This window comes from Labrus bergylta, chromosome 18 (assembly GCF_963930695.1).
Source record: "Labrus bergylta chromosome 18, fLabBer1.1, whole genome shotgun sequence".
Taxonomy (NCBI): domain Eukaryota; kingdom Metazoa; phylum Chordata; class Actinopteri; order Labriformes; family Labridae; genus Labrus; species Labrus bergylta.
In genome coordinates, this window is record NC_089212.1 from 15,883,319 (window position 1) to 16,098,486 (window position 215,168).

Below are 215,168 nucleotides of genomic sequence, written 5' to 3' on the forward strand. Positions count from 1 at the left end.
CTGCCTGCAGAGTAAATGTTAATTTATGCAAACACTTGTTATGTCATCGTCCATCTGAGATTAGAGGTGGTTTAAAAATGTAATACATCTGTCAGATGAAAAAGGACTTTGCCTTTTATTTCCATGTTTTTAATAGTTTGGAGCAAAAGGAAGCTACATTAAGCAAGTTAGACAGTAACCCAATATATGGACCAATCGCTCCATAAGACTGCATTAAAGGTTACATAACAGATGTTGAATATTTCAAATGACCATGCTCAACTTTATAACGTGCGACTTTAGGAAAACAAAAAACAAAAAAAAAAAACACAAAGTCACTTAAGAACACAATCCTCCACATCAGAGCTGCAGGAGGCACCGTGCAGTCACATGTCGGAGCAGGTTTTGGACACGAGCCAGAGCTGACAGGCCACAGATCCTTCATTTATTCACTCACTCCCTCGCTGCCTGCCAGGGTTAACGCAAGTGTCAAAAGGAGCAGGGCTTACAGACATTAACTAGGTGAAAGCCATCTGTCCGCCGCAGCGGGGGCTGCTGGGGGACGGTGACATGTGGACGGCGCGTCCGTGGCCCTTTAAGAAACTCCATGTTTTCGCTACATGATGCGTCAACATAAAAAAGCGGATGATGCTGTTATGTAAAAACACGCTGGAGTGGAGCTGTAGTTTGCAGGAGCTCGCTGATTGCTTTGCACGGCCCACTTCGTCTCTTTGAAGCAGGATTGGAGTTTACAGTCTTTTTTGGATTGTGTGTGTGTGTGCGTGTGTTTTTTTTTTTTTTTTTTTTACGCGTGGAGCAGCGCAGTTTGGAGTTTAAAAATAAGGCTTCAATAATGAATCGTCCTCCGCTCCGTTTTCCTCCTTCACTTGCGGGAAGCTTACACCTGACGCATCATTATCTCGCCCTGTGGAAGTGATCGCCCTCCGAAAAAAGGTCCAAGCGGAGTTATATGACAGTCTAACAAAGCGGTAAGTGACAACAACTCACATCGCCTCTCGTGCTAAACTGAAAGTGTCAAAGCAGGCGGGACAGGACCGAGCGATGACACAGCGTGTCAGCTACAGATCCTTCAGTTTTGAGCTGAAACTTTTAGGACATCGCTGGTTTCTGCCGTGCAATGTGGCCCGATCCCAATCTCGTCGTGTAAACATTTAAATTGAGCAGAAGCCCTCGGCTTGGACTCCAGCGCGTGCTCGCGGGGAAAAGTCCCACGAGCTTCAGAGGGAGTCAAGTTTGAGGCGAGTTTGAGTTTGTGGATTTACAGTGAAGGGCATGAAAGATGTGTTGTACAAAATAAGCACAGTAATCTTTGGCCAGGATGTAAATGTAGGTAGATCATGTCGATATTTAGGATTGTTTCTTTGATCTCGGGCTGATTCATGCAGAAGTTTACTAGGATATAGCCTACAACAAGTTTTGATCACCAATTATTCGTCCATGCCATTATTGAGCAAAAAAAAAAACTGAGACTAAACTTCACTTTTGACGTACTTTCACTTTATTGTTTCAGTTATGCTACTTTACTCTCCTCCACAACTTCTGGTCCAGTATTCATTTGAAAGCCTCAGGGAATTTCCACATTAATAAAACGGCAAAAAAAAAAACCATTTGAAACAGTATTCAACTATCCAGGAGTATTTAGTTCAATTAGCTCTTTGTCAACTAGTTGTATCATTAAATGCTTAATATTTGAACGTTTCAACAGTTATAGTACAACAGTAGTATGTAAAGAACTATAAATGTGTCATGAGACACTCCACATGAATATAGACTCCTTTCATGCAAATGCTGATGTAGAGCCAAGACAGAAAAGTCTGGGTGCTTTCATCAGAGAAAGACATCAGGCAACACTTTTCCAGTGTTTTGCATAATTCACCAACAATGGGGAAGTTGCCATAACGGAGAGCAATCATATATAAGTTCTACATCCATCATGTTTGTAGTTCTGAAATTCTGCGTTGAGAGCAAAAAGGCTCGGCTCTGTTAAGAGTTTGGATCAATAAGCTTCCAAGATTCATTCATAAAACACCTTTCATACAAATCAAATGCAAATCTAAGGACTTTACAGCGACTGAAAGAGAGAGAGTTAAGTTCATGATCCTTTTTCTGTTGTACTCAACAGAACTTAAAAGCTGCAGAGGCATTGATAGGCTGCGGATAATGTCATGCAGGAGCATTATCCATGTTTTGTTTCGAGATTGTCAGTTGGTAGTTCAGATATGACAATCTTCGAAGCTGATTTAGTTCGTCTAACTTAAACCAGACTGCTGGGACATTTCATGGACAAAATCAAGATGCAGACAGCTCAAGATTTGTATTATTTAATTGTCCTCCAAATACTCTGATGTTTGAAAAATGTTTGGTGTCCGATCAGTTAAAAATAGGTATGTGGACAAGGCAGAGGGCAGCAATAAGGTTCTTTTGAAAAAAAATATATATATAGCGACAAGATCCTCATACAACACCACTTAAACATTCCTGAACTATCCCTTTATTTGGCTAGTAATACTTCTGCACCTTGTTGATTGGACAACATATGAATGTTGAAGTCTTCAGCTTTTGCTCTGAGACCTTTTCAGAGAAACGTTTTCACCTTTCATTCATAGATCACATGAGTAACAACGGTGATTAGTTTTGTGTTAATAAGAATAATTGTGAGTTTCAAGCCTTTTTAAACATATTTGATGTGAAAAGCTGATTACTTCCCATGTTGGTAAAGGTCATTGAACACAGCAGGCTTTGACATGACATCAGCGTGATAACGCACGACGTACAAGTCCTCCAGTGAGTTCTTCAGTATAATGGTGTTTGTAAAGCCTCTTGCGCACAGAGAAGCCTGACAATGGAGCTTCAGTTCTGGAGGTCGGCGTAGATTTGTGTCCAGTCAGTTCTCCACAGCGGACTCTGACAGGCCTGTCATAGCAGCATGTTGAGCAGAGGTGCAGGGCCCACACGTGAGCCATAAAGCTGGATATCAATCCTGCACATAATCCCATTATGTCTGAAGGAGAGTCCTGTTGTGGTTATAGAGAGAGGAGGAGGAGGAGGAGGAGGAGGAAGAGGGGGACGTGCCTCCTGTCAACCAAAACACACTATCCTCCCCGGGGAGACACAAACTTCTTACTTAGACTCTGTGTGCGTAGAGAAAAGGCAAACATGGGGATAGAAAGGAATTTACTAGAATAATTGTTTAAAAATGGGAATATTTAGGATTTCATCTGGGTGGGTTTATGATTTATGAAGCTGGGATTGACCTCTTGCCTTTAGAAATATTAGCTGTTAATTAAGCGTTTATTAAAATTCTCCTGCCTTGGCTGCTCAGGGCCACACTATGTAGAGTCCTTAATCAAAGAGGAGAACATCAACATGTTATGTCAGAAAACAGGCTTTATGATAAGGTCTTCATTTGAGTCTGTTTCAAGATTTTTGTTTTTCACATGCTCATACAGATGGACAGTGAATCCAATGACTGTTCTAAGGATCATAAATAAAACAGACAAGCATTACTCCAGACGTGAAAATGCAGTGCGCTTTGAGATAGAAAAATAGACATAGATAAAACATTTAAGAGTATGAAGTGTATAGTGTCACTGTGTCAAAATAAGTAGTGTAAAAATGTTTTTGAAGAGGCTGAATGAACGTTATCATGGCACGCAACCTTTTGTTATTGCCAAATGAAGAAGCACCCAGAGATGTTTGGTTGCTTAGTTGGGATCAGGAGTCCTTCCTCTGGCTCTTAAAGTTGGAAGATTTAAAAAAACCTCGAGGAGGGCAACAGGTTGTGTGAATTATGACTAGGAAAGACGACCTTTCATGAATCAAATGTATTTAAAATCCTCACATGTTTTGATGTACTGGGGACATCAGAATACAACAGTTTACTTATAACTCTTAAACGTTGGCTTTTGCTTTGTGAGCTTGGAAAGAACGGGCTTATCTTTATTATTATTTCTGTATTTTTGCTATGTGTCCACTTTGGTTTTTGGTATCTCGTGGCTTCTTGTAAGCCTGTTTTCAGCTGGGCATGTTATTGATACATGACACATGAATTATATCAAATCAAATGAGAATGGGAATGAGCTTTATTGGCCAAGTTTGCTTATAGTGGCTATTTTACTCGTGTAATGTACACACTTTAGAATAAACCAAAGTAACACAAGCGCATGCTGTGTACAGGCCTGTAAATGTAAATATATATGAAGGTGCAATGAGAGGGCAAAGCTGCTGAAATAAAAATGGTGAAAATTGCTTTTTAAGAGGTGGACGTTTAGTCATATTTACAGAGGGCATGGATTCTGATGAAAATTCAAAATCAAAAATGTTTTGACTACATCTTGCAGTTCAAATTGTGCAAACATGTTTTATTATGAGAACATGTGAAATGCTTGTATTGTTCCATGTTGTACTGGAAAAGTACACGGACACATCCCCTTTTTTTTTCCAAAACAGCCATCATAGTCACACTGTTGATGTTAAATGTGATCTAACAGGAACTCTGCAGGCTCAATTGTTTAGAGTGCTGTTTATCTTAAGCTACCTTTATTTTCGAACTCATTACTGTCGTTTTCAGGTTTTTCAGCCCAAGGAAATAGATGCGAGGCTGCTTGGCTCAAACTCAGGGATCTGATTAATTTAAGGAATAATATAGATTTATTATAACTGGTGCCAAATTTTGTGAAATCATAGCCACCTTTCCCTTCGGTTATAGATCTTCACAGGATCTTTACTGAGAGTGTGACTGGATTATCCTGCGGAGGGGCCCAGAGGCAAAAACAAACTGCTGGGGCCCCCATTCCTCCCACATTCATGGATTATGCAACATACAAGCACTAAACAAAAATAGTGCCACTGCGTAGAAGTTGCCACACCTTCGGGTTTGGAGGATGTTGTGGTTTAGACAATCTGAGAAGAAGATACCACCAGGCAAAATAAACAAAATAAAAATAAAAACAACACTTTTTCTTCTTTACAATGAATGTTCTCTTCTTTATTTTATATTGTTGTTTTCCCTCAACATTTAATACAATAAATGATTTTGAATGGACGTCTTAAAGCTAGATTTAGATGATGCAGAACCTACGATAAGGCTCCCATCATTACATGTGATACATGAGAACATTGCATCTTTCTAACTTGGGTCTTTATTCAAATTTATCTGAAACAATTAAATCTCAGACACGCTTAACCCTAACCCAAGAGAGTGGGAGAACCTCCATGCAGATATTTCTGCTAGTTCAAGATAATCCAGCATTAGTAGCAGTCTGGGATTATGACAACATTGTTATAAAGAGGGTAAGATTCATACAATACAGCCGCCCTGGATAGTCAGCTGCATATTTAAAAGATGTTTTATTAGTTTTTTATGGAACAAACATGCAAAATTATAGAAGGGGAAAAATATATGGGTTGCAATAACATATATTTATGGATCATATCGGATACAATTTGATTTACATGAATTACATGTCAAAGGGAAAAATATGACTTTGACATATTTGTGAAGACAAAGTGTGGGCACCCTCTCTGCAATAAGCGGACCAGATCACTGTGAAGATAATCCTAGAAGGATGGCCAAATATTTGAAAAGAGTTTGTCATTACCCTTTAGCACTGAGGTGTTCCATAGGAATAGCATTTTTCCAATACTGATGAACATACATTGCCATGTAGAGATAGTAAGTCCATACTTCTTTTTTACACTTCATAAAAAGGGGAGATTTGTGGGAATTCATTTTCTTTAAAAACTGAGTTGTTTGCTGAATTCTATATTGGTTCTTTTTGAGTTTTTTACATGTGAATATTTTTCTATAGCTCAATCAAAAGTATCTGAACATGCCTTTGCATTAAGTTCAACCTCCGAGTTCCTTTCCCATAATTCCCTTGTTGCTTCAACATTAACAGAAGAAACAGAATGTAATTGATCAGAAACAGAAAATGAATTTCCTGTTGATAAAAGCATTGAAATTGTTATTGAGATTGAGTATTCAGTCTGGAGTTGATGGAATGACAACAAATCTCAGATCCTATGAATACCAGTCATTGAAAATACCATACCAGGAGATTATTCAAAGGTGAAGGTTGGCAGCTGTAAGGTCTTCCTCATTAACATAGATTTCATGCCATGACTAGAAATTCCTTCCCTGAGGACACAGGAAATGACGGTGCCTTAGACCACCTAAAACCTGGTCTTTTCTAAAGTCTGTGGCACAGTATGTTCCGTCTATTTAGATGGCACACAAGAAAGATGGGCATACACCAGCGCACTTCCAAGAAGTTTGTTCCAAACACACAGGATGCACACACAGCGTCCATTTGCTGATGCATTCAAATCAGGTTTTTAATGGGACAGAGGGCTGAGAGACAGAAAGCATTTCTGTTTCTGCTGGTTACCAAGCTCTCCTCCAGGCGCACTCACTCTTAATACACACAGAAACACACCCAAAAGCACACACACTCACACACTCTCGTGAAAACGAAGAGTTGAAATGATGAAATGAACGAGTGCCACCGATAATCGAGCCTACAGATATTAATACAGACTGTCCAGTGTCCATTACATACGCATTATAAAGAATGTAGCCCAGGATTCCACTAGATAAAATAAGTAAATAAATGTTAAAATGCACCATGATATGATATTGACACACAGAACATTATTTAACATAGATCCTGTCCGATCCTGTCAGCATGTGTGGAGATTTTAATAATTAAGAAGAACACGCTTTTGTACTGAATGCGAAAATATTTCTGATCTTGTGGGAATAATTCAGCAAAATATTACTTCAATCCGCCATGTCTTCCTTTTTAATTATTATAATAAAGCTCTTGTACCAGTGATTATCTCTCTTTTGTCTAGTATCAGTGTTTATGCAAACAGAAAGGGAAATTTGATCACAGAAAAAAAACTTAAGTCCCCATCAACATAGTTCAGAGGCGCAGTGAACGGAGAGAAGTTGAATGAGCTGGACGGAGTTCGGTCTATTTAAGAATAAAGATTGAAATCTGCTGTGTTAATAAGAACGTGCCAGCCTGCAGGTCACACCTGGTTTTAAGAGAATGAGACCTGACACTGTAAAATGGTTTGATCCATGTTACGCCCAAAACACACCCATGTATAATCAAGTGACTTTATGCTGCCTTATTTTAGCTGCAGCTGCAACAGTAATACATGGAGCGGTACGTGACTAATACCAATGATTAAAAAGCAGCAGTAATTGTACTATAATCTAAAGACTATCTTGAGACAAAGTGTTTTCCTTTCTTTCACCCTCCTCCTCTCTCACGATTAGCTCACACTGCTCCTTGATCTCTTACCCCGAACATAACATACTCCGGAGCAGGTTATGTGTTCAGCATAAGTCACCATGGTGATCTACCCCAGTGAGAAGTGAAACACAGAACACAACGAGGTTAACTTACTAACTGAAAAACCTGCCCGTAGTACAGGCCACTGATGGTCTTTTTTGTTGGTCGTATGAGGCATCATTATGACATTCAGACAGTCTTTTTAACCTCTTTAAAACTCATATTTTAAATCATTCTTATCAGTTTTGCACTCAGTTTTTAATCTCATTCAGTAGGTTGAGGTTTTCTCTGGTTTGAATCTTGAGTGTCTAAGCATAAGTGAAGCTCTGCTGAAGCCTGCAATCCTCTAAAAGCCATTAGGCAGGCCTTCTCTCTCTCTTTTACTCTCGTTCTGTCTTTCCTTCCCTGACTCACCCTGGCACCATGCCTGAGACACAGCTGTGAAAATTACAGGTCTGTTTCATGGAAACATAGAAGAAGAGGAGGCGGGGTTGGTGGACGAAGAAGCAGAACGCAAGCAGAGATCCGCGGCCCCAGCGTCAGCTGTCGGGCGGCTCACAGCTGCAGTGGATGTGAAGCCTTTTAGAGCCACTTGCTCGGTTCTCGAACACACTGGGATTGTTTACATGGCGTGTGTGTGTTTGTGTGTTTGTGTGTGGAGGGAGGACATTAAACCTTATTTGTCTGAGGCCGGACAGAACAGAAGCCCTCACTGTGATCGACAAACGTCAGGCTCCTTCAGTGCAAAGCACATGGCACGGAGCGTCCTTCAGCTTGGCAGATGCTAAAAGCATGACTGAGGCCCTGGCAGGTCGGCAGACGGGTGCCCCCTCCTACCCCCCACCTCCCCCCAACCTACCCCCTCCCTGCTCCCTTTTTCTCAGCTGGCAAGAAAATCCAGCGACAGGCCTCTTCTATCACAGAGTCATTGTTCATGATGATGATGACAATCTCTCTCTGTCTCCATTCTCTGTGCTATCTCAATCCATCACTCTCTCGTCTTTTTACCTTCCCCCCTCCCTCCCTCCCCCCTTTTCCCCTTCAGTCGCTGTCTCTCTCACTTTCTCCTAATTTCTCTTCTCCCTCGCTCTCTCAGAAAGTCTGTGTCAAACGTCTGTTTCCCTGAGGAGCTGTCAAGCAAAGAAAACCACGACCGAGGATGTGAAAAATGGCCCCACTGATTTCTACTTAGTTTGACTTTTTCTAAAGCTGAAGTGTGAGATTCTGTGTGAGTTCCTTCTTCCTCTTCCTCACTTCTCTCTTCGATCGTCTTAGGCTCAGTCTTCATCGCTTTCTCTATCTCTCTCTCTCTCTCTCTCTCTCTCTTTCTCTCTCTCTCTCTCTCTCTCCCCTCCTCGCTTTCTTCGCCAGTCAGGCTGTCTGGCATCTTGCCCCGTGTCTTTGAAGAGGAACCATAGCAGCACATAATTACACTTCCTGTCCTGTATCTGCTCTTTGGTGCTCAACTGTCATCTCTACATCTGTAGGCTGCAAGCTGACAAATAATAGCTCACTACCTGTTTCTTGTGTAGTAGCAAACAAATGCTTTCATTGTTAATTATCTGTTTTCCTGACACACTCTGGATTGAAGTTGTCTTTTTATTCTATATACATGAGCACACAGAGTTATGCTATTCTACTCAATTCAGTGATCGAACTGAAAAGAAAAGTGACTTTAAACATCAATGTCTCAGCTGTTTGGAAGCTTAAAAATCCTTCTGAACCGTATCTAGTATAATTAGTGCCTCTAGTGTACACACATATTTTCAAATGTATTTAAATGATTGCACGGGCACACTTAACATTCATTTTTACATTTCTAATGTTCATTTGCAGCCTTTTAAAATGACTCTTTAACTCCTTATTTTTATCTCTGAAAAAATAAGAAATCACTAAATCAAACCAGACATGAACTACGTTGTTGCTAACACCTATGTCTGACACAAATGCAGGTCATTCAAACACTCTCTGTGGTTAACGTTACACAGTGACAATTACAGGCTGCCAAGTGTTTAGAAGGGATAAGTCCTCCTGGATGACCTGAAATCCCTGTTAGGTACCTTGTTAAAGTGTTAGGTATGTGTTGAAATGTCTGTTTGTCCAGCTGAAATGAACATTATTAATGCCGGGTACAAAGATGGTTTTGGTTCGACTAGCTCATTTCTTTGTTCGTATAAACTATAGATTTCTTCTTCAATAATTTCTCATTTTTTATGATATTTAGGCTAATGTTTAAAAATAGATTTTCATGGTGTGGGTGATTTGACTGACAAGTAGTTGCGTTTTAGCTCTTCGACAAGAGGATTACAAGGCCCTTCTGTTACTAGGTTGATCGAATACTGAATTGAGACAGCAATTTTCAAACATGCCGTCCGCCATCGCTAGACTTCAGAGCACTTCTTCAGAATCCAACGGGTGATGTCACCTAGACTTCATCATGTCTTACACAGTGTATGAGTGAATCAAGAAGCAGCCACCAGGATTATAAAATAGGACGTTGAGGTGCCAAAATGTGCAGTTCCTTGAATGGCCACTTGAGGTCGGCTCCTGTCGTGAGTCCATCTTCATAGGTTCTCTTCATCGAGGCTCAACTTTACATGAGAAATTGTTAACTGCCTGATAAAATAAAAGGTTTCTCGTCTCTCGAGCTGATTTACCCATTTGAACAACTATAGGGGGGGATTTAATTTAAAGCTTCAAGTTGATTAGTCATTTTGTGATTGGAGGTTCATTTAACCTTTGGTGCTTACAAACCATCTTGTCATCTACTAACCCACTCAGAACTCTACTTTTTTTTATTGAACTTGTGCTATGATATCGTGACTAGACTTTGGAAAGAAAGGTTATATGAGGTGAAAGACGGAATTCCATGAAGGTGCATACAAGCTAGTTTTCAGCAAACGGCTGGCAGACATTTGTAGATGTCTGTGTGCCCCCCTGGAGTATGTTAGTCCAATATTTCCATTCTGTGCTCTGTTATTAGTCTTCATTTACTCCCAAAGGAAATATCTTGATTTTTAACTTCTATATGCATACCTCATAGGGTGATGTTTGCCATTTGGGTTAGGGTTATGATTAGACACAGGTTAAGGTGAAAAGTATTCTCTATTACCAGATTTTGCTGGACAAATGAATGCAGAATCAGTAGGCACATGACAAGATTTCTGTTGTTGCACTCTTGTGGTTTTTGTTTGTAGCCTGAGTGCTAATGTCTACGAGTGTTTCAGCTGGCATTGGCTGCACACAAGAAAGCAGTCTGTGTGGGAAATAAAAGATGGGGCATACATGGGCAGTAATGCCTGAACCTATTTCCTGTTGTCAGACAATGTTTTAACTTTTATTCATCTTAATAACCTGACAACAGTCTGACAGTCTGGACGTACATGTCATCTTTGGCATCCATCCCAATTTTTGCCACTCAAGTTGCTTTTCAGAAAGTGGGCGAATAAAGGAAGTCTTTGCGGGAAAGAACACATGTTCTCCGGAAGATCTGATAAATTTGCCTTTCCCTGAGGCTGTATTATTATTATTTTGATGTCATCAGTCGACAGTTAATGGATTCTTAAATTAAAATGAGGGGGAAGCACATTTTCACAGAGACACACACTTCATCAGTGCGCTGCTGAAAGGGATAAATGACCAAAATTTAGCACTTCTTTGTTTGGTTGGTAGCTTATGGGTTTGTACCACATGTTCTTCACTACTGTCCTGTGTATTTGCTGAGCTCAAAGCCTGCCCAGCACCTCCTGCTCCACACACACACACATAACCCTAAAACACACCTGACTCACATCTGCACTCCACTGAGCTCACTTTTCCGGTTTACAGTGCTCTGATGCTCCGTCAGCTATAGGATGCAGCCTCTTTGTAGCAGAATCTGAGCTCTGACTTTTCTGGCAGGGGCAAGCGGAGAGAGGGATCAATAAAGTATTACAGTGTTATTTCACTCTGCCTGATGATATCTCTCCACCTGCCCAATGAAAATTATATCGTCTTTAGTAAATATCTTCTCAGGCGAGAGTTTCTTGGGTGAGATCTTGTCAACTAACGGTGCGCTGTAGATCCCTTTAGAGATATCTGAGGTAAAATGGTCAGGAGCACATCGAGAAAATACAAAGGAGCAGACAACTCTTAAAAAGTTCTGTTGGGTTTAAAGTCATCGTATTGTTATCGAACTCATTTTGTGGTTTCCTGACGGGACAAACTGTCTGACTGCTCACTACGACCTCTTATCAGAGCCGGTCATCCTATAACCATTTTTCAATATCCTTTTCCCCCCAAAATTGTTTCAAAACCAAACCCAGGATATTTCCACAAGATTCTATTTTTGCCTCTTTTGGATATTAAAAGCCGTTTTATAATTTTCTGTTTTCTCTAAAAGATAAAGAAAAACTTTATTGATCCCCACTGTTGCTATCTAATTTTCTATTCCAAATATTTAGCGAACTCTAGGACACATTTTTCATGATTATCAAGCTTGTTGTTTTCCCCTCGTCCTCATAACTGCTGGATTTATTTTTTTGCATTTGGTGAATTCCAAATTTTTAGGCTTAATCTGACACTTAATTCTCAGATGCCCTAACTGTTAGTGGGTCATAAAAGTACAACAGACCCTGCATGTTTTCTAAATGAAATCCATCCAATGTCCATTTGCTCAATTGGACGGCATTGGCTGACTTCCTGTCAGGGTTGTTCTATTCTGTCCAGCTTGAAGTGTGCTTGCAGTGGGCTCTGTTGAAAATGAACTCGCAGCGTATTTGAGCACAGCATTAGTGTAGCGGTGCTGCTGACATGCTCCAGAGTAGGATTGCGCTGCTTGCTTGTGGAAACGAGAGCATTGACTTGAGTGGCAGCTATAACAGCGGCTTAGTGCGCGTCGCTAATGGAGTGCAGCGCTCACAGACCATGTGGAAATAAGCAGTTAAAGAACAAACATTAGCTTCTGATGCGGTGAAGATGCCTTTCTAATGTCTTTTGGGATATCACTCCCCGACAGCTTCTGCGAACATTTTAAACCTAACGTTTTAAATGTGCAGTGTGGATTGCGTTGAGATTCAAAATGAGTAATTAATAGTCTTTTCTTTTTTCAAGCAAGATCTCCTTCTTTCTAAAACTGAACTATGTGTACTCTGAGTATATAGCCCTGACTGTGCCGTACATTTTCTGTCTGTAAGGAACGCATAAATGAGTTTTCCTGCATCTAGGGTGAAGCCTTTCGTTGTCCTGCTCGGTGTCATGCTTCTCCCTGCAGAGTGTTTCAGAGTGTTTATCACAGCGCAGGTCAGATCTCAGCAGTCTATACTCCCTCAGCTCTCCCCGGTGCTCACGCCTCATTAACTCAACACACTCAGCTTGTTTACAGATGTTAATTACACACTGCAACTCTGATATTGATGAGGACAATCAGCATTTACCCTGATTGAGCTCTTATTGTGACCGTGGGACCACAGTGGCTCACCAATCAGTTTGATGTTACGTGGCCTGAACTACTTTTTGATGCGTATATTGAAGCTTGTCACTGGACAAGCTGTGTTTCCGACTGTAATAAGCCGACGTTCCCTCAACAAGAAGGGTAATAAATGATGAGCAGCAGCAGATCGCTCTTCATCATTATTAGATTCCACGTATCATTAAGAGACGAGGAGCCAGTAAATGAGTCTAATTAAGAGGGATACATGTGTCTATTTTCTGCTGTCATTAATCTGACAGATAATAATCACTGGAATACTCCTTGAGGGACTATTACCGTGGATGGACTCATTAAGAAAGCTGACAGTTGATCTTGCATTTATTGTTCTTGTTGCAGAACAGTGTGCTTAAGACACGACGCATGCATGTAAAATGATTTAACGATCAGGTTTCATTCGGTTTATTCTAGGGCTCAATTAAAAAAAGATGTATATATTTAAAATTGATCTTAATATTTGATTTTCATGGACTCAATTTGATCACAACATCAAATCAGAATCTCAACTTCTCAGAGCCCAACAAAATATCTTCAAATGTCTAATGTCAAAATAACAAAACAAACCGACACCATGCATTTAAAATGATCTTAAAGTACAGCTCTTAAATTCTCTTGAACAGCTCTCGTGTTTCATTCATCAAAGATGATTGATTATGCCCCTACATTTCTCCCTATTAAGAGAAGAGCATGCAGTAAATGAGTCTATTGAGGTCTTAATATCCATAAGGACACACTGACTTAGTGTGTTATATGACACATTTCTAGACTTCTGACCAGTTACCATACTGAATCATTCCCTCTTTTACAAACTCCTTCATATCTTGATGGTAGATGGTGCCATTCGCAGTGCTAAACTGTCCATCAGGATCTAATCTAAGCCCTTCACACAACCATCTGCATGTATTTTAAAGAGTAATTTGGTGTTCAGAGTCCGGCCCGAGGACACTTGGCCCTCCTGTGTACAAGAGCCAGGAATATTATTGCAGACATTCTGTGTATCTTTGATTTCTATAATTTCAATATACAGTAATTCCTTACTGAAACATGATTATAGAGAAATATTTGTATGACTATATTCCATTAGTTCTTTGGCTTCCTTCCTTTCCAGGTTTGCTTAATTTAGGCCATCTGAAATTGTATTTTTAGGAGGGGTGAATACGGTAAATTAGCCAAACTGAAGAAGAAAGAAAATCAGATTAATAACATGGATGTTGTGCTCATTACAGAGTTTGCAGACTTAATTACTTTGCTACACTTGACCATTTTAGGCCTGAAGAGTAAGATTATATTCTGGATTATACAACATTTAAGTCTTTACTTCAGCTGCATGTCGCCTGTACTTCAAATATTGACTTTTAAAACATTCAAATGGAGTTCGCAACCACATTTGGCACAACTTGAGTTTTTAAGGAACTATTTTTCCTGTAGTTTGAAGTCAGCTTCCTGTTTAATACCACTCTTACTTATTTTCGTCATTCGTCTACGTTTATATGTTTAAAGCTTATTTTTCAAGGCACATTTCCTTCTTGATTTCGCTGATTTAAAAAAAAAAAAAAGGCTTCAAAGGGTTCTTTCTAACTTTACTTTAAAAAAAACATTAAAAAAAACAGGTGTAGCCTGCAGATTTGCGGAAGTTGAGTTATTTTCTCTGGGTTTTTTTTTTTTTTTCTGTGGACACTGGCAGCTTTAAATAGAGCTTCGTGTGCATTCCTGTTATAAAGGGATAGGAAAGGTTGCAGAAAAACACGTGCATGTTTTTTTTGTTGTTTTTTTTTTTAACAGATTAGTAATGAAAAAAAAAATCCGTGTAATGAGGTGTAATTCCCCTGTGCAGATTGCGGACACAGTTTTTGTCCCTGCAGGAATATGAACCGTGGTTTGGCATTATGTGGGGATGTCCCGGTGCAGTGTGAATGTGAATGCAGGCAGCGCATGAATATTATCTCCAGCATGCCACTTCGGAAGTAGGTCACCGCTCACCGATTTGTTCACCATGTCTCCGGCTTCTGTGGGCTGCTCGGTCCGCGGATCGTTCCCCAGGTCCACAGCCCGACCGAGGACAGACTGAGGAACCAGGAACCAAACGAACAGGATTATTTTCGTGGCGGGATATAATCTCTATTTTTTTTTCCCCCGACAAGGTAACGATGAATCGCAGCTGTAATTCCCGTCACAGTTGGGGGATGATGATAGGGTCGGTGGGTTGTCGAACAACTCGCCTGTAACACGAGTGATTGTGATTCGTATTGATATTAACGAGCGGATTGAGGATCGAGGATGATCGGAGGGGTTTTGAGTCGTTTCTCCGCGGAGGATCTCTTTTTGTAGACTTCTCATATCTCAGCCTGCACAGCACTCCTGCTTCGGCATGCTGTCAGATTAACACCGTCCATTTCCACCAACACCACCATGGCCAACTACAAGCTCCAGTAGGCGAGTCTCTTATCCTACGTGTACAATCCTGCCTTTTTAAATGTCTTTTCCTGCGTAAAATAGTCCAGATTAATGAGTGGATGCGTGTGCGTTTGTGCCTAAACCTGCGTGGAAGTGAACGGAGGTGTTTACGGTGTCGGTGTTGGAGGATGGTTAGTCATTTTGCTCCAGGGAAAAAGTAGACTTATTGGTGAAAGGTAAAGCCACACACACACACACACACACACGCACACACGCACTTGCGCGCACACACACACACACACACACAGTAGCTGCCTCCTCGTGCCTCGGGGCTCTCTCTCTCATGATGACAGCTCTACGCCATGTCCTTGTTCTGAACGAGTGTGTGTGTGACAATCAGCCACCTCCTGCTCTGTCTTCAGATCAAACTACAGTCACTTCACTTAATGTGCCATCAGAGAGAGAGAGAGGAGTGCATCACACTCAGTCAGTCATTATTAAGTGGGGTTTTATGTGTCAATTATGCTCCAGTTACTTTGAGTTGAATACGTTTTTTAATTCCCTCCGTCATTTTTCAGAAGCAGAAATATGTCTTTGAAATTGATAGTCTCATCAGTACCAAACCTGGGGCCGAGACCCCAAACTGGGTCCCAGCTTAGAAAAGGGAAATGTTTAAAGGGATGAAGGAAAACATACATCTTCTCCATCTAATTATTGATGTATTTCCAATGGTTCTTAAAATTGTGCCCTGTATGATAAGGACTAAAAGAGCCAGAGGGGTGACTGTTACCAGGAAGACTGAACTTGTTCCTTGTACTCAGAGTCATGTTAATGTATCCTGATTGTATTTCTTCCTGAAGACTGGATAATTTAACATTTTCAAAAACTCTGTAAATTAACTCGTCCATAGAGGGTTATCTCTCTTCACTCTTTATTCAGAATGAAGTGTTCACAGTGCTGAGCCAAAATGTTTGTAAGACACTGTAAATGATGGGATGCTCACTTAAGAGCCCTGAACATAGGTTTCATTTATGTAAGTTGTTAGATGTTCACCTTTGTGTTTAAGTGTAACTGGAATACTTTTATTCGATTGAAAGGGGGATGAGATAAAAGTAAGAAAAAACAACGGTTAATGTCTCGGACTGTTTATCATTTTACAAGCCCTTAAATTCATCTTTTAAACCCTCCACTCCTCTGAAGAACAAACGTAAGCTCATCACGTCATTTATTATATTTCTCTTTAACACACCTGTTGGTGTGTTTTACATTTGAGAAGAATATTATTTTAATATATATTATAATACATCTTTATAGCCTAATATTCCAAGAAAAAAAAGATGAGAAGGATGAATTTAGCCAATAATCAGTGGTGAATCCTAAGTTATTAAACATAACATGTCATTTTTTAGGTGAGTTTAAAGAAATACAAGAAATGGAAAAAAAAACTGCACAGAGATTTTATATTTATGACAATTACAAAGCAGTTTTCTACCCTACTATATTCAGTCAAAATCCAACAGAGAGGACTGTAACAACCAGTGTGCACATGTGTGGGTGCATTGATCTTATGATGTAGCTGCTGTGCATATCGCTGAGTTTTGTAGGCTTAAGAACCAGCAAACTGTTTTGAGTTGATTTTTCAAAAGCATGAACAAGCGTGTTAATACAGTGTATACTGTGACCACATTGTTAATTTGAACCTTGAACAGATCTGTATTATTGTTTGCTGTGGTCTGCGTGGTGAAGGTCTGGAGGGTAAAATAATGATGCTCTTCAGCGAGCCTCTGTCCCTCCATTGTGCCTGCTTGTCTTATTGAAATGAGGCAACTTGATTTGATATCCGCAGACAGAAACTCAATGCGAGGCTCCTTCTGTCCTCTTGTTATGTGGAAATTAAATTTCTCTCTCATGGATTGTATTTCACGGTTCGGAGAGTCATTGGGCAATAAGGGCGGGCTGAGCTATGAGAGGGTTTGAAAAAATGTCCAGGCGGACATTTGTGTCCGCTCCAGTCTCCAGAGTCAAATACGGTTGGCATTCTGTAGAACATGATTCTTTGGAAACACTCTCACTCAATTTCAAATGACATGAAATGCTGAAACAAAGCACAGGTTAGGAATCACGAACTGTGTTAAAGTTTAAGTGAAAGATAGGCATGTTTGAATATTGACAAGAGGAGAAATACTCAAATAAAGTACTAAAACTCATCACATCACTATTACTGGAAGTTGGCTAAAGAGCAGATTTGTGGCACACTCTGTAAGGAGATGAAGTTGCGGGGGTAAAAGCTGTGGATTACATTTTATTTGAATGCAGAAGCAGTTTATCCAGAATTAAGATATGCTGGTGAGTTTTGTTTCTTTGACTGCAGATGCTTGAATAATTCAGTTTTAATCATCGCACATTTCCTGTTCTATCCCTACCGTATGATACTGCTGGCAAAGAAGGGTGCAACAAAAAACAACAGGGATTAGCTGCATTTTATTCACAAGAAAAGACAACATATTGTACAAAAAGATTTAAGACACACAAACACACCCTGCAGAGTAAGTTAGAGCCTTGTTACAACTACAGGCCTCAAATATTCAATACTACAGGTGTTACAAAGATGTATGTTTTTTTTGTTTTTTGTTGGCCTGCTGTGAGATTTTTAAATTGATCTTGGATATTTGACAAAAGATGAACACATATTGTCTATATACAGTATATATTACATATTTATATGATTGTTGACAAGCGATTGTTTTGCTTTGGAGGGGATGCTTTCTCATTCTAAATGAAACTCTGCAGCATTGTGTCACTTGTTGATTCAAATCTTTTCATTCCTATAAACATTCATTTAGACCGTATAGTGTAGCTGCAAGTTATATTTCAACTAGCCTACCAAATGTACATTCATCTTCAGTATTTCTGTCTTTTCTCGAGTGGCGTAACGGATCACAAATCTCACAGTTAGGTTGGGATCAGGGATTTCTGTCATGGGTTGTGTCGTTTTGGGTTTTTAAGACAACTTTTCTACTCCTCAGCTGGCCATGAATCAATCTGTGCATTTTAACAGCACTATTCAGTTATTTTAATTCATTAATTTACTATTAATATAATAATCTGCATAATTTCAATAACAGTAGGATTTGTTCCCCTCACAGGGGAATCAACTTGACAAACACAAAATAGAAATGTTTCAGTGAAGAATAATATGTGTTGTAATCTTTAAAAAAAAAAAACCTCACTGTCCTCTTGTATGAGCTTTGACAATGACGGACACATAACTGACACAGACTGTTCATTTAGTGGATGTGTGTGTATCTGTGCACTGGCTGCACCTGCAGCGTGCGTTGCTTTAGTCAGAAAAAAATAATAAAGAGGTGGGGCGCTGATAGCCTATAGCGGTTATGACGCACGCCCCATGTACAGAGGCAATAGTCCTCAGCGCAGAGGCTGTGGGTTCAAATCCGACCTCAACCCTTTGCTGCATGTCATCCCCCCCCCTCCTTCTCTACTCCCCCCACTTCCTGTCTCTCTTCAGCTTTCCTATCTTATAAAGGCAAAAAGGCGCAAAAAGAAAAATCTTTAACAGCAATAAACAGGGAGTGTGTGTTTAGGGACTGTATCTTCAGTTTTTGACCAAACAGGGAGCACTCTACCAGAGCTTGTTTGACAGCTACAGACTAGAGCAGGCTGTAATGTAACTCATGTTAAGTTTCTGATTGTTGTCACCGGTAACCACCAGCTGATACCTGCATGAAAACCGCTGATAAGGTTAGATGAAACAGAGAACAGTCAAAGCCGCAACAAAGTAGCCACACACAATGAAATATCAACGCTTTACGACCCGTTTGTGTGAAAACCAGCGAACAACGTTTGTAAAAATCTATTTTTAAAGAGCTGAATTGTCTTCTCATTTCTACAGCTGATTTCAATGGCACATTCAAGTAAACACTGCCTTCTTTTCATTGAGACTCTGCACATGGTTTGATCAGCAGTACATTTATGTTACACCATGTTCATACATTTTCAATTCATCTGTGGATCACATGTGGTCCAAACCCTGAGAGGGGATCAGAACTGATCAGTTTGGACCAGTTGCACCACTACTTTTCTCTGCCAGGTTTCACTGTTACCATAGTGTCTTTAGGTTGAGGACCATTAGTTGAATAAAAGGACATGTTTTCTTTCTTTGTGTGCATTTTGTAGAGTAAAATGACTTCTATCTGCAGATAATCAATTTTGAAAAAATGAGTTAATGCAGCATTACATTCACGTGAGCTGAGGTTGTTGTTCCCAAGTTCCCTTAAACACACCTATTACAGCACAAGGAATAATTACTAGAATGAGTTAAAGAAGACATATCATACCCCTTTTCTACCTTTTAAAACAGTCCCCCTGTGGTCTAAATGAAACATCTGTGCTGTGCTTTGGTCAAAATATAACATGAATCAAGCTCCAGGGGAGGTTTGTACCCTGTATAAATCAGCTCTCTCAGAATGCTCCGTTTTGGTGTGTGTGTCTCTTTAAATGCAATGAGCCCCCCTCTGAGTTTTCCAGGTAGACATCACTCCGCTATCGAATTTACCAGAATCCCACTGTGACATCACAAGGAGAGCAAATTCGAAACAGAACATTTTTTTCTCTGTGTCGTAAGACTTATGCAGCCCACAAACAAAGAACTGGATGGGTTTATTTCACATTTTGTGGGTCGGTAGACACTCAGGTTACCCAAATAGATGTTCAAAAACACAGTAAAAGTGGATTTTTCATAATATGTCCCCTTTAAAGCAAAGCACAACATTTCCATGTAGACAGTAACGTATTGCATTCTGATCAGAAACAAATGAGCGTTCATCAGTGGCAGCTTGTTAAAGAACGAGTCCCATTATTGACCATATATTTGTGCTTTATTAATGAGACTATGTCTTCTCAATGTGTGTTGTAGTAAAAGCTCAATGAAATTCTGACTGAAGAGACACTTGATATAAAAAAAAAAAAGCCCAGTGTTGACTTAGTTCTTGGAGGTCAAGTACCATTGTGTTTCAAGGCGGCAGCAAAAAAGGTGAGCTGTCTCTTCATGCTGCACACAGGAGCGTCATTGCACAAAGGTCACTGGCAGTTGAATCACCAAGAACTTTAAAGGTTTCTCCTAATTGAGGCGTTATTTTGTTTTGAGAGAGCACAAACGCATCTGAATAGCAGAGGATCTAAAAGCTCATTTAGGCGTCTTTCACTTTAAAGTAGCTGGGGACGCTTTGATGTACTCTGTAGCAATCTGTTGATATTGAAACTAAAGGGCTATCGTGTGACAAGCGATTCTGCTCCCAGTTCTGCTGAAATAAGGGCTATTCATGAGGCATTTGGTCAGAGTGTTTTTGGTTTCTTGTGTCCCCAAACATTTTTTAAATGACTGTGTTCATTCCTCGGAGTAATTAAAAAGAGTTTGCTGCCCTTCTGACCTTGTAGAAATTGAAATATGTAGTCGGATGATTCAGTTTTAGCTGTCTTTTCATGTCTAATCTAATTCCCTACTCTTTGGTAAGCAATACTACCATTTACAGGGATCAGCCACAGGCAGCAGCTACAGCTAAAATTAAATCAGTGTGGAATTGTGACTTAGAGATCAAATCACTTCTAAAAGCATCCATCATATCAAACATTGAACACACCACCAAAATGCCTCGCCTGCTTCTGCTCTGTACTTCGGTGTTCCAGCAGTGAGTGGGTGAATGCTTGTAATGTTGACCTCCTGGTGGACTGTGTGAGTCATTCATGTGCTTCAGCATAGGTTGAAAATGGTCAGTATTGATACGAAGGACAAAAAGGCTACGCAGCCAGAGCATAATTAATATATAATGACCTCGGTGTAAAAAGATCTCAGTGTGAAAAGAGCAAATGAGAAAGAGGTTTGAGTAGAAATGGCTTCAGGCTTGAACGTAATGTGCTCTTTATCTTAGTTTCACTTCCATCCTGTGTGTTCAATGTGGTGAAGTTGTCTAATTGGACATATTCTCCAGGGACCTGGAAATTGACATCAAACCAAGTCAAATTGGTTGTTAAATAATGCATCAAAAGATCCTGTCTGTTACATCAAGTCTTGCTAAGATTCTAGACAAGTTAGCTTATGTTTGGCCTATCTTTTTAAAGTAAATGTCTGATCTGTGTCTCCCTAGAAGAGCGTATGGACTAAGCTGATGATCCATGATGATGCTCACTGAAGGGTCTCTTTGAGCATCAGCCGACCATTGTCGTACCCTGTGGATGTAAAGAAGGTGTTGGACCGAAGCTGAGACTATGGTGAAAGCTCAGCCGAGCCAGCCTGTCAAATGCAGGAAACCCAAGAAAGAGGAGGGAGGCAAGGAGAAGAGAGTTGGCACTAAAAAAGGGAAAGAGAGAAAGAAGGAGTTGAAAGAAAGAAAGAAGAAGAAAGACAAGAAAGAGTGTCATCGACATAGGAGGAAGACACTGGCACTGGGTAACGGAGATGCACTGGACTGTTGCGTCTTGCTCACTCGCTTGGAGGAGAAAGGAGTTGTTGGTAAAAAAATGGATATACCAAAAGCTGGGAAACACAAGCAGGATAAAGCCAAAAAGAAGCAGAACTCCACCTCCATTCAAAGAAGGACCAAATCTGGACTTAAGAAAATGTTAGCAGGCAATCAACAAGCACTGGAACCAAAAAACAACCAATTCGACACCTTACTCATGTTTCCTGCACCTGTTCTTGAGCCACGCAGGCGAAGAATGGCCTCTCTTAACGCTGAGGCGGTCAACAGCTTGCTGCTCTACAAAGACGACTCTCTCATCTCAAATCTCACCAAGAAACGGCAGCCTTCTAATGAAGATCAAGCTACAGATAGTGGCTCTAAAGTTGAGCACAGAGGTTGTGAAACCAAAAAGGTTCCTCCAGGAGGGAAAGCAGACCCAAAAGAAAGACCTAAAAAACAGAGGCGGTCAGCAGTGGAGGCTCAGGAAATTGACTGGTTGGCTTTGTTTGCGCCAACGCCTCGGCGTCAGGCGGGCCTCACTGCTGCGACGCTTCTCAAACTCACCGGTGCTGCATACGGAACCAAACGGCAAAAGAAAACTGAGTCCAAGTCTGAGAGTAAAAGTGAGGCAGCTGCCACGACTCACAGTGAGATTAACTCTAAGCCAGTGTGTGGAGGATCAACGCTGACCAAAAAAGAAACACATCCCAAACAAGAGGACCAACTAAAGCACAGAACACAGGGTACAGAGGATCCAGATCATTCCCAGCTGGGCTCTACCGTCAAGGGTTGTTGTAGTTTGTGTAAAAGTGAATCTCAGGATCCAGAGTGGAAGGCCAACACAGGAGGAAAGGAGTGTCTCAAACATCCACTCCATTGTGGGTCTTCACTTGGATTCTCCTTGAAAACAATCAAAGAGGAGCAGGTGGAGAGTGAGGTGTCTTCCTGCTACTGCTGCACCCAGGAGAGGTGTGTCGAGTACTGTCACAGAATGGCCCTTTTCCTGGAGGACAAAACTTTCAAGGAACCAGAGGACGGCTCCGTGTCCGAGGTGTTCCACCACCACCATCACCACCACCATCATCATCACCACCATCTTCAGTCCCCTCACCCAGCATCCATAACCATAAGCCCACACAGGTACACTTGCTTCCCAGGCTACTATGTCCACTTTAGCCACCCAGACTCCTCCCCTTCTTCGATTCCACCCCTTGCTTTGTGCTCCAGGAGTGACAAGAGGCCCAAGCTGCTCCCCAGCAGGGGTTCGCAGCCCTCAGGGATTACACACCCGGTGTACTGCTGCACCTCAGTGGAGGCGTGCTACACGGAGCCCTCCAGGATCAATGGCTACCCGGCCTACACCAATTTGATTCCAGCCATCACCAGAGGAGGGCGCTCCTTCAGCTCAACAGACTGCACCAAATGTAACCACAGCATCAAAAGAGGTAAGCAGGAAATAGATTGACACTTCTATTATTACTTTTTGTCAACCTCCGATGGTGTGTCAGAGTATGTTTGAAGAATTCAGTTAATGCACTGGTATTTGCACTGGTTGTATTTATGTAACAACACTGACAACTTGCTTTAGTGCAGAAGATGTAAGTCTAAATGACATAATGTCCATGATCTCTTGATTTGTCAGTGGTCCAAGGATGTTCCTTTCTCTAAAGCTGTCAGCTTAGTGTTGCATCCGCTTCAATCATTGAACCTGCATTTTATTGCTCACATAACATGTTTACACCTGTTTAGATTCATCTTAAAGCTCACGTTAGGAGGTTTTTTAAATTTCATAAAACGGTTATAAAACGGACTGAAATCAATACTGATGCCTCTATATGACCTACAGATGAAAACAAGACCATCAAAAACATGATAATGATTCATTTATAGTCATTGTTAAAGCCTATTATGGCTGTTAGGTGTAGGTGTCAGATCAGTCAATTAACAGCACCCTGCAGATCCAATTTTCCGCAGCAAAGATTCCCAATGAGGGATATTATGTTCGACCCTTAAAAGACTACAGGTTGAAGATATTTGTCAGAAAACACTTATTATACATGCACAGGACAAAATCAGCAAAATAATAAGACGAACCGCTTTGTTCAAAGGAGCCCCAAAAGTTACTCAGAGGAGCTTCAATGGCTAAATAGCCAGAGACTTTATTCCTTTTGCAAAAGAGAACTAATGCTTCAGTCTTTCCCATCAAACTCAACATTATTAATGACCTCATTATGCTACATTACATACAGTGTAAAATGTGCAGTAAATGGATATGGATGGATCAATATGTGATTAATATTTGCATGATCCTGTTCAGGTTGATCTTAAATGAAAAAAACATAATCCGGAGCATGATTAACAACACTCATATAAGCTTGAAGTTCAGATTTTAAGAGATATAATTCAGTTTAAGACACTCGGAGAATTGACTTCACAATAAGTTGAAACAACAATGTAGCCTTCACCCACGAACTTGGCGTTCAAAGATTCTTACTTAAATATACAATTTAGGTTAATTTTGTTGCATACCATAATTTTGCTCTCCTGTCATTTGTCAGATGAATGAAAACGAATAAGAAAAACAAGAGAACCAGCTCCTGTGTCAGCTCCTGAAAAAAAGCAGACTTTCACCTTGTTGAAAAAGACGTTATTTTTGTACTGAATTTAAACAGACAGAAGAGATCACTGCTGAAGATCATTGTCATGTCGGACTGATTGGAAGGTTACTTTAGCTTTTTAGTGTTGTTTAGAGACACTATCAGGGTTATTTCCTCAGCTCCCTACAGAGAAATTCAACTATTTTTACAGGCCAATTAACACTCTCTTTAACAAGGAAACTGAACTTCATCAGTAAAATCACCGACCCCCTTTAACTCCGACAGAAGGATTTAGTGATAAGTTTAAGTATTAATTATTGCCAAGCAGACTGTAGTTATAAGCTTTTTTTTATATGCAGCACCCCCCATCCCCTCTAATCTGACTGCCAAAGCAGAACAATGTGCTGAGAATAGCTATTATGTCGGGGGGGGGGGGGGGTTAAACTACCATTTTGGAATGTCACTTGAGTGGGAAGTCACAAAAAAATATCAGATACAGGCCAAGACCTCTTTTGTCTGAGTTTGAATACAGGCTGCAGGACGCTGAATATGAGGCCTGTGCAGCTGAAACCTAATGAGCTGATTATTTGAGCTCGTTTGTCAGCAGTTAGTTTGCTGAGTTAGAGACAGAAATGTGAGCCAGAACAGAAAAAAAAGTGTGATGTCTACAACATTCAAGAATGAAGTGTGTGGATGTATGGTTTAAAACACCTCAGCTGGACCTCACAAAGCACTAATTACACATGAGCACACACCACTCTAATGATACTGCGCTCTCTCTCTGCGCTCTTGGTTTTCCAGCAGCCAAAACCAGGTCAGGCTGAGAGGGTAAGACGCATGTTCTAAAGAGCTCTTTCATTCTACGTTTCAGCATTTTTTTCTTCAGTTTTTACAACTAAGGACTAAACTCAATACATTTAACCATGTTACAGTATGAAAAACACTGATGTATGTCATGGAATGAACTAAGGTCAAACAATTTAGGTGTTTGTCCTGGGGCACGTTTAAATCTGATGAAAGTGTGCATCGTTTTTATCTGGTTTCCATCTTAAACAAGATGTTTCTCTGAAACGGACTCCGTGCAACAGGCTTCCAGTAATGTATTATTTTACGCTGTGGTAAGGGGTTTCATCCAATCAGCAGTAAAATGATTTTAACTGCGCTGTGTCAAAGAGGCAGTGCGCTTAGTTAACTGTACGTCAAATGCAGGATAGGATACACGAGAGCAGAAGCCTTTTCACTGAAAGACACTCCCTGATTTGATATCACTCATTCATTGGACGCTGCAGCGCATCAGACTTAAATGAAACTTCAAATCCCAAGAGTTTACTTACAGAGAATAGACGGACCTTAAGACAGATGCTTAACAGACGTTGTAACAAAGCGACAACCTCTGGTCTTGAAAAATGAAGCCAATGCAGAAGACTGTTGTTGTGCGTATTTCGTTAGAGTTAATACAGTGCACATTTGTATAGAAACAGTCAGCTGTAAGGATTGACTGACGGCTGAGCGGTGATCAGCTGATGTCATTGTCACAAATAGAAGTCACTTGTTATGACACTTTGGAGGAAAGGACGTCTCGAGTCTGTTCAAACGTATTTCCTCGTTCTCCATCTGCTCTCCATGCACTCTGTTGGGAGGGACTGAGACGCAAGGAAAGGACGCGAATGAGGGATGCATGGATGTAATTTAAGGGAACTGAAGCGAAGCATTTGTAAACAAAGTCATCTCTAATGTTCATAGTAACACCTGTGCTCCAAATGTCTGACGTCAGAAAGACCACCCACACAGGTGTTGGCCCTTTTCTGCCTGATTAGACCTTTTCTCAGGACTGGGCGGGCATTAACAAAAAGAAAATGTATCGACATCTTCCTCACTCTCCTTTTAATTTTGTTGAACATGTTGAAGCAAAACAACTTATTGTTACAAAGAATCAAGTGACCTCATGTGATTGAGATGTAATTAGTGTGAGTCTAACCACCTGTGTGGGTGTACTGATGTAGTGCAATGACATCATGATGTAGTAATGTCGCTAGTCAGCAGCGGTAGAACATCCTTAACTTAAAGCACCCCTGTGTTACGTCTGACAGAAGAAACAGCTCATTCTTTGTTTTAGAAATCAGCAGTTGAATTTAAAGGCAGTCAGTCACACTCTGTCTGATATGACTCATAATGCTTCCATTATTTATGGCCAAAACCCCTTTGAGTTTCTTTTTTTTTTATCAGAAAAAAAAAATCTATGCTTGCCTGCCTCCAATGATATTCCACCATAGGCTCTGCCAAATGTTTTATTCTATTTTATTTTAATGAACAGCCACATGCCCAGTAGGAAGAACACAGAATGCCGAACCTCCATTGTTGCTCTTTGTTTACTATGTCGAGCTCTGCTATGTCGCGCTTCTATGTGACACTACTGCGTAGCTGACGCAGCTATCGCCGTCCATCTGACGCCCCGCTTACCAAGTAAGAATACAGTTGGCTGTAGAAGATCAGGGTTCACTGTACCAAACTGTACTGAACCAAACCGGAATGATTGGTTAGCTCTGGCAGACCAATCGTTGCTAGTTGATGTTGGCTTATTACCAAAGACACCATAATCAACAATTGCAGTTCATGCAAAAAATACAGAAGGATTCACCTGGCTCCGTGTGGCCTTGTTTTGCAAGGGCTTGAATTTAGTTGATTTGTAGTTGGCAGCACATAAATGTTGTAATTGGTAGAAGTAGCCAAATGATTGACATTGTTGGAGTAAAAAGTGGCTGCTGATGATGTTGGACTAAATCGATCATTCATTTCCCTTAATGTCATCACAACAACAGTATCAAGGAAGTGTGAACGACCTGCTATTGTTATTTCACACAGTAACAGTGAGTGTTCTCGACTCTCAGCTTTATAGGACTTCAAGAGTGAGTGTGTCAGTGCGTGTGTGAAGAGCTGTTAAAGGCTATAATTGGCTTTAATTGATGCTCTATTTTTTTTTCTTTTTTTTTTTTCTGCTGCTTCAGCGGAACCAATAAAAAACTGGGGGTCTATTATGTAACCTTGTTAAAGGTTGTTGATCACTGATGATGCTTCCTAGAGGACTCTGTCACACTGTCTCTCCACCTTAATATGTTTTTGTTTCTCTTCTCAGAAGACTACCCATCGACACTCGGCGACCATCACAGCCCCTCCTCCATCCCCATCTGTCCCAGTCCCCGGACCCTCACTGGCTGCCCCATTTCCAACGTGCCTCCAGCCGGCCAATCAGTGCCCCACACCCAGGCTCCGCTTTCCGATCCCAGCCAACCGCAGCCTCCTCTGCAGGTGGCAAAGGAGTGTCCCCAGAGTGCCAAGTCGCCCAGCGGGTCCAGGTCTGGCACGCGCGGGACCGGCAGCATCGGCTCGGCTGACTGCCCTCTCAACAGGGACAAGAAACAGAAGCTCGGCCCTGCCAGCGTCGGAGGGCGAACTGTTGCCAAGCAGCCGAAGAATGGACGCCAAAAAGCCACCAACGGCTGGCGGCCAGTCGGCGTGCCCTATCAGAGGGAAGTTTTCTCTGTGGTACGTAAAGACAGCCTTGTAACACGGCCATGATGGTGCTAGTTTTCATTAAATGGGGTGTAAATGAAGCTGACTTGTAACAAAGTCTTTTATAGCAAAAGTTCATTCACAGTTCTTTTTTTGTATCTGTCATACACCTGATTGTCCTCATTTCTACAAGACATGTCGATGGAACACAAGACACTAGATTCTCAAAGAAGCTATTTTACTCTGACACCATGCTCAGGGAGGAGGGAAGCTCGAACACTTTGACAATGTCATTCTATTTTTCCCAGGTTGTAAGTCATTTAAAATTGAACACCCTGACAACTGTTAAAATTTCACCCAATCTTGATGAATAAGAAACTAAGTAAAAACACCATATTTGAAAACTTCTTAGCTGCCTTTGGACAACAGCTAATGAAGAAAGAAACAACAAAATATTGGATTCAAGAAGACTCGAGCAATATCAGACAACAACTAACATTCAGCTATTTCTAGATATTGTTTCTGTATGCAAGGAAGTGGCTGAAAGCTGATATTACTGATTGATGTTTTTACACAATACAATATAATAGGCTTAAATTCCTACAGCATATTTTTTTTTTGTTTTACTTTGACATATGACCAGATTTCCCCTCCCAAGTTTTTACTTTTAATTATTTCAATTCTCTCAGTTTCTTCTTAATTCTGAAATAGTGTAATGATAATGATTGTCATCCTGTACCACCTGGAATACAGTATTATGGCATTACAACAACATTTGAGCTTCCCTCCCTGAGTGTGACATCAGAAGAAAAGGGCTGCTGTGTGAATGTGGTGAAAAATAAATCAAACCCTGGCACTTTGGACTGCCCAGCCTCTCACATCTTATCAGTGGAGTCAGTGTTTCCTGCTGCCTGTGTTCTCAGGGAGAGGAGGCGATGGTTTTAAGGACATGTTACGAGGGAGTCCAGAGGGACGGGGAGCTGATTTGTGTCAGAGACGCTGTTCTCCTGAAGTCTGGACCGAGGAAGAAGACTCTGCCTTACGTGGCCAAGATCTCAGCTCTGTGGATGGAGCCAGAGACCGGTAAAACACATGATACACACACTAATTACCTTACAGCACAAGAAACTGAATTGATGTCGTAATTACTGTCTCGATAACGGAATTGAACTGTGTGTTTTCACTTTTTCAGGAGAGCTGATGATGAGTTTGTTTTGGTACTACCGTCCGGAACACACACAGGGGGGACGAAACCCAAATGTACATTGTGAGGTAAAACGCAAATCCTTTTACACCATTAAATACTGGTTTGTCGAGGTTAAGATTTAACAGCAGGACACTTTAGACACAGCTTCACTGAACCATGTGCGAAATGTTTTCATATAGAGGAGCAGATTATGACAAACTGCATGTAAGCGGCTAGAATATTTCAGCTGCATGCCATGTTACCAGCAACATGTATCAAAAAACGCTGAAACAAACAGTGAATTGATTTCGCTGACAAGTTGTGTGTATCCAAAAACCCAAACTAGCCCATTCCTCCATGTTTTTAACCTTCATTGTTTCGTAGCAATGAGCCACACAGCTGTACTGGATGACACATCCCTTCATTATCATAAACATTGCCCCTTCAGTTTATTTCTAGACAATCCCATACACAATCCTGCTGCTGCAAATGGGTTTGTCGCTAGATGCAACACTACATTTCTGGTTGTGGACTTATTATGAGATTTGTTGACAGCATGATAAATAGATAATTATGTTAAACAATAAAGACATTTTTAGTTTAATTCTTCTCTTCTAATAAAATACTTTTAAACCTCCTCCCAATGTAGTTTTGCATTCATTTGCTCCCATCTGAAAACTGACTTTGCATAAAAATGAGAACATTACAATTCAAGAGAGGACTTCTCAGCTTTTTGGCCAAACTCAGAAGCTGAAAAAGCAATCTGACACACATAAGCAGATGGACACACATGTTGAGGAGCAGCTTCTGTTTTTCTTGCTTCCTGTCGTCACTAATCTCCCAGAGGCACATGTTGCACTTTATTTAATCTTCAGAAACAATAAATCACACGAAGTCTGTCATTTGTCTGCTGCACTAACAAACAACAGACATATCAGAGCGACACTGAGAGCAGCAACAGAGCTTTGACTTAGAGGTAGAAATGAAACACTTGTATCCCTTTGAATCATTCTTTGCATCTGGGAGTGCAGGTGAGACAGATGTGCCTGTGTTGAAAGAGGTAGAAGAATGTTTTTTCTTTTTAAAGACCTTATGCATGTGTGCAGCATAGGTGTGCAGGCTGTGAAGATCAAAGTTACATTTTCACCAAAACAACCCTTGACTGTCCCATGAGGGGGGGTATTTTCTGCTAACAGGGGAAAGAATCGAGTGAATACTTCAAGTACTCGACCAATTAGAAATGTTCAGTGCTGCTGCTAATCCCACCCCCATAGACCCTGGTCTTTCTGATAGCCCCGCACCCCCCAAGCAAAGAACTTTAAGTCGCTAAATTACAGTCCACAAACTTCATTTAAACCCTTGTCCCCTCCTCTGGAAGGCCTAGTTGGAAAACGATCCTGCAATGAAAATTCTAATTTGGTGGATGATCTCGTCTTGTATATGTGGATTTAACAGAAGACTGAAAATGTAACTTTTCTTGCTCCAGAATGAGATCTTCGCGTCTCGTCACCAGGATGTGAACAGCGTGGCCTGTATTGAAGACAAATGCTACGTCCTAACATTGGCACAGTACTGCCGGTAAGAAGAAGACAATACATGTACAGTATATGCACGTAGTACATTTTATGGTGGCTATGGAAATGTATTTCTTGAATAGACATGTTGCTTTTGAAAGATTTACACGTTCACTGAATTAAAATGCACGATGTTAAGCCGACAGTTTGATGCTGCAAAGAATCTTTAGCAGGCAGGCAATTCAGTCTGATGTTCTGTTTTGTGCTTCGTCTAGATTTTGTGCCTTGGTAAAACGCCGTAGGGAGGGTGTACGTGACAGTGCCGCCTCCCTCCTGGTGCCACCCATTGTTGGTAATGCCATGCCCACCCACCACTGTGTGCCCGATGATGTCGACCCAGAGCTGGTGTATTTCTGTCGACACGTCTATGACTTTCGCTATGGACGCCTCCTCAAAAACCTGCAGTAGCATCTGACAGGACATGACACAGATTACGATGGGATGTGAGATGATGTTACCCCGGTTACATCCTCCACAACTTCAATTAACTACAAACCGATCTGCTGCCTGTGTGAGAGGAACTGGACGTTTACGTTGAAGGATTTATAGATCAACTCATTTTTTTGTTTGAAATTCTTTTTCACACTTCTATGCCACACATTTATTTAGTGAGAGTAATGGTCTGACATATTGTAAAAGGATTGCTATGGCTGTGTAAATGGATTGTGTCATACATGGCTCTCTGGTGTCGTAGCAGCTGTGTGAAAAACCTTGAACCTACTCTGCTGTAGAAAACGCTACTGTAGCTCTTAGAAATGTGACATTTGATAGATATGAACAGAGGTTGATGTTACATGTTGATTACGTCACTGTTTGAGTGACAGATTTCAGATGCATAATGTGTCACAATGAAATGTTATGGTTGAAGAAAATTTGAGGTATATTGTGCCCCTTTGGTCGTTTAGAAGAGAAGACGGACAAAAATGTCTCAGTGGCTGAGGACATCATCACATTTATTATAATATTTCTCTCACATTTTCAGGAGTAAGACGTTTGGCATTTGGAGAAGTAAGATGAGAAGATCAATACCACTCCCATGTCTGTACCATAAATATGAAGCCACTACCAGCTGTTGGTTAGCTTAGCTTAGCATAAAGACTGGACATGGTGGAAAGCTAGCCTTGGTATTGACTGAATCAAGACAGATGTTTCCCTAGGCTAGCTGCTGTCTATTGGCTTTGAACTGGGCAAGGCTAGGCGTTTCCTTTTGTTTCCATACATCTAAGTGCTAATGAACTATTCAACCCTTAAGGGCACTACAATGGGGACCAATATTGTATATTTGTGTTTTCCCGAGTATCATGTAAGCTAAGCTAACTCGCCGCCGACTCCAGTTTAGAAATGTTCTGAAACCTTTTTTTTTTTTTTTTTCTGATATTGATTTGGATAGTTAGACTCAAGAATTTGACAGGACCTAGAACCACTTTGAAACTAGTCTGATAACAAACACAATATTGGTGGAAAACACTGACAAGTTGACATTTTTTTGCTAGTTTTGACTTAGAGTTGGAGACAGCATTGAATGTACTGTGTTATGTTTGTGTCACCTGACACCAGTTGATTTTTGATTGAGATAATTAGACATGGTATATAGAATTTATTTTTGAATAGCTGATATCCAATACCCCTTTTTTATAGCAGTATTGGGAACAATCCAGATACCAAATCTACTCCAGTTCCATGTTAATCAGACAGAGCGCTATTGGTCATCTCACCAGAATCTTGAAAGTTAAGCAAATAAGCAAACCCATCTTATATTATTGAATAGCCCTTTGAAGCATACTGTGGTGGACTAGATCCTGAACACAGTGCTTAGATCAGAAAGATGAAATTCATTTTTTATTTTTTAACCACTCTCATTAATAACACGGAAGACTATGAAATGTAGAAATTCTTTACTTGCATCTCTTGTGGGTTTCTCGGATAATTTCAGCTTTCATGTTATATTTGTTGCTCTAAAATCAGCATCTGTGGGGATGTTTTTAATGTACAACAGAAGCGCACTCTACAAAGAAAGCACAGTTCAGTCTGCTTGATGTCGCAGTGTGGAGATGTCCAGTTGCATTGAGGGGATTTTTGTTATGCCAATTATTGAGAGTATTTTACTTTGTCAAAAGCTGTTTGCCAGATGTGTGATTTGACTCTGGTCTTAGCTGACTGTATATTTGCTTTTATTTTTCTGGGTGAGTGTCTGTTTTTAGCAGATGGCATCAGTTAGTCACTTATATTCTTGTTTGTTCACCGATGAGATGGTGAGTAATGTATTGAGTGTAGCATTTAGATCAGTGATGATGATTCATTCCTACGTTTGAGAGAAGATAAGTATTTATTTCTGTACTGAGATGAAAACATAATTTATTTTCAAAAGATGATTTTAAAGAATAGAGTTTTAGATGAGTGGCGTTCATTCCTAAATTTGAAGGTTAAAAATGTATCTCCTTTTAGCTACACTGTCTCAGATGAAAGTGTGAGTCATTTGCAATAGTATTTCTGTGACTGATAGAGCTTGCTTACCCAATTCAGACCCACTCAATGCTGTATTAAGATCTTGAAATCCTCAAGATGGATTTGAGGATTTGGAGTATTTTGAGGAATCTCAGTTACATTTTGACGGACACCTGTGAACATGTGAACAGAGATGCTTAACCTGCAGGACCAAAATGTACCTTCACCCTTCCCAGCTTCCTGTCGTTATCCTTTCAGTTCTCTTCAGATGATGATGCTTTGCCTCTATACCTTTAAATGCTGAATGCTATAATGATTTAAACTCACCTTGCCACAAGCCTGTGCCCTTTATCTTGCTGCCTTAGAGAACATTCCCAGCCTTTCATTTAGAAATGTGTACCAATACAGCCTGGGGAAATGAAGCTTTTTAGTCTGCTGATTGTGATTCCTAAATGCTTGAGATGCCTCTCAGTTTCATCACCTTCATGTGATCTTATGGGATCTGGAAGGCAACACTGAATCTTTATCCAACACAATCATTTTGACCAAGGTCTGTACACGTTAGCTTGAAATGTTAAAGATCTTTATTATTCAACTCAAAGCATTTGACAGTCCGTGAGAAGCGGCAATTTACCTTGTTGTTAAGAGTTAAACAAGCAGATTGATAACGTTGTGATATACAGTGTGACGCAACAGCTGTCTCCAGGTTAGATTAGCTTAGCATAAGGATGGCAAGAGGTAACAGCACGCATAGCTCTGACTGAAAACGAAAAAACTTTTACCTTCCAGGACCTTTACAAGTAAAAAAGAAAAACACATTTAAAAAGTAGCAACTTTCAACAGCTGTTTCTCTCGGTCTCTAGTCTTTATGCTAAGCTAAGCTAATTGTCTGCTGTTATTTAAAAAAAAGTTATTGATGTACTAACAAAAATATTGAGTTGCATAAAATACAAAATTATTATCCTCCGATTAACTGTCCACCTGAATACTGATGTTTCAAACTTTTATCTTTTTCTTTGCCAAAATGTACCCAACACCACAATCTTGCAGTGAAGCCAGGTTGGCTTCAGAAAAATTGAGATGGTGCCCTTAACTACATTTTGGTCAAATGACAAGATACTCAATAATGTAGATATTTGGATGGACGGTAAAAATAAGTAATGATTGAAGCAGTACTTAAGATGATTATGACCTTAAAACTACTGAGATCCACTTCACAAGCACAGTGGTGAAAAACCTTGTTGTTAAAACATAGATTTGGGGTGGAATTTCATACGAAAATGATCACACCCTGCCTACTTCTGCTTTACGCCCTTTATAAAGGGAGCCTAGACAAAACAGAATTCACAGTTTACTAAGAATTCATATTTGACTTAAAAAAAAAATAGACCCTGCCTTTTCATCCTGCCTTTTTTAAATCAACCAAAGGCAATTTGTATCAGAAACAATTTTGTGACAGAATCATTTCTGAAAATGATTGAAACAGCAGTAAAGCCCACACAGCACAATGAAATAAAGTAGAATATGGAATAAGTACATTTGCTATCATTTGGTTCTGAAATTGAAAACCCCAGTGGGTGTTTACACGGTACAGATTATGGCTTCAGGAACCCTTCAGCAGACTAATTATGTTTAATCAAGATGTGTGATAATTATGTCTTAATTGGTCCTCTGTGCCTGTTCCCCTTAACCCGTCTTAATTCCAAGTTTTTTCCATGAAGAGAAAGACGAGCAGTAGCTGTCGTTTTTACCCACCTTCCAAATGCCTTTCCTTTTTTTTTTTTCTCAGATGACACCATTCTTATCTGTAATCACCACAAAGAAATGTTTGCACCAAAAAGTGACAGGGTAGGTAGGAGTATTTGAAGAAGTATTTCATTATCCCCAAGGTGTACAAAAACCTAAACTCTGGTTCTTCTGATGTGAATTTCTGTTCATATTCTTTGCATGGCATTTTTGGAAATATCTTGGAAATATTAATCACAGCACAGAATATTTGTATGGTTTCAAATTGACCTCTGTAATATAAGAAAAATATTTAATTGTAATAAATAATATATGAGTTTGAGCATGTGTTGAAGTTTTTTTTTTTTTTAGTTGGTTATGGCAAATACTCTTTAAAGATTAGAGCTGTAGTACTGACTGTTGCCCACATGAGGGCTCACTCAACCAAAATACTAAAATCTGACTGCTTGATCAGATATGATAATCACTGTGATCATAGCACTCAGAGTGTCTAATATTTTATGAAATTTAACACCCAACATTCGGGATAAAAAAATCTGTCAAAATTACTGAATAGGCTTACAGAATAATTGTGTCAATATAAAAACACTTAATTAAGTTTGTTACGGTGTTTAACTGTAACCGTAACAAAATCTATTCAATCAATCACTTCTCACTCAGACTGATTATTCTGAGTTAAGGGTGGGTGGGGTGTTCTAAGTGGGCTGTATAATTATTTATGATTATCTTTCTACTGCATCAAAATAATCGGAATTTTCGGAATATACATGTAATTACATTGACATTGTCTTGCCCTCTTTGTCTCTGCATGCATCTGTTACGCTGCGTATAACATTAGAAGAAAAACAAGTTAGAGCATTCTCAAAGCAGACTTTGTAAATCATGTAACTTCAGCAATCAGCTCTGATGAATATGTATGAGACCCCAGACATTACTCAACCAGGTTAAGAGGTTTAAAAACAGATGCATACCAATCAGTTGCATCTATGAGAGCAAGAATGTAAGAGTTACAGTAAATGTCAGAGTTCATCTGCTTCAATTAACAATTTATTATACAGGCTTGGTTGTAGGGTTAAAGAATGTACCACAAATAACATTTAAATGTTAGATGGCCTTGAGATAATTTTTTTATAGGGGTTATTATTATATATTAAAAAAATAATATATTCTACTACATGTCTGAGTTGCTACGTGACATTTGTAAATACTATAAAGTCAATGTAACAAGTAAAAAAAAAAAACGAACTTATGGTCTGAATGATTTTGAAATCTGCAATAAGGTTTAAAAAAAAAAAGACGGATTCATTAGGACTGATTAAAACCAAAGAATCTTTCAAAATAATTGTTGAGACTGCTACCTCACAGCAAGATGGTTCAGGCTTCGAACCCTGGACGCTGCTTTGAATTGAAGTCCTGACAATGATTTTGGTATACCATAATGAACTGATTACTTTGTACAGAAAAATAATTGTCCTGACTTCAATTTCTGAAAGCCAGATTCTTCAAGGGACACAGGGAAAAGAACAGTCTTGGGTTTGAAGCCTGTAAACCGTCTTGCTGAAAAGCAAAACGCCTTTTTAGGTTTACTTAATTTTTCATAATATTAAGGACATCTTCTCAAACGTTCTGGGATCTGTTGTAGAAGATTTTGTTATACTATTTTTTTATTTTTGAAAACTTTCTTGACCCTTTCGGACATTTTTGATAACTTTTTGGAATTTTCCAGTGAAAATTTTCAAAACTTATAATTAATACCAAAAGAATTAAATTAATAAATAAAAAATACCAAAATAATTTAATTAATAAAAAAAATGGAATTTTCCTAAACTTCCTAAGATTTACAAACATCTAAATTTAAATCTCTTGGAAACCAGGACATTTCAAGGGGAAATTGTGACTTTTCAAATGAACTTTTTCTGAAACTTAAGAGAATTTTTTTGGAACCTTCAATTGAAATTTGGAGGGGTTTGTTCCGCTGAATAACCTGAGTGATAAAACATATAAGCATTTTAACTTTCAACCTACACGACATATTTGGAAGGTCTAATGTGGTCACAGCTTCAGGATGACATACACTCTAAAATAAAACTAGTTATAATTTAAAAAAGTAAGTGTTTTGAAAATTTTAAGTTAACTGAACTTAAAAAGAGATAAATGTGATTATTCCAAAGAAAGACAATTTATCAAGTCAGTTCTACTTTAATCTTTAAGTTAACACAACCTTTTTTCACAATTCAGTTCCTGTGAAATGATCTAGTTAAGGCAAAATGGTCTATCAATTTATTTTGACTTGAAATCAAAAATTAAAAATACTTTAAAAAGGGGGGGGGGTTCTTTTCCCCCAATTTCGACCAATCGGCGATATATGCAAGGGGGGGGGGTCTTTTGTATATATCGTGATTTTCCCCCAATTTTGGCCAAGTGACGATATATGCAACTTAAAATTTTAAGGCAGCCTGGACACTAACGTCTTCATTAACTTTTTATCAACTCAAAATGTTGACAACGGCCCTAACTCAGATTTTCATGAAAAAATGTTGACGGCGGTTCACTTGAGACCAACACAATTTTCTTCTAAGAAATGCTTCATATTGTTTTTCTGCATATATTACATATGCATTATGGTCAAGCATCTTCAGAGTAAAACCATCACCTCTCCTGTATTCATTCACCTCAATTTACATGCTTACTGTAACAACAGCACTAACATTTGCATTTAAAGACTTTGCTAAGCCTGCTCATATTTGCATTTTTACAAAGGACGTCCACAGAGGATAGCAGTCTGCTTAATTGCATGTAAGATTAGCATACAAGATATTGCATGTGGTCCATGTAATGCCATCATAGCAGAGGTTTCAGCTCTAAGTGTATCTTTATCACCTTTTGTTTATTTCATACTGCAGCACATCCACACCTCCACTTCATGGCTGAAAAATCATCTCCATCGGCAACTATTACACATTTTTCAATTAAATGTTCATCTTGAATAATGGTCATCTATTCTGATATAATTGCAAAAGTAATAGATGAATTGTTTTAAGGTTGTAAGTTTATGTTAATGGATATTATTCCATATTAATGGCTCTAGCTAAGAGATACTCTTGTAAACTGTAAAATTGGTTTTGTTTTGTTTCTCTTGAGTGTCTCTTCATTGTAATTCTAAACAATATTTTCGAATGAAAAGAACTCTAGCATGTATTAGATTAGAAGTATGTCACATGGCTCTTTAATAGCTTAGTTCAAGACAGTTAAGGGAGACTTACGAGTCAGAAAATGTGAATAAACCTTACAAAGGTTGGTTACTCACCAAACTGTTCACTCTGAGCTGTTGATGCTTTATTGTGCAACCAGTGTTTGATTTAAAGTGAGGACAATATGGGCATTAAAACATTTTAGAAAAAGAAGACACACGTTCTCACAGCAACATTATATGGTTTGTAAAATGATTGCTAGCAATGCGTACATTTTTCAAACTGAAGCAGAACGTTGTTCACAGTAAAGTATTTTAAAATATCAACAAGTCATCATAATTTGCATTTTTTTTAAAAACTTTTTTAAAATCAGTGCATGACGCTACAAAGACATAAACTTTATATTCCTTCATTCATCAAAGTTTCCCTCTGGTTTGTTTGCTCTTTACTATTATTCACATCACATTAAACAGCACAATCTTTTTCTTTCTCACCATGTAAAGTTGACATTAAATACACTGAACATACTGCTTGGACTTAACAAATGTCACAGCAAGAGCAGAAAGACTGACATTAAATAGATTAAATATCATAACGTAATATGAACATATAATCCTCCTTATGCTATACCAGTAGAGGTGCAAACGCAGGGAAAATAAACAATAAGATAAAGACATTAAAATGACTCTTGAACAAAAACAAAAACATGCCATGAGTTTATATAAAGTATTTCAGATTCACAATAACATAAATATAAACAGCAATTTAATGAAAAACTATAACTTTTCCCACAGTTTTTGGCCAATAAGATCTAAATGTTTTTTACATTTCAAATGTTTTTTTCAGTGCTTATTTGACTTTTTGTACATGAATGCACACACATTAAGAAATTATACCAAACACAAATCATGCTAATGATTTCATGGTTATTTTTTTGTTATTAAGAATGTGACAAAATCGAGGTGCTCGTGGCGCAGTGGTTAGTGCGCGTGCCCCATGTACTCGCTCTCCCTGATTTCCGTCTCTATTCATTGTTCTATCTCTCCATTAAAGGCACAAAAAAGCCCAAAAATAAATCTTAAAAATAGAATGTGACAAAATCCAGCTGTAAACCCTCTGTGTGAGGTTAAGAGTTTTGTCATCTCTAATTAGTATTATTATAATAATTATTATTATAATCATTATTATTACGTTGTTGAATCTCGTCCTTGTTTTTTTATTATCTATTTCCGTGGATGATAATACACCAATGGTCTCTCTCAACACTTATTTCATTTAATACGCTGTTATATTTCATCTTTCTTGAACTGCGACATACACACTTATTCTTTTGTTTAATTTTTGTATTACTTAATTTTATTATCATCATTATTAGATATGAAACATAGTATTTTTATATATTTTTCTTGTCATTTAAATCATTATTCATTTATTTAATTTTGCCCTTTTTGTTTGTTTTTGTTGTATTTTTTTATTTTTCTCCTCTCTTATTTTTATTTTTTCTTTATTCACTACTACAACTTAGTTTTTTTCTATTCTTACAATTATTTTGATTTATAATGTTATTCCCTTTATTCCTTTCGATATACATCAGGCATCACATCATCTGTTCAATTTCAAAATTCAATTTCAATTTCAAAATTTCATCATGCAAACTTTTTATCTGTTTATTCTTTATTTGATTGTTTTTTTGTTTTGTTTTTCCCTTCTTCCAAAGTTTTCGGCTTCATGTTACTTCCATTCCATCATAAGACATATCATCATCATTAGAATTATATATTATTATTATTATTATTATTATCCCTGTTTCCCCTTTTATTAAATTTTTTTATATATTACTCTTTCCTCTCTCCTCTCTCAAATACACACACACACACACACACACACACACACACACACACACACACACACACACACACACACACACACACACATATACCCTCTGTCATACCAACCAAGTGACCCCAAGTGGGCCCAAAACGTTGGTCAGAGATATTTTTGTTGCGGAGGATGCTCAAGAGGGAGGGGCATGACAATTATAATACAGGCTGCTGCACTTGGGGCGGGGGGGTGGGCTTCCCTCTGCTGGGTCTGGTGGCCCCTCCCCCTCATGTGTGCTCTCTGAACAGGCCGGGACCTGCAGGTCCCCTCCTGAGGGTCTGGGGGCTGCTGCTGCAGGACCCGGCCAAAGAAGAGAAAAATAATAGCTTTGCCTCTCCCTCCATCCTACCCTCCAATCAAATCAAACGCTCAAACCAACCCCGCTTATCTAGTCTTCTGACTACTCAAAAGCGCTTTTTCACTGCAGGTCACACCTATTCACATACTGATGACAGAGGTTTCTGTGTAGTGACCATCAGAAGTAACTCATCTCATTCATACACATTCATACGCCGCTGACGAAGCAGCGGGAGCAACTTGAGGTGAAGTGTCTTGCACAGAACACTTCGGACATGTGGTTGCAGGAGCTGGGGATCGAACTCCCAACCTTCCAGTTGAGAGAAGACCGACTACCAGCTGAGCCACAGTCGCCCGAAAAAACATACTTTCTAATCGTAGTTATCTTGAGGACCTAAGTTATTTGTAACACCTGGCAAATCTGTCACAAAGGTAGAGGTGTGAAGGCGCTGCACTCTGTGAGACATCGTCAGAACGCTTGACCCTTGACCCCTGCCCTTTCCTTTGCTTCTCTGCCGGGACAAGAAGTGATTACACAGGCAGGACAAGCACTTTTCATGCAGCGAGGCATAAATAAAAGGGTTGTAGCAGGCAGAGGTCATGGCCAACAGGTGACTTGACACCTGGATGATGTTCACGTAATTTTTACCCAAGATGGAGAAGTCTGTGTCCAGGTCACGGATGAGATTCACCACCTGCAAAATTAAATTCTGTTATGAAAAGCTTTCATCAAAAAAGTCAAGAAAATATATTTTATACGTAATTATCTTAGAAACAATGAGAAAGTTGACATTTATCTGCAGGCAAATACAAATGTACAATATGCTGCAATTAGCGTAGCTTAGCCAGTGCCAAGACTGAAAAGGGGAAACAGCTAGCATATATGTTTGTTTGTTTGTTTTTTTAAACAACCAACTAGAACAAAACATTATGTATTTAGTCTACTTGCTGTCACTGTTTTGCCCAACAAATAGTCTGCTAGTTGGCTACCAGCACCAGAGTGCATTTTCACAATTATCGCTGATAAGAAGCAGGTCATCACTTTTTTTTTTTTAAATCATCACTTATTGTTTTAGCTTGAAAGAAAAGGCTGTAATTTGTGATCTCTTTAATTTGTTTATTCACTGCCTAAAGGCTATGTTGCGATAGTTTCTGTTAGACAAGCCTTTATTTTGAAATTACACTAAAAGAACTTATGGTTGATCGCAAGAGAAATAACCCAAGTGAGGAAAAAAGGTCAAATGAAAAGTCAAGGAGTAAAATATTTTCTCAAATAAGATTTGTTACCGTCGAATTTGTATTGTAATGTTTAAATATTATTTGTGTTTAAACACGTTTTTAATTAAAGTAATAACTACTAACTAGCAGTAGTAAGCTGGTTTAACTCAAATGTTGTTGTTTTTTTACTATTTCTGTGTGTTGTGTTACCTGCTTTATGTTGGTTTGGGGATAAATGATGAATGTTAAAATCATCAGTTCAGGTTTCTGAACATCCTCGAAGGGATATGCTGCAGTGTCTCTTTCACCTTTTTCCTGTAGGCCTACCTGTAAGGGGAGCCAGGAGAAGGCGAAACCGAGGACGGAGACCAGCAGCAGGAGGAAGGTTTTCCTCTTCCGCCTGCTCCACAAAGACCTAGCTGATCTCAGCTCTGGACACGCTGTTAAACCTGAGGCGGTCCTCTGTTTTAGCTGAAAGGATATAGCACAGTAGGAGATGGAGACGGCAGCCAGTGGGACAAAGTAGGAGAAGAAGAGGAGGAAACAGGAGTAGATGATGCGGCCTTGCTCCTCGCCATCCCAGAACTCCTCACACACGGCCATCTGCAACCCTGCTGTCCTCAGGTCCAGGTATACGGTGTGCAGAGCTGTAGGTGTGGACAAAGCCAGAGAGGAGAGCCAGATCAAGAGCACCAGACCCAAACAGAAGTGACACCCCGCTCTTTTGCGGATTGGATAAGCCACAACCACGTACCGATCCACTGCAATGGCCATGAGGGACAGGACGGCTGCATAGACCGCCGCAGACTGCATGACAGTCACAATATGACACATGCGGCCTCCAAACACCCATCCACGCCTGTCGAAGGCGTATGACGCTGTCAAAGGGACACAAAAGACGCACATGACCAGGTCAACAAGTGCCAGGTTGCTGATCAGGAAGTTTGTGGTGTTGTGTCTTTTCTTGTTGCGCCAGATGAGGAAGAGCAGGAGGAGGTTACCGGAGCAGGCGACCAAGACCACGGTTGAGTAGAGAGGTAGGAAGACGAGTTTCAGTTCGTACAGGAGATCCAGGCCGGAGAAGGAAGGGGTGGGAATGAAGGGTGATGAAGAGTTCTTCCAGGAGCTGTTTGATGACATCTCCAAGTCCATAGCTGCAGAAACCAGAAAATGAACAATTTTGATAAAATTCCCGAACCCTAATAAGTATTTGACTTTTAGGATATTTCTCATTTAACACCATCATTTGCTGCATATATTTTTTATATATGAACAATTTCTTTATGGAACAAAAGAGCTATCAACAATCAATTTTGAGTTTTTTTTTGTCCTTTCCATTTACAGCAGGAATAATATCTTCAAAGTCTGATTGAAGATTGTCGTCTATCATCTGCCAAAACATCTGTACAGGTAGTCCACATTGACATACTTGATCCCAGATACTGCTTAGCAATAATACATACTGGCACTGTAGAGTCAGATGTCATGCAACAGCGTCACAATAAGCATCATTGCCGATTTATTCCATCTGAAGCTTTGGAAAGCTGTCTCAGAACAGCTGTCACTTAATTATGCATTAACACAAACCACACGTCAGTAAGCACATTGTATTTTCAGCTCAAATTGGAATATGATACAAACAACACATTGGCTAGATTAATTCTTGAATATTCAGCAAATTATACAAACGGTATGATATTGAAATAAATATACATCAAACAGATTTTGCCAAAATTCTAATTGGATTTAAAGAAAAGGAAAAGCATCAATATGTTAATGCCACGGACAGAGAATGATTCAGTCATTTTAAATGACCTACTTTCGATTCTAGACGTCTTGATCACCCTAACATTTTTCCATACTGGACTCTTCTTAAACTGTCGGAATCGTCCAAGGAGCTCTGGTTCAACTGTGACTTGATAAGAGTGATTAGAAAAAATAAGCTAATGGTTTCTTTTCTCATGCTTTGATATGTCACTGTGTTATTGACTTGAACAGATTGACAGTGCATTGCTCTGCATATAGTTTACATGTGGTTATGAATATTGCTTGAAGACAAAATCTCAAGCAGCGTTTTAAGCTCTTGATTCACAAAACATAACTCAATCTTAATAGTAAACTTCCATATGTCATCTACGGAATGATAAAATGTAATTTTTACAGTCGCCAGATGAAAAATAAAGATGAAGTGTAAATTGAATGAAACAATACCTCCGTGAGCTGTCAGTCAAACATTTTCTTTAAAGTCTTGGACAGTTCAGCACCGTTGTGTCTCTTTTATCCATAGAGAGTCCAACTGTTGTGCAGCCTCACCTCTTCGCTGCAGCCTGCTAAGATGTCAGAATAGAGAGGTGAGCTCCTTCCATCTCTCTCTCTCTCTATCTCTCTCCCTCTCTCTCTCTCACACACACACACACACACACACACACACACACACACACACACACACACACACACGACACAAATACACAGCAAACAGTACACGTAAGTGAGTCATCAACCCACAGAGAAAAAAATTAATTATTGTCTTTTCAGACTCAACCCTGGAGAGCAATCATGATAATCTACTGACAGTCCACTTGAGATCTTTCGTGCCTCTCAGGTCATACGTAGTGATTTTATAATAACCTATGGTATTTTGAATCTGATATGAAACATCTATAATGTTGCTGTTGGGAATTTGAACGTGTGAGGGCTTTTATACAGTCCATCAAGTATGAACCTAGCACACTAAATCATATTTTTTTTCTCCTAAATTGGGACTGTAACATATACAAGTCAGCTGAGCACTGAATGTCAAATGTGACAATGTGAACTAGCAACCAAGGGACAAAAACATTTTCTTCATCTTGAACAGTCTGTGCCCAAACCTTTCATAATCATTGCCAACACTGATTTCCATATTCAAGCAGAGTTCTTGACAATCAGGCTACTTTCTGGAAAAGCACACCCAGAAGCGAATATGAGGGAACGGAGCAGAAATTGAACAATCAAGGGAAAAACCATGATCTTTCTCCTACAATAAACATGTTAAATATTCATGACACATAAACTCATTTGGAAATGTATTGTTGTCAGAAGTACCAAATGTCCAGTGTCACTGTGTGTTTTATCAAGCAAGAGTCTTCAGGGGGTGATCTAGGACAAAACCCATTAGCGTCAGACTACTTGAAGGGGCAGGGGGCTAATTGTAAAAATAATGAATAGCCATGGCAAGGATGACCTAGACGATATGAAGGATCTTTAGAAAACATATATTGATTGATTTAAAGTTTACTCTACGGGTAACTAATTTGAACTGAAGTATTTTGTGTGTGTTTGTAACATGTTCACATACAAATGTTCTATAAGCTATGGAGGTATTACCTCTTTTAGAGTATTGATGTTATTTATGACAGGCATTCTTATTTTGTTTTTAAAAAAAAGTTGCAATAATTTCTGAAATGTTTCAGAACTCATGTCATAACCTCTTTTGATATTGATATTTGTTAAGTACTCAGATCTCTCAAAGCAGCATTTAGAAGTGTCCTCTTTATTAGCTCAGGTTAGCTTACGTCTTACACAAACAGTTGCTCTGTAATTGTGTATAAAAATGTAATCTAGGGAATGTTATTCCCCAGTTATATGATGAAATACATTTCTCAAGAGAAAACGATCCTCCTGCTTCCTTTTAACTGGCTTACACTCACTGTAAAACTTTGCCTAGGCTTTGCTACCTGAAAATAGTTTAGTCTGATTTTACGGGGCAACTGACACCATTCCTGTTTTATTTTGTCATTCACACTATACTTGTGTAGCTGCACTTCTTGCATTTGTGTTGAAATTGTGTGCCCTTCCATTGTTGTTAAAACCTCTTTCTGATATATCACACCTGTGTCTGACTAACCCGTGTGTATTTAGTCTCCATGTTCATTCCACAAATGTTGGTCAACTCTTGTTCCTCAAGGCTCTATAGGCCTACCTGTGCCTCTACAGTGTTCCTTCAACCTGGCTTGGTGTTTTGCTGCAAAACAGTTAACAAATGGTGTGCAGTTGACAATGAAAAGAATCTCACAGTGTAAATGATCACAATGTAAATAGGACCACTGAAGCCTACATTTCTGCGTACTGGTTTTGCTATATTGTTTTTGGAGCCAGAAGTACCACGGCAGGGTGGATATGCATTACACCATCTTCCTGGTTTACAAGTTGTTGTAAATTGTGAATCACTGGAAACCCCACACCAAAAATCATATCCATGTTGGGAACTAAAAATCCCTCTAAATTAGATGTATGCTACAAAATGAACATCCTGCTTTACTGCTTTAAACTTTAAAGCTTGTGAGAAAGTCACTGGTATGCAGTTTTGTGTGTGAGTGTCAGTGTGAGTGTGTGTGTGCATGAGTGAGTGTTTACAACTCAGCGTTGATGTGTGTTTTCCTTCAGAAGAACTGAAATAAAATCCACTTTATGTCAAAATAATTGGCAGATTTTATGATTCAACTGAAAGAGAAATGAGAAAACGCACTTTTCTGAATGTTTGAATTTAATTAATCCTCAGAGTCGTATAAAATAGGCAGCAGGTTAATCTGGGTGTTCCCAAATGTTTAACCCCAAATGAATGAAGACATGTTTCCTGTCATTCAGGTTAACATTATTCAGTAAGATTTTCTCATTTTTTAATGTTGCTGTATGAATATAGCTATAAATATAAGTGTAGCGACATCCAATAATCTTGCACAACAGACCTTCAGTAAATCCTGTCATTGTGAAGGTTTTGTGTGTAGGTTGTGTTTTTTGCTAAAACTGTTTGAGAGGCTTTGATTAAAATTCACGCTCAATCTGGAGGATTCATGTTGCAGTTGCACTGTATAGCATTGTGCCAAACAGTGTTTAACATTTTTTGTCAGCCTTTTTTGCAGTGATCCAACCTTTGAAAACATTGGGTCCTACATTTCTGATAATGCCATTAAATAGAGTCATTTTCTGGTGCAATTCCAAATATTTCAAACAGCGTACATTGAATAATATGACTGTATGACGTTGTTTAATATGTTTGGTTTCCCATCCCAAGCGGAGTTTGGAATCATTTTACTCGTGTAAATTCTTAATTACTTATTTTAGATTTGTTTGTTTTGGTCTGAAATCTGAATTGAAGACTGCCAACTTAAAAGTTTTGACACATTCTGTACGAATAAAATATGTTTCTTTGCTGCCATGTAAAGTTCCTGCAGTCAGGAAAGTGGACAACAGGGGGGAACTTTATATACTTATCACCTGACACAGTCCAACCGGTCACTGCTCTCAGAGACCACACACAATTCTGCATCTGGAAATATGCTAAATTTGAATTGCAGCTTAAATAGGTTAAAGGTTAATATCACAGCATGCTTGATGCAGCTTACAAGCAGAAACCTGAGGATGAACTTTACGTGTTTTTATTGAAACACAGGTAAAACATCACGTGTAATATCAACATGGTAAAAATAGATATGCTACAATATTTTCAGGGATATAATCCTGCCTTAGATGTCACAATTAAAAAAAAAAAAAAAGAAAAATCATGTCTCTGAAAGATAATATGTTGCTGAAGTCATCAGAGTCTAATATACAACATTGCTGCATGTGGTTCTTCATTAAATGTAAATAAAGAGCCAGTCTCATGGCAGACACTGTGGGTGGAGTCATAATAGGCATGATTATAATTCTACTTCTACCAGACAAACAGTCTAATGTAAAATTGTCACTTATGTTATTTCATGGAGTGATTTGGTTGAGGGGAAAAAACACATGGGGTTAATAAGTACTTAACACTCCGTTGCCAGGGATACTGAGAATGATAACAGGCTGTAATGGTTTCATTGACCGCGGTTAACAAAAGCTGGGGCCGAAACACTGCTATACATAATGACACTCAAGTCAGCCGTAGTGAATAATCACAGAATTAATTCTTTTAGTGTTGCTATTACTACCACATTCATTTATCTGGGCTGTGAGCATCATCTTCCTCTGTGTTTTGTCTTGCAGCCTCTGCGTCTTCATCCTCGTCGTTCTGTGTTTGGTTTACATCAACCATGTCCTTATTCTGAGACGGCCGCAGGAGATACTCCAGCTCTTCTGCGCTGATGGCCACTTTCTCAGGAATCAGCCACCTTTTGAAGTTGTCAATTGCACTGGGGAAGGGAGGTACACAAGTAATCAAAGGTATTATTATTATTATTATTATTATGGTTATGGTTACAATTATTATTCCTGCAACATCAGAAGTAAAGATGTTTAATAAACTCTCTCACCTCTCATCCATGTCTCCTCCTTGGAAGAGCTCTGAGGTCTGAGCGTCGTGCAGAAATCTGTCCCAACATTCCTTCTTCGCTTGAGATAAGGAGCGCAACATGTCCCTGGAGGTCACGTCACTGGACTGGCCCTTTAGTTTCTTAAGGCGGGTCTCTGCAAAATTTGTAGACAGAAAACACATAATATTGCATCTCGATTTTGTGTGTTGACCTCTGAAAGGTAGGTTGAGAGCTAACCGTGACTATGCATGCGAATGAAAGCACACAGAGCAGGATGCAGAACTTTGTGGGCCAGTCGAAATGAACTTACCTTAGAATGAACATTGCCATTTCTCCCACATGACACTGGCTATTTCCAAATCACCAACTTGGAATGTGGAGTTGTTGTTATTGGATTGATTTCATTATAAGTTTTTTTTTTTTTTTTTAAAGCCTTTATAATGAACAATTAACTGTAGTTGAAAAGTCCAATTAAATAGGACCATATGCCTATACACACACACACACACACACATATATATATATATATATATATGGTCCTATTTATATATAACGAAAGTACTTAGGCCATCATGAACTGATTTTATGTGAGTCAAGACCAAGACATGGATATTCAGTTAAAACCACTTACAAAAAATAAACCCTGTCATGGTCTTAAAATGGCTTTTGGCAAGACATAAAGAAGTCACGTGACATGCTGATTAAAGCATGTATGTGGAAACTGAAACAACCTTGAATAAATCCCAGGTGAGGAAAAAAAAAAAAAAAATGGCAAATGAAGTGTGGTGTACTTGACAGGAGTTGTGCAAAGTGTTTCACTGTGAAGAAACTGGAAGCTAAAGCAAGAAGGGTGTTTGGTGGATGCTGGAATAACCAGGTGGGTGGAAAACACAGTGTAATAAAAAGACCTACAAAAAGGCTGGATGGGTGTTTGTACCTAAACTGGCTATGTACAGCTCAGAATCCTCCATGGGTTCCCATTTGGCAGCAGAAGAGCTGCTGGTATTTGTCCCGTTACATTGTCCATTGACTGGTGCGGCTGGCTGGAATGAGTCTTTGAACTCCGTGTTGTTGTTGTTGTTGTTTTCCGGGATTGCTTCTGCTCGCCCATTGGGTAGACCTGAACAGATTTCGGACCACAGATCTCCGCTGGACCGGACCTCATGACTCTCGAAATCTTCAATCATTGTGGTGCAGGGGCTGAGTTAGAGCAGATACAATCCACATCAGCCTGGTGACAAAGACTTGTTAACTTAACACAGGCACGCACATACAAAAGAAGACTGTGCAAGATTTCCAACTACGACAAAAAAAATAAATCAAAAACTGATTTACATCAACATGCTTTCGCAAAAATATCGTCTGTCACTATGCGTTTAAAGAGTTATACAGGCGGGTTGACATCGTAATGAATTGCAAAAACGCCTTACCTGTCTGAAATCCTTCAAAGGTTAGTCGTTATTTCCTTAAATGTATGAATAGAAAGATTAGCCTTGTTAGCTAACCGTGTTCAGGAGCCACAATCCTGAGATGAGCGTTGGACCACTTCCCTATTTACTGTCGTGTGATTGGACCTTATCAACGCCCGTCAAAATGAATTGCGATGCGATTGGATGACGCGTCAGCTTTTAACACTCAGCTTCTGATTGGTCAGGTGCTGCTGGGGGGGCTTGCCGAAGAGGGAGCCCGGAAGTTTGTCTCAGCTGGAAGGGACGTGTGTGTGGGGTTGGGGGGGAAGCGGGGTTGGGGGACGAACTACTAAGGTAAACAACCTTTCCTGACCGCTGTTCCGTCTGTTTTTCGTGAGTAATTACTGTTTCAAGAACTGACGCTGGTTTTTTTTTTTGGAAATAGTGTAAATCAATTATCTGCTTTGACGTTAACTTATTCGCGTAGACGTAAACTGCGTGACTGTAGCTGCTCGCTGGCTCAATGCCATGCTCAGTTTCATGTGTGACATGCTTTGCCACATTCAGGTCGTTTTGCATGTCATTATAGATTATTGCAACCCCAGAGGATGCATCAATACTGCTTATAAGAATATTACATTTGCGTGTGGTTTTGTCACATAGGCTGTTCAGGCATGCAAAGCGCCGTGATGTGATGATCATGACACTGCAGTGAGATCCTTTTGCAGGAGATGCGAGCAGCGCTGCGCCTCGCAGTAGTGGCTGTCCCTATGGGTTTGCTGCTGTCCCGCACCATGGCGTGGATGTCCAGTGGCAAAACACATCCAGAGCTCATCGGCAGGCTGAGGGGTACTGCACTTTTCACAAAGGGGGGTCGTGAGTTTGGCATGAATGAACAAGGACTGAAATGAATTTAAAGCAGGGAGATTCGTCCCTCAAAAAAGAAAGCCATCCTTTGGCAACTTAAATCCGAAAACTGTAAGGAAAAGTTCCCCAGAATTAAGAGAAATAATGACAAGAAAATGTATACATCTATTTTGAATTATCAATATCAGGAAATAGTGATTAAAAAATGACAGAAAAAAAAGATACTGGATGTTTGAAAGAACATGTAAGGATGATGTTATATAGGAAATTTGAAAAGTATATAATACTGAACTTTTTTGCCGGTTTTAAACTCTATTTGAGATTTTATCACAATATTAGAATTCACAACATATGATTGATTAATTTAGATACAATCTACCTTTGTGCGCTGACTCGATACTATCTGTTTATTCTCATATTTTGACCCTTAAAGCATCAGGAAACACAAAATCAATGTGGAGACAGCAATCGTCCTGCACACATTTAAAATTACATATCAGTGTATTTGCCTCCTGCTTTCTCCTCAAGATCACGGGGTGATCCGTAACGACCAAGTGTTTAATGCAATGCTGGCTACAGACAGAGGGATCTACTCCAGAGACTATCCTTATGCAGACTCTCCTCAGTCGATAGGTATTCATTTCAGTCGATCCTTGTAAACACTTAGATGCACACATTTGTTATCAGTACAGTAACACGTTTATTTGTTATTATTACAGGCTTCAGGGCAACCATCAGTGCACCACACATGGTGAGTAAACATTTCCCTGTTACACTTTATAATCCACATTTAATCTTGTTTACAAATGACTAGCTAGATTTCCTCTGTGCTGGTTTGACAGCATGCTCATGCTTTGGAGCTGTTAAGTGACAAACTAACTGAAGGGGCTTCGGCACTAGATGTAGGCTCAGGAAGTGGATATCTCACTGCCTGCTTTGCAAGGATGGTACGTCATACAAAAACATTGCCTAATACTTCCCCTACAAGTAATATTGACAGGATTTGGCTGAGTGCAATACATTCATTTTTCTCTCGCTTGCAGACAGGGCCCAGTGGTAGAGTGGTCGGCATTGAACATATCGACGAACTGGTTCAAATGTCAATAAAAAATGTGCAAGCAGATGACCCAGAGCTGCTCACCTCTGGACGTGTCAAACTTGTCTGTGAGTAAAAAAAACCCCAAAAAAACCTTTAGGGTGTACAAATTTTGTTGTTAACATCATACAAGTAAGGACACTCAACAACATCTTTTCTACATCTGTCACCAGTGGGAGATGGAAGGCTTGGCTACCCAGAGGGCGCACCATTTGATGCCATTCATGTTGGTGCAGCTGCAGCTACTGTTCCGAAATCTGTAAGGACATGTGTGGCTTTACCTGTTGTAGGAAAATAACATGGAAAAAAAAATAGCAGAAATAATAACGTTGAACAGCTACATTCAGATTCAGTCTGTGTTATCTGCTTTCTCTTTTAAAAGCTCTTGGAGCAGCTGAAGCCTGGTGGCCGGTTGGTGCTCCCAGTGGGCCCTGATGGTGGCAGTCAGGTGCTTGAACAGTACGATCGGCAGAGTGATGGGACATTCCTCAAGAAAGCTTTGATGGGAGTGATTTATGTCCCCCTTACTGACAAGAGGCGTCAGTGGCCTGGGTATAAAAGAAATAATAACTTTTTACACTACAACAGTGAATGAAACCAAAGTCATTTAACAATAAAAAGCTTCACATAATGTTTTAACTCTAACTCGATTAGGTTCTTCTTGAATCTAATGAGAGAGACATCCAGAAATATGATTTTATCCATGGCCATCCTTTTTTCTCTTGCCAGAGGTGAGCTCTGACTGCAGTGTGGTTGCCCCTGCAGGAGGTGGCGTTGGTGCTGCATCTCTGGGGCGCCGTAGCGCTTCTTGTGGTTTGACTGAGCCCCAGTCCCACTTGGTTGTCACTTAGCAACATAAAAGGAGGATCTCGATCTGTTTGCCTGACCAGATTGTCTTCCAAGAGTGACTGAATGAGTAACCACGGCTGGACTGATGACCCAGAATCCTTTGAGTCAACTCAGGCGCTATAAGGATAAAGTAGAAGACAGGTTGTGTAAGATTTTACTGACTTCTTTATAATTCATGGGTAAGTCGCTAATGTTCAGAAGTTAGGGAAATGCAGTTATAGCTTGAAAAAGCTGAAGTACCTTTTTTTTTTTCAGGATGTTTGGAAATTCCGATGAAAGATAAAAAATGTTTTGTATATGTGTAATCTTAAAGGATTGATTTAGTTATTTTTAACTGTAGTTACTCATACAAAGAAAAGTGAAAGCCATAGAATAATAATGAAACTACAGCAAATTAACAAAGTAATATAGTTTTTGGTGAGAGGTTCCTTACTGGTTTCTTATACTATATATGTAGGGTAATGCACTGTACTGTAGAGAAGATGAGGCATTGTGCCAAAAATTATCAATTGAGAAAACTAACATTTTGAAACTCATCAAACTGTATCATTATGTGTACAACTGTATGATTTATTAATAAAACCCAATGAACCAATGGCTTATTGTATTTTTTCCCCTTCATTAATGTCAAATCATCTAGATCAGGACAGTGGGGACCAGGAAGAAATATAATTGTTAAATACAAAACTCACGCAGTTTCAGTTAATCGAAACAAAACAAAAAAATAAAAGTGTTAATTTTGAAAAACATACCAAGGATTAATGAAAATAGGCCTACTGGCAAAAATATCCACTTAAAATGTTCTTTTAAGATTATTCAGATTTTTAAAATTATTTAGCAAGGGTAGATGCATAGTCAGCTGTTTTTTTATTACCACAAGTTCATACTAATCACATTAACCTTCGTAGGGTCTTGTTTAGTCACATCCATGGTCTTCAGGTCAATTTGATCCAGCTCATTTTCAATATAAACCCAAAAAATCCTACTAATCTTAGCTTGTTCTTCATTACTAACTGCAGTACTAAAAATTCAATCAATATTTTGTATTTAGTTTTGTGTATTTCAGTCAGACAAAAGAAGGGTTTTGTTCTACTGAGTAACTACCCAGTATGATGCCTCACTTCATTCTCTTAGGTAATCAAAAGTTACTCTATAAAATTGGATGATAAGTTCCTCACTATCTACCCATTAACTAATGGTTAACTAGTAGTTCATTCCCCATTAACGATGCAACAATTTGTGTGGTTTATCCAACATTCATTATCCGTATCAAACGCATGAAATGAACCATTTTCATATCACATGTTTAGTACAGTAAATAAACCAAGCAGAAGATGTTTCATAGAGAAAAATAATTTTAACATACTTTTCCTTGATGTTTACATTTTAAAACAGGCCAATTTGACCCGATGACCCCAGGAAAGTAAAAAAATGATGTCATCACTTTTGTGTCAGCCACATGAAGGGTCACACTCAATACACGCTATCAACCGGTTGGTGGCGATAGCGTTTTCGGTAAAGAAAAGAAATAGAAGAAGAAGTAGGTTTGGCCGTTGGAACTACACATCGGACTTGTTGGACTACACATAAACGTCACCAGAACGCGCCTTCGACGTGAAGGACCTTTTAGCGATAAAGTAATGCACGTGAGTGTGTCGTTTGGAGGTTTGAGAAGATGTAAACTATTGCCAGTCGTCTCTACTCAAGCGGAAGACACCGTTCACAAAGCACAATACAGCACATTGTCGTTTCGAAACATTTCCCGGGCTTTGCTTTGTCATTTTCGTGGCTCGACGATGGCGCAGGCAGCTGCCGATCCTGCTGGAGCCGCACAGGTAAACAGCCCGGTGTCCGCGGAGGAAACGAGTACGGCAGAGGCAGCAGAAAGTGGGAAACGCAAAAGCGACGAGACAGACCAACCCGAGTCTAGGAACCGAGGGAAAAGGCGACGAGGAGCGGGAGGGAAGAAGCAGCGTCCGGGTGAGAGATACATCCCGCCACCACAGAAGCGGAACCCGGGTGTCAGCTTCAGCCGGGAGCATTTCGACGAAACCTCATATTACTTTGAAGGTGGCCTGCGCAAAGTTCGTCCGTACTACTTTGACTTCAAAACGTACTGCAAAGGTCGGTGGATTGGAAAAAGCCTCCAGGATGTGTTCAAGAGTGAGTTCAGAGCGGAGTCCATTGAGTATTACCAAAAGGCCTGCAAAGAGGGTCGCATCCGGCTGAACGAGACGCCCGTGGAAGACCTGTCTGTGGTACTCAGGGTCAGTATCATCTGTTCAATGTGCCCAAAGTTAAGGAAGGTCTGGCACCACTTTGTTAATCAACCCATTTTCAAAAGCATTAAAAAGTTGTCCCAGTATTTTGTTTGAATCAGTGTAAATGTTTTAATCTTTCCATGCTTTCAACAGAATAACGACCATATGAGGAATACTGTGCACCGCCACGAGCCCCCCGTCGTTGGTACGCCTCTGAAAGTCCTCGTGGATGACGGTGAAGTACTAGTGGTCGACAAGCCTGCCTCCATCCCTGTCCACCCTTGCGGCCGTTTCCGCCACAACACCGTCATTTTTATCCTTGGAAAAGAACGGGGCGTCTCTGAGCTGCACACTGTCCACCGGCTTGACAGGCTCACCTCTGGGGTGCTGCTGTTCGCCAGGACACTGGAGATATCGCAGAGGCTGGACCAGTTGGTGCGAAACAGAGAGGTACGTTCGGAATCTGTTGGGTTTAAGCTGTGTTATTTCTCTGGTGACGTTCTTAAATCCACATCAGATAATGCATCATTTTTATCAAATGATCTTTCTAAATGAATGTCCTTTTTTTTTTTTTTTTTGTTCTTTTTTATCAGCTTGAAAAGGAGTATGTGTGTCGGGTAGATGGGGAGTTCCCAGAGGGTGAGCTGGTCTGTGAGGAGCCCATCCTGGTCGTTTCATTTAAAATCGGTGTTTGCCGTGTCGACCCGACAGGTAAGGAGTGCAGAACTGTATTCCAGAGGCTAAACTATAACGGGAAAACCAGCGTGGTGCGCTGTTTACCCCTGACTGGCCGCACACACCAGATCAGGGTTCATCTCCAGTACCTGGGCTTTCCTATCCTCAATGATCCAATCTATGGGTCCTCAGCATGGGGTCCTAACAGGGGTAAGGGGGGTGTGGTGGGGAGGAGTAACGAAGAGCTACTTCAGGCTCTTGTGGAGGAACATCGCTCTCAGGAGAGTCTTCACCTCTTGGATATACCAGATGATGGGATTTTGATTGAGCAAGAGGTTGGGAAAAACGAGACGCCTAAGACCGTAGATAAATTAGATGGAACCTCTGAGCCTAAGAAGGGAAATTCTCAGATACAGGTTGATAGCAGTGAAACAGTTAATGACCTTACGCAGGGCTGCACAGACCTAAACACTAAGAACACCTCACTGCAACCTCCACCAAGCAATTCAAATGGAAATCAGAGAGAAGCCGCTGAGTTGACTCACAAAGACCCTCCAGGGACCAGAGACCTGCTTTGCAGTGAATGTAAGCTAGTCCGACCAGATCCTACAGAGAGGGAACTCATCATGTATCTCCATGCTTTACGCTACAAAGGACCTGATTTTGAATATTCAACGCCTCTACCTGACTGGGCAAAAGAGGACTGGGTGGAAGCTGAATTCAACTGACTGACGAATTTCCGTCGCTACATTGTAAAAATGTAAAAGTATCCTTTAAAACGTGGGAAGGTTTTTTTTTATTTTTAAGATTTATTTTTGGGCATTTTGTGCCTTTTAATGGAGAGACAGGACAGTGGATAGAATTGGAAATCAGGGAGATTGAGTAGGGAATGATATGCGGGAAAGGAAACAAAGGCTGGATTCAAACCTGGGCCGCCCACTTGGAGGACCATAGCCTCCATACATGGGGCACGCACTAACCACTGCGCCACCAGCGCCCATTGGGAAGCATTTTTATTGACATTTTTTCAGTGACTTCTCTGAAGGGAAAATAAAGGCTTTACTTTTTAGTTAATTGTATGCTTTATCAACTAGGATAAAGTGAGGAGTAAGTTTTCTTAGCTCCAGGCTCCCTTAAATATGAATTAAAGGAGTTGTATTTGTTTTAATTTCAGGGCTCTTTTATTGTGAAAAGAATGTCCTTTTAACTTAATGCCATCCTTTCTGCCTGTTATCTATCTGCTGCTTCAACCTTGATTTGAAATGAATAAAAAATCCAAACCGCAGGAAAATGTGTTTTTTATTTATTTTGTAAAAAATTAACAGCATTGGCATCTTCAAATAATAATGATGGTTAGGACCTTTTTTTTTTTTTTTTCTTAATACAAAGCTTGTGTTGTTGCTTTTGTGTCTCTAAGGCTGGTTTCTCTGCTCAGTGACTTATATTGAAGGCTTTTTGAAGGATTGTGATGTTACAGACAAAGTCAAAAGCAAACACTTCTTATAAAGAGAAAGCATGAATACAACTCTGCTCAGAGGCACATTTGACACAAGTCTGTTCTTGTCCATGTCTGACCCACCATCACCTCTAACACTGCTTTGACATATATACTTATTATCACACTAGGGACCATACACACATTTCTCATTTACAGGACACACCCTCTGCACAAAAAACACACACTTTCAGTTGTTTCAGCATGTAAAAAAAAAAACTGTCATAAGACATTTGGCACATGCTGTTCATAACATAAATACAATTATTTGAGTGATATTGAGATGCACAAAATCAGCTTACGTGACATTTCACCTGTGGTATGTATGTGAAGGCTTTTTGTTCATCAGATATTCTGTTAACAGTGCTGCAGCAAGGTCTATATACAAATCATTAGCTGTTTAGGCAGTGACACTTGATGGTTCAACGACTGCTGTGAAAAAGAATATAGGTTTTATCCACTAAGGAGAATAGTAGAAGGATGTTGAAATGTGCACCCAAATATTCCAGCAACTGTGTATAAACCCACATTTAATGTCATATCTGTATAAGAAACCTTTTTTGTATATTTTGTCACTGAAGCTGGAATAAACAGCAGGATTTTTAAATTGACAATAAGACACTTATTGCAAACAAGCTATGACACTACAAATGACACATTACTAACTGTAGGTTTCTGTTTTTAAATGTCAAAGTCACAAAGGACATACTTTACATATTGCAATACAGTGCAATGTTCACTGACTGTAGTGGCAGATTTTTGCTACTGAGTGAAGCTTTTCTGTATTTCTCATACGTATTTTATACATATATGTATTTATTTTTTCCAGTCAATTGTCTGTTAATGTTTATGGCTCATTAAGGTAATTTCTTGTATGAGGAAAGGCCAGTGGTTGCACACTGGTAGCACTACTTTTGTATTTAGCCAGGTTATGTAGGTGTTCCAGGCACAAAGTAAACTCTGCAGTGTCACTTTTTCGTTGACAGCACAAAGCAGTTTTAAGTTTCTTCAAGTGTGAGATTGGTGCAAAAAAAAGGTGCCTTTTTAATTTACTTCAAAAATCAACAGTTCATGCTTTGTTTCGACCTTTTGACTGAAGAAACACATGCTCTGACCTTTTTCAATTTCCAACATACACTGTGACAACCTTAGCAGCAACACTGAACTCACATGATGTCATGTGTTGCATTTGCAGTTGGCTTATATTTCCTTTAAATTAACAGTGTAGGCTCCTATTTTGTGTTGTATATGCTTACGAAAATTCTTCAATAGTTTTTTTAAAATATAATTTTAGAGCATTTAATGCACTGTGTTGCAAAGATTCTCCAAACTTTGCTCAACATGTATCCTCTCGTTGTCCATCTCTCTTTATCCAAACATCCGGCAGGTCTGGTTTACTGTTGGGTAGTATAACCACCTCTTCACTCTGACAGAAACGTTCCTTATTACTAGTCTCATAAACTGTTTCTTTCAGCGAGAGACGAAGTGTATCTCTTCTCCCATTTAGATGTCCTGGTCTTAACTGAACCTCTTCTTCTCTTTGATATTGCTGCGTGTTTGAAGGCCCTGGTTCGATTTCACTCAGGCATGTGTCATTAGAGTCCTCCAAGCCCTCACAAGAGCTCTGAGACTGGGAGAAGAGTTTAGCTGAGTCATGACCTTGATGAAGTGTCTGCTCTGCTGTTTGTTCGTCTTTGCAGAGTGACAGTTGGTCAAAAGTCTCCAGGGTGTGGCTGATAATGGTGTCCTCAATGCTCTCTGATGAGGAGAAGGATGTATTGCTCCAGTTTTTCATCTGACTAGACTGACCTCTACATGTTTTACAGAGAAGCTTGTCCTTGGCTACATCTTGTGCCAGGCCTGTAGGGCGCAGGGTATTTTCTTTGTACGGAGATGAAGTCTGGAGGGCTGGAGGTGATTGACAGATCTTATGTTGGTGGCTGCACATTCCTTCACTGTCCCCCTCCACGCTACTCTTGTCCACATCTTTCCCACAAAACTCAATTTCATCAGAGAGCACAGAGGGCCGGTTGGACAGCTTACTGGTGCAGGTGCTGTTCTCAAAGCTGTCGCTCAGTCGATAAGCTAAGGGCTGAAGCTCGTACTGCTCCGGCCCCCCACATCCTACTCTCGTCTGTTTCTGGCTCTGCTGACGTTGGTGGTTAGGGTACAGATACCCACCTGCTTCTTTGTCATAACTCTTGCTCAGGCTAGGTCTGCTAAAGGCCCCATTAGCTGCTGAGGCCGACGAAGAACCAGGCTCTCCTGTAGAGCAAGAAGATAGTGCGCTGTCATTGTGATCTGAACAACATGGCAGCGTAATCATTCCACAGTTTCTTTCGGGTCCAAAAAAGCAGCAAAGGGACTGGAAAAAGAAGGTTGCAAATCCACATGCTACACATTTAACCAAAAACAGGAAGATCCCCAGTTTTCTGAAGAGCAGGGCAGTGGAGGGCAGCATGATAATCCCCATGGAGAAAAATGCACCAGAAACTATTGCTACTGGACATCCCATCCTTTTAGTGGCATGTGCTACTTTTCCAATTTTGTCTGAATGCGGGGCTAGACTGTAAGATATGCAATAGTTGGCAACAAAGTCAACAGATAGCCCTGCTGCTGCTGATATAAACAGAGCCTCAATGCCACTTAGCTGCCATTCAAGTAGAACAAGGAGGCCTACAGTTACAAAAACACTGCCTCCTACAGCTATAGTCCCATAAGTGCTTAGTGGAATATTCCAAGTGGTTAAGAGCAGCAAAGCAAATGTGAGCGCTACTGAGAAACCAGCTACTACAAGAGTCTCTGATTTTAAAGACTGTTGCAAGTCAAAAAGAGACAGATGGCTGCTGAACCATCCGTTCTTGAGCCCTTGTGGTGCTCCTGATATTTCGCTGTTAAACCATGTCATGATTTCTCTGTAGAAAACACTGGTTCTACTAAAGTTGAAGCTGTAGAGGTATGTGGTTCCGAATGCCAACACAAGGGCAGCGACTTTGCCATCTGGCTGGAAGAACAGGCCTCCGCTGTGAGCCAGATGGCCCTCGGCATACCTCTCTGCGAGCATCATACTGAGGCAGTTCTCAAAAATGCTGGGGGGGTAAGGGAAAGGGATTTCATTGCAACAAAAATGGAGGGAGTCATTACTCTCTGAGCATTGTCTCACAGATACCCAGTGTATTAGCTGCTCTACAAGACAGATATTTGTCATATCATCTTTATCCTCAGGCAATGGAGGAGAATAAAAGCTTTGGTTCTGAACCCTTGCACATAAGTCCCTCAACCAAACCTGTGCATCTGGAAGGCTCATGTTAAAGTGCGGGTCAAGAACCAGAGAGCCATTGCTCTTTGGGTTAAAGTGATCCCCATTATCGGTCGGTGTGACACCCCAAACAAGCCTTATTGTAAGTGGTTTATCCTCTCCATTCCTCTGTCTCTCAAACATAAACATGTGGCGATACTCTGAGTCGTACCTTTCAAACGGGTGACTGGAGCGGAAAAGTTGGGTGACCCTGCTGTCTAAGGTGGGCAGTTTCATGCCTGGGTCAATGCAAGTCATGTAAATGCCCCCAGCAGCGAGCACTGCAAACCAGCACACCCAAATGTACCTAAACTTCACAACTCCACAAGGCAGGATTTTCATAAATAATAAATTGGAGGTGTCACTTAGACCTCTTTTTACTTCTCTCAGCTTCTGCCCAAGAATGAAGAGGCATCTCTTGCGTGAGCTCGTATTCCAGAAGCCGCCAGGGTTTTTGGAGCAGCATGGTTTCCATCCCTGTACTGCTGCCGATGCAGAGGATGCTTGTGTGTAGCGCTCGCGCAAAATGAAAGAGCAAGGCAGCCAAACCAAAGCCAAGATTGAGCTGATACACGAGGCACTTCCTAGATAAACAGAGAAACATCTGATTGCTGTGATGCTGCTGAGATAACCAGAGAAAAAAGCGGCACTGGAAGTAAACCCTGACGCTAAAATCAAATATCCTACTTCTTGCATTGCTCTGTTTACTCTCTTCTCCAGCGAGGCCTCGGGGTTCTGAGATAACTGCAAATTCCAGAAATCAGTGAAGACAAAAACCTGGTTGGAACAGCTTCCCAGGAGAATAAGACCTGCTGAGAGGTTGACCAGGGGGAAGAATGCAAGGCGAAATGCTACTTTGTAGAAGAAATAGGTGGTCAGGAGGGTGCCTGTGATTGCTATTACAGATAATGCCACTATGAAGAGAGAGTGCAGATAAAGAGTCATAGTGACAAGAAGAGATACAACCGCTAGGATCGGGTATACCGAATCTCGAGCAAGATAATACTTGAACAGCGTCTGCTTAATGCCAAAGTCCATGCCAGTGATAGTCGTATTGTTGTATGTCAGATCCCTGCCTTCAAGGCTGTTCATGTACATCTCCATCATGTGCTCCCCTTTGTTGACGGGTAAAAACAGAAGGCTGTACTTCAGCGTAGGAATTTGGTACTCGACTGTCTGCGGCCCAAGGAAGTCTTTATCTACCAGGAAGTGCAGGATTTGGAACACCACATGGGATTGTTTACAGCGGGACGGGACAGAGGAACAGCTGCCAGTTTTTGGTCTTGCAACGCAGGCTTCCACTAGCTGTCCTTCATGATAGTATGGGGCACATTTCCGGAGAAGGTTCAGAGACTCAGACACCTGTGGTAAAATGGAGAAAACACTTTGAATATATCTTTACATGGGCAAACAAGTCATGCGGGTTCTGTTATAACAACGTGATGTAAATAATGTTTCCTTATTCATATCTACTTGACCTTGTCCTGCATCATAAACTTCAACTTCTCATTTGTGCATTTATGCTAAATTGCTTTCTGCTGAAACGTTTAGCAATAAGTTTGATTCCATGCAAAGATTTTAATGTGCACATCCATGTAGCGACTTTCCGAAACAATGAAGCCGCTGAGAGGCTTAGGTTGGGCCTAATATCTTGTCACGCTTTCCAAAAAAAATACTGTGATACGAATATAAGTTTGACTTTTTGTGAACAAAAAAAGATAATCAACTTATGACAACGTGCATTAACTCATAATCACAGTGAGCCAGAAACAATAGCAATCTACAAAAAATATGACGACCCAGCTCACCCTCTCTCTTCCAATGAGAACAATAGGTTAACAGGTGAGTTAAATAAATCCCACATCTCCGCCCATACCCATGTGACCTCCCGCTACTCAATACAATCCCACAATAAATTATATAAAAATCAATAATCCAAAACACCAAAATAACACACTGCATACCATAACCTTAATTGATACTTCAAATATACTTATCCATGGCACCAATCATCCACGTAATTGTTTTTTTTTACAGGTTCAGCCAGGCTAGCTTTTTTCCTTCTTGAATTCTTTATACTAAGCTAAGCTAACCATCTTTATTATACTGTACATAATTGACATTGGCATCAATCTTTTCATCTAAAATATGGGAAGATAGCAAATGATTTCAAACTGCATTGGTTTTAATACATGCAATGTAAGAGCGAAAAAAAAAAATGCTCGAGGCTCTGAGGCCCTAACACCAAAAAAAAATTGCACAAAATGAAAACGCGAGAGCCTCAATACCTGGTGTGAGGTGAGACTGAGGCAGCAGGAGGCATTAGTAAGGACAGCCAAGTAATTCCCCAGAGACCAGCTCGGACAACAAGCACTTCTGGATGTTCCCTCAGCCTCCGCCCTCACAGGCTGCTGGCACAGGTCCTGGAACTGAGCCTGGGAGCGAATCTGGATCAGATGAGAGAAGCATTTTTATTGAACACCTGCCAAACCTTGAAACAAATTAACAAAAACTCAATGGATTTCAGATGAGGCTAAGCACATGAAGTGTTTTGATTTTACAGGGCAGAGTAGGGCATTACAAAAACGAGAAGACGGAGTGAAATTTGAAAGTAGCTGATGACTAAAGAGGTGAAGAAAGGAGCATGAGGCAGACAAGCAAAGGTGTGACGGAGGGCTGAAAAAGTCAGAGCTAACCCTGGATTGCTCCATCTCACACATGACGTGGATGGCCTTTAGACTCCAAAGACTGGCTGAGTTTTCTGAGCGAAACACCAACTGAGCCAAACGCTCGCCTGCATGAAGAGAGACAGATGGATTCAACACATATGGAAAAAGATGGCCAGCGGTGACTCATCGTAGTTTGGATTGTAAGACAGCAATGTCAGGATTCTTTTAACTGTTTCAAAGAGGCTTTAGGTGAATACATTGATGAAGGTAAAACTAGGGAAACAAAAAAATCCGTGTGTAACATAATTCTGAATACAAATTAGGCGTCATGAAATCAAAAACCTCAGGCTTTGATTTACTAATAAATCTATGAAGGAAGCTCCCTGTGTGTTTCTAAGGCATGCTGTAGTGTAGTCTTTCATCTACCAGAACACTATTTCAAACTAGAGCTTAAAGGACAAAATCTGTGCTCATGTCCTCGTGGAAATCATTCGGATGAACAGTTCTTTTTGAAGCTGCTCTAAAAGCTATTATTCATTTCTGAAGATCAAACTATTTGGCTTACATTTGAATGTAACAAAAAAATCTGTCATTCTTGGTTTTATGTTGTGTGCTAGGAGTTTTGATTTCTTACAGACAAGCCATCAGCTCACAGTATTTACCTATTCAGAAGTTTCAATAGTATCTCCTACCCAGTGTGACATATCCCTCTCAACTTCTATGTATATGTGTAATCAAAATCTGTGTTGTTTTTTTTTAGTGCAATCACTGAAGCAGGAATTTAGTAGATTAATTCATAATTAATTTAACATAATTTAAAGTGAAAACTTTGATCATTTACACACCTGGGGTGTCACACAGGAAGGTGTCTGGTGATGAATCTCTCGCCAGCATCCTCTTAATGCGAAGCCTGGACGGGTCATGGCTGCTGTCTCCACTAGTAGCACCAAAAGTAGTACAGATAAATACACATAAATGTATGATTTTTTTGGCGTTAGTTTCTGATCTAAACTAGTATGTGTTGTATCATCTAAGCTATCGTTTAAACCAGCAGTTAGTGTTTTTATGGCCTCTCTGGGGGGCAGCGCAATTGCTGTAAATACAGCACAGATATGGCAGCAAATTTGTTGCAAATGTAGGTCCAGTTTTTTTTTTTTACTTCTATATTAGAAAGCTTTTAGTGGAAATGAACACAGTAAAGCTTCAGCTGGAAAACCAAAACAATTAGCCATTAGGGGAAGCTGTGGCTCAGTTGGTAGAGTGTTTATCTCCCCAAGTGAACTGCCCCATCCAACTGTCTTTTATTGTCAATAAAGAAAATACTCATTCTCACATATAAATGAAATGATTATAATCCAATTCATTAATATGTTGTTTAATGATTTTTTTTTTAATGTAATGTGTTCTTCTATTAACATTTCTGAATACACTTTCAAATTATGTTCTCATAATTAAAACGATTTTATTCACATGAACAACTACGGCTATTCGTGGAGCATTGTGTGTGTGTGGCACTCAGATGCACACTCTCCGTAGAGAGAGCGAGAGAGAGAGGGACTGCGCTCTACTGAATGTCTCTACTGACCTTTCACTGAGCTGCTGTGGTAGAGGAGACAGAGATTTCCCCGGGCCTGTATTCTTCTGCAGCTCAGACAAACTGGACTGGCGTACTCCGATGTATGTACCCCGTGGCTCGAAGCCCTGAAAAAAGAACACAAAAAAAGCAAATAGCCAAACAAGCTAATTGTAGTGAGGATGCTGATGATCATAAATGCATTGAAGTGGTTTACTTCAATGCATTTAAGTGAGTTAATCAGCAGCACAAAAACCCTCACATTGCTGTCTAAACAAGGATTAAAAAAAAATAAGCTTGTGAGGTTTGAGGTTTTCCCTTTTCTACCCAGATCATATTTAGCTCATGTGAATTGATTGTTGTAAATCACATGTTGCATTTAAAAGATAACGTCTTAATCAGTGTTTGTCCTGTAAGCCTGCGATTTAGAAGTCAGAAGATACATTTAATTAAGATGACAGTGAGCGTGATCTCATTCAGTGCAGTTCATTGAATCTGTGATAAGACTGAAGTCAATGGATGCGGCTCAGGTCATGAGTCATTGGAGAAACGATAATTAACTGTTGGCCTGAGGTGCTGAAGGAGGTTTGTATGGTAGATTGATAAATGGTTGATAGAAGAGATATGTGTGCTGTGTGTGTCTGTGTGTGTCTGTGTATGTCTGTGTATGTCTTTGAGACTCACCAGAAGCGGGTCTGAGAAGTCTGGAAGTGGACCAATGAAAAGTCCAGCCAGTGAGCATCCCAGCAGCACCACAGCACAACCAACCAACACAGCTAATGGATAGTCTACTATCAACTGGGAATAGCTGCCAAATAAAACATCACCAAAGAAGAAGCCATCAGTGAGCAACAAGATAATCCTTACAATTACAAAAGGTGTTACATTGAATACTTCAGTACTCACTTTCTAAGGATGCGGTAGAGACTTCCCTCCCTGTTAATGATTGGAAAAGGCATTTTCATGATTCAACCATTATTTGTTAAAAACAAATCAACAACAATGAAACAAAAAATCAGAAGCCATAAAAAAAAAAACATATGGACATCCCCCACATTATCTGTGTAATATGAAACAAATCCAACTATTGCTTAGCTTAGCTTAGCTTAGCATAAGGACTGGAATGAAGGAAAGTTAGCCTGATTCTTTCTGAAAGAAAATCTGCCTACCCAAAATCCTAACGCTAATTTTTTCAAATAAATTATTTGTTTAATCCATACAGAAAATGAAATGTTAGTCTCAGTGTAATAATGTTACATGAAGACATGATCCAGGACACCCATTTAATCAAAAAACATTTTCTACAATTGCCTGTGGCCTGCATTGTTGTGTTAGCAGGCTAATGTTAGCACACTTAAGTTAGCTCGCTGCTTCACATTGCATATAAATTTACATGGAATGACTGTGATCTAAAACAAGCGTACATGACGTTAGAATAAAAAAACAAATAACTTTTCAAATGTGATCTTTAGAAATGCTGGTTGGCTCTACTTTTTTTTTTAACCCTTTTACATAGCCAGTAAAGTGGGTTCCTCCTTTTACAGTTCTCTAAGCTAAAATAAGATATGCAGTTGCTGTTTTTAACCTATCATAAATCAATCAGTATGAGGGTGTCATTGTTCCTCTAGTCAACCTTTAAAAAAGAAACTGATTCCACATTATTTGTACTCTTCCTTTAAACCCACCTCACGGTCACCACGTGTCTCTGCTTTGGTTTCTGTGCCCCGCTCTCATTTGACCCATGCAGCCAATGGCACCTCACAGCGCTATGACGGGACGACTGATGGGCTGAACTACAACTGTGTCCCACTTTATTCACTCCCCCTCCTTCTGCATGCGGACCTGTTTTGTTTGAATGACAGTCTTGGCAGGTCTTCAATTTGGTTGGCTTGTAATGGCTGCAGTGGGGACTTTTTCTTGGCTGTGAAGAATCGTAGTGCCCAGATTGACGACACTGAGGGACCTGAAGAAAAAAAATGGGATTGGGAATGAAACAAAATAAGAAAAGGAAAATTACTCGGATTATGGACATTTTCATATACTCAATGTTTTTTAATGATTTTTTTAGACTACCTGAAAAATCCTGAATCTATTTGCAAAATGTTTGTCGACACATTCTGACTCTGTTTTAATGATTCCTGAAATATCTTTCCTACACAGCACACAGCTCTCAGGCTTACTTGGTGATAAAGCTGGCAGGAGGAAGAAGGTCTGCCGAGGCTGCTGCAGCTGTCACATAGTTCCCCTTCAGACTGGATGACTGTCAACTGGGCCTCAGCATCGCTCTCGCTGTCAGGAGGGCACAAAGACAACCGAGGGATCTCACTGAGGAGAGGAAGAGAATGACAGGAAGGCCAGAGGTAGGAAAAGACAAAGGAAAAGCAAAGAGGGAGAAAATATGCAGGAGCGGAAGAATGATGGGCAGAAAAGCAGGAGAGAAATACGCAAAAGGTTATTTTACATTGAAAGTGCCAATATGCAGCAGGTCATACTATTAAACTAAATATTTATTTTCTTATTACGCAATGTTTGACATCTCACTTTCTTTGTATGGTTTCATATTTCACAGAAAATAAAGTGGGGAAAGTTCAACTAATGAGGTAAGAAAAGGAATTTTTGGTGACTGCACTGTGGCTACAGGAGGGAATGAGGCCCTATAATTAAGAAAGCAGGAGGGAGAAGGTGGGACAAGAAAGTGAGAGACTGTTATCACATCATGTCACAGAGAGGTGAGTGCTTTTCCAGGACATGAAACATAAGCCGGGTTGGTAAGGGCAGCAGTAAAGAGACCCTTGGATTGACAGAGTAATGATAATATTCCTCATTCATTTCTAATGTACAACTCTCTCAGCTCCAAGTGTATCTATCGCTCGAGGTTAGGTGGCTGGTTTGCTGGTTGATTGGTCCAGGTTGACCAATGTCACTGATGTGCAGTTTTTGAACAGACATTAAGGGATGACATTGTGCCCTTGTAACTTTGTTGATCTTCCTACTTTTCTACTAGTACCACCATGAGTTTCCCATTTGTGGTTTCAAGTGGAATATCTCCACAAATATTGGATGATTTTATGTAAAATGTGTGGATTATTTTTGTTGTCCTCCTATGAACTGCACTGGTTTGAGTGATGCTTTACTTCTCTATCATTGTTATCAGGTCAAATATGTATTTGTTTTTGTTTATCACCAAGTAACTTCAAGTCTAATGATGTAACCATCAGCTTTAGTTCTACTTAATTAACGAGTGCTAAAAATGATATCCTAGCATGCTAACACGTTTAATTACTAAAAATAGTAAGATTAAGATTTACTTTATTGATCCCCGCAAATTTCTGTTTTTACACTCTGTAAGTCATGCAACACACACAGGCTGAAATATACACACATGCACAAACAGGATCCTATAGACATGCACTAATGGAGAGATGTCATTGACGGAGCTGCCCACAGCGGGCGCTCCTGAGCTGATGGTGGGGAGGGGGTTTTGTGCCTTGCTCAAGGGCACCTCGGCAGTGCTCAGGAAGTGATCTGGCACCTCTCCGGTTCCCAACCCAAGTCCCTACAGACTGAGCTACTGCCGCCCACAGATGTACAAATGACATCTGTATAATCATTTTAGCCTCTTTTTCATTCGTACAATATTAGCATGTCTGTGTAAGCATTAGGTTCAAAGAACCCTGTGCTGTACAGCCTCATTGTCTTTAATGCCTTTTAAACTTTAAGAAAAAAATACATTTTTTTCCATATTTATTCTAATGGGATAGATTACCAAGTGTTAAAGCAGAATTAGAAGTATTGCTTTTCAGTCAGAAAAACTCCCTAAATTCTCATGATATTCACTTTCAGTATAAAATAAACAAACCAGACTGAACTACAGAGCAATCCTCTGCTTCTATCTCAGTGAAGAAGAAATTAGGTCTGTTTAGTCTACCAGATGCTTGTCTGTGCACAGAAGACTGGATGCAACCGCACTTCCTGTCTTGTCACCACGACAACGGAGTAAGTCAACAGAGCGTAAATGACCTCACGCAGTTTTATTTGCATCCCATAATACGACACGCAGATGATGAGAAGTCTGCTGAGCTGGTGATTTACAGCAGCAGAAGGATTATGGGGCCGTTTAATGGCGAGGGAAGAAGTGATTCTCTGTTTTTTTGTTTTTGTGCTACCAGAGAAAGTGAAATTATGAACATAATAAATAACCCACACAGAGTACTCAGCTGGTTTTAGACAACACGTTAATGTTTGTCCTCTGGTTTAGCCTAATGAGCAGTATAAAGTATCAGGAAGCCGACACTGTCAACTAGTTCATTACGGTTTCTGTCACCGTAGCATTATTATCGCCACCAAGTTAACAAGTTAAAAATCTGTCTACGTGTACTACGTAACCTGTGCCTGTGAGCCTCCCCACTACAGAGACCAGGAAACCTATTACTTCTCTTTGATGGTTTCTCACCAGGCTGGTCAACAAAAGAACACACACACACACTCACTCTTCCAAGGGGAGTAATTGTGGATGTCATTAATAAATCATTGGATGAATACAAAAATACATCCAGGAAGGTGTCACCAGCTCCTCCTCACATCCAGGATAAATAAAAGCTCACAGAAAATGTAATGACCTCAAAAATATGAGAAAGAAGAAACACTAAAACACTAAAACAAAAGTTCACCTCATTTTTCTTGCAAACATTTGCTGTTCATTTGATGCACTGAGTTAAAAAAAAACAATATACACACAACAGCCAGGAATTGGTAATGAGGGTAGAAAGAAATATTAGAATCTCCTCAAATTATAAAGAATGTTTAAATCAGCAGAACCAGAAACTACTTCTTCAAAAATGACTGCAAAGTTCAAACAGGTTAATAATATTTAATAAAGAACATTATTTACCTCCACAAGGGTGAGACTTACTGTATTTCTTTAAACTGCTCTCACTCTAAACAGGTAGAATTATAAAGAGATGGTGTGCTATGAAAGAGAATGTAAAGTGCTACATGCCTGATAAAATATATGATCCATAAGTATCTCCTATGGCACATACAAGCTATATGTTTAGATAAATAGCTTAATCGCCTAATTAGCCTTATTTTGTTGTAGTTGGTTAAAGTTGAGGTAATTTTAACGTTTTCTTTTTTATATCTAAGTTATGTTTGTCAGAATGTAATGAGCAATAATCTTACAGTGTTATGAGACAGCTTCAAGGCATTCAAAAGACTACGGTTCATATCCATCGGATTAAAAAGCCTGTCAGCTTCTGCTACTCTCTCCTCTGTCTGCCTTGAGGTCTGTATGCCTCTCTCCTGCTCCAGCACGTCCCTTTTTATCAACTCTCTGGATCTCATTCAGTGCTCTGTCCTCAAATATCTCCTAAACTGCCAATCACACACACACACACACACACACACACACACACACACACACACACACACACACACACACACACACACACACACTAGGTTAGAATATGTGAAGTAGGCAAGATGTTAACCCTCATAAAAAGACAAAATAGGTCTCTATGGGGGCATTTATTAGAGGATAATAACTTAAGGATCTGCCTTTAATGTGCAGGAACGGAAACCAAGAGAGGAATTTGTATAGTAGATTTAAACTGTGTCGGAGTGGCAGGCCTCAGCTGCCTTCAGTCTTGTTTTCATTTTGGAGCTCCTGTGTTGAAGAGTGAGTTGCAGGGTGACATCAGAGGGTTCAGAGATGCAGTCTGATCCAAGCAGGAATCTGATGACACCCGGATGATTTCACAGATGTTCACTAAAGTGTAACTGCGAGACAGTGTATTTTGCAGGAGATTGCTTTTGCACAGACATAAAAGCTCGTTTGTAATATGATATCTTAAAAGGAGGCATTGAGAGCACAGGCTCTTGTTCGTCGTGATGCTAAAGTAATAATACATAGTGTAACTTTCTGGGTAAAGTAGGCCTAACAATAATTGACCTGCTGCAAATGTTGTTGCAAATGTATACTGAATCTAAAGTCTCAAAATAACATTGAGAATAGCTGCATCTTGTAGTTTCACTAGCAGAGCAACCAGTGCAATATAATCAGGATTTTACTGTAATAATCTGTAATGGGAAAATTAGAACAGCAGAAACCATGTCCTGTTCATAATCCAATTGTCAGCAGCATAAACACAGCTGGATTGAGTGCCTTTTGCAATAATACTCCCATCTGCTCGGAGGGTATAAAACACGTTCATGTTTTACTTCAAATCTTGTTTCTTTTTCAATAAAACAATAACATGCGAGAAAAATATCCCACCTTCTGCGTGCCTGAATTTCTCTTTCATCTGTAGGAGAATCATCCATCACTATCGCATCCGTGCTTTCTCCAATCATCGAGCACGCCTCCATTTCCCGATTCCGGATTGAAACTGAATAAAAAAGAAAAAAAAAAGAAAAGGTAATTATAAACGTCCTGTTATTGAAATCGGGTTAACCAAGCAGCTTCCACCTGCCTAGTCCGGGTCCACGAGGATCAGGGGTCCGGGCTTGTTTCTAAGGCTGCTACTACAGAGCAGCACCGGGGCTGTTTGGGTTAATCTGCCTCGAGCTGCGCTGTGATTGGAGGAGCCACGGTGATGCTGAGGACGCTGCCTGGTCGCTGTCCAACCGGCCGCGGTGCTGGAGCTCAGAGTGACGGAGAGAGTTGAGCATCAGTGAAGGCTTCGTGGACTCGAACGGGAGACCCAGCTGCTGGTTAGTGAACGTTATGAAGATAAACACAGAATGATGCAGTGTTTAGTTGACGTAATAGCCAAACTTCGTTGGGAGCTCCAGTTGTTTATTACAATATAACTTGAATGGGAGTGTGCCTACATGTTACTCTTAATGAGGTGAGTTCAGGTAAATGGCATTAGGCTATTCTTTTTTTTTTTTGCCATAGTAGAGATAGTAGCCTAATTTTACTCTCTAAACGAGCCAAATAAAACAAAAACAACAACCATTAATAATACCTAAAAGTTATAATTAAGCTGGGACTGATAATTTTAGAAACGCCAGCTAATCTAAGCTACGAAAGTATTTTTTTTTTACAAACTTCCCAAAACACGTGACCGTTTTCTGCGTCGTTATTGGTTCAAGGCGATTCTACGTGATGGCTTATCGTTGCCATGCCAACTTATTTAAAACCTTTCTCTACAATTTGAGTACAGGTAAAACTGTAGTTTGAGTTTGACTATGAGCAGTGACCGGCTGTTATTGTTCCTATACATAAAGAAAAATAAAACACCATAACTAATAAAAGGTTTAAGAGTGTGTATGAAGACTGTGTTCATAAGGGGAAAAAAAGCTTTTAAATAGGCTACGTTTAAAGCAATTAATATGATCAATGTTTGGATTGTCAGATTGGAGAAAGTAGCCTAGTCATGAGAAGCTGGACCATGTTGTGTGACCAGTTATTCACATACACTTAAATTCTACAATTCACTTAGCAGACGCTTTTATCCAAAGCGACGTACATCAGAGAGTAAGTACAACACAAGCAAGGATCTAGAAAAAAGGGAACAATGTCAGTAAGAGCAAACGATCAGCTTTGAGTCTGATTGGACACACAGGTGCTGACAGGCATTGCACAGAGGCAAAGCACAACATTGAGGGCAGTTCTTGAGAGCTCTAATCAGTATAGAAACCATCTTATAAGTCATCGTTATCAAACAAAAACAATCTACACAACCATCATCATCATCAATAATATCGAGACCATCATCATTAAGTTAGTAGGTATTCATGAAAGAGCTGGGTCTTTAGCTTTTTCTTAAAGGTGCAGAGGGACACTGCAGATCCAATGGAGTTTGGAAGTTCATTCCACCACCGGGGGGCGACAGAGGAGAAGAGTCTAGTCAGAGACTTAGCACCCTGTTGTGAAGGTTGGATCAGACGCCTTTCATTGGCAGAGCGTAGTGGGCGGGAGGGAGTGTAGACCTGGATGAGAGAGTTAAAGTAAGGAGGAGCCGTTTTTGTCGCTGTTTTGTAAGCGAGCAGCAGAGTTTTAAATTTGATGCGAGCAGCAACTGGGAGCCAGTGTAAGGAGATGAACAGCGGAGTGACATGCGCTCTTTTATTTTAAGCACATCATCAGACATGTTGGATGGATTGATGAAACCTCCAACTGATAGAAAGATAGATAACATATGAAGACAAATTAAACTTTTAAAATACTAAGAAAATGAGAGCAGCAAGATGCAGATAAAGTTTCAATGTAAATTCATACAACTTAGACATGAGGTAATATGTGCATTTGGTTAAAATCAGTAGTAAGTATAGCCATCAGCCATCAGTAGTATATTCTCTAACCAAATTATAGATTCATATATGCTTGAAACTGCAGATTATATGGGTTATTACTAAGTGATACAAATATTTATCATGTTGAATGGCTTGCTATCAGTATTATTGCATTGTAACGAAAAGGAAAATCCCAAATCTGTTATAATATATGACTGAAGACTGATCTTTCTAATTTGTGCTAGAGAGTATGCTACTGAGTACAGGCTAGTCTATCATATTATCTACTCCTTTGTTTTAAAGCTACAGTCATTTTACGGTGGCCAAGACTCTAAAACACTACAACCACAAAATAGGAGACCTAATCATAGTTCATAAAATGCAACATTTTACAAACCACAACGGCATTTTACAGGCAGCGGGACAACATCTGTGCAGCTGTACAGTCAAGAGATGGCCCATAGTGTGTTGTTATTTTTGTTGTTTTCTTTTGTGAAATGTTGTGCTGGTTTGTGAAATGTCCTTGGCTTTAAACACATTTTGTTGTGTATTACACTTTATGTCCATGTCATTGTGTACCTAGCACACTATTTCATGCTGGAATGTGTTCAAGCACAGTAAAGAAGTGTGGCTAAAAGAAAATGTACCATGTTAAAATCCTCCTTGATAAATGTACTGTGTTGCAGATGAAGAGATTTTCATGACATAAGCTGGTTTAGAAGTGGATTGTGCAAAAGGAAGATTGACAGGGAGTTCCTGTAGTATACTTATGTGTATTGCGTTTTATTCTTATTCTTACGAGACAGGAAAAAAAAGCTTTACTGTTTCCCAAAGGGGAAAAAATGTTTCACATATTTTTCTAGCGTTTACCTCATGAAGAGAAGAGACAAGAAAAGAAGAAAGAAAACCTAATAGGACTTTGGGCTCCTTATTAATAAGAGGACTGAGAGCCAGCCAAGAGCTGAGCGGCAGAAATGAAAGCAGAAAGTGTGACACAGCAGACCTCTGCGACTCGCTGCTAATGAGGCGGCCGCTGGTCTGGCTCTGGTTATAAATATGAATCATGGCGCTGGGATCTTGTGTGTGAGGGGGCGAGCTTTGGGGGTAGAAAATGAAATGATTTATTGGTAGAACAGCAAAGATCAGGATGAGGAGGGTGGGAGAAAGTGTTGCAGGAGACATCAGAGTCTATTTTAGAAGAGAAGCAGAGACAGGGGAGGGGGATATCTTTATTTTCATTTCAACAATTTTATTTTTTATCTTTTAATGCTTCAGTGAGTTATGATGTTTGCTCTGGTTCATAGTCATACACACTGAATATCGTCATTTAAGCCTCTGGCCTGACCTTGTTAGAGCTGTTAGATGGCAGAACTTCAGTTAAAGTGGTTTGGGAACACACTTTGGGATCTTTATGACCCTCCTGCTTGAATTTGGAGTGTTTTGTGCCTCAGAATCAACCAGGCCCTGCTGTGTTGGTGGTTGGCTCTGGGTTTAGTAAACAGCCTGTTCTGCAGCTGACACGTATAATGACTTGTTCGACTTCAGACACTGATTAACTAACACTGCTTAGTTGCTTGGCCCACCACCCACACACACGCACACGCACACACACCACACAGAATGAAAACACCCAAATACACACACATCCAGAGTCTGTACTGGATACCAGGCCCATTTAATGAGAGGCTGGCTTCTGGTTGGTGCTGGGGGTGACAGCTGTGGTAATTTCCTGCGACAGATCTGTGCTTAGTGAACAGTGATGGGAAGGGAAAGGCTTCATTAACGCCACAGTGAAGCCCCAAGATTTTTTTAAAACAACACAACACAGTCAGATAAATGGAGCTAAGCAGGAAATGCACCCTTATGTCAGTGTGGAGACAAAGAGCAAAATAATATGCTTGTTTAAAATGGCTTTTAAATATGACAAATGGATTTCTGTGGGTGATTTTTTTTTGTCTGAGAGGAGGTGGTTTGCTGCCACCAGGTGGGCAGATTGTGTTAGTGTTGCACCTCCTATAAATAAATGAATACACAGCTCTTCAGTTCACTCCGTATACTCCTTGGGTTTGTGCAAGTTAAAACTTTACTTTAATCCATTGTTTTGAATGAAAAATAAACTACCTTAAAAAATAGCATTTTTTTTGTGATCAAATCATTAGATTTTTCTGTTAACAAATAAGGTGAGTCAAAACATAAAAGTGTTACATTTGTCTTTTTCTTGTTGATTAGTAACATTTTGATTGATGTACAAACTTTTTTATTTTGTTAAAGCAGACATTCACTTTTTACATTGATGATTGCCAAAATGTCCCTAAGCATTTTGGGTGTTGTTTTTTAAAATGTTTATATATGGAGGTTATTTCCACTCAAAACATTAGGTAATGATAATTATCCGTTTTGTAATATTACACATATTACACGTTCAACTTTTCTATGCGATCCAGTTGAATCGTGTGTTTACTTTTCCTCGAGCGAATGTCCTTTAGGCCACCACAGTCTGATTGCAGTTGTACAAATCAGCTGCGTAACGCCCATTAACACGCGCATTGAGTGCCAACATGAAGTCGCGAGCTCTTCTGTGAGGTTGTTCTGCGGGTGTAATGTTACGAGTGGACAGGACACACCTCTAGAGGGAGTTCCCGGGGAGGTGGAAACAAGGAGCTAGAGCACTTCTCCTTTCACTTAAAGTGAGCGGTCGTCCTAGCCTGCCCTGCGGCCGTGTGAGCGTGTGTGTGTGTGTGTGCGAGTCTCTCCGGCTGCAGGACTAGTTGCAGTGCCACGAAAGAAAACATGCCCGGGATGGGCAACTCTTTACGCGCGGCTGCTCTCCTGGCTTTCGTGGTTCTTTCTATTCTGGTGTCACTCTTGATCAGCAGCGTGCAGCAGTTTGGAGCGAGGATATCTCACTTTCCCAATGCAACTGTTGCTGGTGATGATTTTGCGTCGCTCCGCGGGTCGCTGATTTACCAACTCAACGAGAGGCGTAAAGAAATCATTCCGCTGCTTTTACCTCATGAGGATGGAAACGGACGTGACCAGGCGCTTCTGGACTCTTCATTGGATTACAGTCTGTGGAACGAGATCTCACATGGGTCTAGAAAGGCGCATATGGATGAAATGGATTGTGATTCTCTAGTGGACATGCAGGCGATGGAGGTCCTCGGGTCTGGATACACTAAGCTGGTTGTCAAAGTGAATCTTGCTGGAGGTCAGCCAGTGGCGTTAAAACTGGTCAATGAGCAGGGGATAGACATGGGCAAGTGTGTGGAGGATTTCAAAGACACCAAAGGCTGCCGGGAACTAGTGTCTTATAAGCTGCAGAAAGAAATAGTCCTTTTGCAGCGGCTGCAGCATCCAAACGTCATAAGGGTAAAATATTTCCTCTGTTTGTTTCAAGACTTTAAACACTGTACAATTTAAGAGTACAAATGTCAAAGCAATAGTATAGACTTTTTGAGCATAAATATTAACAGCTAACTTTTAAACACTGGAAAACAGCTGTAATATTATTAAGATTTTCCAGTATCCATGCACCACAGCTCAGATTTTCCTTTGTCTCATAAAAAGGCCTCATTGGTCTCTGCAGGACCTTCCCCTGTAATTAAATTAAATTCACTGACCCTCTCCTGACCTTTGGGTCCAGTTTTGGGAGAGCAGACAATGTGCCTCTGTCCTCTTCACTATCCCTGCTTGCATCTGAAACCCCCAGCAGTTATGCACTCAACCCATTACAGCCCAATTTAGCGCTAGTTTGCACTAAACACATTAGTTTGATTCTCCTGTGTAGCAGTTGTGTGATAGCAGCGCACACGGCAGCTGGATCGATTATTTTTTTTTATTAGTGTACAGAGCAAATTCTCATGCAGGCTAATGTGATTTTACTGTCTGAGCTGTTGAGAGCAAAGTTGGAAGAACATAATGTCCCGTGGATTTACTTTTAGCCTGTTGCTTTCTCTCCATTCTACAGTCTTATAATGCCGTGACTAACTGACGTTTTTCTCCCCTCCACAGCTCAAAGGTCACTGTGCAGGAGAAAGGGGAGGAGAGGGAGGAAGAGTCACAGTCATTTTGGAGCAGGGGACTCCTCTCCAGATGATCCAGCTGCTGCAGAGTCCCTGGGAGGACAGATTCAGGGTATACGTCTTATTTCCCACTTTTATCAGTCAGTTCAGATATTATTACTACATACAGGGGTTTAAAGATTTCCACATTTCTTGCGACACATGTTGCAACACGAGCACTTTTTTTGGAGGATAAAGGTTGAAAGATTAGGGGAGGTGGACATTTGAAACTCCTGGCGGTCCTACATCTGTCCCTCTAAGTATTTGATCAGGCTGGGGCAGGAATGGAGATGGGTCTTGGAGTTAATCCACTGCAGGCTAGGAATGTCATGTCATCCCTCACACACACACACACACACACACACACACACACACACACACACACACACACACACACACACAGATTTAGTCAACCCCCATCACAGGTATGCTCACAGTTGGAGTCAACAGAGGCTGAATTTACACTCCAGCGATCTAAGTGCATCTGTGTGTGGATGTGCGTGCATGTGTGTCGTCACGCATGGATGTGTCTGAAAGGAAAAGAAAGGGTGGAAGAGAAAAAAAAAAAATAGTCCCAACACGCACACTTTGTTTTCGGATTAGCAAAAGTAACATCCCAGTTTGGCAAGTTTTTCATCTCATTTTCCTGATCACCCAAATAGGCGTTCATAACCCCCTTCACCCTCGAGCTGCTCGGCCCCCTTTTTCAGCGTCGTGCATCTGCGCCGGCTACAGTAATCCAGGGGGTGTTCGGTTTCACCCAGCCCTGTTATTACAGTGCTTCGATCCCACCAAGTGACGTCGGAGGGACATGAGCATTACCTAACACTGAGTTTATGTTAGTGTGACAGAATTATTTCATGCTCTGTCAGGGCGGGGCTAATGCCTTTATTTAACCGCAGTAGCCTTCTCATTTCTCTTTCTGTTTCAGGGTTTAAAGAGTACAATGAAAACACTCAGGAAATGATTTGAGAATGTGGTCAGCCGAATGTCTTAAAAGATTAGACTGTGTTCTAAGCAGACTCAAGTTTAAAAAAAAAATGTTTTATCACTTTTCCAAATATAATGAAACTAAACTACAATGTCAAATGTGTCAACTGTGTCAGGGAAAAAAAAACTTGTTTATGTGCTTGACTTAAATATGTTGAAGGTATTGCACTATTTTTTCTTCAGATTATTTAAAGAAATGGCAGTTTGAAATGACAATCAAATACTTACAAGATTTTTTATAAATATAGAGAATTTTCAAATAAGGATTTTTTTTATTGGTTTTGTTAATCTTGATGTAATGAACTAAAAACATGTCTAAATGTGTTAACATTTTATTTAAGATTTAATCATTCTTTAAGGAGGGGTCTTATTAAATGATAACCTGTTCTGCTAATTGTTGATGCATTATCTGTTGGACAATTGTCTCAGTTTTTCTGTCCACTTATAAAAATGGTTGTCAATAAAGCTGATCAGGTTTGGTCTTGTCTCTTTCAGGTGTGTCTGGACCTGGTCAGACTCCTCTACTTCCTCTCCCAGTCTCCTCTGGGCTCCGTGGGTCTGCTGGACTTCCAGCCTCGGCAGTTTGTCACCGTGTCTGGCGCTCTGAAGCTCACAGACCTGGATGACGCCAGTGCTGAGGAGACATTCTGTCACACAGACGCCGACTGCACCCTCCAGTTTCCACACAGAAACTTCACTCTACCTTGCTCCAATCGGGGAGTGTGTGAAGGTTTGAGCGAGAAGAGGAACATTTACAACGCCTACAGGTAAGAAAAGCGACAGTTTTACTGCATGTTAGACATGATGGATGGATGGAGCAGCAGTTGAATGGATGATTGCTTAAATACAGGCCAAGCTGACACCTAAAATGTTGTTGATGGTTAAGACATACAGCTGGAGATTTGATGGAGAAAGTGTGATGAATAAATTGGTAGTTTCAGTGGAAAAAGGAGTCTTATCTGTAGGATTTCTGACAGCTTTATGGACTGTTTGTTTTAACACCAGAGTGAGACAAGTCATGTTCTGTGGGATCTATGTGATGAGGCTTGTCTTGTCTTTTCTGAATGAGTTGTCTTTTGCCTGGCCCCCAGGTATTTTTTCACCTACCTGCTGCCTCATCAGGCCCCGCCCGGCCTCACACACCTGGTAGACCACATCATGAACTCCACAGGTGAGAGATACCTTAACATGACGGGACACTGACTGTTGAAGATCAGTGAGCAAATGAGTCCGTTATTTGAGTCGTGTAATGACACGCCTCGGTCTTAATGCTTTAAAATAAGCTTGACAAGATGTGTGACGACAAAGTGGTGGATGCAATTTGTAATCTGTTCTAATGAAACAACTGGGAGTGGACTGGAGAGTGTAGGGTGGGAAAAAAAAACTCTATTTGGGATGAATATGATTTTATATCTGTTGTCAGATCTGTTACAAGACTGAATCTTTTTTGTGTGTCCAGGGGAGCTGAAAACTGACATCAATCAAACGCTGGAAGCCTTTGAACACATCCTCCTCCTCTACAAGTCTGGTCTGCACCTGGACAATCTGCCTCCATCAATAATCAGAGGTACAAGCTTGTGGAATGAATGCTGCTTTTTATAAAGTACAGTAGGCCCTCTTGTAGACCCCGGCTCTTCTTTTCTTTTTTCTCACAGAGAATTCTTGCCCTTTTTCTGATCCCTTTTTAAGAGTAAACTCACAGGCTTCAGCTCTGTTTTCATTTTGTATCTTCAAAAAAAATGAAGGGGGTTGTTTCTGGCTCTCGACTGTTTTGAAAGGGTTATAATGCAGCTGGAATGAGGGGACACGACCAACAAAGTGTGATTAATCCGGCATGTCTCTGGCTCAGAGAGCACAGTCGGCGCTCATTTAAAAAAACAGTGCTGAGATTACATGAAGTTATTCTTAACATGGGAAATGTTCTGTTTGTCTGTTCTGCCTTTCAGGATAGCCGTGTATAGAATTTGAAGCAAACGTGTGTAACTGTTTTGTTACACAAAATTTGTTGTGAATACTCATACAAAGTATTATTTAAGGAAAACATTTCATACCACTTTTTATTTTTTTAAATTTTAAGCACTGAAAGTCCTTCATCATTTTCCTCCTTAACTTACCTCCCCTCAGTCCAGTGCGCTCCCCTCACCCCTCCCTCTGTTCAGCTCTATGAAATATTAATAACATTATGACTGACTGCGTTCCTGTGGTGAGATTTTCCGTCCCCCAGATGCTGGACTGTTTGTATAGCAGCGCTTTGTGAATTTAATCACAGATTCAGGGTAAAGAGGCCGGGGCACTGAGTCTGACACCAGCAGGGAATGTTTTAGTTTAACAAGGAGGTGCCATGAGTCAACCCTGCTGCTGCTGCTGCTGCTGCTGAGTGTGTGTGTGATAAGACCTGAAAATATGTGTGTATCATTTCACAATATTGTGGGTTTTTTGAGAAAGGGGTTGATCTTGAGTGGATGAAAAGCTGGGTTGTGTTTCATTTTTGGAAGCTTTGCATAACTCTGCTTGGGTTACTTTAATTTACTTTCACTTTAGTTTGACACATGTATAAATACTTGTCACTTTCCTCTTGAAAGTTGGATGGGAATTTTTATACAAATGAAGGGTATCTTTCTTGTAAATATGCTACAACCAGTCAGTTAGCATAATTTAGCGCAAGTCAGTTAGCATAACTTTTCATAAGGGCTGGAAATAGAGGAAACAGCTTTATCCAAAGGTTCAAATATTTAACAAGAGCAGTACTTGGAACTATATCTTCATGTTTAAGAGACTTTGGTTAAAGTTTCTGCTGTTCGACTACAAGAAGCCTATTGTAGAAGTTCTACCAGATGCTATCATAACTTCAAATTTTCATTTTAACACTGCAGGTAGCTCGTGTAAGTTTACTTTTATCATAGTTTTTCAGAGATTTGAAGCTTAGTTTTGGGGGAAGAAGTGTTTTATGTTCTGGGTATCTGATACAGCCTGTACAGTCATGGCTAGCTGCCAGCCAGTGTAACCTAGCTTAGGCTATAGATTTGAAATGGAGGGAAACAGCCGAAAAATGAAGAAAAATGATGTGACTAAAGTTACAGTATCGCCTGTTAACTGACGTCCTCACCCACTGCTGCTATTTCTCAAATCCTCATCAAACTATAGTTTAAAATGTTGAGCTCTGAGCGCTCTGAATCTGTTCAGCGTACTTGCAGGGTTGTGTCTACAGAGGGACGGGTTTGGTCTCTTGTTGTTACCAAGGCACCGGAACTTACAAACATTAAAGACAGCAGATGAGGAATACAAATGTTGAACTGTTTCATTAGATTATGAAAGAAAACAAAAGAAATGATAAATCAAAGCTTGTGTGTTTAAAAAAAAAAACACATGGACTCATTCATTTCCTTCACTCGGAAAAGAACAAAAACAAGTATTACAGCCAAAAACACAAAGAAGCCTCGTAAGAGAAACCAGAGAACGAGGGAGCACAGCTTCAGTATGTTCAATATGAACACTGTGGAACGGTGTGTGTGTGTGTGTGTGTGTGTGTGTGTGTGTGTGTGTGTATGTGTGTGTTAGAAAGACACACACTAGGTCTCAAGTCTTAATTTGAAATTGCTGACAGATGGAGATTCATTGGTAATGTGGATGTAATTTTACCTCTGATGCGTTCATTTGTGATTGGATGAATGAGGCCAGAATCTGGCTTTTTTTTAAAAAAGCGTCTTTACACAACTGTTTCTGCAAGTATAAATTAAAATGTGTGCTGTGCAGGTTAAAAGTTAGTTCATTACGGTCCTGAGCACTGTCATAGATATGTCTGACATTCTTCAAATGAATATGTAATGAAGGCTGTTTTCCCATCGTTCATCTCAAACGCACACAGAGCTTATATTCATATATTCCCAGTCTCCTGAACAGCTGAGGCCCAGCTCCCTGACAGGCCTCATTTTTTTTCTCCCCGGAGAAGGATCCTCGAAACACTCCTTCTCCTTGTTCCCTTTTCTCCGGGCCAGAAGGCAGATCCTCGTGTCTTTTTCCTCCAACAATACACACACACACACACACACACACACTCGCATACACACACCGGCTCCTGCCATTCAGGGAGGTTAACAGTTTGAAACAGCGTACCTCCCCTGCACGGACCCACAGACGGGCTTTTGTCCTCTGTGTGTGTGTGTGTGTGCGCGCGTGTGTGTGTGTGTATGCGTGTGTGTGTGTGTGTGTGTGTGTGTATGCGTGTGTGTGTGTGCTGGACACATGTGTGCATGATTCGTTCTTATGGTTCCTGCTAATGTGTAGCAGATGATTTCAGGAAAGATCCTCCAGACGTCTGACTGAAAGAGCTGTAATGATGAATGTAGCACAAATGTTGGGCAGTAGGAGGTGAAGCGGCTTTTAGTGCAGAGCAACAGTTTGGGAGGGAAAAATTCTGAACGGTGTCAAATGGAGGTTGTTTTCTACATATGGATACCATGACAGACGTAGAAGGTTCTGGGTTACTGAAGATGTTTGAAAGCAAAAAAGAAGTTGTCATGTCACTTCAACTAACATCAAACAACAAAACGCTTGTGATTTTACTCTCACTGTGGAAACTTGTCTGTGAGTCCGTTAGAGCTTTGTATCCCCATGAACTAAAAGCGGTATCTTCAATTTTTAACTTTTGTTGTTTTTCTTGTATTGTCTTCATACAGTTCTGAATTTATTTATTTTTTTATTCCCTCAGTAATTATTAGACTTTCATCTTCTCCTCTGAGAGCACTTCCAAACTGTTCTGTATCCTTACGCTGCTTCTCGTCTTCTGTTCTTAGATTACACCGTGATGCGAGGTATGGGGACCTCTGGGAACGTGGAGTACCGCTGCTGGCCGTCTTACAGCCAGCAGGGCTGCATGCTGTCAGTACACAGTGCTCGGGAGGCGGCATACATCTGTAACTCCCATTCTCAGTGCAACAGCTTCACTCTGACCGGACAGAAGACGTGGACGGGTTAGTAAAAAAACACGGATAATCTCTAAACCTGCCTTTATCTTGGTCTGGAATGTTGATTTATGTTATTTTTGTTCCTATATATTTATTTCCATCTCATTTCAGTCTGATTAAAACCCATTATATAAATCATACCAACCTCATGCAGTAGAAACTGGAAAGTCTCTATAATAAGCACATGTAATTACCCAATAAATCACGTCTGTCACATGACAAGACTGTTGAGTAAACACACTCGGCAGCTACTGCTTTAATCTTGAAATGAAGCTTTTACATGAAGGAATGTATACAGTTATTATGGATTTCCTGTCAAAACTTGTTCTTTATTGATGTACCAGATGTGTTTACCATGGCTCTTTTCCTTTCTTGTCCCGTGTGTGTTCAGGTCACCTCCTGGCCTCTTTCAAGAGCAGCTTTAGTCATCTGGTGCCTGATGGGACGTCCGAGGTGTATGTGAAAAGAACCAAAGCTCCTGAAACTCCAGTGTGACAGCAAGGAACTTTCAGAACGATCGGCTGATGTGAAGCAAAGCAAGATGTAGTGCTTCAGATGAGAACTGTGTCCTCCTCATGTTGAATGCACCCCAGCTCTGTGGATTTTCGGGAGGAGCGTAGAGGCCGGGCTGACGAGAAGGCGTTTGAAGTGCGGCGAGTGAATGTGATGTATTTATAGGGCTTCTGCTTAGTGACTGTTTGATCTGCCTGCCAGCCCACTGCCTCTGCCAACTACTATTTAAAGGGATTTCCCTTCAGGTACAATTAAGGAGGCAGGGGAGGTGGGTTGAGGGGTGACTTGTGCCCTCGACATGTTTTTTTTTTTCTTTTCTACCTTGCCTTTATTTGCCATGTGTGTTGGCTTTCCCTGTGAGGCCAGGTCCCTGTAGTAGGATTTTTAAGCCAAAGAGGTAATAAGAACAGCGCTGCAGCTCAGCATCTGAAGCCTGAGGACGAGAAAAGAAAGCAAGCTCTTATACAAATACACTTTGATGTTTGTGCACTGAAGTTGCTGCTGTTTTTGCATGGTTCCCTGGATTAGCTGGGCTGTGGTATGAGACGGCAACGACCATGTAAGCATTTACACATCAATGAGCAAAACTGATTTGAACCATTCCAGAGAAGTCTCTTTTTACATACTTTAGTCAACTTAGATAGTTCTTAGTTATGAATATTTATATGATCGAATGTAATGTAACTGTTCTTACATGATTGTGCATTATAGCTTACATGCACCTTGTGGGTGAAACTTTTATTTTCAATGAAAAATTATTCACTTCAGTGTTATTTTATACTTCACTTATTGTACAGTTTTACAATTTGTAATTATAGAAATATTGTTTCTACTTCCTGCTGTACTTGGGTTTTTATTGAATTAAGTCTACTTATAATAGCCTGTTTGTTTCTCATTAGCACCTCCATGTGTGTCAGTGGGGGGAGGTGAAACCTGCATTGGTATACTGACCTGGTTTTGTGTGTGTTTTAAATCCTTTATCTGCTCGCGTGCCCCCACACCTACTATCTGTGGCCTATTTGAATGCCCATCTGAATGGATGAGACCGTAAACCTATGGAGCTCCGCAGAGTTTGCACAGAGTCAGAGGAATGCATTCAAATGGCTCGTCATGCTGAGCTCATTATGAGCCTTAATTAATACATGTAAATTAGCTTACTTACTGGGCTTTTCTCATGGTGAGAGAGGGGGCATTACTGTAAGACAAAGCCAGTCATGAGGACAATCAGAGCTCAATCTGCGGTTTGCACATGAATGGGCTTGCCATCTGTGCCTGCCAGGAGGAGTGGGGTGAGGTTGAGATAAGGGCAGGACTGCTGGGTGGCAGGCTGAAGGATTTGTAAAGTCAGGACTTGTAGCAGCCGCAGAGTCTCTGGTGGGGGAGAAAGAGCAGACTAAATACCAGTCCTGATATGAGCCAGACTTTTGAAACATGTCATCCCCCACTCTTCACATATTTCCTGCTGCTGTTAAAAAGCAATCAATCTTAATGTCCAATTTTGGGCAGTAAAAAAACACAAATATCCTTAGATTCCAAAAATAAATATGCAATGGTACAAAAAACTTACTCGACAAGTTAATAAGGAAACACAAAATAATGCAAAAGTTTTTTTTAAGACAAAAAAGCAATCAAAGAAAAGTTTTTTTTTTTTTTAAATGGATGTGTTTACTTCTGCTCTAAATGTATTTTCAATCTTTAAATATCTCACTTTCTTTTACCACTTGAAAGTGCATATCCTGTCCATAAATTAGACTTTTATGGCAGAGACACAAAAATGCCTCAGGGTCCTCTTTGCCTCATTTTGGCCCCTTGTTGTCTGGACAAAGCTGGCTGATTAGAGTCTGATTATGGAGATAAGGAGTCCAAGTCAGATTAGATCAAAACCAAACTGACTCACCGGACTAACACAGCAAGACTGACTTGAAGGACTGGTTGTTGGGTGGAAAAATAATTCCCCCACAGTGGTATGTTTTGTGTTACAGTTAATGGACTTAAAACCTGACAGCACTTGGCCTACTTCTTTAAGTAACGGACAGTTAAGCACATTAATCAAAATATGTTAAAGAAAATATAAGAGTACCCTGCCTTATACCTTCTTCTCATTTAAAAGTTATATAAGATACTGAGAAACATGCAGTAGGCTAAATAGGAAGCCCCTAAGATTTGGACAAGGCCAGAGCACAAAGACCAGATACAATATTTTGGTTTAATTAATTTGTTCTACACAATTAAAGAATAGTTACCAAACATGTAATGTGTATTTTATTTTTGGGTGTGTGTGGGTAGCTACAGCTAGTTTACAGAGTAAATAGAAATTAGAAAACCGCTAACTAAGCTATGTGCAAAGATAACATTGTTTTGTTTTAGAAGGAAGTCACTGGTTCTAGCCAAGAATTAGTGTCAAAAAGAACCTCCTCTGTCAAATATGAACTGACAATTACACCTTGGACTTTATGCAAGTTTATCTTTTCGCTTTATTGTAGCTAGTTTATTTGTTTTGTTGTCTTGGACACAGCCAAGCTAGCAATTCCATTTCTTTCCAGTGTTTATGCTAAGCTTAGCTTCCTGTAAGCTGCAGGCGACAGCTTCACCCTAACACACAGCTGTGACAGTGGCATCCTTCTGTTTATCTAACTCTGGGTAAGTAAGCAATTGAGCAAATTTTTTAAACATGTTCAACTACTTTTAAATTGTTTTGCCTGTCGAGTTCACAGATGTTCGCAAGAGTCAACAGTGACATCTTAAAGTTGAGGAAAAGCAACGAAAGAAGCTAGCTGACTGACAAACAAAAACAGGTCACACAACATAGCCGTTACATCATCATAGATAAGGTCTTCACACTCATGACACAAAGCACACATTCAATGGACATCCTCCAATGTTGACCTTTAATTTATTAAAACTTCCAGCTGTGTTTGATTGTTTCTCCACGTCAGCTTGGAGAAGCAAATGTCTGGCGTCTGGCTAGGTTGTCCTCACTCCCTTACACAGAGCTAATGGATGCTCTGGCTTCGTCTCTAGATTGCGCAGTTTGTTCAAAGCTTAAATGTTGTGAAACACATCACAAATGCTAAAGGGTGATGGATTTATTTGGTTGAATTCAACGTATTCACAGCACAACAAAGCAACATATTTCTTTATATTCCACTCTGTCATTGAATCCGTACTCTGCGGTTGTTCCAGACGAGGTCTTCACAGCGCAGTTTTTGTATTCTCATTTAAGTCTGAAAGTATTCCTTTTCTTTCCCCAGACTTTGTTTATTTAGCTGGAAATATGTGTGGAGGTCTGAAGGCAGAGCTGCTCAAGGCGTTTTGTTTTGTTATGAAAGTAATTTTTTGTTTAGGGATGTTTTCATATGTGCAAGTTTGTGAAACATTTAAAAGATCATGTTGTATTGCTGTCCACATGTTCCTGTGGGGCACACTGTTTCTCTGTTTTAAACCGTGTAATTGACAAGTTGGTCTTTTCTAAAGGTCCAGGGAGTGAGCGGGGGAGGAGAAAGATTGTTTTTTTTACTCGGCTCCATACCCTCCATTCTGTTTTTTTAAGTTTCCAGTTTCACCCGACTGGTTTCCTTTGGGTTTTATTCATGACCTCCATCTGGAAATAATACATGTTCATGAAAACAAGCCATCAGCAATTTTAGGGAAGAGCTGTGTGCATGTGCATTTGTGGAGGAGGACTTTAGGGCCTCTTCTGTAGGGTTCAGTCTGCACCAGTAACTATGTTAGTGCAGTGAGAAAGATGTGTTTCCAAGAACCAAAACCTTCATTGCCTCTCTTAAAACCCTGCTGCAATGCATTTGCGGTCTGGCTTAAGTCTTTGATTCGAATGCAAAGTTACTCATCAAGTGTACAAAACCACAGCTGCTGGGAGAAATTACGTGTCAGGCAGGTCTTTGGCAAACTGTTTGACCTTGGCTCAGCCTAAAAATATGCATTAACTCAGTGAAAGCCTGCATAGTTCTGCAGGAAAGAAGATCTGGCTTGTGTTCGAGCCGCTCACAGGAGCGTACGCGGCCTGTGACGGGGAGAGATAGAGCAGATATTCACTCGACTCCAGGCTCACAGAACACCTCTGTGCCTGTCTGCCGTCTTGGCTGCGGTACACAGGAGGCCGGCTGGTCACACCTGAGAGCCTCTGAAGAGTAGCCAGACATTTAGCCGGCCTGTCCCGAGAACACAGGCTCCTTAGTGTGCAGGGTGCTGTCTGTATAGCTAACTGACTATTTGTCTGTCTGCCTGGAGCCGATACGATCTCTTTTAGAGCCATAATGGCTTTAACAGGCCCTGAAGCAGAGAGCAAGTAGGTGTGTGTGAGGAGAGGATTTCATATATGCCTGTCTGTGTTGAGGGGGTGTGGCTGGATCATGTTTTAAAAGCCCTGAAGTTAACCCCAGTCAAAAGGTTTATGCCCACCACTAAAGCCACAGAGGCATCTTGAAAGGTGTAATAGCTCAGTTTTGTATCCAGTGACTTCTCTTTGGACCCACTGCATAGTTTCCTGGCATACGGCTGAAGTGATTACTGTGGTGTTGCCAAAAAACTGATCACTGAAATAGAAAAAATCCCACTCAGAGCCAACTTTAAGACGAAGCCCTCAATTATTTATCTACAGTTCAAAAAGTTGAGCACTTAAATATATAAGAGTAGTTAAAGGTACAGTTTGAGATATGTTGAATGAGAAGGTTGATAAAAGTCATGGCTGGACTGGTTGGTTTAGTGTACTTGGTTTTCAAAAATAAAGCAGTTTGTATGTAACAACTTTATACAACCTGTAAATGGGGAACCAGCTAGCTTGAGTCTGTGCAAAGATAACAGTTGGAGGATATTGTTACAAGCCTTGAAAGCAAGCCACGTGTCATACATTATCCCATGCAGTAAATTATAAAATGTTTTTTTTACACAATACAGAGCATTGAAAAAAATAGGTTTCTAAGGAAAGCCTGATTTATTAATCTAAAGTTCAAAACGTGGGCTACTAAAACACATGTAAAATAAAAGTGTACACTATACTTTCTTGCTAAGTGCTCCAGGAGGAAGTTGATACCACACTTATAGAAAGAGAAAACAAATGAAGATACAACGATTCGTTTATTAGTTTAGCGCTGCACAGTGACTGCAAACAGTTGGTTCAGTCCACTGTGGTGTACACAATAAAAGCATGGTTTTGAAGAAGAAATTGGCCTCTTGATATAAAGTCCCATAGCCCTCTAATGCAGTAGCCTATCTTTCCAGTAAATTATTGACTACAGCCAGCAGCTTGTTAGCTTAGGTATGCATTATAACTGGGGGAAGCAGCTAGTTTGGCTCTGATATCTGTGTTCAGAAGGAGCTTCCTCTTCCTGGCCAGAAGATGGTGTCGCACAGAAACCCTGTACTAAAGTGAATTGCCATGAGCTCAAAAATGAATCTGATTCAGAGCCAGGTTTGAAACAAATCCTTGATGTATGTATTTACTGTTCAGTGTTTAATCTTTGTTGAATGTCTGCTGTTTCACTTGCTCCACCAGGGCTGAACTGTAAAAAGCTTTTTTTTTTGGTTATGAGATTCCCACATGGTCCCTCCCTCTCTGTCACAGTTGCAGTCCGGGTCATTTTTCTTTTGAAGCTCCCCTCCTCTCCCCCCCACTTCTCTTCCTCACCCGTCCATCCATCCATCCATCATACAGGAACCTCCTTTCACCCCACCCGTCTTCGGCCGGTGCTGCCGCTGCCCTCCCTCTCTGTTTGAATTCTCCTCCAGGCCAAAACCTCCCATTTGGCTTTACTATTAATTTAGGCTTCTGCGCTGCAGTTAAACTGTTCCACTCGATACATGACTTCATCCCTCCTTCAGTGTCCCTTTCCACAGCTCCCTTTCTTTCTTCCAAGTCACGGCCCACAACTGCTGTGTTGCATCTGGAGTTTCCCCTGTTTTTCAACCAGCTGAGACCTGAGGGCAGGGGCTGTAGTTTGTGTATGTGTCGGCTAAAACTGCCTTTCAAATCAAAGTGGCTGCCTTTTGTTGCATGCTCTGGAATCCCCTCCGTCACACCTCGGCCATTTCTCAGCGGGGGGACTACTTACTGCCCCCAACCAGGAGGAAGACTTCCTTCTTTACAGTTAATCCTCTACCAGAAGTGCCCTTCCCCCCATCTGAGCCAAATTAAATGAATTTGTGCTTCCAAGACTTCAAACTTAACAAGCTTGTCCAATTCCTTTCTGCAACACTAAATCAAATTTAGCCCTTTTGTTGCACATAAAATCTGACCTTTTTATTTAACACACAATTACATTAAAAGTTTTTCTCTCAGTATCTTGTTAAACCATAAACTTTAACTGATGACCTTTCTTTATACTTAGCAACAGGTACACAAATGTATATGTGAGCCCTGTGAGGTGAGTAAGACCTTTTCTTGTGATCAGAGAGCAATGTTTCTCTTGTGTTTCTGATGTCCTGCATTTGGTTGTAAATCAATCAATCAATCAAACTTTATTTCTATAGCACGTTTCATATGGCGATGTGGCACAAAGTGCTTTACATTAACAAGTGGTGAAATATGCCTTAATTTGGCGTCTCATTAAAAATACATCAGTGTCTTCATCGTGTGGGATTTTAACCCAAAAATAGCAAGACAGCCAATCAAAATGGATCAAGTAACTTTGTATAGTTAAACATTTGAACAACAAAAGATGTTTGCTTTCTTTGTTCTCTGTAACAATGGAGTGCAGCTTCTCTTGTGCAGGTTGTTAAACCTGTGGAGGGCTGTGAAGAGAGCTCTTTGCCACAAGTCCCCAATTAGGGTTCTGCCCACACAGCTATAAAACAGTTAGTGGAATCATTCAGGGGCTGTTACGTTTAACACTATTAAGAGTTCATTAGTACCTGCATACACAAGTGCTGCTTCCATGGGAGGATCATTAACATGGAACCGTTAAAGAGGGTGAGATGCTTTTCATATGAATTTAGCTCCCTCGATCATCTGCTGTCTGAAATATGTAACATTTGGGTCTACACAACACACATACACACACACAGACACACACACAGACACACACACACACTCCTTTTAATATTTGTTTCTAGTTTGACAAGAGAACATCACTGAGTTTTCTTAAATAAAGTATTTATTAAAAATGTCAACAACAATAAAAATACATTTTTTAAGGCAATTTAAACTAAATTAATAGTAGCAGCACTATACATATAATCAAAGAATACATTATTACTCATAGTGCACATCTTGTTGGGAAACTGACTGGACACCATCAATGTCTAAATTGCTGATTGATATGAAACCACTTGTGAGCATTACTAATATTAACCCCCACTATCACTACCGTTTGTTGAAGTAGAGACAGAAGCTAAAGAGAAAGGAAACAGAGATTGTCTGTGTTAAGAAATATAATGAACTCCGTGGTGAGGCAAATAATCTGCAGGGTTGTCTCATTTAACCCCTTTAGAAACTTAGCCTGGTGAAGTGAGTGGATGGCAACTAAAGAAAGTAGAAGCAGCTTGATGAGAGTGACAGAGGCTGAAGAATAGACGGATATAGAGATAGACACCAGAGGAGAGAAAGAAAACCTGAGAGAGTTTTAGTGACCGAGAGTCACAGAGAGATAAACTGAAAAGGGCAGCAGCTAGTGTCTAGTTTGTGAACGATGAATAGATCTCAAGTCACATGTGTGTGAAGTGATGTAATGTAAGGTCCAACACGTATACACTTACTTACTCATATTTATATAAAACAGGATACTTGTAAGTTTGCATCAACATTTATGCTACTTCATATACTATAGACTATATCTACAAATGGACACTTACCTCAGACTCCTCCCGTTGAACAGGATGAAGCCAAAATATTCCTGTGAATTCATGACATTTTGCAAATTTGCATCCAGACTCTACTCAGTAGGGATCGTCTGGAAGAGCTGCATTATTGACATTTAACAGCTTCCGCTACTGAAAACACACTTTTATCTTACAGTTAAGATGGTAAAAGTCCCTCAGGTGAGTACAGTCCACAGCAGAACAGATTCTTTTGTCCGTTTGAAGCAGACACTCAAGGATATTGAAGTTCAGAAAACCTTTCTGTCACCTCTTTTACTGTACTCTTTAATTACATGACTGACAGCATTGGGTAGGCCCCAATGCTGTCAGTCATGTAATTAAATATCGTTTTGTACCATTGAAAGTAACTAAATAAAAGGAAAATTGTCAGAAGAAAGATGATTTGAAAACATAATGGTGTGAAAATAACTTGTGAGGAAACTTGGTTTGAGATTTATCTGACGTGCGTTTAGATTTTATAGTTTGACCCATGTCCCATTTATTAATGTGTAGTATGGAGAGTGTAGAGTATTTGGCTTTTATGACTTATTCTGCTGCAAGTCAGCAGGGGGAACTCTAAATCTTCTGGCTTCACTTGATGCCAAATATTCTGCTGTCCATTCTACATACAGTCTATGTTTGTGACCAAGTATACCAAGATTACCCTCTGGATTGTATAAATATTTGAAGAGCACATGACTCTTAATTTAAAGGAAATCACAAAGGCCACATAACTTATGGTGTCCACTGTCAGGACAACACATTGCTACCACTTTGATGTAACATCTGCTTGAGATTAAAGGCAGCTCTGTGCAGCCTCTCTATTTGATTTATCAAAGGAAAGTAACATGGTTTACCATTTAGCATTGCTGACAGACCTACTTATTGTTAACATGATAAAATGTTTTTTTTTTTAAAGATCTAACAAACAGATACAGATCAAAGTGTGAACATATAAATTCAAACAATTTCACAAATATTTTCCACGGAGTACCACATACGGTCCCATTTTATTTATTACTGAATGGTTGTAAATTCATGATTATGCTGATGACAAAATGTTGTTCTGTTGCACCAGGTTTTTTTCTTTTTAATTGTTTTTTGAGCGGTTGTGGCTCATTGTGAATGTGGGTTGTCTTTGAGTTGACAAGTTGCCGGTTAGGCCCCCAGCTCCTGCAGTCTACAAGTCTAAATGGGCCATGGGTAAGACACTGAAGCCTTAGTTGCTCCTGAAGGCATAGCCATCATTGTGTGAATGAATGTGTGTATAAAAGGTCAAATGTGACATGTGGTGTAAACGCTCTGAGTGGCCAGAAGAGTAGTTCATGTAAGTACAGTGTATTAACTATTTAACCTATACATTTATCTAATTTATACTAGCCTATATAGCAAATGGTTTTCTTGTATGGTACCCTAAAATGAACATTTATTTATTTATTAATAAGTTTCCTTCCCAGTACACATCTTTGATACATTATAAGGTAAGCTCCAACAATATTCATTCAGCAGAAGAAGTTGTAGTTTAGGTTCTCTCAGGCAAAGATTAACAACAAGGAAATGCAGTGAAAGGTCTCCACCATTACACATTTTAAACCAGTTTAGTCTACTTTCAAACTATTAAAGTAACATTTAAATCCCATTTACAACCTCTTGGTGGCTCTTATTTCTCCTGATTGTTGCTTTTATTGGCTTATTAAGAAAGCATTTCCTTCGTTTGTTTTTGTGTCTGTATCACTTTCCATTGTGGCACGACGTGATTGATTATCAGAGCTTGCCCTGTACTTCGTGGTTTCAAATGAAGATAAATCCATCATGTTTAACTGTCATTATACTTTGTGAAATCAGCATTTTACCACTGATAGCTGAAAAGTCTCACACCTACTTTGAGTATCAAAATGTCTTTGTAACTTTCGGAACACATTCATAAATGACCAAAGTTATAATTCTTAGATATCTGTAAGCTCCACAACTGTGAGTTTTAAAGTACTTCTGATATTGCAGACGTCTTAAGTATTTCTCCTGATAACCTAGTTTCTTGTGTGTTGGAAAATGCTGCATTGTTTAAAGCTATTGCAAGAATCCAAGTGTGGCAAACTCATACTAAACCACTTTACAATCTAATTTAACACCCTGCAGGCACCATTGTGGACTCTCAGGAGTATATTACCTCAGCTGAAGTAATTTCATGTGATCATTAGTGAGTGAAAGCAGACATGGAGGTGGATGGTCCACTTTCTGTTTGCCGGAGCAAGAGGGGTCGAGAGGTCTTTGTGGGGTGAAGGTTTGGGTTACGTTTGCAGAAGTGCCCTCGAGCTCTTCGGCAAACAAGACCTGGAGCTCAAACATGAAAGCAGGACCTGGTGTGAAGGCCGGGGTGCTGTGTTAAGTTGGGGGAGCACTGACAGGTCTGAAACACAGATAATGGAGCAAGAAAACCCTCCAACATCTCATCACCTGTGTTCTCTGAAAAAAAAAAACATCTCAAGATAACCCTGGTCTGGTACCCTGCGCTGACACCCCCCCCCCCCCCCCAATCTCTCTGACAGTCGAACTACTGCTGGACAAGCTTAACATGACCCCACTCAGTCACATGCTGGACCTTTCCCTCGTGATAATCCTCCTGAGTCAAGTGACAAAGGGTCAGCTGAGTACGCTGAAAAGAAATTGAGGATTGGGGTTACAGAAAGGTTGGCTGTGAGCTTAATCAAAGCTGAAGAACATTTGTGCACTCAAGTGGGCCAGTAATCTGTAAAGAATTATGAAGTGCGTGGCAAGCACTTTTTTCTTTGTCTGCTGTGTGTATGAAAGGAGCTACGGAGGAGAGGCAAAGCTGGCTGCCATATTTGATTCCCTTTGTTCTCTCCTTCATGGATTCTTTTTGAAGTCGTCTCTTTATTTTTGAGAGAACATTTTCGTCTATATGCTCTCCTGCCTAAAAAATATGTTAAGAAGAATTTGGCAGTGAATGCAACTTCTCAGAAATGACTGTTGCTTAGTTATGACCAATAAAAAACTAAACACTTTGATTGACTTTAAATGTACATTTGGTACAGAGTCACCTGACTCTCAATACCTTGGTATTTAGGCCACTTTAGGAGCTGGAGAAAACAAAGGATTTTTCCCTCGTGATGTGCTGCTTTTTAAACAAAACACAAGCGCCCCCTACAGGACATAAATGCAACTACAGCTAAAAATGACTAAGCCTTTCTGAAATAAAGCCAGGTTTTGGCCAACCTGTATCCCAAGGGAGAAGGAGTTTCCTGGAACTATTTGAATGTTTGTGTTACAGGCTTAAGGGATGAGGAGAAAAGTATACCAGGAAACAACCGTGATTCTGAAACTTTCACGGTGGGATTTTAAGGAGAAATCTTAACATTATTGCAGTGTTGTAGCCTATTGGTTTTCGTTCTTTTCTTCCATCTAATTTTTAGGATATGTGTGGCAGATAAGTCAATGAAATCATAGCTAAGAAAGGCCTGCTATATCTAAAAGTAACCGTATCCCATGGGAGGACTGTTTGTTACAAATTTAGCATCCAATAGCACAGTGTGTAATTTTTGATTGGCATATCCGCTGGCCACTGGTCACATTGTGGAGTTATAGAGAGAGAGAGAGAGAGAGAATGAGAGAGAGGAGAACAAGGAGCTTCAAAGTAAAGCAGGAAAGCTAAACAGAGAGAGTTTGACAGCTACTTGCCTAAATAGAGAGTTTGATAAAGACAAAGTAGGAAAAACAAAGAGGAACGCAGTCAGAAGAAGCAACAAACTGCAGAAACTCAACTGACACAAGAAGACACTGACCTGATCCTCATCTCCCTGGCCATGTCTGACTGTGAGGGGCTACCTACGGGTAAGTGAAAACAGAGAGCATGACTGTTGTGCACATGTGCATGCATGGGGAGAGTAATATGTGAAATGCATATCTGTGCTTACATACTTGTAAATTGTTTGGGTTTGTGTGTCTGCACATGTACGTTTGATGGATGAGGTCTTAGCTTTCTGCTGGGACAGCTCACCCTGCAAGTATTCAGCTGAAAAGAGGAGCTGCTCATAGTTTGGGACCTTATATGGAAACTTAGTCGAGAATTCTCCCTGGTTTCATGAAAACAGAGCAGAATGGCCGCAGAATTCAGAGAGGATGGATTGAGAAAGAAAGGTGCTTTCACTGTTTCCTGAGATAGAAAAATGTGTATACGACAATGCTGCATGTTTTAAAGATGTGTGTGTGTGTGTGTGTGTGTGTGTGTGTGTGTGTGTGTGTGTGTGTGTGTGTGTGTGTGTGTGTGTGTGTGTGTGTGTGTGTGTGTGTGTGTGTGTGTGTGTGTGTGTGTGTGTGTGTGTGTGTGTGTGTGTGTGTGTGTGTCAGATAAGCATTAAATGAAGGGTCATTTCCCGCAAGTGCAGCTAAAGGCCTTTCTTACAGCCTGTCTGACAGACTAACAGAAACAATCCGTTATAAATAGAAACCTTTCTTGTTCCCTCGCTCGCTCATGTTTCACTCTCTTACTTCTCTCTTCATCTGTCTTCTTTTTTTTTTTTTTCATTGCTTTTATCTCCTGTTTCCTTTCCTCTCTGGCTCAGCTCATGCTTGTCTCACACCCGCCAAGATTGTGGATGTTGTAGGTTTGACAGCTTACCACACCTCCCTTATCAACCATATCAAACTAGATAATAGACTTGCCAGGAAATTACATCAAAAGTAAACTCTTAAATCTATGATACACTTACAGGAACAAGATACTTAAACTATGTGCTGTGAGTCTTTTTCAAGATGATTCCTAATTTTACCGTTGTTATGTATCACTTCCACGTCTCTGTGTAAAACTTATTGGTTAGGTATTAAATTCCAACATCACAGGTCATCAAAAGTTCAAAAGACTTGAGTGCAACATCTCAGCATTGTTGTCCAGATATTTCATTGTTAAAGTCTTACATTATTAAGGTAAGGATTTTACACAGGCTTGAACAACCCCGTCGAACTCTGAGAACAAAGTCGTGTGTGGGCACAGAGATGTCTGCAGTGCAGGACACACAGGAGGATGTGTTAGAATGAAGATGTTATCTGATGGAAACGGCAAAGGAAACAGCACTTGGAGAAATAAACAGTTGAGGAAAGTAGCTCAGGACTTCTGGAAGGTTTTCAAGTTCAGTGCACTAATCGGTTTCCTCTGTATAATTAAGCTCACATTTTTGGCAAAATAATATGAACTGCTCTTTTTATGAGGTTGTGTCATGCATTCAGATTCTGCTCTGTACTGATGTTTTATTAAAAATACTTTAAGAATGACTTTTTATTTTACACAGAAGAGATTTTCTTTACAGCAGAATTCTAGATTTTTCCCATTTGATACTTATTATAAAAAATGGCTTTGCACGTCTCAACATACACGATACCCCCATGCTAAAGCAGCTTATCGGAATTCGACCATAACTATTCCCAACAAATGGTCGAACTGTCAGGCCACTATTTTCAATGTGTGTCATTTTTGTCAGACAGTTGACCACTTGATGGCTGGATGTCATCTACTTACTGAGTTGGATTTTAAAGCCAGCTTTCTCCACTCTGTCAGTTCCAAAAGAATTGCACAAGTGACTCAGTTGAGCAGTTTGGTTTGTGTCCTGCAGGTGGCAGCATAAGCATATTTTACAATTTCAAGTGCTCTGACCAGAGATGGATGGAAGGAAATTCATAAAAAGTGATGATTAGAAAGGACAGAGATATGAAAAAGGGAATTGGGGATGCAAGAGGATAGAGAGACAAAAGTGGAGAAAATGAAGGACGACAAAGAAGAGAAGCGGGGAGGGAATGGAAGGGGGGTATGGGGAAGATAAGAGGCAAAGAAGAATGCGGGAGACAGGAATGGTAGGAGTATGAGCGGTTGAGGAGCGAGGCGGTGGCTGTTTCACAGGAGATGTTTTTGGTGAAAAATGAAAAACGTCAAGATGCCGTGTATTAACTGTAGACTGCAAATATTACTGGTATTAACTGAGACGTTTGAGAGCATTAACTGAAGTTGACAAGTCTGTATGATTGACAGCCAACAGCATCCAGAGCCGACAGCCTGTAATACAGATGCTGGATAAAGAGACGTGCGTGAGTGTTTGTGTGCTAGAGTGAGTGTTCAGAAATGTGCATGAGAGATTCAGACGACGTCATTGCCCTCTGACGTCAGCCCTCCATCTGTGCCCTGGTTATGAGGACCCTCAGCTCTGCTGACAGTGAATCCCCTTTTTAACAAAGTAGCTTAAAAAATATGGGTCATTTGACACACCCTCACCTGCAGTTTGTGTGAGTATGTGAGACCCACAGCGAGGAGCCTCCCTGCTACAATACATGCATGAGAGTCAACTCTGCAGCAGACGCCAGATTTACTCAGTGGAGTTTATTTTAGTCTGTATCGATCAGAGGGATGAGGTGCTCTGACTTTGAAAGGGATATTAGAGGAGAGTGCAGGGAAGAAGAAACCTTATTTGATGCAAGAAGAGTAAAGTAAAGATTAACATGAAGGGGGAAGAATTTCTAGTTGAAGGTTCTGCATGAGAAGAGAATAAAAAGATAACGCTGTGTGCTGGAGGGGTGTGCATTCACATCCATGTTTGAATATAAGTGTGTGTGTATGTGTGTGTGCAGGTTTGTACAGAGAGAAAGAGCAGAGTTCTTGGTTGTTCAGGAAATGGGGGAAGGGTGTACATGGATGTTTCAGTGGCCAAGTCAGATGTGATTAATGTTGGCATCGCTTGAGAGAACACAGCCCTGCACACTCTGCAACACAAACCTGAGTCCACATCACACCAAAGCACTATTAGACTAACATTAGGTGAGTTTAGATTAGTGAATGTCTTTATGGAGCTAAAGGGTTAATACATTACAATGTCTCAAACTCACCTGTAAGATGTTCTTTAATGGCCATAAGAATCCTTCACATTAGTACATTTGCATGGACTTTAACCCACTGAATTTCACCAGTGCTTTTCCGACTCCTGTGGCCGAGTTATTGCTCATTAACATATAGATTAGATGAAGAGCAGTCTGTGTAGTTTATATTCATTCTTCCCACTTCTGTAGCATCATTAGTGGAAAGGCGAGGAGGTCAAGCAGAGTGGAAAGAGGCGGGAAGATAGTTTTCAAAGGTTGACATCGAAGCGATGATGGCTCAAACATTACTGCATAACATGAATCATTATATGGTCCTAAATGTTATACTCGGGATTATAAAGTAGGTCCCTTGACGTGCTCACAATAGGCCTCTCAAAGTGTTTGAATGTGTGCATGCTGAAAATCTAATCTTGTTCTCTGCACATATTATGTTACATAATTGTAAGGTAATGTATGATAGTCCACTCCATTCTGGAATATGACACCTCATCCTCTGCCTTTCAGCTTCTTTCCCGAATTTCAGGGAAGTTTTCGTCTTCTTCCAAAGGGTGTTAGAATAAGGCTTGATAAGCAGCAAACTACATTTACTCACAATACCGTAATTTAGTCGCTTTTTTTGTGTACTGTGTCAAAAATGTGTATTTTTTTTCAACCAGCTGTTGCAAACAACTCAGCAACAGGAGTAAAAAAATAAAATAAAATGAAAATCATAAAACCGGTTGAATCATTCCATCAGCTGCATGAACCTGGCCAGAACTACAGCTGCTCAAACTTCACTACATGTTCAGAGTGAAACGGTCAAGAAATGGAAACAATAAATCAAATTCAAAACAAATTCAATTAAAAAATTGTAATGTAATGTTATAAGCAGAGCTAGACAAAAAAATGACTGCTCTTTAAAATCCAACATTTGCTGAGTCATTGTTTTTAATGTAATAGAGGAAGTAATGTAAATCTTCAATCTAGTGTGAGATTCTTACCCTTTTGACCTTTTCTGCACTAACCGGAAAGAAGAGATCAAATCTTATTTTTAACCTCCCCATGGAAAAAGTTAGTACTCAGTACTTACAGTAAATGTCAAATGATGTACTCTTTACTTTCACTTGAGTAAATTCATAGACTGGTCATTTTACTTGTACTTGAGTAAAGCATTTCTGAAGTGACTTGTGTCGAGTAGAATGTGTAAAGCCCTTGATGCAAATGTGTATTAGCTGTTTATCACAGTGACTCACGTGTTCAGAAAACTTCTCATCTCTGTGAAGCACATTGTGAAGATAAAGTGTTGTTTGGCTTTTGGGGGTTATAGGGTTATATTTTGTACACAAACCATTAGGACAATCTTCAGCCATTCGACCTCTTTAAGGAAATCTTCACGAAGATGTATTACGTCATTTTTTGGTTTACATTTCTAATTCCCCTTAAATACATTTTATTTACTTTGATATCTTCATCAGGACATTCACTAATAGCATTAGCCTAATTCACTTATAGCATCAACTCAGGAAGGCTATTAAACATGAAGCTGAAGCCAAGAGAATGGTGTACTAGAGCAGCATAAAGACTGGCAGAGTGAAGGCCCAGCAAGCCTCATCCACCCAAATACTTTTTTAAAATCAGTGCCAGGATATACTTGTCATCGATGTGGGATTGACAAACTACAAACTGAGATTATAGGAAGTTACATATACCAGTCAAATAGTCTCGCACATTCCACAGTAACTGCTGTTTGGGATGAAATTCAGTAGTTTTCGGGCCTTCTTGACTGATCTAGTTTGTGCTTCCACAAGACATTAAGCTAGCCTACCTATCACCTGGATGTAGCATCACAAACACTGTACAGACATGCAAGTAGTAACACAATCTCATCGCCTTTAACTCTCAGCAAGACTGCAAAGAAGAGCACAGGAGGGTTAGGCTATTCCTTTGACACGTTTGATGCTCATGGTTCAGAATCAGGAATAAGAGGTCGCTACAGTGTGATTATTGTTGCTAGGAGTTTATATTGTTTATATTAAACATAACCCAAAACAAAAGCATTATGGCGTGACAAGGACGGGCAAAAAAAAAATACTGATTTACTTCCTGGCTTGAAAGAAATACAACCAATTATTTAATAGTATATTAAGTATTGATTTTGTTCAGTCAAGATTAGATATTACCAGCTGGAGTGGGAGGGAAAGACAGAGTGCGATATTATATTTAAAAAAGAGGTTTGGTGACCTATAAATCTGCAGTGCTTTTTTATCTGTGTTTGACAGGGTTATAAATTCCACCGCACAGAAAAAGAGGAGGACATGTAACGCTGCTCCACTGCCTCAGGATTAGAAGCTATTTACAGCCTAAAAGCAGATTCTCCTCTTCCGCGCTCACGTGCCTTCTCTGCCTCTCATAAAGTCTATCGTTGACACTTCATAGAGATCTAACAGTGGTTAGGACTTCTTTCTCTTTGAGCCTCAACCGTCACACACATTCACTTTCAATAAGCCTGAATCCATTTATTGTAAGTATTTAATTGCTGATAAATCATATCAATTTACTCACATAATGCTGTTATGGTAAAAAGGAAGTGATCTAACTGCACGGTAGAATGGAGAAATCCACAGTAAGACTTGCTTAACACAAAAGACTCCCTCTTTTTTCCGTAATTGAAGAAAGTCTATAAATGTGGGTCTTCGTTGATAATACGGAGTCTAGCAGAAGATTTCTTTATGCATAAAGCCATTAGAGACCACGACCAAAGACTGCATTAAAACACAAGTGGTGACCCAGTTTTTCCCTGAATCATAGCATCATCATTTGGCATTGCTGATGCTTGTGTAGCCCACAACAGAGCACTGCAGTGTGTCGCTGACATTCCCTTTATCCTGGAGCCTTTTTCTCTTTATTTATTGTGCAAATATATATATTATTTATTAAAATATGTATGAGATTGATTTAGTAAGTTAGTTTGTTTAGTTAAAATAATATTCTATTTTAGAGATGGACTTGCAATCTGCAATGGATGGATGGCATGATGGAGTGTTGTAAGTGACTGTAAGTGCAATGCTTGTTTTAGACTAAAGTTCTCTAGTCTAAAACACATTTCCAATGATGGGACAATGAAGTGTATGGTATGGTATAGTATGGTATGATACGATCTGGTTTTGTATGGTGTGGTATGCTTTGCTATGCTATGCTATGCTATGCTATGCTATGCTATGCTATGCTATGCTTTGCTATGTTATGGATAGTAATACCTATAAGATGGACTGCCATGACCTTTTGTACTAATGGCTCCCACTATGAAAATACTAATGAATGATGTAAGAACATCACCATCTGGTAACTTATTTTGGGGACAATTTTCATTTGTTCGTTTACCAAATACCTGCAAAGTTACATTCCTCAGTGAAAGGTTCAGAAAATGAGAATGAGAAAAATCAAAAAAAATAATAATCAAAAGAAATACACACCTACTAAACTCAGAACTTTGGCATTTAGCTGGAGTGGAAGCTTCATAAACTCCTGATGTTAGCACGATAACTCGGTAACTAAGATGGCAAACTGGGGTCAGCATCAGTATGTAAACACGACAGACTTGTTGTTATGGGAACAAAATTATCATTCGGCTTGACCTAAAGCTGCATAGATTCAAGTGTTGGCAGGATAACTCTCCAAACTAAGATGGCGAACATGATTAAAATACTTGCTTTAATATCTTTATCTGAAGCAGAACTGTGAAAAAAATCACTCCGTGGGATTCTCCCTCTTTGAAATTAGGTCACATTTCTTCCTCATAATTTATGACGACAGAAACTTTAAACAGCTCTTCTTTATGCATTCTTTTTCATCTTTCAGGGTTTAATTAACACACATATTTCTCTTTCACAGGAACACGCAAAGTAGCTTGTAAGTTAACTAATGGTGGACTTAACTGTTTAAAGTGTGTCAGTATGACGTCATTAAGTGTCTTAAAATGTGTTTAAACCGACTCTGATTAGTATGAAAGATGACAGGTTATTTTCCCTAGAAGATGGACATTTATATTTAATAATCTGTCTCCCTGTCTCTATCTCTGCCCTCCTGTCCAGACAGTTATCAGAAAGAGAGACCTGTCAATCACAGGCATGACATCCTCTGCTGGCCTGGCCTCTATTGGTGATCCAGGGAAATCAATAGCACAGCAGACTGATATGAGCTAACACACTGTCATACCTTCAGAGCAGATCTTGGCTTTATCGACCAAAGCCTAAGGTAGGATAAAACGTAAATAGATAAAACATTGTGTTCCTATTGCAAGGAGTTTGGCCTTTGAGTGCCAAGGAAAAACATACTAACAGTTTATAAGAAAAAGGAACATTTGTCCACAGGGTGCACAGAAATCAATGCAAACCAAAAGTGCCCGATAGGAGCTTTAAAAATCAAGGACTAAGAGTCTACAGCAAGCAGGTGGAGGCTACTTTTAAGGCTAGCGCTGCTGAGCTAAATGCTAACACCAGCATGCTCAAAATGACAATTCTAATAGACGTTTTTTCGCACTTAAGTTGTTCAACTTTTACTATTTGAGAAGGCAAGTTGCATGCCGTTTTGTAGCATCATTAGCACAACGTAAATATGCATTTATTCTGAGTGTTAGGATGGCCTATTGGCTCAGACTAAGAAAATTAGACAAAAAAAATCAGAATGCAGTCCCATTGAATGTATTTATCCTGAATACAATAAAAATAATAATTGCAGAAAATATAACAAAATGCAAAATATGAAAAAAAAAAAGTCATAGACTGAGCTCTACACGATGCCACTCTGTTTTCACTGCTCGTCACTCCAACAGACCAACAACAACTTTGCAACTCCAAACACGAACCAAACCCAAAGATCTGCAGCTTCCTCTTATATTGTTGTTTCCTAGCAAGAAACAATAATGAAGGTTATCAATTAAGTATCAGGAGAGTAACACCTGTACTTCAAAGGACATCTGGTGAAAAAACAGAACACATTTAAGGAGAGTTCATTCTCCAAATGCCATGAGAGAACTTTTCTTATCTCAGCAACCTAATCACCCCTCTACCTCTACCATACTTGGTGTCTTTCACTAGGCATACCTCCCCATAAGTCAATGGCAGGCTTCTGTGCTTTAATATGCCGTCTTTGTGGTGAAGTTGACAGAGCAGGCGCCCCGATGAACAGAGGCCATGGTCCTCATTGTACCGGTCACAGGTTCCACTCCATAATTCCATGGTAATTCATTCAATACTTTTTGAAATAAATTTTTTTTATGCCAAATTTTCATTCTCTGCACTATGTCCACATAACATGTTATGCATCTGAAATTGATATCAGCAACAGCAGTTTTAACTGTCACTTTTTCAGTAAGGCAAGAGGTTAGCGTAAAGACATCTGGACTTCTGAACTACACGTGAATGTTATCAACAAGCAAATAAATGTGTAACACTGTGTCATGGGGAAGATAGTTTTGCTGACTCTTCCTTGTTGGTTTATATTGAGTGACCTTTGCTACCTGCTGCTCCATACACTTTGGATTGTTCATATTCACCTGTCCTTTTCCAAATGTAAGAAAATGTTTTGTCTTTTGATCAATTTATGAACCCTTATATCATGTTTGTCTAAATCTAAATTCTTTCTTTGGTAAGGCGACAAGGCTATTTAAGAAGCCCTGGTAAAACTTTGCTTTGTCTGGCAACTTTCCCAGCTTCACTAACTTAATGATTTACTAGTCTGAGTATAATTCTCTATCTAAAACATTCCCTTTAAGTTTTGATACGTTCTCAAGATCTACTCCACATTAGCTGTGCAGCATTCCTCAATGTAAAAAAAATGACTTTTCCCCCGGCTTTGTTTGAAATTCAATGTTTGTAGAAAGACCCCAGTTTGGATTAACTCATGGTGTAAAGCACAAAAGAGCCCAATAACCAGGACAGGCTCACAGATGGTGGCTGGATCATACCGAGGATTGACCTTGTTTCCTCTTCAGATCTGGATTTGATTCGGCATAATCCTGGCCCAGTGACTGGCTGACTGATCATCTTTGGATAAAACCGATGTCAGCAAGTTTATTTTCTCTCTTAAGAAGGAAAAGAAAAGCACAGCAACTCTGTTTGAATTTGACCTTCGGGTGCCTCATGAGGACCCGAGCTGTAAAAACAACAGGCCCAGTGAGAAAGCGAAGAAGGCCTGCAGCTGAATTATTCTTATATTAGCACTCTAGGCACCGACACATTTCCAGATGTATTCTGATAAAATAACAGCATGCACCCTGACACTGCAGGTTGTGAATTAATCTTTTAGTTGAACATGATTTCTATTGGACCTATTCCAACCACTGATTATTGAAGTTAAATCATGAAACAAGGAAAACCCAAGACAATGTGTTTTCATAGCTGCATTACATTAATTGAAAACAGTTTTTATTTATTTTTAACACACTGACCTAATATTCAGCCTGACCTACATACAGAAAGCTTAAGTGTCTCTACTAGAACTCTGAACACAACACATCACACTGAATGAGCTGTGAGCGTGGTGAACACTGTAGATGCAGACCAAACAGCTAAACAGTGAGCTGAAAGTCACTGCTAATGCTCTGCTTTGCTAAGGGAAGCAACAGAATAAGAATTAAAATAACACTCAGTTGTACTTTTTTTTTTTTTTTTTAAACATTGACAATAGGTTCCTTAAAGCAAATTAAAGTAATTTTCCATTGTTAACTTAAACTTTCAAGGGAACCAGTGAAAGGAACAACCTCCTAGATGAAATGTTGTGGGATGCACATGTTCAGTATTTGTTATTATAAGTGAGTTATCCTCGCGCTCTGCACAGAACCATCCTGTTTATATTTTTAAGTCCATGTGCGTGTGTGTGTTTATGCACCCTCTGGACTCACTGACGAATGGTGTTGGTGGTGGGGAGGGGGGGTTCAAAAGGATAAGTGTCGAGGGGAGGGGTGGAGCAGCAGTTCCCACCACCTGCCACCCGTGGGTTTGTGTGAAGGTGGGGTTTAGGGACCCATGGGGAAGGGATTTTGGAGGGAATGTACTCCAGTTTTAGCGGCTTCTTCTCACGTGAGCGTATGCACAGAGACTCAAAAATCAGACCTGTCCCTAATCTACACCACCAAATCTGGCCCAGAATGAGATTTTGCAATAATCTGACCCCGCCTTTAGACATAACACTAGTGTGACCTGCATGCTGCAGAACAAAAACACAAAGGATGTTTACAGGGTGTGTTGCTTGCATGAAATTCCTCTCTGGATCTGGATCAAAACAATGGTTGTTGTGGCGTTTTGGTGGTTTAAACCTCTAACACTGAACAAAACACAAAAAAGTGTCACATTTTCATTTGACTTTTTTAAAAATAATGCATACATTCTTAATGAATGCAAATACCCTACTGCATTTCTCAACATTCTCGTCTGAGAGCATTAACTGTAGCTGCAGACATTGAGCTTTAAAAATGGTGCAAAGGTCGACACTGAACATTTAGTGTCTGTGTGTTTTGAAATGTAACATCCATGTGATGCTTCATAAGCACTATTGCAGTGTGTAAATGACAACATGAGTCTACAAAAAGCACCTTGTCTTCTCTTGTAATCCTGTCTTCATACTGTTCTTTGGTGGCTTGACTCTGTTGTGTAATAAGTGAAGCAGAGTGCAGTGTTTTCCTGAGGGAGAGGAGGAAGGAGAAGCTCTGAGGTCAACAACAATAAGGCCTGTACCAGAAACTTATCAACCGTTTAAAGGCGCTTCACTGCATCCCTTTCATGCTACTACAGAAGGTCAAATTTAGCCGGGGACACCTTTGAACCAGAAAGGATTGTGGGTATTTTGAGAGATACCTGCACAGAGAGTGCAGATTATATCGCACCTGCTGTGCCGGTTTAAAAAGCAGCGAGAGAAACAAATCCTTTCATGGAGCTTTTGTCTGCTCCGTCTTGTGATCTCACACTAAAAGGGAGAACATCTCAGACGTGAATATAGGCCAAAGACTCTGTCTTCTTTGGCTGCTTATTTCCCCCTGCTAGCTTGAACTATAAATAATGCAAAGACCCCCCCCTCCTCTCTGCACATACAAAACCCCCAGGTTTTTGTAGGGTATCCCCTTTTTCTTACACGGAACCCACCCCTCCTGTTCACTTTTTTTTAATTTGCTCCATCTCTTTCTTTTCCCCCTCCCCCTCTCTTTCCCATTTATTCCTCTCTTTTCTCAATCCCCCCCTCTCGTCTCCCTTTCATTTGCTTCCCCTCTCGGCCTTGTTTAAAGATCTCTTGCTCTCGGTGCAGGCTGCAGAGTGGCAGATAAGACGCACAGAGGACAGAATGATAATCATGTTTAGGTGCAGCAGTGATGCCCGGCCAGCGTTCAGTCTGAGCGTGTCTGGAGGAGAGTGTGTGATGCTGGTTTGTTATTGTGTCCCAGTATGACTCTGCACCATGTACAGGAGAGTGTGTGACTGTGTGTGACCGTGTGTGTGTGTGTGTGTGTGTGTGTATGTGTGTGTGAGTGTGTGTGTGTGTGTGTGTGTGTGTGTGTGTGTGTGTGTGTGTGTGCAGGAACAGGAGAATAAAGCAGTCACTCTATTAAGCGACAACGAAAGGACTGTTTTCTTTATTAGTTTGTCACCTTTACTCTTTCCTTTCCAAACACGTTTTGGCTTCTCCTTTCTCTCCTCTTACATTTTCCTTTCCTTCCTTTCCTCCATCACTTCCCCCTTTTCATTTCCTCTTCTTTCCTCCCCTCTACCCTTCTTTCATTTCCTTTCCTTTCCTTTCCACTCACCAACCCCCTTCCTTTTTTTTCCTCTATGGCCACCCCTTTCTTCTTTCTTTTCTTGTATGTCTCTACCCCTTTCTCCTTTCTCCTTGCCTACCCTTTTCCCCCTTTCTCTCTCTACCCTTCCTAGTCCTCATCTTTCTTTTACTTTCCTTACTCTCCATCCTATCTTCTTGGCCTCTAATTTCTTCTCCTACACTTGTCTGCTCCTACCTTGTTTTCTCTCCTCTCCTTGATTTTCCTCCTCTCCTTGCATGTCTCCTATCCTACATCTCCTCCCTTTCTCCCCCCCCTCCTCTGCTTCATCCTCCTCTCTGTCCCTCCCTTCTCTCCACGTATTTCCTCTTCTCTCCTGTCCCATATTCTACTTCTCTCTCATTTTTTACTCAGGCTATTCCTCTTGCGTCCCCCCCCCCCTACCTCTCTTGTCCCTATCTCCACTCTTCTATTCAACCCTTTCCCTTCCTTTCATCCTCTCTTCCTCACTCCTCTGCCATCATGACAGAGGAGGAGGATCTTTCCGGCAGGCCCAGCCCCCCCTGCGCTCTGACTCGTCCACTCAGTGTGACAGGGGAAGGCTGGGCTGTCCCGAGCTTTATCTAAACACTCACACACACACACACACACACACACATAAACACACACACAGAGCCTCCCTGCGCTCAGCTCAAGCCCTCTTAAAGCTGTGTTTTTTTTCTGCTGGAGATCAGCGCTAGCTAACGACACACAGCTGCTTCTCCCGGAGACAGAAGGACAAGAGGAGGGAGGGGAGAACAAGGAGAGAGGAAAACAAAACCGCCTGCAGCCTCTTAACTTCTGTGTCTCTGCTGCAGCTCGTTCCTCTGCAGGGACTGTTTTCTGCTCGAGTTCAGGACTTTTTTTTTTTTTTTAAAAGGAAAAGGTTGGAGGTTGGAGTTCGCATGCCATAATCGGAGTGAATGGGTTGCCATGGTTACTCACCCAGGGAGCTTGACCCGTGCTGAGTGAATGGAGGGAGCGCCAAGTGAGCGATAAACTAACGGAGGGGAGTCACCAGAGAGAGAGAGAGAGGAAGAGAGAGGAAGAGGAGAGAGAGAGAGAGAGAGGAAGAGGAGAGAGAGAGAGAGAGAGAGGAAGAGGAGTGGTGGATAACAGAGGAGCAGAGCAGAGGTTGAGAATGGAGGACGGCTTTTCCAGCTACAGCAGCCTGTATGACACCTCATCACTGCTACAGTTCTGCAACGGTAACACCAACTTTAATCCTCTTCCTGTCCACCCCCCCCCCCCCCCCCTCCATCCCTCCTGCTGCATGTTTGTTTCTGTGGGTTTGACATGTCACCAGCTGACTGGCTAAACTTGACTCCAAGTAGAGATGGGTGTCTCTGTGCTTTCCTGACTTGAGCTATTTTAGCTCCAGTAAAGAAATGGGTCATATTTGAAGTTGTAGTGCATGGTAGGAGTCTAGTTTGAGACTATTTTAACTTTGCAGATGTTTAGACAGAAAACTTTGCATGGTAAACATATTGACAGGGGACATTACCAGACTACTATATCACAATCAAAAGGTTACAGGTGTGTTTATAATGTTTTTTTGTTCTAGTTAAAAAGCGAATTAAGCAGCATTTGATTACAGACAGTGATCAAAACAGAATAGAAATTAAAGACATGCCCTGCAGTGTAAAGTGAAAATGCTTTATCTTTCTTATAGTTCCCCTCATTTCTTCGCTTGGCAGATGTATCCCCAGACATTTGATTTGAAAATAGGGACAAAAAAAAATGCCCCGGAATCAAGGGTGGGAACCGTTCATTTAAAATTTTACAGTGCATGATATTTCCCTCCTTTGAAACTTGGCACAGATTTGGCTACATACAGTACGTGATCACAAACATATTGAGAGAGGGTATTTACATAAAAACAGTGTGTGGAATTGAAGGGAAGTCTGCAGAAATCAAGGCCAGACTAATGTCAACAGTGAATGTGAGCCAGCAGACGTCAGGAGAGCCAATAAACAAAGACAGGGAGAGCAAGAGGAGCCGTGGGTTAGCTCACAGCGCTGCCCTGATTACTCTGGTTCTGCTTGATGTGACGAGGGCTCTGTTATGAATATATTTCCCCCCTGTTGGCTGAATGAGACAGAACAGGACAAGACACTATCGCTCATGTTGTCTGCTAATGGCATTTGTTCGCTTGCAGAGGGAGAAACGGTACTCAAGGCAGTTATGGGTGGGAGAGAGAGGGTGACTCAGGGAAGAAGGAAAGCAGCGTGACACATCAGAATGACATCAGTTTTGGGATCTAATTCTAAGAAGCTCTACTTTCTATTCTTTTAGCGTAATACATTTATTTGACATGTATTTGACTTTGAACAAAAACAGCTCAATTGCACACAGAAAAAAAGTGCTTTTACCTCAGTGTAAAACACCCAAATAATGAGACTCCAGTATGTTACTCACTCTCTGCATACTAACAGAGTACAGTTAGTGAGCCCCCCTGCACAAAGAGGATTATCCCCAACACAATGACCAGTGTCTCCAATAGAGACCGCCACTGTAGTAGAGGGAATTTAAAAACAGGCTGCAGTGCTGATATGAGCACATTCAGGGACCCCCAAAAAGAGTAACAGAATAGTTTCCCTGTTGTTTTCAATGGACATGTAACATTTTTCAGTGTCTCCTTTGCAGTTGCAATGTGGCTAGCGAGTATAATTGTTGAAGCGTGGAGTAAAGGGTAATTGCCAACGGTGGATAATGAAAAAATCTATAATATTTACTGCGCTGTGTAAGCACTAGCAGTCGATGGGATGAGGGAATACTGGTGTCCATCAGAGCAAATCCTGGAAGTAAAATTACAAAGCGGTGTCTCCCACCCTGAATACTGGAATGCTGGTCTACTTTCATGAATCACTGATGAGGGGAATCTATTGAAAGCTTTTTTTTTTATCCCTTATGAACTTCCCTCATTAAATTGACAGTAACTGCAGAGATAGACATGCAGACAAAGAGAAACAGAGTTGCAGAAGGTTATGTTGAGATAGATCATTCAAAATGGGGTTATATATCTTCTAAGTTAACATATTCAGTGTAAATGTTCCAACATCCCGGACATGGAGGGCTTCCTGTGGGACATCAGGTGCATAAATAACTAACTGAAGATGTAACATTTGCTTCATTTGTTTATGGCAAGTTGTGTGAAATCAGTCATGATAAGGAAGAAGGAAGAAGTAATAAGGTCGGGCATCAGACGGTATCAGGTTTCACAAATACATCATTGTATGATCAGTGCTGATTTCACCACCCTCTGTCTCTGAATACTGGAGAAGCTATTATTATCTACAACTAGCAGGAGATATTTCTACATTTCTGCTCAAGTAGGGTTCCTGTGACATGAGCAAAGTGCTGACAGTGCCAAAGAAAACAGCTGGAGTGAGTCTGTCAGACTGACCTGAAAAACCGGTGTAGCTGTTGATGTGCAATGTCAGAAAAAGAGCTCTACTTGAGACACAAATCTCACAAATTACAGAGCAAGGGCAAGTACAGCATGTCAGTATTGTGGAACACATGTGTTGCCCCTGAGGCTCAGCGGCTTGGGAAGAAGTTAAGTGTCAGAGCAAACAGAGACAGTCATAGGCAGCAGCCAGTAGGGTCTTAAGATCCCCCTGAAAAAAGCCTAGCCGCCAAAAATCTCGATCCATGTAAGATAACTGTAATGTGGTCGCACGACTGTGCATTTAAAAAAAAACGTCGTTCCAGTGCTTGTTTTGCAATTTGATTGGTTGGTTCACATCATCCAGGTATGATTTGAACCCACCAATCAAGGTATCCTATTAGGTATTGTTGCAAGTCTGCATGTTGTGAGACATCATAAACATGTTACTCGTACAGTTTTTGGTCCAGGATTCACTCCCAGCAACTTACCCAGTTGGTTGAAATAAAATACCTTTAAGTTAATCTGATTACATACCAAATAACGTTTGTGAGGGAGAGCGTTTGGTAGGTCACGTCAATCACAGACGTTAATTCAAGCTTTGAGGATGCCAACATGGTGGAGACATTTTGTCGCAGCAAATGGGGAAAAGATTTAATATTGCAAATGAGCGTCACTGAAAGCAAGAGATGTGTGTCGTGCACTGTGTGCCTTGAGCTAACATTAGCTTCAGCTAGCAGGAAGTCGTGCTAATTGTGTTAATTCAAAGCTGAATTCCTTTGTAAATCCGCAGATGCTTTTTTGTTGTGACTTGATTTTGTTTTGTCTTTGTTTTGTTATGTAGTTTAAGGTACAGAATGAAGTCTCACCCAGTCTACATTCAGTAAGCTTGTGATTACACACTTTAACACATGTTGCCCTGTCATGGCCAGCACCCAGAGTTAGAGCCTTTGGGTTTTCTTACCGTGCAAGGTTGTTTGTAATCCTTTACAATGTCATGTTCCCTCTCTGAGAGAGGCTGATGAATTAAGACATGCAGCTCAGAGGCTGTTGCCAGGGATCTCCAAACTTTCGTCGCCTTGCTTTCTCTCTATTCCCTTCACGAGACAAAGGACTAAAAATAAACCAAATTGATTCGAGGTAAATAGGCCTTGTTCTAACAGACTGCATAATTAGGTTAGCCTTAGTTACGATGTGTGTGTGTTTAAGTCTGTGACAGTAGCGCTCACACATTTGCAGGACCGCGGCGTTTGTGTGTGTTTGTATGTGTGTTGTTCCTGTAGGCAAAGTGATATCACACTGCTGTCCAGCTGAACCCAACCCCACTCTAAGCAAAAGTAAATGATGTCATTCATGGCTCTTCCACTCTCTCTCTCTCTCTCTGTTTCTCAACCCGTGTGCTGTGGATCATCCAACCAAACTAATGTTCAGAGACTAGGTCAGCTAAACTGCAGACACGCGCAGGCTGCATGCTTTGTCCTCAGGAGGTCACAGCTACAGTAGCTCATCAGGCTAACTGAAAATTAGCCTCATTACACACTCTGACACGCGCACACACACACACACACACACACACACACACAACTGATTACAGCTGATAGAGGAAGAGGATCCTTTAGAGGAGCTCTTGTTATCTAGATCAAATCAATAAAATCACAATTTGCAGTATGTTGGTCCTAGAGAAGAGGACAGTTGAGAATGAATTAGTCTGTGTTGCGCTCCTGGTAATGAGGTTGCTCTAGCCCCTCTAATGCACCAACGAGGGCTGGTATTGTTTTTTCAATCAGTCATTTTCTTATCCCTCATTCATACTTTGATTAGTGAGTAAAATGACATAAAGTAGAAAGACATGTCTTAAATTCGAAGGACCAAAAGCTCCCACATGGTATCAATCCAGAAAGTATCAGTCTGAAAAGTATCAACCCTCCACCTATTGGATATATTACTTTCCCTGTTTACTGTAAGATGTGTCTAATACTTTAGTGTATGATCAAAACCTTACTAAACTAAAGCAGGTTTAAAGTTCCACAAGTTCAGTTTCATATCACACAATGGAGTTAGGAATCAAGTGGCTGTTTGGAAGAAAAGCTCTTATTGGCAATAATGTTTGGTGTGCCAAATATGCGGCCCAAATGTGCATGGTCATGATTGCTTATAGGCATAAGAGAAAGCAACCTTTTGTTCATTTTCGCTTCAAGCCCCCATAGCTCTCCATATTTTACCACCTAAATCTGTTAATAAGTCAATCCGGCTCACTTACAGCGCCGTACTACTCATGATCACACTCATGACCATCACAAAGCGTGCAGTCATCCACTCAAATCTTTTCTGCCTTAATTCATCAGAGAGATTAGTTATTTCACCTTTTCGAATAATGATGTCGGCTCACATTTGAATCAAACTTTTTTTATTAAACCTTTGTACTCCATACTTGGCAACATGCACCCACGGGCTCCTTGGCACAATCCTCACCGTACTGGCGGAATCCCCCTGTGACACCAGAACACGCCAGCAAGGAAAGGTGATACAGAGAAATGGAGAGCATTTCAAATTTGCCAAGTGCAAAATGAAAAAAAAAAAAAAAAAAAGGAAGTAAGTTTGAGTCAGCTGCAGTGACGATGGATGGGACAGACGCGCAGGGCGGAGAGGTGGGATGTTGAGTAAGACGTAGGCTCGCTTGACGTGTGTCGGAGGTGTTTGATTCACAGCAGAGATGACGCGACTCCATCCAGTCTCCTCTGTGTCTTGGCTCAGCATCTATAGGTGTCTCCTTCCAAACCCTGATTCGTGATGGCACGTGTGGAGGGATTAGGATTAAAGCTCACGTTACTGAGCACAGTAGCCAAGGAAGGAAGGATGCTAGGGAGGGAGAGAGGCGAGACTTAGTGTGACTTTTATTTTTGACTTGGCATCCAGCTTAGACGCTAAAGCTGAATTATGGTTAAATATGTATTGACAGAACGTTTTTCTTACATTTATTGAAGGTTAAAATTGCTTGGATGCCTGACTCTAAACTCAAAGACTTTTTTTTATTCAACAGACTGTATGTGATCCTCTTTCTACAACTACGACTGCTGAACCTGAGGCACGGCTGTTTAAAACTTCCCAAGAAATAGTGAAAAAAGGAGAATGAGGAAATAATGTTTCTTTGTAACCTGTAACATGTTTCAGAGCAGCAGTTTAATAAATATCGACCTGAATGGAAGCTCATGCGCTGCTGCTGATTCATTTAAAGGCCCGTATTGATTTCCAATTGCCGTGTCAGTGAGAGCACTCCCTGTTTTTTTTTTTTTTTTAAATCATCATGCTGTCCCTCTCTCAATGTTGCTGGACTTCTTCAGTTCTTAACTCTCTTTCTCTTTCTCCTTCTTCTTCTTCTTCCTCTTCTCTCTCGCTCTCAGTTTCTCCTTCACCCATCATCCTCTGCTACACTCTCCCACGCTCTTTGTTTGATCTTGTGCGAGTGCCCCCAATATGAGCTCAAAGTGCTTTTTTTTTCTTCCCTCCAGACAGGCAGATACTGAGTCTGGCGGTTTTGCTCTTCTGTAGTCACGAGTCAGGCTGTGTTTTATCTTCCTCTCCACTGTACTGCTAAGGGTTCACCCTGCCCTTTCTCTTTCATGTTTTTTTTAGAATAAGGAGCTGTTAGCTGCTAACAGATCCACACAGTGACATTGCTGGCTCATTAAATGTGAGCATGAGATAGAGTGTGTGAAACAAGACAGCAGCAGATAGACTGAGCCTATTGCTCTGGACCATTTTAAACAGCAGATTGTGCTGTATGGGGAGTCACGCTGTGTGTGTGTGTGTGTGTGTGTGTGTGTGTCTGTGTGTATTTGAGATCTGTCCGAGCCAGCAGATATGAGGCTACCCCTTCTTGCCAGTTAAGTAAGGATACCTTCACTTGCCCAGTGAAAGCAGTAAATCCTTGTTGTGCCATTCCTTCACAATAGTTTACCCTGAATATGAATGTGTAATAAATAAATGTGTGAGGAAAATTGATTAAGTAATATAGTAATATATCATCCATGTCTGTCACTATTCTGGCATCCATGCCAGTGTGCATATTAGATCTTATTGGTGTAATGTTATTCTTGTGATTTAGCAAACACATGAAGTGCTATCATACAGAATACCATATGGCTTGACCGAATCACAGTTTTAAAGCCACAAAAACGTTTAAAAGGTTAAAGGCTGAAATAGAATATAGTTTTTGTTTAGTATTCACTTGGCGATGGCACTTGTGATTCAGAGGTAGCAGCTTGAGACAAAATGATCAAGATAAAGTTTTTGTGGTTCAGCAGCCATTTTCACTTTTGAATCTAATTTAAGGAAACAAGTTACATTACAGATAGCACAAAGTCATCTGCATTTTATCAGAGTGACTCTCTGTAAAACCCAACATTAAAGCATTACTTTCCTGCAGTTTGAGCAAAAGTTTGCACTATGAACACATCTATAAAAAAAACATGTCTTTGTTTCTAGAATATTAATTAGGTTTTTTGAATAAAAGTTAGTAAAATGAACGACAAAGACGGTAACAGTATTTTATTGAACACATTTTGATAAGGCAGAGGTACTTTCTTGCTGATTTGCTCTCTGGTTGTGCACAGTTTGAACATTTGTATTCACTCAGAAGTGTTTTGTCCTCTTGGTTACACACATATTGTTATTCCTCGTGTGGTTATCTCTGATATTTTTGCATTTTTATTCAGAAACAAGGTCAGAGTCAGTGTGCTCATGGACACAGCCTTTTGGTGAGCCAGCGGGTAGGGATGCCATTTGTTGTCGAGTGTATTTCTCTCCCTCTCTCTCTCTCTCCCTCTCTCCCTCTCTCTCTCTCTCTCTCTCTCTCTCTCTCTTATCTTTTCCTGCACTGACACACATTCACTCAGCATGACCCACTAAAACAATCAGGCATGTAAAGCGGGAGAGAGCGAGTTCTTGTGCTAAATATACACACCAACTCTGCGTGTGTCTGGTTGTGCGTGTGTGTAACTCATCCTTCTGGCATTCAGACATGAAAGAGAGAAGCACTCTATTGTCATACTTTTGTGTATTTGTGTGTCCGTGTGCCCATCTTCAAGTTCACTATGTGTGTGTATGTGCATGACAGCACAAGGTCAGAAGGGGAGACCGACATTCTGCGTGAGTCCTTGAAAAGGATGTCAGGGATGAGTAAAAAATACCATGAAAGAGACAGAAACAGAAGAGCCATGCTTCCACCCTGCATGGAAATACTCTCTGCAGGACTTTTACCTGAGGGGGAGGGTGGCTTCTAATAAATCACACTAGTCAGCAAAATCCCAGGGATATGCCATTATTTTTAGTCCCTGCTTTTGAAGCTCAGAGTGTCAACATGGTTATCTTGTTTGGAATACAAAAAGATTGAATTAGATTGTTCAGATGCTGCAAAGAGCAGTCAGGCATTTATGTATGTTTCAGATTTGCATGCAAATTATTTATAGTTCTTAAAATCAGTGTGTAAGAGAGAGAGAGAGAGAGAGAGAGAGAGAGAGAGAGAGAGCACAGGTATGTGTGTCTGCATTCATGTGCACACATGCATGTCCGTACATATGAAGGTCTGTGATTATGTTCTGTTTAAATCCCCGTGTATGTCATCAAACCATTTAGGATTAATTAAAGATCAGTTCAGATATTGTTACAAGGTGAGTGTCAGCTCGACTATATTTATGCTAATTATCTCCATCAGTCTATTGTCTCCAGCGGGTCTGAAGTCTCAGCCCATTGATTTGGTTGCTCCAAATCCAGGACTTCATCTGGCCAGTTGTGATGCGAACAGATATAATTAACCTCTGGGTGCCTTTGGTGCACCTCCCAGAGGCTGCTCAGCACCTAATTGGTGTCTTACACCTGCTGTTAATGGAAGAACCGAGGGGGAAGCCCCGACTCTGCGTGTGTGTGTGTGCGTGTGTGCGTGTGTGCGTGTGTGCGCGTGTGTGTGTGTGCGTGTGTGTGTGCGTGTGTGTGTGTGCGTGTGTGTGTGTGTGTCCCTTTGCATGTGTTCATCCTGCCTGTAACAGATGGAGAGGGAGAAGAGGAGAAACTCATTAGATATTCCATTAAAAATACATTCATCCAGAACACAGGTGCAGAGATGAGAGTGAAGACGCTGGACATGATTATTTGATTTGTTTTTCTTCTCGATGTGACATTTGTCTGTTTTAATGAAGGGTTAAAAGAAGGTCCATTCTTTAAAATTTTCTTTCTTTTCAGTTTTTTCTTTGTATAGCTAGTGCTCTTTCTTTAACTTAGTTTAGTGCAGCAACAATCCAGGATGATTTCAGAGAGCATTGATCATAAACATCAGAGGGAAATTCCACATTTTGCTTTCTGATTCAAAGAGCAAGTTTTATTATACAGTGATGGTCAACGGTCATAGAGCCTTTTACTGTCAGTAAAGAGCTTTATTAGCCAATCGAAATGCAGGAACTGCGTCATTAAAAGATTCTGCAGATCCTTTTCAAAACCTGGTTAGACTATTGCACCTTTCAAAGGAGAGCCAATCAAACCATGAAATACCGTGAATGTGCATATTGGCCGTTCAATTTAAATCATTTTGACCTGATAATGGTTGTTAGTACTGAATTTCATGTTTTATTAATGTGCAGCGAGGTTTTACTGAAATTCAGCAAAAATTAAAGCAGTTAATAAGCTCATACGTTGGGTACTTCTTATATTTCTTGAAATTAAAAAAAAGGCCTGAAAGTTAGCAGAAATGATCAGAACAAAGTTTTCAGGCGCTTTAATGTCTAAGAGACCAAAGCCATATCTTTTTTTAAACCTGCCTGTAAACATATTTTGTTCAGACTGTGCTGAAGTCATATATTTCTCATCATTTCTTTGAGCTCTGTTTGTTTACCATCTCAGATATTTTCATCCCTTACCCCGCCAGTCTCTACTTAATGCTAAGTTCCTGAAAAACTTCCCAAAATACTTGTGTTTCTTTTTTTTTTTCTTTTTTTTTGCAAACAACCAAGAGATTTCGTCTTAGTAGCTGTGACATACCTGTCAGGAGACAGCGTTTAATGCAGTTATTTGGATGTTTTGAAAAGGTCATATGAAACATAATGAATGCAAATAGGGATAAATGAACCAGAGGAGATAAACCTTTGAGCATCATTTGTCCAGTTTATGGGTAAGATTTAAGTGTAGGCCAGCAACCAGTACAGAAAAGTAAAACCCAGAAGTTACATGAAAGCAGATTATTCCAAACATTAAGCTTCAGGTGGAATTAACTGGAATTTAACAATTTAAACCATGCAGAACTTAAAATAGAGCCAAGTGCAAGGACTACTTTTGTTCGAAATTGAATTTATGAAAACGGTACAGCTTTCATGAAACATCCCAGGAAAAAGAAATCAGTTGCAGCTCTGCAAAGTGTGCAATAGTTGGAAGCATTGCATGTTTCTAGAGATGTTGGAGGCACAGGTGTGTTTTCAAGTTTCTGTTCATGAAACTGATCTGCATGTTGAATCATCTTCTCAAAATTCCTCCTGAGATTCACTGAAGAGCAATGTGAATGTGTTGGAGGGTTTAAAACAACCCTAACCCTAACATAAAATCCAACAAAAGTTGGTTTCAGACATTTCTCTTCAGTCTAGTCTTGTCATGATCTTGTCGGCTGGAAACATGTCTGTGTACTGTATGTTCTCCGCCCTCCAGATGGCAGATTTAAGATTGGCTGACGTTCAGGGTGGACATCACAGTGTCTGTGTGTCTGTGTGTGTGAGACCATTCACACCATGGCAATCGTGTTTCCCATAACAACACTGTTACTGGATGGAACAACACACATGCAGGGTTAGATCGGGTATCCCGCCTCCTGTTCCTTCCTGGTTGTTTGTCACTGAGGACAAAGCTCTGTTTTATGTGCAGAACATTTGAGGCTGAGAAAGAGAGGCTTGTGTTCCTCGAGTCTTTGCCAAGCCTGACTCTGTTTCTGCCCTAAAAGAAGACCAGTTCTCTTTATTCAACTCCTTGTTACGTTTTTTTTTGGTCAACTCATTTTGTTGAAGAACTTTTCATAGAAAGGTGTCAAAAAGTCAAAATCACCAGTGTTTTGATCAATATTGTTGCCATTTCAAATACCTCCATGCAGGTGACAAGCCCGCAAAAAGGTCCATCAGCATTCAGTGACTTTTTAACAATATAATGACACAAATGAAAAATGTATAAAAGGACATATCACAACTCAACATTTGTTCCCTATAGTTTCAAAAATCCAGCAAAATATGGCACCCCAAGGATCCATATCTATCATTTTATTAGGCAGGGGTTAGTACCTTTGTAGATCTTCTTCCAGGCAGGATTGTGCTTTACTAAATGGTTTTTCTCTAACTTGAAATGTCACATTTTTATCCCACCGGAACAGACACGCACCGTGCACCTGTACCAAGGACTGATTAATACAAATGAAATGCCATTGAAGGTTTTGACCTTTTCTGTATGCAGGCAGAGAGATTAAAGCACAAACTGTGTTTCTGTTGCTGCTGCATAATTTCTGTGAAAACTTCATGCAAAACCAGGAGAATGTAATATGAATCATGAAGCACAGGAACGGAAGACCGCCACTAACTAACACTGAAAATAACAATATAGTAATGAAATATGCATTATTAATGCATGACTATAGCTGGAAGTATGCCCATCACAAATAGCATCATAATAAAGGCTTAAATGCATTAAAAATGCAAGGGTTAAAATTTGCATGTCTCCTATTGGAACATGTATATGTGAATTTTAAATCAAAACCTGTATCGCATGTTCTATTGTTTACAATGATAGAACATTTACTTTGACACAACTTTTGACTTCCCTGTGTTGCATATTAATGTCCCAAATAATGCACACAGATAATTCTACATTTCATTCAAAAAACTCTGCTACTAAAACAAACCCCTCACTTAATTGACCAACAAGGATGAGCACAAGAAAGAACGGGGAAAAACATGAAAGCAAAACAATGAAACATTTTACTGCCAAAGTTGAATCCTTCCTCGTCTATTTTTCCTCCGAAAGTCATTTTTTGTGGCCTTTCTCCAAAACCTATCCCAGCACAGTTTCAGGAGAGAGAGTGAGGGAGTCAGACAAGAAGAGGGAGAGGTGAAAGAGGTTGAAGTGGCGCAAGAGAGAGAGAGCGAGACAGAGAGAGAGAATATAAATCCAGCCTGGTGTTAATCTCAAACCCCCTGAGTATAAGGATCACTAGCATTGAGCAAGATCTGCTCCACATATCCAGCATAATCCCTCCTCCACGCCGCCAACACTTCCTCTTTGAATAAGGAGAGTGTGCGTTTTGTCAAAGCAGTGTGTCAGGATTTGGGTGTATATACTGTCAGGAGTTATTCTGCCTCAATGGGTGTCTTTTTTTTTTACTTCTTTTTTTCCTGTTCCCCAGCTGCTCTCTGTTTTTTTTTTTCTTTTTTTAATCTTTTCACGCATGAAGAAAACATGAGAAAGTCTTCTCTCATCGCCTGTAACCATACTTGCAAATGGAGTTAAATATCATTATTATTATTTTCAATTTCAAAACCCTTCCTAACATTATAGACATTATGGAAATAATAACTTCAGAACTCCCCTTCTCTTATCTCAAAGTATGTTAACCATAAAAATACATCTTTCCCCCTTAAATAACAAAAAAACTTCAAATTAAACCTAAAATGAACAATTTCTAAGTTCATGGCATAAACTAGCATTCTGATTTGATTAAATAATAGTCATAACTTTTTGTTATGCTGTAGTTAAAATAAAAAAATTAAGTGACTGGTCAAGGTTAAATTAAGTATCATGCATGGGAAAAAATGTAATTGAACTTCTACTACTAGAACAATCATTTAATGACAACATGAGGGAATGCTCAAAAGACAATTTTAGTGTTTAAATAATAAAACCAATTTCTCTTCAAAAAAAAGTCAGACATACTTTTGTCTCTACTAGAAGTACATTTTCTGATCCTTAAGGTCTTGCCATGCAGCAATTTGTGTACAGCTCCTTTGGACTGTGCAGGCAGACAGAAATGCTGATGGTGGTGGTGTTGTATCATCTTCAATGTAGTGTTTGTGTATCATTGCTTTGACACTGTGTGTGTGTGTGTGTGTGTGTGTGTGTGTGTGTGTGTGGCAGTATGACTGATGTTAAGAGCAGAGAGGTGGGGGGGCTGTATCCTCTTTGACCTGAGTGTGACCTGGAAAGGATGTTGTTGGTGGGAGGAAGGAAGGGTAACTTAACATGTTCTTACAAGGATGGAAAGATCTCTCGTGGGAGTCGTTCGGCCTCCTTTCATGCTCTTCTTTGACCCAGACACACTTTTTATGACACACACACAATCATCTCCTCGCTCCATCTTTCTCATTTATATCTCTCTACATCTCTTCCCCTCTTCTTCCTGTCCTATCTCAGCTCAGGTCATGTGTTAGGCCTTACTTCCACTGTGTTCCCACTTGGTCTATTTTTAACCTCTGAGCTCTGGTCCAGCAGGATCCATCTATGCAGCCTGTAAACACAGCGTCTGTCTCCGTAATCTGGCCAGTTGATTAGACAACACACCTGTGACGGGTCATTTATGCTCGCTGCAGGTGACAGAAGAGATTGATGACGATTTAAGTAACATTTTGTTTCTCCTCCATTTCCCTCATTCTCTTTTCTTCCTCCAATCACTTCCTCAATTGGTTTTTGCAGTTTTTCATTCATGCTGACATGTTCCTGATGGATGATTTCTGTCATGCCTGGAGCAGACTGAATTTTTCTTAATGCTGCAATTTTTAGCATGACATGTGTTATCCATTAGACTGAAATTCTGCAACATACACACATTTTGAGTTTAGATTCAAGCAGCAATAGGACTGTCGCTTGTTGGGCTTGTCTTTGGTCGAGATCCAATAGCTCAAAAAATAATGGATGGACTGCTAATTAATTTTGGAAAAACATTTGTGGTCTGAGCAGTTTTTTTTTTTAACTTTTCCTTTGAAGCCATCATAAGATTGAAATGAATGACTTGGATTGAACTGTCTTCTTGATGGATTGGTACGCATATTCAGATTCCCGGGGGGGATGAATTGGAATGCCTAAAGCTTTTCAAATACATTGGTTTATTATACCAAAAAAACAAATGACATCCCTAGCATCCTTAGCTGTGCTTTTAACTTCATGGAAAATTAGCAGATGCTAACATGCTAATCTGTTCATTCTTAATGAACAATGCATCATTTAAATCAATTCAATCAATTTTTATTAAAAACAGTGGTAAATTCCAACATCATATGTACAGAGACCCATCTTGGAACCCATTGGCTAAAGACAGATGACGTTATGCCTCTGGGAGCGACAGTGTAGCTAACCGTTAGCAATCAAGGACTCCTGGCCAAGACTTCTTTTTTTTTGTGTTGCCTTTGTTTACAGCCTGTTAGAGGCACCGTATGGAAACAAGAACACTTCAAATACCAAACTCCAGTCAAGACAGTAGCCTTGAGCAGAACTGGACTTTTTGCTTTTTCTTTTTTAATTTTCTTTTTAAAGATTTATCTTTGGGCTTTTTGTGCCTTTAATTGAGAGACAGGACAGTGGATAGAGTCGGAAATCAGGGAGAGAGAGTGGGAAATGACATGCGGGAAAGGAGCCACAGGCCGGATTCGAACCTGGGCCGCCCGCCTGGAAGACCATAGCCTCCATACATGGGGTGCGCGCACTAACCGCCCCTGGACTTTTTGCTTTTTGCTGGATGGCCATCTAACAGCATGTTAGCACTCAATTATGTTCTCACAGGGCAACACACATGTCATGTTTTATTAACAGGATTATTCACAGCACCACCTTCATTCACTTTTGTACAACTGCATCACCATCTTTTCCCTCCACCTTCCTCTGTGTCTGTGACTAATAGATTTCTACCTTTTACTTCTTGGCATTAAATGAAACCCAGCATGCCACTTGATTATGATTAGGTCTGGACTTCCTGCAGCACGCTGAGGTCAGCTTGTTGATAAGTGTGACTCAATGATTTTGGGGGAAATTTGCTTTCCTGAAGGCATAATCTGCTGCAGCTGAACTGGAACTATTGGACAGCACCACCTGGCTGTGTGCAACTCATTATGTGAAATTGACACGAGTTGGCAAAGGGATTTCGTTGTCTGCGTCCTGGGAGTCGATAGATGTTCCAGCAGACTGTGAATCATGGCTGTATCTCTGTCTCAGTAAAACAGAAATTGTCGACATAGTGTTATGACAGGCTGTTTCCTGCAGCCTGCTTTAATTTTTTTTGATCTGTTGGTTTTCTGCAAACACTGAATGTGTTTTTTTTACAACCCCCCCCCCCTTTGTGGAACAGCTTAACCTGGCTGCTGAACTTTCCATCAAGTCAATATGGCTTGATGGTCGGCTTCTCTGCGATGCTGAGAAAATAGAGAAGACATCAATCACTGTGCATGTCAGTGGGTTATTGTGGAGGTGTGCAGGAACACATGGTGAGACAGCTGGTATCAGGACATTTCCTTGTTATACATTACATGGTTGTAAGAGTTTATAAAGAAGAACGGGAGACAGCTCAAATCAATGCAGGGCTGCTGCAGAAGATATTTTATACATGCGTTTGGTGGCATTTACCCTACACTATATTAGTCTTATTCCTCCTTCAGTGTATTGATCTTTGTGGTTGATGAGAGTGCATAAGAGGGGGATAACGGGTCAGAGCATGTGTGCACGCTCCAGTGTTCATTATTAATGGCAGTGAGGTCAGTAAATGACTAAGGAGTACAGTGGAGATTAAGGGGGGGAAGCGGGCGTGGTTATTTAAGAGCAGGGAAGATGAACTGAAGAGAGAGTGCTTGTTTTCTATTTAAGTCCCTGCAGCTGAAGTGATGGACAAACACTCGAGCAGGCAGGTGGTCTCAAGTAGGAAGGTAATCGGGAGCAATGTGTCACGCAGCTTTAGACAGTTTCAGCGAATCGTCCTTGGTTTGTGACTCGGCCACATATTGACCAGATAATGGAAAAAAAGACGGCAAAAGACTGTCAGAGAGAGGCAGTGACAAAGAAGACAGACAGAAATGAAGTGATTTCAGCATCAAGGTGACAGGTGTGAAAGAGCAGTGAAGCGAGAGGAGATTGTAGGGGTGTAATGATCTGCTTTTGTGGGAATGAAAAGGAGAGGCGAGTGTCCATGGGTGTCTGTGCTGATGAATTTGTAGTGAGATGAAGATTGACATCTTACTGATTCTGAATGTCTGGACAGAAGGCATGTGATTGAGCCCCTGAGAGGTTTACTGTCACATCAAGAACTGACTGTGCTGTGGTGGTCACATCAGTATCACACATTCCTCTGTATGAAAACAAACACAAACTGAAGCATAACCTCCCTTATCTGAATTCTGTACCACCTTCCACCATGTTATTGGGTGTTGCCCAAGAGGTTTGACCTGGGCTGCAGGGTGACAGATGGAGGATGTTAGTGCACAGAGCTTCAGAATCACGGCCGTGACAGCTCGTCATTGTATTCCAACGACTGATGGTATCATGCAGTCATTGTGTCAGTGTTTGGAGCAGACCCGCAACAGATGCTGAGCGAATAATGGAAGCTTTATCAGTGGATATACACTCAGTGACTCTTATTGGCATGTAGGAATATGAACAAGGACTGAGTCTCAGGTGAGCTTAAAGTTATTAAGATACAGGGTTATGTATGTGGAAGGCTTTGTCAGTGGGATATGAAACAAGAACATATTTCCTTTGGTAGGATATCTGTCTGTAAGTGAATGTCTGAGGGAACATATTTCTCATTGTACGTCACCACTCAGAGTGTGAAGTATTAGATTCTGTATCTGCAGGTTTTATTTCACTACATTTCTCACTACAAGATTGATTATGGTAGAGTCTCATAGGTAGGTTGCTGTATCGTCAGCATAGAGCACCATTCTAGTAAAGTCATTGTGTCCATGAAAATATGAATCACAAGACAGCACTAATGCAATAAACTAAAATGAAACAAGGCACCAGACATAGCTTTATTATTTCGTTTTACACTATCTATAGCTGGAGTGTTTCAGTGTTTTCCATGGTTGACTTAGCCAGCTTGAATATTTCCATTTCTGCTACAAGCGTCAACTGTTCCATCTGCCTAATGCACCAATTTACCATCCTGTCTAATGGAGGGCCGCCCTGACTGCAACAACTTATAATAACCAGCAAACAGCCAGAGGATTTTACTTGCTAATGGACTTTGTCTATTTATAAACAAATCTGTGAAATAGCTTTTCTGGTGTGTTCTGCAAATTAAATCGTATGACTCCATTGACCTTATGGGATTATATTCTATGAATACTTGTTGTATTGCATACAAATTCCAGTTTTTACAAGATTAACATGCTATTAATCCCTGTTGTTTGGTATATGAATCAATGGACAGATAAGAATACAATTCTTATGAAAAACTGGTGTATTTTCATATAAGAATTTTTGAGGATTCATCACCCACTCATATGACAGATGGTGAGCGCATTTTTTGATGTTCTGTTTCAAATAAGAATATAAAAACAATGAGCATTATATTATTTTTTTATGATGATGTTCAAAAATATCTATTCCTTTCAGCTGGAAAATCAATTGGTCAAAAGTAGTTTGTCAATACACACTAAAATTTGGGGAGAGTTTCTGGTCAGGAAAGGCCAAAGCTCATTTCATGACAAAAAAATACAGAATCTGTTTTAAGTTATAAGAGAATCCACGAATCCCCTGAGTGATTGTTATTTATCTTCCAGGTATCTTCCAAGATACTGTTCTTTTACTTGATTGGTTAATCACGTTATTTACAGAAGTCAAGACTTTCCTCAGATTTCTTTGATTTTGTGAAACAAACTATCTGGATTCAGCTGAGATTCTATGAAGAAATACAGACTTCACATCTGCCAGATCATCAGATGCCTGCTCGCTCCGATGCATAATGCATCAAACTGTTTCACAAGTCTGCAGGGAAAACATAGCAGTGCTTAACATTAATATTTCATTAAGCCACTGCGACATCGAAGTGTTAATGAAAGAGACCTTCTGTGTGTGTGTGCGTGCGTGCGTGCGTGTGTGCGTGTGCATGCGTGCGTGCGTGCGTGCGTGTGTGTGTGTGTGTGTGTTACCATTAATGAAGTTGACCCTGGTGGCCTCTGCCTGCCCTCTATCAGAGTGTGAGGTGGGGAGTTTAATAATAACGTGTTAAGTTACCTTAAACTCAAAGAGCTGAATAAAATGAATAAACAGGCTCATGAATAAAGGGTTTAATAGAAATGCAGTCAGCTCTTTGACACAAGACTAAAGCTTTCACACAGACAGAAAGCAATAAAGCATTAAAGTGAGCTCCTGGTTTGAAAGGAGTTCGCTGGTTGTTTTCCACCACTGCTTCTGCACTTTCCTTTTTACCTCCCTATTCTGTCATGCCTTTTAATTAAAGGAAAGGAATAAAAAAGGATGACTGGATACTCTAAAAGAAGATATATATTTATATTACTTACATTTCACATTTTTAATAAACTTAAATTGAATAAACCTAGTTATATCGGCACATATCCCAGAGAAAATAAGCCGATACTGATAGTCACATGGTAAGCTAATATCGACTGGTATTATCGGCTGGGCGATTAATCGGTCGGGCTCTAATTTTTAACAAAGAGGTGCATTTTACTCTCTCTCTATAAACATACATACAAATATGTGATTTATCTGGAATAAGCTGATCTCTTCTGATAAAAACATATTGCTTAGCCTGCAGATTCTCGCACTCCAGCTTTATTTAAAATAAGAGACAACACAGGAATCATCTGGCATTTTTTGACACTCATTCGCTGTATTGTCAAGAATTTGATGAAATAATTGTTACCACCCTCAAAAAGTATGTTAACAATGCTGTAAACTAAGCAGTTACACTACGGTTACCTTTACACAAAGAAAAGTGGAGTTAATATAATAGTAATATAATAAGATGGATTTAATTTATGGAGACTTTTTGGCTTGGGGTGTTGACTTACTTGGTGAGCTTCCCCTCTCTTTTCTTTTATTTATGCAAAGTTAAAAAGTCTACTGCTCTGACTTATTTAACTATTCCATGAATGATAATGCTGTATATCCTCTATGCAGTTCACAAAGGAAGTTCGATTGAAACGGTGAAGAAAAAAAAACTTATACTTAATATTATGTTAGATGTATGAGGTCTGATGTGAGCTCTGTGTGTTTCCTCAGATGACAGTGCATCAGCTGCCAGCAGTATGGATGTGACCGACCGCATCGCCTCCCTGGAGCAGAGAGTCCAGATGCAGGAGGATGAGATTCAGCTGCTGAAGTCCGCTCTGGCCGATGTGGTGCGCCGGCTCAATGTGTCTGAGGAGCAGCAGGCCATGGGGTCACGCAGAGGACCCACCAAAGGTAACACACACACATGAGCATGTACTTCTAAGTGCAGATCCACAGGGTCAGCATTGTTTTTTTTTGGTATAACACTTCTTGTCCATTATTGAATACAAAACACACATTCTGGATCAGATGCATGTTGTTGGGTCCTTGGAGGATTCCCTTTCTCCTTTTCCATGTTGTTCTCTCTCTTTCCTAATCATGTCTTGCTCAATTTCCTTACTCTGACTGGTTGTGTGTTCTCCTCCTCCTCTTTCTTCCTGGCCCCTGTTGTTGTGTTTAACATGTGCGTTACGTATTTAGACCCTGCTTTGATGAGAAAGTCTCCCTCAGTGGACAGCAATGTTGGGAAGTCAGGTAGGCCGACCGTGAAGTCTGTCTGCACTAACGGGGCCCGGTGTTGTGTTTACAAAAAAAAGCACACTGCAGTCACTGCCTGCTGTTCAATACCACAGTGTAGTAATGTATAGTGGAGTATTCAGTATATACAAAAGAAAACCCACACTTCACCTTTAGTACTGCACTGCCTGAGGTCAATGCACTGGGATTGAAGTCTGACACACAGACATCAGTGAACTGCCACAAGAAAGTGACTTTAGCTTTTATTTCCAAAAATGTCAAGCTATTGTTTTTAGGTAGATTTAAACATTCTGACACGTTCTCAGTTTAGGTTTATCAATCCAGATTTAAACTCAGCTTAAAGACAAGTTTGATCACCATCATTGCGCAACCTTTAATGTAACCTGCTAAATGGAATCTACTTGTCCTCTTGCGATCTGATATCACAAAGCTGACTGCGGCATGTAAAAGTTATAAGGGAAACAGCACGTCATCAAAAACTTTGAAAGCTTTCATAATGTTTTAATTACAGCATTTTACATTAAAATGACGTCTAGATTTTTTTATACAAAGTCATTTTGATATTCTGCATCGAAATTGAATCTTCAGTGGAGCAAGTTCGCATGAAAATTCAGCGGCCCTAGATGCCTTTTTAAGCTCTCAAATGTGCATCAGAGCAAAGAAACAGATTGTGATTCTGAGCTCCTGCCAGTGTCGGTCTCTGGAGTGTCTATGGACGGATGAAGTTCCACTTTTATTTGGGATCTGGAGGATGACTCAGACTCAGCTTTCTCTTATTGTTCTTCACTGTGAACTGCTGGGAGCCCCCCAGCCTGCTCCACTCTACTGAAGTATTATGATGGGCTTCAATAAGCTCAGCACACAGTCTGCACATGAACACAAACACACGGAAAACACACTCATCTTCTTTTACATGCTAACTAAATTATAACCTCACTTTACCCCATGCTGTGTGATTACTACATGAAAGATAACTTAGCAGTGTGTGTGTGTGTGTGTGTGTGTGTGTGTGTGTGTGTGTGTGTGTGTGTCTGAGGGATGAGTCTATTAAATATTTATCACTGCAGATAAAGCTGCAGCTTGGATTTGTTATTCCAAGGCTAGCCAGCCTGAATGCCATGTGTGTGTGTGTGTGTGTGTGTGTGTGTGTGTGTGTGTGTGTGTGTGTGTGTGTGTGTGTGTGTGTGTGTGTGTGTGTGTGTGTGTGTGTGTGTGTGTGTGTGTGTGTGTGTGTGTGTCTGTCAGGAGAGGGGGGTGGGGGCCTGATAACCTGCTTGTGTGCGTGTGCGTGTGTGTGTGTGTGTGTGTGTGCGCGTGTGTGTGTGTCTGTGTGTGTGTTTGCATGAATTAGTGTTCACGTTCCTTTTGTGTTGTCAAACCACCTCGTGCATATGACTTTTTTAACATCAGTGGTTATTTGAATGTAAAGGTCATTGAGAAAGAACAATCTAATTAAAAATGGGGAAAAGCATTTAGTTAATATTTTTTTGGATTACATTTTGGACGTCTCTGGTTTGGGAATTTTCTGCCTGTATTTTTATCCTTAATACATACAGTATTATTGTGCAATTATTCTATTCAAACCATCACTTGGGAGCATTGTGCAGAGGGTTGTTTCTTGTGTCGTATACAGTACATCTATTAAATTGACTTATGTAAAGGTTCAAGTCTTCACAGCCATGAATATTGCATTACTAAATTACAAACAAAGAGGGACAGCCTACATGTTTTTAGATTTTTAAGGTATGTTTTTATTTAATAATGGTCTTTTTTTCCCCCCCACAAACACTTCACACAGCATGTTGAGTTCTTTCGTATCTAAGGTTACAGTTAGGCAACACACATCTGGATTGTCACCAACACAATCACCTAGCCCCATTTACCTCAAATACAGACTGAAATAACAACAGATGGGCCACAGGACCATTGAAAAGACAACATTATAAAATGTTAATCACAATATTGCTGTAAAAAAAATGTTCAAACAGAGAGTGATATCCATATAGCTGTTACCCCAGTGCATGCAGGGAGGCTTTCCATCACACCTATACGTTCATGGAGTCTCATTTTGTTCACTAATTAAGCAACTTTGCACTCTCACATGACACTTCAGGGACACCACTTCTTGTGTTTTTTTTTTCCTGATGTTTCCCTGCTCTTGTCCTTTTTTCATCCAGCCAGGCCAATGATTGCCACCTTACCGTTACGACCCACAGTAAACAATGGGAATGTCCTACCAAAGAAAGGCAGCGGCACTCTGCCCTCCCCATCTGGACCAGGGTCCAGGAAGGATACCAGCACGCCCGCCAACAAGAGGTGAGAAGAGGGAAAGTATCAAATGGGCGGTCTAGGGGCTCTAAGTCAAGAGTATTCTGCCAGATTTAGTGGATTTTGTAGCTTTACTGATGCTTTGGGCTGTTAACACACTGTTGTAAATCATGCATGAGTCACGTCATTATTTACAGACATTTTATTTATTCTGCTCGTCTGTAAATTTGAGCCACAAATCATCACATTTCTGGCTTTTTATCAGCCAAAGCCACTGACATTAAACAGGGCTGATAAAGTGAGAAACAGCATCATCATGACAGCACTGTTTCTCTCCTCTCTGTGTGTGTTTACATGCATGTGGGACACAGGCCATCAATCTTGTCTGTCTGGGGAACAATAGCTGTTTCCCGTATCGGGACGACTTTAACATTGTCAGGTGAAGCTCAGCAGACAGAAGGGACCTGCTACAGTACAGACAGCTGTTGTCTCCCCATCTCTGTCACTTTTTATTCTCTGAGTTTGACTTTACTTCTGCTCAGGGATCTTTTCTAATTGTAAGAGGTGGTCCTTTTAATGCTCGTTGGCTCTCACCTTGAGGTTCGCTGATGAGGACAACAGAGAATTAGCTTTGCAGATTCAGAAGACCCCAAGGAAGACAGGAAATGTGATTTAGTCTTTTTTAATTTTCTTCTTTTTTTTTCAGGATTTCATAGAAATTTTATTGGAGTGATTTTAACACAAGACATTATTTATAATTCACTGAAATTAAACTTTAATGACCAGTAATTAGTTATCAGTCTCTCCTGATTCGTCTTCGTGTTGTCTGTCTTTCCCGTCTGTCTTGTCTCACATGTCCTCTATTGTATTGTCAAAGTGTCCTTTCAAACTATGTTGTCTTATCCTGTCTACGTCCTGTGTCCTTCAAGTCTGTCCAGGTTACCCTCTCTGTCTTGCTCCACCAGGTTTCTCTACCTGCCCCTCAGGTGAGAGAGAGAACTAAACTTGGTCACAAAATGACATCATCACCATACCATGAGGAGCATGCTAACAGTTGTTTCACAAAAACAGTCACCAGGGTACATAATAACTGCTCATTTGCAACATAACTCTCATAACTAACATTGACTAACATTGTAGCACTTGTATGCTTTGTTAAAGTGTGTGCCTGGGATTAGTCTAATCCCAGGCACACACGTTGGCAAACACACAACAGCCTTCCCCAATGCCCTGTGGCCCAATTACTGTGATTCCTCATGGGATAACTCAGCAAACAACACTTTCTCTCTCGCTCTCTTCTTTCTGCTCTATTCTGCTTTTTACTGGACAGACACACAAAGGCTAACAGGCAGCCTCCAGTTTTAGGACGTGAATAGACTTTTCTCCCGTAGGGTGGATTAGGTGACCGGGCGCACTGGCCGTTGGATTGCTGATGGTGCCTTTTCTTTGTTGTAAACAGGCAGGCTGTCTGTCGCGCCAATATGCAGATTAGCATAGGTCTGTGCTACTGACACTGTATTTAAAAAGAGAGTGCAAGGAAGCAATGTTTTTTTAATTGTGCTTTAGGGCAAAATCAAAGTTAAACTTTCATTTTCAAAAATGTGAGGCAGGTTTGAGCTGGATCATGAAATATGTTCCTCCCTCTCAGAGGTGCTTTCATAAGCTTTTCCTTGGATGAAAACTTTACCACAGGACATTTTAAGGAAAGCTCAGTCAGGTACTTTTGTGACCTATTTCCTTGTACACCCCCCTCCTATTGGTCTCATTTTCCCCCTGTCCACCGCCCTCTCTCACCACAGCACAGTGAGGAGGACCAACTCAAACGAACACGTGGGAACTCTTACGCGGAAAGACTCGGGCGAGTCCAAGAGCAACCGGACTCGGGCCGGATCCACCGGCAGCAATTCCAGCGGCAAAAGAAGCGAAAGGTAACGTGAAAGTCACGTTATAAATCAACTTTCCCTGAATATCTACCCAGTCAATGATCCTTGCTGTTCACACATGATAGGATAGTGTAAAAAAAAATGTAGTTTAGTTGATGTAGTAGTGATATGCTGAATGACAGCTGTCTGTTTACTCATTTACTTTGCAGCAAACAGAGGGATCCCGTGTTCAATGCAGGTAAGAACTAGAGGCTCTTTAAAGGCTCTGTAGCCTGACATCTTTGATAGTGTCATGATATGAATCATGAGGGAGAGCCAGTCCACACAACACACAAAACTCAGTGGCTCCCTGTGTCTGCTTAAAGCTGCAGGAATCCTGCTTATAGAAAAAATATTGTCTTTGTGTGTTGTATATTATCCAAAATTAGACAGAAATTGATGTCTTCAATAATTTGAGTCAGAGTTTTGATCTGTTTTCTGCACACAAAGGACCTCTCAGACTTTCTCTACATGATGTTCTGTTAAAAAAAATGGTGTCAACCATTCAACATCTTTTTCTTGATTCATTCATTAACATGTGAGCAGTCCACTCCATCCATTTATACGTCTCCATATCTACATTTCCATTCATCTTTTCTTTATAATCTGCTTTGTTTGAATAAATGTGTACAGTTTGAGTTTTATTATTTAAGTGAAGTCATTCAGATTAGGTCTCAGACTTACTCTAATCATTCTGGCAAAGGGTCCTTAAAATGTTGCATTCACAACGTCTGGCAAGTTACTCTAGCCTTCTAAATTTCAAAGTTTTATTTGTCCAAACATTCACATTTACCCCTAAGATAAGGTATTTTTCCATTTTACGTTTTGATAGCTGTCTATAGCTGAGCAGCCTGTCACTCTGCAGGGATATCATTAGCTCATCGTTTCTTTATTCCTCTGGCAGATTTTCATCTTTTGATTTGTAAATATGATTTGTAGGCAAAGAGATGTACAAAAGAGAGAAGGACAGAAAAAGCAAAGAATGAGACTTTACATTTGTGAGTTTTTGGTGTCCCCAGAACTCTCATCAGAGAAGTTTAATCTTCAAACATAGAGCAGGAAACACATTTAAACACCACGAGGGGGCTGAATATGAAATGAGCACTGGTCACAGTTTCCATCTCCAGAGATTTATTGATTTTTTGAGTAAATTGAACTGATGTTTTTCATTTGGTTTTCACACCTTGCTCCAGTTTAATTTCAGTTGATGCTTTGTTTTTTACAAAGCTTTACTAGACTCTCAGACTCATGAAAGGACGATGCATTTTTAAAGGCGTTAATGGTTAGACATTTATAGCTTAAACATCCACATAATTTAAAAACAATATCCTGTAATATGTTCTTAGTTTAATGGCCATTTATAGAAAGTGTGATTCACACATGGTACACACAGATTATTAGCAGACCATCAAACACACTAATGCAGTTGGTATCCCCAGAAACAGCTTACACAGTGAAAGTTTCATGCTCAAATTCTGATGCTGATGATACCTGATTTAAGATGCTGACTATTGGAAAATGAGCCACAGGAACACTAATGTCTACGACTGGATGTTTGAATTAATTAAAATCAAATAATCTCCTGCTAAGCAGTACAACAGGAGAGTATCATGGACATAAATTGCCACTAGGTGACTATTAACCAATACCACTGATAATTGCAACAGTAAATTTTGCCGATACAATGCTTATCTGCACTTCATGAACTGAAGTGAACACACACAATTTGCTGAATGCTACTACAAGCCAATGTGCCTTCTTTTTCTACTTCTAAGAAACAGCACTGATTTCAAAAGTAATAAGTTTAAAAGGAGACAGAATATGAGTATTTGTCTGTGTGGATAGATAAACAACTGAGAATAAAGACAACTATTAAATTATATTAAATTATATTTAATCCCTCATGATATTGGATTAGAGGGTGGGACACCATCACACAGGAAATTAGCATTTGTTCATTTTAGACCATAAGAGAAGAAGCCCTGATTATCTTTAGAGCATTAGCACAGAAGCTGCTGTTCATCAACACCAGGAAACATAAAGTAAGCTCATATTAGGACAGACCAGGAAGTGAGGAAGCCATCATGCCCCCCCCCCTCACCTGGTGCTTGTGTCTCTCTCTGTGACCTTTACAAGGGATGCGACGTGTGACCCACTGCAAAGGTAGGCGTAATATCACCCTCTCCCCTAAAGCCTCCTCCTACACAGCTCTCTGAACATGATAAGGATATTGAATTTTTATCTTTCTGAACAAGAAGATATCTGAAAAATTAGAGATTTTCTTTGGTGCAAATGATCAGAGAGCTGTCCAGACAGGGGCAGGAGTGGGTTGACAAAGTGTGTGTGTATGGAGTTACCTCCCTTTATTGTTGTTAGGCTTAATAAACTAACACACACCCGCACACATGCTATCTAACCTCCACTGGGAGCTGAGTCAGTGTGATTGCAATGTTTATGGTTCACTTGTGTGTCTCCACACTTGTTAATGCTAGATAAAGCTGCTGCCTCACCAAAGCCTCACATTTTCACTCATAGGCGTTTAGTCTCTGTCACCATAGTAACAACACAACAGATTTCTGACGCTCGCTTTGAGTTGTTCTGCAAGCGCTTAAATCCTCTCTTCTGAGATTCTTCGCTGCCGTTCAGAGTGAGTTGATTTTGTGCTGCTCTTATTCTTCTTGCCCTCGAAATGAATATTTGCATCACAAACACATTCAGTCTCTTTTTTGAGTAGTTCCCATTAAAGTCTGTTCATTCCACTGCTTGTAGTTTTTCTCACATGAAGTGTCGTCTGTTTGTGTGTAGTCCCCCTCTGCAAAGAATTCACAAAGCTGCCAACAATTTAAAAAAAAGAGACTTGAAGCTCATTTCCTTCAGATATATTGCTGTTTACCCAGTCCTGTTACTGGATCATTTGCTCTTTTCTACTCTTGAGGTCATCTAGACAAGTAGTTCTCAAATCTCTCTCTCAAATAAAGAAGTGTCTGTATATGCGCCTTGGATCTTAAACCATTAAAGGTCACATATTATCCTCCTTTTCAACTAGTTTGACTAAGTGTCAGAGCTGCCCAAAACATGTCTGTGAAGTTCTGGCTAAAAATCCACTCTGATCCTGTTTTTTTATCATGCCTGTAAATCCCTCTATTTCAGCCCTAATCAGAACAGGCTGTTTCTGTGTATATAGCTTTAAATATAAATAAACCTTGACTGGCCACGCCCCTCTAGAAGGGGATGTGGCTCTGGCTTTCTCGCTCCATGCCCTATTGTTAACGGTAAGAAGGGCAGAACAAACAGCTAGCTGTGGGAATGTCGCCCACCTGGGGGAGGAGTTACTGCCCTTGTGATGTCACAAAGGGAAAATCTCCAAATGGGGTGAGCATACATGTTCTGAAAAGTGGAGTAGGCAAAAGACAGAGAGGGTGGACCTTTCTCATAATTGGGGGGGGTTTGTTTAGTGACAGTTAGTGACACATATTAGTGCTTGAAAAACATTGTAATGATAATTTTGCATAATATGTGACCTTTAAGTTTCTGAATTATCTTCAGATGCATGGAGAGGTGAAAAAAAAAAAAAAAAAAAAAAATTAAAAGAATGAGTAATATCACAGACCTTGAAAATCGATAATAATGGAATATTTCAAGAAGCATCATCCAGACCCGGGTTTAGAAGCATTGATTAAAACCAATCATTCCAAACCTTTTAATAATCACATATTCTGAATACGCTTCTAATGTCTGAGATGATGTCACTCAACATGCTGGTTGTTCATTATAGGGGTCAATTTCCCAACTTCCTTGAACGTTTGTGTTTCATGATGCTTATTCTAAATGAGACACAAAAACAGCCCTGTCTAACTTACTCTACCCACCTCCTCCACCCTTTACTTTTACTTGCCCCTTTGCCCTACTTGTCCCCCCATCTCCCTCTCCACCATTGGTCCCTCTTGTCCCCGTCTTCATCATAGTCACAGTGCAGATTTACCTCAGCCGCTCCGCCAAACGGACGGAGACCAACAGCAGCCCAGCAGCTACGACTATAACATCCCTTTCATCCAACATCAACCCCAAACTTACCTCAGAGAGCAGCAAGGCCAGCACCTCCAGAAAGGGTGGTGTCATAAAGGTGGCACCAGCCAGAAAGACCCCAAGCTTTAGCCTCCAGCTGAGAAAGTCGGGGATTTCGTCTTCTTACGCTTCCCTCGATACACCCAGTTATCGCAGCCCAATCAAGTCTCCCAGCCAGTACTTTCAGATTTGCTACTAGCTAAACAAGCTAAATAGAACAAATCTAAATATATGTATTCCACTTATCAAGCTATTGTTAGCCAGAACAAGTCAGTAAAGAGCCAATATTTGGGTATTTTCACCATATTGGCATGGCGCCATTTTCTTTTCACATCATTATGCTCAAGGTGGGAAGCTCTACAGCGTTAAGCATAAATGTTAAGCAAATAGTTTATTACCAAATCTAGCTGTTGTAATGGAGGCTAATGGATTACAAACTCTGTACATTTTACATGGCAAAGTGTGTTTTTGGCATTCTTATCGTATCATGTAACACTTTCAAACTTTAATGTTAGCATCCAGCCACTGCCTAGCTTACAGTTTTATTTATTATTGTTTAAACGGTTAATTTTTGTGTCGAGATTTAGCTGTGGCAAAATGACATGCAGGAAAGGAGCCACAGTGTCGGACTTGAACCTGGGGAACCTGCCTGAGGACCCTAGCCGCGGTACATGGGGCGTGCAAACAAACCTACCCCAGCTAACAGTATTATTGGCTAGTTAGTAGCTGGAAGCTAACATTAGCTCTCGTGTAGTTGTAGCTAAAGGGTCGTCACACATTTTGTTTTCTTTGAAATATGGCGTGACGATGATCTGGAATTTCACTTTCCATCATCTTTTAAGTTGCTGATCAAACTGTAGGCAATTTATGTGGTTACGGTTTGTCAAGTTTGCTATATTTTATTTGACCCCTGAAACAAAGCAGTGTAACAATATACAGTATCAGCATATCAGCTTTTTTAAAGATTTTTTTTATTTTGTGTGTGAACTTTTTATGCCTTTTATCAGAGAGACAGAGCAGTGGTGGATGGAGTCAGAAATCAGGGAGAGAGAGTAGGAAATGACATGCAGGATAGAAGTTACAGGGCTCCCCGTGTACTGGGTCGCCCACTTCTAGTACAACAGCCTCTGTACATGGGGAGCCCAAACCAACCACTAGGCCACTGGCGTCCCCAGCATTTAAGCTTCAAACCCTGAGTGAGACTTCAAGTGAAAATGGGAGCCATTTGAATATATCAGATCTGCACTTTTCAAATTTGGTCACATAATCAGTCAAAGAGAGATTTCCGTTTTTATGGCATTTAATAATAAAATATTTACAAGAAACTACCTTTATTTTAATGGACATTTATGATTCAGTTTGTGTGTTTTGGTTCCATTGAAGCTTTCTGCATGACTTCTTTTTCATTTAAATATTTTTTAAACTGTTTTGAAGGATTTCTAATTTTCTCCTTTTTTAAACTCAAATCTGTTTTTTGTTTGTTTGTTTTTTTCACAACATCTCCATTCCTCTGCTCGTGTCTGCATTTCATGTCGGTTCACCTCTGCTTTGAGCTGATTATATAAGAGATTTGAAAGTGTTTGCAGTTCATTTTGTGCTAAGTGTTGTCATAACGGTTTTTGAAATGACTAATAAAGTCCGTTAAAATCTTGTTTGTGTTTGCAAATTCTGTCATTTGTTGTTTGTAATTTAGTCTTATCCATTACAAAAATCATACATCATCCCTCCATTATCCTCTAATCCTGTTACTCCTTCAACAGTCGTCGTTGTCATTTGCATCATAAAGGATGTTATATAATACTTCATTGTCCTGTGTGTGCTGTTTGCATATTTTCATACATTTAAAGTGTTTGAATTCAAAATACTGACACTATTGCAGCACAATTATTCTATTTTCTACATGTACATTATCTGACTACTTTTCTCTGTTGCTTTTTCTAGAGGAGGGTTATGTGAGAATGTACTTGAAGGGTCGTCCTATCACCATGTACATGCCCAAAGAGCAGGTGGACAGCTACTGCCTGGAGGCCCGAGCCGAGCTGCCCAGCAACAAGCTCAAACTGGACTGGGTGTATCCTTTCACAGAGAAATCACACTAACTGACATCTCTTTTTTTTTTTTTTCTATTTGCACTTGTGATTTGAAAAAGTTATGAAAAGCAATCTTCTCAGGAGGTTAAATCCTGATCAGCCTGTGATAAAGTTAAGAGACGGGGCTGAGAAATGTGTCGCCTCTCCTCTCGCTGCTTGTCAGAGTCGATCTGTTCAGATGTTCATTTTCACCGTGTGGAGTCGCTCTGCAGTCAGTAATAACCTGCACACAGCTGGCAGCCGGAGAGACACAACCAGTCAGCAGCTACTCTTGTGCCGAGTTATTTTTATTTCGTTTCATTTGGTGGTTTCTTTCTTTTTCTTTTCATTTGGTTATGAAAAAAATGAATATATTGTGTTGTTCAGTGTAGCAGAGAGCCAGAGGGGGTGAAAAAGCTATGAGGGGAGACAAAGACGAGATTAAATCTGAGGTGAGAGAGACACAAACGCACTCACACAGCAAAAACACATGTGGGCTGTGTGTTCTGGATATTTAAAATCCAGTTTCAACAGGATCGCAGAAGGATTTTTTTTAGAATAAAAAAGACAAATGAGAGAAGTTTGAATGCATTTTAATGTCTGAATATGGTTTTGGAGTAAGTGTGAATGTTTTTTGCCAATCTCTGAATTCTAAAACGATTTATAAAAGTGTAAGCCAACAGCTGGTTAACAGTTATTGCTTATAATGAATCTGCTGATAATTTAATCTCTTGGTGTATAAAAACATTTGAAAACAGTGCAAAAATACTTGTCACGATCCAGAGCTTCTCGTCCCAACTGAAAAACCTAAATCAACTTCCTGATTACTTCTACTTTTGAATTTGTTGTGTATTCCTTGACTCACATAATGTCTAGTTATGGTTACCGTGGTCGAGACTGTCGCTCCAACCTCTACTTGCTGCCCACTGGAGAAACTGTGTATTTCATCGCCTCAGTAGTCGTCCTGTTCAACGTGGACGAGCAGCTGCAGAGACACTACACAGGACACACAGACGACATCAAATGGTGAGAGACACTCTGGAGTCTGGGTGTCAAATCACAGGCTGTTCAGTTTCTTTTTTTTTTTAAAGTCCTGCAGAATAACAATATACAGTGAGGGAAAGTAGCTGTTAGACATGGGTACCTTTCTTTGCTTTTAGCATCAAATTTCTGCAGAAGCATAAAAGTATCAGTGGGTGAAGGTGAGCAATTAAAATTAAGGTAACCTTGAAAAAAGATACCGTGATTGCACACTCTGAGTTTAATAAAAGTTCAAATTTGATAACTGATCAAAGTATTGAGTGTTAGAGCTTCACACAACCTGTGAGTTGATCCTGTACTGTTTCATTCCCCCCTCATATTAATATGAACTCAGGCAGGTTTGCAGACATGCGGTAGCTCCAGTGAAACTCATTCATAGCTTTTAAAACCCTTATTCACCAGATGAGGCCTTTCATGTATGTCATCTTTATTCATGCTCTCCATTTGATGTTGAAAAGCTTTTAACTGGTTTCATGTCTGTTTTCCTCGTCTTTCTTTAAACCAGCCTGGCAGTCCACCCTGATAAAATCACCATAGCAACCGGGCAGGTGGCAGGAACCTCTTCAGATGGTAAAGTGAGTGAGGTCTCTTATGTATATTTCAGCATTTCAAATAGTTTTTTGCTGAGTTTTCAGTCTTCAATCTGACATCACATCATACTGATGCTGCCTCTTTCCTTCTCAACGTTTGTGGGTCATTTTTTTTTGTGGCAGCAGCTGGCTCCTCATGTCCGTGTGTGGGACTCCGTCAGCCTCAACACTCTGCATGTTCTGGGCTCAGGATTCTTTGACCGAGCTCTGGTCTGCCTCGCTTTCTCCAAGTCGGTAAGGAAACAACATAAACTAATGTAAGCTAAGGAGAATTTCTGATCTTGTTGTGAATGTTTTTTGATGAGTTAAGTATCTTTTTCTGTACATCAGAACGGAGGAAACACACTGTGTGTCGTAGACGATTCTAATGACCACGTGCTCTCCGTGTGGGATTGGCAGAGAGAGGACAGACTGGCTGAGGTCAAGGTATGTATGTGTGTTAAATATACAAATGGTGACATAACCTTAAATCCTGCTTTAATGGGGTTTTTTTTGTTTTAAAAAGCTCAAAGATTCTTCTTTTATGTGTTTGTGTTCAGTGCTCCAATGAGTCGGTGTTTGCTGCAGACTTTCACCCGACAGACAGCAACATCATAGTGACCTGTGGGAAGTCCCATCTGTACTTCTGGAGCCTGGAGAAAGGAACACTGGTCAAAAAACAAGGCCTGTTTGAGGTTAGAGACCAACCACTTTCCCACTTAGAAGGTCAAACACCATGAACTACCATCATATGATACAGAGGCATACATTTTTACCTTTTAAATATGTCCATATATGGACAATCAATGATAGTTTGCAGAAATAAAACAGTGTGTGTTCTTGTGCTTTTTGCAGAAACAGGAGAAGCCCAAGTTTGTGTTGTGCGTGACCTTTGCAGAAAATGGAGACACCATCACTGGGGACTCAAGTGGGAACATCCTGGTGTGGGGAAAAGGCACGTTTATTTATTTATTAGTTCATTTAACCTTTCTTTTACAGAGTTGTCTGGTGAGAGAGGACAATAAAGGCAAAAACATACCCTTTTATTCCCTGAGGTATCTGTTTATTTACCTGTCTGTCTGTCTGTCTGTTAATCTGCCCTCCTCAAACAGCCGACCTTTATGTCAGACATTCTCCAACTGAACCTTCTCATCCCATCCTTGTCACGCAGGCACTAATCGCATCAGCCACGTCATCCCAGGAGCTCACGAGGGCAGCATCTTCACTCTGTGCATGCTGAGGAACGGAACGCTGGTGTCTGGAGGGAAAGACCGCAGACTGGTGTCCTGGGACAGCGGCTACCAGCAGATACAAACGGTGGAGGTAAGGAAAAGTTCAACAGCACCAAAAGAGCACATTTTCTAAGGCTACTTTTTTATGTCATAACATATTAAAGATATGAAATATAGAAACATGAGGTTCAGCATCCTGATGATCCTAACATATATATATATATTTTGATATTTTGATAAACAGTTAAATTCCATATCCAGCCCCTGCTTTTGAAGTAGCTTTTGGTTGCTCATATTAGCCTGAAATTGCTCTCCAGCCTGAGGCTTCATACTTTGCATTCTGAATACTGCACCAAATCATAAATATTACAGAGCATGAGATGGGTTTAAACCTTAAATGAGATTCATGGATATTTATGATCGTGAGAATTATGGATCGTTCATGTCTTATTTGCTTTAAGGAGACCACATTATTCTGAACTAAACACGAGTTAGTCTCGCAGATGTCTGATTCCAGGTTGTGAACATTATATTTCTTCCACAGGTGCCGGAGTTGTTCGGTCCAATCCGGACCATAGCGGAGGGTAGAGGCGAGTCTGTGCTCATCGGGACCACCAAGCACTTTGTTCTGCAGGGCAGTTTGGATGGAGATTTCATACCGATAACACAGGTAGATACATAAAAACATACAATGGTACTTCAATACATGGCTGAAACAAAGCTCCAGTTTTATTATAGGGAAATTCTCAAGCCTCTAATTGACGTGTTTCAGCTCTACACTGATGTTGTTTATGCACTGGACTGATTTAAAGTCACATTTGAAAGGCTGTGATGTTGTAGCAGAAGAAGAAGAAAAAAAGACTCCCCTCTTCTCCGCAGGGTCACACTGATGAGTTGTGGGGTCTGGCTGTTCACCCTGGGAAGCCTCAGTTCCTCACCTGTGGCTTCGACAGGCAGGTCTGCCTGTGGGACTCCAGCTCCCATCAGCTCATCTGGACTAAGAGCATGGAGGTAAGTTAAGTCAACGTCGCCCTCTAGGGCCAGTCATGGGAATTACACAGAAAACAAACTTTAAGTTCTCATAAAATGTAGATACTGTACTTGCTGTAGGCTCACATTTAGAAACTAAATGGAAACAATTTGAAAATCTATAATATGTAATTAATTTATTTTATGTATATTTGGTTAATTATTGTCTTTTCTTATTAATGTTGACAAAAAAGATCACATCCTGAGTTTTTTTTTTATAACATACAGACCTAATTTGAACAATAGTGTCCTGTCTGATTAGATACTTAGAACTAGAAAGTTCAATTACATAAGGTATTAAAATGATATCTTCTTTATCATGCTGGTACTCTGAGATTGACGGTGATCCCAGAGAAACTTTTCCTCCGTGATGATCGGGAAAACCTTTTTATGTGAAATTATTGACACACATAAAGGACAAGTGTACAAATACTGCAACACAAAGTAAAACCGATAATTAAGCAGATGGAGATTGAAGATATTCTCTTTTTCTGTTCCTGACAGGATTCTGCCCAATCAGCTGGCTTCCACCCGTCTGGAGCTGTGGTTGCTATAGGAACCCAAACTGGCAGGTAGGAACCCCATCATCAGAAAAACACTGACATGGTCAACAGAATTCAAGTGTTAATGTGGTGATACAAAAAGTAAAATATCAGAAAAGGCACCTAAAACACATTGTAAATATTACTAAATTGTTGAATCAGCAGTTATTAAACAGTGTGTCATTGATCGTGCAGGTGGCTGGTGTTGGACACTGACTCCAAAGATCTCGTCACAGTTCACACAGACGGGAATGAACAGCTCTCTGTTATGAGCTTTGGACCTGGTATGAAGAGTGAAGTTTTTACAGTCTACTTTCTCTTTTTTATTCATATTAATAAACAAATGTTAATTTTTTTTTTTTTTTGTATTAAAGTATAATATTGTTGACACCAGGAAACCTACAACTTAAATTATGATCCCAAATTTGCAAACCTAATGGTCTGTGATTTCATGACCAATGATCTTCCTGTCTCCTTTGATTTTATTTAGACGGTAACTTCCTGGCCATCGGTTCCCACGACAACTACATCTATATCTATGCTGTGGCAGAAAATGGGAGGAAGTACAGCCGAGTGGGGAAGTGTTCGGTGAGCACCTGTATTTATAATCCCCCTCTCATCCGTGGCTCTTTTTATTTTTGGTTCCACCCTGCGTCAGCTTTATATTTAGTTCTTTCCTCAGCGTCTATATTTGGCTCTCAGCTCTGTGAACCTTGTCCTCACTGTGTGTCTAAAGAGAAGCTGTGAAATCATTAATGGCAACAGACTGAATCATACGGGGCTGTGTTTTTGTGAATATAATGATTAAGGGTTGATGTATTTAATCCTATTCAAATTTATGGGATTATTTGTGGTGCTTGAAATTTGATTCTGCCTCGTCTGCAGTAATGTTGTAAAGTGTGTCTTATAAAGAAATCAAACTTTCTCCTTTCGTGTCATTTCTCAGGGTCACTCTAGCTTCATCACTCATCTGGACTGGTCAGTGGACTCCCAGTACCTGGTTTCAAATTCAGGGGACTACGAGATACTGTATTGTAAGTATAACCACTGTCATCCTCTCGCAGTCTTTTTTTTTATTTGGATGGTTTCTGACTGCTCTATATATAAAGGGTATAAAACATGTGCCTCAGTTAAATTTAACAAATGGAAATGGTTAAAACTCTATCATGTTAAATCAATGAAAATATGTAAATGTATATATACTTGACCAAATTATTATTAATTCTAAATTTACCTTGTATGTATGCAACATAATCAAAAAAATACATTATTCTTTTTTTTGTACTTCATAGAGAAAGGAAAAAAAAGAACCCTTGAACAGAAAATCTTTGTTGCAGCTTGTATTTTTTGTGTTTGTGTAGAAAGTTATCGCTGAGAACTGCTGATTGAGAAAATATGCTTTCAAGTCCTTTAATGCACCATTTAAAGTTACCTCTTACATTGTTTTACATGCCACCCAATAAGCCGGAGTCCCGTTATATACAGTTATAAGAAGAGTTTTTAGCCACTAGGGTATATTACAATAGAATTCGAATTTAAAAAAAAACAGTTCTTGTTGCTATCACATAAAAATTAAACTCTTATTAGCACACTGGTTTTCAGATTCAAACATCTACAAGTTGCTGCATAAAGAATGATCTGAAGTTTTCATGTACTTAAGTTATTGATGGTAAAAAATCAGGAATTCTTTATTAGCTCAAACATAAAATCATCATGATTTCGATGAATTTTCCATCAAGGGTGATGAAGTCAGTTTTTATAAACCAGCTGTCACTTTTTATTACATAACATTTATTAATCCGACAGTTTTATCCAAATACAATACTATAGTAATAATTGTACTCATACAATAATACTTTTTCAACCATGTGATTAAAATACAGACGCTGTAATAGTCGTTTGTTTGTGTGTATTTCCCCAGGGATCCCATCAGTGTGTAAACAGGTGGTCAGTGTGGAGACCACCAGAGACATCGAGTGGGCCACCTACACCTGCACTCTGAGCTTTCACGTCTTTGGTAAATGACATCTTCCTTCCTCTCACTCCTCAGGTGTGTGTTTTAACTGTCCATTCAACATGCGGTATATGTTTCCATCACTCTTTCCTCCGCAGGCTTGTGGCCCGACGGCTCAGATGGCACCGACATCAACGCCGCCTGCAGGTCCAACGATAAGAGCCTGCTGGTTACTGGGGACGACTTTGGGAAAGTTCATTTGTTCTCACACCCCTGCTCACAGTTCAGAGTAAGATTGTGTAAACTGTTTTGCAACATTTACATCTCAGGGATTTAAAGAAAGAGTTTCATTTCAAGTGAAACATGAGACATGGATTTAATTTGATTTTTGACTTCTTTTCAGGCTCCCAGCCATGTTTACGGCGCCCACAGCAGCCATGTAACCAACGTGAACTTCCTGTATGATGACAGCTACCTGGTGTCGACCGGAGGGAAGGACATGAGCGTGATGCAGTGGAGGATAGTCTGAGGGAGCAGACAGAAACGTACACTCTATTTACGTCTGTTTCTTACAGCTGCCTCTTACTGGGCCTGAGAGCCAGAAGAGGCAAACTGAACTGCACTAACATGAAGCGAACCAAACTTAAATTAATTCAGACTCTAAAAACAAAAAGGTGGAGCTGCCTGAACTGAAGAGGACCCTGAGGTTTGCTTCCTGAGATGAACTGTCGGAGCTGTAATGGGCAGTTGTGTGAAATACAAAAAAAAAAAAACCTGAACTTTTCTGCTTTTCTTTACTCACGCTACATGTAAAATACTCTCACCTACCTTTACCTACACACCAATGACATGAAACAAAACAGATCCAACAATTCCAATCCACCTAAACAGAACCAAAGGCTCTGATTTTCAGACTGCATCGAGCAGCTCTTGTGTCGTGCACACTGCTGCCACAGATAGCGGACTAAAGGATTCATTTTCAGAATGAATATCACTCATCCAAGAGCATAAGAACAAAAACTGTGTACAGAAAGAAAACTGTTTCTTTTATGTTTTATTTAACAACTCAGGAAAGCACTAGTGGAGCAGGTTAACATTGACATATCAGAACAAGCCCTAAACATATCTCACTACTACATTTTAGGAATATTAAGATTTTGTAGGACATAATTAAAAAAATAAATCCAGTCAGATTCCTTTATCCATCTCAGTGTTTGGATTTTACCTGTTCTTGCAACATTATCTTAACATTTCCTACATTTATTGTGCTTCCTGGTCTTGAAAAAAGACACCTTTTCTATTATTTATTGACCGCAAGTTTAATCCTTCACTGCCAATTTTAGTTCCCTTTTGTCTTCCCAACAAAAAAAATCCCTTTTGAGACACTGATGTGTAAATAAACTGAGAAGCTTGAAACTGATTTGAGGTTTGGGTGAATCTACAGTATTTGAAACTGTTTCAGAGTTTTGGAATGAGTTGTTGTATCTTATTTGCCTTGATTTGCCAGGGAAGTAAAAATGAAGCATGTTTGGGTTTTTTTCTTTTTTTAATGATGTGAAGCCTTCAAATCTGTATCTATATGCATTTACTACAAGATGAGTGAAGGAAAGAGAAGGCTGAGACCATTACACTGTAACTATTTACGTCCGATGTGCACCATCAGATACTTTTTAGTGAACTGAACCTTTTCAGGTGTTTTTATTTTTTAACTTAAATGCACTGCTTCTGCCTTTTTAACACACAGCAGGTCCATTCACCTACAGTACAGTAGAACAAGAAAATCATCATTTAGCACTTACTGGAGCTTTTCATGAGCTGGTGATGATAACTTTCAACTTTTTGTAAGCACGACACACTCCCCATCAAATGGTTGACAATAAGCCAATTAACACACATACACGTTTACTGACGATTGCTTTGATTTGGTTTCAGCAACTGCCATTGATATAAGGAAATCCGTTGTTGTTGTTAAAGTTGCATGATTTATAGTTTCCTTGCAAGGAAAAAAAACACTGAAATCTTCTAACAGCAGTGATATAAAGTCAACTTTCTGCAGGGTGATTGTAACATGATCTGTCTTATCACTAAACACTTGAGGCTACAGAATACCACTGAAACATTAAACATTTGTCTGAATTTAAATGCAAAATCAAATCCCTTTGAGGCTGTGTCTTGTGTTTTCCACTTGATGACATTTTACTTCATTTTCTTTCTTTTCATTAACCTGGTATCAGTATCTGTCCCGGGTGATCGCATAAGACCTGGACAGCCTAAAGTACTGCTGAACAGGATTAAGATCTGATCACACAGGCTGCATACAGAGGTCGTCTTTTCATTTGTTGGGCAGTGTAAACCAGAGACTGTATATTAAGATGGACAGAGAAACAGTTTCTTGGGAGTGAGGCCAACATTTTGATTTTTTTTTTAGAGCTCCCACTGCTGACAAGCTGGACCATTGGTCACAAACCCCCGCCTCTTCCATTTTAACAGACGGGATATGGGTCAAATTATAAAATCCATGTCAAATAAAAATAATTTCACACAGTCATTGGACTTTTCATAAACATGAGTGTCTGCTCCAAAACAACACAAAAATCTTTGCTGCTGTGAACTGAATAGACTTGATATTTTATATGTAATTGAAATGTGTGCATCAATTCCACGGTTCCACCAACCAGCTCTCAGTATTGGCTCCAAATTGCGTCACCAGTGCAACATGTCAGCACCTGTCGCAGGGTCACTTTTGCATCATTTTACGCAATGGAAGGAAAAGGAGACGCACTGTCCATGTTAATTAACATGCCATGGGACACATTAAGGAGCGCCTACTCTCCCTGTTTCAATGGCAACAATCGTGTGGAGTAACAGATCACTCTGCTCTCATGTTTGACTCATTTATCATTTCTTTGCTGTGTGTCATGGAACTTTTTATTTTTCAAATTTCTCATTTCATTCCACCAGGTGAAGACGAAATATATGCATTAAAGTGAGGTGTGCACCAAAATACAGATCTTGTTTGTATTGGTTCAATTTTTAATTTACATTTTTAATAAGGGACCCCACCCCTAAAGCCCCACCTTGGGGGCTTGTTTGTTGGGGCTAGTCCATTTTCTAGTAGCCTACATTGAGGTGAAGTGTGATCCACTCCTCAGTGGGAGGAGCTCAGCCCCCCCCCCCCCTGCTGGGATTTGAACTCAGGAACAATCTGCTCCCCACTCTTTATTTTCATTGTAGGACTGGTTGAGTTGATGAAGCAAAAAAAAAATACAAATCTGTAGTAAATTTTTACTTTTTCCTACATTAGGGCTTGTTTGACTTGGTTGACATATGTACGGGGGGGGGGGGGGGGGGGGGGGCTGTATAGAAAAGCACACCACTCCTTTCGTGATTGACTTCTCTGACTTTCAAAGTAAAACACAATCGGGTCACCTTGAAGCAGGACATCACAACGAAAGCTTCTTTTGATTATAACACACTGGATATGAGTACGCCCTAATGGTCGGCATTCTGGTAGTTTCTGAATAGATATGAGGGGGGGGGGGGGAGAGAGAGAGAGAGAGAGGGGCGTCAGCGAGCTGCACGTCAGCGTCTTCCCCGCAGGTGGGCAGCATCGAGCCGGTCTTCTCCCCCACCTCCCCTCCTCCTCCTCCTCCTCCTCCTCCTCCTCCTCTGCCTCCACAACGCAGTATTAGCATTTCCCCCAAATCTCTCCTCCTCAACCAAAACACTCCGAATGGGAAGAAAATATGGCATGAAGGAGGCGGCGGGTCAACACCACCGTATACCGTCTTTTACAGAGCGCGAGCACCGGCTGAACATGGACTTAAGGATAGGCAGCGGCGCGCGAGGAGGGAGCACAAAGCGGATGGCAGACAGCGCTCGTGTTGTCGCTTAGCGTTTCTGCAACACGACTCATCACCCGCCTGTGTTACATCTCCACGGAGGCGGACAAGGGACTTAGGGAGGAAGATTATTCGAGCCGCCCTTGTACTGTATAGAACGAAAGAAATAAGCGGGCTGCCGGTCCCTTTCATTAAACTCATCGGTGCCATCATCCGCGCTTGAATTAAAGACAAGAAAATGAGGTAAGCGGCGGGCAGCAACACGCGCTCATGACAGATGCGCAGGGACACTCATCCCCTTTTGCCTCCAGTCTAAATTTACATTTACAGGTTTGTTTGGTTTAAGTAAATATTACAGCTGATAATGAATTGAAGCAGCGTAGAGTCATTTTCCCACATATAGGGGCTGTATTATGAGCATATTGCGGCCCACCCATCGGGCCTCAGCCTCATATCACTGTCCTTTACCGTTTTCTTTACAATGCTAATACGCAAGACGAATAATGTACATTAGCTGTGATGTTCCCCCCCCCTCCCCTTTTTTAAGCCCTCTATTGTCAACGCCGGACCCACCCAGTGTGTCCAATGCAGGACCTAAGCCAGGCTAATGTTGTCATGGAAACGACAGCATCATGTATTTATGCCATAGTTTCTGCCCATAAGCCAAACGGCGCACCTGGCGAAATTAAAGCGCTGGTTCGATGTGGCACCGGTCAGACTGGCCACAGGTGGGGGGGTGGGTGAGGGCCCAGTTAATAGGAGTAGGTGGAGGGTGTTTATTCTGGTGGTTGCCAGGCAGGTTACCAGACCCCCACCCCCCTCTCCTGACACACATAGGCCTACACACACACACACACACACACACACACACACACACACACACACACACACACACACACACACACACACACATAGGCCTACACACACAAATAAGCCTACTCCATGACAGATCCAGTCATGCATGTATGGAAAATGTGTCTCATGTTTAAATCCTCATTCTATATCCGTGGTTGCAGACGGTATTTTGAGCCTTTTCCTGATTATCCTGGTATGCAGAATGCACCGAGGCCCAAATCATCTCCAGGCAGCAGAGTGTCTGTATTCTGTTCTATTTATGAAACACTCCTTTTACATTTCTTCCCTCCTGCTGCTGCCTTTCGTTTGACTCCTCTGTGTCTCCATAGATGCAGCCTGCACCATTCTGTTTTATGGCTTCAGATTCACCCTGACAGCTCCCCTCGGATACACTGCACTCTATGGGCTTTTACTGTAGCTGCCGGTGTTTTGTGTGCATGTGCATGTGTAAGAGTGAGACTGTCTGGGTGTGTAGTTGTGATGCTACTCCTTTCAGAGAGGAAAAGGAGACAGGGGGAAAAAAAAGCTAAAAAAAATAAAATAAAAGTAGACCTAGATGGTCTCACAACTGGATGTCTTGTTCACTACATCTCCTGAACTGAATAAATCAGCCCTCTCCTGTAACCTCACACAACCCAAAGCCAGCAGCTGAATGATTTCGCCCTCAGACAGTAAACATGTAAGATTCATATCTCAGAGTCCACTTCAGTGAACATGCTGTTTCCTCTTTTCCTTTAAGCTGCCTCGGTCCTGTTCTGCTAGTTTGTTTTAGCCGGAGGCAGATCTGTTCTTTGACTCAAGCCCAAAAGAGAAGTCTTAAATCTCCACATAGCAGCAACAAGGTGACCTGAAGATTCTTCTGCAGGGTCGAGAAAAAAAAATTCAATGAGATTATTTGTTCAGCATCACTGCATCCTTTGCTGCTTTTGTGCATGAAGAATGTGTCCGTGTGTGTTTCTGCACTTACGTGAGTGTGAGCTATTTTTAGTCTGGTAACGGTAGTACCTTCATTATGGGATGCTCTCTCTCTCTCTCTCTCTTGTCTCCTTGTCAGACTGGCTCCTGTCATGTGTTCATGTTTGTGTGTGTTTTTTTTATGTGTGTGTGTGTGTGAGTGAGAGAGAGAGAGAGAGACAGTGTAAGTGGGCAGAAAGCGAGGCGTCCTCTCTGTACTATTAACGCAGGATGATTTCTGACGCGCCTGTTATGGTGACTCATCGTAGGAAAGGTAGAATGAGCGAGTGCAGCCAGTGGAAGGTAAAACGCTGAGTTATGCATCTTACTGCAGGCGGCTGCTGATCAGAGAGCAGCTCCACGTGAGCCAGCGTCCCCACACACAGCCACAACAGTCACATTCTATGGGTTTTCATCGGCAGCGATACCACAGTATTATCCAAACTTCTCAGGGAGCGTCAGTAGAGGCAGGAGAAATTAAAAGCACGGTCTTTCCTAACTAAATAATTTGTACTTTTTCTTGTTTTTATTTTCTGAAAAAAACAACAACATGATTTTTCATTAGAAGATTTGAAATAACAGAAGAAGCCACAGTTCTCAGACACAAATAAACCAGTATTAGTTGCTCCAGACATTTAATGCTGGAGCCAGTATTGATAACAATGTCTGAAGACTGTATCTACTTGATTGATTGCCATAAAAGATACAATTCTAAGACATTCATTGTCCCCAAGATGTTGTTCAGTGAATACTTTTGTGATCCTCAGACTTTTCTTCTTTCTCCCTGAAGCTTTTCTGTTCATTAACCAACGTCCAAGGGTTTGTTATCCTCCATCCAATCGGAGCAACTAAACCTGTGCTGTAGCAGTAGGCTACCAGGATAAGTTGTTAGGCTGTCATCCAGTTTAACATCCGCTTTCACACTCGCACAAAACTCCTGAAAACTTCCTGATGTTTGTTTTTTTCATGAGAGAGCTGCATGTGTAAACGCAAAACAGCGGAACTTTTTCTTTAAATTTTACCCAGACTTTTTCCCTTCCAGTAAATTTTCTGCATGACGTCAGCAGGAAAATTCACCGCAAGTGAGAGGGGGTGGTGACGTTTATATCCTGCAACCAGCACACAACCATAGACTTCATGCGTGCGACCAGTGCGATCTCTGTGTGCGTAATGAACACAGCTTCATTATCTTCCTTTTAACCAGTATGTTATTTTTCGCTGTTTTGTTAATATTGTAATTGTGTCAAAATACAGATGGCATTGATATTAAGGCAGAATTGTCATTTTAGCGTCCGAAGTGGACTCTGTTGCTTCGTCTGTCTCTTCCGCGGTGTGAGCTGCATGTGTGAACAACCAACTCGGCAGGATTTCAGCAGAGGTCTTTCTGAAATTTTCCAGAGTGCGTAGGCTTAGTCAAATTATCGGCTCTTAAGCTATAGGGATATGTTGGTCAGAATATTTCAAGGGTAAATTAAGACAGCACGTACCAAGTCAAATTGCATCAACTAAGACAACAGTGGATTATCTAACAATAGAATACATGCAGACTTCAAAATTAAAAAAATTATCTAGATCAGTGGTTCTCAATTAACTGGGACATTGGTCTCACACTTTTTATTATTGAGAGGGAAAGAAGAGTGAAGATAGGAAAGCAGACAGGAAATATTTCTTGTGCATACTTTTAATCCAAAATTCTTTTTTTGTGAATAACATCAACGTTATATCGCTTCAAACTCCCCCCCCCCCAAACTATTCAAGAAGGACATTTAAAAAAAAAAGGTCATTTTCAGCTGATATGGTTATAACCTACATTCATTTTAAAGCTGTGATAGTCGATAACTGGTAAACACTCATTCTCATGTCCGTTTAATTCCTCAGCTTGTTTTCTTGTCTTTCAAAGTGAATACCATGTGACCCTCCCGTGTCTCTGTCTCTGCATCATAAAGTAAACATACTGTTACCACAAACCATTAAAACATAATCTGGTAATTTTTCCAGCACATCCCATATACATACACAAGCTTTGTTTTGCTGGAGCTTTGATGATGAATCTGCATCATGTGTCCATTTGGCCTAATGGAGGTCAAGCAGACCGTATCAGATGACCTCCGCCTAGTGGAAGTATTTACAGCTAAAAGAGGCATCTTTTCTTTCTCTCTCTCTCTCTGCCTTTTGATCCTACAGATTCCTACTGTTTAACCCCATTTTAGCATTGTACTCACTGATTTTGGATGCATATCCTGCGTTTTTTTGTCATCTTTTTTTGTCTTCTTTTCTTGTCTTGTGTTTCACTGATTTTCAGGCTCAATTTTTTTTTTTTTTTTTTTTATATATTTTTTAACGCCTCAAAGCCTATCTGTTAGTAGCCGAGCGTACTCTTTGTTTCCCACACCTCAGCTTGCCTTGGCAAAGGAGCTTACATTCTAAGTTAGCTTTAGCCAGATGGACCACTCATTGAGGACACATTCTGATAAAAAAAAAAAAAAACATGAAAGCCACAAATGCTGCTCTAGATAAAATAAACACTTTGTTGTAAGAGTTTGAGCTAATTATAAATTCTGTTCCTCCAGTGCATTTCATTTCAGCCTTGTTATATTGTGTCCTTTCATGAAAGCTGAGCTGAGTGAACAAACCTGCTGTGTGCTTTCCCACCCCGTACTTAATTGGTGATTAGGCTTGTGGCTTAGATGCATTTCTTGTTAAATTCAGCTACTGTAGAACCTATTCAAAGCTTTCCTGAAAATCTTCACGATAAAAAGGCGGGTTGTAAAAGCTCTCCTGTTTCCTATGTTGGCTAACGTGTAATTTCCATCCATTGGAAATGATTCCTTGGAGGTTAAAAGACAGCACTCCAATCCTCAGAACGGAGAGAGATGACTGGTCTACTCTGGTCACATGTTCTTCTCTCTCTCTCCCTCTCTTGCATTCCCTCACTCTTTTGCAACACTCCTCATCTCTCTCCCTCACTCGCTCCTTTCCTCCCACTCGTTCTCTCTCTCTTTCTGTCTCAGTCTTCTGTCCGCTCTGTTGGTGTGTTGGATTTTTTGAAACCTTTTTTAGAGGATGTAAAGAAACCTTAAGTACAGCATGTGTACCGCTCTCTCCTCTCAGGCTGACACTTCCCCCTCTCCTCCATAATCTCCCCTTTTTATACCTCCTTTCATCCTTTGCGTGAGTATCGGACTGTCCTCGTCGGCAACATGTATTCACTGGATGATTTTGGGTAAGGAAACATGACCTCTTTCTCTGTCATATTTTGTCGGTTTTCTAGTGTTGTTGAAAGGTAAAAATTGGCTTTGGACTGTGCGGTTAAGATGTTGCTTCTCCTCTCTCTGGTGTTTCTGTTTAAAGCCTGGCTCAGCTTTCAGAATGCAGAATCTGTTTGCTTCTTCTAACAGGATTTGTATGCCACTGCAAAGAAAAAACAAGTGGCTTGAGTTGGAGAGGAATCCAGGAAAAGTGGGAGAGGAAAATCTCCTCTAGTGGTTGCTGACTTTCTCTCGTGTGTCTCCTTCTTTCCACTCGTCTGTCTGTGTTTTCTCTGGAGCCAGCTGTTAGCTCAGAAGCCTGATTGGTTACCCTTTAGCATATCTTTCATTGGTTCACCCTTTTTTTTTTTTTTTTACCCTGGGAAGAAGGAACGAGTTGTCTGTCAGCTCAGCTGCTGCTCTCCGTCGTTCACAGGATAGATCCCATCTGACTCGTTGCATGTGTGAGAAAGGAAGGCAGGAAGAAAGGGATAGAGAGCGCTAATCTCTGAATGGCTGATGAGTTGGACTATCAAAAGCCAGATGAATCACGAAGAGAGGGGTCCCTTGTAATAATATGGCCTCTGCAGATTACAGCCGGACATGGTGATTTGTGGAAGCTCAAATACAGATGTGCAGCCGAGTGGGGCAGATGAGATAACTTCAGAGATTTACGCTTGACTTCATGCACTCTAGTAATCTAGAGTAAAGTACAGTGCAGAGGAGAAACTCTCTGCCTCTGGTTTACAGTATGTTCTTTATCTATGAGGATCTGCTCACACCGGCATGGTCACTCAGATTATCATGAAGCAAAATGTAAAAAAAAAAAAAAAAAAAAAAAAAAAGTGTATTTAGACATATAACTGCATAGTATTCATGTTTCAGTTTAATTCACTGTAATTTCACTGAAGACTAACATTTTCTTTAAAATCTTAATCTGGCCCATCCTGAGATCAGCTCCTCCCTTTCAGATGTCGTTTCTCTGGCTGTTTTTTTTTTTTTGACAGCTACATCTTTTTAGAGAGCTGACGAATCCTGGAAAGATCAGCGAATGACATTTGACACAAAGGAAGCACAATTCTCCCGGCTTATATGATGCTACACTGACTCAGAAATAACAGTATTGTATAAGACTTTGACAGGTTTAACACTGAATCTGTATTTTTGTCTGTGTATCCCGGGATGTATTGTCCTCCTAAATGGAAGTGGTGTTCCCCTTTAAGGATCAGGATTAGTGATGGGACGCGGACTAGGGACGGCTGAGGAAGGTGGAGTGAGGAGGAGAAGCAGAGGTGGGGGAGGGGCGGTGTAAAAGAGGGGGTTGCTATCCATATTGTACTGTATGTGTTTGTGACAATTAGCCTGAGGGCCAACTGGCATCTATAGCAGTTTGTAATTAATAAGTGATGTCATCAGTGGGGTCGATATGCTGATTTCAATCTGGTAGGCTTCAAGGCTGTGTGTTGTTGAAATGTAACCAACCAGTTTATTTTGAGAGAGATTCCATATCAACCTTTTGTCAAATAATAGCTTGGTTTATTAAAATGTGTTGATACAAAACCAATATCTTTACTTCATCTTAAAGGTATATTACAGCTTGTAATGTTCTGGGTGAGTCTTAAAAGCCTCAATATGAGTAATAATTATATTTTTCTACCTTTTAAAATATATGTTTCTAGGACAACTCAGGAGAAAGAACCCCAAAAACCCCTAAAATGTTTTGGTATGCCACTTTGAGTTCTTGATCTTATACACCTGTCAAAACAACTAAGGTCTAACAACTTAGCTTTGTTGAGCTAGCTAGTCCAACAACAGAAACCTCCATCATTGTCACAAAGGATAATACAAAGGAAGTTAGTTGTTGAAATACTTTCTGTTTGATAGACATTCATGAACAAAACGTAATCAGTGACCTTTAAGGGGTATAACACAGTTGAAGGGAAGTTTTAACAATATATTTTCCAGATAATGGTCTTAAGTCTGTTTGTGCAGTTACTCTTTGTCTTAGATTTTAAGCTTCTCTGTGTGACACAAAGGGATTTGTGGGAAAATATCTGTGGAAATAAAAAACAATAATGATTTTAAGTCTTCTCACATGAAGGCTGAATGCATCTCCTGACCTTATCTCTGGCAGGTCAGCCTTTTAAGTAGAGAAAGAACGGGATCAAGCCCACTTGTCACTGTCACATGTTTGATAGTGATCTTTCTCCTTTCAATGGTTAGCATTGCCTGTTAGCATTTTCTAAATGTTAGTAAGGGGCAGTGCCTCCCCCCCCCTTCAGGCATCTCAGAGCCTGCCACACATTGAACTTGTTAACATTTGCTCAGCCTGTCACAGAAATGTCTTCTGGTCTGTAGCTGGACACTCCAAACTTTACAGGAGCAAATGGTAATTTAGCCTGGCATAAATGTGACTGTGAAAACAGATCACTGTGGACAGGCGTTCCAGTTCAACCAGTGTTGACTGTAAAAAAAATATTCTAGTCACATCCAGTCAATTTTGCCCTTTATAGTTTTACTCTCGTTTAAGTTGTTTTCTCTCTTTAAATGTATTTGATTAGCCAGATACTAATAAAATTCACACTTATGGGAACATTTAACTGCACCATCAGTACAGTACTTTAACTACTTTCATGTCATCCTGATGATAACACTGACATACTTTGAATTCAGGACTTTAACTTGTAGTGGAGTACTTTCACAGTGTGGTAAGAGATTTATTACACTATCACCTGGCATGAACGTTAATACAGAGTGCTACAGATTTAAGCCATCAAACAGCTTTCTATCCATGTTTATCAAGGGAAGCATGATCCTTTAAGGGTTACAAGTGTTTTGATACCGCATAGTTGGTCACTCACTGCTTGTTCAGGCTATCGTCAGCTCATTATCACTCACCATCACGTCGGCTCATGCTCTCTCCTTCCCTCTGCTTCACACACACTCACTCACACGCACACACACACACACACACCTCACAAACACACCACACACACCCGTCCTGCTCTCTGCCTGGCATTGCACGAACAAACATCTTGCATTTGACAGTGAGGTGAAAATATCATATTTAATATGTGACGAACCACCACTTACATTTTAGTCCTGCCTCATCTCGTCTCATTAACAAAAGCCAAACATGCTTTTCATCAAGCTGACCAAGTGCCATACCACACTCTGCTCCACTGTCTGTTGTGACATAAAAAGCTCTGCGCCACGGCAAGTGAATTAATTGCGCAACACAACAAATCGATGTTCAAATACGGTGCCGGTACTTTTAATAATAGATTTGAGTGATTTCGTTGTTGCAGCCCTAATCGATAGTATCCAAAAGTACTCTAACTGAAGCTTAAAAAAATACAGATCTTCAATCATATTTTGACCAGAAGCTGCCATGAGTTAGAGAGAGAGAGAGAGAAGTGGTGGTACACTCAAATTTACAGGTTGTCAAATACTGACATTTCTCAAGTCCATTTGGCGATCTCATAGAGACGCCTAAGTTCCAGTTATGTCTCCTGCACACAGCCACATTTTCAAATTTCACTATTTGGGCAATTTAGACAGTTCAAAATATGCAAGTTTGGATAATTAAAAAAATTCATCATGAGTGAGTTACTTCTATTTTTCTTGCCATGGTATTGAACAAGTATCTGTTTATTTTTAATAGTATCATATAGAGGAATCAGCTAATCAAAACATGATTTTCTTCAGCATACTGAACTGTTCTGACCCATGGCAGTGTGACTTGTTTCTGTTGTTTGCTGTCACTGCGACATATGAGGTCAGCTATTAGTGTGGAGGTCAAAGATCAGAGAGTAATATTCTGTCATCCTCACACTCTAGTTCTGTCAGTCCTAGGACTGCGTGTGTGCGTGCGCGTGCCGTGTGTGTGTGTATCTAAGTGGATCTCAAGCCATTTTCACATATGCTGGAGGACCGCTCCGGACATTCTCCCGACCTAGCCGTTCACATATGCTCCTCACAGCGGGGGACTTTCCCTGTCAGAGGGGAGGGGGGGGGGGGGCGGGGGATTTCCTGAGGTAAGACGTAACGTAAATAAACAACGCGGAAGTAACGGCCGAAGCAACAGAGTCCAATACTCGACGTTATAATGAGAATATTTGCCTTTATATCAATCAATGTGTAATCCAATGGAATGACAACATCAACAAAAGAGAGGAGAACAACAAACTGATGAACAGAAAACATAATGCAGCCGTTTAGTTACGTGCACGGAGATCGTAGTGGTCGCGTGCAGAACCTTTAGGCAGTCACTGTATATAAACGTCATTCTCTTCCCATTGGCTCGAGTTGAAATCTCCGGAGTATATGCTGCCGCGTTCAGACATCAGCTCACTCGGACTTTCTGCGGAAAAAAATACTAGGGGTCTGGCCGGAGAAACTCCGGGTAAAGTCCGCCAAAATCTCCAGAGTTTTTCAGGAGATTTCCGTATGTGTGAAAAGGGTTTCAGTGGGAGGTTCCAGATTGCAGGTTCTCCCTGTAATGTAATGCTTTATTACTCTTACTGCAGTTGTTGCTGCAGATGTTTTATATATTAATCTTACAAAAGAACACATTTTTAAAAAAGATTTTAAAGAATTGTGTATAAGATGTTAGGAGAAAATTGCCAAAGAAAGAACATTTTTATTTACTGTGCCAGCGAGACTGTGCACAGCTACAGTAGAGCTTTGCACAAAATGCCAATATCAGCACGCCAACTTGCTGATGAAACAACTTCATCATGCAGATTTTGAGCATTTTCAATGCTTCCTGTGGGCAGGATCTGAGTTAAGCATTTTTTTCACTCTAAGATACTAACGAGCCAAATAGCACCCAGTCTCTAAATGCATTGGCTAACTTCTTCTAAGGAGATAACGAAGTCATTTGGATAAATCTTAAACTGACTGATCAAAGGGTTACAGTGCTAGCCCGGCTAAATATAAGCGTTTCAGTGCTTTCAGGTTCAAATGAATCTGGACTACACTTTGATAAAACCCCTCCAGCTGATGATAAAACTAACTTCTCTCTTGTGACGCGAATTCTGACTGAGTGTTAGCTATAGTAATTAACTAACTGGATATTAATGGACTCTCAGCATGCACTCACAGACTCACCCAGTTAATGTGTGTTTGTACACGTTAGTGTATAATCACCAGTTACATGATGTGTCCTCTGAGGCAGAGGGCATCCAGATCAATAAGAACTGACCACAGTATGGACCACTGGCTGTTAATATAGGCTCTGCTTAATACTGGGTGGCTATGGCAACAACAGGCTGGAACCAAATGGTGGGGGCTGGAGCCAAATGGTGGGGGGTAACAGTGTGTGAGGAGGGGTAGAAGCTGTTTGAGTCGGATATGAGGTAATCTCCCTTGGGCAATGAGTACGGCAATAGTACAGAGGTTCACACACACACACACACACACACACACACACACACATGCTCATCTGTTATGCGCCCAGACAACAGGCTGGTCAATGACTTCATCCCTGCCAGTCTGTCCGTCATTCATCTCTTTGTTGCCGGTTGGATTCTGGATGCAGCAGTACAGGAATTTAAACCTGAAGGATTTAATTCAAATTTTGGGCTTTTTTAAATGGATCTCTTTTTGTGTTAATTGTGCAGCCCTGCACCTCTGTTTGTAATTTATATTTCAGGCTTTCAGCTGGAGGATTGTACAGCTTTTAATGAATTCTAGCTTCAAGGTAGCGGAGCCGCACAAGCTGGGTTTTGTTTCATAGATTGTTGCTGCTGTTTTTGTTTCTCTGTTTACCAAAAATGGACATACAACGGGTCCAAGTGCTGCGTTACTGCCTCCCTCAGAGCGTCAGTGACTCAGGGTTGTTTTACAACCACATCTCTGCCAGGTTTGTACTGACTCCTTGTTAGAGTGAGTGTGTGTGTGTGTGTGTGTGTGTGTCTGTGCTTGTATACCTCCAGAATTTATTAGTGTTAGTGATGTAACTTACAGGCAGAAAGAAAGTGAAAGTGAAGATGTTTTAAATGAAGGAAGTTGTAGTTCACAATTTGTCTATTTTTGTAGTCTTGATCACAGCCTGCAGAGACGTCTTGTGATGTTACAGCAGCACAGACAGTCAAATCTTTCCCTGTTGTATTTTAATCAGTGCTAAAATACTAATCTGTAATCTTAAGCTGGCCTCAACAAACCGTGGTCAAACCCAGAATTTAGGTTATTTTGGATTAGTAACTGTGTGAGGGCAACTTAATTTATCACAAAGCTGAAAAAAACAACAGTTCTTTGTTAGTATCTTGTGTTTAATTAAGTGTCAGATGTTGGCTGCTGATTATTTTGATAATCCTTTTTTTTTTTTTTTCTTTCCTCACGCCTGGTCGCATCTTTTCAGTCAAAGTGGGAGATGCTGCCAGAGCAATGCAGCTCTCTGTTTGAGCGCTACACCGAGCATCTTCTTTTATTCTGAACACTCACAGCCTTACATAGCGGGACTCTGAATAGCAGGGGTTCAGCTCTGGCTGTATACATGTTTAATTCACATTAGTATTGAAGACAGCATGGCTTCTGGCTAAAATTGCTGCCTTTCAGGCCAGTGCCCTTCTCTTGATGCACTCAATCTCTGTTTTCTGCTAAGAGAGCAAATATGGAAGATACGAAAGAGAGGTAGAAAGGGGAGCGAGGTTTAGTTGCTGCTGATGCTTCTTTGTCCCAAATGAGAATTGCAGGATCAAACAGCTCTGTTGGCTGGCTTTTTATCTTGAGGGAGGGGAAGAAGGGATGGGGGGGGGGGGGTAATTAAAAAAATAACAATAATGTTTTTTTGGGGCAGCTAATGCTTAAAACTGACCAGAGACCAGTCTCTGTGTATCCCACAACCTGCCTGGCTGTGTAAACCTGATATTAAGAAGCTGTGATGTTAGCTTCCATGCAGCTGTATAGCCAGACACATCGTTATCTCATACAACCCCGATTTTTAAAATGTACACTAATTCTTCATGAAGAACAAGACAAACAAAAAACTTCAGAAAAACCTCTTGCAGAAATGGTGTCAAGTCTCATTTTTTCAAACTATTTATTAAATAATTTCTAATTTCACCTTTATTTTACCAGGAGGTTCAATTAAGGTCATAAATGTATTTTACGAGAAGCCAGACCAAGATTGATTTACTCATTCATTGATATCTTTATTGTAAATAAATGAATACAATAAACTTAGATAAATAACTCAACAAGGTAAACCAGAACATTTATTCAATATTCAACACAAGTAGTTCATGTTAAAAGTTGGATGAGTTTTACACTTGTGTCTTTCTAACCCATATTTTTAAATCCCCGCCCTTAACAGAGGATTTTTGAACACCGCTTTCATTCTTCTATTTTTTTCTATAAACCTCTTAATGAAAATGTGTTAGATGAAGTTATACATGATGCTACACACCCCCTAATCCACCTTGCAAAGACATGGCAGTGCAAAGACATAGACATTACAGAGAAGCAGAATGACAAAACTGAAAGTAAATGAACTACACGCCATAAAATCCTACACTAAATCAAAATTCAGTGTAAGCCCAATATTAACATGGATTTCGCTGACATACTTTTTTAATGTTTTTTTGCTTCTTTGTTGAATGAAATGGACAATTCTTATATTTCTGCGATCATGTTGTAGTGCCAGTACGTCAGATTACATGTATTTCAGTGTATTGTAATACAAATGCAGCACACATGCAGGGAATTGCGGTATATAGGTCATGCTTTTTCTGCTGCTGCTGCTGTGTGGATGAATTGAAACTAGCAGCACTGCGTTCTGTTATATCATGAGACTGAGCTTTTTGCACAAAACAACTGGGACATTTAGCTAAGACCATAAGCACATTAATGTGGTTTGCATTAATACCATTAAGTCTGCAGTTTTCTGCTCTGTCTCTGCCCCTCTCTCTCTCTCTCTCTCTCTCTTTCTGCCATTTGGGGCTTAATTGTAGCTCTTTCTGTAGTATTGCTCTGTGCTTTGTGGATCATTGGGTCAGGGGTTAGATAAACACTCTACGTTTATCAGTTATCACAATCTGGACAACACGATGGATCAGGGATGTTGAAGCTTTGCTGACATTGTATAGATTATGAGACTCTCAACCACTGTGCCAGTGCATGGTAGAATTATTGTTGCTGTGATGCATTAGTGGAGGGGATGGAGAAATTTGTATCCCATTGAAGCTTAGTTTTATAGTCTTTGAATCCTTATTATTCTGGCTTTAACCATATTTACTGTGAGTCACATTTTTACATTGTTTAGTACTAATACCTCACAAAGAAAGTCTGTTACATATTCATACTTTCAGCTGAAATACAAATGGCAAATTTCACAGAGAATTTAGCTCTCTATGGAAGAAAGAATATTTTGTAACTCTTAAAATGAATCACGTTGTTGCATACTGAATATGAATGTTAAAAAATACCAAACTTAAAGGAATATTTTGTCATTCTGAAAAAATATGATTATTTACCCTTTAGCCTAGAGCGATAGCTTTGATCTGTTTGTAATTTAAATATTTAGCTAATGCCCACAGCCAGTAAGCTAAGCCAGTGTCTCACGTAGCTCACGGCAATACTGTGTTCAATGCTAAAATGCTAATGCTCAGGAAGTATACTTATTACGATGTTTACTTTCTTTGCATGTTGGCCACAGTATATTGTCATTATGTTTTACTGTAGCCATAAACAGTTTGCTTTTATAAACTCCAGACAGTATCAGGGCAATCGGATCAGAAAATGTGTCAATATAACTCATCATTCATGAAGCGCATAATAAGAGGTGATCCATGTTAGACCGACCAACAGAAAATACTCCCTTTGGTTGAGGTGAGGGGTGAGTAGAGAATGCAGAAGAAGGACTTATTCATGACTGTTATTGTGTTCATATACTACAGGAATTTAGACTTATCTGCAATATCACCTAGAGTTGCAATATACAGGAAGCACAAACCAGGAGGACAGGACAATGCTCTTGTCCTGTCCTTCTCTGGTTTGTGCCCATCCTAACCTACCTGCCAGCATATTACCCAGTGCCACACCCAGTTCTAAATCTAAACATGAAAAATCTAATATTCCAAATAATGATACTAGTGGTGTCAAATAATCATGTAATAAATAAATGAATTTCATAACCTCAATCAAATCATACAGCTTCAACACTAAGAATTCAATTTGTCCTGTATTGCAAAATAGCATAGATAGAGGTATTGTAATCTAGATGAAGACATTAAAAAGACTTGAACAACATGGTTGTTTTTTTACTCTTCGTTTAATCACTTGCAGATACTACGGTTTGGCAGCAGTGTTGCATCCATTGCAAAAGTACTGCTGCAGTCCCTGAAACCTGGCATCTGTTGCACATCTCACTGTTTCCTTTAAACAAGCTAGCTGTGCTTAGTTTTCTCACTTACAAATGACCAGACTTCACACCGTTTCCCTACAACAAAGTTGGCTGGTGCTGATTTCGAATCAGCAGGCCTCCTTCCTCCTCCCTGCTTGTGCCTGTGAACAGTACTTTCCCCACAGAGCAGATTAGAGGTCGTGTACGAGGGTTAAGTCCTGGTTAATTTAGATTTAAGACTGCAGTGAGGTAATGATCTGCCTGCAAGGCTCTGTCTCTAATCCAACCAGCCAGAAAGACCTCTTTCCTCTGTCAGATAGACCCCAGCATCCACCCAACTAAACACACACATACACACATGTCCATACTTTAGATAAATACACCCTCCTAAAAAACTACATACAGGCGGTTGTTTTACCGTGCCCTGACATTCCCAGTTTTCCCATGTGGCTAATAACAGACAACAAGAGTATCTTCACAATAACCAGTGTGTGTGTGTGTGTGTGTGTGTGTGTGTGTGTGTGTGTGTGTGTGTGTGTGTGTGTGTGTGTGTGTGTGTGTGTGTGTGTGTGTGTGTGTGTGTGTGTGTGTGTGTGTGTGTGTGTGTGTGTGTGTCTGTGAGTGCTTGTCTTTCTGACTTGTTGGGCCCATTGTTTTGAAATGACATATTGAGGACATTTCTGCCTTTTGACATCTTGAATATTTTCAGTATATTAAAGGACTTTTTTTGGTTTTGTTAAGATTTTTGGGAAGTGATTGGAATAAGTATGAAGTAAGGCTAAATAAGGGGTGACCTTGGCTCAAGGGTCAGGGTAAATTATCCAAGGTTGGGGGCTAGGGAAGGCATTGGTAGTGATTGGTGGTGAGTGTTCAAATGACAGAAATCTAACTTAGTATATACACATTAGCCAATATGTGTGTTTCTGAGTGTGCTTTTTGTCTTTGTTGTGGGGACCAATGTTTTGAGTCAACATATAGAAGACATTTCTGCCTTGTGAGGGGGGGGGGATGGCTAGAGAAGCTATTATTACAATGAGTTATATATAGAGTCAAATGTATGTGTGCTTGTCTGTCTCTGTCGCCCTAAGCTGCCCTTCAGTAGAAATATCAGTGACTGTTATTTTGGGCGTATGTACAGCATGGGTACCATATAATACTGTGTGTGGGTGTATAATTATGTATTTCAATTCCAGTTTATGGCAGGATAACACAGAGCAGACTGCTCGAGCACGATTAAGTTCAAGTACCACTGGAGCTTCTGTTTGTGCTTTACATTTCACATCAGTCTGCATAGCATTATGTCAGTTTACAACTTCCCTTATGTGATAAACACAGCAGCATGTCTCACTTTGAACATGAGATTGAATGATATCAAGGTGGAGTGCAGACATAATTGGAGTCTTTCTTCATACCAGATAGCTGGATTGCAGATACGGCAGCACACTGCTCTGCAGTAAAATAAACACGTCTGTGTTAGAGATGGCTTTGTTTTTCGACCAAACCTCGGATTGAGTTACAAGCCCTTTCTGACACTGACTGTATGTCTCTTTCAGCTAAAGCACCAACCAGGGATGCATAAAAATGTGTAATTATCACTCCTGCTGCACAGGAAGCTGCTCAGCTGGCTTTTATTGTGCACAAGATTAGACTCTTTTTTTTAAGCGAGTTAATTAGCTTGAAATGAAATGATTAAATGGGTGAATGAAGTTGTCACCGGCTTTGTAGATTGACTGCTGCACCACTAAGATATAGCAAATAATCAGGGATAATTTCTTTGCTGATTGAAGGAATTAAATGATTTTCTGGCTTCTTAGGTCAATCAACCAGGTCGTTGTCTTTTTTTTTAATAGACATCCTTTATCCTCGCTAGCTAGTTCACATTTAACAGAGACAGAGAAATTTGTAGGAGATGAGGAAGGCTCAGTCAGGACACATATGTGCCAATGACTAGTAAACTAACAGAGCTCCGTCTTTCCACTGTGACATATTTCACAGGATTTATTTGCAGGTGATGCTTTTAAGGCATACTCTTTAAAGCAAAAATAGGTCTCTGGTTACGGGAAGAGGTTTTTTCTCCTTCTCTGATCCAGTGCCAAAGAAGCTCAGGAAAGCTTCTTTTCAGTTTTTGCTTGGAGCTTATAAATTGAACCGTTAGATTAGCCTAGTTTAGTTGTGTGTGTCTATTGGATACAAAAAAAAAGCTGCTATGGTAGGAAAGTGCAGCTTCTTTTAACTCTGTGCATTTGAAACTGTATGTGGTTATCACAACCAAAATAAATGTTGTATAACTTGTGTAAGCAGGAAATGGTTGTAACATTTTATTTTTACTAACTGTGAAATAATCAATGAGTACAAAAATGGCAAAGCACCTTGGTCACTTTCAGGTTAAAGCTGCAGTCTATAAATATCCCCAGTTTCAGTCTATTAAGGAGCCTTTGTGTCATTTGTTTTCATATACCGTGTCTCCCCGCATTCATTGTAATCTCTGTGCTGTCGTGTAAAGCCAGACGACGTCTCAAATGGTGATGTGCAGCTTAATTAGATCGGCCATTTATCTCTGGGGATCTTTTTAACTATGCTTGAGTGGAGCTGCTACATGACCACATAAACAACCTGTAATTGAGCTGAACAATGCTATCTGCTTTATTCTAGAATAATTTAAGAAAGAAAAACCCTCTATTTTCGAAAGACCATAATCTGAGCACTCAGATATTCAAAGCTTTATCTATTCTTTTGAATCACTGGTTCAACATGTATAGACCTTTGCTCACAGCACATTTCCCTGCAGCGCTCGTAACCTTTGGTTGTATTTTTAACATTTAGGTTTTTTTAAAATAGAAACAAAAGCCAAACTAATCTGTACTGCTCTCATGAGCAGGCCATACCGGGCTGAGTTGAATGACTCATCATGTGTTCGGGTCTGTTCGGGTGCCTTCCACTGTGAACCGGCACGATGAAACAATTACCCCAACAACAAAAGCTAATTGCCATGATAACAGAAGTTCAGCCCTCGGGTGCTGCCCAGAGAGAGCGCCGCATGCCCTCCAACGCCCAACCCACTACCACAGTTTGCCAAGGAAACACTTTCCCAGCCTAAATACTTCCAGAGATGTAATGCTGAAGCAGGAAAAAAAAAACACATCTTGTATACAGGTATTTGTTGCACATGCAGGATCAGGTTCAGGCATCCCTTCTTCCAGCACTCAGCTCTCTGCTAATGGACTGAAAACACACTCAGAGTGTGTATGTATAGGATTTGTGTGGAGGAGGGTGGGATAAGGGAGGGGTTGAGGGGGGCACATATGTCTAACCATGTGTGCAGGGAAGTGCTTTGCTTAATTCAAAAGCCTGGGAACGTGGCCTCCTTTTCACCACTCGCCTATGAGGCTTATTTGACATGAGGAAGTGCTCAGTGTGGCAGAAGCCTTCATATCCTCTCTGCCCTTGTTTTTCTCCCTGATGTCTATTCATCTCCTCTCTCTCCTCTCCCTCTCTTTTTCTCTCTTGTTTCTGCGATCTGAAATCTTCATCCTGTTTCTTTTCACCCCTCTAAGGCTGGCTTTTAAGACGAACATTCTTCAGCATCCAATGAGAAATGTGCATAGTCCAGCAAAAACAAGGTGACATGCTTTGACAAGAGCTGGTAGTCAAATAATGTCAGGCTCTTTTTTAAAGTGTATCAAATTCAGGATACATTTCCACTTTTATAAAAATATATTGATATATATTTTAGATATTTTGCTAATCTTATTAGCCTGTTACTGGGGGTTGAGAGCGGTATATGAGTTTCGTTTCTTATTTTATTCATGAGCTGCTTGTGGGGAAGTGCTTATGCATATTTAAAGAAGTAGTCTATAGAATACACGAGGGAGAAAATACCAGCAGGTTGAAACCCTCAGAGGTTTGGAGCAGCCAGCTGAGAGAAACTACCTTATATAATCAATGGTTTTGTATCAAATATTGGTAACATCATGACTACGTGTGTGTAGGTGGATTGCAGTGACGAGTACAATTGGAAATAGTCCCATTCTGCAGTTAGCCTCAGTTCTTAGGATTGTTTTCATGTCTTTTAGCTCACTGTTTTGGGCTTTACTCTATAGATTCCTGCTTCCTTGATTGATTCTTATCACTCTCATTTAGCAGCAGCCAGCTGCCAACTAAAAGAGCTCTCAAAATACATATTTTGCCAGGCCAGTACCAAACAGACAAAGAAACAGGCTGCTAAAGAGTTGTTTTCTTTTTTTACGAATAGACCAGATGGAGACCTAAACAGCTCAAACGTGGTAGAATTCAGAAAGTGACTAGATACTATCCGAATAGATAACAATTTTTCAGTTTGTCCACTGGACGTAACAAATAGTTTAATAACATGTAACTATCTATTGTACCTTAAAAGGTGACTTTCCTGTCTGCCATGTTGTGATTACAGCTCGTTCAAATAGGCAAACATATTTGTCTGAAGAAGTCACTCCGTTCAGTTTTGATTTACAAGGAAGATTATAGATGGGAGAGAACCTTCAAGATGCTACAACCAGTCAGCACAAAAAAAGCCTGACAAAGTTAGGCTGGGAAATATATCCAAAATCCACTTCACTACTGCTTTGACAGCACAAATCAACACGTTTACAGCCAGGATTAATAAAGTTTTGGCCTAAATAGCTGATGTTTAACTGGTACAAACTATAAGTGGGGGGAATTTTGTTATTAGTCATCCTTTTTTATTATCTTAAGGCGGAGGGTTATGCATCATTGGGGGCGTCACTGATTTGAATGACAGCCGGGTGCTTTGTAGCTGTAAAGTATGCTGGGTGCCTGTAGGCCCGTCTCAGCTCCACAACCTGTTGCGAGACTGATGGAAAGATACTTTGAAACAGAATTTGCAATTCAATTTCAATTTTTTATTTGTATAGCGTCAACTCATAACAAGTGTTATCTCGAGACACTTTACTAAAAGCAGGTAAAAGACCTTAGTCTTTGTCTTTTAACGTTACAAAAGAGCAGGTAAAAAGACCTTATTTATTGCTATATTACAAAGACCCGGCCTATCCATCACGAGCACTTTAGCAAAGCAGCAAAAGTTACAGTGGTGAGGAAAAAACTGCCAATATGGCAACCACCATCGCTGGGCTTTAATACTTAGCTTAAGAAACCAGAAGGTGATGATGTCAGATTCATTTTCTTAACCGGTTTGATTGCTCCACCTTAGCGGCTGCAGCAGCCATCTTTTAGTTCGTACAGACATCATGTATCTTTCAGTAAACGGTTCGGGGTCAGTGGTTTTGTTCTGATGCCTCTGATCATCAAAAACAATGAAATGAACAGCTTTCATGATGGCATCATTTCATTAGGAGAGCCTGTTCCATATTGTGGATGTTAATTCACCGATGTTGCTAACTTCCTGCCATGAATCTGAAAATCTAAATATCCGCTGTGAAAAGGAACCAACACAGTCTTAGATTACCTTTACTGAGCAAGGATGGATTTTTGTGTAATTTCCATATAATGAATATAAATATTTGAACACAATCAAAAGTGTTGATTTTGAAGGTGTTAATTTAGTAGAATTTTTTTCCTTAAGTGATCTTTACTTGGCCTTTAGTTGTTCCTGTTATGTGCACTCTTCCTCTGATTCATCACGTTCTTTTAATGTCACTGATTGTGATGTTCAGCGGTATCTGACCTTTCTCAGATTCGGCCATATCGCGCTGCTTCTCCTCCTTCACAAACATAGAGTCACTCAGTTTTCTTTGCCTCTTATCTCTGTCGCCTCTCCACTCAGTCTCCCTTGTTTTTCGACTGAAGCCGCTTTGATGCTAAGTAGATATCATCATGTGCCCTATTGTGCCTTGTCTCCCCTTGTGTCATGTGGCCAAAACAGAGTCACAACAGAGCACGCTGTCTGGAGGAGTGACAAGTCTTTTACTTTTGCTGAAATTAGCTCAGCTACTATGTAAACCATGCAACCAGTGAGCTGAACTCTCTTTGCCAGATCCTCTTTCTAGTCTTTTTTTTTTTTTTTGCACCACAACCCATGACGTGTTGATGAAGCAATGAGCTGTATGTAAAGCAGCAGTAGACGAGTGGCAGCTTTATTTCTGACTTCTTGAAGATAACTGAAACCAGGCTTGAGGCACTCCATCCCTCCTGGCCCAAACTGCTCCAGAAATAGGGCCTGTTTTTGTAAGAAGATCCATCACAGAGATATGGCCTCCTCCCGTGGCAGTAACACTCTGTGGTCGGCTGAGTCTCTGAAGTGACTGATACGTAATTAGGGAGTCTGTTTAGCTTATTTGGAGTTGTAGGAAACAGGATGCCTGTAGTTATCTCTCATGGGTTTGCATTCAGAATAAAAGCTTTTCCTTAAAAATGTAAGCAATGAACCTTGCCGATAATATCAGAGGATACAATTTTCCACAGGAAACAGGAATTGTTGTTATAAGGCTTCTCTGTCTTGATACATAAGGAGTTAGATGGCCTTTGATTCTGCTTCTGTGTCAGAGCTGATTTTTTGGATTGCATCTGCAAGACATTGTTGTGGCCATGTTTGAATTGAAGGAATTCCACATTCTCATCTGCTCCTTTTAATGGCCAATGTGTTTCCTGTTTAGTTTTTGACGTTCCTGTTTGTCTGTAAATAAAGGATATTTATCTCCAACATCTTTTACTCAGTGTCTGGCTGCTGTCTTTGGCCAGAAACATCCAGACATGTCACAAAGAGAGACTGAACCATACATCAGCTGTATGTGCTGGAATCACAGTCTTGATCGAATCGTCTTGATGGCTTTGTTTTAATTCTAGCCGCGGGTTAACTCCACAACAGTTGTGCAGTGGGGACCGATGCTTTAGTTGACGGACAGATCTGGTTGTAATCGTGGGAGTTGTTGCTGAAATCCATCTGTCAAGTCAGCTTTGAAGTCTTCTCCCTCAGGAACAAGTTGAATGTTTAAACTCCCACCTTTTAAATACTGTCGTTTAGAAATAAAAAATCTGCATACTAGTGTGGTGTGTCCAAAAATGTCATTCGTGCTGAGATTCTAAAAATGAAAAGCTTAGTGGATTTCTGAATTCATACACCATCACACTACATTTAGTCGGGAAGTTAAAAGCAGAAAAAAAAATAACGCTTTGTTTGAAATGCTACTCATCACTCCTAGAACTCTTACATAAAAAAAGACTCTTCATTTGAAGAAATATGCAGGCTAGTAGCCAGTAGAAGCTACGCTGCATAATCACTGCTGAGTTATTTGAGGCCGTTGAGACGACAGCGAGGGAGCCTGAGGGCAGATGATGCAGGAAAGTGAGAGGAAGCGGGCTGAGACGGATCCATGTGTCAGAGAGGGGAGGGGGGGTCTCTCAGGTGTCATGTTGTCTTCCTGCTACATTAGTGGAAAGATTGTTTGGGGGGGGGGGAGGGTGATAATGTTGACATTTGAATGCTGCAGGCGTCCTGATAATAACTGTGAACGATAACCTCATACAGCTGCTCCTCATTTGTATTATTTCTGCCTCCTTTACTGTAGATATAACTGCGCTAAATTGCACGGATAAAACATTTGAGGGTGCAATCTCATTTACTTCAGGCTCTCCAGGTAATGGAACACTTAATCGTGGCTCTTGTTCATGTCATCATTATTGTACTGCTCTCAGGCCATGCTTTTATTTTGTAGGGTCAGGCATATCACCGGTGGAACCTTTCAAAAGTGTATTTAATTATAATGTAAAATGTGATGTAGATGGATTTAAAAATGTCAATTTAAAATGTACACCCCTTCTCATTGGCTTAAGTAGAAATGTACCAGACTTGAGAAAACCTGAAACAAATTCATGTCTTAAATGTTTTTAATTCAAAGCCTACAACAATAAGTCAAATATTTAGATTTGCTAATAGAAGTAGATCGTTGATAGTCTGTAAATCTTTATTGTTGCTTTTCAAGCAAATGTCAAACATTTAGCTGCTCACTACTATCTTTGTTAATGTGCCAATATTCTACAATAAATGACATCTGTTGGGGTTGGTCAGTCAGAAAATTCAAACATGTCACTTAAGCTACGTCATAGATGAAACCATTTATTTTAAATTCAATAAATAATTGTTTGATAATAAGATTCATTGGTGAATGTTGCACACTTTGAATGTGTCTCCTTTTCCACCTGAACCTTTGTACCACTATATACAACTACGATATTTATGTCTGAATTAATTTGACATCATCTAAAAATAACTTACAGAAGTTTAAGAATAGCAGCGGATAGCGAGCATGTCATGAACACTCTGTAGTTCCCTTTCTGTGGCCCTCACACCTTGAGGCTGCTAATGTGTGTCTGACTGCCAGAGAGCAGAAGTCCTTGAGGTGTTGAAAGTGAGAATTAAAGCGTTAAGTCACCTTACAGAGATGACCTCACCTCTGTCGGTCCACATCGTCTCTCTGCACCCTCTGCTATGTGTTTCCACACTGAAGCTTTTGAACCACCTTCAGGCGCATATGCTCGGGTTACAACGGCACAAATAAACACATATGTGTGTCCTCAACTAGAGTGATATCACTCAAAAGTGGTTATTTTGTGATGTGATTTGTCTGAACCTCAGGAGCATTTTTACTGAGTTAACACTCTTCAGCTCTGTGGTTGTGAACATGATTATTTGATGCTTCCTTACAGCCGTGTTCTTGTGTGATAGGAGACTTTTCATTCACTTTTTACCCATTTATACTCCATCTGGCGATACGATCACAGATCAAACACTTTGGTTTTTAACACACTGTATCATTACCCAACACACTGCACACACCCTTCTGAACTCATTCCTTCCGAACACGTCTCGATGCCACAGCACCACAGCAAAAGACCAGGAGGGCGAGGGGAATTTCCACGGTTCACTTTTAGGTTGAGGCCTTGTTTATAGCTTATAAAAACGCCAACCCAACCTCTCTTCTGCACACAGGCTGTCAGATTATTTCAGTGGCAGCATGTTATTTCTTATGTGTTGATATGTAGTGGTAGCTACAGAAAGGTGTGGCTCCCAAGTGACCTAACAGCCAACCAGATAATCATACAGTAACTCTGTTTCGCTGGTTTTACATTATAAGACTGTCATCACAGTTGCACTGTTCTGGCAAACAATCAGAGTATGAGAACTAACACTGTAATGTCAGGCGCTTTTTCTTTTTTTGTGTCTGTATGAAAAAAGGAAACGTCCTACTGTTCTAACAAACAGATGTTCTGATTTTTTTTTCTCCCTACTTACTTTTATGATACCTAGACTTCAGTATTGCAGAAAAATCCCTCCAATACAACTGTAAAATATTAATAATATGCATAATTATTATTATTATTATTGACAATTCAAATCTTAAGGCTTTACTATACCTGAATAATTGTCTTGTCGTTGCCGTCATTGTTGTATAGCCTGGCTCAGAAAGCCTCCAGAATACTTCATTCAAACAAGCTGAACACCTTTAGAAACAGGCTAAGCTAATGTGAGCAGCGTCAGCTCCCCCCATAGCCCATCTTGATGTTCTGTTTCCATCAAAAAGTTTTAAATAAACCCTGGTTTTTAAAAACGAATCCAATTTTGTGTATTTATTCGAGTTAAGTTCTTTTAACTTTATATTTACAAAAAGAGAATCAGCTTTAAAAAGTGTGATTGGAAACAATGACTGCTAACCCTTACTAGTTTTGACTTAAGCTAGCCTCTTAGCTAGCAGCTAACGTCTTTGCTGTTCTAAAACAATAATTGCATGCAGCCATATTTGTCCTTTCTGTCTGGGTTACGCTTTTGAAGAAGAAGAAGAAACAAGTAGCTACATTTTTGGGGGGAGTTATAAATATGGCATCTATTATTACATCAAATGATGCACTGATACCTGACACATGTAAGGCAGTAATGGAGGCATTCTGGATATTGGTATTCAAACAACCATACTAACGATTACGATAAAACAAACCCTCTCTTATAACATAACTTGATCTCATAGCGTTTCTTTGCCAGTGTTAGATGAATATATTTGACTGTTCTTTTTCTCTCTTTCTTCAGTGAGCAGAGTATCTGCCAGGCGCGAGCCTCTGTGATGGTCTACGATGATGCCAGTAAGAAGTGGGTGCCCATCAAGCCAGGGCAGCAGGGCTTCAGCCGCATCAACATCTACCACAACACTGCCAACAACACCTTCAGAGTGGTGGGTGTCAAACTGCAGGACCAGCAGGTGAGAGAAAATTCAGCATCACACTCCTGGTAATGAGAAGTGCACATAGACCTAATATAATATCCTCTCTTTCAGAGACATGTTTACAGATCACAGGTCTGTGATACAGTAGGATATCATAGGTTATCAGGATGTGGAAGTGTCTACAGATAGTGGTTCTTTATCTCCGAAGGTATGAGAGATATCTGAGAAAAAGTGTACAATATCCTGTGAAGGTTTGTATGAACAGTGGACCCAGCAGGATTACATTTCCTATAATGCACAAGAACCATTCCAGTGCATGCAGGACACATTTATCTTCTAGGTTCAACACACACATGGGCGATCCCAATGACTGAGCGGGCCAGAGAGAAAGACAGAGAGAAAGCCAGAGAGAAAGACAGAGAGAAAGCCAGTGCATTAAAGCTACCCACACGATATAACACCAAAATTAGAATTAACCACAAGAAGCCAGACAACTGGCCTTAAAAACAACTGCTAGGTAAATATTGGGAGCAATGTACTGAACTATTATATACCATTAACACTATTCCAGAGAAACGTGACGTAAAATCCAGCCATCCAGATATACCTAATAATTCACTTTTTTTGTCTACATCTGTAAATTTTGTAATTACTGTACATAGCACAGACTCTTGCACTTTCTGCTTATTTGCACTTCTGGTGAGATGCCAAACCTCATTTCGTTACTCTATACTTGTATATGTGTAATGACAATAAAGTTGAATCTCATCTCATCTCATCTCAAAAGTCGGCATTGAGCTTGAATGTAGCCTGAAACATGTTCAGTTTGACAGAGTCAGATTCCTTTTTGAGCTCATCAGCTTTAATGAATTCACTGTCATCTGGAGAAGTGGAGGTGGATGTTTGCTGTTGTTTGGGGAGAATATCTGAGAAAAAAGACACTGATGGAGGATGTCTAACAGGCTTCATCATGGACTAGCTGGCTCTAGCCTTCTGACGGCCACAAATGCTTGCAGTACTAACATGAGCAGCCTCGGTGCTAGAATAACACTCAGCACAAGCTTCACTGCAAAGCTGCTTTTCATTCCCAAAAGCCCGACAAATGTCCAATTGTTTGCATTTGCTCATTTCTATGCTATTAAAATTCTTCCCAACACAACACAATAAACGTGATTGAGCAGAGCAAACTTCACAGTTAAGGCCACAAGATACACTGCAGATATTTTACTCGTCCTCTTTTCTGATCTATCAATTATAACATGATCGATATTCTCAAAATATATCGCCCAACCCTGTCTCGGTACAATGGTTTTTACAACTCTTAACAAATGTTGACCCAGTATACAAGTATTGTAGTTTCATGAATTTTTAGATGACATATTTCATCAAAAGTTACCTTAACGCAATCATCATATTCTCCTTTACGAGTGACCAATCAGCTGCAATATGTCGATGTCAATTTTCACAATTTTCGCCGCCCTGTTGCAGGTGGTGATAAACTACTCGATAGTGAAGGGCCTGAAATACAACCAGGCCACCCCGACCTTCCATCAGTGGCGTGATGCCCGGCAGGTCTATGGGCTGAACTTTGCCAGTAAGGAGGAGGCCACCACCTTCTCCAACGCCATGTTGTTTGCCCTCAATGTCCTCAGCTCACCTGACGGTGGAGGTAAGAATTCATCATGCATGGAATATATTCACCTTTTTTTATCCACTATTCAATATGTCTCGTTATAAGGTCAACTCTATTTTTTTGTATTTTTTTTTAAATGACTATCCTCAATAAAGCAATGAGGCTCAGATTTTTATTTGTCACACGTCATCTGTGAGGGGCAACTCCTGGCACTTTGACTGATAAGTCTAATTAAATATCTCGTCTGTAGAAACTAATAAGATATAGAAGTATTGTTAAGTGTTAGAAACCTTCTAATGGAGCCTCAATTTGATCTCCACTTAAATCACAACCAACTTTCTTTTAGTGGCATCTGTGATCAATTGAAGTCTATTTTCACTCTCAGAAGAATGTCAGGTAACCACAAACAGAAAATCCACATAGTTGTAATGTTTGTTTTGACTACAGCAATCTTTAATGGGTGTTTGTTCACCAAATACAGCTGTGAGGATATTTACGTTAAAAAGCCACATGAACTTAAAATATTGATGATTTCTGCATCTGCAATGTTGAGTTAAGAACATGTAACTGCTTGAATAATCTCTACCTCCCTCTGCTGGTCAGTAAATATACTGCAGATACACTCAGTACAATAAACCACAGAGTAACCACAGTACCAGGGGTACTGGTAGTTGACAAAAATGGTTGCTTAAAAAAAAAAAAAAAAACGATTTGCACCTTAATTATGATTTCAATTCATTAGTTTTTCATAACAAAACACTCATTATAAAAGGCATTTAGTTACATTCACAGATTTATGGGGATGTTTTGCAGGGTGGGTGAAGCGTGGGCCAATTTTAATTAATCTGAACATACGCCTACTCTTGGTTGACTTGATAGCTTCTGAGTAGCTCTAGTTACGTGCTACTTTTAAGCTCTGTGTGTGTGTGCGTGTGTGTGTGTGTGAAACATATTGGGAGAATATATCTTGAGTGTTTAACGGCAATGACACCTCATCCTTCCTTCTGACCCACCCACTGGGTGTTAAAATATCCCGTACGGTGCCTTGATGTCGTACCCCGCCATGCTCACATTGCAGCCCTCCTTTATTTGGGTGCCTTTTGGATTTTGGATCATGGGCCTCGTCATGCAAGGCAAAAGTGTCTCGATTCTTGGCTTCCTTGCTTATTTAACCTTTTTTCTTGTACTAATTCTAACTGAACAAAGTGATAGAGTAACATAGAAAGTAAAAGTGTAACATACTGCAGATTAGCTTTGTGATCATGCGGACTCCAGAGTTTTCACCTGGTGTTCTCAGAAGAGTTTCTTCAGCCATCATCATCCTCAGTAAGTGTTGGGCTGTAGAGAAATATGTCCACCAGTAGTGTTTTTTTTCTTCTTCCAATAGTTACACAAGTTGAACATCAGTCATTTGTTTTGGTCTGCTGGGCAATTGTTACCTACAGCGATGCAGAGTGAATAAGTAAATTGACCTAAGTTAGAAGTTAAATACCGCTTTGAGGCGTGTGTACTGAACCGTATTCCTTTGTTTTCTTCCTAACCTCTCCACTCCACTACATTCCAGACATACTCTACTTTTCCTCACTCTTTTAAAGCTGTAGTTATTTTGCATATCAGTATTTAGATCAAACATTTTTTTTTGCTTTGCTAGATTATTTATTCTCGGTTGCCTGTGGCTGTATTCCCTTTTTTAGTTTAAGTCTCGTCTTTGTCTATGTCTCGATAGCAGTTCAACCAAAGATTGAAATCTTTAATGGATGTGTGATTTTTTTTTTCTTGGCCTATAACGGTTCGAGGTTGGAGAAAAGTTTGTCTGGTAGAACTTTAGCAAGTTCTTCTTTTGCTATCTCTGAGAAGCTGATAAAAAAAAAAAGGGCTCCTATGCTGGTATCAGTTTAGACCATTGGCTGAGACAGGTGATCATTACCTACACCCAAAGTCTTTTTATCAGCACGTGGAGGAAAGCTGAGATGATAAATGAAAAGTATATAACCATACACGACTTACAGGGAACACTCACTGTGTCCACCTGTCTGTTTTGGTCTTATTGTTAGTTATCCATATTTTAATGAAGTGGTTGTGTGAGTTATTAAAGAATGACCATGAACAACAGGGAGGAATAACTAACTGATGTTGAATCACATTAAGAGAAATCACACACATGAACACACAACAGTCTCCTGAGCTAACATGTCCGATCAGGCCCTCCTGTCCTCCTGGGCTTCCTGTTCTTTCTTGACCTTCACTATGGAAACACATGAAGTACAGCAAAACTCTTAGGGAGTGAGGGTCATTATTGTCTCCAGAAAGGTTGTAAAGTGTTGATGAAAGAAAAAGCTCATGGCGGTTTTTGAAGAGAGAGTCCCTAAAAAAAAAAAAAAAAAAAAAGTTTCACCGTAACAAAAACAATCTGTCTTTATAGTGTGTTTGCTGTGTTTACATCTCTACTGAAGCTTAATGTTTCTGCAAGACATATTTCTGCTGGTGCGAACAAACAGCTAAAAATAGGCATGACGTGTTGGTAGGTAAACAGAGTCTGTGTTGTCAGAGTCTTTCTCTAGTCCCCCATAGTGTTCTTCTTTGATCTTATGTTGATCTTATGTGATCTTTTGTTAATTGTTTCTCTGTTCCAAGGATTATTTTCTTTACAAGTTTTGAACACATTCTCATTTTCAAGATGGATAAGGAACATTTCTAAAATAGTTATCGTTTCAAAGCTTCGTTATTCATGAGAAACTGAAAATACAACAGAAAGGGAAATCCAAGAAGGAAAACAACATGTTTAATAATCCACAGTCTCCTGTTCTGACTGATAACAGCTGAAGTTAGCTCTGTAGCTACCACCAGGTATTGATTGCATTTAAATGCCTCTTTTCTGATGTTACCTTAACCTAAAACCTCTCCTATCTTATCATAGAGCACATTTTAAAAGAAGTATTAACTTTCGGCCGGTCAGAGCAAACAGTAAGCAGTGTAATGATCATTTGTATGGTTCCTGTGGCCTGAAAGGTTAAATTACGCTAAAAACAGGTACTAGTGAACAATACCAGAATTTAGCAAGAAAAGAAGGAACCGTCAAATGACTCATTCTCTATCTGACAGCACAATGGACACATTGAACGTAAAATTACAATGATTTAGCTGTCTCGTGTGAACGCAAACATAACATTTGGTTGGATGAAATGTTTACAAAAGTTGTGTGTATTATTTACCCTCACTGTGATCCAGACCGTGTAGTCTGAAGCCACAGCTCTGCCCCCCCCCCCCCACTGCTGCTAACCCCATGCTCCAGACACAGCAAACGGAAATATCACCCATGGGTGCTCTTAGTGTCACAGTGGGCGTTGCAATTTAATGACTGGTATTCTGGTGATATGCGATCAGCGCTCTCCCGGATGCTTCCTGTTAATAGCCGTCCCAGAACGAGGCTCTGCAGGAAGCTTTTTATACTTCAGCTTGAGTTAAATACTTTTCTATTTCATATTTGTTTGATGTATTTTTTTTTTTAAAGTCATGACTGCTGTAGTGTACAATGGAAATTCCTGTGGCTGGCAACATGTTGAGCACATTACATTATAAACAGCTTGTTGGCTCCCCAGGGCAAAGTGCCTCACATGATGCTTGCTGTCTGTTCATTCAGTAAACACAGCTCCTGCTTTGACTACTGGTTGCTGCTTTATGAGGATGATTATCTCAGAATTATCCTGTTGTTCTAGTTCATGTACAAAGACTGAATGGAGTGTTGTGTAGGTCATCCAGGGTTATACGTGTCCTAAAACCTACATTACAAACGCACAGAAATACACAAGGCAACTCCACATTTTAATAGTACAGAGTGACTTTAAAGGGGCATATCTGTTATTGAGACAAACTACAATGTAAAAACATGTTTCATGATACAGAGGAAGAGAAAGAGTGAGGAACAATGAAAGTCGTGTTAAAAGGTCAAAAATTGCATTTACAGTTCATTTCAGGAAAGGGGAGGTGAGGATAGGAAAACTAAAGAAATGGAGGAAGACAAAATCAGGAACAAGGAGGCAGCAGGTGGAGAGGGAAGGAGTAACTACCAAGAAGAAGTAGTAGGTGAGCCAATTTAGACAGGAAAGGGAGGACAGACGATTGAGACGATTTTAAAGAGACATTAGTATGCTCATATAGTGTGTTGTTGTCTTTCGACTGTCAATGGTGTTTCAAGCATGTAAAAGCCTATAGTCAGTGTTAAAGGGGAGTCTTACAGCCTTTAGAGAACTGATGCCTGGGGGTATTTAAAGCTGCTGATAATTATTTCAAACATGAATCTATTTCTCTCTCATTTATATTTATCTTTAGTCTTGAAAACTGCAGAATTGTTTAAAAAATACCGATCACAACCGCCCTTAGACTAACATTTCTACGGCTGCCTGACCTGTATTCTTTTAACAATGATAGTAAAACATATACAAGGCTCATAATCCTTTGGCTTGTGTTTACAACCAAAGTGGTGGGTTGGGACCCAAAAGTGGGTCACAGAGACGTTTGGGTGTGTGGGACGTGTGCCTGGAAAAAATGTTTGTCAGAAAGTCTATGAAAGGCTTTTTAAACATGTTGGGTTTGTTCCGTCTCTTTTTTTTCTGGCACATGTTTTTTACTGTCCGAGAGCCACACTTCACTAATATTCATTAGATAAATCTGATTGGTCGAGAAATATCTACATTTTGGTCACAATTTCTCATTAAGTAGTCTGTGATGGGTCCTGAGGCTTTACTAGTTAAGATCCAACGACCTAAATCATGTGGCTTTTGTCTTTTAGGTCCAGTCGTCCAGCGCCAAAATGGGCCATCCTCAGAAGAGAGCGAGGCACAGAGGAGGTATGATACACGAGCACACATGTGGCTGCCTTTGCATTAGATTAATAATATGAGATTTAAAAAAAAAGTAAAGCACACGAAGAACAAATATACACTGAAATACAAAACTGTGACTCACTGTTCCCCCTAATCTTCTAATGTTGATAAAAAACAGTTAATTAATCCACAATAATCATTAATCATAATTATAGTCATTTATCATTTGTCGAGAATCGTCATTAAGAACAGTGACATCCTTGCATTTCACAGGATGATGGAGCAGCATCAGATGGTGCACAAGGAGAGGGAGCGACGGACATCTGGATCAGGTACGGCTAAGACAAACACACACACACACACAAACACACACACACACACAAACACACACGCCCTCTCTCAAACACTCTTTCCTACTCACACTGCTCTGAAGATCCTCTGCTTGCTCTGAGCTCGACAAACATTAAGGGAGAAAAGAAACCTACCACAGAAACACTCCAACTGTCAATAAACAACCTTGCAGGGGTTGTCAACGGGTATTTGTTCTTCTTTGTCGTGCTGTGCTAATCAGGGAACTTCAGTATTGGGTCAGGCAGAGCACACTTTACTCTCCCTCAGCAAACAGGTACTGGATTCTCAGGTATTTAATAATGATGAAGTCATCTGACACGGTAGGTTTCTTGGAGGTAAACAGGCTTTCCCAACTGTTCTATGTGTTAGTGTCTCCCGCCTTAGTCCCAACCACAACTTCCCCAGTCTGTACGCCCTTCTGCTTTTTTATCCATACACATATAAATGTTCAAGTCTGCCCCGTAAACGCACATACAGACTTCAACATCCTCCTTTGTCCTCGCTGTCAGTGGCGATGCCAGAACCCTCCTGTCCCTGCAACATGCTCTACTGCCATCTCTTTCTTCCAGCTACTGTTGGGGGGAAATGCCATAATGCTTTCTGATCATGGCTCAGTCATGTTGCATTCTGCTGCTTGTTATTCTTTATGATATTTTGATTCTTTCTTATTTGCTACTGGCTTCCGTTTTTTGGATTGCTCCTGATTTTCTCATCTTACTTGCTTGGTTGCTCAGTTGTTTGCTTTTCATTCTTCTCACGTTTTTCTCTTTTCTGTTTTCCTTTGTTTGTTGCCCTCCTTTCGTCCTCCTCTTCGTCTGCATCTCCTCTTCCTCTCTCTCTCTCTCTCTCTCTCTCTCTCTCTCTCTCTCTCTCTCTCTTCTCTCTCTCCATCGCTCACACTCTCTCTCTCTCTCTCTCTCTCTCTCTCTGTCTTTCTCTCTCTGCCCGTCACAGTCGTTTCCACTCTCCAATATAAAGTCTCCACCCCTCCCACCCACCCAGACACTCCACCCGAGTACAGACAGTACAGGGCTAGCACACTGCCACCATCCTACGTCCGCGTGGCCTCCTCCTCCTCACCTCCCTCCTCCGCCTCCTCTCCCTCGCAGGAGAAAGAGGCGGGGGCTGCTAGGGACAAGGCCCAGCTCTCCTCCCAGCTCTCCACCTCGCTCGCCTCCGCCTTTTCCCCCGTTCAGGCAGGAGTGGCCACTATGGGCCGACAGGTCCGTCAAATCCCCTTGTCTCCCCCCACGGCTGCCCGCCACCTACTCCTGCAACAGCAGCTGCAGCAACAAGACATCATGCTCCCGCCAAAACATGGCACCTGGTCTGCTTCCCATTTGCAGCAAATGTACGCCCAGATGCCCCCCTCCTCCTCCCCTCCGGTCATGATGGCCATGCCTGTGAAGCAGGGCATGCCCCCACAGCCTGTCCTCCCCATGGCTCACCCCCTCCCACCCCTGAACCCCAGAATGAAAGCCCCATCTCTCGACCACGGGTCTGCATCTAGCCCTCACCAGTACCCTCAGCACCAGCACCAGCACCAGCACCACCCTCACTCCAACGGCCAACCAGACGATTCCTACAATCCTCACTCTCAGCACCTGCCACTCACCCCACAGTACTGCGAGGCCGTCCCCCTGCCTCCTCTGACAGGCCAGACAGGCCCCGCCCCTCAGTACCCATCCACCTTCCACCCTCAGCAGCAGCAGCATCCGCCACCACAACAACAACAGCAGCAGCAGCAGCAGCAGCAGCAGCAGCAGCAAGTGTACTACCAGCAGGCCCAGCCCCCCAACACCACCAACACCTCCTCCTCCTCCTCCTCGCCCCCCTCTTACACTGCCATGTCTGACGGGGGCTCGCCCAAGAAGACCCCCTCCCCAGTCCCCCAGCAGGCCCCCATGGCCAGCAGCAGTAAGTATGAGGAGGAGAGAGGAGGGGGTAGTCTCTCAGCAGAGGGATGTTACATGTGTTCGCTGTGTACATGTCTTATATATGTGTGTGTGTGTGTGTGTGGGGTGGGGGGGCGGTATGTGTTAGGGGAGGTATTTTTTTACTTCAGTGAATGCACATCACCATTAATGTTACACAGGATCACTACAAAAGGGAACTTATATCATATGCACACAGTTTCTATCAGATAAAAAAAACTGTTATCAATGATGATAGTTATTAGTTATCGATTTATTCACATTAATCCCAGGATATCTGCCCAACCTCTGAAATTATTAGGCAGAACAGTTAGAATGGTGCAAAATGTAATAATTCAATCAATCAATAAATCAATATTAGTTTATAAAGAGCCAAACAATATCAGTAGTTATCTAATAACACTTGGCATAAGGAGCAGGTCTAGATTTTACTTTTTTTGTTATATTATTTAGAGAGACCCGACATAAATACACCATGAGCAAGCACTTGGCAACAATCTCAAGGAAAAACTTGATTTTAAAGGTGGAAACCTCAAGCAGAACCAGACGTATTAGTGAAGTGCCATCTGACTGAGTTTGGCTGAGAAAAAGTGAGATAGTGGGAGAGCCAGGAAAATAGAAATGAGAAGAGGAAAACAGACTGATAGACAGGGACATGTACAGACTGCAACAACAACAACAACAACAAGAAAACAACCGGACTAATAATAAGGACTTCTCGTAGCAATGGTATTAATTATAGTAGAAATATGACTAATGTTAGCAATAAAAACTTGAATAATGATATTTTAGTTAAGACTGATAATATAACTGTATGTTTGAGTCATGCAGGTCCACGGCATCAAGGGAAACAAGCGTGCACAAAATCCAACAAAGGCCTGAAGTTAGTAAAATGAGCGAGAATTCAACGAGCTAATATAATTGATGAATATCTGTAGAATAAAAAAAGGGCAATAAGCCTTACAAATGTCATGTCATATCTAACTAAGAACAAAAGTGTGACAGTGAGCCTCAAAGATCTAAATATAATACACTTAACATTTATTCATATTTATAATTGTGTCGTACTTAATTTGACAAAATGTCTTATAAACATACAGGCAATAAACAAACCCAGTAATTTCAGTATTGTTGACAAGCAAAGTCAGTCACCTGACCTCAGTCCAGATCAACAAGGTTTCACCTCCTGAAAACATCACTGATGGAAAAACAAAATCCTCAAAAATGGCAGCAGTACTACATCATCCCTCGTGTAGAACAGTGACAGTCTAAACCTACTGTGAGGAGAATAGGAAGTGATTACGAAAGAGACTCAACTTAACACTGATGTGACTACATGCCCTACAAAAGTAAACCTTACCATCAGCTTGAAGACTCAGTGTGTTTACAGAGTAGTTTCAATTGTACATCATTATGGTTGGAAAGAAACTTTGTCACAAGGTTGTTCAGTTGCAGGTAGTGAGTTTTAATTAGGTCATCGCAACGGCACAGAATGAATATGTTTATTATTGTTTTATTTGGCTGCCACTGTCACTTTTACTGCCATCGGCTCTGTGAAAGAATAATAAGAAGCTCCAAGGACGATTCAAAACGGTCCCTGCCTGCAACTTACTTACAATGAGATAATAAATTAACTTTCAGGTTTGAATAAAATCAGCGGCTGCAATGTCTATAATTTAAAACTTTAATTTCTTACAGATTTGCCAATAATTTATAAACAGCTAATTCACCAAATTGCTAATATTCCTCTCTCTCTCTCTAAACACAGTTCTGTACCATTGCTGCCAAAGAAAAATCTGTCCAGTATTAGGCACTTGTTTGGTTTTAGTTATACAAAGAGACGGTCAGAGGTTCTTCAAGTAATCTTTCAAGGGGCCAAAAAAGATCAGTCGACCCCACAGCCATTAACCAGAACCAAACTTTGCCCCTCCCAGGCCCCCCTGTCTCTGCAGGTCACCCCGCCATGCTTTCTGTGGCTCCTCCTCCAGCTCTAGCTCCAGCACCCATGGCTGGTCCTCCAGCCCCTCCACCACCTCCGGGTCCACCGCCCCCGATGGCAGTGCCCCCACCTATGCCCCCTCCACTGCCAACTGGTGGAGGGCCTCCAGGGGGCCCGCCGGGGCTCCAGCAACAACCCTCAGGACTGGCTGCCGCACTGGCTGGAGCCAAACTGCGTAAAGTACATAGGGTGAGATGAGGTTAAAGCTCAGGCGATAAAGATCCAGTGTTTCTGGTTTTATCTCGGAGTTTAATTGTTGAAGCCTTGACATTTGTGTATTTAAAAGGAGGGGAGGGTAAGGTAAAGAAACTACCACAAATAAGACATCCGAAACCCATATTATACTGTGTTCCTCAGGACGAGAGCAGTCCGCCGGGGTCTGGTGGCAAAAGCGACTCCAACCGGTCCAGTGGTGGCAGTGGTGGTGGTGGGGAGGGCTTGATGCAGGAGATGAATGCCTTACTAGCTCGCAGGTAAAGAGGCTGTACAAATACACACCCTTCACCTCTCCCCTCTATTAATCATACTGAGGAACACAAGGAAATACCTGTTCTGTCAGCCTTAAAAATGTTGCTCTTCCTAGTTCCACTTTACCTGGAGTGAATGGATTCTGCAAAAGCAAAAAGCCCTAGAGCTATTTTGCATTATCCATGGCCAGTGTTTATGTAACAGTCACTGAAATATCTGCATGTGCATCTCACACTTTTTTGTTTCCTGTTTTACAGACGGAAAGCTTCAGAGAAACCTGATGAAGTAAGTCTTGTGCCTTAAAGCAATGATTCAACATTTGGGTAAACTGTTATTGTTACTGTAAATGTTAGATATGAAGATTGGTCTAGCAGCCAGTTAGCTTAGCATAGACTTAAAGCAGGGGAAAGAGCTTTCAAATTCCTCATACTGTACCAGCCCATCTACAGCTTAGATAGATAGGTACTTTATTAAACCTTTGCAGGACATTACATCGTCACAGCAGCAACTGCGATCACAGTCAAGACACCACACACAAAGAAATAACAAATACCATTTAGACGCATAAAAACACTGAGATCAGTTTTTAAAAACCAGACTAAAAACGTATTATTAAATACTCCAATTTGTTTAGTCTATACAAAAAAAAGAAGCGTGAAAATGTAAACGTATCTAAACCACATCTTGGTGTTTTTAAACCATGTGTGAATTAGTTAGCTTAAAAAGGGTTTGTACACAAAGCATAGCTAGCTTTGCCCTACATTTTCGGTCTTTGTGCTAGGCTAAGCTAACCAGTGACTGGCAAATGCTTTATATAAAACATGTGTGTGTGTGTGTGTGTGTGTGTGTGTGTGTGTGTGTGTGTGTGTGTATATATATATATATATAAGCCTATATATGTGAGTGGCATCAATTTTCTCATTTAAAACATTTCTCATTTAAGCAAGAAGGCAAATGAGCAGTAATCCATATGATTATGTTAATGTGCTAATAAATATCTCACTGTCCTGCAGGACGACTCTAGCGGTCGAGGACCAGGTCAGCAGAACTCAACAGGTACAGAAAAAAATACTTGTATAATATAGAAGCTACATTATTGATTTCTGTGATGTGAAAACTACAGATTTTTAAGATATCGTGCTACATTCTTACTGTATGTGGTGTATTTTATCACACTTACCAGATGCTGTGAAAAAGCCATGGGAGCGATCCAACTCTGCGGACAAGTCATCACTGGTGTCCAGGTGTGTAGAGAGTCGGAGGAGTGCAGTAAAAGTGTGCGGAAATATCAAAAATTACAACTCCAGAATTAACCCCAGGGGTTTAAGTATAAACTGTAAAGGTACACTACAGGCACTGGTGCATATAAGACACGCAACCCTTAAATAAGAAGTGCTGATGCTTATTCACTTAAAAAAATGGCTGCATTTGTTTTCACTCAATGAATTCTTTTGTACTGCAGAGTGAGACCCATCGGCAGCACTAGTGAATCAGACACAGAGTTTGACAGGATGAAACAGGTTGGTATGATTTTCTAGCCTGTTTTGCTACATTAAGTATTTAAGGGGATTTGTACAGTGTAGAGAACTAAGGCTTTTACACACCCTGCATTTCTTGTTTTGCAGGAAATTTTGGATGAAGTTGTACGCGAGTTGCATAAGGTGAAAGATGAAATCATAAACGGTGAGCACTGCAGCGCTTGTAAAGTTTATTGCGTTATCTGGGGGGTTCAAAGCATGTCATTTAAGCTTTAATCTTTTCCACACACTGGTTTTCTCCCCCGCAGTCAAATGTGATTACTTTGAGTCAGACCCTAACTTAAGAAAAGCTCCTTGACACCATTCACATTTTAGATGATTTAAATTCTATTTCCCCCTCTATTTTCTAGTGCATGAAATGAATGCAAAGCACTTTCTAAAAGACTTTGTCCCTTTCTTGCAGCCATCAGACAAGAAATAGGCAGAATCAGTACATCCTAATCTCACCTGAGCAGCAGAGGGAGGAGAGCTAGAGGAGGAGCCAGAAGAGGATGGACATGCAGATGCACAGACACGAGGACCCAGGAATGTTCTCTCAATGTTTCTGTGACCTCGCGACGTCAAGATGCAGGGTGCAGAGATGTTGTGCCAACATTTGAGTCTGCTGGACAGCGAAAAATGGAAGAAAGAATCAGAGAAAAGACAGACAGAGAGAAGAGAGAGAGAGAGAGGGAGAAGAAGGTGAATGGAGAGGAGCAGAAGAAGAAGAGGGATACAGAAAGGTTGAAAGGACTGATGAACTCAAACAGAGGATGAAAAATAAAAAATAAAAATGAACTAATGGACAAAGGGACTTTGGTGCAGAATTCGGTGTCGTGATCCTCTCTGTGCACCTATAGACTCAGTCAGCCTGGTGTTGCAACTCTTTGTTCTCTGTTCAGTCCAAGTCTTAAGAAGAAAATATTTTTGTTTTCTAAGTTTTTACTGTTTTATTATTTAAAAAGCTGTGGTGATGATGATGATGATGCTGTTGATGACAATGAGTATTTTATTGATATTATAGAAGGAGGAAGGAATCTTGCACACCATTTTTGTCAGCCTTTAATATTTTCTATTATGTTGATTAGGTTTTTTTCCCCCCTAATTGTTTGATGATAACAAGCACAATATGGGTCAACGGTGCTGCAGACTCACCTGCCCCTGACTGGCATCATTTAAAAAAAAAAGAAGGAAAAAGTCACTTTTTATGACAGTGTTCATACTGGTGTTGTGTGTCAAACCTTTTTTTTTTCTTTTTTTCTTCCCAGATGTTGAAAATGTGTTAATGTTGAACCACAATGAGCAACTTTAATTACCTCTTTCATTCACATCCAGTGCATAATGCATAACTGATAAGGTGATTTTGTTTTTTTTTGGGGGGGGGCAATTAATCTACAACACACATTAACAGTCTGCTCTACAACTCCAGTGTGACCGAGGAGTATGTTTCTCTCTACCTGTTCGGATGTGAGATCATAAAAACATGGGGATCATTCACAAAACAGGCCCATATCTGTAAATGTGCCACCAGGTTTTACATAGATATGAAACAATGTAGTCCTATCTATTAGTCATCCTAATGCTTTGTGAACCTCCCAAGTATGCATGAACCCCCCAGTTTCTATTAATACGTTTTTGGTTTTCAAAAAAAAAGAAAAAAAAAAAAAGTACGAACGGTGGTACATTTATTATTGTGGTTTGTTTCCATGGAGATGCCCCCTTTCTATATACATATGAGATGTTGAACTTGATAATGGTAGCAGTGTGGTTTGGTGGGGGGGAGGGAGGGAGGAAATGGATGGGGGTTGCTCTGGCAATATGCAAATCTTACCTAGAGAATAATGTGCAGAAAGTGAATGATAGGCCGATGTGATGGTAGCTAAATGTGTCTCTGAAGGAAGGATTTGGTTGAAACTTGGTTGTTGCATTCTATCCACTCTGTTCGCTCTCAACTCTGTTCTGATTTCAAAGCTGGAAGTAAATTCATTCAAACAAAGAACAACAAGACGTGTCAGCCATTTACACAATATCCCAACGTGTCCGTTTCTTCTCTTGTGTCCTGCTTTGTGCGACAGAATTAAAAAAAAAATATTCAACTAAAGTGTACAAAATGATTGTTAAAAAACTGATCACCCAAAGAAGAAAACATACGAGACAAAGATCAAACAAACTCATTTTCTTATATATATTTTTTTATACTACAGTTCTTTAAATAGAATCAAAAATCATGCTTATCAAACACAACACAGATTAATTTCTCCACAGCAGGTAAAAAAAACAACCACTGTACAATATAAAAACTCTGCAGTCAAATTTCATTTTGCAAAGCGTTCAGTGACTCGTAGATAAGCTGCAGTGTTCTTCTGTTTGCCTGATCATCATGCAGTGAATGTTTGGCCTAATCATACACGTTTGTTTGTGTTGCCTGGACACTGACAATAAGAAAAAGAAATGACTAATAAGTCACTCTTTTGTGCCTTTGATATCAGCAAACAAGTGATTCAGAGTTGCTGCCTGAATTGCTGGTGCTTTGGTCATTACAAAAGAAAGATTATGTGAAGTGGAGATCTTTACATTAACGCATGACAAGGCCAAATGTAGGAGAGTTGCACATGTCAGCAGTTTCTTTGGTCGTAAGAGGACACCAAACATCGACAGACTGAAAATTTCTTAATTAGATATTTGCTGGGACGTAAAAAAGACCAATAGGGGAAAAAATGCCAAGGCCTAAACTGTACATTTCTAAAGAACTACTTTTTATGTTATGAAGTAATTCTATTCCTTTCCCCTACTCTCTGTACATGTGATCAATTTACAGCACAATGGAGCTGCAAACAAGCGAATGTGGCGTCACAGAAGAAAAGGCTTTTCTTACTGGAAGGTAAGTTTTAATGCTCTTTTCCACCTCAGCACTGTTCTGCGTGATAGACGTGAAATTGTTGTCAATAATTGTTGTAAAGCCTGAGGAGCCTTTTTAAAGAATCATTTTTGGGGCTTTTTGTGCCTTCATTTGAGAGAGCGGATAGAGTCGGAAATCAGGGAGAGAGAGAGAGTGGGGAATGACATGCGGGAAAGGAGCTACGGTTGGGTTCGAGCCTGGATCGCCCGCTTGGAAGACTTCATACATGAGCTTCCATACATACCACTGCGCTACCAGTACCCCATAAAAAGTATTTTTAAGTGATGCTCGAAGGAAAAATACACAAACCACAGAGGGAGTGAGAGCTTAAAACTTTATCGGAATTCTATGCAGATAGGAAACATGAGCTTCATGCCTCCTAGACAGAAATACACAGAGCCGGAATAGAAACATTAATAAATAAATAAAGGGGTAAAAAAATGATCAGGCTAAATTTCATTCCTGTTTCTCTGAACAATTAAAAGGTTAAAAAAAAAAAATCACAAAACACATTATATGAAAAAATAATAATAATTCAAATATAGACTATAATTGTGTGTCATTGTGGGCCATAGATTTATAACAGCTGAGATTCATATTCCTTATAAACGAGAAAGTAAACCCGTCTCAGACCTACTCCTGCTTTCTCAGCTTGTACTCCCGTTTGATCCTGGCGAAGGGGCCGATGCTGTCGTCAAACACGAAGTCCCATAATACCCGGGACCAGGAAGTGTGCTGAGGCAGGGAGTCGTAATACTCTGCAGCAATTTGCTTGACCTATGAATAAAAAAAACAAAAAACAATATATATATAAAAATCTCTGAAATTACAAGACCACCTTGACAAAAGCACCCCACAGTCTAATTTTGGTCTAATTCAATATGGCACCTTATTGCACTACAACAATCAGACGGCTGATATAACAGCGTTTTTTCTCATAAAGGAATTATACCTATTGTATAGAAGTATTATATATTCCATTTATATTCCAATTTGGCAGAAAGACTGACTGAAATGTTCCAGAACAAGTGATCTAATCTAAGAACTGAATATTTTTCCGGCAGGTTTATGAAAGTAGAGTGAAAAGGCAGGCATCTATTTGAATCATGTCATGCAGTAGTTGTACCAGAGAAGCAGTTAATTGGTTACAAACTCTGGCCTTTAATCGGATAAATATTTGCAGTCGATGAATAAATGACATTGGATTGGCCGATACCATTTTGAGGGACAGGAGAGGCCTGTCTTATCTGACCCCCACCTGCTGGTGATGTAAAGGTTGCACATGGCATGACCTCATTCTTCAAACATAAACCTATTGGTCTGTTGGTTATTAAGTCATGATTTATAACAGGTCTCTCACCTGAGGTAGTTTGCTGCCAGGTATGCTGGGGAAGTCGTGGTGCTCCATGTGATACCCGACGTTGAAGGTGATCATGTTGAGGGGTCCATAGTAAGAGTATGTCTCATGTCCCTTCAGGAACATGTAGTGCTCGGCTATGAAATGTCCAGAGATAGGATGCAGTCCCATGCAAAGAACAGATCCTGCTATGAGGTAAACAATAGGCTTCACCCCCCACAGGTTATAGATAATTAAGTCTACTATTAGCTGAATAACTGCGTTCTGGATCTCCAGCTGACACACCGGTTTTGGGTTGACCAGCAGCGGGCGGAGAGCGTAGAAGAAGGGCTGCAGGAAGAGCCAGAGCACCTTCCTGGCTGGGGTGCAGAAGAACCAGCCCTCAATATCAGTGGGGATGTCTACGTCCAGTTGGTCTCCTCCAAGATACCGATGGTGGTCAATGTGATACTTCTTAAAGGAGGCGGAGTACGGCAACCCGATGGGCAGGTTGGCCCACATGGCAAACCAGCGGTTCCACTTTGCCAACTTGTTTCCAAACGCCACATTGTGAGAGATGTCGTGGATGGCCAGAGTCAGGGAGTGGTTGATGCAGCCTCCAAAAGCGTATGCCCAGAAGAAGATCCACTTCCAGGAGAGGTCGCGCACCAGGTAGCAGGCCAGGAGCTGTGTCAGGACCATGCCTGACACCACCCACTTCAGCTGTGGATCTGGACCCATCAGAGACTTGATCTCCGGGTATTTGGCTGAGGAGAGAAGTAAGTGTTGTGAAAGCAGAAGTGTTAACGTCAACAAACAAAGAATAGGGATAGTGCGATTGGTAAATAAGAGGAAAAAAAAGAGAGAAAATGTATAGGTTAAATCAATCTCTCAATTAAAGCTACTGTATGGTACTTTTCTTATTTGAGGATTTTTGCATCATGTTCATATGTAAGCAGTCTTATCTAAACCCTCATTTTCAACCTTGGTCTCAATGTATCACTGTGTAACACTGACATGACACTGTGTTGTGCATGTTGTGCAATACCAGACCCTCTCCTGGGGCGAGACCTGATGACAAAAGTCACTTTTAATTGGCGGAGGTGTTGTTTTGCGGAGGGACATGAAACTCGGAGAGATACAAGGCAGATACTCAAAGCCATCGACTGTTGGCTGAAGTGCTGTGGCTAGTTTGAAATTCAAAGCATGATCTACTCATTAGGAAACACAGGTAGTGATTTTTCACAGCGAACACACCTTTGAACTCACACACCGTTCAGGTGTGGTTTGTGTGATCAATGGAAAATTCAGGATCCAAGGGGTCACAGAGCGCTCGCCATAAAATACCATGTGTAGTCGCACGCAAATGTGCAGTGCTTCTTTGCTTTTAGCTCACTTGTGGTATGCCTTTATGCAAATTGGAAAAGGTTTAAAAAAAACAATAGCAACTGGTTTCAGTGGCTGGTTGGTCTTCTCTTTACTGACCTTTTCATTCAGTTCATGTTTAAAGAGAAGAATTCCCTCCATGGCAGCTCATTTTAAAACATTGAATAAAATGCAGCATTAATATTATATATAATTCATATTTGAGCTTTTGTATGATTTGAACCCACCTCAGATAGTTCATTCGCTAAAACAATTGATGGCTAAGATTAGGGGCTATGCATTCTTTGGTGTTGGCTTTGTGGGGAAGCCAAATGGCATAAAGTTCAATAAATAACCAACATCATAAAATACACTGTTTAAACTAGTAAAAGCTTCTGCACAGAACATGCTGTAAAGCCATCATGAGATTATTTACACTTCACCACGCCAGAGCAACCAAAACTCTTAGATTTAGTTCAGGGTCTGAACCACTTCTGCTCCTGCGATGGAGAGTTTCGATGTCGTTATTGTGGTAATATAAAGTTTATAAAGTGAAAAAAAAAACACCTACACTGAACTATAGCAATGACCCAATTCATAAAAACCACACGCCAATCAAATTCTGCCATGATAATGTAAAGGAAGTGAGGCTACCGCAACCCCTGACACTCTCAACCCACCAGGGAGTACAATATAAAACACATTTTAATAATTCAAGACTCAGGGGTGCTGTCCAACCCATCACCTTTGAGATGAGTCTTTTCACACCAGCGGAGCGACAATGACACTGCTGGACAAAGCAAAGGATCAAATATACAGCAACAGGTTAAGAGCTTGTTCACCTAAACTGTTTCAATTCAAATTACATGACGAATGAAACCAGAGAATACTGCTTTATCTCTGACAGATTAGACACACTTTCTTGTGCGTTAACATAAATAAACCGAAGATGTGCTTTAAGGCATTTTTTTTTTTTTTTTGTGAAACAGGGATCCTCCCTGAGCTGCTGACTTTCATAAAGCCTTTCTTTTCACTTCATGCACTGCTACATCTGTGTTTGTCACGAGCTGGGAATGTGTCCTGTTACCTAGTGAGCCCAGAGGTATTGTCACCATCACCTGTTATCAGTATGCTGTTATTGTTCTACAAGTCGGAGAAAAAGATTTTTCTAACAATACCAAGTAAAAGGTGGTAAATGATACTGAAATCTTCCTGGGTATGTACATTTAGAGTCATGCCTTTAGACTGATAAGGGTGAATGGGTTCATTCTGGGATCTAGTGCTGATATCTAAACACCCTCTTTCTAAAAGAAGTGGCTTTTTCACACATGATAACACATTGAAAATTATGACTAGAATGCAGCCTCCTCATTAAGTTACAGTGGGAATTGATATTGTTATCTTTGACTGTCATGAGCACTTAATGTAAAAAAAAAAAAAGAAATTCAAGTTAAAAGACCATGTTACGCTTAAAGATCTGCATTTATATTACTTTAAACGAAAAAAATGTTGCTATTTCCATTAATAATAATGTGAATAAAAATCTGATATTATCCTTCGTTGCTTGTCAGTTTCTACATCGCCCCTGCATTCATTGTGGACTGTAACTCGTTAGGCAACAGCTAGTAAACAGGTTTAACCGGCTACGATTTTATAAGTAGACTGTGGTCAGAGAAAAATGCACGGTATTAGGCTACTACACAAACTTGTCATTGCCTACATTTCACTCAGTGTTATGACAGAGTTTTGTTCTTACCCAGTATTTCTTTTCTTCTTGAAGTGTGCGGCTGGTCATTGTAGACCCATTCAAAGTCGTTTCTTCCACCTGTCTTCCCCATGACTACCTCTGCGACGTTTCAGGCGACTGGCTGTGCAGCATTGTGTGTGTGTGTGTGTGTGTGTGTCATCAAACCTTCACAGCGCCGGGCACACCCACTCGCCCGGGTGGCAGGTTGAGAAGTTAAGGTGGGATCACAAGCTCCGCTCCTGAGGGGAGGGCGGGGCTTAAATCGGCTGAGCACCTGCTGTTATTAGTGGAAACTTAACCATGCGACAAAATGTTGTCTTTTTTGTTTTCCAAAATGTTGTTTTTTTTGTTTTCCAAACTGTTTCACTGTAACGATAAGTCCGAATAATTGCACTACTAACTAAAACAAACAAAAAAATACTGTTGAAGATCAGTAGTAACTATTAAGCTTAATGTTATCACACAGAATAAAATGATTTTTTGAAAACAAAAAATACTAGCATGCCCATATCAAGATTGATATAACATACAAACGAAAAGCTCTAGAAATGTATTGATTTATAGATTAATTGACTAGTTAAATTGTTTTCTCTGGGATTACGTTAGTATTTATGTAATGTTATGTTATGTTAGTATGTGTGTGTAATGTTGTTGGCCTAGTTGTGTTTAAGCTTAATTTTCCATTCAGTTGATAAAATAATCTAACAAATGAATATAGCCTACTTTCGTTGAATAATGATTATTAATCAAACGCAAGCTAAAGTTTAAACAAAATGTTTAATGGCAAAATAAAGAACAAATGTCAGTTCAAGACTCAAAACCGGTCGTGCTACACTGAAGAATGAAAATAATAAATAATAATAATAATAATACATTTTATTTAAAGGCGCCTTTCAAAACTCTCAAGGTCACCTTACAGGGCAGAGATAAAAACAACAAAGTAACAACACAACGATAAAATTAACATTAAAAAACACAAATGTACAGGATGTAAAAGAGTTAAGAGAACGGGTGGAGAATGATCAGACTGAAAAGTTTAAAAAGATGTGTTTTGAGATTAGATTTGAAAATGGAGAGAGTGTCGAGATTACGGATTTGTGGTGGGAGGGAGTTCCAGAGGTGGGGGGGGGTCAGAGCGGCTGAAGGCCCCGGACCCCATGGTGGACAGGCGGGCGGGTGGTGCAGTGAGTTGAATGGAAGAAGAACACCTGAGAGTAGGTGTGTTGATGTGCAGGAGTTCAGAGATGTAAAAGCGGAGAGAGGTTGTGGATGGCCTTGAAGGTGAGGAGCAGAATTTTGAAAACCACGTATGTGATGTTTGAGTTGAGCGTTCTTTGCTCAAATCTCGCGAGACTGAATAACTGGAGCGCTGTGTCTACGAGAGTACACTGTAGTAGAGTTGTTGTTGGAGAGGGAGGAGGAAGGCTGCTGTAGACAGGAGGGAAAGCGATAGTGTAAAAAAAAAAATAGCATAGGTAGGAGGAAATATTAAAAAAATCATCATGGCATCAGGAGACACCCTGTATATAGAAACGGACGGGTCGGAAATGCCTGCCGAAATAGTGGAACTGCATGAAATCGAAGTAGAGACAATTGAGACAACAGTTGTTGGAGACGACGATGAACACCAGCCTATGATCGCCTTACAGCCTCTTGACGCGGATGATCCGAACTCCCTTCACTCGCACCAGGAGGTGATTTTAGTGCAAACAAGAGAGGAGGTGGTGGGCGAGGACGACTCCGAACTGCACACGGATGACGGGTTTGAGGACCAAATCCTCATCCCGGTGCCCGCCGTGGAGGAGGACTACATCGAACAGACTCTGGTTACTGTCGCGGGGAGAAGCTCCTCGACGGGCCGGATGAAGAGGGCTGGAAGCGGAAAGAAATCGGGCAAAAAGAGCTACCTAAGCGGCGGAGAAATGGGCCGAAAGTGGGAACAGAAGCAAGTCCAGATAAAGACTCTGGAGGGGGAGTTTTCTGTTACTATGTGGGCTTCGGGTAAGTTCAGACTCCTGAGTGAATTCCTGCAAGCTGCCCCCCTCGCTTTGTTCTCGGCGTGTGTGTCGTGTGTCTGGGCCTTGCGGGGGCCCTTGTCCTCCGCTAAACTAGGATTAATTTCCCATCTTTTGCGCCATTGAAACTGCATTTGAAGTGTTTTTGTTTTTATGGGAAGCCATGTTTTTATGTGTTGATGGGCGCCGCCATATTTTCCCCGGTCGAGAAAGTATGGCGGCCCGAAAAAATGGCGTTTATTTGGCCGACGAACATGGCGGCGAGAGTGGGAGCGAGTGCAGCTGGCTCCGCTAGGCCGCTGTGGCGCAGTTCAGTTAGACTGTAGCGGCGGTGGTGCCTTCAGGAACCCCTCATACTTTACACTTCCGAGGCTTTTAACACACCATATAACTTCAGATATATATATATATATTTTTTTTTTTAAAGAACAAGACAATTCAGCTCATTAAATGGTTGTGTTTGCCAGTACTGTGCTTTGGCCATGGAGAACATTACATGATTTTAACGGAGTTGTTATTTTAGACATCTTATCTTTACACATTTCCGGGCCACATACATGCATCATAGTGTTGGAATAGTTAATTCATTAAAAATAAATTAATTTTTCGTCCGTGTTAATAATTTAAACATGTACGTATTTGTTATACATATACCGTTTTAGCGTCGTTAACAAAAGTTAAAGTCATATATATTCACAAATATTAACATTAACGTCACTAAGTTGTAAACAATAACCCCGTTGTCACTACAAAATAGTTAATGCAATTTATTTTAAAATTGTTTAAGTGTGTGTGTGTGTGTGTGTGTGGGGGGGGGGGGGCGTTTTAAATTGCCTTAATCAATTCTTTCCACATGATATATGGTGTTGTTTAACTGATCAGCAAACCTGTTCCTCTCATCCAGATGACAAAAAGGACATCGACCATGAAGAGCAGATCACAGGAGAAAACTCTCCCCCTGATTATTCTGAGTACATGACGGGAAAGAAGCTTCCTCCAGGAGGCATCCCGGGCATCGACCTGTCAGACCCCAAACAACTGGCTGAGTTTGCTAGGTAAGAGCTAATGTTGATGTTTACTCAGGCTTCTGAGTAAACAGCTATGATAAGAGAAGTAATCATACACCAGTCTGATGGTTTTTTTCCCCCTGTCTGTCTTTAAAAAGCCAGTTAAGGAAATGTAATAAAAGAGGAAAAGTGAATGATCTATCCGGTGGTTAAACGTGAATCAGCACATGTATGCAGATATGTGAGTCATCCAGAGTTCAGGATTTGCTGACCTGAAGACATTTGCCTTGCTGTGAACACACTCCAAAATAATGTTGCTAGCCTCCATAAGCCGACCGCTTACAACAAATGTGTAGCAAGTGTAACAGCAGGCAGCTTGTTGTTTGTTTGTTTAGGGTAACTACCCGCTATGATCTTACAGATGAAAGGTCTTTGGTAAAACAGGGGACATATGACTATGTAATCAGGTCATTGTTATTTATTTCTGCACATAGTGATCAGAGTATACACAGCGCTCTACTCCCATTCGCTGTTCGGTCGAATTATGGCGACAGTTACTATGGCTGCGGGGATGCACTTGTCACTGAAACATTTGGTCCATTCTTCATTTTGCTTCTGTACAGTATGATTTAGAGAAATTAATACAATTCTGAAAGTTATCAAATTGGCCTTTTTACATAGTGGAAGTAAAGTGACTCAAGATTCAAAACACTTTGTTGTCTATCACATAGTGACAGAAAATGACCTTTGGTTGAGGCTTAGTAACATAAAAACATTCACACTAAGAAGACTCTTGTTAAAAAGTGTTGTTTATCTAGCCTTCTTTAAAAATGTGTAGAGTAAAAGAGTTTCAGTTAGTTTTCTTTTTAGCTAACGGTACTCTGAAACGGCTGCCTGAGGGAAGCAGTTGAAATGAGTGGTAATTAGCTTATCTTTGATGTGACCTGGTGCCATATACACAAATAAAGAGTATACATCTAAAAAACAAAAGACATAAAGAGGACAACAAAGTCAATAAAATTCAGAAAATCTTGAAGAAAAGCCATCGATTGACGTACAAGAATTCACCATAATGATATATCGTTCCTGTGCTGGAGGGCTGTAGCTCATCTAACTTGATGAGACCAACTGTTTGCTGGAATTGACCTGTATAACTCAGGATGCAGCTGTTGTCAGCTGTCTTCACACTTCAGTGAGAAACAAAAGGCTCTATATTTGTGCAGTTTAAATGCTGTGCTGGGCCCTGATCCTGTATTTTTAGTCTTTTGACAATCACAAAACTGTGTGTGGAACACAATGTGGAGGCAGTTTTTTTAAACTTAAACATTGTTGTGTGTCTATAATGGTGTCTTCTTTATTGTCCTTGCAGAATGAAGCCAAGAAAAGTAAAAGAAGACGATGCACCCAGGACGATAGCCTGCCCACACAAAGTGAGTGCAGTGTTCTATTTCTTACTCCAGTAGACACTGAGCTCTACACAAGATTAAATACATAAACTGTATTTGCCTGTTAAGTGAATATGTCCCGAGTGATTAGTGACATCTTGTCTCGCTCCCTCTCAGGGATGTACCAAGATGTTCAGGGACAACTCAGCCATGAGGAAGCACTTGCATACCCACGGGCCTCGCGTGCACGTCTGTGCAGAGTGTGGCAAAGCCTTTGTGGAGAGTTCAAAACTGAAGAGACATCAACTTGTACACACAGGAGAGAAACCTTTCCAGGTGAGTTGCTCCACTTTGTTTCCTCTTTCCACTGGAGAAACATTGTTTCTGTGTGCGTTTTGTTTGCAAAAACAACGTTTGTAACATTTGCCAAACTGGCTTTTAGAGAATGAGTTCTTTACATCCCTTGATATTGTCAGATTGTGTTAGAATCTTTTAGAAAAAGTTGATATCACTTTATCTGTGAGCCAAGCTGAGACACGCAGCAGCATTCACTCAGTTTCTCTCTTGTCTCCAGTGCACATTCGAGGGCTGTGGGAAGCGGTTCTCGTTGGACTTTAACTTGCGCACACATGTGCGTATACACACTGGAGACCGCCCGTATGTCTGCCCCTTCGACGGCTGCAACAAGAAATTTGCCCAGTCAACCAACCTGAAGTCTCACATCCTCACACACGCCAAAGCGAAAAACAACCAGTGAACCAGCCTGGAGCCCAGAGAAACACAACAATGTGAGCGAACACTGGAGGACTCCACCCGTATCTCCGCTTCTCGACGGACACATTGGAGTGCCTGCTTTGTTGTGAGAGAAGAAGTCCCCTTTGTTTCTCCGCTAGATAAAATGTTTAAACAAACTTTTTAAAACTCTTTGATATCCGTATGGAGGTTTGAACAAGGAACTCGTGAGAACCCCGACCCCCTCAGGCATCTTTCCTTACTTCGGCGCTACCTGGATGGAACAATGTATGGTTTCTTCTTGTGAAGATGTTACTTCATGGATCTGCACCTAAAAAAACTTATTTATACCTTATCTCAGCCAGTTAAAAGTTTTTGCAATAAATGTCAAATTTGCATAGATCCTCTGCAATGACAACTTTTCAATTTTGTACTTTCCCCTAAGTGTGCATATTGTACACTGTGTGACATAAGCTCTGTGGTAATGTATGTCGTGAAGCTGTCCCTAGAGACTTTCATGGACGTTTCACACCTTTTTTTTTTTTTCTCCTTCATGTGAGTGTGTTTCAAGGGGGAACCGGATGGTCTTTCATATTTTCGTTTTGTACAACGCAATATCAAAATCATGTAGAAAATAGCCATGTGATTTTCAATAGTGATCACTGATTAAAATGTTTTTTCCTCCTTGCACTACCAACACAAAAGTGTAATTTTTCCATTCATTATTAAATTTCAACCTATATAGTTCCTGTCTTTTTTTATTATTCGGCTGGTGAGTATGCGAGGTCAACAAGAAAATATTTGAGTTACCGGTAAATAAGACAAGGCTTTTTCTTTTCTTTTTTTAGGGGGAATATTTGTATTAACAATAAAGCATACCATCTTCATCTTAATCACATATTACATAGATATTACATTTCCCCCCACACACAAAATATGGTGGCTTTTGTGAAATCCATTTAGGTAATAAACTTTTCCGTGCAGCATAGGTAAACAAATTCAGCAGTTTTTGATTATGGGTGCCCTTGATTTGTGGATGATCCCCAACAGAAGGCATACTGGGTCCATTCTCAAATCCTTGTTAAAAACCACGTTGAACTTTGAAACAATTTCCCCCAAAGAATCCTGTATTTGCACACAAGACCACGCAGTATGTATAAAGCTACTGATCTCCTTGCTACACTTAGTACACATAGCTGTCTTCTGAGGGTCCATCCTATTTCTAAGTTGAGGCGATATCTGAAGGCGATGTAGCAGCCTAAATTGTAATACTATTGCTCTGTTACATATATGTTATAAGACTGTAGCCTTTTGACCATCTCAGTCTGTTTATATTATACTCTTTTTAATAGAGCATTTTCAAAGGTTGATGCTCTTATTAAGCTCAATGAAGTGTAACATTTGAAGGTTCATATTGAATGTGTTGGAGGTTACTTTACTTCAGCATTGTTTAAGTAATTGGATGAAGTACTTTTCTTAGTATTTTCTCTTTTAGACTGATGGGAAAGAATAGCAAGAGCATTAAAATAGTTTAGCTTCCTTTATTTTTCAGTCAACAGTTGTATCACTTCTTGAATTATGCAATCTGAGAATAGCACCAATACAGTTGCTTTATTACTTAAACCAGCATCTCGTTTCTGTTCCATACAAGATACCACACAAATAGTGCAGAGGGATTGCACAAATTATGTTGGATTTTATAATAAATCTCTTGAGATAAATTTGCTTACTTTGTTAGGTCTAATCTCCAATATCTGTTGTAACCTGGTCTCCAGTTAAGATGACACCAAGACAACTTAATGACCACAACCAAATGATTTCAGTAACGGATACATTTGAGGGTAATAAAGAAGATGATCATACTTAAAGCTATGAATGGTCTTCAAAAAAGTCGGGATGACACGTCAAATACTGTAACAGCCTAAAGTTAAGACTTTACAATCACTGATAAAAATAACAGAAAGTTTGACTTTCGCAACAACAATTTTATGATGAAAATTATTGGAATATCCCAACAAAATATTTAGCAAAAAAAACATCCCGCCAATTTTGTATTGAACAACTAAAATTCTGATGAAAATGTATGACAATTTCCAATGAAATTGGACAATAATTTCTGGCAAAGAAAGAATTCTGAATGAGATTCTCAAAAATGACAGACTTTTTTTTCCAACAGAAATTGTCCACGACAAATTATGAAGAAAAATCACCACCGAAAAATATGATGTACATTTCTGAGTAAAAAAACAAATGTAACACTTGAAACAAGATAACATTGAACTAGTGTCTGTCTAACATGCAGAGCAAACAAAAGACGTTTTAATATTCTATTTAAGGGACACACATTCTTGAGGATGCTGTTGAACATGAGCAGGTGGTTGGAATAAAAACACTGATGTCCGGTAGGTTCTCATCCCATTATCCTGCATGCAACACCTGCAAAAATGGTGGAATTGACTGAAAATAAAAAAAGGTATTCAAAATGAATCAGATATTATGTCAGTTCATGACTCAATGAGTCCTGTGTTCATTCCATAGACTGTAAATATTACGTTCATTCAGATGTCCAGTAGGTGGTGCTATAGACCTTCACAGTAACCTGTGACAACAAGGAAGTTAACTGCTGATAAGAGTACGATGAAGACAAGCACCAGAACTAAGATCATATAGATCATTTTTGGTTAAGTTAATAACTAAGATCATATAATTTTTGGATTTGTTAATAACTAAGATCATATATTATACATACATATATTATATATCATTTAGGGTTGGTCTCTGACTGAATAAGCTTCAAGATCATGAACGGTTACTTCTTTCACGGAGAGTCTGAGCTGCTTTCTTGCTGAAAACTAAATCAGGATACTGTTAAAAAATAACTGCTTCTCATTTTTCCCTTTCTGAGTCTGTATGAGGGATTTTGAAAATGTTGTTTGTTTTGAAACCTATACAGCCTATTATAATAGAAATGTTTATGTGGGGCACCATGTGGTATAACGCCTCTTTAAAAAAAAAAATCGAATTTACTTTCTATCTTTGTTTTATGTCAATTTGTTTCAAAATCAGATTTTGGCCCATGTTGTTGTTTATCAAGCATTTCTTAATGTATTTTCTACGGAGCACCTGAAGTCCCAAAAAGTAAAAAATAAAATAGAATTTGTGCGCACATGATATTAACTTGTGTGAGTGAGAAGTGTACCCACGTGGGAGCTCGTAGGGCGGATTGATGTGAAGAAAATAGGCTCCATAGCTCCAGAGTGGAAGAGGGGATGTGCTAGAGAAGTGTTGTGCGCACAAGTTATTATGTCCACAACATTTACTTTAGGGGGTGGCAGGAAAAAGTCTGGGTAAAGTCTGTATGAAAATCTTGTCCTTTAGCGAAAATAACAGAAATGTTTTGTAATTTGGGGCATGTGTGAAAACACCTTCAGTCACTCTGCAGAGACTCAGAGCTTTTACATCAGGAACTGACTGCAGCTGACACAGAGCCACTGAACACAAAGTTCATCATTCAACGTTGTATAAGTACAACATATTGCAGAGGGCATCCTTCGCTGATCATAAAACGTCTACACTTTTAATTGGATAATGTGAAGTACATTTAGGGACTCAGCTCTTGTGCAGGGTCTACTCTTTTACTTCAGAGAAGAAGAAGAAGAAAAAACGTACAGGCAGTTTTTAAAGTGCTTCGTCTTCATTTATAACCACAGAGTTGCTTCCTCATTCTTTTGGAGGGGAAGTTAGCCTTTGGCCGTAACGGAAGAAAAAGTCTACAGTGCTCTTTTTTTTTTTAACCAACATCCTCTCATTTTCATACAGCAGATGTTATTTTTCTTTTTGCATAAATACTGAATGTGTCAGTAATATCTTTGTTCCTTGTTTATGACACGTCCTTTGCAGCTCTTCAGGTCTTAAAATGAGGGATCAGAGGAGAAAAGCTTGGATGACAATCCTTCAGCTGATCAGTAATCTTCTGTGGGTACGTAAGCCACTAAAAATGACCTTTTTCTTATCAGAGAACAGATATGACAATTGTTTATATTTACTTCTATGTAAAATAACGTGAACTGAGCGACAAGATCAGGACTCTGTAACCACAACTAAAGCTAATATTCATGCACAAAGTAATGTGTTGAGGCAATAAATTCAACTGATTGGTAATTGATTTTGTATTCTATTATGTTATAATCTTTTTATGACATGCACACGGTCAGTTTGCTCTGTTGGTTTGAACTATGTTTGTAAGTATCTTTAGTTAACCAAACTAAGCAGGTTAAGAATGTTGTTGGTTTTCTACTTTTGTTTAGTGACAACAACCTGCAAGTAAGCCTATGTGTTGTATTTATCTTTGTATCCACTCCCAGCAACACCCATATGGCAATATGGGTGTTCTTTAAAACATGAGAGGGGTTTGTCAAGTGGTCTTTGAGAGCTTACCTTTTTCATATCTCACAAAACCATGTTAAAATGTTCTCTTCTTTAATTTACTTAATATAGTTCAATTTTGAATCTAGTAAATTACATCTTTTCAATGTACCATTTTTTTTTACCAGGTGGTGGGGCTAGTGGTGGGCCTGAGTGGACTTTACCTGCTGCTGGACTACAGACAGAGCAGTATATTCTTTTCTCATATCTACATCATTCTGCCAGCTGTCCTCGCTCTCTGCAGCGCTGTGCTCTTGGTTGTCAGCGGCTGCCTCGGCGCCTTGAAGAGCATCGAAGATTCCCCCATTCTCCAGGGACTGGTAAAATTGTGTGTGTGTGTGTGTGTGTGCGCGTGTGTGTTTGTGTGTGTGTGATATTATTTATAAATGCATTTGGCCTTGGCTTCTACCATTAACATTTGCTCTTGGACAGTTTGTCTATCTTTTAGTTGTGGTCTTCTGTCTGGAAAGCACAGCTTCAGTATTGGCTTATTTTCATTCTACAAAGGTATAAACTTTATACAAATTCCACACACTGGGTGTTCAGTTCACTGAAAAAACAATTCAGGGGTAAAAAAAAATACACATTAACATTTTCTGTGTGCTGCATTCTTTCAGTTGGATTCAGAGTTAGCATCTCTTGCAGGAGTCTTTCAGGAGTACGCAGGCAGCAGCCAAGACCCCAAGTCTCGAGCGGTGGATGTTACACAAGAAGAGGTGTGTATGTTGCTCATAGCGCATCAGAATGGGGCCATAAAGGCAATATATATACCCTAAGTATGTTTGTATCGTGTGTGCAACTTGTGTAAAAATATCAACAACGCGAGGAAATCTGAAAAAAGTAGCTTATATCATTAATTAACTTGTACTTTTATAAAAAGCAATATTTTGTTAAAGCAAAAGACTTCTATAGCAGGAACAAGGCACAAATCAGCAACAACTTCATCTGAGTGTTGGATTATTAAAGTACTTGTTTGTTTTATTCCTTTAATGGCCACGATACTGCCTTGCAAATAAAAAGTCTCCAGTTTTTTTTTTAAATGGTAAGGTTTCATTTCTCTTTGAAGGAAATATTTAGACTACAAAGAAAATGATGAGGACTCAGGAGATTTGTCAGACTGTTAAGTTATACTGTGAAATTGACCCTCACCGGGCCCTCATTTAAAAAATCTTCTTCTTAGATATTTTTTGTGTGCAAATAGGTTACCTAAATATTGCCCACGACAGCATGATAAACAAGTGTCTTTTGAATGCTTTAATAGATCAATTTTTGGGTGACTTCCAGTGTTATTGATTGATAATGTTAGCCTATTTTGTCATCCTGTTAGTTGCAGTGTTGTGGTGTCCATGACTACAGGGACTGGCTGAATACGTCCTGGTTTAATGTCACAGGTGGAGAGTTGGTTCCTCACAGCTGCTGCAACTCTTCTTTCCCCTCCTGCAATGGCACAGTGGACCAGCCATGGAAGCTTAACACACAGGTAGGAATTTGCCTTCAGTAATTCAACATAAACATAAAAAGCTCCAGCTAATTTGGTGACATATTGTGCCTGTCTGTTTCTCTGTCATATGTTTGTCTGTTTCAGGGCTGCCAAGTAAAGCTGGAGATATCTTTTCAGTTTTTGCTGGATTTAATCATCTGGTGCTCCCCAGCAGTGTTTCTGGTCGAGGTGGGGAAATCTATTATTTACATTTGAAATAAATTGTTAAAATAAATTGTCAAATGAAATCCGAAAATAAGGTAGAATGACAGTGAATTGTAATGAAATAAGTGTTCATTCTTGTTATAAAAACCCATTCTTATTACATCAGTGGAGAATGAAAGCAGCATGAATCCATTTGAATTTGGCCAAGATTTTATTTTAATTAGGGCCTGAGCACCGACCTCAGACCCTATTGAAACTGAAGGAGTTATTATTCTCCCTCCCAAAAATGAATCGCTTATTTGGGGGCTTTAACGTGCACGAAAACTCACCAAACATCATACCACTCATATACCGTGGCATATGCCATCACTCAAATCATACTTGATGATAAATGCACGATATTGGCACATGAGGGGACCAGACCAGACATCAGAGTGGCATATGTCACTCATATGCCGTGGGACATGAGTGGACCAGAATGGCGTATGCATCTCACGGCACATGAGTGGACCATACCAGACCATCAGTGGGGCATATGCCGCTTGTGTGCATTGGCATTGGCAAGACAGGATGGGGGGTAGGGGACTTCAAGAACTTTGAAATGAACTCCAGCAGAGTTTTTCAATTTTAATTTAAAGCTCTGTGATGTGTAACTATATAATATAAGCTATAATATAATCAAGATTGAACTGAAAAAGCAGTCTGACCATAAGATCCTAACAATAAAGCATGTTGTAGCTCTATAAAGAAGCATCTATCTGTTACTATAATCATTATTTTGAGTGATTGCATATGCTGCGGCATATGAGTGGCATGTGTCGTTCTGGTCCACTGATGGGCTGTGTCAGGCCGACACATGTCGCGGCATACCCCGGTCTGGTCCATGTGCAGCATATGAGTGGCATTTGAGTGGACCAGAATGGCAGGTGCCACTCATATGCCGCGGCATATGCCACTCATATGTTGCATATGCCACTTGCCAGTATTACGACACAAATCGATTTGCACAGCCCACTGCTTAGCCACATCACCATTCTGCTGCGCTCCCCACGGTCGCTACACACCCCGACATGCACAGGGGTGCGAGGGCCCTTTATCACTGCTTGCAGTTTTATTTTTTCTTAATTTTGGAGAAAAATAAAGCCTAAAATAATGTATTAGAACTGTCTTAAGAATGACTTTATAGACAACAATAAGTTATTTATTTCATACTATTCACAGGAAGTACAAGAATTGTTCTGTATCAAAACATTTCCAATAACATGCACAACATATTTTGCACTTTTATCCTTAAGATGGATGTTTCAGCATAATTTTTTATTTTCAAATTACATACATGTTATCTCCTTTCTTCTTTCTTTTGTGTAGCTTGTGATGTTTGTGACTGTGGGACAGCTGATGAGAGACCAGCCTTTAAGGAAATATCAAGAACTCAACAAATAGACACTAGATGGGAATGTATTGTGCTTCTGAGCTAATATTACAATACAGAATAATTTGTAGTATGCAGACCTATACATCACAATTAAACTACAATTAAATGTTTTTTATTGTACACTAAAAATATAAAAGTAATTTTGATAAATGCAGCTGTATAATATATTCTTGCTGTCAAATCTGTCTTAAACACATACTTTTAATTGCTGCTGCAACAATAAACTAAATTTGATTGGCTTGCACTGTGTTCTGACATCCATACTGAATTAGTGGTCTAGATATTCTTTAAAGATTATATTTTTTTCTGATTTAATTTGATAGGGCTTCTATAGAGATAATGTAGGGGGAGAAGGTTGGGGACGACATGCATCAAATAGCATCAAAACGAACCTGTGAGTGTGAAGAGGACTGTGGCCTCTGGGTTTCTGTGATGTGATCTGTTAACAAACAGTTCATAATTCGCAATTCACAAGACTTTTTCCCAAAATATTTCAATTGAAAAAGGCTTCGACGAAGGCAAGTTTATTTACAGTATTTTAGCACATTTCAACAACAAGGCAATTCAAAGTGCTGCACACAAGACCTTAAAGTATAAAGTTGATTAAAAAATGAGGGCAAATCCCACACACACATTTTCAGGGTAAACGTCTAATGCAATAGTTAGCCTAGATGTCACTTTCAAGTGAGTCTTCTTTCACTAGGCATGCAGCTGACCATGAGCCTTTAGCTATTGGAAATGAGACAAAGATCAAAATTGTGTTAATGTAATTTAAATCCATCAGTCTAAATATCTCCAATAAAAATGCTTTAAGAATAAACAATGATAGCCTCAATTAGATTAAAGGAAGACTGAGTTTGCATACCTCGTATTACATGTCATTATGACGGTTTCCCCTGACGTACCAGTCATGCAATGCAAGGTTTTCAGGTAAACTCCAGGTACTGCAGATGTTGCATGCTGGATTTTTGTATATTTTTTGTATACTATGAGCTCCTTTTTAATGTGTCTGTGCCTATGTCATGTATTCCTGATAAAAAAAAAAAAACTTTGATTGTATTATATTTGTATTTTATATTCTTACCACACAATCTGTGAGGTGACCCCAGGAATTGTACATGGATGTGTGTCATCTCAGATGTAGCCTATATCTGGTGAAGTTCAAGAACCTGAAACCTCACATGTGGTGATACTTCATTAAGAAACAATTTGGAGTAACTTCTGATGTGCAGACTCAGTCTTCCTTTTGGTTTCGTGTTTCTGTCCAGCACCCATTACTTATTCATTTGGATGTGTTTTTTGGGGGGGTTATGAATTCAATTAGATTGAGTTCATGACAAACTGTGTCACTGATATAAAAAAAATAAAAAAAAAGAGAAATGTTTAGAGTTTTGAAGCGTTTATTTAGGAATCTATACACAAATGACAATGGTATTTTTGAGAAAGGCCTGCATGTTGACCATGGATATTGACCACGCTGTCTCTTCTGCAGAGGCGTGGCTGCACGGGAGTGGGCGTGGTCGGTCGTCACGTAGCTCCCCTTCTTCGGTTTCTTCTCCCGTAAGGCCGACTTCAAGGTAAACGCAGCGACGTAACGGTGGAATATAGCAGAAAGAGTCAGGACAAAAAAACAACAACAACAAAAGGCTGGTAAGCTCTTGAATTTGATATTCAAATGTTGTTAATTTTTTAAAAAAAAAAGGTTGCGGAGGTCTTGCCATGCTGCTTTCGCGGCCCGCTGAGGTGGCTAACGTGAGGCTGCGTGGCCTGTTAGCAGGCCGCTGGGGTTTCGGCGCGGGGACAGAAATGCTAATATCCGACGCTCTCCAAAATAAGTGCACGGTGCTTTATGTAATGTAGTCAGCAACAGTCCGCCACGTCCTTTATCCGCTTTAGCTAATGCAAGTGGGGTACAAGTCTGCATGTTTTTACGTGTACAATAGTAACCCTGTACCCTGCATTCGAGTACCTGGTTTGGCATAATCTTTAATTAGAGACGATACTTAGCATGCAGGCTAGTTCGCTAACTAGGCCTCTGCACGTTTCAACAACAGAGACCGCTCCTGAGTGGTTGTCTTATTGACGTGTAATGAAAACAAAGGTCTATTGTTGACACTGCGTTTTTTTTATTTTTTATCTACAATGGTTCATGCCAAGGTACATGTGTCTTTTTATATATATTTTTTTAGATTACATTTCGTCATGGACACAATCCAAGGCGTTAATTATAAATCAATGTCGTGTTTTTTGGTAGCTCTTTGAAGACATTGAGATGTAAGCTGTCACCTTGGTTACTGTCACCTTCTGTTGCCGTCTCTGTGTAAGACCCTATTTTTCCCCCAAGTGCTCGTTTTAATGAGAAATTAGTTGAGCTTTTGTCATCTGTATTGATCTACTTACTGACTGATATCACAGATAATATTCAATATGAAATGTTTTTTTGGTTTGTTTTAATAAAGAAAGAAACAAAAAAAAAAACAAGCTTTGACATCATTCTCTTTGTTTCTTAATATCACGTCCTTCATTCAGCAATTAGGATTAAATCCTCACTGTTGGGATTCTGTTTTTCCCCCCCAATCAAGCCTCAGGAGCAGTGGCGTGTCTTCATGGCAGTTCATCGAGGACACACTAAGTACTTGAAAGTGAGTATGAGAAATAAAGCTCTCATTACAAAAGGAATCATAAACACCATTAACATGCCCATTAGGTGTAAGAATCACATGTGGATATCTCTAAGTTATGAGCCACGCTAAGTGTCCACGCTGGGTATTAAACATGCAGTCTCCAAATGCGACCACTTTGTCAAATTACAGTGACTATTTGTTAACTGATCTAACTTTCCCCACCTCGTGCAAATTAACGCTGCGCCTCATTGAACTTCAAAAGAAAAATCATTTTAATGAAGATCACTTAAAAACTGTGATGCAGACCCACTGTACAAACTAGCAACAGCAAACTGTTTACAGTGGGGAGAAAAAAAATCAGACAAAAAGGTCTGCGTGATTAACAACCAGATCCACATAATAAAACAAATGTCTTATTACTGCACTGCATTATACTCTGTGATGATCAGCCCTCCTGATTGCACCGTTCACAGCCTGTGGAAACATTAATCGTGCATTAATGTCGGTGTGTGCACTGGACTACAAGACAGATTCCTCTGTTTATGCAGTCGAACTTAATGAGTTTACAGGACATCTATCTGTATTCTCATGCACACCTGGCTCTAATGCATTACCAATTTTAAGACAAAATTATCACAAGACACAGCAGAGAGACGCATAATCAGTCATGTATGAGAGAGCGTGTTACTCCACGTGATCATTGCAGTGGATACAGGGAGAGAGGACTTTTCACCCATTGGTTACTGAGGCCATCTGTTAAAGATGGAATTAGTATTTGCATTATTAAATGAATACTAGTGATACAATCAGGTTCTTTGGTGATGGCTAAGCTGACATAAATGTACAGCTTCCAAAATACGTCGTGCTTCATGTCGAAATATAGACAGAAGAACTTTGTTATGAATGTGTGAAAAAGATGTAACACAGCTCCGTTCTTATTTAACTTGGAACTAATGACTCAATTCTCTTTAAAGGAGAGATCGCATTAAGAGAAATCAATATCAAGTCTAATGCCAGCTCCCGCTGGCTATGAATGTGTTTACTGGTTTAAAACAGGATTCTCATTCATCCTCCCAGGCAGCGTATCTTACCCACCAGAATACACAATCACCACCCTTCTCTTGCATGAATGGACCTCTGTCAGATTAAACACTGGACGGGTTCCCTTTTCAGGCCCGATCTCCCTTCAGCCACCAGTAAATGTTGCCATCGTATTTGCAATAGGACATGCTCATTAACTTCAAGTCCGGCTCCGCTCTTGGTGTGGGCACTTTTCATTGTTACCTTCACAAGTCTTAGGCTGCAGACTGTCATGTGATTGAGATAATCTTAAATTATTAGAGTCATTTGTCTCCTTTGCAAATGCAAATCTGACTTGTAATTGTATAAAATGACATTTTTTAAACCACTACAATGAGACAAACTTGCGCGTTAATTCCCGTCATATGCTTTCGTATTATAATTGATAACCATTATGGGGCTTTATAATGCTGTTAAATCCTCTTTGTCTGTCGCACTGAAAACTGATTACACTGCATGGCCAATCTTAATCTTTCTCCACCAAGAATACCAGAATTTTAAGAACTGAAGCTTTTATGTAGGAAAGATTAATTTTTAATTGCTGAAGCCCAAATTGCATTGGCAAACACAAAGAAACAACACCGGCATACTATATTTTGTTTAATATCACCACGGGTTGTATTAAAATAAAGAGTTTTGATCTGGTTCTTTCCATTTAATGAACCAGAGAAAGACATACCAAGTTGAGGAGACTGAAGTCTCTAAAGTAGACATCCACGGATAACTTGTTTGGTCTCTGGCAACAGGGATGCACATTTTCAAATTCCATTTACAACAAAAGTAGCCTATTAAAAAGGAAAATGAATGTCCTATTATTGTTAGAAGCTGAGACTAGTTAATATTTAATTTTTCCTTTAAAAAATGACCGAATAGACGGATGGACTATGAAGATGTCTAGTAATGAATCAGTTCTTGGGTCCACTCGGTCTCTGCATGTGCGCCCCTTGTGCTTACCTTGCTTTTGTTTCTTGGCCCATCTGGCGGACCTGCAGGAGGTGTATGACATGTCAAACGGTTATGAAGACCACATGGGCGGGGATGAGGGGAAGGACTCCAAGACCAACCTGATCGTGAACTACCTGCCTCAGACCATGACGCAGGACGAGCTGCGGAGCCTCTTCAGCAGCATTGGAGAGGTGGAATCTGCCAAGCTGATACAAGACAAAGTGGCAGGTATGCTACACTCTGAAGCAGTCTTTAGACATGTGACAAACCAGCCTAACACATCAATGAAAGTGGCAAGGGATTTCTGATACAGCCCTAGACAAAGGAGTTGGGACTACAACCTCTGATTAAAGCAGTTGTGTTTCAGCTTTGTGAGTCAGAAAATGACCAAGCAAATTACCCATGTCTTTGCTGGCAGGATATTTTACTGCAGGCTTGTTCTCTTTCGCTTCACTGTCATCGGTGATTTTAAAATGTAATTTTTACCTTTTTAAAGGTGTCCCAAATAGATTTCTTACTTGAGTTGGCAATTACTTTTTAGAACACCATAGACCTGTTTTATTTATTCCAAGCAGCCCAAACCTGTTTGACCGTAGACAGTTTCTTTGTTTGTTTGTTTAGACTAGCATGCAATGTTGAGATTTGTTTTGTTTTTAAATTATTTGTTTGCAGATTTTTTTAACTATACACCTTTTTTTTTTGTTTTTATTTTATTGTTTTCCTTTTTTTTTCTCTAGGCCACAGTTTAGGGTACGGATTTGTTAACTATCTTAACCCTAGTGATGCAGACAGAGCTATCAGTACACTGAATGGACTAAGGCTACAGTCCAAAACTATCAAGGTAACGTGCAATAAGGTGTTCTACAATTCTCAAACCAAAGATGTCATGTCATATAACTCTTCTGTGGCTCCTGTGCTGTCCGCTAACTAGCTAGTACATGTCAGCCCGAGGAAGTGATACTGCTTTTACAGCTCACTTAATGCCCTATCTGACATGTCTGTTGAGTTGGACTTAAACTTTACGGATTTTATTTTGTGCATTTGTCCAATTACATGTATTTAATTTTGGAAAACTTTGGATCTCCTCTAAGTTTTTTTTGTTTTTGTATTGTTTATGTATGCTTCTGACCATCATTTCTTGTCAGTCTGAACACTTTAAACCTAAAACTACTTATGTGACAGTGTGGATGTAAGATATGTTTATTTAGCTCCATTTATTCACTAATTGTTTTCAAAATAAAAGAGGAACCCTTTGAACATTTTAAGCTGAAATTGTAACTAATAACACAGCTGATTCATTACGGTTGTAAATCCAAACACTTAGTTGTTTGATAGTTTTAAGAACTATTTTTGTTTATGAATTTTTTTTGTTACTTTGTTTTGTACTGGTGTATCAGTAGAGGTGTAATTCGGCATCGTTGTCTTCTTTTACTAGGTTTCATACGCACGACCGAGCTCTGATACAATAAAGGATGCAAATCTGTATATCAGCGGCCTGCCAAAGTCCATGACCCAGAAGGATGTGGAGGACATGTTCTCAAGATTTGGACACATCATTAACTCTCGGGTACTTGTAGATCAGGCTACAGGTAAGACAGGTGATTGACTTCCTTGCTTCCAAAAATACTCTTCAATTTTAGATAACAGCAAAGAAACTGTGTTTTTTAGTGCTTGTGACAGAATAATTGGTCAACAACTGCTTGCTTGTATCCAGGTGTTTCCCGCGGGGTGGCCTTCATCCGGTTTGACAAGCGGGCCGAAGCAGAGGAAGCAGTCAAAAGTCTGAATGGCCAAAAACCACCTGGATCCTCTGAGCCAATCACAGTGAAATTCGCTGCCAACCCAAACCAAGTGAAGAACACACAGATCATCTCCCAGCTCTACCACAACCCCTCCAGGCGCTTCGGGGGGCCCTTGCATCACCAGGCACAGCGGTTTAGGTGAGAAACGTTGTTTATGTCTACATTCACTTAACATGAGAGCCATAACCCCTATTTCATGACAAGACACCTAAATAATCAGTGACTGAGTGCCTGTAGTCAGAATCAGAACATACGGCTTGCCATTTCTCATTCAAATCCAAAACATAAAAAGCTCAATATAACGTGTTTATGGAAACAGACGTATTTTTGGATTAGGGTTTTAACTCGGTTTGTAAAATCAGTGATATAACAGTTATTTAATGTACAAGAAAGAACCTCCAGGTAGGACTGTTTTTGAATGTGATTAACAGGATCTGCTTTCAGTGAAAAACTATGCAGCTATTTTTATGTTGAAATCTTGTATGTGATTGAGAATAGCATAAAGACAACATAGGGGTCAACGGCATACCGCCATCACCGGTTTAAAGTCACACGTTTGGTTTTAGAGCACACACAAGGCAACAATGATAGCTCAACCTACAAGCCTCAGTGTTGGTGGGTAAATAAAAGTAGAGTAAAAATAGTGATTTCTGACAGACCGCAGCTCAGAAGGAGTCCTCCGGTCGTCTGTTTCGCTCTGATGATCGGAGCTGAACCTTGCTTTTGGTAAATGGTTAAAGGCTTTTTTTCTGGCATGTGGACCAACAGTTATTGTTTGTTCAAGAGAATATAAAGATAATATTGATTATGAAATGAACAGATCATTAAATTATCAGAGAAACTACATTTGTTGCGACAGACTAAATTTCAGCTCAGTTTTATTGTGAAATCCAGAAGTTAACTAAGCATTCTCGTTTCCAGGTTCTCCCCAATGGGTGTTGACCACATGAGTGGCATGGGAGGCGTCAGTGTCCCCGGCAACTCCACCTCTGGCTGGTGCATCTTCATCTACAACCTGGGCCAGGATGCTGACGAGAGCATCCTGTGGCAGATGTTTGGCCCCTTCGGTGCTGTCACCAACGTCAAGGTGATCCGCGACTTTAACACCAACAAGTGCAAGGGCTTCGGCTTCGTTACCATGACGAACTACGAGGAGGCGGCAATGGCCATCGCCAGCCTGAATGGCTACCGGCTTGGAGACAAGATGCTGCAAGTGTCCTTCAAGACCAGCAAGGGCCACAAATAGAGAGAGCTGGACAGTAAGGTGTAGAGGAGAGATGGAAATGACCTACGTTAGGCTTCTGTCGCACAGAGCAGAAGTGTAAAGTTGGAAAGTCTGGCACATCCTTTTGGGGTTTTAGTTTATTAAGAGTTCAATGAGAGTTCACTCTTCTGCACCTTTTTACTTGTCTAAGAGTTTTTTTTCTTCTCATCTTTATACTCATGCTTGAGGGGAAACAGAAGTTTCATTTTTTTTAGGGAGAGGATGGAGAGGACAAAATCCCATGATACCCCTAGTTAACTTTTGGAATGATCTCAAATCTAAAATACTGTCCATATGTGTTGCATGTTTTATTGTGAGGAATAGATTAAAGAGGCAAGAGTTTCTTAGCAATTCACTGAAAAAATAAGAGGAAGACACTGCACATTGTTGTCTAAGAGTCAACATTTCATGGTCAAGAAGCTAAAGAACAGTATATTGCCTGTACTTTTTGTAGGAGTCAGCAGTGCTCTGCTCTGATCCTCATCATCGGTTAAAATAGATGCCTTAAATTATCATCTGGTGGATTAATAAACCTGAAATACCACTTACTGTTTTTAGTTAATCTAAGAGCAAAGCACTTTCAGTCAAACTGTTTTAAGTTACGATGATTATCTGTTTTGTATGTTCATCTACAACTTTAGCTCACCTTCCTTCCGTGGGGGGAAAAAAAAACAAGACAAGTTGTGGTGATAAAGGATTTAGTTTTGTTGTCCCTGTGTAAAGTCTCTTTTATTACAAGTTGTATTTTAGGAGAGTCCTGTTGAAAATGAGCCCCGGTCAGTGAGTAGGGAACTAAGATGGACCAAATAAAGGGAGAGATTTGATCCAAAGGAGAGGTTTTTTCACAAGGTAACTTTGATCCTTTTTTTTTTTTTAGTGGTTGTTGGAGAGGTACTGAGCTTATATTTAATCCTCACTTAGAGCAACATGTCTTTAGCTCAGTTTGTTGTTCTGTTTCTTTATTTTCTTATTTTTTTTCTTTTCTTTTAGTTTTTTTTCCCTCTGCAGAAACATATTCTCGTTCCACTATTCATTTCAAACTTGTTTGAACGAGTGCTCATCTCGAGTTCTGACAGATGTTAATGGCCTTTGTTTATGATTTTTCTTCAGTTTTGGTTTCTTTTCTTTCTTTTTATTTTGATTGTTTCACTTTGAGCATAAACCATTAAATTTTATTTCTTTTTGCTGAACGTTTTGTTTGGTTGTTTCTTTTTTTATATTACTTTATTTTGTATTTTTGTTTTGAGTTTTGTTCTATTATTTTCCAGAAGCGACTCAGCATTGCTTTCAAGAGACCCTTGGCCAAGCTAAAGCAGGCTTTTACAAAATGTGTTTCTGCACGTGGCAGGCTGGCTTTTCAACTTTTGAGACATGCGGTACTTTTATTTAAGAGATTCTCAATGAAAGGACCAATTTCAGTCAAGATCATGTTGTTTAACACATCGACAGACACCTCTAGGAAAGTTATGACTGGGCAAACGCTCCATGAACAACTTTTCTCAGATCGCTACAGAAGTTGAAACCACTAATAGGCATCTATTTCCGTTAAATCTGTACAGTATGTTTTCACTTTTGGTACGGCCATCTTCTCAGCAGTTGTGACTTGAATATTGGCCGTTTTTATTGACATAAAAATATCTGCTTTTAAAGAACCCCTGCTGTTTGAAATGGGCAAGATAACTTGATTTGTCTGCTTGAGTGCAGTAGTGTAAAGTGAAGATAGATTAGTTGTGCTTCAGCTGTGTTTGATATGACAACACAGCGAATAAGTTTACCTTCTCTTGCAGGTTTGACTTTTAGACTCATTAACTGCTCTACTCTTTATTTTCCATTTATTTTTATGGGATTTGTTTTAACTGATAAGATGTTTTTATCCAGTTAGAAAAGATCATCTTCAGCTTATCTATTTAAAATGAGAATTTGGTAGGTCGTGGTGTTCTCCAAGGTGGGTGAAATATGCAGCATCAGTACTGTACTAAAGCTCGGTTAAGCCTCACCTAACATTTAACCATGGAGCCATTTGGTGTTACAGTCGAAAAGCAGCAAAGGATTCTTGGGAACAGTATGTGCTCACACTGCTTAGGATTACTCTCTGAGCATTAATACTCCTAACACTTTCTCTAAATGCCTCTTTAATCTTGTTGACCCCTCTGAAAGGAGTTCTTTTGTTACAAGCTTCAGATGTTGGTCTCGAAAGTGCTTTTTGATTTACTATTTCAATGTTCTATCTGTGTCATGATCCTTAACCTTGTGCAATATTTCATGCAGGTAATAGACATTTCCTGTCTTGTACTGTCATCTTTTTTTTTATGATTTCTTTTTTTCTACTGACATATGTTACTGCTTAGTTTTTTTTTCAGCAGTCTTGAAATTGCATCAAAGATGCAAGTGAATTTGTTTTAGAAGCAGTCGAAATAAAATGCATTCCGCCTTAATTTATAAGTGAGAGATGTATTTGACATCAGAGGAGGCACAAATATTTATTTGAAAATGTGAGGTCAAACGTGTTCAGGAGTGTTTTTAATGGATTTAGTTTTGTTTGGTTTTGAAAGACTCTTAAATTGAAAAAGTCCATTAAATGTCTTCTAACATTGGATCATTTCAATAAAACATGGTGGCTTTTCAAAATCTTGAAATCTTCACTAGCTTATTATGGACTGCAAAATGACTGTATGCATTGTTGGGCTGCTCTGCTGTTTTTTTAAATTATATTTTTGGGCAATTTTTTGCGGTTATTTGATAGGATCGCTGAAGAGAGAGGACATGCTGGGAGGAGAGAGTCGGGGGGGGACATGCAGCAAGGGGACGAGGTCAGATTGGAACCCACAGCCGCTGCGATGAGGACTAAAGCCTCTGAAACGTGCAACATAACCGCTAGGCTTTCAAACGCCCCTTCTCTATCAGTGTTACCTTCAGTTAGCATTGTTATTGGATAACTGTATTTCCTGTTTAACTCATCAGCATTCACTTTGATAAAAACAATAGAAATGAGGTGGCTGAACATAACCTCAGATGCATATAATTCAGTAGAGCCATTTCTGCTTTATAGGAAAGAGAAGGTCAAGTTTACTAGGAAAATGTCTCTGTCAACATGGATTTGTACCTGTAATTACCATCTTTCACCAGATGGGGGAAACATGTCTGCATCTTTATCCCTCTGCAAAACTCCAGGTATACAGAGAAAAATACATTTTAAAGACAAGGCTTTTTTTGGTACCACAAGGTCTTTAACAACATCCTCAATGATAACCTCTCAACTACAACACCCATAAGAACGGTAAATATGTCACGTTAAATGTAACACTGGTGTAGAGAGAGCTCAGGTAGCCCGGAGAAAGTAAGACTGGATTACTTGAGGCATTCTTTCTATGTTGTGATTTGTTTATCGTGGCAGGATACTGTGATGTAATCATGGCATGTAAATAGAGTATATGCTGTGCTTAATCCACAGTGCTCTCTGGTCATGGCAGCAGACTTTAGGGTGCAGGCATGAC

The 215,168-nt window shown here is 40.2% G+C and overlaps 13 protein-coding genes across 35 annotated transcripts; 9 read left to right on the forward strand and 4 right to left on the reverse strand.

Annotated features, from left to right (window-relative positions):
* Positions 1-352: 352 nt before the first annotated feature.
* Positions 353-35,021, forward strand: bahd1 (bromo adjacent homology domain containing 1). 2 transcript variants are annotated; one of them, XM_029280461.2, is made up of 7 exons: positions 353-968; positions 21,327-23,086; positions 27,372-27,781; positions 28,672-28,831; positions 28,941-29,020; positions 30,421-30,512; positions 30,724-35,021. In XM_029280461.2, exons 2-7 carry the CDS (start codon positions 21,448-21,450, stop codon positions 30,914-30,916), a joined length of 2,574 nt encoding a protein of 857 aa, XP_029136294.2. In that variant the 5' UTR covers positions 353-968; positions 21,327-21,447; the 3' UTR covers positions 30,917-35,021. The 2 variants fall into 2 exon arrangements, with proteins under 2 accessions (XP_029136294.2, XP_065822581.1); XM_065966509.1 differs by lacking the exon at positions 353-968 and adding an exon at positions 14,787-14,912.
* Positions 35,022-39,794: 4,773 nt separating this feature from the next.
* Positions 39,795-43,610, reverse strand: prlh2r (prolactin releasing hormone 2 receptor). Its single transcript, XM_020650215.3, has 3 exons — positions 43,498-43,610; positions 41,614-42,440; positions 39,795-40,763 (listed from the first exon to the last, which is right to left on the reverse strand). Exons 2-3 carry the CDS (start codon positions 42,436-42,438, stop codon positions 40,440-40,442), a joined length of 1,149 nt encoding a protein of 382 aa, XP_020505871.3. The 5' UTR covers positions 42,439-42,440; positions 43,498-43,610; the 3' UTR covers positions 39,795-40,439.
* Positions 43,611-46,687: 3,077 nt separating this feature from the next.
* On the reverse strand, positions 46,688-49,145 carry ccdc32 (coiled-coil domain containing 32). Of its 2 annotated transcripts, none has more exons than XM_020650189.3 (4): positions 48,989-49,145; positions 48,496-48,758; positions 47,559-47,712; positions 46,688-47,438 (listed from the first exon to the last, which is right to left on the reverse strand). In XM_020650189.3, the coding sequence occupies exons 2-4, from the start codon at positions 48,743-48,745 to the stop codon at positions 47,243-47,245; spliced, it is 600 nt and encodes a 199-aa protein (XP_020505845.1). In that variant the 5' UTR covers positions 48,746-48,758; positions 48,989-49,145; the 3' UTR covers positions 46,688-47,242. The 2 variants fall into 2 exon arrangements, with proteins under 2 accessions (XP_020505845.1, XP_020505847.1); XM_020650191.3 differs by having other exon boundaries at positions 48,496-48,789; positions 48,989-49,134.
* Positions 49,146-49,250: 105 nt separating this feature from the next.
* pcmtl (l-isoaspartyl protein carboxyl methyltransferase, like) lies at positions 49,251-52,376 on the forward strand. 5 transcript variants are annotated; one of them, XM_020650180.3, is made up of 9 exons: positions 49,251-49,321; positions 49,631-49,816; positions 50,363-50,467; positions 50,554-50,585; positions 50,677-50,781; positions 50,878-50,998; positions 51,104-51,189; positions 51,313-51,482; positions 51,696-52,376. In XM_020650180.3, exons 2-9 carry the CDS (start codon positions 49,699-49,701, stop codon positions 51,730-51,732), a joined length of 774 nt encoding a protein of 257 aa, XP_020505836.1. In that variant the 5' UTR covers positions 49,251-49,321; positions 49,631-49,698; the 3' UTR covers positions 51,733-52,376. The 5 variants fall into 5 exon arrangements, with proteins under 5 accessions (XP_020505836.1, XP_020505839.1, XP_020505835.1 ...); XM_020650183.3 differs by having other exon boundaries at positions 49,289-49,360; positions 51,660-52,376; XM_020650179.3 differs by having other exon boundaries at positions 49,289-49,360.
* Positions 52,377-53,363: 987 nt separating this feature from the next.
* On the forward strand, positions 53,364-56,099 carry rpusd2 (RNA pseudouridine synthase domain containing 2). Its single transcript, XM_020650173.3, has 3 exons — positions 53,364-54,046; positions 54,194-54,490; positions 54,634-56,099. The coding sequence occupies exons 1-3, from the start codon at positions 53,420-53,422 to the stop codon at positions 55,441-55,443; spliced, it is 1,734 nt and encodes a 577-aa protein (XP_020505829.2). The 5' UTR covers positions 53,364-53,419; the 3' UTR covers positions 55,444-56,099.
* Positions 56,100-56,377: 278 nt separating this feature from the next.
* On the reverse strand, positions 56,378-70,867 carry disp2 (dispatched RND transporter family member 2). The gene is made up of 10 exons (XM_020650172.3): positions 70,025-70,867; positions 65,931-66,075; positions 65,436-65,713; positions 64,657-64,686; positions 64,435-64,558; positions 63,763-63,878; positions 63,023-63,114; positions 62,205-62,302; positions 61,797-61,955; positions 56,378-60,870 (listed from the first exon to the last, which is right to left on the reverse strand). Exons 1-10 carry the CDS (start codon positions 70,114-70,116, stop codon positions 57,547-57,549), a joined length of 4,458 nt encoding a protein of 1,485 aa, XP_020505828.2. The 5' UTR covers positions 70,117-70,867; the 3' UTR covers positions 56,378-57,546.
* Positions 70,868-74,642: 3,775 nt separating this feature from the next.
* pkdccb (protein kinase domain containing, cytoplasmic b) lies at positions 74,643-83,348 on the forward strand. The gene is made up of 7 exons (XM_020650174.3): positions 74,643-75,357; positions 76,000-76,122; positions 77,535-77,806; positions 78,131-78,210; positions 78,499-78,606; positions 81,833-82,009; positions 82,395-83,348. The coding sequence occupies exons 1-7, from the start codon at positions 74,779-74,781 to the stop codon at positions 82,496-82,498; spliced, it is 1,443 nt and encodes a 480-aa protein (XP_020505830.1). The 5' UTR covers positions 74,643-74,778; the 3' UTR covers positions 82,499-83,348.
* A 10,632-nt stretch (positions 83,349-93,980) lies between these two features.
* On the forward strand, positions 93,981-145,840 carry eml1 (EMAP like 1). Of its 7 annotated transcripts, none has more exons than XM_065966135.1 (24): positions 93,981-94,177; positions 125,614-125,796; positions 128,319-128,457; positions 129,339-129,395; positions 130,209-130,337; positions 130,502-130,530; positions 132,468-132,494; positions 136,338-136,467; positions 137,342-137,491; positions 138,012-138,081; positions 138,220-138,330; positions 138,427-138,522; positions 138,636-138,770; positions 138,931-139,030; positions 139,247-139,398; positions 139,852-139,977; positions 140,187-140,318; positions 140,841-140,908; positions 141,074-141,162; positions 141,369-141,466; positions 141,825-141,912; positions 142,800-142,895; positions 142,991-143,121; positions 143,236-145,840. In XM_065966135.1, exons 1-24 carry the CDS (start codon positions 94,150-94,152, stop codon positions 143,359-143,361), a joined length of 2,490 nt encoding a protein of 829 aa, XP_065822207.1. In that variant the 5' UTR covers positions 93,981-94,149; the 3' UTR covers positions 143,362-145,840. The 7 variants fall into 7 exon arrangements, with proteins under 7 accessions (XP_065822207.1, XP_065822203.1, XP_065822204.1 ...); XM_065966131.1 differs by lacking the exon at positions 93,981-94,177 and adding an exon at positions 106,584-107,194; XM_065966132.1 differs by lacking the exon at positions 93,981-94,177 and adding an exon at positions 106,584-107,194 and having other exon boundaries at positions 138,223-138,330.
* A 646-nt stretch (positions 145,841-146,486) lies between these two features.
* Positions 146,487-185,997, forward strand: evla (Enah/Vasp-like a). 4 transcript variants are annotated; one of them, XM_065966251.1, is made up of 14 exons: positions 146,487-146,917; positions 171,111-171,279; positions 172,732-172,912; positions 177,666-177,723; positions 177,973-178,031; positions 179,005-179,967; positions 181,919-182,172; positions 182,341-182,456; positions 182,709-182,736; positions 183,465-183,507; positions 183,635-183,695; positions 183,914-183,971; positions 184,077-184,134; positions 184,393-185,997. In XM_065966251.1, the coding sequence occupies exons 1-14, from the start codon at positions 146,913-146,915 to the stop codon at positions 184,428-184,430; spliced, it is 2,091 nt and encodes a 696-aa protein (XP_065822323.1). In that variant the 5' UTR covers positions 146,487-146,912; the 3' UTR covers positions 184,431-185,997. The 4 variants fall into 4 exon arrangements, with proteins under 4 accessions (XP_065822323.1, XP_065822322.1, XP_029136299.2 ...); XM_065966250.1 differs by lacking the exon at positions 146,487-146,917 and adding an exon at positions 151,431-151,706; XM_029280466.2 differs by lacking the exon at positions 146,487-146,917 and adding an exon at positions 157,132-157,597.
* A 1,190-nt stretch (positions 185,998-187,187) lies between these two features.
* Positions 187,188-191,495, reverse strand: degs2 (delta(4)-desaturase, sphingolipid 2). Its single transcript, XM_020650225.3, has 3 exons — positions 191,325-191,495; positions 188,228-188,970; positions 187,188-187,644 (listed from the first exon to the last, which is right to left on the reverse strand). The coding sequence occupies exons 1-3, from the start codon at positions 191,404-191,406 to the stop codon at positions 187,501-187,503; spliced, it is 969 nt and encodes a 322-aa protein (XP_020505881.1). The 5' UTR covers positions 191,407-191,495; the 3' UTR covers positions 187,188-187,500.
* Positions 191,496-192,728: 1,233 nt separating this feature from the next.
* yy1a (YY1 transcription factor a) lies at positions 192,729-197,198 on the forward strand. Its single transcript, XM_020650160.3, has 5 exons — positions 192,729-193,316; positions 194,235-194,385; positions 195,707-195,767; positions 195,900-196,058; positions 196,297-197,198. The coding sequence occupies exons 1-5, from the start codon at positions 192,818-192,820 to the stop codon at positions 196,477-196,479; spliced, it is 1,053 nt and encodes a 350-aa protein (XP_020505816.1). The 5' UTR covers positions 192,729-192,817; the 3' UTR covers positions 196,480-197,198.
* A 2,755-nt stretch (positions 197,199-199,953) lies between these two features.
* Positions 199,954-205,591, forward strand: tspan37 (tetraspanin 37). Of its 3 annotated transcripts, XM_020650202.3 has the most exons (8): positions 199,963-200,222; positions 200,355-200,433; positions 201,008-201,199; positions 201,312-201,386; positions 201,497-201,595; positions 202,207-202,359; positions 202,465-202,548; positions 203,893-204,198. In XM_020650202.3, exons 2-8 carry the CDS (start codon positions 200,371-200,373, stop codon positions 203,965-203,967), a joined length of 741 nt encoding a protein of 246 aa, XP_020505858.1. In that variant the 5' UTR covers positions 199,963-200,222; positions 200,355-200,370; the 3' UTR covers positions 203,968-204,198. The 3 variants fall into 3 exon arrangements, 1 of the variants encoding a protein (XP_020505858.1); XR_010669104.1 differs by lacking the exon at positions 203,893-204,198 and adding an exon at positions 205,452-205,591 and having other exon boundaries at positions 199,954-200,433; positions 202,271-202,359; XR_010669103.1 differs by having other exon boundaries at positions 199,956-200,433; positions 202,271-202,359.
* On the forward strand, positions 205,470-214,310 carry elavl1a (ELAV like RNA binding protein 1a). Of its 6 annotated transcripts, none has more exons than XM_020650199.3 (7): positions 205,470-205,609; positions 206,542-206,601; positions 208,635-208,836; positions 209,346-209,449; positions 210,044-210,206; positions 210,323-210,548; positions 211,332-214,310. In XM_020650199.3, the coding sequence occupies exons 2-7, from the start codon at positions 206,566-206,568 to the stop codon at positions 211,654-211,656; spliced, it is 1,056 nt and encodes a 351-aa protein (XP_020505855.1). In that variant the 5' UTR covers positions 205,470-205,609; positions 206,542-206,565; the 3' UTR covers positions 211,657-214,310. The 6 variants fall into 6 exon arrangements, with proteins under 6 accessions (XP_020505855.1, XP_020505857.1, XP_020505856.1 ...); XM_020650201.3 differs by having other exon boundaries at positions 210,044-210,197; XM_020650200.3 differs by having other exon boundaries at positions 208,644-208,836.
* The last annotated feature ends 858 nt before the right edge of the window (positions 214,311-215,168 follow it).

Bases quoted from the DNA above. Each gene is read 5' to 3' on its own strand.
- bahd1 (XM_029280461.2), top strand. From the start codon at position 21,448: ATGGTGAAAGCTCAGCCGAGCCAGCCTGTCAAATGCAGGAAACCCAAG. The intron at 29,021-30,420 runs GTAAAACGCAAA...TTCTTGCTCCAG, and splicing joins ACCCAAATGTACATTGTGAG to AATGAGATCTTCGCGTCTCG. The intron at 30,513-30,723 runs GTAAGAAGAAGA...TGCTTCGTCTAG, and splicing joins ACATTGGCACAGTACTGCCG to ATTTTGTGCCTTGGTAAAAC.
- prlh2r (XM_020650215.3), bottom strand. From the start codon at position 42,438: ATGGACTTGGAGATGTCATCAAACAGCTCCTGGAAGAACTCTTCATCA. The intron at 40,764-41,613 runs GTAGGCCTACAG...TTAATTTTGCAG, and splicing joins TCTCCTGGCTCCCCTTACAG to GTGGTGAATCTCATCCGTGA.
- ccdc32 (XM_020650189.3), bottom strand. From the start codon at position 48,745: ATGATTGAAGATTTCGAGAGTCATGAGGTCCGGTCCAGCGGAGATCTG. The intron at 47,713-48,495 runs GTACAAACACCC...CAAATTTTGCAG, and splicing joins GCTGTACATAGCCAGTTTAG to AGACCCGCCTTAAGAAACTA. The intron at 47,439-47,558 runs GTGAGAGAGTTT...TCCCTTCCCCAG, and splicing joins GGAGGAGACATGGATGAGAG to TGCAATTGACAACTTCAAAA.
- pcmtl (XM_020650180.3), top strand. From the start codon at position 49,699: ATGCGAGCAGCGCTGCGCCTCGCAGTAGTGGCTGTCCCTATGGGTTTG. The intron at 50,586-50,676 runs GTGAGTAAACAT...CTGGTTTGACAG, and splicing joins CCATCAGTGCACCACACATG to CATGCTCATGCTTTGGAGCT. The intron at 51,483-51,695 runs GTATAAAAGAAA...TTGCCCCTGCAG, and splicing joins AAGAGGCGTCAGTGGCCTGG to GAGGTGGCGTTGGTGCTGCA.
- rpusd2 (XM_020650173.3), top strand. From the start codon at position 53,420: ATGCACGTGAGTGTGTCGTTTGGAGGTTTGAGAAGATGTAAACTATTG. The intron at 54,047-54,193 runs GTCAGTATCATC...TGCTTTCAACAG, and splicing joins ACCTGTCTGTGGTACTCAGG to AATAACGACCATATGAGGAA. The intron at 54,491-54,633 runs GTACGTTCGGAA...CTTTTTTATCAG, and splicing joins AGTTGGTGCGAAACAGAGAG to CTTGAAAAGGAGTATGTGTG.
- disp2 (XM_020650172.3), bottom strand. From the start codon at position 70,116: ATGGAGGCGTGCTCGATGATTGGAGAAAGCACGGATGCGATAGTGATG. The intron at 65,714-65,930 runs GTAAGCCTGAGA...TTTTTTCTTCAG, and splicing joins CCTGCCAGCTTTATCACCAA to GTCCCTCAGTGTCGTCAATC. The intron at 63,115-63,762 runs GTCAGTAGAGAC...TGGTGCTACTAG, and splicing joins CCACAGCAGCTCAGTGAAAG to TGGAGACAGCAGCCATGACC.
- pkdccb (XM_020650174.3), top strand. From the start codon at position 74,779: ATGCCCGGGATGGGCAACTCTTTACGCGCGGCTGCTCTCCTGGCTTTC. The intron at 76,123-77,534 runs GTATACGTCTTA...TGTCTCTTTCAG, and splicing joins CCTGGGAGGACAGATTCAGG to GTGTGTCTGGACCTGGTCAG. The intron at 77,807-78,130 runs GTAAGAAAAGCG...CCTGGCCCCCAG, and splicing joins AACATTTACAACGCCTACAG to GTATTTTTTCACCTACCTGC.
- eml1 (XM_065966131.1), top strand. From the start codon at position 107,128: ATGGAGGACGGCTTTTCCAGCTACAGCAGCCTGTATGACACCTCATCA. The intron at 137,492-138,011 runs GTGAGAGACACT...TCTTTAAACCAG, and splicing joins CACACAGACGACATCAAATG to CCTGGCAGTCCACCCTGATA. The intron at 141,467-141,824 runs GTGAGCACCTGT...GTCATTTCTCAG, and splicing joins GCCGAGTGGGGAAGTGTTCG to GGTCACTCTAGCTTCATCAC.
- evla (XM_029280466.2), top strand. From the start codon at position 157,509: ATGGACATACAACGGGTCCAAGTGCTGCGTTACTGCCTCCCTCAGAGC. The intron at 178,032-179,004 runs GTACGGCTAAGA...TGCCCGTCACAG, and splicing joins GCGACGGACATCTGGATCAG to TCGTTTCCACTCTCCAATAT. The intron at 183,972-184,076 runs GTTGGTATGATT...CTTGTTTTGCAG, and splicing joins AGTTTGACAGGATGAAACAG to GAAATTTTGGATGAAGTTGT.
- degs2 (XM_020650225.3), bottom strand. From the start codon at position 191,406: ATGGGGAAGACAGGTGGAAGAAACGACTTTGAATGGGTCTACAATGAC. The intron at 188,971-191,324 runs GTAAGAACAAAA...TTCTCTCCTCAG, and splicing joins AAGAAGAAAAGAAATACTGG to CCAAATACCCGGAGATCAAG. The intron at 187,645-188,227 runs GTGAGAGACCTG...TTTTATTCATAG, and splicing joins CTGGCAGCAAACTACCTCAG to GTCAAGCAAATTGCTGCAGA.
- yy1a (XM_020650160.3), top strand. From the start codon at position 192,818: ATGGCATCAGGAGACACCCTGTATATAGAAACGGACGGGTCGGAAATG. The intron at 193,317-194,234 runs GTAAGTTCAGAC...CCTCTCATCCAG, and splicing joins TGTTACTATGTGGGCTTCGG to ATGACAAAAAGGACATCGAC. The intron at 194,386-195,706 runs GTAAGAGCTAAT...TTGTCCTTGCAG, and splicing joins CAACTGGCTGAGTTTGCTAG to AATGAAGCCAAGAAAAGTAA.
- tspan37 (XM_020650202.3), top strand. From the start codon at position 200,371: ATGAGGGATCAGAGGAGAAAAGCTTGGATGACAATCCTTCAGCTGATC. The intron at 201,200-201,311 runs GTAAAATTGTGT...GCTCTTGGACAG, and splicing joins CCCCCATTCTCCAGGGACTG to TTTGTCTATCTTTTAGTTGT. The intron at 201,596-202,206 runs GTGTGTATGTTG...TCATCCTGTTAG, and splicing joins TGGATGTTACACAAGAAGAG to TTGCAGTGTTGTGGTGTCCA.
- elavl1a (XM_020650199.3), top strand. From the start codon at position 206,566: ATGGCAGTTCATCGAGGACACACTAAGTACTTGAAA. The intron at 206,602-208,634 runs GTGAGTATGAGA...TTTTGTTTCTTG, and splicing joins GACACACTAAGTACTTGAAA to GCCCATCTGGCGGACCTGCA. The intron at 210,549-211,331 runs GTGAGAAACGTT...TCTCGTTTCCAG, and splicing joins CACCAGGCACAGCGGTTTAG to GTTCTCCCCAATGGGTGTTG.